We start from the raw sequence: 275,558 nt of genomic DNA, 5'->3' as shown, positions 1-275,558 counted from the left end.
TATATGTGTTCTTTGGTTATTATGCAACGATGCTGTAAAAGAACCAGAAGTGTGTAAAGACCACTGCTGTTTCCTTTGTTACGTTTAAAGGGTGCTTTTCCGGTTTACGCCTCGGGGAGGCGGCCAGAACTGTACTCGCGGTGTCTTATTTGAAGATAAGACACTGCGAGCACTTAAAGCCGAAGCCGAGTGGTGGTCAAGTGCGATCTCCATACGTGCATTCAAACCTCGTGACTGCTAAATTCGGACTACTAAGTATGAGGATACTCTTTTATTCTGTCTATCTTGTGAATTCCTCTGAAATTATGTGGTCATCCTGGAGTATAAAAATAAAATTAATTTTTATTATTTTAATTCCTACATTTCTAGTTGGCAGTGTGATAGATGCCAGAAATTCCTTACCAGTGAGGCCCAGATAATGGTAGACAAATGTGAATCCTGCTTCCAGAAGGGCGTAAATAAATAAATAATAAATAAATGCAGTATTCATTTATTGCTAATACAGCAGCAAGCCCATCACAGCACAATGCTAGGGGCAGGTAATAATACAAAGGGAATGACATAAAATAATCGAGTATATGTACATAGCAGATTTCATACAGACATTAACAATGACTAGGAATTATAGTTATGAGTTAAAAAAGAATTTGCAGAACAGGACATTTGGCTTTCAGTTGCAATTACTGGGTTGGATTATTTTTCTTCATTTTATCGGAGATCTGACTCCTGTAGGCTTCAGAGTTGATTAACCTGTTGCAATCAATGTTGTGATGATTTATGAAGTGAAGGGATGCATTGGGGAATGTTCTGTCCATTCGTTTGAGCCTGGAGAGGTTGAATTTGAATCGCTGGTTTCTTGAATTTTCCCTGTTGGGGATAGCTATTATATTGGCTAAGTTTGGTGCGTCGCATGGAGAAGTGATTAACTTTGCAAGAAGCATGACTCCAGGCTCGCTGATCATCTGTTGCAGAGGCTTTGTTTTTAGGTTTTTATAAGGAAGCTGTTGCCTGGATATTGTATGACGAAAACGAAGCTTACTATTGAGCCATCTAAGAACCCAATATTCTTGGGCAAGGAATTTCTTGACGGTTACTTGAGGAGCACCAGACCAGATTTCGGAACCATAGGACAGAATGGGAAAGATGCATCTTTGAACATGCTTAATGACGGTTTTTCTGTCTTGAATCGCTGCTGTTTCTTGTTTGATTAACCATTTTTCGTTTTGAATTTTTTGAGCAACATATAAATAGTGGGCATTAAAGGAGAGATTTTTATCAAAAACAACTCCAAGGTCTTTGTGAGCGTAAACATTTGGGATTGGGACATCTGCAATTTTTATTTTTATGTGGTTGGGTTGTTTCTGAAGGGAATAAGTAATTTGAGCAGATTTTCTTGCATTTTGTATATTGAGATCTTTCAGGTACTCGATAATTTCACAAATCTGTGAATTCGCATCATTGATAACTTTGCGAATATCATCAGTGGCTTTGGAGATTATAAATAACTTTAAATCATCGGCATATGCCAGTAGATTTGGATTTTCTTGTAGAAGTGGTTGAAGAGATGCTGAAAATATAGTACTGGAGAGAACGGCACCTTGGGGAATGCCTGTTGAGGTTGTGATGAGAATATTGTCAGTACTAGTGGGGAAGAGGAGAAGTCTGCGATTTAGGCTGTATTGAAGATAGGAGGCTTAGAGGGGAACAGGTATCCTGTGTGTTATCAGACACTCAGCCTAAAACACTGATGGATCCAATATCTCTCTATTACAGAAGATTTAGGAGAAGTCCGGTTGGCCTGCCTCCCTAAAATCCACTCATGCACACCTTCTCGATGGTAAGCCCTGTTACGTCACTTAGGTAGCAACGAACGTGTAGAGTGGTTCTCTTCAAGACTCCTGGTCAGCGTGAAGAGGAAAAGACCAAACCCTCCAGCAAAGAGAGCACAACAATACAAATGGCCCTCAGTCCCCAGCAGCTTTCACTCTCCCTCTTACGGCAACGAGAAGATCAGAGTGGAAGCAGAGGGTGCTAAGAATCTCTGGGTACGACCAGGCTGCCATGCACGGAAATTGAACTTGGCCTGTTATAACGTACGATCACTCATCGGTGAAGACAGGATATTAGAGCTGGAAAAGGAATTAGAAAATGTGAATTGGAATATCATCGGTTTGGCTGAAACAAGAAGAAGAAATGAATCACTTATAAGTTTATCAAGTGGAAATCTGCTGTACACCAATGGAAACAGTGAAAGGAGTGAAGGTGGAGTTGGGTTTCTGGTCCATAAAGATTTTAAAAACAACATTTTGGAATTCAAAAGTACATCACCAAGGGTGTCAAGGCTAATACTCAAGATTTCTAAGAGGTACAAACTAAAGATTATAATGATTTATGCACCAACATCGAGCCATGATGATGAAGAGGTTGAAGAAATGTACACTGAAATTGAGAGCCTTCTAGATGAGCAGAAAACCAACTACACTATTATTATGGGGGACTTCAATGCTAAGGTTGGAAAAAGGCAAAACAGCGCAGAAAGAGGAACTATAGGAAATTTTGGAATTGGTGAAAGAAATAAAAGAGGTGAAAGACTTGTGGAATTTGCAGAATCTCAAGGACTGTCAGTAATGAACACTTTTTTCAAGAAAAGGGTGAACAGAAAGTGGACATGGAAGAGTCCAAATGGATTAACAACTAATGAAATCGACTTCATCCTCACTAACAGAAGATATATTGTGAATGATGTTACCGTCCTGAATAAGGTAAATGTTGGAAGTAATCACAGAATGGTAAGATGTACACTTGATATAGATGTAGGAAAGGAAAGGAAAAAACTGACTCGAGTAAATAATACAAAGGTCTTTGAAATAACAGAGGAGGAGAAAAAGCAGTATGTACTGGAACTTAAGAACAAGTTTGAGCTTCTGCAGACTGCTCAGGACCAAGATATCGACGAGGAATATTACAACTTTCTGAAAGTGATAAAGCCCAAGAAACCTATAGGGAAACAGAAATCCAAAGAAGAAAAAATTAGTCAAGAAACACTTGTCATGATGAACCAAAGACGACAAATGAAGAGCAAGAAAAACACTGACAGGGAGAAAATTGAGTCATTACTAACAGATTAGAAAGAATACTTGATGAGAATCAACCGAAAGAGCAAGCTGGCTTTAGGACAGGATTCTCAACTATGGATCACCTTCACGTAATATCACAGCTAATGGAGAAAGCAAATGAATATAAAACACCATTATGCCTGGCATTTGTGGATTATGAAAAGGCATTTGACTCCATACAGCATAAGGCAATGTTTCGGGCACTGGAAAGACAAGGCATAGATACCCCATATATTATGATTTTGAAGAAAATATATGAGAGTGCTATCTCCTTTATTAGACTAGACAAAGACAGTAGGAAATTTAAAATCGAGAAAGGAGTTTGACAAGGACAAAATATCTCCGAAGCTGTTTACTGCTGCCCTTGAGGAAGCTTTCAGAAGATTAGACTGGTCGCAGAAAGGAGTCAATGTGAACGGAGAGTACCTAAACCATTTACGATTTGCAGATGACATTGTGGTCATAAGCCACGATCCCAAAGAATTAGAGGAAAATCTTAATCAGTTATGCACAGTTAGTAAGGATTTCGGACTAAAGATGAATATGGCTAAAACAAAAGTAACGATGAACAAGTATGCCACGGAAAGGGAAATAATGATTGAAGAAGCAGTAATTGAAAAGGTGGAGTCATATACTTATCTGGGACAAGTTATTAGCTGTAATAATGATAAATGGCTGGAAGTCAAGAGAAGAATAAATTTTGGATGGATATCATTCAGGAAATATAGTCGCATACTGAAGAGCAATATCCCAGTTTGTCTGAAACGTAAAATAATGAATCAATGTATACTCCCCACCATGACTTATGGAAGTGAAACTTGGGCACTCACCAAAAGAATGGAAGAGAAGCTGAGAACTACACAGCGAAGAATGGAACGAATTATATTGGGAATCAGACTGTTAGATAAGAAGAGAAACACATGGATTAGGCAGCAAACTCAAGTAAAGGACATTCTTATCAAAACTAAAGAACTAAAATGGTCTTGGGCAGGACACATAGCTCGAAGACATGATGACAGATGGACTAAGAAAATAACAGAATGTTGGACTATGAAAATAACAGTACCCAAGAGGAGCTAGAAGAAAACCTGGAAGACAAAGGCGGAGATGGATAGATGAAATTCATGAGTTTTTGAGTAGTAAATGGATGGCCAGTGCTCAAAACAGAAGGAACTGGAAAGTTGCTGGAGAGGCCTTCATCCTGCAGTGGATTGAAAATGGCTGATGATGATGATGATGAAGATAGGAAATAATCATTGTGTTAACGAGAAAATTATTTTTTAGTATTTCAAAAGTCTTTTTGAAATCTATGTTGTCGAAAGCGCTTTTGATGTCAAAATAAAATACATCGCATTGTGCCTTATCTTGAAACGCAGTTTGGATGCTCACAATGGTGTCAGCTAGGCTTTGTTGTTGTGGAGCGCCCTCTAGCACCAAAATGCATATTGACAGGTGCATTAGCGAAGATTGCATGTTGAAGAGATGGGAGCATGATTTTTTCAATAATTTTAGTAATTATTGACGAAACAGCAATTGGTCGATGGCCGGGATGGTTATTTCTGCAAGCCTTTTTAGGAATCAGCGTAATCCTGAAAGTTTTTCACTGTCTTGGAAGGAATGGCTGGCTGGCAGATGCACCTGGAAATGATATGCACTAACGAATCAATGATGTATACGCTGGACAATCTAACAATAAAACCAGGGATGCCGTCAGGACCTTCACTACTATCAGGGCGTATTTGGTTAACTGCACGCTGAACTGTATTCTTGTTCACAATTTGGTTAATTGGCAGGGCTTGGTCCGGAGACACATCATGTTGCACTTTGTCTGCTTGTTCATAAATATGTTTTGTATATCTTCAGTGCAAATGTCAGAATTGCTTGTTTTCATATTGCATCTTATCCATTCAGAAACTAGATCGTGCTGTAAGGTAGCTGTTGTTTTTGTAGAAAGTGCTCTTTTATTGTGCTTTAGCGTGGACATAACATAATTTTTGTATGACTGAATTTTTTTGAGTTGAAACAAAGCTCTGCTCTTTTTATATTTTATGTGTGCCGATGAGATGCGGTATTTCTTCCACTGCCTGGGGAATTTTTTCTTACTTTTAAAGTATGGTTTCAGCTGTGATTTGAACCAAAGTTTGGAGTGAGAAGATATTCTAACAAGTTTGGATGCCCACTCTGTTTTCAGTTGATTCAGCCATTTTATAAGAAGAAAGATGGCGTCCTGTATAAGAATATTTTTGAGAGAATCCCATGGATAGTATTTTAAGAGCTGCAAAAACTTTTCTTTCTGAAAAAATTTAATTGATGATATTCTTTTAGTGATTTCCAGAGGGGGGCGAGAATTCTCGCAGCAAATTGTTGCTTGCAGTTCTATACTTTTGTGGTCATATTTAAATGTAATGTTCCTGCTAAGTTTTTCTTCCAGTGCAAAATTAGAGTATACAAGATCAAGCGCTTCATTACCTCTTGTAGCAGGGACGTTGATTTGTTTAGCTCCTAGAACTAAAAATGAGTCGGACAGCAGCTTCATTTGTAAATTATGTTTGGGTGGGGGAAGGTTAAAGTCGCCCATTATAATGATGTTAGTTTGAGGCTTAAGAAGAGTAGTGATCCAGGTTATTACTTCATTAATGATGTCATCAGTAGGTCCGGGCGGAATATAAATATTATAAATTTGAAGCAGAGAATCCTCAACTTGGATTAGTAGGGAAATTCCTTCAAAGTTGAAAGTATTAGAGTTGTATGTCTTCAAAACTTTAAAATTGGATTTTACAATTATTGCTGTCCCACCACCTCTACGATTAATTCTTGATGTCATGTATGGCGTGTAGTTGAGATTCTTCGGCAGTAGGAAAACATCCTGTAGAGATTCCTGCATCCACGTTTCAACTAAACATATGATGTCATGCGATTCTTCAACCATTATTGAAATAAGCGCAGACAGTTTATTTTTTCTGCTTCTTGCATTTTGAATTAAAATGCTGAGATGGATATACTTTGTATGTGTTGGAAGGTATTAGGTGGCAGGTTAAATGATGGATTAGGATGAGAATCAGGAATATTATTCTCTAGCTATGCAGAGAGTTCAGCAGATTGAGAATTAGTTGGTAACTTTTCACTAGAGTTGTTGACCGATCCTCCAATAGCTCCATAAAATGGCATGACGAGTAGACCATTTGGCCAGATATCAGGATTTAGATATTGTTGTAGGTCACAATTCTTTAGCTCAATTCTAAATGATGAATATGTGGGATGTTTGGTTCTCATTTTGAAAGCTCTACCTGGAATTTCTAGCTCTAATAATAGCTGGTCCATCTGCTGGGATTAGAGTGAGTAGCTGGTCAATCAGCAGATGGACCAGCTACTCTAATAGTAGCTGATCCATCTGATGGTAGTATTGGGGTCTAGCCTGCTAACAAAAATGTTACTACTTCTAAGCGTCGAACTATTTCTGTTTCTAATTTTAATACAAGACTGAATATTTCTTGTTCCTATTATAAAAATAAATTTCTGTTTATACTCCGGGACGACCAAACGGTCAGAGGAGTTCACAAGATAGATAGAATACAAGAAACAGCACCGAATTCAGTAGTCACGGGTTTGAACACCGGTCACTCAAGGCACGTGTACTTATGCACCCGCGCGCCTGACCACTAGGCTACGGCGGCCTGCTTGCGTATCTGTTGTTTCTGCGGGGAAACTTAAAACTTGGGGTGTTTGTAGGCAGGCTATTATGGGAAGGCACTTCAGGATAATGCTCAGAGCGATCATTTTGACAGTGCACATACAAATTGCTCGGTTTCTGTTGATTACTAAGAGTGGTGGATATCGGTTGTCTGCCTGTGTCAACACGTTGCGAGGAAGCACGATTGTGTTCTCGGAGGGAAAGAGAGCTAGAGCTCGATTTTTCGAATCGCACAGCTGTTTTTTTCTGGAACAAATTCTTCAGCATCTGGACTGAGGACTGGAACTACAGAAGCCTGACGAACAGAAGGGTGAGGCATCGGAGGGCTTTCGACCATAGCCTTTAGTTCGTGAAGCAAGTGGTAGAATTTACATTGCTGATCTTCTATTCGAAAGAGATGCTGTTTAATATCTTCATTTTCTCTAAATTACTTCCTCAGCATTTTTTCCAGGGAAGAAAATGAGCAATCATTGTTTGGGGCTGTTGAAGGCAGGGGGGGGCGGATAGGAAGAGTCATCCGTTTGGGCGGAGGCATCTTTAGTTGACTTCCTTGTATGGTCTGAGGGCTTAGGAGACGGTAGTATATTGACGGGGGGAGATGAAGGATGGTCAGCGTTGTGAAGGAGATCAGCATCTGTTGGGGTATCCTGCTGACTAGGAAACTGTAAATTTGCACTTCCCTTGTTAGCACTTTTGCATGAAGGGCATCTGAATTTGTTTTTTTAAATTACAGTACTTGATTTGGAAAAGTTCTTCATTAATGAACACGCATCACAAAAAAACATACTGCAAATTGCCTTGCAGATAACCCAATTCCGTACTGTTTTTGAAATACACTGAAACCGCTTCCTTAGGTGTAATGTTGAAGAGTTGAGAATGGCTTTAAATATCTGCAAACAGAATGTAACAAATATGCAGGTGAGCCATTATTGACACAGCAGGGAATCGAAGAGAAGAGTAGTAAGTCTGAAGAAATAAGACGACAGTTCGAATGTGGGAGTGACTAACTGCAAATTGCTAGAGGGCTGCAGGACTTTACCAAAGCAGGTACATTGACAAGGTCACGAACAGCTTTATACTTCAGGTAGCTATGCTAAACAAAGGCTCAGAGAGTAATGTTGCACACTAATAATTTAAGCTTAAATAAATAGTTCTTATCTTGGTGGAGACTTCATAAAAACCATCCAAGTTGCTTGATAATCATATCAGGAACACGTCAGTACACAGATTTTATAAAGATGCGATTTAAAAACTTCTTAAAATCACTATAAAGCAGGAGCTGAATCACACACGTCTAACACCTAGGCCACCTGATGGAAGGAATGCAATAACCCTGAGAATTCCAACAATCATGTGATCAAGACGCAACTCACCCTTCGACGTAGGCACCTGTATGTGGTGAGTGGGACCTCTCGGTGATGCTGCTGGTCCTCCAGTTTAGCATCATTGGGATCTAATGCCTACAGCCTAGGTTCCAGGCTAACGTCATGGGAATCCAGTGTGTTTATCGTGCTCTGTGACCTGTGGAAATTCGGAAAGGGGATCCTGGTGGTCGAAGGGCCCAACTTCAACACACCAATTTGGCCCTTTCGACAACACGGGTGGTCCTGGGACGACTCGCCCAAGATCAATGTGCCAGTGGTTTCGTCTGGAAGGATCAAACGTATCAATGCCACGCCCATATCCGCATTGTCCGAGGGACAGGATTCAGGCTGGCCGAGGTATGGGTATTGTGTCTAGATACGGGTATGTGAGGTACAGGTGTGGAATATAAAAAGAAGATTTATTTTTATTTTAATTCCTGCATTTTTAGTGTACTACTCCCGAGCGCATTTATTGTTTTCTGGGTACTGGGTGTCTTCTCATTTAGGCTCCGTGATGGGATTGGGGAGCCAGAGCACTGAACCGAGCTTCCTACTCATGAACTAATAATCAAAATGTTTCTTCTGCAACTCAACCATATGCTAATATCGTTAAAAAGTAATATCATCAATGCAGGAAAACGGCCCAAAATGGAACCAAAAGCAGCACCTACACCATGCTTCCTGGAAATTCATTCCATCGCTGAAATGTCAAGCGATCAAAATAATTGTAAATATTATCGTGTAGTTTGTGTACAGAACAGCTATGAAACTGTTTGTGATCCGCTGATCTGGCGCTAGTGACACAAGAGGGAAAACAAGATTGAATACTGAAGAAAAAATAATGACACATCATTTCCTGCATATCAAGATACTTCTGCGGCGGAAGACACCAGTGATCACCATGTCAGACCTGATATACACATCTCCGGTGTGTTTGTCTCAATACCTCTGAGACAAACACACCGGATATGACTATTGCTGCAACTCTCTGCCAAGGCCATTGGCCTCCCCATACTAGTGCACTCTTGCACGGTACTTTCTTCCTAATTCCTGGGTGGGGAGAAGTCTATTGTCTGCTCTCCCTCCTCGCCAGGTAGCCTTCTCTATTGACCCCACCTCTGTCTTACCCCCGCAGTCTTCAGTCTCCCCACCCTCTCTCTAACTTTGCGACTGCGTCTAATGAAACCAAAATTATTCAAACTCCACTCAAAAACTTAAGTCAACCATGCAACAACCCTATGACCATTCGGCCTTCCCCCTTTCAGCAAAAATTATGGTACTTATTTTTTTAGGTCCTAGCCACTGAAATCTCAGAAAATTAGGTGGAAGGACCTGCCAGAGTAAATATAACCCTACTGGGCGTGTACGTGGTCTGCCACCAAGCAGCCAAATGTGGACAACGGTGGGTCCGATTAGGGGCCCAACGGCTAAAAGGCCAGATGAACAACGGTACAAAACATTACACATCACAATATCCATACACTTTTAAATCTCTGGCCTTTACAGTGGAGAGTATACTACGCGGAGAGTGAGGAAACCCCTGGTGCCGTTTGATCCGAAAACACTTGACACTTATCCGACTGTCCATAACCGTAACGCCACGGGTGCAAAAATGAATAACGAAATTAGTGAGAACAGCAGAAGAGTACTCTTACCAATAAAGGCTTCAGTTCTACAAATTCGGTTGCTTCAGACAATATGTTGTATTCATATTGTCTGGAGACTAGGCTCCTGCGAGGTGATCTGATTGAGGGGTTTGAATGGATTGAGCATGCTCAATGTTGATGACTTTTTTCCTCTTGCTGAGAAGACAGACATGAGAGGTCATAAATTCAAACTAAGGAAGGATGATTGCAGGATAGGCATGTAGAGATAGTTGCCTTCAGCCAGCGGGTGGTTGATTGTTGGAACAAATACATCAAAATGCCATACTGTACTTCTAATTTGTGGGAATTTGGATCTCCTTCCATCCGGATTTCTCAGCCAAATGTAACAGAGGTTATTGAGGCTGCTGCTGGCTTTGAAAGCGTCATTGAGCTTTCAACTCATGGCTCCCCTCAGCTAGACTTCATATTTGCCGAAAAGTCAACCAAACTGTTGTCCCCATCAAAAACACGCTTTAATTCAGGCCATGTGGCAGCAGAATTGCTCTCCCAGTTTCCTGCACGAATGTCGAAAGAGCATTAAAATCCTTGTTAGCCAAAACTCTGTGTGTTAAGCGTAAAAAAATACAAAAAAACTAAGGCTCTGAGGCATTGGTATTTCGTGTTTGTAAATTGAGTGTATTCTGTAGTCAGTTTGCTGCATCAACAAACTGAGCTTTTGGGAGAGAAAAACCATGCATTCCTTACCTGACCTCCAACTAAGTCAGCCACGTTGTGAAAAGAGCCAAAAAAATTCCTCGCGTTTTTGATCAGGTTAGCTATAATTTTACCACCAAAAGGTTTATCTGCAATTCCATAGGATGGAATAACAGCTTATCCTGTGGATTTTTCCATTGATCTTTCGACAAGATGGCTTAATACCATGCAGGATACTCAATGATATTACATACACGCCGATAAGAGGTTGGAGATGGTGTTACCTGCTGATTAGAGGTTGGTGTTACAAGCTTCTTATCGGCATTCAAAATGTTCTTCAGGCATTTAAAACTAATTCAGAAATTACGGCTGCGTACCTTAACATACAATCGGCATTTGACGCTGTTAAGATCAGTGCTGTTATCCATCTTCTCGAACGGTTCTTCCAAGCTAAAGGCAATAATGATTAAGGATTCTTCCATTTATCCTGGCCTTCAGAGTTGTTACATATTACATGTGACAGACCAGACACTTTTTGGTAGGTTGGTATGTACGTTGGCATGCTATGTGTGGTGTGTGTGTGTGTCGGGGGGGGTAATATGTTGTATACATACATTTATCCTATCACACACTCTGTCAATAATTTATTACTTAAAATTCATACAGAATCTGTTAAGAAGGGCTGAGCATTTCTTAACAGATGAAACTCTTAACTTTTTGTTGTTTATTAGGAATTTTTAAAAAGAAATTGTCTATTCATTTAAAACATGAAGGCAACAAGTTGAATGATATGTTATTGCCCTTAGTCACAAATGTAAGCCTGGACAGCATTTCTTACAATAGATTTAGCAATAGTGCATTCTCTTCGTACAGAATTTTTCATGTTGCTGTAGAAAAAAATAAAAAGAGAAAAAAAAGAAAATATATCAAATCATATTCGATTCATTCAAAAAGTTCATATTTTCACTACTAAGAAATTATGACTGGTAGCGTAAATTAAGTGCCACTTATAAATATCATTGAGCAAATTCTATGATCTTCCTACTGTAACAACCATCGACATTTTGAGAATTTTTTTTTTTTTTTATAACACACTTGAAGGTTTGGTGTTGTGGTTTATCACAGTGGATGAATCATAAGTTCTTGATCCATCTTTGGCGACAAAAATGCCAATGAAATGTGACCTTAAATGACGCATAATCACCCCATACAAATAATAAATATAACAAAAACGTTTAAGCAATAAACTTACATAAAAATTGTATTTGGGAAATTTCTCTAAGCAGTGTGGACACTTTATACAGTACGCAGGACATTTTTTCTTCAGATGATTATCGAGAGTGCTAGGATTCATCATAGCATTGCACCCAGGACAGATGGTGACGAGTTTGGAGGAGGCACACTTCGCTTTGTGTTCCTGTAAAAATTATGTAATACATCATTTAGAAGTAGTAACATAAATGAAAGGAGTGTGTACGCACTGGTGGGAAAAACTAGAACACTGGATTGCCCACTGAGTAGCGCATGATAGTTACAGTTGGAATTTTGTGCTATATGTGTGTGGTGTATCTTATTCAGGGCAATCCCTGAACGCTAGTTTCCCTCTGCGATGGTATTCTGTGATGATACCTCTCCCGTACCCATCCATACCACGAGGAGGTGGGCCACAGCTATATGCGTACTGTCCAAGATGGACAGAAAAAAAAAAAAAATCTCGCTCCCACAGGGAGTAAGTGCAGGTCCTATGGGTGCCAGAATATTCCATATCCTTATGAGTAGCAAAGAAGGACTAACCGAGAGATCCCAGCGTTCCATCTCAACCGGGTGTGACAATTTCGTACAGAAACACACGCATATAGGGATGGAAGAAGTTAAAAAGGAGGAAATAAACGTGTAAGGAAGGACAATACAACGTCTGATGAACACTCGCCATCAGATGTTTGGTGCCAGCAGTCAAGCACCGAATGTGTGTAGAAGATGCAGGTACAGGTCAAAGGATTCAAACAAATAGTCCTGAAGACATGCAGAGTGGTGGATCTTTAGTTCATCAGAAGAGTTCCAAGACTTTGAAGGAATACAGACTCAGTAGGTTATGGCAATTGTGTTGCGTAGAATTGTTGATATATTTAATTTCGGTATCTCCATTTTTTCAGGTGGAATAACATTTCGAACGCTTTCATTCTCCATGATAAACAAAATATATACTTATCTCAAGCTTCAGTTGATTTACGAAAAATTATTAAGGTGCCTGCAAGAGAGGGAGGCAATGGTTTATGAAGAGAAGAAAACGAAAGTTTTGAGAATGTCGTATAAATGCAAGATACATGTTTCAAAAATTTCAGTGCAACTTGTGAAGAGATATACAAAAGTCAAGACAGTTTTAGTGTTGTCTTTCTCCTGGTCTATTAGCTCATGAAAAAATCCCATTAAAGTTCCTCGCATCATCAACGGGATTCGAACCAGGGCCTTTACCACGCGTAGTGTGGGAAGGACGGTGATAATACCACTGTGCTACCCCTCGAAGACAAGAGAGAAGGTAAAAAAAATCAAATTATTATATTTGGGTTAACCGTAATTGATTACATGAACACGTATTGTCTGTAAATTGCGTGTGTCCTCTGGCCGATTTGCGTGTTTTGCTGGACGGAAAAACCCTAGTTTCTGGGGGGGAACCTTGCTATCTACCCCTGAGACCGACTAACTCAGCCACGGAGTGAAAAAAGCCCACTAAAGTTCCTCGCGTCATCGACGGGATTCGAACCCGGACCTTTTCCATCCGGTGTGGGGAGGACGGTGATGATATCACTGTGCTACACGCGCAGACAGACGAATGGTAAGTAAATCCCTTTGGTACCTTAATAAAAACATCTTGGCGTCATTTTGGAGAACAGGCTAACTTTCTCCTCTCATGTTAACTATCTCGCCTTGAATATTAAGAAGTTCACTGCAGCAGTTATCTGCATTTTCAAACCGGACTGGGGCTAAATAGGAAGACTCTCTTACTATATTCTACAACACTATTCGTACCAATAACAACATATGCTTCCGGAGTCTGGTTCCAATGTTAAACTTCGTTTGAAGCTCATCTCCATTCAACGGATTATGCTGCTTGCTGTGCTCCGGGCTTGCAGGACAGTGTCCTTTGCTGATCTGAAGGTCCTTGCTGGAGTCTTACCACTAGACTTGCATGTCATCTTCAAAGGAGCGTGTTATCGTCTAAAGCGAAGTTCCTTCTAGGCATCTCGTGTGACGTAACTGCTGACATCACAAACGAGAAACGGAGCATTTGAAATGAACTTACCAATGTGTGGCAATCACGATGGGATTCCAGCACTACTGGTCAGTTCGTCTCCGAACATTTGTACCTGTGATTACCTTCCCTCTCAACAAGAACATTCGAAAATGGTTTCTTATGGCTTTGTTAAGTATATACAGGGTGATTCACTACCAGTGCGACAAACTTGCAGGAGGTGTAGGGAGCACAAAGACGAATCGGAATCACATAGCATTGCAGGGTCCGTAATGCCTTCGTCATGCGGTAGAGGACGTTGAAAGGGAGGTCGCGTGAACAGCGATCCCGATGGAAGTCAGCATTTGCGAACCGTTTCTGTTGAAGAAACCAAGTAGCAAAAGTCCTCCGGAGTGGATAATCCGCAGGCTCCAATGATTGGACGCGTTGCAGATGGTATGAACTCATTTGGTTTGTTGACAGTATCCTCCATAGAGTGGATTGGGAAATACCCAATCGTTGGCCTATCGCTCGAGTACTGGTACTCGGATTGCATTCTGCAAGACGTAGGACATTCTCCTCATTGTCTGGCGTCCTCGTCGTTCGCTCTCGATTCATGGTACCTCTCGTGAAACAACCAGTCTCACGTAACCTTCTGTGCACACGTGCGAAAATCGTATGATGAGGAGCACGCCTGTGCGGGAAACGTTCCTGGTACAAGCGCAGAGCGGCGCGCTCGTTACAGTCCGCAGCTCCATACGCGAGGTGCATGTCGTCCAGTTCAACGTTTGAATACTCGTCCATTCTACAGCCTCGGGAACTGGTTCGCAAATGCTGACTTCCAGCGGGATCGCTGTTCACGCGACCTTCCGTTCAACATCCTCTACAGCATGACGAAGGCATTTCGGACCCTGCAATGCTATGTGATTCCGATTCGTCTTTGTGCCCCCTACACCTCCTGCAAGTTTGTCGCACTGGTAGTGAATCACCTTGTATATTACTGGACTTGGCTCCCGCAACTGCAAACTATTTCATGTTTGCTTGTCTGACACTAATCTCTGCTTGTGCGGTGCTGAGGAAAATTGAACGCACATTATCGCTGCAACTTATACCACGACGACAGATCAAAACTACAAACTGATGTTAGAAATTTTTCGGAAGGAAACGAAGCGACTCTGAAATTTCTCTATCGATATCTCAGCACAACACAATTCACCTCCTGGTGGTTAGGAATACACTTAGTTGTGGTCCTGCTTCCCGTAAAGTAGACGGATACTGGGCAGGCTTTCCAGGTGATCGTCTTCCTGGCAACAAAATGGCCAGAAACAACTGAGCAACACGAATATAACATTTCACACATTTATGGCCGTTTTATAGAGTTTCTGTTATCATCCCAATGTACCTGGGAGGAGTCGAACTAACATTCTTGAGCGCCGTACATAAGATACTATACATGTCGTACATTACATTGTTAATCTCTTGAACTTCTGGCCGTGAAGGGCCTGTAAAAAAGTACTCTTCATTTTCTCGTTGTACAAATAAAGAGTATTAATTTTTTCATGTAATTCAGATTTACACTTACCTGAATCATATGTCTCTTGAAGACGCCGTCACAGTGTGGACACAGTGTTTGCAATTCAGGACACTTATTCTGCAGGTGGTCATTCAGATTCTTCTGGTAGAGTAGGATTTTGCAATAGGAACAGGGAATCCTTTTCTGGTCACAGCTACGTTTGTGTTTCTGAGAGACAGAAAAATCCTGATAAACTGAGAATTAAATCAAAATATATACAGAAATGAACTAATTAAAAATTAATTATTAATTTTGTAAACATACAGTCTTGCATTTACTTTATTATACAAAAAATACTTTATTGAAAAAATGTTACCCATTTGTCCGACAATCGCGTCAGACATCTTTGTCTGACGCGATTGTCGGAATTCTACCTATTTGTGCAACTTATACTGTATGTCATCCTTATGTACGTCACTTAAGCTACTTGTTTATCCGGGAAGATCCAATGGATTATGAAAACCAGGTTCTTGTACCTTGTACCAGCTTTGCCCTATATCCAGTAGCAATCCCCGCAGTAAAGGATTTGACGCATTTCATTACCATCTGGATACGACTTCAATAACGGAGGAAGAAAGTGTTCCAGGAATTCAGAGCCCTTAAGAAAGAGAGAAGCACTGCCGATAAACGTCGATTATCTTTGTACAGATATTTTTTAATAATATCTGTTCAAGAATAATCGATGTTTTAATCGATAACAGATATTTTAATAATTGCATGCTGCTTCTGAGGATGAATCCTGAAAGCAAATATGTGCGATGACTGCTGCCACAGCACCTGCTGTTCGATGATGACGTCATTAGAATAATAGAAGGCAGGATGTATGTATCCATACAGTGTAAGTTATAATAATGTACAATAAATATATCTGCGTTTAAAGAAACATTGTGGAATATTACTTTTCTGTACAGTTCAGATTGTTGATGCAACTGCGGATATTTTGGATATTTCCAAATTCGTGAAAGTTATAATTTTAATTCTTTTCATTGAATCTGAATTTTAACCGAGGGTATATTTAAATATTATCAATTTTTCTAACTGGATTCATGCCCACTTCTCACTTATTTGTGAGATACAAACAGAAATATTATCGAGGTTTAAGCCATGCGTGTGTGTTAGCTCTTAAAAACTGAAATGTGTTAAGTTTTATGCTGATGAAAAGCTTATAAATATTAGACATCTCATTCTTTTAAACTTCAACAGTATTCATCTTATAAATATGAAATTTATTTGAGATTCGCTGTAATTTTTCGTTAAGAAATTTTCTTTTAAGAATGAATAATGTATCGGGTACCATCAGACTTACAAATTTACTCCAACATACTTTAAAAAGGTTCCTGCAACAAAAAAACGAACAACAGAAATAGGATTTATGAATTAAAAAAAATCTAATGATATTCTGTTTTAAAACTGTAAAGGACTCCATGATTCACCATGGATAGATAGTATTTGTCATTCTATAAAACCTTAACAAATGCAATCGAATCTTCATGCTATAAAGTCAAGTGAGAGACTCGTGATTTAATTTAGTTAACTCAAATTGTCAATTGTTCAGCGCATAAGTAATTAAGTTAGATGGAATTGTAATTAAGAACGTTCCATTGAACAATTGCTTTTCCCAAATTGGTAAGAGCATTTGTTCTGGATCGATTCCATACTTACATCAACTTCGCGCTTCGTAAAAGGCTGAGAGCAGTGTGGGCAATTGATTCTCATCTCAAGACACGTGTTATTGAAGTGGTCGTTCAAATTCTTGCGACAGATTTCCCACTTGCACAGAGGGCAGCTGATCCTCGCCATGTCACAAGTACGTTCATGATCCTGCGAAAGAACCATAGAGAAAACGTCAAATAACCTAATTTGTTATAAAAAGATCTAGTTATATTTTAATGCAGAGATAGAGAGAGAGAGAGAGAGAGAGGTGATGCTTTTAAAAAAAGAAGAGACTATAGAAAGAAGAAAAATCAAACTGTTCTCAAAATAAATTCGCTATATTTATGCTATAATTTTTTGCAATCTCATACGCTATTTTCATACACAGTACTGGATATTGAACATTGCTTTACAGATGGATTGGCATTTAGAGGGCTGTCTTAGTCCCTAATTCTTCGACGAGAACCAGGGAACGAAGAGAGCTCTCTTAATGGCAAGTACATTGTTCTCAGAGCTCCTAAAACTGTCCCTATGTATTGTGGGTAAAAATACAGAAATAATTAATTGCTGTTGATTTTTTTTTTTTTTTATCTACACAGATAACAAATTATCAACTAGCAGATTTATCAACAAATTTTATCGACTAGCAGCAATGTACTAGTAGCGAGCGAAGCCAGATTTTTCGAGCTTTTTGAGGATACTACAAGAAGACTGAAATTTTACAATACTTCAAGAAAATTGAAAATACTTCAAGAATTTTGAGAATGCTCCAAGAATTTTGGATAGAAATCGTTTACAACCTGCAATTTCAGACCACGACAATGTGGGTCCTAGCAGACCCATGAAAAGTTTTTACAAACTGAGAATCCTAAATATTTTCTGTCCAGTAGTAGACAAAAGATCAGAACTGTTACCGAGATGCTAAACTGAATATAAGGGGACTTAACATAACGTTGTTCATTAATGCCAAAATTTGAAACAACTCGAAGAACAATTGACCACAATTACACGTGGAAAATTAATCGACACGAATAATTCGTGTCGATCAACTGTCGGTCTGATAGTTGTCTAATGTAGACAAGCGAAAACTATCCATTTCAATTGTCAACATGCTCTTGGGACCAATAATGCTAAATGACTTGGGATAAACTCTGGTAACCTGTCTTCCGATGGCATTCAAGGTTTTCTGAAGTTGATTTTGGCTGTGTCGCCCTTTTTGCTATCTGACAGATGCCCGAGTTCCATGCTTTCATGGAACAACTTATAATACATTACTTCAATCGCTTTGAAATAAATCGTAATAAGGTTACTAAAAAATAATTGAAAAGAACTACCAACAAGCTAGTCTGTCGGATCTGAAAGGTCTTGTCCTGTACTCTGTTGCCTCCATAACTAAAAAGTATTCCAGTAAATAAAAGGAAGCAAATTTCTCGAGTCGATGCAACGAAGAATAAATCTGCGGATAGTGCGCATACGTCATGCCCATGACTTCGCTCACACCAGTTGTTTTCGAAAATTCTGGCATTTAAAACTGAGAATCGATATTTCAGATAAGGGCATTGTAAATATGATTATTTACAATGCCCTTAGGTATTCACAATATGAGATATAACTTAAAACGATGCCGTTTTATTAATAATCTGATTTATTCAGATACAGCTATGTATTCCTGATGCATTTGCACTATATTTATACATAGTCTAGACTCCTTCATAGCTTGAGGCTTATGCCCTAAACGCTTGAGTCTAAATACATGATACACCATCAGGCATCTCTCATATTGTGGAGTTATACTTCATAACTGTTTTGCCATCATTGCATCACTCGGGTACCTACCCACCCACCGAAGAAGGGCCAAATAGCCCTGAAACGGTGCCGTCTGGGTGGTGGTACCCATCTGAGAATAAGTAACATTAGTCTTCTCCTTAGGTGAAGCGTTACTTATTCGAAGTAGTGCAATATCATGGCAACTCGTTGTGAAGGTATTCACAATATGAGATATAACTTAAAACGATGCCGTTTTATTAATAATCTGATTTATTCAGATACAGCTATGTATTCCTGATGCATTTGCACTATATTTATACATAAATATGATTATTTAATTGTACATTGTGAACCTGATAATAATCAAAAATTTAAACATAAAGTAAACAGATAAATAAAATATTTTCTTTCCGGATATGAATAACTCACCTTACTGTCCTTTTTCTTAAACTTGAGTGAGCAGAGTGGACATGTGACACGCCTCTCGGGACATACGAATTCTAAGTGATCCTGTAGATGTGCTCGGTAGAGTATTGTATCGCAGTCTGGACATTGAATCCTTGCCATAACGCAAGTATTCTGGTGTCTCTGAAGTGAAGATAAAAAAAAAAAATTCGACCGTTTGAAAATCTATTCGTTGCGTAGCGATTAAGAAAAAAGTCAATCTTAAACTGTTCAACTTTATCTGTTTCAGCATCCCACATGACCAGGATTCACATAAATGGATGTAAGCAAGACGCGCAGTAACAAGAAAATTATTATACGAAAAAGAAACACTAATATTACCCTAATTTTAACATTAATTTTCTGCATTAGTTTTATGGTAATTAGTGTTCCTTTTCAGTCCTGGACACATGTTTGTCGTTATAGTAAAGAGAATACAAATTACTTTTCAAATACAAAATCCAACCTCACGATTGTAAAATAACTGGTGCCAAATAAATCCAAGTTAAAATATACACTGAAAGGACAGAATTTATGGCATACCTGGTTCCCGGGCAACTCGACGCTGTTGTAAGACACAAAGTCTTACAAATTAAATTAAATGTCTATATAATTAATGATAGAACGCTAGATAGAGTAATATTATAGACCTTACAAGAAAACACTTAAAATCACAAATATTGTTTAAGATAATGGGTCTCGCGCTAATGGAATTAATTTAAGAGAAGGTTAAATTTAATGTACAAGCAAATATACCTTGAAGATAAACATTAGAAACAGATATACGGTCAGCGCCCACTACCTGAAGCAGCAAGTGAAGATACGAGACGGAACAGTGGGGGGTTAATTTATGGCATGGCAAAGGGGACGGAGTGCTCCAGAGATTACAATAGGGGTAACAGGTGTAAGCGTTTTTGTTTACTGCAAACAGAGCAGGTGTGGTCATTTTATAATAAGGCGAGACGAATCAAGAAAATGGACGCAGATGTTTTCCGGATGGATTCTGAGCTCCGAAATTTCTGGTCATTTCCAGAAGGATCGAGAATTCTCTAGAAACGGAAGTTCTTTCTACACCGGAAGGGGCTCGACCATCATGTCATGGGTCATAGGCAAATGAGAATGGAGACGCTGATGGTCAGATAGAAATGATTGGTTGAGGAAAGGAGGGGCGTTACTAAATTTTGGGAAATAAAAAGGCAAGAGCGCACGCAAACAAGGGCGATAAAGTTTTCTCGGAGTGTGATGAAGTTTTTTTTCGGAGAGTGATGTTTTAGATATGTGATAAAGTTTTTTCGGAGATGATAAAGTTTTTCGGAATGTGATAAAGTTTTTTTTCGAAAAATGATAAAGTTTCTTCGAGGGTGATTTTTTGGAAAGATAGGCCCAGGAAACAGTCCCCGGAAGCAATCCACCAGTAGAACCAGTTATGGTGAGTTCACTAAATTCTGATAGCTTTAACAAAGTGTAGATAAGTTACGGAAAGGGGAACTTTCTCGAGATGGAACATAGAAGTCCGAGAGCGTCCACCGAGAAATATATTTGAAAGGAGGGCAGCGAGATAATGCTAACAGAAGAACACCGTACCGTCCTGTAGAAATAAAGTGATGGGAAGCGACTCCTACTGAATGATCCGGCACAGCAAAGAAGGATGCGACACCAGGATGATCAGCAAAGCGAAAAGTGTCCCTGGCAAAGTTTAGCATTCCAGATGAACGTTCCCAAACCAATGGAGGACCCGATGCAGAGCAGAAAGTCACAGGCCACACGTTGTTTTAGCGGTAAGATCCAAATCCCCAGAAGTAAGTGGTTAAACAACGAATATACCTCTATGTAATTGCAAAGGACTGCAGGGAAGATAGATAAATATTAAGTGAGATTTAGGGAAACATACAGTTAATTAAATGCATGTTGTATAGATAAGTAAGGAAATATCATAGAAATAGTTTAATGGAGGATGGTTTACAGTTGTGGTCTATTTACCGATCAATTAATGGAGTAAAAGTAATAATTTTGGACGGGTTAGCCTATAGAGCAGGTACAGTTGTATGTTATTTATAGAATGTTACTGAAGTAGAGAAATTAGTCGCTATATGCTGAAGTTTACCTGAGGGAATGAAGAAATAAATAATCCCATGTATATTTCATTAAGATGTAACTTTAAAGTGCTGGGGAGAGAATAGAATAGAATAGTTTGTAAAGTGGACATAATTCCAGAAGAAGAATTGTTTCAACCATGAAGAAGAATGTAGGATTGTGCTAGATAGGTATGAAAAAGGAAGATATAAATAAATAAATAATAAATGTCAATTGTAATTAAGAAAGAGTTAAATTAAACTGATTGTACGAGATGTTAGTGGGCCTATAGTAAGAAGAAGATGATGGATGGGAGAGCCTAATGACCAGGAACGTAATCCATGCCCTGTACCTATATATGAAGTGAATAATGTGTAATGATTTGTCTAATCTTTTATTTGTAAGTATGTATAATAAACTAATTGTATTTAACTTAATGAAAATGGAGTTTGGTCATTTCTGAACACACAGCAAAACCCAAAGGAGGAGTGCACTAATATAGAAACTCCCTCAGAACAGGAATTCTTCTGTGAGATAACAAGTCAGATGCAAAGTGGGGATTTTTAAGAATATAAAAATAATAATAAATATAAATAAAACCCCACCCCCACACTGTCTTCCCTCTCGCTAGTGGACGAACCCACCGCTTGGCACGTATATAGGTACACTACATTCACGTACACGGTAAATCGATGTCAATATGGATAAACGTTGTGAGTCAACTGACTTTGAAAGAGGGATGATAGTGGGTTCCCCAGGCATGGGTCACTCTATCGCAGAAGTGGTGCAGAAATTGCACTATGCCCGTTCGAAAGTATCAAGAGTGTATCGGGAATACGACATTTCCGGAATAACATCTCATTGTGGACGGACATCTCAGCGCTGTGGGCGGAGAAAGGTGGTACTGAACGTGACCATCGCCGTCTGTCTCGCATTGTTTCTGCCAACCAGAGACAATGAATTTCAGACTGTCGCAGACTGTCTCTGCGACAGTCGCACAAATCACCGCCCACTTCAACGAGGGAGGTGCCAGAAATGTCTCCACCAAGACCAACAGGCGATCATTAGCCGCAAAAGGTTATGGGAACCGCCGCCCCACCAGAGTCCCATTGCTAACAACACGACAGGGGACTCTAGGCCTCAGCTGGGCGAAAGAACATCGGCACTGGACCTTGGATGATTGGAGACGGGTCTCCTAGTCCAATAAAGCCATTTATTTCTAGCGGACTGGAGGGTGCGTATCTGGCGGAAACTGCACGAAGCTATGCACCCGTCATGTCAACAAGGAACTGTTCACGAAACAGTTCCTTGTTGGCGGTCGGTAGTGGACTGGGGCGAGTTCACCTGGAACACGTTGGGACCTCTGGTACGTCCAGATGCACCTCTGAACGGTTCAGGTTACGTGTCGATCCTTGCAGACCATCTGCATCCCTTCATGGTCATCGTGCACTCACAGGGTAATGGACTCTTCCAGCAGGACAATGCGTCTCCCCAAAGAGTCGTGGTGACTGACAAAACCATGGCTCGAAGAACATTCCGCAGATTTTACCATCATGGAATGGCCTCCCCGTTCACTGGGCAAGAACCCTGTGGAGCATTTTTGTGATGCTCGACCATCCCAAAGATTCGTTGGAGCTTTGGATCCACCACTCAGGAGTGCGACGAAATTATGGACAGCGGTGCAGCAAGCATGGTTGGAAATACCTGTGGAACGCTTTCGTGAACTAACGGATTCAATGACTCGCTGTGTGACTGCCCTTATCCGGGCGAAAGGTGGGCCTACCCGTTACTAGGTATCTACCCCATGATTTCTCTCCACTCAGTGAAATAATAATAAATTTCCATTTGTAACAGAAAATATACTTCTGGTACGATTGTTTTCTACAGAAAGTCTGCAATCTGAGTGCATAACGTGCATATGATCTAGGAAGATTATACAGCTTTAATGGTTGGAGTGATTTCCAGTTGTCTCCATGCTTGGGTCGTATACAAGTATATTGTTTGTTCAAGAGGATGTTTAAAGGAGAATTTGCACTTTTTGAGGATTGAAAAAATACTGGGCAATTGCAGACTACTTCCACTGGCTGAGATCACAACTGAAAACTTGATGTCCAGGTTCAGTTATGTTTTCACTTATCGGTGAAAATGGTAAGGGAGAACGAATTTACTTATATGTTATTCCACGGCGTTTCCATCGAAGCATTTGCGTTACGAGTTAATATATCTTATCCAATTATTCTGTCATTGGTGGACTCGTTATTTCTGGACATTTTAGATCTACTAAAATATAATTAAATCCCTTTGACTTTAAATTTTGAACGTATGGCGCATTCATGGTGTGTCTTGTAGAGTGCAGATCAAGTATTTTTCGGATGTGAAGATTGTTCTTTCGTTTTCAGGAACACCTCTAAAACCATTTTTCCTACACTATGACAATTTTTGAAAGGAAAGTCGGGTCATCTCAAACATTTTCTTGACGATTACCTCTTAAATCTCTCAAATTCATCACACTAGTGAAATTCAATAACCGTAGAGGTCATTTAACGCTTTACATAGAGTCTTTTACATAACACAAAAGAAAAAAGGAGGGTCTGCACCAAACTTCTTGGAATGATACGCATCATTATCGTCTAAAAAATCAACACTGTTAATGGAAGAAAGCCAGCAAGCAACCAATGGTATTGTTGTTAACAGGAGTTAATTAATAAACTGGCAAACAAAAATTCAAATGTTTCAAAAACAGAGTTTCAAAAATTTGTAAAAAGAAATTGGAGTAATGAATAAGATAAAACTTACATCGAAATCCTTTTTGAGCAGGTCCTGCTTGCAGTGTGGACACTTGATACAGTTCATAGGACATCTTGTGTTTAAATGATCTTCAAAAGTTGTACGATTTATCACAGCAGTGCATTTGGGACACTGGATCATCACAGATGAACATTTACTTTTGTGTTCCTAAATATATGTGAAACATTAGTGCTTTACATGGAAATTATTATTCATTCTACAAAGATTTAACGAGTTAACTTAAAACTATTAAATTAAAATGAAGATAGTGAGTTCATAGCTTGACGTATGAAGTTGTTGTAGGATTTTAGGTGCATCAGCAACTAAGACCACATTGCACCGTATATGATATGTTTGTAAATTCGGTGTGTTCCGTGGTCGAGCTGCTGTTTGCTGGATGAAAAACCCGAGTTACCGGAAGAATAAACCCTACTACCATCGCCTGAGACCGAATAACTCAGTTAGGTTGTGAAAAGAACCATAAAAATTCCTCGCGTCATTCAGAGGATTCAAACTCAGGTCCTTCAACTCGGTGTGGGGTGGATGGTGATTATACTAAATCTGCTACCCATGACGACTGATATATGAAACCGCCTCTAATAAATTTAAAAAATTCGATTTCGTTAATGATTCCAGAATGATTTAAACCATATTAATATTTCACTGATAGTATCAACATCTTCCAAAGTACGTTCCTAATAGAATAATAATGAGACGATGGAGAAACCAAAGCCCCTTCTTACTAATTCGCGTTTTTATCATGAAGTTATCACTTATAAATTTGGACCTTTTTGTGGCTTTTTTATCTATAAAATTTATATTTTAAAAAGTTACACCGTTTTTGAAATGTAAAGGAGATATTTGCAGTTTACCCAATGTTTTTGAATAGTTCCCCCAAATTTTGCTTATAATTTATTGGATGAAATCAATTGTCAACTTACATTAATGTTTTTCTTTTTGAACGTCATTGCGCAATGTGGACAGATGACATTCATCTCGGAACATCGGTTCTGGAAATGGTCAAGGAAGTTCTTCCGATACAATTCAGTGAAGCATTGTGAACACCGGATCCTTTCCATGCTACAAATATGCCTGTGTTGCTGCAAAAGACAGAAAATTAAACGACCTTAATATCTTCGCAGATTTGTGCAATCGATGTGGGAATACATGGTGCTGGCATGCTTCAAATGTAATGATTCCGATACAAAGATTAAGAAGTGAGTTGAGCTCTTTGGTTGGTATCCTGCAGATTTAGCGGCTTTGATCGCTAAGAAGGTAATTTCGTGTTCCGAAAATGGCGATTTATTGTTATTACAAAAAGGAGATAAGTAGTGCAGACTCTTCTTCTGAAGCGAAGAGAAAATCCATCGTTCTTCTGAAAGGTAAACCATCCAACTGCTCCTCACCAAATGCGAAGGGATGAAACGTTTATCTTTTTCATAGCGTAGTTTGTGCAATGGCATCATGTCTACACGTAGCCAACTACTAAGTAGTTACACAGTAGCATCATGGTATACTTTAGAGCTAGAGCCTCGGGTTACGTAGGGAGTTTAACTAGCGTACAAGTTAGCGCAATTGCATCATTTGTGTACGTAGCCAACTACATAAGTAGTTATAAATTGGCATCATTAAGTATATCTCATATTGTGAATACTTTCACAACGAGCCTAAGTAACAATAGTTTTCTCCTATGGTGAAGTGTTACTTATTCAAGGTAGTGAAATATCATGGCAACTCGTTGTGAAGGTATTCACAATACGAGATATACTTAATGTTGTCAATTTATAACTACTTAAGTAGTTGTATAGAAATGACGCAATTGCACAAACCTGTACTACTTTTCTATTGTGAATACTTTGTAACCTGGGGCTATTGCCCTAAACAAATTATGTAATTCTTCTTTACAGCATCATAAAAGGAGCTACGTAATGAAATAACGTAGCTCCTTTAACCCCGGGGGCTCACATCTGGTGAGTATGGGCTTGGCACACCCAGGGTCCTGAGCTGGATATCATCATTCTTCTCTTTCTTGGTGATCCCCTTCTACTTTTGTCTCTCTCTCTCTCAGGGTAACTCGGGAGCTTTTTTTTTTTTTTTCCTGGTGCAGCCTAAGCCTCAGGCTTCCTTTCATCATATGGCTATTAATAATAATAATAATAATAATAATAATAAAAGGAGTAAATGAAATAAAAAGCTACGTAAATAAAAGGAGCTACAATGGTTGAAAAACAAACTAACAAACAGCGCACGCTTGGACGGAAAATCGTTGAAGAGTATCCGTAGAATTACTTCTATTAGAAGAAATCAATAAATCAAACACTGTCTAGTCAAAACATTTTTTATTTTTACACATAAAAACTTCCTTATATTATGATTTCTTCCTTCCCCCGTATTTTAGCAATCGGAGGTTCCTCCTCGCTTGGTAGCACACGTATTGCGGTGAGAAGAGGTAAATGTGACACTAAAGGTTCGTGGCATGCAGTACATGCGAAGTTCTTGATCGACACGGGCAAGGGACATGATTTGGGGGACTTAAAAAAAAAGAGATTATTATCGAGTATCTGTTGAAGAGTGGAAGTGTTATGGATTGGGGGACTTCAAAAAAAAGAGATTATTATCGAGTATCTGTTGAAGAGTGGAAGTGTTATGGAAACTGCGAATCTTGTGGGCAAAGCACCAACGCTTACGGCCACTGCCCGTTCAGAGATAAACTAAACACAATGGGCATAATAGAAGACAGGAATTGTCCATGTGGAGAACCAGAGACTTGGAGTCACGTCATGCATGACTGCGACAACTATGAAGATATAAGAGCAAGTGTTATTGTAAGAATTCAGTATAACCCAATCCACCAAGAGTCCGGACTATTGGACACTCAAGAAGAGTACACAGCACTAACTAACTTCGCAATACAAGAAGGAAAACAATTTATTCACAAGAAGGAAAACAATTATCTCAATGCAACCTAATCCTCGGGAGGACAATAACACCCAATAGATATATCACAAACCAAATGTCATGGACGAAGTAAAAATAAAGGAGAGACACAGAAGAGTCAAAGCAAGAGCATAAGAATAAAATCTCATTCAAGCATGAAGAAATAGACACGCCATTTGAAACTCAAGAGACCTGCGCAGGGCTACTCCTCCTGGGAGAGACCAAAGCAAGAATCCTGCGGCCGACCATCTCGGACTTGATACAAACGCGCCACAACGAAGTTCCTGAAAATGATGAAAACTGGAATGACATCAGAACTAGAGTGCCATCTGGCTATCAAATCTCGCACCTGCGAGATTTCTTTAAAACCCTAATCACTGGTGGGGGAGAGACACACGCTCCCTTCCCCCTTGCCAACCCTATTTCCCTCTGGTGAGGCACGGGCATGCCCCACTGAAAAACGGGGGATCACCTTCCCTATCGACCCCTCTGTTTCCTATTTCACCACCCAGCCTTTTGCCTCCCCACCCAAATCTGTCATTTCACACAGCGATTAGCCCTACATCAAAATTTTAAGCCACACCAAAATTATTGCCCTACCCAATTAGGCTTTATCAAGACCTTCAGCGTAAAACCCCAAACAGTGCTCCTAAAGCAAAAACCCGAATTCGCAATAAAACATCCTCGCGACTATTTATTTTTCTAATTTTTATTTTATTTATTTTGGTCCTAGCCACTGAAATCCCAGGAAAGTAGGTGGCAGGACCTGCCAGAGTACTGTTTCAATCACTGGGGACACCCAGCTGGCCTCCCCGTGGCTGGTATTGGTAACGTCGGGCCCCGCTAGGGGGCCGGCGGCTAACAGGCCGGATGAACAATGGGCACAACATACTACATAGTACATATCCCACACACTTTTAAATCTCTTGCTTGACCAATACAGAGAACACACGCGGAGATGGGAGATATCCCAGGAACCGTTAGACCCAATAGATATATCACAAACCAAATGTCATGGACGAAGTAAAAATAAAGGAGAGACACAGAAGAGTCAAAGCAAGAGCATAAGAATAAAATCTCATTCAAGCATGAAGAAATAGACCCTCAACGTACCAAATAGTAAAAATACCAAATACCACGCTTACGGCCATGCATTGTCAACAACGCCTAAATTTTGCACCTAAAAGCTGTCATTGGACCACTGACGGTGGCAAAAAGTTGCATCTTTTATTGAATCCAGTTCTTGCTGTGCTGGTTGGACAGCTGGGTAGCGACAAATTGCGTTGAGGAATCACTGCGATGTCCTGTACAATAGAAACAGGCAGGTGGCGGTAGTGTTTTGGCATTGAGATGTTTCTCGGGGAATTTTTTGAAGCCCCCATAACTCTAAATTGCAATCTGAATGCAAACGGCCCGGGTTCTCGTATCAATGAGGAATTTATGAGCTATTTTTCATTTTTTCATATTTTCCGGATGGCACAGGCTTATTACAGAAGGATAATGCACCCTGCAACGTTGTCGGCATTGTTCGAGAGTGGTTCGCCTATCACGAAAATGAATTGAAGGTGCCTTTTCCATCGAATTCGCTGAGTATGAATCCTGCAGAACATCTCTGGAACTACGTGGATCGACAGATTTCGCGTTTGGATCCTTCGCCACGGACTATCGCAGATCTACGCAATGCAATTCTGGTTACATGGTATGGCATACATTTTGCAAAGTTCAGAGCCATTATAGTGGCCATGTTTTCGCAGCTTGGCGGAACTGTGGGCAAGAGGAGGACCTGCCCATTACTACGTAGGGGATGGTAATGTTTTGAATGGAGAGTGTACGCTTTGCTCCACGTTTTAATATCTTATTATTTAACTGAATATTAATACATTTTAAATCTTATGAAATGAAGTGCTGCTTAGTTCTGTGAAATAAAGTGAAAATCTGTTCAATAAAATTGATAAATAACAATAAATGTTATTTCAATCCGTTCCAACTGTCAAGGTCAAATAGATTACCATAACGCTGCCAATAAATTGTGCTAAAATTAATAAGAAATATGAAATTTACTTTACCTTTTCTTCTGTTTCGAGCCCTTAAGAAAATGAAACGAAAAAAGCTGAGCTCAACGAATGAATACAACAGGAGCACTGGTAGAAGGAAATTATTTTTAAAGAGATCAATGATTCGTTGGTTGTAAGTTGCGTAGTGAGTTTGATACTATAATATAAAAACGCGATTCTTTTTATTGGGCTGAATAGCTTCACAGATGGCACAGAAAAACAACATTTTTTACTTACCAGGAGACCGACGAAGGTGGTTGTTTCCCAGAGTTGCTGTGAAAAGGAATTTCAGGTAGGCCCATTGCAACATAAGCAGGCGTTGCGCCATTGGCGAACTCCAGTTACAAAGTACACTGTAATCATCACAGATAGCAATGATAACACAGATAACGCTATTAAAATTTACAAATCATCACTATAATTGACTTAAAAATATTTTTTAATCTTTCATTTTTTTATTTTTCCCCAATACTTCTTTTTCCACTCCTACACGTAAAATGAAATAAGAAACATTTCTTCTCTATAAGTTACTGCCCTTTTGTTTACATTTCGTCGAAGAAATTAAAACCACAATTATATTTTCTAAAGTCTGAAAATTATTCCCCAAATAATTGAACAATTTTTTACTTCTGAATTTTCTCATTTCTCCTGAAAATAAATTAATCTTTATTAATTTATTTATGATTACGCACAGGTTACAGGGAAAATTCGGTTGAGGAAAAATACAATTGAAAATAAATATATATTCAGAAATAAAAACAAAAATTATTTTAAAAAGTGAATATTGTAAACATCAGATTAATAAAGTAAAAGAATTATTTTTGGTAGCCATTTCTAAAATAATTTAAAACACAAGATCTCTCAAACACCTTTCTGTCTAGGCATGAGACAACGATCTCAAATTTAATAAATGAATAAAACGATTAATTAACAACTGCGTATGTATTTTTAAACCCACTGATGACATTTTAGTGGTATAAAAATTAAAAATTTAAATTTGATGGTAATAATATTGTTATCGTGTTGAAAATATTGAACTAAACTTATTAAGACGCATTTACAAAATTTAAAAAATAAGTAAAAACCAGAGACGCAAAAATGTAAAGTGCATTTAATATTTAATCATTAGATTATATTATAAATAAATTTCAAACAAGGCAGTTGGCCCCTTCTGAACAGCAATTTAAAGTATTATTTAGTTAAATACTGTTTTATAGAATTAATGGTTATTGGTTCTAAAAATATTTTTTCAGACCATCGTGGCTCAAAAGATGTTCTACCATTTGGCTGGAATATTTTCGAATTTTTTTGTCAGATGTGGTGATTCAACTGGACCGAATCCAAAAAATTCCTTAGGTCACTGACGGGGCTCAAACTTGGGGGTTTTCTCCCACTGGGTGGGATGATGGTGATTAGATCCACTGTGCTACTACACGCGAGGGGTTTTACAATTAACTATTTTCAAACTGAATACAATCGTTAACCGTATTTAGCAGTCACAAGAGCTTGAACCACAGTGCACTCAAACGAGTGTACATTACTGCACTCTGGCGCTGAACACTGCTATATCGGGCCAGGTATGTTATTCTGGGAATGCCGTTACCCAAATGCGGTACTTCGCATTTATCAGTGATGAACTCAGCACTTTTGAGCTTATCTGCCTGACTAATTTATCCGTTTCTTGCTGGAGTAGCAGATCCTGATTTCTGTCATTTACCACCATGCACATCTCTGTATAATTTGCAAAGTTTGATATTAAATTTCATATGCGTTCTTCAATATCGTTAATAAATACTGTCAACAGTATTTATCAATGATATTTATGAAGGAATTTCAGGCTTACTGTGGGAGTTTGCAGGGTTGTTAATGACAGTAAAGACATTATGGCACTGCAAAAGGATCTAGAAAATTAAATTTGGGCAGATGGGCTGAGAAGCAGCAACTGGCAACTGATTTTTAGCCTTGACAAATGCAAAGTACTGCATATGGGTAGAAGTAACCCTAGAGGAACGTACCAACTGTGTGCTACAACACTTAGGGCGGTAGAAAATGAAAAAGACCTGAGAGTAATTGTGCAGTCAGATATGAAGTTTTCTGAACAATGCAGAGCAATCATGGGCTTTTGTCAATGATATACAGGAATTTTGCTAGCAAGGAAAATGAGGTGATTGTCCCTCTGTATAAGGCAGTGGTCAGGCCACACCTTGAGTACTGTATATAGGTCTGCAGGCCTCATTTTAGGAAGGATGTAGATTTGCTTCAGCGTGTACAGAGAAGGGCAACAAGATTGGTGAGGGGAATGAAGGGATCCTCTAACCAAGAGAGGCTTAAGTTCTGCAAATTGCAGTGGCTGGAGACTAGGCACCTGCGAGGTGATCTGATTGAGGTGTATAAGGCACGCTGAATTCTGATGAGAATCTTCCACTTGTTCAGATTAGGAACCTAAGGGGACATAAATTAAAATTGAGGAAAGACAGTTGCAGGATAGATGTGCGGAAATTTGCCTTTAGCCAGCGGGTGGTTAATTGCTGAAGCAAACTTCCATCTTCGTTGTGGACGTTAATAGGTTAAATAAATTTAAGGAGGAACTGGACAAACTTTTAGAGGGAATGGTTGTGTGAATTTTTTTCTTTTTTTTTTTGGCTGATGCTACATAAGCTCATGCGCCTGCTTTCTTGCATCACATGCCACGATTACTATTACTATTACATTTCATTTTCATTTTCATATTAAACATTTCATTTTTAATTCATTAAATAAACTTAATTATGTCCGGTTAATATTCCTCGTAAAAAATTTTCAGAATCAAGTTTTAAAACACTTCTAACTGTGAAAAAATTTCTGCCTCATAATAAACTTAGACCACTAAAATTCAAGACTCCAGTTAAAATCAGTTCTTTCAGCACTCCTTTTTATTCATAATTGCTCTAAACATAACCAACGATTTTATTACAATTTAATTTCGAATCATTCCTATATTGTTTTATCCAATACAAATTGTCTTGAATAACTTCCACAGAGAAACTTCAAGGGAACCACTAAAGATATTTCTGAACAATGCGCTCTCTACTCTCTTATTTCTCACAAATCGTACATACGCTGAACTCCGTTATGAAGAGTGGATGAGCGTTTCTCCACGAGATTCTTCCGTTGTGTTCTGTGTTTCCTCCGTGGAGGCAGCATCTCCACAGGGCATTGTGGGTTTTTCTAGTAAATTTTCTGATTGAAGTTGGTCAGATCTCGAGATTGACGATTCATCTTGGATGTTTTCAGAGCTACCAGAAGTATCTCCACTGTCCTACAAAAGAAAAGAAACAAGTCTTCAGTACTAACAAAGGATAGTATTTTCTTAAAATGTAATGGCAATTAAAGCTATGAGTATAAATATCTGGTGTTCTTAAGATGGTTTGCCTTTTTCTGGATTAAAAACTCTGGTTTCCAAGGAAGCCGTGCAAAGAAATAAACAAAAATTTTAGAAGTTCCCGGAGCCAAAGCTCATACACCCACTTGTGCTACATCTGTAAATCGTGTGTTCTCTGGTTGTTTTTTCTGTTTTTTAGACAGTAAAACATGTTTTTGGGAGAAAAATCTTTTCAGTCATCGCCTTGTTTTTTCTCACATTGGCCATTGTGAGAAAAAAAGATCATAAACATTTCTTCACTCTTGGTGTGATTCGAACTCAGGCCTCATCCACAAGGTGTGAAAACACAGAGATCGTAATTGCAGTATCGTTAGCGATATTTTTTGTTTAATGTTAAAATTTATATATAATTAAAAATATCAGCCCAAAGTGATCAGAATAAAATAGAAAATACATAGTGTACAGTTAATGCTTTTATACTAGGTGATGTCCTCAGGATGGGGGTCTCTGTTGACGTGTTGTTGACTTCTTATTCTGGGAAATATACTATTATTATACCCATTACACTATATTCTATTAACCAATTTTATAGAAAAACAAATTACTGATACCTATTACTGCAGTCCTGTTTTCGGGATGAAAATCAGGGACATTTTTTGTTTATCTTCCGTCACAGATCAGGTAACTCAGTGCTGCTTAAGAACTCCTCGATTACAGTAGTTCCTTAAATGTAGTGGAATCTGGTGAACAACCTTCACCAGCGAACTAGGTATCATCAAGCAATATACAATTTCAGCGGGTTCCAAAAACACCGATTCATATAATTTTGAAATAAATTATATCAAACGTTTTTGACATAAATTCAATATGGCCATATTTTGACGTTCACATTGCGTGAACATTAATGTGTTCCCTTCAAACTAGCATATAAATGTGATACATTCATCGCGAAATGAACTTTTAAACGAATTGCAGGAAATATTTTCCACTCACCTGATTTGGATGTGTCCCTTCCTCCATTACGGCACAGTTTTCAATTTCGCTATCGGAGTTTGTAGCCAGTGATGGCCGATTACTGAAATAAACATTGAATTTTTATCAGGCTTAAGTTTGCTTCTTTCATTTATATTATGAATGACATACACTGAATGATATTTAATACATTGTTTACCCTGGCACACCAATCTCCAAAGAAGTATCTGGACACCACTGTTTTCATTGTCCATTCTTGAAACTTCTTGGATAAACAAGTGATTCAGCTGACTGATTTCGAGATAGGTTTTTATTGTGGGATGTTCCCCTGCCGTTTTCTCGATTTGTGCAATTCCACACTATCCAAAGTAGAACATCGGTGATTCTTTCATGAAATGGAAGAGTAAGGATACTACAACCGTTCGGAGTTTCCATGATAATTTTGACCATGTGGAGCCCCACTCGACATGGTCTTAATGGTTTTCCAAAGGGTAGTAGGGCAATCGTTTCAGGCAGAGGTGCAAAACAAAATACATGTTTAAGAGCGCTCAAGTTGTTGAGGTCTGTACAAACACATAGTGTACATAGTGTTTGGGGAGAGGGCGCCACCGGTGGTTTCCCACAACTGCGCCATAAGTACTCTTGTGAAGTATACATTACTCTGTAAAAGCCAGACAAAAGTATTGTGTGTTGTATATGCGAAGTGTTAAGTTGGGTTCTGTTGTTGTGGTCTGGTTTTTGCCGCAGAACCCCTAATGGGACCCCACGTTGTCCGTACACATCTCTAGGAGGTAAGCCAAGCTACCCATTATTCTCTGGCAGGTACTACCACCTAATTGCCTGAGCATTCAGTGACAGGACCTATAAAAAATGTAAAAAAAAAAAACAACACACAAATAAAGATTGGGGAATATGAAAGTCAAGTTGAAGGGAAATAATAAGAAATATACACAAAGTTCGGAGTTTCAGTGTCGACTTTCATCAGAGAACGGCGTTGCATAAATCAAGCATCATCGACCGTAATCAGCGGTCCCGCCTTGAATGGTACAACGAACTCCGTAATTGGTCGATACAGCAGAGGAAGGCGGTTCTATGGAGTGAAAATCTCTCTATTCTGCAGATGGGTGGGGGTGGTGCTCCTGTGAAAGATGCCTAGAGAACATCTGTTGCTGGGGTACTTTGCGCCAACGATGAAGTTTGGAGGAAATGGAGTAACAGCACGTACTTTTTCTAATGGTATGGAATAAGATTTGGATCTTACGAGGTGGTCATTTGATACAAACCCATCTTTCTTTCTGTAGGATAAAGTCCCATGCCAATCTTAGTGCTGTTCGACAACCGTTTATGGACATGGATGTACAAAAGTTGTAATGGCCGATACAGGGCAGGACCTGAGTCTTGCCCTGTATCGGCCAGGGCAATATCTAGTCATGTTCTGTTAGAGGAATGGAAGATTATATTAACACATCCGACATTATCTGGTCACTTGTGCAAGAGGAATGGAAGATTATACCCACTTGAATCTACCGTTGTAAACGGAAAACCTACCAAGGAGGGTGAAGTGTGTGACAGCAGCCAAAGGGGGAAATCACTATTGAAGTTAAGTCAATGTGAAAGTAACTTGTATGTAGGTAGTGTTTTGGAGACTAGGCTACATAGAACAAGCAGCCCTCCTCAGGAAAATACCTGAAGAACGGCCCTCTTGGTATGAAGAAATTAGCGCTGCTCCGATTAATGATAATTGAATAAACTCGTTGGAAAAAATAACTTTGAAGCCAGGAGAAATATGCATCCTGGTTACCACCAGCTTTGAATTGCGTGAAGAGAAGTTTATGATTTTTTTTAAACGCACGTGAGATGTTTGTGTAAATCGCATCTGGTTTAAGTCCATTGCTGAGAGAATCGGATGCACATTGCTCGTAGGACGAAGTTGATTCGTGCAGACCTTCCAGGAAGTCGTGCTGTTATGAGCTATACACGATTTAAGGTAATTTGAGAAGCCAGTGTAGCAACGCTGTTTTAAAGGAGATCGATCTATAGTTGCACATTGAGCCTATAGGGTCTTTTATGAAAATAGGCATGGTGTTAATCTGCGTGAAGTCAGATGGATAAATATCATTTCCTAACAGAGGCTGAAACTCGAGAAACATTCACAAGTTCACAAGTTTAGTCTTCTTCAAGAAACTAACAGGACTGAAGTGAGGCTTAAGCAATAGTCACTACCAACGCGATGAGTCCTGGAGCATGGCACAGTTGTTATAATCGTCGTATTCCCACATTAACTGTTTCCAATTAAAATAAAGTGAAAGCAGGATTTAAAAAAAAAAGCAGAGAGTGGCTTTCAACACGCTAGGATGTCTTTGTCAACTATTTTCTTTAGAGAAAGAGTACGATAAAGAAATTACTTGATGACGAAGTAGTAGTGCAGAGTGGGAGGATCAAGTGGTGGGTAATTTTTCCTCAATGTCCTATGGCGCCATCTCTGTCGATCTAGGTTATTACCTGTTCGAAAACAGGTTTGATGGTAAGTAAGTTACATAAAAAGTAAGTGGAGGTGGTGGAAAAATAACTCCATCGCCGGCCGTATCATCACAACGGTGGTGATACGAATGCTGTCGAATGCTTGTCTACAAGGAAGTCGATAACTGATCTATGCGATCTCAAACATCTTCGAGACTTTGAGACATCTTCATGGGACTAACGGAAAAACATCAATTGTTTTTCCGTTAGTCCCACGCAGCATTTATTGCAATTAACCCACCAGTCTCACGAAAAGCGACAAAAAGAAAAAAAAGAAATAAAAAGGCGGGTTTTTAGTTTTTCTGGGAGTACGAATTTTGGTCCTGACACGGTATACACCTTCCTTAGGTGGAATTCAATAATCATCGATGCAAAACATCATAAACTGAAAAATGATAAAAATAATTACCAAATTTTACCTGTTTTCATCGGACACTTGACGTCGAAGTTCTTTAGATTGCTTCGTCCCCATTTGCCTTTTATCAGCTATTCCGGATCTTTACCTATACGGAAAATAGAAAATATAAATAAACAAAACTTCAGAATTAAAGAAAAAAAGGAAAAAGGAAAAAGGAAAAAGGATATTGGTTTGCTTCAAATCACACATGCACAAATCAAACCCATGGTCACTGAGGCTTGTCACAGAGGTTCTCCAAGATAACGTAGCGTACTTGAGCGTATTCTACTTTCCTATTTACCTGTTTACTGGGCGCAAAACTCGAATTTCCGGGAGATAAAAAACGATATTACCCTCATCTGAGACCAACCAACTCAACCACGTTGTATAAAGGCATAGAAATTCCTCGCTTCATCAATAGGATTCGAATCAGGGCCTTTTTAACCTGATGTCGGGGATACAGCGAGTACACCAACAATGTAACGCGCAAGGGCTTCTTCAAGGTATGACAGGTCAAGATGTGCTAACTAAGAAATTGAACCTTTGATGGAATAGATGCCCAGGTCGCGCTTGTGAATCAAGTGAGCGAATTTCATTGAAGTCTGGCCAGATTGAGCCAAACAAATCTTCTGGTTGCACTTTATCGATGACAGGCAACTTGGGCGTGCTGGGTACAATCTCCCATGTGCAAGGTCTGGATGCAGCGCTACACTTAGTCACCTAGTTTTATGCAGGTGACCACCCAGTGGTGAACCAACCCAAGCAGGGATCTCGGTCCCTATAAAGAGAAAGAGAGAGAGAGAGAGAGAGAGAGAGAGAGAGAGAGAGAGAGAGAGAGAGAGAGAGAGAGAGAGAGAGAGATGCCGCTCTTCTGTGTCACCAATATTTGGATGTTTCCACAGACCCTCAGTTAGGTAGTTGGCTGGACCAACTATCTAACTGAGGGTCTGTGAAAACTATCTAACTCAGTTAGATAGTTGGCTGATCAGTGAGCATATAATCTTGCAATTTCTGACGGTCGTTTTAACACAGCAGTTAAAGCCACTGTCTTCCCCACACGAGTGGAAAAGGCCCGGGTTCGAGTCCCATTACTGACAAGAGGAACTTTTATGAGTTCTTTTGACTCTGTGGCTGAGTTAGTCGGTCTGAGGTGTGGTCAGTAAGGTCAGTAAAGTTCAAACCCCTCCCTCAAACGAGGTTTCGTCCAGCCTCTTCCTCAAACCCGTCGTTTTGTCCTTTGAACAAAACTCGAAGTTTTGTTCATAATCGTCCTTTGGTCGATTTTGAACAGAAAAATCACCAAAGAAAATATGCAATTTGTGGAAATTGCACGTTTTCATGCAATCATGCCTATTTTTTTGTATCTACTCTGCTGACTGGAGAGATTCCGTGCAGTGTGTAAGCTGGAGGCACTATCGAGGCCACGTTATACAATGGAGCTGTGGATATCCTTGTTGTGAGTACCCTACATACAAATTTTTATAAATTCATATATCTTTTACTTGTCTGCTCTTAATTTATCTACTAAATGCATCGTGAGTAGTCACACCAACAGAACAAACTTACCTGCGCAAAGATCCAAACCTCCCAAACACTTCCTTGTTCATTTCTCAAATATACGTTGTCACAGTTCCAATATCAATGTTGTCCATTTTCACCCACGGTCTACCAAACTCTACATACTTTTTCTGACAGAATTCGAATTATCGGCTGATTCAACCACTGCTCATCTCAGTGTGTCCTAATTATTCTTTGTACGATTCCTTTCACTTCAAAGGTGGTACTTGTGCATCCCTTCTGATATTCCCTGTATTACCTATCATAAATACCAGACAATCCTACCCACACAGCCAACTCGCTTGATCTTTTACTCACAAATAACTCTTCGAAGTTCACCGTTCGAGGTGAGTGCTCCTCTAGGCTCCAGATCACGACTTCGTGATGGACTCTTCTTCAAAGGTGCCTTTCTCTCGTGGCCATTCTTAACCACAATAATGCAAAATGAGATAATCTGCAAAATTTCTATTCTCTCTCTTGGTTGAGTTATTATTTTAAATCTTCAAAACCGAATGTTTACTCAGTTCGTGTCAGTGAAGCTATTCTTTCTGGGATGAAAATCCTTTATTTCGCATTCCACCTTAAAAGTCATCCTTTATTCAAACTTTGGTTTCTCAGCAAACGGGCTGATACTATTCAGCCCGTTTGCTGAGAAAAGCAAACGGGCTTCAAAAGCAAAAATAGCAATTTTTGATTTTTGTAAAAATTTTATTTTTGAAGATTGTTAAATTCGAAAAGGACAATCTCGTTGGCCTCTTTCTCTCTCTCTCTCTCCCAAAGGTCTTACCACCAAATCTTTTCTCCCAATCGTTACAACTATCCCAAATTTTTTTCTGAAATGGTTCTCTCCTTAGCAATTTTTGTAATTTTATTCTTGCAGAACACCGTTCTTTGAATTCCAAACGTTTCTTCTTTGGCCTTTTTAACACAGATCACTGTCTCTGTGGACGGGCTTAAAATTGAAAGCATATACAGCACTTTCCTTCTGTTCTTTATATAATGATTTCCGGCTTGATCTCTTTTCACTTACATCTTCTACTACTCACAGCTCTCTTATATCTCCAAGTCGGAAAACCCTTTTTACTTACACTATTCGAAATTTCCAATCTTCTCAAAAGTTTGCTAGGTTGCTTGAAAAAAAGGAATCTTCTTCCACTACTTGATTTTTTTAAATATTCCTTTTCAGTTTTTTATATTTTCGCTTTTAACCTAATTTTTAATTAGGTTAAATTTTGCAATTAATAACTTCTTAAAATTAATTACCTTCTATCCCCTTCCAACTTTAATCTATTGAACTTCTCTACTGGATCCACTGAATTTACTTTCAACTGCTGAATCCACTAAATGTCGTTTCATCTTATACATATCTGTTCTATGTACTGCGTTATGTTTTGGGGTTATATTTTGAAAAATGTATTATATTATGTACAGTACCCTGCCATTTGAATATGAACTTTGTTTCCTAATTTCCATCGAATTTGTATTTATTCTTCCGTTTAAATATTACTGTTAAATTGTTAAAATGCTTCTAAGTAATCGTGTATCTTTAATGCAATGCTTTTTCCCATATTTTCCTGATAGAGCACTTTCTGCAGTGGCTGCCGAATCATTGCTTTTCCTGGGCAGACAGTGTTAGCTGAGGCCCGTCTCCTCGTGTCAGGAACGGCACTGGGCAGCAGCCCTCCTGGCGATTGCTGCTCCACGGTGGCTAGGATGCCAAACAACACTACAACATAAGATGGCACAGTCCACACAAATAACACTCGATTCACACATTGGTATATTCTACAGAGTCTGTATCTTCACAGTGTATATAGAGGAGTTGAAGTGATGCTCCTGATGTGGCCTTCGTAACTCACTTGCATTCTACATTCTTCATCTGTATTTTCACCTCTTCTAAAACCTGATGGTTCTATTGCCACCTCAGCTAAAAATGAATCCCACTTACGAGCATTCTATACGTTTCTTTTAAATCTTGTATCGACAATCTTGATAAACACAATACACTCCACTAAATAATTCCCGGTATCTTCTGACAGAAGGATGTGAGAAGAATTCTGATCAATCTTGATACCAAGTGAGGAAAGAAGTTTAGAAATGTGATCTGCATATTTCGCCTCCTGTTCTCCAAACTTTTGTTCCTCTTCTGTGTACGTTTTATGCATTCTATTCCAATGGTGATTTACTTTCTGTTTCGCACATATCGAGCCAGTTACTAAAAAAAGGGAGACGGATCACTCCCCTCCATTGTGCTTGTCTGTACTCTTTCCAAAACAATGAAGAATTCTACTGAACAACAACCGTTAGTTGTTCGGTACCGCGAATCCCCTCAGTATCGATTCGCAAGTGATATGTTAACTAACGTTACCGTCTTTTGTCAAATTTGTCGTAAATGTTTGGTGAAATTCAAGAGTATCTCCTGACCGTTTTAAAATTTTGATCGTCGTTGGCATAGAGTTCTTAAGAAGAACTTTATGCCAAACCAACTGACGGTGATGGCAAATACGTCTCTCTGCTAGCCCCGTGAGTAACATAGATAATATAATCACTACCTCCCACAATGCGTGGAAAAGACCTCGGTTCAAATCAAGTAAATGACGCCAGGAATTTTTACAGGCCTTTTTCACAACGTTGCCGAATTAATCGGTCTCAAGCGATGGTAGTATGGATTTTTCTCCTGAAGCTCAGTTCTTTCGTCCACCGAACAGCAAGTGGACCACAGAACGCATGCATTGTACAGACATTCTATATGAGGCAAAGTGTCCAAGTTGCTGATGCATCCAAAAAAAAAAAAAAAAAAAAACCCTGCATACATGCATGGCTTTCTGACTTCCAACGTCTCCTCTAATGTTCGTGTTCCCCCAAGATTCAGTTCTTTTCCTCTTGTATGGTAATGAGTTTCTTCTATTGAATGGAAATCCTCTCCATAGTTTTGATGTGATAGCACATTGCATTCCACCTTCCAGTTTTTTTTTTTGCACAAATAGCTTCAACTTCTATTGAAATTCAATTGAGAAACAGACTGCAAATCAAGGAAATGGGGATTTCCAGGACTGCTGGGATTCATGGGCTGTGTTAGGGTAACTAAGGGCAGAAACAGGTATACTTGCACAGAAACAGATAGAAACAAGTAAACATGTATACTTGCATGTACACCAGTGCTAGGAGTATAGTTAATAAATTCGATGAGCTTGAAGTGCTAGTCAAGATATCAAAGGCAGATATTGTTGGGATATCAGAGACGGTGTCACACAGACATAAGCAGTGCAGAACTGGAATTTGGGGAGTACAAATTTTGTACAATGTGTAGAGAAAGGATAGACAGGACAGGACAGGAAGGGAGGAGGGGTTCCAGCAGCTCTACAGGATGTAGAGCTGCTGGAACGAGTACAGAGAAGAGCAACAAGATTAGTGAATGGAACAAAGGGGTGCTCTTACGAAGAAAGGCTTAAGTTTTGCAAATTACAGTGTCTGGAGACTAGGCACCTGTGAGGTGATCTGATTGAGGTGTATAAAGCCTTGAATGGTTTGAGCATGCTCAATGCTGATGGGATTCTTCCTCTGGCTCAGAATAATCACCTGAGAGTGCATAAATTCAAAAATTGAGGAAAGACAGATGTAGAATAGATGTGCGGAAGTTTGCCTTTAGCAAGCCTGAGGTAGACTTCTGGAACAAACTTCCATCTGTCGTTGTAGAAGTTAAAAGCTTAAATAGATTCAAGGCAGAACTTGACAAACATATGGAGCAAGTGGATGGGTGAAATAATGTTTTTTTTTTTTTTTTTTTTTTGGCTGATGCTATATAAGCTTGCTTTCATGCAACATGTGCCTTTGCTAATGCTAACTTCTCGAATATTCACTACCAGTTCCTTAAATGCTGATCTGCAGTGGGGAAAGATAACTTAATTAATTTCAATCCTTCTGAAACTCAGCCCTGTCTTATACATCGCAAAAAAGGATTTTTCTGCTGCTATGCTTATCTTCGATGACACTCCGATTTTTAAGCAAGATCAACTCTCTCTCTCTCTCTCTCTCTCTCTCTCTCTCTCTCTCACACACACACAAAGCACATTACAAATATTGTTTCCTCTGCACATGAATACCGCTAAACTTCAGCCAAACGTTCCTTAGTCCTTTAAATTTTTATTGGCTTTTTTTTTTTTTTTTGGCCTCTGATCCAGTTAGTTGGTCTCCCATGTGGGTTGTTTCCCTTGCAAAAGACTTTGGTTTTGCTGGAATCAAACCGGCCACAGATATTGTTTTTAATAGATTTGTTCCTCCTAGGAACAAATGTATTAAAAACAAATCTAAATTTGGAATTTGACCATGAAACTCACTCCCGAAACATACTGACTGCATTTCGAGAGAGGATAGGTATATAATTGGGTTCATGTTCGATGAATTTGAAAATAAAGGAAAGTTGCAGGTTGTAGTTTAAACGTCCTCCAACAGATGGTGGAACAGAGATTGTCCAGGCTGACATTTTAGTTAGTAACGTTAACGTTCCTTGCTACAATTCTGTAATGGAGGGACGAACGAATGTCAAACTTTTCTTTAATATTTGCTGGGAAAATCTGCTAAAAAAAAAACGTATGAAACGTTAAACTGCCGAAGGTGATCAAACTTTAAATCTTACCATTTTTTTTTTTTTTTTTGTTAGTTTTTGGCGCATCGGTTTCTGTGGCCATATTGCACCTCCCAAAGTTTTTGCATTTTCTACTCTGATCCAAGCCCAAGACGGGATTCGAACACCGGAGCTTTGGGTTGGCAGGCAGTCACTTTGGCCACCCGGCTCGCCCGGTCTGCTTTTCCCATTCTATTTGAATGGTATAAGTGGTCAAAGTGGAAGCGCTAACCCAAGGAGCGAGAAACTGTCAACTTCTCAAAATGAAGATAGAATTGCATAAGATCGGGAAATTATGGCAAGAGATCGTCGTTTGACCCTCAGAATGATGGCAGATGAGTTATAGTGGGGGACAAAAAAAAAAAAAACTGCATCACCTTAAAAAAAAGTAACATTTGTAGTGAAACGTATAAGATATTGTTTGATTAGTCATTTTGTTTGTTGCAAAGCAAAGGTATTGCGTCAGATAACACTTCTATTGCATCAGACAGTAATTGCGAGGTATTGCATCTGCTGTTTCTACAAATACGGTGTTGGAAGGGTATACACGCTCATTAGTATCCCTTTTTGCGGAGGTGTCAGCATGGCTCCATATTTTCAGTTGACACCAAGAAAAACAAGTGTAGCTGTTGCTCTGTCCCAGGAAGGGCTTTCTACGCGTGCTATCGCTGATAAAATAGGCTGCCACCAGTCAACAGCATCCCGGGTGCTGGAATTAAAGCGTGAAACCAGTGATGTGAAGAGAAAATGTGGATCAGGCAGTAAGGGAGTGAATACGCCTTCCCAAGATCGATATTTCAAATGGCTATGCCTTATCTTTTTTTTTTTTTGTTGGGTTAACAAAGGCTTCTTCTTGGGCCGATAGTCTTACAGACCACATTCCGAAAGCCATCTTTGGATAAGTGTACTGATGTCCTGGTGCCGTTAGACATCAATACACTTATCCAAAGACGGCTCTCGGGATGTGGTCTGTATGTCTATCGGTACAAGAAGAAGCCTTTGTTTACCCAACAGATGAGGACTTGCTTGGGCTAAAACGAATGTTTCATGGACAAAGGAGCAATGAGACACCGTCATCTTTTCTGACGAATCGAAATTCAACCTGAATGGCTCGGATGGGAAGCGATATGTCAGAAGACGAAAATCGGAGGCATACCATCCTGACTGCATAACACCGACTGTAAAGTTCCCTGCCGGTCAGATGGTCTGGGGATGCACAACAAGCAAAGGGGTGGGGCGAATTAAGTTTATTAACGGAACGGTGAATGCAGAAACCTACACTGCTATCTTGGAGGAGTGCCTGTAACCCGTTATTAGGGATCACCACACAGACGTCCAAAACTGCATTTTTCAACAGGACTCAGCACCTTGACACGCAGCAAAATTGGTAAGTTTTATGCTATTTAGATTTAATGATGAGTTGTCTGTCTTCTTGTCTCACAAGCCTTAAAACATACTTACACCAATGTTTTCCCTCGTTTTTCTCCGTTAAGGTGCAGTCATACCTCAAAAAGGCTGGCATTACAGTGTTGGACAGCCCCGGATTAGAACAGTCCAGATTTGAACCCTATTGAAAATTGCTGGCACACAATGTCATCTGACTTGCTCAGAGGAACCTACAAGTAAGATTCAGCTGCAGGAGAGCATTGTAAGGGTGTGGTACCACGAAATTGGGCAACCGTATATCCAGAAGTTGATTAATTATATGGATCGTTTCAAGGCTGTAATTGCAGCTCGAGGAGGAACAAGAAAATATCGAGGACTTATTTTGCTGATGTACAGTACATAATACTATTACGTGAACTTGTCATTTCAGTTTGTACACGTAAATGCAATAAAATCTATGTTTGGTTGTCACGATTGCCATTTGCATGGTTTCTCATATTTCTATTAATGAGGCATTTTAGCCTTTGGGAAGATATTTATAACAATTAGGTACATCAGGTGGAGTTTTTTCATTGGATTTCATTCACAGAGAAGATATATATATATCCCATCTAACATGTGGACATGTGTTTTTGTAAGGGAACGTCAGTAAGGGAACTCCTGGAACGTCAGTTCAACTCCGCCTCGTATCTCTGTGAAGAACAGTATCACTACAAATGGGCCAGATATGTGTGTGACGTAGGTTTTGGGTATTATGTGTGTGTTCTTCCCCTCTAACAAATGCATTTCGAACACTTCTGCAACCCGCAAATGCAGCCCAAAACACATTATTTGCAAAATTCACAAGTGATGCAGTTTTTTTGTCCGCCACTGTAGATATGAACAAAGAGACGAGTTGTCAAATTCTGCATGAAGATTTAGAGAAAACAAAAACTTGTTCAAAATTTGTGCCGCACAGTCCTATGGATGAGGTGAGTGTCACAACGAAGTGTCGTAATGCGAACACTTCATTCGAGCTTTTCAAAACAATCCTAACTTCCTCGACTGTATTGTCACTGGAGATGAGTGTGAAGCGTTTCAGTACAACCCATAGACGACGCATCGGAGTATAATTACCAAGACCCAAAAGTTTCGTTTACAGAAGTCCAAGGATCAGGACGGTGCTCATCATAATTTTAACAAACAGAGTATGATTCACAAGGAATTTGTACCCGAAAAGAGAGAGAGAGAGAGAGGATACAATGCTGCGTTTTATATATACAGGTGCTTCCAAGACTATTGAAGCGCATTTACAACGGGAACACTATTGCACAACAATTCCCCTCGCCCATTCACCCCTCTGGTGGGGCATGGGTCTGCCCCACTGACACCTTGGGGTCACCTTCTCTATTGACCTCATATTTCTGTCCGTTTCTCCCCACCCTGCTCTCTGTTAAAAATTTTCATGACTAGCGTTCAAACCAACCCCTAGTAATCGTACCCCACACTCAAAAATTTAATTGCCTCAGCTAAATCTATTTCTTCTCCCCCCTTTTCTTAAGGTCCTTGCCACTGAAATCTCAGGAAATTAGGTGGCAGGACCTGCCACAGTAAATAACTATAATACAGTGTACCGGGTCTGCCTCCACGGGGCAGAGTGTGGAGAACGTTGGGTCCCATTAGGGGCCCAGCGGGTAAATGACCAGAGGAACAACGGTACACGACACTACACATATACAAAATCCACACACCTTTAAACCTCTGACATTGACAGTGTTCTGTTTCACACCCACAATGTTGTATTGGGTACGCGAAGATGGGGGAAACCCCTGGTGCAGTTTGACACTAAACACACTCTACACTACCTAAACATCATTGCTGACCAGGTACACCCTTTCATGGCAACGGTCTTCCCCTCTGTCGGTGCCATCTTTCACCAGGATAATGCGTCCATGTCACACCGCACGGATTGTTCGAGACTTGTTCGCGGAACATGAGGAAGACTTCCAGGTATTATGTCTGATTCTTCATTAAATTTATTCAAAAGAACCACTTCCACAATACCAGACAACATTTGTTCCAACAATCAATCATTATCTGGAAGCAAATTTTTGCACATCTATTCTGCAGCCATTAGCCAGCAGGGAGTTGGTTGGTGGAACAGACTTCCATCTTTTACTGTGGAAGTTGATAGTCTAAATAAATTTAAGGCTGGGCAGGTATTTGGAACGAAAAGAAGAGTGAAATTGGAGCTGTTTTTTTTATTTTTTTTTTTTTTTGGCTGATGCTGCATAAGCTTGCTTTCTTGCATCATATGCCTCTACTAGTGCTAATGCTAATGCTAATGCTATTCTCTTGGCCTTGGATCCAAATTCCCCAGACATCAATCCAATCGAGCATCTGTGGTTTGTGTTGGAACAACAACTCGGATCTGCGTTGCCTCAACCACGGACCTCACAGGAGTTAAAGTATCTGCTAGTTACGTGTTGGTACCAGATGCCACAAGAATCATTTAGAATTCTTGTAGCGTCCATGCCTCGCCAGGTACGAGCTGTTTTGGCTGCACATGGAGGACCAACATCATTAGGTAGGCGGTCATAATGTTTTGGCTCATCGGTGTATTTACTTACATAATCCATTGAATACAAACAACATCCATATAATACATACACTGAGTGATCACTGAATTATAAGAACCTACCTAATACTTCGTAGGTCCGCCTTCAGTATAGCAGTTATCCCACGTGGCATTGATTCAACAAGATGTCGGAAGCGTTCGGGAGGTATGGCCAACAAGCTGTGTGTAACGCGATCATCAATGCAGGTATGGAGGTGATTGGTGTGTCCAGACGCCTGATATGCCTTTCCATAGTGTCCCACATGTGATCTATTCGATTGATATCGGGGGAGTTCTGAGGCCAATCGATATGCTGGAAGTCAGAACTGTGTTCCTCAAACCATTCCTGCACAACAAGTGCCCAATGGCTCGGAGAATTGTCATCTTGTAACCCACCATCGCCATTCGGGAAAAAGTGTAACATAGAGGGGTGTACACAGTCAGCAAGCAGTTGACAATAGCGGAGATCACTGATACGTTGTTCCACATGCACCAGGGGTAAGTTCTTGCCAGTGACACATGCCCCATACCATACAACCGCCTCTACCGTCCTGCACTTTTGATACCATGCATAATGTATCAAGAGCCTCATGTTGTTGACGCCAAATCCGTAAACGACCATCCATGGTGGAGTAAATAACGTGACTCATCCGACCAGCACACCTTCTTCCAGTCTTCTAACGTCCAACTTGCATGCTCTTTGCACCAGGCTAGTCTTTTTACGCCGATGGTTAGGAGAGGATGCCGTAGGGGTCGTCTGCTGGTAAAGCCCATACGTGCGAGCGTGCGACGCATGGTCATGCCAGAGTTGTTCCGGGTTGGCTCATGTTGTATCGGGTAGTCAACTCTTCATCAGTGCTGCGACTGTACGAGTCGTCGGACCAGGCGCTGACCTCTGACATCAGTCTTTCGCTGACCTTTGCAGTTTTGCCGTCGGGTCGTTGTTTGACCATTTTGACGCCAATCCTGGTTCACTTTAACTACGGCGGCTCTCGAAAACCCCACCAGTTCAGCTGTTTGGGAAATCGAGGTAACCAACTCGTCGAGCACCCACAATCTGTCCTTTATCAAAGTCCGATAAAATCTTCCTTTTAGCCATCACGCTCGGAGTTTTACTACCTTCTGAACCACTGACACCTTATCTATGCTACGTAAGTAGGAGAGGGGGCACTTTGAACGAAACTGACCAGGGGGGGCGGTCTGTCAAGCCTCCCTTCCCCCACCCCGCCAACCCTCCCCTCTCCGAGCTCGCGGTCTGCTTCCCCCCCCTCCCTCCCCTACCCCCGAAACACTTTGAACCAATTTTGTCAGCGGGTGGTCCGTCGACCTACCCCTCACCACTAGGTGGCGCTGCCATCGAAACACTTTGAACAATTTCCAGCGGATGGTCTGGCGACCTTCCCCCTCCCCTATCCCCGAAACATTTTGAACCGATTTTGTCAGCGGGTGGTCTTCCACCCTCCCGCTCCCTACATACGCCGCCAGGTGGGGCTGCCATAGAAACCCATTTAACCTAGCTGACCATGGGCAGTTTTCCACCCTCCCCCTTCTCACCCCCGCCGCTAGGCGGCGGCACCGTCGCACACTGTTAAAACATGCATAGTGTCTTATGACGTCATAGTCCTTTGAGGTAATTCTTGGAATTCAAAGAGAGGGTTTTGTTCCCCCATGAATTTGAAAGTGTTTTTTTTTATTTTGCTGCTGGATGGTATATTTTTAAAAGAATTTTAAATGAGAAGACTATTTTAAACGTTATTTTTAGGCAATAAATTAGTGCTATTCATGAACAAATCAATGGTATTATTTTAAGCATTCATGACCAATATTTTAAACATGTTAATTTTAGGCAATAAATTAAAGTATTCATGAACAAATCAGTGGTATTATTTCAACATAATTAAAGTAGTTTAACCTATGGTATTTTTTAAAGTATTCATGAGCAAATCAATGGTATTTTTTAAGTATTCATGAGCAAATCAGTGGTTTTTTTTAAGTATTCATGAGCAAATAAAAGGTATTATTTGAATATAATTAAAGTATTCATGAACAATATTTTTAACCAATGGTATTTTTAAGTACTCATAACCAACATGTTATTTTTAGGCAATAAATTAAAGTATTCATGAACAAATCAATGGTATTATTTGAACATAATTAAAGTATTCATGAAGAAATCAATAGTATTTTGCCAGTTGAAAGTGCTTTTAAATATAACTTTTAATGAAGACACAGAATTATAATGAACGAAGTCTTTTATTGAACACTGTTAACAAAATTATTTACAAAGGAATCATTATTCTGATAAAATCTTGACACAGCTCTCTCTTCAATATGCACAATGGAAACTAATAATAAAAATGAGCACGTGCTTGGTCTAACAACATGGATCTCAGTTCAGATAACATTGAATTTACAGCATTGAATATTTGATAAGAATCGAATTGTGAGAAGAGTCCTTTACCTTTCTTTTTCCCATCGAATTCACGAACAACATCATAAGGATATACAGTCTTTAAATATAATTCATAAATATCGATGAAATTTTCATCCTCGGCGCCGTTCAAGAAAGTATTGGTTTGGAAGAGTTTCCTTTTTAGGAACACATCACGAGCTTGATATAAACGTGAAACTATGATATCACCCATAAGTTTGAAGATAGCCGCTTCCTCCTGTAAAAGCTGTAGTCGTTTTTGAATGGATATGGTTTTAATTGATAAAGTTTCCACCTCTAAATCATCGAGTTTAACATCGTGAATATCGTTGTTATCTATATAACGAATAGTCAAAAAACCGTTCCCACACACTGTTGCCAGATTTTCACTTATTCTGCATTCGGTGTCTTCTTTTTGGTTCAAATATTTTGTAAATTCCGGAAGTTTCTTTAGAAACAGCATCCATTCTTCACACTTAATAACAATTACTTGAGAATCGGACTCCAACTGGACACAGGGTTTAAAATTTACAAATCCAACCCGGACAAGCCATTTTGAAGACACAGAGCGATAGAAACTGTAATAGCAAAACTTAGACGCCATGGCTGGAGAGAGAGAGAGAGAGAGAGAGAGAGAGAGAGAGAGAGAGAGAGAGAGAGAGAGAGAGAGAGAGAGAGAGATGAAACGAGCACAGATCAAAAACCCTTTTTAAACCAAATATCACACTAGTTTTCAGCCAATCAAAAAACAGATGCGTACAAACATGTTCAATCGTGATTAAAATCCTTTGCATGGCCTAACAAGTCTTATGATGTCATAATCCTTTTGGGGTAATTCTTCGAATTCAAAGAGAAAGGTTTTGTTCACCATGCACGGTATAACAAGTCTTATGACGTCATAGTCCTTTGGGGGACAACACAACTCCTAATTAAATAGTTTATTTTTTACATTATTTTAATTTGTTTTGTAGCCAATAAAAAAATAATTGCACGTTTATATGAGCGCAAAAATAAGTATTGTGATCAAATAAACAAGGGGTCGTTTCAAGCTGAATTTCCTTTCTTTGTGGACAGCCGATTTTTTCTAAATTAATTACAGATGCATTGGTATATTTTGACAAAATGTGTTTCTTTTCTTCTCCTTTCACATAAATTATACTACACTTTGAAGTGACCATATCCAACCACATCCTTAAATCTTTTTGTTGAATGAAACCCGAATTCCATGGTAATTGATGACAGTTTTTAAAAATCCAAATATTTTGTCTCTTAATTGCGTTTGGTAATTCATTCCAACCACATGGCGGGTACATTACATTACTAAATAAATTTTCACCGTCAAAAAACCCAACTTCCTTTATAAAATAATTTCCATCAGAATTTAGAAACATCTGGAAATCGATGACTGCTGATTTTTGACCCATTTCCAGGAACTGTCTGTGCTCAGTTGATGTCGATGTGGTCCCACATTTCAACATAAAATCGTCCATGTCGATAATCATACAGATCTTTGAAACATCATCGACAACAACACGTTCAATTACCTTAAAAGAAAGAGAGTGGTTATTAAAACAATTGTAGATTTTTTCAGTAATTTATTACAAATATAACCTAAAAGATAACGACACCGAATTGTTAAATTTCACATGTACAACTAAGAATATGAAAAAAAACTGTCGAAAGAATAAGATTACCATATTGACAGGCTGTTTAACTTTTTGGAAAGAAAAATAAAATATATATCACAAATGTTCATTGTCCCTGTCCAGCCTTTACACATCGCAATTTTTATGAATTTGGTGTGCATTATACACAATATTCTGCAAAAGGTTACATTAACGATTCGACAGCTAAAGCTTATCGATAAACAATAAAATCGTTGTGCTATCAAAACCGTATCGTTACCATGAAAAAATAATTTCTACTCTATTATTAGTTGAAAAAAAAAAAAACTAAAAACAAATGCATGCTGTTCAATTACGATAAATCTAAAATTCAATCTAAAACAATGAATCATAAAGATCTTGTATTTATAAAAATATCAGCAAAAATTTCAAAATCAGCAAATTTAATTTCTTATTAGAAGGTTCTCGAAGGTATCAAAAATGCACTAGTCACACCTTTACACGTCCCATTTTTCGTATGAATTTGGTGGACATTATACACAATATCCTATAGATTAACAATTTGACCGTTAAAGAATGCGGAATTTGTAATAAAAACTTATCGATAAACAATAACATCGTTGTGATTTCAAAACCACCTTGTTACCATGGATAAATAGCAATAGAAAACACATTCACCTTATTTCTATTGTTAACAACAACAAAAAAAAAAAAAAAAAAAAAATGAATTTTTATTAAACAGGTAAACTAAAGATAAAAATTCAAATATTATAAATAATACTTACAGCATTGGATTCCATATCACCAATTACAACTGACAGCAACCAAATAACAGCAAAAATCATGAAACGCAACAAGAAAAAGTGATCGTCTCTCCAAGAACCATCGGATTTATATTGAGCTTGTAATCACGTGATACAAAACTGACATTCCTGAAAGAGCCATTTCCAAGAAAGCCACATCTACAAAAAGATTTCAGATAAAGACAATTGGAATGGAAAATTATTTTATAAAAGAAACTATTTGATGGAAAAATTTTGTTGAACAGCGTAACACACATCCCCGAATAGCGTAAAACTCAAACAAATACAGCCAAACCTCGGAAAATCTAAGAAAAATTATGTAAAAAATCTTAGTAAAATGTTTTTCAACATTTATTTAAGATTGAGACCCCCATCGTAATCCACACAAGAGGATTACGGTGTCCCAGCAGATTAAAGCCTCATGATTCAAAAATATATAGATCGTCATCACCAACTCAAGGGCATTAATAATGATTATAACGTTCTTGGGTTTTTTCTCAGGATTACAATAAGCTTACACATTAACATGAAAAAACAACGGAAACTGTGTACAAGTAATTAATGGACCCTTTAAAATTAGACAAAATGATCAGAAAGAGAGAAAATAATCGGCTTTTAAATACAGCCAAACCTCGGAAAATCTAAGAAAAAGTATGTAAAAATTCTTAATAAAATGTTTTTCAACATTTATTTAAGATTGAGACCCCCCACCCACACAAGAGGATTACGGTGTCCCAGCAGATTAACGCCTCATGATTCGAAAATATATAGAGCATCATCACCAACTCATGGGGATTAATAATGATTATAACGTTCTTGGGTTTTTTTTCTCAGAATTCCAATAAGCTTACACATTAACATGAAAAAACAACGGAAACTGTGTACAAGTAATTAATGGATCCTTTAAAATTAGAGAAAATGATCAGAAAGAGAGAAAATAATCGGCTTTTTCTTCCATGTACCCAAGGAATGTGTTTGTGAGATTTTTAATTAAAATTTGCTTACACATCACAACATTTTTGTGCTGTCAAAACATGAAATTCATTCATCACAGTAAAAATCAGGGTGGAAACACACAAAACATTGTCAAGAGACAGAAATATAAGAAAATTAAGTAAAAATATCTTAAATAATACAGCTTCAACATTTATTCAACCCTCAGACCCCAGCCACAACTTCACAAGTTCTTAACAACCCCCCTCAAAACGATTATGGTGTTAAGACACGCCTAAGGTTAAAAAAATATTAACCGTTATCATTGGAATAATCAATGAAATAATCATTGAAATAATCAATTTTAGATCTTTTGTGTTTCCAGGAATTCCATCATCACTCAAAATTTCAGAAATTACACATTTGGAACCAAGGGAACATATTAGAATTAGTGAAAAATAATAGGGTTTTTTTCAAATAAAAGAGCGTTTTTTGTCTTATTTACAATCAAAATTTGAAAATTTGCATGTGTGCGACATATAGACAAATAACTTTGCTGGTTTTTACCTAGCAAAACAGTAAAAAGATTATATTTTTAATAATAAAAAAGACTTTCAAAGTACTCTGAACAGTTGAAATGTTAACAATTTTTGGACCTGTTGTTGCAGCAGAAACATGAAAATACACACACCACACTGTAAAATTAACAATGACAACAGAAACTATACTTTTATGAATCTATCTGTATAACAACTGATGGATTTTCATATGCACACACTCATACAAAAGATGAGCAAAAGTAATTTGAGACAAAAATCTTGATTTAACAAAGCTAGACAAACACAACATACAAGATGAGGGCAAAACGCCATACATGTGTTCAAACAATTCTAAACTACCATATTTAAAGTGCGTGTTACAATAAGAAAAACCAGCAGTGTGTTACAATAGGAAAACTCACCACAATTTTCCAGACACATAAGTAATTTTGAATCTCAAAGCAAACAAGAGATCCGAAACCATTGTAATAGCAGTAATAATCACCCCCCGTTACAATCATCCTTATTGATGTATCAGCAGATACCGTGTTTATTACATAATTCGTCATTTACCAATGTAACCCCTTATTTATATTTGAAAAAGGAAAAATTCGAAGCAAACGCATGAAAATTTAAGATAATTTTAACTGGAAGCGTATACATTTGAATCGTCACACATTTAATTTCATTATTTCGACTGAAATTAGCCGATTTCTGCCGAAGGCAATTAGGCTAACACACACACTGTGTATGCTATTTTCACATTCACGCTGAACCAAAATAAACCTGAAAAATAAAAAAAAACAGCTGCAGATCACCGGCTATTTTACACACGCTAAGACCGAACAACACCAACCTAAGTCAAAGATGGGGTGCATAAGGAACAAACTTAAAACGGGAAAATTACACCCACTAACAATGCTCCTTTTTCATTTAACCCTGATCACTGTGGGACCACAAAATAGCGTTTTTATTAAATAAAATAGCTCGTTTGCAACGAGCTATTTTGTGGTCCCACAGTGACCATAATGCCGTAGGCGAACACATCAATACTCATAGACGAGGAAGTGTACGTATCGAGCTGAAATTTTCTGCTCACCTACCTGAGAACGTTACAGTGGTGTTGTTCGCAGAGTTTGAAAACATCCTTTCGATCACCAGGGATCGCTCGGTACTTCTGGATTATGAACACTGAACAGATTGAACAGATTTTACAGATGGATGTCTACACACGGAAATTTCCATTGGGAGTGTGTGCACGTGATGAACTACCTACACGGATGCTACCAAAACCGTGTCTCCTTGTAGTCAATACAGATCCCTCACATCTACCTGGGCAGCACTGGGTTGCCTTATTTCTACAAGAACAATGTGGCGAATACTTTGACAGCTATGGTCGCAAACCAAAAAAGGACTTTGTGAAATTTTTAACTAAACAATGTAAAAAATGGACGTATAATGCTACTGTTATCCAACACAAGTTGTCTATAGCCTGTGGTTTACACTGTATTTATTTCCTTACACACAGGTGTCGTGGCTTAACCATGCACCAGATTGTTAATGTGTGTTATTCTCCCGATTTGTGGATGAATGATGTTATTGTAACTGTTGACATAACAGAACATTTGTTTCTAAATAAAAATAATTTTAAATAAAAAAAAAAGATGGTTTTTACTTACATTCGAACCCATTTCAGCTTTCTTGCCCTCAACCGCCTTGGGGAGGGTAGGAAAAAAGATGATTTTTTTCTTTTCTTCACAGGAACATCTTCAACAGGTGGAGGTGGTGGCATTTCTTCCGTGTGTACTGATGGTGCAAGCTGTCTTTTTAGACCTAAATAAGTCTGTAAAGTGGTTAAATATTCTCTAACTTTACTTTCAACATCCAAATCTTTCCTTTGAAGAACAGATGACATTTTGTCATCCAAACTTTCAATTTCTTTCTGCTCTGGGGTGTTTAGCAGTGTGAATTTTTTATACAGCTGATTCATTTCCTTATGAGGGATGTGAGCAATGGTACTATTATGCTACCAAGTAGGGGAAACAAAGCACCACCGTGCTGGTGAATAAGTTTTCGCCTTTGTATGAAGGGCACCTGTTTATTTCCTAATAATCTCAAGATTTTCTTTTTCTTGGAGAGCTGTGAATGCTGTTTGCGACTTAGAGGGATATTGCCACAAAGGAGATTTTTACAAATTTCACAAAGAGATGTGATTTGTGCTGGCGTAGTGTGTTTTAAGACAGCTGTGGCTTGTTTTGGAGTGGCTTCAGAAATAAACTTGATGAGGTTTTTGTGCTTTCGGAGTCTAGAAGCCATATGGGTACATAAACAACGTTGGGGGCCTCTTCTGGCAAAATATTACTTCGCAGACGGAGCACCTCAGGTGTGTCCTGTTTAAAATCTAGGAGCAAATAAGAATGTGCTCGACTTGTTGCTTCTTTATAAATGTCAATCAGCACACCCGACCGTCCAGGAAAAACTTGTGTGGCAAGATGAGAAAATTGCCGAGAGTCACGTGGGTTTTTGAAAACTATCAAATAGTGTGCGTTAAGACTGATAGTTCTAAACTGTGTACCCTGACAAAATAAATTTTGTGTTAGCAGAATCACACTTAGACTCCTGTGATGTGACCCTTTTATAAAAATTTCGGCTACTTCGGTATTGTCTTTAGCCTGATGAATTAAATCATCGATAATTAGCAAATTTTCAATACTTGGGTCAAACTGTGGTGGTTTTAACCCGTTTACAAACTCTACTTCTAGGAAACTGCTGAATTTTTGCTGGTACTCTGAATAGCAGTACACGATTCTTTTGGGTGGTGGGGTTATTAATAGGTTTCTATTACGAATGAGGGATAATACAAATGTTGTTTTCCCTGACTGGGTGCCCCCAGAGACAATAGATGTAAACGGATGTACAAACATTTTAAAACTGGTTGTTGTGAGTGGGAGGATATATATATATATATATATATATATATATATATATATATATATGTGTGTGTGTGTGTGGATACCGTTGTAGGTGAGAAATCTTTACACACGGAAATAACCATAAGGGTAGGTTCGAGTGTCTTCCCCCACCACACGTTTTGTAAATGTGTACCTAAATTTCTTGGTTATGGAAGTTTCCAAGAGATGGCAATTCCACTTGTCGCGATGAACAGCAAAGGGGACAGGCACAGAAATATCTGTTGGTTCTCCCATAGCCGCTGAATACATGGATTCTATGTTAATCAACTTGTTAGCATAGGTGTTCAGCGTGATCCCCTTGCATTTTGTTACCATCTTATTCTTGTGGGTTCTGTAGGAATATGATTTAGGGCCTGTAGTGACAAACTCGACAATGTAATCACCACTGTCAAGTTCGTTAGTGAGCTCTCCTAAAGAATGACCAATTGGTGGAGCATATTCACCCGGTTTTTGTGTGAATATGACACTGTCGGTGTCTGAGTACAAGACACGTTCACGGAGAGAGTCTAGAGCCTCATAAAGCTTTATCCTACCATAGGCAGCAACAAACGAAGCAATAACAGCATTACCTTTCCTGTATGCCGGTTCTTTTCCAGCAACAGGAGCAGATGCAACCAACATTTTTTCTTCTGTAACAAGTCTGGCATCATGAATAATCTTTGTGTTGTCCAGAAAGAGTTCAACAAGGTTCTCATAAGAGGAAACAACCTGTGTATTCACACGCTGTGTCCTCATACCAAGTCTTCCCCACAGAGAATTAAGGCAAATTTTAGCAAGTGAACGCTTTGCTGGATTTTTCTTAATTTGGTCTACATCTAAAGTGACACCTTCTCTGTTTTTAAATTCCTGAATATATTCATCCCGATTCTTACCCTCGGGCCAGCCTGAAGCTTCTTGTTTCACCTTGAGGAAAGTGTCCATGTACGGCCCGAATAAATTTTCGAATTTTTCAGAAAAATGCCATACTTCATAAAATTGTAGCACTTTGTAACCGTGGGATACTGCAAGGTCAAGTTCAACTGTACACCATGTTCCTGTGAATGATCGATCTGAATGAGAGCACTGGGGTAAACATTCATTAGCACACTGACCACATAGTGGGAAAACAAGCTTACCATTGCTATTGATGGGCAAAACAGGTAACAGAAGCTGATCAGGAGCAACAACACGGGCATGGCAAATGCCAAAGTATGCCCCTGGTGTGTAATCAAAGTTTTCAAGTATTACTTTAGGGTGCCCACGAGGAAAAACACCATATTTGCACACCCATGGATAAAGGGAGCAGAAATCAAGATAGTGGATTTCTTCACCCTCTTCGACCTTGTGATAAAGTTTATAACAGTCTGTTCTTCCTCCTTTTAAGGCACTCCTAGGTGTCAAACCTTCGAAATGAATGGTCTCATCTGCATGTTGTTTTAGCGTTATATCAGTGTTAACCAATTCGTCAAACTGACACTCCCATATGGAGACCACCTGAAAACCTTGTGACTCTAAATATGCCTCTCTGTCTAATGTTGCTTCATAGAGAGCACCCATTGTAATATTTTGGTGTGACTGTTGTGTGTAGGGCTTATAACATTTTGGACACCCGTGATAATAGCATCCGTTAAATTCATACACTGTTTGTTTATACAAACCATCCACAAAGTATGGGCCAATTTTAACTTCTCCACCTACTCTGCGTGCGTGCTGAATTGTAACATTGTGCTTTTTTTCTAAATAAGTGAGCCATATTAAAGCTTTACGACTCTGTATGTTTTTTCCCTTGTAACCTGCAGGTGGCAAGATGGCCATCGTGTTATGAGGAAGAAATTTCTGAAGGAATACCCTATTGCAAACACCTGCAATGGTAATGTCCTGGTGGAAAGGGTCAACACCTGTAATTTCTAAAAAAAGAGAGCGGAACTTATCACAGGCACCTTTCAGGACCCTTAGGTCATCTTGGCAGTAGCGAAGCAGTTCAGATTTCAGATTGTAGGGCTCGTGTCTCCGCTGTTCGTACCATGTTTCAAACTCAGCTAGGGTCTCTTTCCCCATATATTCAGGTTGAAAATACTGCTTAGCAGGTAATGGGCCTTGGTAATCACCGGTCTGTTCGGTGTGAAATATGTAGGGGAAGAAACCCTTTCTGACCTCTGGAAGTTCAAACATGGCAGGTAATTTGCGAAGTGGGAATGCCAAATAAGAAAAACTGTCGAGAAAGACAATATTCAACTGGTCATGGTAAATACCAAGGATTTTGGAACCATCGTACACCACTCGGGGTTCATAAGCCTGGCCGTAAAGATACTCAAGGACGAAATAGCCATCGAACCCCTTAAAGTTGTGGGCTAGAACCCTGACATTAGTATATTTTGGTCCGATGGTGCGAATATTCCTACCATCACGTGCACGCTTAACCGTTTCCTTGACAGCAAACAATTCATTCATAAATTGTCTGACACAGTCTTCTCCCCAGAAGACATGTTCCTGACTCCCAAACACAGCCACACAAAGAACAGCCACGTGTTGACCCTGCTTTAGAATAGTCTCTGTGTCAAAGTATATAACTGAGATTTTGTCCTTTGGTGGTTCTGGTTTGAGGACAAAACAGTGTTCGGGTTCATGTTCAACCTTACAGTAGTGACAATAATCCTGTGATATGCAAACGTGCTCTTTGTTTGTTGAAAAGGTGAGCATACATTTGCTGCAGCGACGGAACTGAGAACATATATTGTTTGTCCTATGTGTTTCCAAACATTCGCGGCCATGAAAATATCTATTACAAGACTCACACAAGAGAGAGCGCTCTCCACTATGATAGGCTTTTGCCCTACAGCGTGTACAGACCTTGGGACATATGTGTGTGGTTAACCTCTCAGCTGTTTTAAACGTTTTCAAACAATCTGGACAGTAGTATGAACTGCCGAATAACGCTTTAGGGGATCGCACCAAATCATAATGACTACTGTGATACAGGAGACAGATTTGCTTCTTGGCCTCTGAACCCCTGTAAATAGTGTTAAAGCCGTCTTCGGCAGAAAACACTATAATCTGATATTCGGGGGCCAGATGTTTCTGAAATAAATCCAGCTCCTGCAATCCACATTTGATCAGAGGCACTCCTGCAATCTTGTGGAGCTTGGCAGCTCGAATTTTCTGAACCCTTTTCACATCTTCCCGCACCTGTCTGTACATTTGCTTGTCATCCTCAAAACCAGAAATACCCACCACGATCGCTCGGGCCATACAAAGATTATCCGCGTTTTTTATATGGATTACTGATTTTTTCGATGACAAAAATGCTTCCAAATTGAGTATTGCCCTTGTTTTAATGTTGTTACGACCTCCTCCACGATTAGCAATATTAATTAAAATTATATCAATTTGCAAATCCTCAGCCAGGAGAAACTCACGTTTTGACTGCTCCACAGCAAAAAAAGCATCAAAAATGCGGTCAAGTGTGAGGTCACCAATTAACATGAAAGGTAAATTTATATTGGTGTCAAGTGTACTGGCCCTCACACACAGTCTAACATGGGAAAAGGTTCCTTCCTGGCTGAGAAGCCTAATAACCTCCTCAAGAACCTCTCTGAAAACTGAAAAAAATGTCCCTTCGGGCAACTGGTCAAGGTCTTTATATTTTGTTGTATATGTTATGAATTTTGTTTTATATTTGTGAGAAATTTTTTCTACGCCAGCACAAATATCATAAAATCTATTAAAAGGGGGAGAAATAGTAACACCCTCACCGTTGTGGGTCCCTTCACTAGCATTATCATCTTCCTGCAAACCCCTGCCTGTTTGATTCTCATTACCCTAAAAATTAAAAAAAAAACAGTATTAAATAACAAAATAATTATTGTAAAAAATTAAACAAAAAAAAAAACAGTATTAAATAACAAACTAAATCACAAAAGAATTATTTTAAAAAAATTAAGCAAAAAATATTTGGAAAAATTACAAAAGAAATGTAAATACACACCTGATCCAGAGAAATGGTCACCTCAGGGATTATATCACCTCCTGGTTGGTTGAGAGTCTCCATATCATTATCCTAAAAAACAGAGCTGTATTAAATAACAGTCGAAATCACAAAAGAATTGTTGTAAAAAATTTAAGCAAAAAAAAAAAAAAAAAAAAACACACCTGGTCCAGAGAAAAACCAAGATTAAAATTGGGGGAATCAACCGCCAATATCAACTCCTTTTCAACATCTGTGGTGATGTCTTCTAAACCCTATTAAAAAGATATTCAGCAAAAGGTTATATTTTTAAAAAATTAAATTCAAATTATTCTTAACTTACAAGAAATTGTGAAATTTATTGGTTGAAAGTATAAAGTATTACCAATAATCCAGCTTTCTTAAAAAACAATAACGATCATTTAATTGGGGGTTTAAGAGAAAATAGTAGGAATAAACTAAAATTAGTCGAATTAATTTACACTTAGCTTAATACTAATTGTTCAGAGATGTTTGTAAAAAAGCAAATTGCCTGCTCAAACAATAAGATCGATCCGGAAATATAAACTCAGCCTCCCCCCAAGTGTTCTAAAATATAATTTACATTATAAAAATCACCCTTCAGCAATGCTTAGGTAGTAAAATAAATCTATGTAGCTAATTGTTCACAGGTATTTGTAAAAAAAAGCAAATTGCATGATTAAAGTTTAAAAATTTCAAACAATAAGATCGATCCGGAAATACAATTTCCGTTATAAAAATCACCCTTTAGCAATGCTTAGGTGTTTAAAATAAATCTATGTAGCTAATTGTTCACAGGTATTTGTAAAAAAAAAAAAAAAAAAAAAAAAAATTGAACTGATAACCCACAGAATTTCAATAAATATTACTGCACACAATAAACTAGAGATGGTCACTAACAGAAATGTAAATGCGTTCAGTCTTGTAACCAAACGCTTCTATATTATCGAGACACAGACACGTGTTAATACAATTTAGAGATTAGTTATAATTCTTGGAACGAATAACCAAAAAACAATGCGTTCACACGGTTTCAACTAAGCAAGAAAACATACATTAAAATTATATCTTTCAGCAGCCATAAAAGCAAAATATACTTACCACGTGTTTGGGATCCTCGTTCGCAGTAACAATTTCATTGTTATCAATAGGATCATATTCACTAACGGCATTAATTAACTGTTGTTCTACTTCTAGACTTACATCTTCAAAAATCTATAAAAATAAATTTTTGATTAAAGTACAAACCAAATGCTGAAATAACACACAAATTCAGACTTTAGAAATAATACTTACAGTGCTGGATTCCATAATTCCAATATCCACCAAATAAGCACAAGCATGAAAGTAGGCAAAAACGAAATGTGCACATTCAGGCCCCCAAAGGTGTTTATATAGGTTATAGACCTACCAATCATCAACTACAATGACCATCAGGTGGTGTAACAGTGCTGGTCAATCATCAACAACTATCACGGTCACGTGATATATCAGCGGTGGTCAACATCAACTGCCCACAGGCAGTTCCAGGAAATGACTCAAAAATCAGCTGGGGATTGATATTCAAATGTTTCTAAATTCTCATGGAAATTATTTTATAAAGGACGTTGCGTTTTTTGACCGTGAAAATTTATTTAGCAATGAAATGTACCCACCATGTGGGTGGAAATTACCAAACGCAATTAAGAGACAAAATATTTGGATTTTTTAAAATTGCCATAAATTACCATTGAATTCGGGTTTCATTCAACATAAAGATTTAAGGATGTGGTTGGATATGGTCACTACAAAGTGTAGTATAATTTTTGTGAAAGGGGAAGAAAAGAAACACATTTTGTCAAAATATACCAATGCATCTGTAATTAATTTAGAAAAAATGGTTGTCCACTCAGTTTGAAACGGTCCCTTATTTATACGATCACAATATTTATTATTGCACTCATATCAACGTGCAATTATTTTTTATTGGCTACAAAACAAATTAAAATAAAGTAAAAAATAAACTATTTAATTAGGAATTGTGTTGTCCCCCAAAGGACTATGACGTCATAAGACTGGTAATACACTGTATGGGGAAGAAAACCTTTCTCTTTGAATTCCAAGAATTACCCCAAAGGATTATGACGTCAATAAGGCTTGTTACGCCGTGTTTGGGGAACAGGTTAAAATATTGGTCATGAATACTTTATGTTCAAATAATACCATTGATTTGTTCATGAATACTTTAATTTATTGCCTAAAAATAACATGTTTAAAATATTGGTCATGAATAATACTTTATGTTCATATAATACCTTTGATTGTTCATGAATAGTTTAAAATAAAAACAACAATTTAAAATTAACATGTTGTTTAAAATAGTCTTCATATTTAAAATATACATCTGTTGCCATCCAGTAGCAAAATTTAAAAAATCACCTTCAAATGCATGGGGGAACAAAATCCTCTCTTGGGATTACACCAAAGGATTATGACGTTTTAAGACTTGTTACACCGTGTTTGGGGAACAGGTTAAAAATATTGTTCATATTGATTTGTTCATGAATACTTTAATTTATTGCCTAAAAATAACATGTTGGTTATGAGTACTTAAAAATACCATTGGTTAAAAATATTGTTCATGAATACTTTAATTATATTCAAATAATACCTTTTATTTGCTCATGAATACTTAAAAAAAACCATTGATTTGCTCATGAATACTTAAAAAAAACCATTGATTTGCTCATGAATACTTAAAAAATACCACTGATTTGCTCATGAATACTTAAAAAATACCATTGATTTGCTCATGAATACTTTAAAAAATACCATAGGTTAAACTACTTTAATTATGTTGAAATAATACCACTGATTTGTTCATGAATACTTTAATTTATTGCCTAAAAATAACGTTTAAAATAGTCTTCTCATTTAAAATTCTTTTAAAAATATACCATCCAGCAGCAAAATAAAAAAAAACACTTTCAAATTCATGGGGGAACAAAACCCTCTCTTTGAATTCCAAGAATTACCTCAAAGGACTATGACGTCATAAGACACTATGCATGTTTTAACAGTGTGCGACGGTGCCGCCGCCTATCGGCGGGGGTGAGAAGGGGGAGGGTGGAAAACTGCCCATGGTCAGCTAGGTTAAAAGGGTTTCTATGGCAGCGCCACCTGGCGGCGTATGTAGGGAGCGGGAGGGTGGAAGACCGCCCGCTGACAAAATCGGTTCAAAATGTTTCGGGGGTAGGGGAGGGGGAAGGTCGCCAGACCATCCGCTGGAAATTGTTCAAAGTGTTTCGATGGCAGCGCCACCTAGTGGTGAGGGGTAGGTCGACGGACCACCCGCTGACAAAATTGGCTCAAAGTGTTTCGGGGGTAGGGGAGGGAGGGGGGAAGCAGACCGCGAGCTCGGAGAGGGGAGGGTTGGCGGGGTGGGGGAAGGGAGGATTGACAGACCGCCCCCCCTGGTCAGTTTTGTTCAAAGTGCCCCCACTCCTACTTACGTAGGTCGACTAATTGCGCACTGTCGTACTTCACGTGGTCAACGGGTCGCATTCAGTTTTCATAGGGGTGGTCATAATTCAGTGATCACTCAGCGTAAAACAACAATCTAATACAAATAACATTCAGAGAATGCATAAATCACAGCGAATAAGTCGCTTTCTCCAACATAAGATTAACCTAAATAGTATTGAGTTCTTGATAATTGCAGGACATCTTTCACTTGGAGTCAGTTTAAGTTTTAATGACAAATACAGGAATGGTGACTGCACGTGAATATGGATTTTCTCTTTTTTCCCTGTAGGAGGAATCACCGGACCACAGATAAAAATCAATGTCGGCGATACGCCGATAATGCTGTTGGGTAAGTGCCGCTTGAAGGTCGAGAGCTTCTGCAGGTTTCAGTAGAGCACTAGAGAGTTTCTGAGAGCGCTACCCGAGATTTTCTAGACCACCAATTCACAGATAATATATGCATTCCATTAGCTGGTGATTACTTTGAATAAAAATTAAGCCCTTTTTGAGCTCCTTCACTTTTGTTCTTTTTATTGCACCAGTCTAAAAACTTTAATGCCACTGAATTTATCTCATTAACTCATTAACCAATTTCGAATTGTATTTACACTATCCTTCCAAAATCGAAGTGAAGTATTTATCATCTAATTGCAAGAAAGTGCTCCCTGTATTGTCTGTAATTTTAAGGTGCTACCCTTAAACCTTTCAACATGTAAATGCTTCACATCGCAGAGCAATGATTATAAAAGCATGGCTTGAAGAGAATAACATCGGAGCATTGCAGTGGCCTGCACAGAGAACCGTCCTTATCCTAAATTTAACATTTTTTGTGATAAACTTGAATACAAAATCTTAGGGAAAAACAGAAGCTAAATTCAAGTGAGCTAGATAAATTCAAAGCTGAATTAAATGGTTACCTGCTGACAATTAGGATGTTATTAATATTCTTTTCTTTCTCACTTTCTTTCAGGATTTATTTCCTTATTATTTTTTAAAGTTTTTAAATTTGTTTATTTTTAAAGATTTTTGAAAAAATTAAACATTTTTAATTTATTTAAAAGCGTGTCTATTAATACGAAGAGGGAAAAACTGAAAAATATATATTTTTTCATTTTTACTTACCAAGATACAGGGAATAAAACTTTTCCCGAAGAGTGAACTTATGTTTGAAGAAGTCGCAGGTGTTACACACAAAGTAAGATTTTCTTACTTCACTGCCTTAAACCTTAACCTTTGTCCCAACTAGCAGAGATCTCTATAATACACATCTGCCAAATATTAAATGAACAACTGTCAGTTTGTGTTATCGGCAAAAGCAAGAGGGAATTTTGGATCTCCTAAAACTACTACGCCATCAACTCATCCACCTTTTTTTTTCTGTGACTTCATTTCTGATAATTTACTTTTCCCCTCCCTGTTATCTCTCGCCCATAGATAGGGCATATATTTTAACTTATCGATAAGGTTAATGTCATGCACACACGCAAATAGTTCTTTCCCACGATAAAAATATAGTTTTGGTTTACAATTCAAAAGATGATTCGAAATTTTTAAGTGGTACTACGCTTAGAAATACAAAAATAAACTTACGTTCTGTTAAAAAAAGAGCTTTAAATGAGAATTTTAAATTCTGTCCAATTGGAATGGTTGGGCCTTGTAGATTGAGTCGATAAACATGTAATAATTTAGAATTTCAGTCATTTTACACCAATCAACGATCACAATCAATGTTTGAGATAAACCGGAAATGACATAGGACGATCTGCGCACTACATCATTATTACCATACCATTGAATACCACCATAAATCAGCTTTTCTGATCCACGACACAATACCACTGCGAATTAACTGATTTCTGTTTAATGCTGAGAAATTATAATTGGAATATGTTTCAGTTCTGGACTTTAATCTCCATTTTCCATAAAACACAAAATAATATCGAATCGGGTAAATCCACCTTTATTGTCTTTTACATAGAAAATTACAAAAATAACAAACAATTTTAAATTATGTGTATAAAAATATGGTTTTGAGATCATAGAGATATAATACTCTCAGAATTGCTCTGGCACTACGCAAAATCGGACTGAGTTGGTACTCCAACCACTGCGGAAAGGGAATGTAGGTTCCAGCAAAAGCATTGTCTAATTGGAGTCCTTGTCTTGATCCTGTCAAACATATTTTATTATAAGCCAGAATAAAGTGTAACGAAACAAACAACCCTGAAGAAATCTTCTTCGATACACCCCAGGTGTATCGAAAATATATCCAGAGGAAGGCATCTGTAGTTAAAGCCAACATTGGGACAAGGGACAAAAGAACATGCAACCCTTGCCGAGAATGAATAACTCTACCATGGCATGAAAAATGCCCATAAAAATTACCTAACTTTAGGAAGGTTTCGAACCTAGGGGTTTTTGACAGCGATTGTATCTACTATTACCCTCGTGACCACTAGAACGTCAAATATTTATAGAGTACAATGTAATGACACTGTTTATACTCATTCAAACTAGTTAACACTTGTTATATCCGGACAAGTTTATACGTAAAGTATAACTATTTTCAAATATATAGTCTCGTCCATGAGATATGGACTCTCTCTGGATTCCAGTTCTCCGAAAGGAATGAAGTTATTGATTCCCCAACTGGGATTGTCCCGATCAGCTGGCTTTTGGAAATAAGGCATTTGAAGACCAATTGAAGCAGGATCAACCACCATTTCTTTATCTTTGATATGGTTTCTCTGGTCTAGAAGGAATATCTTCACCTGAAAAAAACACATTCTGTTATAAAACTGATTTATTATAAAATAACATTAAGCAAAAGGTTAAAATTGGTTACACTGGCAAAATACCGTGCACAAGACGTTGTCCCTTCAAGTGGAAAAAAAAAGTGAGTATAAACACGTCCCGAAAAACCTACCAGTTTATAGGTAGGTTTTTTCTGGACGTGTTTATACTTTATAGTCGCTTTCACCCACGATGTTTCTCAATTTGAAACATCTTGGGTGAAAGCGATTTTATAGCAAGCGTGCGCTGAGGTACAACAAAGAAGGAATGGATGCAATGCATATTTTTAAGGGCTTTTTCGCCGCGTTCAGCAATCGAACTGGTAACATGACCAGGATCGATGAGATACACTGATTGACTCCCGGGAACTTATCTAATCATATTAAAAGAAGGAACAAAAGACGCAAGAAAATCTTTAGCCGATTGCAAGAGCATTCTTCAATTTGGCCGATGTCCGTATAGACTGGACACGCGCAAAAGTTCTCATATTCATAAAAGGAATCCAATGGCGAAATGACTAATTACAGACTTCTAAGCTTGACTTCTGTTCCAATGGGAAGATTAAAAAATAACTAAATTTTCTATTTATGTTTTCGGACAACCATATAAAGTCGCAGGAGTTCACAAGTTTAAGAGATTAAAATAACATCACCGTTTTATTAGTTACGTTGGCCTGTACTTTTGTACGGTTACACTTGACCATCGAGCTATGGATTCCTTAACAAACGAAGTCAATACAAGATCATCTTGACAGGTATGGAATTATAAGCCAATCGCAGCATGGCTTCATCAAGGCAGATCATGTCTGATCAAAATAATTCAGAAATGGATGCTGAGGGTTAATACTGAAGGATACGAAGTCTCATACCGAGGTAGCATAATCCTAGAGAAACGCACCAGTTGGGTACTACTAAACTCAGGGTTGTAGGTAATCAAAAGCAGTTGGAGAGCCTACACAAACTGATATGACTTTTTCAGGGAAGTCTGAACAGGCAGGTAGGCCAGGTCGCAGAGTTCCGTCAACGATATTGCTACTATAATGCAAGAAAGAAAGCTTACAAAAAAAAAGCCAAAAAAAAAAAACACCACCCGCTAGCTGAAGGCAAACTTCAGCACATCTATCTAGCAACTATCCTTCCTCAATTTGAATTTATGTCCCATCATATGTATTTATGTCTCCTCATCTGACCAAGAGTGAGAATACCATCGGCATTGAGCGTAATGGATTGAGTACGTTCAATCCATTCAAAGCCTTAAACAGTTCAATCAGACCACTTCGGAGGTGTCTAGCCTCCCGACGCTGAAATTTACAAAACTGAAGCCTTTCTTGTGAAAACCACCCTTTGTTCCCCGTCACCAATCCGTTATCTTCTCTGCATCCGTTCCAGAAGATTTACATACACCCTTCCTAAAATGAGACCTCAAGACCTACACGCAGTATCCAAGATGCTGCCTAATCATGCCTTTTACAGTGGGATAAACACCTTATCCCTGCTAAAAAGTTCCAGTGTATTACTGACAACACCGCATGACTATCCTGGCAACCTGTCCACACTGCTCACTGAACTTCATATCAGACAGCACATTACCTTAGGTCCTTTTCATTTTCTGCCACACTAGAATAGTATTTCGCAGTTTGTATGTTAATCTGGAATTACTGCTGCCCATATGCAGTACCTTGCATTTATCAACGTTAAACTTCAACTGCCATTTCTTGGTCCACTTGCTTAATTTTTATAAATTTGGTTGCAGTAGCTTACATGGATTACTGTCATTAACCCTGAATACTTGGACATCTTTGAGTCATCTGCAAATTGAGACATTAAGCCGATATACCTTTACCAATATTATTAACAAATATAGAAAACAACGGTGGGCACAGAACTAAACCGTGGGGGTTTAGTTCTGTGCCCACCATTTATAACTCTCTGTCTACTCCCACTCAGCCATCCCTTTATTCACAGCAGCAACTTGCCATTAATGGTTCACTGTTCCAATCGCACAGCATCTTCCATGTTCAACAGTATCAAAAGCTGCCCTGAAATCCAAGTATATGATATCTGAATTATATTTTTATCCAGTTCATTTGTTGCTGCATCATAGTATCCAATCAGATTGGTCAGACAGGATCGCCCCTTAACAAATACATGCTATTGCTGCAGTATGCATTACTTCCTTAACCAGAGATCCCATTATTTTCCCTGGAACAGAAGTTAATCTAACAGGTCTCTAATTCAACATGTCACATTTTGATTTCTCCCTTTATGAATTGAGGATACATTCGCACATAATTCAGTTCACAGGGACCTCCCATGAATCCAACAGTGTTCTCATAATTATGGCTAAGGATCTGGTTACCTCCTTTACTGCATTCCTTAACATAATTTGCTAGGAGTCCCATCCACACCACGTACCATTTTTATATTTATCTTTAACAATTTCTCTTCCATTTTCTTCTCAGTTATCACAAAATCATTTAGTTCCCTGTTAGAGTTTGATAAACTTCTGGCATCCCCTTCCCTAAAGAAATCCTCATGCGTAAATGTCGATGAAAAATACTCATTCAGTTTTCCAGCTACCAACAGTTCGACCATTTACTATCAACAGTTCGACCATATACTATCAACAGTTCGACCATTGACATCACGTGAACCAATATAATTGACTCCCTACCTTCTACTATTAATACAAATAAAGAAACCTCTGCCGTTATTCTTTGTATTCTTTGCTAGAGAATCTCGTAATCTACCTTAGCTCGTCTAACCTCCTTTTTGACTTGATTACAGAACAGTTTAGATCTACCATAGCTTTCGATCTGCCATAGGTTTTCATCAGTTCATCTGACATCTGGCCTATACCTGGAAACTTTGCCAATAGAGATAAAAGGTTCTCACTTTCAGTATTGTAAATTGGCTGGAGGTGGATATGTTGGAAGGGACCCAAAGAAGAGCGAATAGGTTGATTTTCTTATCGAAAGAGAGTTTTGTTCTGTAAGTTAGTGCTTGGAAACCAGGCATACGCAGAGGTGACCTTATAGAAGTTATAAAATGTTCGAGTAAACTAAATTTAGAGGATTTTATGCTTAGTCATGTGACATTCTCGCAAGAGGACATCAACTTAAATTGAGATGGTATAATTGCAGGCTAATGTCCGAAGATTTTACTTTAGTCTAAGAGTAATTGATTGTTGGAACAACAGTCAATTACTCTTAGACTCTAAGAGTGCAAACTATTAAAGAAAAATTGGGCTGGCCGTTCTGTGCGGTCACAAGCAAGGAACTTGCTGGTTCCAGTCGTACATTGCCAAGCAATGGAACAACCGTTGTGAATGTGGCCCCAGAAATCCAGCTACCATTAATAATTAGTACGAATGTAGTCTCAATAAAAATTTAAACTCTTTTGGACTCAGCCGTCTAGAAAAAAAAAAAAAAAAAACAGAGCATTATTATTTATTTAAATAGAGAGGTTCCAAATACGAGATATTTTTTTTATCCAATTTTCATGTTGTAACATGCTGTAAAGTGTAAAGTGTGTTTGGGGTCTAACTGCACCAGGAGTTTTCCCCCTTCTCTGTGTAATATACATTGTCGTGTATTACAGAACTCTGTAAAGGCCAGAGATCCGAAAGTGAATGGATATTGTTAAGTGTAGTGTCATCTACCGTTGTTCATCTGGCCATTCAGCCGTTAGACCCCTATTGGAGTCCACCGTTGCCCACACTTGGCCCCGTGGAGGTAAACCAGGTACATCAGTATTTTAAGTAAGTACTCTAACACGTCCGGCCACCTAATATCCTGAGATTTCAGTGGCCAGGACCAAGAAAAAAAACGCGGTAGGATTCAATTCTGAAAGGGTTAGAGGCTGAGAGGAATACTTGTACAATGGAATTTGAAAGTTTTAAATTTAGACTGTGTGGGACTTACACTGTGAAAGTGAACGGAGTAGGGAGTAGACTGAAGGCTGGGAGGAGGAACCAGGAAGTAAGGGGTCGATAGAGGAGGGGACTCTCTGTGGTCAGTGGGGCAGGCCCATGTCCCACCAGGAGAAAAGGGGGCGAGGAGAAATCTTGAAGAAACCATCTCCTCTCTCCCCCGGGATAAGTGGAAAGAAAGTATTGTGCAAGAGAGCACAAGAATAGGATCGCCTATGACATTGGCAGTAGAGCTCTGATGAGGTCAAGTCCGTGGTAGTTCTATTTATAGGTTGGTCATTGGCAATGGTTCTCGACGGCTATGGTTGAAGGTCACTCCTGAGACAAGTCCCTTCCTTGCAGTTCAGGCTGTTGAGATTGCGGCAAGCAGTCTGTCATCAAGTTTTCGGTTGCTTAGTGCTGAGGATCACTTACTGTCGTGTTCCTGTTCAGGGTAGGTTGTTGTATGGTGGTGGATAGGAGAGAAGCCTTTTTCCAGCACTGAGTGCTATGGGTTGCTCTTGAGACAAAGTCCCGTCCAGGGAAGTTCTAATCATTGAGTCTCATCAATGGTAGTTGTGGTCACAACAGGTTTGTAAGTAGTGGTAGGTTATTTTTGTGGCGTTTTGGAGCTTCTAAGGTTGCGGATAGGTCCGTCTCCTGATGAAAAGGTCCTGAGCATATTGTGCGAATACTTTATAGTCGTTCTCCTCCATAAGAATTAGGTGTTCCTGGTTTCTTGGTGAGTATTGGAGCTGGGTCACCAGGAGGCAGCGAAGGTCTGCCTCCTGGTGACCCAGCTCCAGGGTCACCAGGAGGCAGTGGGTGTGAAACAGAACACGGTCAACGCCAGAGATTTAAAAAAGTGTTTGGATTTTGTACATCCATACACTTTTAACTTTTAACATGCTGTGCGTGATGCGCCAATTGTTTTGCGGATTCCACACATAATTGTATTGAGCGAGTGCTGGAGAAGATTGCCATCTTCTCCAACCCTCGCTGAATTGATGCTTATTTGGTTTGCTTTCGTGTGCAAAGTTTTACAATAATTTCACAGAAATAAATCGGATCCGGTTCATTTTACGGGCTCACATGAAAATACTTATCTTAACAGAATGCTTTTAGTGATGAACAGATACGGCTGAGGTTTTATAAAATTTAATTTAACATAAAAAGGCAATTTTAAAATACTTGTGAAGTAAGTGATTTGTAATCGTTATATTTTAAGCTGACAAAAGCCAAGAATATATCCTTACCGTATATTTAAAAGGCCATTCCAAGGCATCATCAAAATCTCCTTTTTTGATAGAAAAGAAAACTCCTAAATGAGTGTCGATATATTCAGCAAATCCATTCAGGTAGACAATGAGGCGGAATTTGTACCCACACATCCCATTCTGCGACACGATGAAAGGTGGCGAACCCATGAAAATGCTCCTTTTTCTCTCCCTATCACGATGTTTCTTTTCCCAGTACTGGTCCACCTTCCAAATAAACACCCTCGAACAAGTTTTGATATGCAGCTCCTGGTATAAAACGGTAAACATTTAAAATTATTTAAATTCTAAATAAAAATGCAAAACATAAATTAATTTTGTGATTCTGAATAAATTAGCAATATGAAATCATATAGAAAGAAACAGAAAGTGAATGCCATACATCGCTGTAGTGTAGTTGGATTTTTTTAGGGGTATTAGCGACTAAGGCCCTATTGCTCCGTATATTGTCTGTAAATTGAATGTGTTCTGATGTCGATTTTCTGTTTGCTGGATGAAAAACCAGATTCCGGGAGAAAACACCATGCTACCCTCGCTGAGACCCAAAAACTCAGCGGGTTGTGAAAACAGGCCCATAAAAATTCCTCGCGTCATGGACGGGACTCGAACTCAAGTCTTTTGCACCCGGTGTTGGGAAGAAGGCGATTCTACCAATGAGCTACACAAGAGGGCGTTGTACATCGCATAATTTCTCGAAAGTTTCGTCATTATAATTTAAAATATTCAGTCAAAATGTTATACCCAACTCTGATTCCATTCAGTCGTAATACACCATCACTGATATCACGCCAGGGCCAGCCAATAGGAGGATGGATTAGGTGTGAACTTGTTAACGAGTTAACAAGTTTCTAACTGGTTAACAACTTAACAAGTTCATACAATTTTGATATAGCTTACAAAACATTCATAAAAACATTTTTTCCAAACTAACGTATATATATCATAAAAATATACAGTTTATAAATATTAAATCATTTAACCATATAGAATTATTTAATTTACAATTATGTTAATTATATTTAGAAAATTTCTCCGAGATACATATTTTGAAATTCCTTCTTCGTGTAGTTTATTTGTTTTACAGTTGCAGAATTTCACAGTTGCATAAATTCTGGAGTTTGTGGCATTTTTCTCTTGTCTACCTAATAGGTGCAAAACATTTCCAGATGGATGTTCAGGGGAGAGACCAGCAAGTCGATCGTATTTGTAAGAAACAGCTTCTTCAACGTAAACGTTATTTAACTGATATCGAAGGGCGAGGTACTCATCCTGAAAGATCTTCCGCTCGCTCTAAGGTAGCAGTCCCAGCTATGTTTCTAAGGCCATATAAGTGGGATGATCAATCGTTTGTCTCTGTCGATCCCAGATAAGATGAATACACACTTAGTGGGAATCTTTATTATGTTTCTATACTGATAGCATTAATTTTCAGCGAACATTAAAAAATTCCCGAATATTAGGCCTGTTGGAGAGTGCTTTTAAAGAGAGACAGTTCATTTTTAGTGTAGAATTAACTTTACCAGAGATAGGTCGGATTCTGCGATCGACTTATTTGTAATCCCTGTGATCCACGTGTATATTATTTATCTTTGTAAAATTCAAGAACGTTATTGGAGACAAATAGATATTCAAGAACGGTTTTCATAGTGTACAATGGAGTCTTCAATTTCCAACAAATAATTTCATTAAAATGATAAATGATAAAATAAATCGATGAGTTTTTATTATAAAATTATTATTCCTTTATGTTCCAAAATGTTTGGAAGATTTCAAAAGGAACCCACCTTAAGTTGTTTTTGAAGTGAGGTGTTCTCTTCTTTGACTTCCTTAAAACAGGGAGAAAAAGAACTCTTATTACAATGATAGTTTATTTAATCCAACGTATAACACAGCATAAATTCCAATTACAATGCATTAACAGACAATATAAACAAAAAGCTGACATTTATCCACGTATTGATTTAAATTGGTTGAAAATCAATTTTTATATTCCATACGCCCCATATGAAATTGAAGGCTATTTGAAACATTTTCATGAAAGCTATTTGAAAAATAAGGTAGAAGTCCAAGCTTTGTTTCAAAATTCAAGGCCATTAACGTTAAACCAGATTTTCATTTTCAACAACCAACTGAACTTAATCATCACCAATGAATTGTAAATTTCGAGACATTCCTTGGATGAATTAAAAAATAAGAATATATTTGTAAATAATCAGTTTACATTTATTTCTCTTTTCCGTCAGGGCAACATATTGTACACACACTCAAACACCCAAACAGTATACGCTTACAGGCCAATAAAAATGAAAATTTTCTTTTTTGCCTACAGTGAATACAAGGTGGAGATAGGCTTAAGCTGCTAATTTTACTTTAAACCCTATTCAGTGAGACTCACGATTAAGTTCCAAAATGTTTGGAAGATTTCAAAAGGAACCCACCTTCAGTTGTTTTTGATGTGAGGTGTTCTCTTCTTTGATTTCCTTAAAAATGGGAGAAAAAGAACTCTTATTACAATGATAGTTTATTTAATCCAACGGACACCGACGAGCCAAAACATTATGACCATCTACCCAATAGGATGTTGGTCCTCCACGCGCAAATTCAAATTCAAATTCAAATATTTATATTTTATATTAGGGCGACCCCTAATCTCTTACATACACCCATATATGTATTATGACTGTAAATTGCTTGTGTTCTCTGGTCGATTTGATTGTTTTGCTGGACGACAAAAACCCCAGTTTCTGGGGGTGCGGAAACCTTGCTATCTACACCTGAGACCGAGTAACTCAGCCAGGGAGTGAAAAAAGCCCACTAGAGGGCTTTTTCATTCCTCGCGTCATCGACGGGATTCGAATCCGTGCCTTTTCCACCCGGTGTGGGGAGTACGTGATGATACCCCTGTGCTATGCGCGCAGATCCTCCATGGGCACCCAAAATGGCTCGTACCCGGCGAGGCATGAACACTAAATTTCTAAATGTGTCTTGTGGTATCTGGTACCAACACGTAATCAGCAGATCCTTTAACTTCTGTAAGATCCGTGATTGAGACGCCGCATACTGGAGTTGCTGTTCCAACACAAACCTCAGACCTGGAAGTCTTCCAAATGTTCGACTAACCAGTTTCGAACAATCCGGGCGGTGTGGCATGGCGCATTATCCTGCTGAAAGACGGCTGACATGAAAGGGTGTACCTGGTCAGCAATGATGTTTAGGAATGTATGTACTGTACTTATTTTTGGTGGCAACTAGACGTTTAGTCAAACTCCACCTTGGAAAATCTGTGTTGAAAAAGTAACTTTGTCTACACTCTACAGCGATCAACACCCGGTCAATCACTGCCCATTTCTAAGCATGAGCAGTTGTGCTTGGTTCTGTTATCTAGTGCTGCTGCACCAATTTGTCGTCCAGTGGAACGAGAGCAATACCAAAGGATAGGAGCCCTCAGGCTGCCCAACCCGAGGAGGGAAAAATAAAAGAAAAATAAATAAATAGAAAAAAATAATAATAATAAAAAATTCTATGTATAGTTAATACCATTGTATACATTCAATATCATTACTAATTTAAGAAAACAATATTTAGCAAATTTAAGAAAACAATAGTAAATTTCTACGTTAACAGCTGTTTGACCTAGTAAGGTAGAAAAAAGTTCATGAATACATCACTCTACTGTCTACTAAACAAGGTGCATCTTCTTTTAAACACCTTGTCAGAAAAAGATTGGAATGCTGCAAAGTTCTTAGCATCTTGAATCAAAATATCGAGGTTGTCAGTCCTAATAGGTTGAGTGCTGTTAAATAGTTCTTATCTGGAGTCGTCATAAGCCGGGCAATAAAGCAGAACATGCCTCCAATCTTCTACTGCCCCACAAAAACACAGAGGGTCAGGTTCAAGTCCAAATTTACACAACTTATCCCGCAGTGAACCATGTCCAGTAATTAAATATGACGTTGTCATTGAAGGATAAAACCATCTCATAACTTTCTTATTTACAGCAAACCTTGTATCTTCAATGAACTCCCTGGAAGTGAATCCTGTTTAACTGGATTGCCATCTGTTTTTCCACTTCTCAGTGAATTTTGTCCAAAGATTAATTTTCTCCTGCCGAATGTTCGTGGCCGGATTACTTACATTGTCGAGGATTTCAGTTGCCAAACCTTTCTTTAAGATGGAAATCATACCTCGGTATGCTACATAGAGGTCAATCGGAATACAACCTGAGATCACTTGTAATGGGCAGACGGTCTGCAAGAGTAGCTCATGGTGCCTCGTCAATGATATACAGAAACTTTTCTAGCAGGGATAAGGTGGTGATTATCCCCTTGTATAAGGCAATGTCAGGTAAAATGTGAAGTACTGTATACAGGTCTGGAGGCCTCATTTTAAGAAGGATGCAGAGCTATTGGAACGAGTACAGAGAAGAGCAACAAGATTAGTGAATGGAACAAAGGGGTGCTCTTACGAAGAAAGGCTTAAGTTTTGCAAATTACAGTGTCTGGAGACTAGGCACCTGCGAGCTGATCTGATTGAGGTGTATAAAACCTTGAATGGTTTGAGCATGCTCAATGCTGATGGGATTCTTCCTTTTGCTTTTGGTCGTCCTCCTCGGACCACTTTCTGTAGGTACTGACGACGGTTGATCATGAGCTTCCCATCAGCTGTGCCATTTCGGATATGCTCTGACCCAGTCGTCTGGCCATGACAATTTGGCCTTTGTCAAACTCGCTTAGTCCGCTGCCTTTCCCATCTGAAGAAAACAAGTAATACTGATTAGCGGAACTCGGTATCAGGTGTTTTTTATTATGTGTTCCGACCCGCCCCCCGCAAGCGCTGTAGTTCACTTGCACTTGCTTCGATTTGCATAACGATTCGCTCGTCATAATGATTTGGCTCATCGGTGTATAACACAGTACAAATTCCAGTTACAAGCATTAACAGACAGAGAATACAAAAATAACAAATAAAAAGCTAATATTTATCCTCATATGGATTTAGATCGGTTAAAAATCAATTTTTGTATTCCATATTACCTTTATGAAATTCATGAAGGCTATTAAAAATAAGGTAGTAGTCCTAGCTATGTTTAAAAATTCAGGGATATTAACATTAAACCAGATTTTCATTTTCAGTCCACTTAACCTCATCATCGCCAATGAATCATAACTTTCGAGACATTCCTTGGATGAATGGAAACACAAGAATATATTTGTAAATAATCAGTTTACATTTAGATGTAAGCCTGGATACCACCGACGACAAGATTATACGTATAGGTCGTATTTTCTGATCGACTTATTTGTAATCCTTAAGATCCAAGTGTATATTATTTATCCTTGTAAAATTCAAGAACGTTATTGGGGTCAAGTAGATATTCAAGAACGGTTTTGGTAGTGTACAATGGAGTCTTCAATTTCCAACAAATAATTTCTTTAAAATGATAAATGATAATATAAACCGATGAGTTTTTATTATAAAATTATTATTCCTTTTACTTTAAAACTTATTCAGTGAGATGCACGATTATGTTCCAAAATGTTTGGAAGATTTTAAAAGCAACTCACCTTGAGTTTTTTTTGAAGTGAGGTGTTCTCTTCTTTGACTTCCTTAAAAATGGGAGAAAAAGAACTCTTATTGCAATCATAGTTTATTTAATCCAACGTATAACACAGCACAAATTCCAATTACAATTCATTAACAGATAACAGAAACAAAAAGCTGACATTTATCCACACAGTGATTTAAATTGGTGGAAAATCAATTTTTGTATTCCATAAGCCCTTTATGATATTGCAGGCTATTTGAAACATTTTCATGAAGGCTAGAGAAAAACTTCATAAAGGCCTTTTATGAAGGCTATTTTTCAAATAGCCTTCATAAATCGTGAATGATGTTATCGTCCTCAATTAGGTAAATGCTGGAAGTGATCACAGAATGGTAAGATGCACACTTGATATAGATGTAGGAAAAGAAAGAAAAAACTGACTGGAGTAAATAATACGAAGATCTTTGAGATAACAGAAGAGGAGAAAAAGCAGAATGTACTGGAATTAAAGAACACGTTTTACATTCTGCAGACTGTTCAGGACAAAGATATCGACCAGGAATATTCTAACTTTCTGAAAGTGATAAAGCCCAAGAAACCTATAGGAAAAAAGAAATCCAAAGAAGAAAAAATTAATCAAGAAACACTTGTCATTATGAACCGAAGACGACAAATGAAGAGTAAGGAAAACCCTGACAAGGAGAAAATTGAGTATACTGAGTTATGCAAAGCCATTAGAAAGAGACTCAGAGAGGACATAAGAAAATTTAACATAAGAGAAGTAGAACAAACTTTATGGAAAAACAAAGTCATTGTGATGGCTATTAAATCAGCAGCCATGAGCAGGGCTGCAGTATTCTGCAGCAGAGAACCCTAAGCCTATTGGGGTACAGCGGAATGTCTTTGCCCCGGATCCCCATGTCGAACCACATAATTTCTGAAGAATGTTATTCCGAGTTCTTATCTTTGCTGCAGTCTTTTCCAAATGCTGTTTATACGATAGAGTTCTATCCAGAGATATCCTTCTTAGGAGTACTCCGTCGAAGAACACTCCGATATTTGTTGTTGCCATTTTATTACATAGGTGAAAACAAGTCACCTCAGTCTTGTTTTTATTAGGTTGGAATCTCCATCTTCGAAAGTACTCACTTAATATTTTCAAGTCGTCTGTGAGTATTTGTTCTGTTTGATTTATCTTGTTATGTCTCGTAGCCAGGGTCCAGTCATCAGCGTATCCAAATTTTCTCGCCTTTGTTATAGGCATATCTGCAATATATAAGCTAAACAGTAGAGGGGCCACTACTGAGACCAAAGGCAAACCATTATTCAGCTTCTTCCATTTGCTGATTAGACTTCCTCTAACTACTCTAAACAGCATATCAGTCAGCATATTGTTGATTAATTGGGCAACAGGTCTACACGGTATGACTTGTAAGAGTTTGTAAATTATTCCTTTTCGCCACACAGTATCATAAGCTGCAGAGAGGTCTATAAACGCAACCGAGGTTTCAAGGATCCGCTGGAAGCCAGCCTCTATATAAGTTGTTAAAGAGAGGACTTGATCCCCGCAGCCTCTACCTGGTCTGAATCCAGCTTGCTCAACATGTATATGGTCTAAAATATTTTGGCCAATCCTATTTAATAATAGACGTTGCAATAGTTTATAGCTTACACTTAATAGGGCGATCGGTCGGTAGTTCTGTGGCCTATCGTCCGCCTTCCGTGGCTTTAATAGGGCAATGACCTTCGTAAGTTTAAAAAATCGAGGAAGATCCCCTGTTCTCAGGATACCAGAAAAAAATCTGGAGAGCCAAATTCGCATATTTATTCCACAGTTTCTCAAGAATTCTGGATGGATTCCATCGAATCCTGGAGCTTTCCCCCATGCTAAATATTGCAGTTGTAATCTCGTCAAATGTGAATGGGGATGAATATTCTGAGTCTTTAGGAGTTTTTAATTTCAGAATCTTATATCTCTTCCTAATATCAATAGTACTTTTCTTGTCTCCTGGAGCACGTGACGTTGAAACGATGTGTGACGCTATTCTATTTGGTGTCACCATGGAGTTATCTTTAAGTATCGGTGCGCCACCACCAAGTTTCCTCAGCAGCGACCACGCTGCTCTACTAGAATGTTTTAGATCCAAGTTCTCCACTGTTTCCATCCATTTCTCTTTACGACTTTGATCTAAACTGTCTATCAATTCATCTGCTGTTTCCTTACTATTATTTTCTAAAAATTATTGACATAGTCTTTCACTATTTTCACTCCCCACTGGGGCATATTGCCTTCTGTATCCTCTTGGTATATACTTTTTCGCTATTGCGATCACCATACCAACAAACCTCCCGTAGCTCCCACTCTCAGGGGGGGGATCCATCTGATGCTCCTGTCCAGGTCATCAGAGAAACCTTTCCACTTTGCCTTCTTGAAGTTCCAGCGAGGAACCGGGTACGAGGTCACCAAAGGGACCTGCATCCCAATCTGCAGCAAAACGGGACGGTGCTGGCTATGGGGAAAGTCCTCAAGTACTTTTCGTGTAGCCAGTAAAGGCTGGCCATTATTACTCCTAGTCACAAAACATAAGTCTGGGTTATATTCTTTTTTCGATTGTGTTGATTTAAATGTAGCCCTGTCCTTTGCATCAAAGACAAGGTAATTATTTTGATTTTCTGCCCAGTTTATCAAGGTTTCCCCATTTAAATCATTCTGTTTATATTTCCAGTCATTGTGATGGCTATTGAAATCTCCCATATAAATTGTTGGATGTTCATATGCATGTAGCACACACGTTGGCCACTGGATTTTTGGAGGCTTATAAATGTTTACGATCGTGATGTAATTTATTTTTATTGTAAATGTTTACATTTATTTTTAATGTAAACGTCATCTTTCTCCTCAGTTGATATCAGGGATATATTCTCTATATTATCCCTTGCATAAGTTATCATTCCATACATCTCATGGAGAATCACTCCAACTATACTATATCCTTGGAGTTTACATCTCATCCTAAGTTGTTTCCTGTCTGCAACACGGGTTTCCTGGATAACCACCAAGTCAACTTCGTTTTGATTTAAAAATTTTAATAGGCATTGGCACTTTGCTCTGCTTATGCCTTCAATGTTTAACTGGCAGATACGGATTTTTGGTACGATCTCCCTATGATAAACATCCATCTCAATATGATAGTGTTGATTTAAATGTGTTGATTTAAATATGATAGTGTTGATTTTAATGTGCTTTAGCAAGAATCCAAGCCAGGAGATCACAGACAGTTTGGCTGCCAGTAGCACTAGTTCCTTTAGAGTAACCCAGGGTGCTCCACGTGGAGGCGAACTAGCATTACACCCCCAAATCAATTACAAGCATTAACAGACAGAGACTATAAATAAAAAGCTAACAATTATCCACATAATGGATCGGTTGAAAATCAATTTTTGTATTCCATACTCCCTTTATGAAATTCATGAAGTCTATTTGAAAAATAAGGTAGCAGTCCTAACTATGTTTAAAAATTCAGCTATATTAACATTAAACCAGATTTTCATTTTCAGCTCACTTAACCTCATCGTCACCAATGAATCCTAACTTTCAAGACATTTGTTGGATGAATTAAAAATTAAGAATATATTTGTCAATAATCCATTTTACGAAATCAAATAACTCTGAGAATTTGAAGAAGCATATTTTAAAAGCATTACCAAATAAATTTTAATTAAACCTGATCTCGAATAACTTGTCACACTTGGAGCGAAATTATTTAAACCCATTCACTATAAGAAGAAAGAAAGAGATGGAACGAAAATGCCAAATAGGTGGTCTCTTTGCAGATTTCAAAAATCGAACAAAATAAAGCGATATTATACAAAGTATGAATTCATAAGATGTACTTTATCTGACATGACCGTTATAGTTTTATCTCGAAGTTTCTGATTTCTGAACACTTAAAAAGACATTTGAAAGGAATCACGATAATCAAGTCAGAGGGTGTGAAGGTGTGTGTCTTAAGCACCAAAGCAACTAACACTATGAGTCATGGATACATTATGCCTATAAATTGCGCGTACTCGGTAGTTCGATTTGAATATTTTCTGGGATAAAAACAGAAGTTTCCGGGAGAAAAAACAATGAAACTCCCTCGCTCCTGAGACTGACTAACTCATTCACGGTGTGAAAAACGTTTATAAAAGTGCTAAGTTGCTAATATCTTTTTATATTGCATAGCCACACCTGAAAATGTGATACTATACAATTTAAAACACTTACACAAAATACAATATTAATAATCTGACATTAAATATCTAATAAAGACCTTTCACCTGTTGATGAGAAGGCAATAAGCTTCGAAATAGATGTCCTGGCGGTGTCTAAGATTTTTAAATGTATAGCAAATTCACATATTCCGATATAATTTAAAAATACGATTTAAACGTGATTAAAATGCAATTTAAATTTGCTGCACAATTTAAAAAAGATATTAGCAACTTAGAGATAAATATGGCTGACGGTATTTATCTCCCGGTTACATAACACTCAGGAGTATTTTGTACAAATGAGTTGATGAGCAGAAAAGACAAATTACAATTTTAAAATCGCAAAACAAGTCACAAAGGATTAAAATATTAGAAAATAAAAAACAGAACAGGAAACACAGGAATTATTATTCTAATAATCAGCAAAAATTCGTACGGATACAGGAACCTGACAAAACAGGACATGATGGTCTGAAATTGTTTCTACATGTCTTCTAATATGAATGCACATCGTATTCGTGTGATTCTAATCACCTTCCTCTATACACTGAGCGAAAAAGGCGTGGATTTGAATCCCGTCAATGAAACAAGGAATTTTTAAGGGCTTTCCTCACAATGTGGCCAAGTTAGACGGTCTCAGGCGACAGTGGATGGTGTTATCTTCCAGAAATAATGTTTTGTCTAATAAAAAAAAAACAAACCAACAGATAGTACACAGGCAGTTACAGACACAATACTGTATACTAATGCCTCTTAGCCTTTGTGGCTTTGACACTTAAAACGCGAAGTGGTACTCAATTGGCTTACTTCTTGTTGTATCGATAAACATTCTTGCTGTAAAATTACATTTAGAAATCATTATGGTAGTAGTACATAAATACAGCCTGTTTATTGCACATTACAGTGTTAAATACAGTGTATTAACATTTCAGTGTTCAATATATAAATAGAAATGAATAATAGTATAAACATAGTTAGAGCCCTTTTCCATAATATTTAGGTTTATCTTTCCAAGAAATTTTGAATTTTTAACAAAGAACTTACCCGCAGTTGTCTTTGAAGCGACTGGTTATCTGATCTGACCGCCTGAAAATCGAAACCTGTTATAAGAATGATAGTATTGTGTAAACTCTTTAATTCTTTTTAGATATCAAATCCTTGAAACTCACTAAACTTTGTTATTTAATAAGATGCAAACGAGAATGATAGAAAAGACAAATTCATTCGGCTCCTTTCATGTACGGAACTGTTCTTTAAATTGCGCGAGGTCTCTAGTTCTACAAGATTAGGTAGCAAGTTGCTCAATAGTTAATAACCTCTTGTCTAAAATAAATAGTTTTAATCTTTAAATACCCTTCCTTATTTAAGTAAGGTCCACTAGTTTGTACCCACCTGCGAAAGGAAATCATGAATCGTGCTTATCCTGTTCTGGTTCTGTTTTTTAGATGAAGGCGTCTTGCTCTCTATGCATCCTGTCTTGTCGACGGTGTCTCAAGAAGTTTCCGGAATTTTAAAGACCTTTTCTGATTTTTGGGGTTTCCTGAAGGTTGAATATGAGCAAATCTATCCATAGTTGGCAATCAATTTTGGGTTGCTTTTATCCTTGCCACTGCAGCAGCTAATAACGCCTTCCTTTTGAGAATCAAATCGCTTTATGTAGGTAATCAAAGTAAAGAACATTAACTACACTATACACTCATGAGCGAAAACGTTATGACCATCCCAGCTCCATGAGTGAACACATTCCACAGAATCTAGGAGTGAAGTTACCGACCTTCTCATCATATTATAGTCACGGCACAGGTGATACTTGTCAGTTGGTGAGTACAAAGCCTATTCAATCGGGAAAGGGAAGGAAAATAGGCCTACAGAATAGATGCCCAGTTCGTGGGCTCATGGTGACAGAGAGCCATCTACACCTTCGCCTCCAGTGGGCACAGGAGTACCATTCCCGAACACTGGACGAATGGAAAAGAGTCGCCTATTGTGATGAATCCAGGTTCCAGCTCCATCACGTCAATGGACGGGTGAATTTTTGACAGCGAGCAGATTTATAGACAGATTTTTAGGATAAAATTAAGAAAATATCAAAGAACAAAGCGCCATTAATAAGTAATAAGTTATAAACGGGAATGACTGCAATGGAAAATAAAAAATATTTGTTGAAATAATGACAGAATATACTTCACATTTCATTAAAATAAAGAATTTAAAAAAGAAATTACTTTGATTGCTTTTTCCAGTGAATTCAGCTTCATCTTGATAGCTTCTGAAATGACTCTCTAAAAACAAAAAAAATTGTAAAAATTGCTGACAAAAAGACATAGAATATCACATGTATTGCCACACACACACACACACACACACACACACACACACATTATATTATATTTTTAGTTGTACTATAATTTAAAAAAATATATATGCCACGACGTGAGAGGTACGTCTTAGTAGCTATAAATTTGTCGTTGTTTTAAATAAACAATCATTTATTGCCAAAAATACAGGCAAGCCCATCACGGCATCACTGGCTATGGGCAGGCAATAACAAAATAACCAGAAAAACTCCTACACATCACCGACAAGACACCGTGAGCCACTCCTGCAGACGGTCTTTGTAAAGATACAACCTGTTTTATTCCTTGCTTCACTGCTATGGCAGATTTCTTAGATGGTTGAGCTGACTGCTGGTTTCGATAACGCTAACCTTGAGCCTCCTAGTATTTACAGATTTTTTGGGAATGTTATTAGAGAGATTTTTACGGTGAGGGGGAAGGCAGTTAGTGGAGGGAGAGGAAGTAGAGGGTATACTGACGAAGTAGGGATTTCGTGATGTGCAGGATCAAGATCAGGGTGGGAAGTGTACGGAGGAGGATTGGAATAGGATCGGTTTGGAGCGGTGGGCTTCAAACCGTCTTGTGGTGCAAGGTAGCGATGAGTGAAATAGTTATGAGATTGAGAAGTGGTTACATGCTGGTAAGAAAAAAATTCCTGGGCAGTCGGGTTAAGAGAAGACTAGAGTTTATTGTGTTAAGGGAGAATGGAACAGAAGAAGCGAAGCTATCAAGTTTGACCTTCAAGGAAAGTACCATGTGAAGGGACTTGATTTGTTCATCCTCCAGCCGGAGCATATGTTCCTTTAGCTCAGTGTTCTCACTGTGCAGCTTTATGATGAGTTGTTCCAGTGCATCAATCTTCTGACAAGGAGGTGAGAAGTGGGGTTGTGGGCACAGCTTTGAATAATAGTGCTAACCTTAGAGAATGGAAAGTCTGGGGTTTGGTAATTTTGTGAGCAGTGTGAGAAGGCATGAAAAGAGACAGAAAATGTAAGTCTGAGCAAGGGGAGGGCAGGTGAACTATTTTAATGGGGATGCCATGAGGAGATGAGTGATTTTCTGGGACAGTCTTGGATTTTTTTGCACTGCCATTTCAAGCGTCTAGAAGAGTTCGGGCGCATTAAATCTTTTAAATTGGAACAACTTCCACAAGGAATTGATTGACAGGTGCCTGTACAAAGTATCCATCGCTGACGGACTTTAAGCAGATTATAGCTCTCCATTTCGACAGTCGTATTTTGTTACATTTGAAGCAGGCAAGATGTGTCACTGACGTGGATACGTTCACGTCTTCAACTTGCCAAGTTGAAGACGTGAACGGCCACTTGACCTATTTTCGAGCGGAGCCTTCGTAGACAACAGCAGTTTCAATTACGGAACGATTTTTTGAAAGTGCAAAAGAAATTTCCGAGAAATTGCTGAACTTTTTTGGTGACCAGGACAGAGCAGCAAGTGGAAGCATTAAAACATCAGCATTATTTACTAACTCATAATATTTAGGAATTACTACAGTTTAAGCAGGGGCACTGAAACAGAAGATCATTCATACTGTATATTCATCTGCTTCACATTTTTTTTTTCTAGCGTGACATTCTTTTTTTTACTTAAATATCACTGCAGTGTTTAATGTGATAACTGAATTAGCTTACATAGGACTAAAAAGTTGATCTTTAATATTCCATAAGTTCTTTACTGCGATTCGTACTTTTACACCTGCTCGTCATTTACAAAGGCTTTGACATCGTCGGTACCAACCACCCTCAGAGCGCTGCCCATTACTTTTCAAAAGGCAGTGTAGAACACTTGCATCAAGTTCTTTTCTTGGTGATCGATCATCCTAGAACATTTGCTCAGCATATAGCAAGTCCTTACGCCAGTCCTTTTTATAAAAGTCCATCCAAGAAGAGTTGGCCTTGAAGTTCCCACAGTTCAGCTCATACTCTTTGGTGATTCAAGATTGTAGACAAAGCACAATAATCATTAAATAGTTATATTTATTAATCCATGTGCTGAAGTGATTATCAAAAAAATTGCATGTCCAGATGGAGAATGCAATGCATTTTGTACAATACACAAAATTTATTGTACGAACACAATAAATTTTGTATATGTACAACACACAGAAACACACACACACACTTCATACGTATTTCAAAAAGGGTTACTTACATCACTTTCCTTCCCAGAAAGTTCCACGTCAGAAGATTCACATTTCTCCGGCTCCTGCTTTCCAGGACATGTATTCAACAGGTGGTTTAACAAGTCATTTTTACTTACCTCGAAACCGCAGTTTGGACAATCTACCGTGATAAAGCGGCAAGAGGCAATGTGATCCTGTAGGAAACAAACAGATTTTATACTTCTATGAGCGGAACATTTGATAATAAACTGCAAGGGTGTGGCTATCAGACTATTAAAGCGACAACAGGATTATTCATATATTACGAAATCCACTGGTCAACATTTATGTATCAAAGAGCAGTAGATGCCATTGGATATCATGTGATGCTACTTATTCCCTATGGACAACTTATTCCTTAGCTTTTGTTAATGTACACCTCTTGAGTTTATCTAATTATACCTTAACCTTAATAAGACGTGCTTTACCTTAACAAGTCATACCTTACCCTAACAAGTGAAACTTTAACCTTAATATTATATTTCAATAATTCATACCTTAACCTTAACAAGTTATGCTTTAACTCGTTAGCAAGTATAGTTAATTGTACCTTAACTCAAAAGTTATATCTTAACTTTTGCTGAGGAACAACTTTTCATTATTAAGATATACCAAAGAACAATATTTTGCAAAATAATTTAAAAAATTAACAAAATTTTGTAAAGAAGTACATTATGGCATGACGGAACAACACTTTGGGTCAACTTAGGGTAAATGATGTTTTTTTTTTAATATGCAAATTAGCCACATGAAATGAGTGTCCAGCAGAGAAGGCTGTAATCCTTGGAGATGTGATTGCCTCTGACAGTACAGTTAGGCATTCCTCACAACGAGCTCTTGCAATTGAATTAGTCCTAGTTCAGGAGTACTAGTGGTATTTAAGCACACTCTGTAATGCATGTAAGGAATTCAAGTGGTTCACTTCTTGAAATCGTTATTTGAAGAGCATCCTACATATGCGATGGTTATAACCAGTCCTGAATTAGAACCCCATCAATTTTTATAGGTTTCAAAATCGTGGCTGAATTAGTCGGTCTCAGGCGAGGGTCTCTTTTTTTTCACTTGGAAATTCAAGTTTTTCTTCTAACAAACAGACAAATAAACCTAACTGTGGACAGAATATACAGTACTAACGCTTCACAGACTTAGCTGATTTGGCGTTTAACACCACTACCATACGTACGCATCGGAATATAAATCCTCTGTACTCATTCCTGAAATACATCATTCTGAACAATTCTCACCCACTGGTGAGAATTGTTCAAAAACTCTTCCACCTCCATAACAGTTATTTTCCTCGATTATCGATTTGTTTATCCCCCATCTCTCTCTCTCTCTCTCTCTAAATGACAGTTCGAGAAGTTATTAGTTGATTGCTGGTGTTAGGTTTTAAACACATCAACCAAGGGCCATATCGTATGGTATATAATATATTTGTAATTTAAGTGTGTTCTGTGGTCGATTTGCAGTTTGCTGAACAAAAATCCTGAGTTTCGGGAGGAAAAACCATGCTACTCTCACCTGAGATCGACTAACTGAGCCACGTTATGAAATATACCCATAAAATTCCGCGCATCATTGACGGGATTCGAACTCTGGTCTCTTCGATAAGAGGGCGATAAGGAATTATGAAAAACGAAAAAAAGCAAAATGTTAAGATAAATAACTTTTTTTACAATAAAATTTAGGTTAACTAAGATAAACATAAAAGAATGAAAATTACCTTGATATCCTCGAAAAGAAGTACTTTTGTACACCCATTATCACTGTAGATGCATTTCACATTGAGAACTTTGAATTTATCCGGTTCCATCTTGAATTCAACTGGCCGAAACTTCTAAAACGAAACTAAATCCATTAAAATGCAAAAAAGATAAATTTGGCAATCAATTAATACGAATTAGAAATATGAACTTATTTTGCATTACGAGCCTTCATACTCTACTGAGGAACGTGAAATACAAAGAATTTCTTGGGAGGAGGAACAAGCTAAGTCGAGTGTCCAGGACTCATTAGCAGGTGTGCATATTTTTATAGCAAAGAGTTAAACTTAAACATTAAAATACTATTATAATAAGATCAACATGAAATTTCGTATTTCTCCGATCATAGGCTTGACTTTTAGTCTTCATCATTAATTAGTTAAATTACAATTCGAGAACTATGGCCATTAAAAAATTAAAATTTTTCTATAAGTTAAGAAAGTTAAAATTCACAACATTTAAACATTGATATGATGTCAAAACAATGAAAAAAATATAAATTCCGTTTATTTTACATTGATCTAATCCTGTTTTGTTTTTACACTAAATATTTAGTCCTTTAATTGATATTTTCAAGCTTCTTGAAGTTTACTGCCTTGTCTATTTTAGGATCACTGACGAGGGCACCTTTAGGATGCTTTCCAGAACAAGAGCAGAAATTCAAGCCCAGTGCCAGCACGAAGCACACATTCCTTTTCTATTAAAGCAGAGGCTGCACCAGATTCAGAACAACACTCAACAAGTTTCCAATCGTACATCTTATTCAAGAACTGGAGAGCAATTTAACAGGAAAAAATCAAGAGCGATAACAGCACACCTGGGCGCCCAACTTCAAAAGGGGAAAATCCCATATACTATTTTAGATCCTATACCTTCCCTAGTCAGTTGGACCCAGTTCATTGCCTAGATCGCATCAGCAGAATCAATGTCCCCGCAGGACAGCCAAACCCTCTTTTAGGTCTCGACCAAGAATCACAAGGTATCCTACATTCCATCACCATCTATACACACCAGCTGTAGCAGCAATAAATTCGCTTCTAGCGACTGCAACTGCTAGGACCGATAGGATTCATGACAAAATGCCTCAGCCCCTTCATTCTCCAACCGCTCAGGTCCATCTTCTATGGAATTCTGACCACAAGAATCTTTCCTAAAGCCTGGAACAGTTATCTTACCAGACCACATCCAAAAGTTCGAAACCCACTCTACATAAGCACTTTATTGTATATTACAAAAGTAACATTACGTGATGTATCACATAATACAGTAAATACTGCATTAAGTGAGGAATCATGATAACGGTAATGGTACGTTTTATCAATTACCAAGAAAAACAGTCAATTACAGAATACCATTTGAGAGATTTGCGTGGTTGGAAATACACGACACGGAGTTACCTTCTTCGTTTTGAAGATTCATCAAACGACCGCAATTTTTGAATTACGAAAAATAAGGGAAACACGAGTACTTTTCAAAGTATCAAACTGCACTGGACAAGTCACATAAGTTCAATGCATTCAGTGAAGAACAAATGTTGCAAAGATTTCCGGGAAATATTTTGACTCACCTTATCTGGGTTTGTCTTCTCGTCGATTGGACAATTGGGACAGAAGACGGTGTCATCCTTCATTTTTGCGCAAGTTTTGCACACATAGTGTCCACACAATGTCTTCCACACCCGCAGACGTTTCTTGCGACAAATGGAACATTCCTGAATGGAAGGAAGCGAATCTGTTACCTCGAAGAGGTCTATGTTCGCCAGGAAGTCGGGAAGTTGCGATGACGAGTCACTACAAATAAACACTGAGATTTATTAATTGGATTCAAATTGTTTAGATTCTTATTAACGTTATACATGCTGATACATTATTTTGCTATATTTACTGCAACATAAAAATAAAGATAACTGTGACGTAAGCTTTTAGCCCTGTAATTTGCAGGTTTTTACACTGAAATTACAAATAGTTCGCTGGATGGTGTCCTTCTCCTTCCACGAACTCTTGTATGGAGTTACACGTGTTTACGCCGAGTATTTTACATGAAAATAAATATTAAGATTGAGCAAAATTTCAGACAAAGTTTCTCTATGACAACGTCCAGTAAGTAGTGTTATGGGAACTAACCTACAGGGTTCCCCATCCTTTTGAGATAAACCGCAGAAAAATAAATAAAGAAAATATAAATAAAAGCGATTGAATTTACAGGCCTAACGACGGACGACTCTGATGAATAGAATAAACAACTGCACAAAGAAATAAAGTGGGCCAGTAAATCAGAGTGTCTTATAATGAGGGGTTTTTAATTTCCCCACGATATTGACTGGAATTTGTGGGTTGGCCACTCACACACTAGCAAGGCTTTTGTGGATTTATTGGATGATTGTTTTCTACATCAGCATGTTCGGAAGGCAACTAGAGGAAGTAATACTCTTGATCTGATTATCAGTAGTGATTCTTCATGCATTAAGAATCTGCAGACAAAGGAACCACTAGGTGGCAGTGATCACAGTGTGCTGAAGTGGGATTTATTCAAAGAGGTAACTACCATCAGTGGTAAAGGGAAGGGTTTTAGCTTTCGTAAAAGTGACTCCGGTGGTCAGAGACAGTATTTAAATTCTATACGGTGGGACGGACGAACTAATGATGTTACCAACAGCAAATTCAAAATGGAAAGATTAATTCTTTGAATTCAAATTCAAAGAATTAATCTTGGAAACTTCTAGGCTTTTCGTGCCAACTAAGAAATATTGTTCAAGCCTAAATGAATGTCAGATGAACTAATTAGACGTGTGGCAGAGAAGAAAAATGCGTGGGATACATATCAATTAACAGTTGACACAGAAGCCTATGATAGATATAAGCTGGTCTGTAACCAAGTCACAAAGGAGGTTAAGCAGGCAAAGGCAGGTTATGAGAAATCTTTGGGAAAGGATGCAAAGAAAAACAGCAAAGAGCTCTTTACTTATGTGAAATCTAGAAGGAAAGGGATGAATCAAATCGGTCCATTGGAAATTGATGGTTCAACTGTTGATAATCTTACTCAGGTAGCTAGCAAACTGAATGAGTATTTTTATTCTACATTCACACATGAGGAGTTATTCAGGGAGGGGAATGCCAGAGGTGAATTAAACTCCGTCAATGAGCTAGATGATTTTGTAGTAACTGAGAGCAAAGTGGAGGAGAAATTGTTGAAGATAAACAGGAGAAATGCACCTGGGGTGGGTGAGATATATCCAGTTATATTAAAGGAGGCAGCAAAGGAAGTAAGCAAACCCTTAGCCATAATTACGAGAGCTTCCTTGGACTGCAGATCAGCAAATGTGACCCCAATTCACAAAGGAGGATCACAGCATGATACAAGTAATTACAGACCTGTTAGTTTAACTTCCATTCCAGGGAAATTAATGGAGTCACTGGTTAAAGAAGCATTGCAGGATCATCTAGACAAGAAAGCAGTTAGAATTCAGACAGCATGGGTTTGTTAAGGGGAAGTCTTGTCTTACCAATTTGATTGGATAGTATGATGTGGTTACAAGGAACTGGATGCAAAAAATAATTTTGATGTCATATACTTGGATTTCAGGAAAGCTTTTGATACTGTTCCACATATAAGACTGCTGCACAAATTAGAGCAGTGTGGCATTGGAGACAAATTGCTGCTATGGATAAAGGTGAGACAGAGAGTGGAAATCAATGCACACTGCTCTTCTTGGACTAATGTTATTGGAGTACACCACGGTTCTCTATTAGTGGAGTACACCAGGGTTCAGTGTTTGGTCCGTTGTTGTTTTCTGTATTTATTAATAATATTTGTGATGGTACATCAGACTTAATGTCCAAGTTTGCAGACGATAGGAAGATCGGCAGGGTTGTTAATGACACCAATGATAGTACGCTGCTGCAACAGGATCCAAAAAAGTGGAGAAGATGGGTTGAGAGGGGGTAACTGAAGTTTACATGGGCAAAAATAAAGTACAGCATATGGGAAGCAGTAATCCCAGAGTAACATATCAACTCTGTGGTACTACATTGACAGTGGTGGAGAATGAAAAGGACCTGGGGGTAATTGTGCAGGCAGATATGAAGTTTTTTGAGCAGTGCAGACTGTCTGCATGGTGTCTTGTCAATGATATACAAGAATTTTTCTAGCAGGGGTAAAGAGGTGATTATCTCCTCGTATAAAGCAATGGTCAGGTCACACCTTGAGTACTGTATACAGGTCTGGAGGTCTCATCTTAAGAAGAATGTAGAGCTGTTCGAACAGTACAGAGAAGGGCAACAAGATTAGTGAATAGAACAAAGGGTTGCTCTTACGAAGAAAGGCTTAAGTTTTGCAAATTACAGTGTCTGGATACTAAATACCTGCGAGGTGATCTGATTGAGGTGTATAAGACCTTGAATGGTTCTCAGTGCTGATGGAATTCTTCCTCTTGCTCAGAATAATCGGCTGAGGGGGCATAAATTCAAATTGAGGAAAGACAGATGTGCGGAAGTTTGCTTTTAGCCAGCGGGTAGTTGTTTGTTGGAACAAACTTCTATCTCACGTTGTAGAAGTTGATAGCTTAAATAGATTCAAGGCAGAACAAGACAAACATTTGGAGCGAGTGGATGGGTGAAATGAGGTTTTTTTTTTTTTTTTTTTGGCTGATGCTATATAAGATTGCTTTCTTGAATCATGTGCCTTTACTAATGTTAATTTTATTATAATTGTATTATGATTTTATTACGATTGATACATTACTCCATCAAAACATTATGATCGCCAACCGAGTTGTGGATAAGTTTTCCTTATCTGACCAGTATAGCTTTCAAGGCGAGGAATGGACTCTATAAGGCCTGTGAAATTTGGAGTACGTATATCGCTCAGATGTCGCGAGTATTGCGTTCTGTAGATCTGCGGTAGTCCGTGGTGAATGATCAAGCGCCGGATCTCCGTTATTCCACAGATGTTCTGTGGGATTCATATCCGTCGAATAAGGTGGATATGAATCCCAAGGAAGCACTTTCGTGTTCAGGGAACCACTATCGAACAATACCGGCAACATAGCAGGACACAATATTCTGCTGGAACACACCTGTGCCATTTAAGTGGTCATGAAATGGTGATCTGCCCCAATGGATAGCTAGTTTTCAGCATTCAGAGTAAGTGTAGGGAATGAGGGCTCGAAAAGATTCCAAAGAAAATATTCCTCATACCAAAATACCTGCTTTTATGTTGGACTAGGATATTACAATGAGTGCTCAGTACAATTTAGTTTTTTTGCTGTATTCAAAACGGCATACTAGGAATCGTAATTTCTCGGACAAAGCAGTTTTTTTTCCAGCCATCAATAGTCCAATGACGCCTTTCAGATGCCAACTTTAAGCGTTGTTGGGTGGACGTAGGCTGGGGGGGGTACCATGACCGAACGTCTACTCTAGAGATCAATACGAAGGAGGAGGAGGATTCTTTCGTTCGTGATCATAGAAACACTACTAGTCGCCCGCTGATTAAAGTCCATGGTCGAAAAAACAGTCATATTAGGGCCATAGAATCTTAGCTGCCCGTGCGTATCATGTTCCTTAATTATATATGCTTTCTGGTCGATTTGCTTGTTTTTCTTGGCAAAGAATGTTGCTGTCCATGTCTGAGACCGAATAACGGGGCCACCCAGTAAAATAGCCTATAAAAGTTCCTCTCGTCACTGATGGGATTCAAACTCGGGCCTTTTACATTCCAGTATGCTACACGCGCAGACAGTTTCCATGGTACAGTGTATAGTGTATGCATGTATTGTCAGCATCTGAGGTTCCCCCAACTCCGTGATAGTTTTCGCTGTACGTATATCGTCCTTATCGTGTGACAATTATTGCATTCTGTAAAGACTAGATTGCATATGATGTGTGATGTGTGGGGTCCGTGTATATAACACGGGATTTATGTTGGTATGAAGATGATCATCCAACTCCTAGCCAAGGGGCCTGTCAACCCCCCCCCCTACCTCCAGTTACCGTCCACTAGTACAGGGAGCCGGCCAAATAAGTAGGACGGTTGCCTGGTGGGGGTCATCGTCCTACCTGGAGAGTCACTTGAGCTAACTGGAGATGGCCTATTTAAAAAAATATATATTATTGGAGAGCAGGACAGGTTGGAAAGTATAAGAGTTAGAATGTAAAGGTTTAGGCAACAGCGGTGAATAAGAGATTGAAGGCACCCACCAGGCAGAAAATAGAAGTGGGTGACAGAAGGTTCTCTGGAGGAGTTTCTTACGAGAGTAATGAAAATGCAAAGGCATAGGGCCAAGGTGCTCTATGAGAAAGGAGTCCATGGTCCAAATTCAAAAAATCAGATTATTATATTAGGGTTTCCTGTAATTTAATATATAAACCCGTATTTCTGTCTGTAAATTGCGTGTGTTCTTTGGTCAATTTGCCTGTTTTGCTGGACGAAAAAACCCCAGTTTTTGGGAAAAACCTTGCTATCTACGCCTAAGATAGACTAACTCAGCCACGGAGTGAAAAAAGCCCATAAAAGTTCCTGGCGCCATCGTCAGGATTCGAACCTGAACCTTTTCCATCCGGTTTGGGGAGGACGGTGACGATACCGTTGTGCTAGACGCGCAAATAGTTCATTGTCCGCGTTCCACAGTTTCCGTCTATCGACTCGTACAAAGGGGAACAACCTACGTTCACCACGACCATCGATGAGGCATAGGATAGACAGCCGCCGTTGTCCGGGCAACTGCCTGCTCTATCCACTCTTGGAACATCTTAACCACAGCGGTCTACAGTTTCCATAATATTGCCACACTTCAATCTGTAACCGACAATCACCTCTTCTTTCGAAATTCGTCAGATCACGTCCCTTGTCCATATTGATCAAATGTCGACGGCATGCCACAAACCAGCAGCATTACGTTTACCACTAATCACACATGCAACGCGGAGGAACAGCCGATTTCTTAAAAACAGGGATGGGTATAACATTTTGACAGTACAGTGTATATTATTTGTTCATTCGTAATATTATTATGCTAACGTGTAACATGCTGTTATTTTTTATGTCTTTCGTAAAGTTTATTATTGCCAAAATATACACTGAATGTAACTTGTAATAAGCGTCCACTAGCTGATAACTGTTCCAGGCGGAGAAATTTCTAATAAATTGCAATCCTGATCAAAAACAGAAAAAGTTCAGATTAAAATGGCACCCCTTTAAGAACGTTTGTGTTCATGCCGGTCACATGAACAGGAACACAAACAAGCTCAGAAAGTTTGAGCAACTTTAAAATGCCTTTCTCTGCCTTCGGTTGCATGGTGGTGCTTTTTAACTTTAGAGCCTGATGAGAATTAACATAAATGAAATTACAAATGATTCACCCGAAAAATTATCAAAATCACATTTTACCTATTTTTGCCGATCTCTTCGTTTGGAACTTCTTTAGAAGTATTTGCTCCCATTAGCCTTTCATCAATTTTTCCAGATTTTTACCTACACGCACAACAGAAAAACGAAGTTAAAGTTTTAAAAAATTTACTTAAATTAACTTGTTCATTAAAAGTGAATACTATCTTAATGGCTTTCGCAGTGGACATAATTGCAGCTTTTACCACCGAGTAAAGATTTTCTCTAGTTGGAATCCCATCTCCAGCTGGAGGAATTTTCACGATTTTTTTTTATGCTGTGAGTGAGTTAGTGAGTCTCGCGGGAGGCCACATGTCCCATATAACCACAATCCCTCGTTATCCAGAAAAACAAAATAAAAAAAAAGAGAAAAGCCTATAAAAGTTCTTCTCTTCATGGAACACCAACTTACTTTCCTTTATGTGATTGGGGTACATCGTCGCCACTGTGATAATGAACGCTACGTGCATACAAACGCCATCTCCAAGCGCAAAAAGTATTCAATACTCGCCTGAGACCTACTGACTCAGCCACGTTATGAAAAGAGCACATTCCTTGTGTCATTCCTTGTGTCATTGGGCCTTTTCCAGCAGTGTGTAAATATGATGACTGCGCTGCCCACTAGTGCCCACCGAGCTTTGTGAAAGGATTCAATGACGGTAAACTCGCTTTACGAGATCTGCAGAAAAGGCATCCATAAGAAGAATGACTTCGAATATGTTGATTACAGATCTTAGAACCAAGGCCCTTAGTGGTGACCCTATTGTGGTCAGTAAGGCTCTGGGCAGGGATAGATAAACAAATGAAAGAGAAATTTTCTCTGTTAGGACTGATTCCGGAATTGGAGGCCATAAATACGAATTATGGTGAAAGAGGTTTCAAATAAGCAATTTAATTTTTTTAATTATATAATCATCTTTCTTCCCTTATGGATCTCTTCCCATCCCGCGAGAAGTATTGAAATCTGGAGCATGGGGCGGATGTTACGTACTTTAAGTGTTCTCTAGGGTTGTTATGTAGGCTCTTCGGCACCATGCGAGTGGTTGACACTGTCATCGAGATTGTCACATATGCCACATTCCCTTGACTTCTTGTTTTAGGTCTAGGTACTTCAAGATCTTTACCATGTATGTTTTCTGGAGGTGGCTGGCATTAAACACCGCTATGATCAGGTAGGTAGCCATTTTCTTCTTATCGATGAGAGTTATGTTTGGTCTGTTGTGCGCGATCGCCTTTCCCTAATTATGGCACCGTCTGGGATAGTTTTTGTATAACGCGCATAGTCTGATCAAGAGAAAGAATCCTATCAGCATTGAGTTGCTCAAACCGTTCAAAGCCTTAAACACCTCAATCAGATCACCTCGCTGGTTCCTAGTCTCCAGACCCTGCAATTTCTACAGAGAAGAGTATCCCCTTTGTTCTCCTCACCAATCTCGTCAGAACCCGCCACAAGTCGTTCAACGTGCTGTGCGAGATTTTATGCGCCCTCTCTAACTTCCTATTAAGTTTATGCATTATACTTTTATATTAACTGAAAAATACTTCTGTTTTATTTTAAAAAAGACACAATGTATGTGAGAATCAAATATATTATTTATTCATTTGAATGCACGATGTCTGAAATCCGAACTCATCCGAATTGCTTGAATCGGAACGTAAGATTGACTTCAAATCGCGACTTGAGATTTATAGCAAATCAGTGAATTCGCGGGGGCATTTTGGGGTCATTAAATTTTTGGGCCCTGTGTAGCCGTACCTCTCGATCGCCCCTGAAGCCGGCCTGAATGTCGTTGTCCTTCTCTGTACGCATTTCTGCAGCTCTACGTTCTTCCTAAAAAGACCTGTATGCAGTACGAGTATAAGGCCATTGCCTTATACTTGTACAAAAGTATAATCGAATCTTTTCCCTGCTAAATCCTTATCCGTGTATATCCTTGACAAAACATAATGAGGTGCTAGCGCCTGTCTGCACTGCTCAGAGAACTTCATATCTGATTACACAATTACCCCAGGGCTTTTTCATTTTCTACTATTCTGAGTATAGCACTACACGGTTTGAACGTTATTCTGGGGTGATTGCTACCCATATGCAGTACTTTGCATTTGTCAATGTTAAACTTCAGTCGCCACCTCTCAGCTCACCTGTCTAATTTTTCTAGATCCTGTTTCAGTAGCATACTGTCATTACTGTCATTAACAACCCTGGAAACTATCGAATCATCTGCAAACTTGAACATTAAGCTTTCATCAATATCATTGATGAATATAGAAAACAACAATGGGCCTAATACAGAACCCTGAGGGACACCACAATAAAATTAGTCCGCAAAGAGTGTCCATTGATAACTACTCTCTGTCTTCTCCCAATTAACTATCCCTTTATCCATTGTAGCAACTTAACTTAATGCCACACTATTCCAATTTGTACAGTCTTCAATGTGCAACAGTATCAAAAGCTTCCCTGAAATGCAAGTATATGATATCAAAATTTTTTTTGACATTCAGTTCCTTTGTGACCACATTGTAATGTCCAATCAAAAATTGGTGAGACAAGATTTCCACTTAACTAACTAATGCTGTGTCTGAGCTATAACTGCATTCTTGTCTAGATGATCCTGCATTACTTGTGTAACCAGTGACTCCATTATTTTTTCTGGAACAGAAGTTAAATGAACAGGTCTATAATTACTCGCGTCACCCTTTGATTTCCCCTTTGTGAATTGCGGATACATTCGCACTTCTCCAGTCCGTGGGGACCTCCCCCTGAATCAGAGGATGCTCTCATAACCATGACTAATAGTTTGCTGACTTCCTTCGCTGCATCCCTTAATATAACTTGATAGATTCCATCCACCCCTGGTACTTTCTTATGATTTACTTCAACAATTTCTATTCCACTTTCCTCTCATTTATTACAAAATCTTTTAGCACCCTGTTAGTACTGGGACTGCATAGCTATTTATGGTTCTGACCATTTTCCCAATATTCAGGTCTGATTTTAGCAGGCATCTTAGTATCTTGTGGTATTTCTCGGTGAGGCAGGCCTCGATCTCCTTATGTTCTAATTGGTGAGTCTGAGTTACCCCCAAATATTTGTAGATGTCTTCCTCTGCCAAGGCTTCAATCTCTTCACTGGTCTTCAGCTGGTAAGTTCGGCTGACTGACTATATTTCGCTGATACCGTGGGGGTTTGATACCGTGATAGTCCGTGGGGATTTGCATTTGTGTATGCCAAATTGCATCCTGATGTCAGTGCTGAACTCTCTGGTGATCCGCAGTAGCTGTTGGAGTCGATTCTGAGAAGCAACACAGAATTTGATGCCATCCCTGTACATCAGGTAAGAGAGGGTGTTCAGGTCTCCTTTCCCGTTTTTATGGGTATATCCGTACTTATTGTTGTTGAGCATGGTGGACAGTGGATTGAGTGCTAGACACACCCGGAGTAGCATTGGAATTGACTCTCAGTTGCCGCATGGAGTTCGATGTGATCCATGCATATCAGCGAGAAAGGATGTACAGGTTCTTCAATTCTGCTTTTAGGGAAGGAAGGAAGTATTTGCTATTGTCTGCGCAGGTAGCACAGTGGTATCGTCACCATCCTCCCCACACCGGATGGAAAAGTCCCGGGTTCGAATCCCGTCGATGTTGCGAGTTGCTGTAGTGGGCTTTTTTCACCCCGTAGCTGGGTTAGTCGGTCTCAGGAGTAGATAGCAAGTTTATCCCCCAGAAACTGGGGTATTTTCGTCTAGCAAAACAGGCAAATCGACCAGAGAATACACACGCAATTTACAGACACAGATACATGTTTAGGTATTAAATTACGGGTACCCGTAATATAATAATAATAATAATAATAATAATAATAAATAGTACAGTAACTCCCCGACTTACGTAAAGGTTGCAATCCGCGGAATTCTACGTAAGTCGAGGAATTTCTCCCATGCATGTAACAGCACTCGCAACTGTGCTCGTTCAATTCATTGAATCAAAAAAGAAATGTTCGACGAACATGTAAATAGAATTATTTATTGTATTTATTCAATTTTTTATCTCACGCGCAGGAAAATTTGCAAAAGCCTGCAATTTAAAAAAAATTCAAAACTAAAATTTAAAAAAAAAGAGAGGAGACAGGCATAACATCAGTAAATTTTACATCTCGAGAATCATTGCGAGAATCGACGTCTTCAGTTGATAAGTATGCCGCTGCGGAGGTTGAGGGCTGTGGAGATTTAGAAGGGGTCGGCCGCTCAATCTTACGAAAGAACATAATAATGGACGACTGGACGGTGGCTTTTTCTTTTCATCGTAGATTTCTTTGTAGAAAGCAAGCAAGCATATCATTTACCCCTCTGTTAACTTTTAAGAATCGTTCGCTGTCAGGATCCATCTTCTCAAATCTAGCCGCTGCCGATGCAATTTCACGAAATGCCATTGCCATCTCTTTGGTGATGAAGCATCTCGACTCCTCATTTGGTTCGTCTTGAGCTTCGTCAGCATTTTGTTCTTTCACTATCGCTGCATGCAAGTCAGTAAGTTTTTCGTTAGATAATTCCTTCTCTTCTTCCTCTATTAACTCCTGCGCGTCTTTGGCATCAACCTCCAGCTGAAGTAACTCTGCAACCTTTACAATCTTATGTGTAACCTCTTCATATGATTCGTCTTTTTCAAACCCTTCGAAGCCTTTTACGTGCCGTGGGCATAATTTCTTCCATGCGCCATTTAAACAACTTTTAGTAATTTCCTCCTAAGCTTTATTAATGTTTAAGATGGCGTGGTAAATATTGCAAGATTTCCAAAAGTCTCTTAACGTAAAATTTTTCTCATCGTCTACTGCAAATAATGCCTCAGAAAATGCTGTGCTTCAATAGCATGCTTTTAAATTCAAAATAACACCCTGATCCATGGGTTGGATGAGTGAAATCGTGTTTGGCGGTAGAAATATGACTCTCACGTTCCAACTGGGTGCGTAGCAGCATCCAGATAATTATCCAGATAATAATGATAATGATGCATTCAGAGCATCCAGATGGTAATGCTCCAGGAGCATTATCTAATAGAAGCAAAATCTTGAAAGGAACGTCGTTGTCTTTAAAATATTTTTCAACCTCGGGAATGAAGCAGCATTTAAACCAATCCTCAAAGAGAGATATCGTTATCCAAGGCTCTCTGGTTCGATCGGAAATGCACGGATAGGGTGGCTTTATTGATGCCCTTAAATGCACGAGGATTTCCAGAATGGTGCACAAGCAATGGTTTTAATCTGTAATCTCCCGCTGCATTAGTCCCAAACAAGAGCGTGGCCCTGTCTCTTGACGCCTTGAAATCTGGCATTGTATTTTCCGCTTTGGGAATGTACGTTCGATCCGCATTTTTTTTTTTTTTTTTTTTTTTTCAATACAGAACAATCTCGTCAACGTAAAAAATTTGCTGCGTTGAATAGCCGCCTTCATCAATATTTTTTTCCAACAGATCACAAAATTTCTCTGCAGCTGCAGAATCTGCACTGGCAACTTCACCGCATATTGTAACGTTGTGGAAACCAGCGCGATGCTTGAACCTATTAAACCACCCGTTGCTTTCCACGAACTTGGGTTCGGGGTTGGCTATACTTGGAACTAATTACAAAAAAAAACAATGTGTTATTGGGTTCACATTACAATATTTTCACTATGCCTCAATTTATTCCTAAGAGATGCAAAATACGTTTCCACGATTTTTTTAAGTTTGCACAGGCCGGAAAAAACTTATGTAAAGTCGAATTTCGTAAGTTGAGTATTACGTAAGTCGGAGAGTTCTTGTACTTGTTATTATTGAGCATTGTGGACAGTGGGTTGAGTTTGCTCAGGGAATCTCTCTGAAAAATTCCTCTTCTAGCGGGGATCGGTCTGCTCGTGATATTCTCGAACTTGATGGTGGTACTCCATTTCGCCATGGTTGCTTCTAGGAAGTATGCCAGTAAGGGTCAGCTATGGGGGCACGGAGTTAAAAATCTTACGGCAGTTGATGTAAGCCGCGTAGGGTTTTCGGTGCTGCTGGTAGGCTTGCTTCATAATTCTATATCAATGTTCAATTGCTCCTTGCATTCTTTGCTCATCTGCTTACATCCTTTCTGCTGCTCGCCCATGATATTCTGGTTCTCCAAGTCGTCTGATGTCTTCTTAGTTATGCAGCAGGGCTAGGCTCTTATACATTGTTGGGAGACAGGTGATCGGTCTGTACATCGCTGGGTTTACGTATGCATAGCTTTCAGAAAGTGATTCTCGTGCCAGAGACTCAGGGATTGTGTCAGTGTAGTTTATCATTTGAGTTAACTGCTCTGTTATGTGCCTGTGTGTGTGCAGCTGAGCTTTTTGTACCAGTAGTGGCAGATATTATCTATTCGTGGGGTTCGTCATTTGTAGGACTTCCTGCTCGATTGTTTTACTTCTTCCTGAATTTCCATTCTGTCATCTCTTGTGTCATTAGTTTTCTTCCACTCTAGGTCTATCCAGGGGGCAAGGCCGTCATAGCTAACTTCGCTGCTCCACAGTTTGAACTCCTCGAGTGTCTCCTGTTCAGGCTGAACAGTTGCCTTCCTTCTCCTCTTGTCCAATGTCCCTGTAGAAGGCCCTCTCATTTTCATTAAATATCTGGTTGTCTATTTATTTCAGGGCAGTCTCCCTATATCGGCAAAATTTCTTACTAAGTGCAAGGAGGTTCTGTTTGAGGGTATCCAGTATTTCATCGATCCTCTAATATTAGGTCTCGTATTTGCTGTGGATGTTGTCTTTGTTGTGGGTGGTGTTCATTTTTCATATCGGCGTCTTACTTCTGTTATCCGATTGTATCTTCACTCTTCGAATTTCTATTTGCTGCTGTACCTTTTCCGCCACGCTGGTAGTTCCTTGTCTTTGCATTTTGTTTTCTGTTGGTCTCTGGATTCTCATCCCTTCATCCTGGTGGCTGCTACAGTGTCAGAGTGAATGGCAGTACGAATGGCATGTAGTGTTACTGTGACATCAAACCCTTCGGGTAATTGATGAATGGTATGATATTGCTGAAGGCATATCAGGCTTAATGTCGAGGTTTGCAGATGATACAAAGATTGGCAGAATCGTTAATGACAGGAATGACGGTATGCTATTGCAACAGGATCTAGAAAAGTTAAGTAGATGGGCTGAGTAACGGCAAATGAAGTTTAACACTGATAAATGTAAAGTACTGCGTATGAGTAGCAGTAATTCCAGAGTAATCTACGAACTGTGTGGTACTGCACTCAGGGAAGTGGAAAATGAAAAAGACTTTGGGGTAATTGTGCAGTCGGATATTAAGTTCTCTGATCAATCTAGACAGGCTGCCAAAACAGCTCATGGGATCGATGGCACACAGGAATTTTGGTAGCAGTGATAAGGAGGTGATTATCCCATTGTAAGAGGAAATGATTAGGCTGCATCTTGAGTGCTGTATGCAGGTCTAGTGGTCTCATTTTAGGAAGAGTGTAGAGCTGCTGGAACTAATGTAGAAGGAAACAAGACTGGGTGCTCTTACCAACAAAGGGGGTGCTCTTACCAACAAAGGGGGTGCTCTTACCAACAAAGGGGGTGCTCTTACCAAGAAAGATTTCAGTTCTTCAAATTGCAGCGTCTGGAGAATAGACACCTGTGAGTTGATCTGATTGAAGTGTTTAAGGCTTTGAACGGATTGAGCAAACTCCAAGCCGATGAGATTCTTTGACTGGATTGAATGAATAGATTGAATGGATGGATGAATGAATGGAATGAAAATGGAGTGAATGAATGGATTGAATGAATGTAGCGAATGAATGGATTTAATGAATGGAGTGAATAAATGGATTGAATGAACGGATTGGGTTAATTGATGATTGGTGATCAATGAATGATGAACTGATGATTGGTGATTTATTGATTGAAGAATTGATGATTGGAGCGCTTTGAATGGATTGAGCAAACTCAGTGCTGATGGGAATTCTTCTTCTTGTTCAGACAACACATATGAGGAAGGGAAGCGCAAAGTCATATTGATAAAGGAAGGTTGCAGGATGATGTGCAGGATAGAAGTTTGCCTTTAGCCATGGAGTGGTCGATTGTTGGAACAAACTTCCATCTGTTGTTGTGGAAGTGGATAGGTTGAATAAATTCAAGGAAGAACTAGACAAACTATTATGAAATCAACAGGGATTACCTTTATTTTTGATATGGGATGCATCGTTTTCAACAAACTCTCCTATTTTTAATTTTAATATCAATCGACGTAATGTTTTCCACGCCGGCAGAGGTATGGCGTTTTTAGACAGAAGTTGAGTTGAGCGTTCAATATTGAGACTGAAGGGTTTGGAACACAACTGTTCTGACAGTGGGGAAGTTGTTTCATATTTTTTATACATTTTATATCGCCTCCGCAAAGAATTGTTAGCGCGTTGGACTAGGAGAGTTGCTTGAAAAAGAAGCATCTTATATCAAAAATAAAAGTAATCCCTGTTGATTTCATAATATAATAGAATGTAGGAATTATCGAGCACTTATTAGCTCTCTATTATCAAATCTTCGCAAACTATTTAAATGGATGAATAAGTCAAATGGGAGATGTTTTTTTTTTTTTTTTTTTTTTTTTTTCGGCTGTGTGTAGTTGGTCGCTCACATTCTACTACAACAGTTTTTATCCAATGTTGCAGGACCTATCAGGGTTTTTGTGGTGAAGTTCATCTCTGGTCTGCTATTTGCTGTTCGGTGTGCTGATCAGTCAGAAACCGTTCCAACTACTTCATGTGTAGTTTAATCTGTGGTGTCTGTGGTGTCTTATATCTGTGGTGTCACACAGATATAAGGGATGCAGAACTGGAATTTGGGGAGTACAACGTCTACAGAAAGGATAGACAGGATAGGAAGGGGGGAGGGGTTATGCTATTAGTTAAGAAACACATAAAAACCAAGGAAGTGAAGCCAGTCGACATCGCTGGACAGTGCAGTGTCGAGTCAGTTTGGTGTGACATAAGCATTGGGAGATCAAAATTGAGAGTAGGAGTGTGCTATAGGCCTAATGACTCTGATGAGTATAATAAGAAACTGTTCGGAGAAATAGAGTGGGCCAGTAAATCAGAGAGTCTTATAAAGGGGGATTTTAATTTCCCAGATATTGACTGGAATTTGGGGGCTGGTTACTCACACACTAGCAGGGCTTTTGTGGATTTATTGGATGATTGTTTTCTACATCAGCATGTTCGGGAGGCAACTAGAGGGAGTAATACTCTTGATTTGATTACCAGTAGTGATCCTTCATGCATCAAGAATCTACAGATAAAGGAACCACTAGGTGGCAGTGATCACAGTGTGCTGAAGTGGGATTTACTCAAAGAGGTAACTACTATCAGGAGTAAAGGGAAGGGTTTTTGCTTTCGTAAAGGCGACTACGATGAACTGAGACAGTATTTAAATTCTATACAGTGGGACCAACTGATGATGTTACCAACAGCAAATTCAAAATGGGAAGCATTCAAAGAACTTATCTTGGAAGCTACTAAGCTTTACATACCAACTAAGAAATATTGTTCAAGGTTTAGGCCAAAATGGATGTCAGATGAACTAATGAGGCATATGGCAGAGAAGAAAAATGCATGGGATACTTACAAATTAACACATGACACAGAAGCCTATGATAGATACAAGTTGATATGCAACCAAGTTACAAAGGAGGTTAGGCAGGCGAAGGCAGATTACGAGAAATCCTTGGCAAGGGATGCAAAGAAAAACAGCAAAGAGTTCTTTACTTATGTAAACTCTAGAAGGAAAGGGATGAATCAGATTGGTCCACTTGATATCGATGGGTCAACTGTTGATGATCCTGCTCAAATAGCTAACAAACTAAATGAATATTTTGCATCGACATTCACACATTAGGAGTTATTCAGCGAGGGGAATGCCAGAGGTGTATTCAACTCTAGCAGTAAGCTAGAGAATCTTGTAATAACTGAGAGTAAAGTGGAGGAGAAATTGTTGAAGATAAACACAAGAAATGCACCTGGGGTGGATGGGATCTATCCAGTTATATTAAAGGAGGCAGCAAAGGAAGTAAGCAAACCCTTAGCCATAATTATGAGAGCTTCCTTGGACTCAGGGGAGGTACCCATAGACTGGAAATGTGCAAATGTGACCCCAATTCACAAAGGAGGATCAAAGGCTGATACAAATAATTATGGACCTGTGAGCTTAACTTCTGTTCCAGGAAAATTAATGGAGGCACTGGTTAAAGAAGCACTGCAGGATCATTTAGACAAGACTTCAGTTATAGCTCGGACACAGCATGGTTTTGTTAAGGGGAAGTCTTGCCTGACCAATTTGATTGGATACTATGATGCAGTCACAAAAGAACTGGATGCAGGGAATAACTTTGATATTATATATTTGGATCTTAGAAAGGCTTTTGATACTGTTGCACATGGAAGACTACTACACAAATTGGAGCAGTGTGACATTGGAGGCAAATTGCTGCTATGGATAAAGGGGTGGTTGAGGGGGAGAAGACAGAGAGTGGTAATCAATGGACACTGCTCATCGTGGACTAATGTTATTAGTGGAGTCCCTCAGGGCTCAGTGTTGGGTCTATTATTGTTTCCTGTATTAATAAATGATATTGATGATGGTATATCAAGCTTAATGTCCAAGTTTGCAGACGATACAAAGGTTGGCAGGGTTGTCAAGGACACTACTGACACTATGCTGCTGCAACAGGATCTGGAAAGGTTGAGCAGATGGGCTGAGAGGTGGCAAATGAAGTTTAACATTGACAAATGTAAAGTACTACACATGGGAAACAGCAACCCCAGAGCAACGTATCAACTCTGTGGTACTACACTGACAGTGGTAGAGAATGAAAGGGACTTGGGGGTGGTTGTGCAGGCAGATATGAAGTTCTCTGAGCAGTGCAGACGGGCTGCAAGAGTAGCTCATGGAGTATTGTCAATGATATACAGGAATTTTTCCAGCAGGGATAAGGAGGTGATTATTCCCTTGTATAAGGCAATGGTCAGGGCACACCTAGAGTACTGTATACAGGCCTGGAGGCCTCATTCCAAGAAGGATGTAGAGCTGCTGGAACGAGTACAGAGAAGGGCAACAAGATTAGTGAATGGAACAAAGGGGTGCTCTTACGAAGAAAGGCTTAAGTTTTGCAAATTACAGTGTCTGGAGACTAGGCACCGGCGAGGTGATCTGATAGAGGTGTATAAAGCCTTGAATGGTTTGAGCATGCTCAATGCTGATGGGATTCTTCCTCTAGCTCAGAATAAACACCTGAGAGGGCATAAATTCAAATTGAGGAAAGACAGATGTAGGATAGACGTGCGGAAATTTGCCTTTAGCCAGCGGGTAGCTGGTTGGTGGAACAGACTGCCATCCCTTGTGGTGGAGGTTGATAGCCTAAATAAGTTTAAGGCTCAGCTGGACAGGTATTTTGAACGAACAGAGGGGTGAAGTGGAAGTGGTTTTTTTTTTTTTTTTTGGCTGATGCTGCATAAGCTTGCTTTCTTGCATCAAATGCCTCTACTAATGCTAAAAAAAAAAATGCTAATCCTGTTTATTGTCATGTCTGTCTATCTGTCTCTATCTTCGTTACTTCGTAGTGTGCTCGCATGATAGAAGTATTCACTTTGCTGCTCCACGTCATGCGTTGGCTTTTTTTCCCTTCCTGGATGGTCGCTAGCGCAGTTGCGGAGGAACCACTTACAGTTGTTTGGACTGGATGGCCTTGCCATACTCGTAGTAATCCTACGGGGACTCAATTTGCTGTCCCCCTATGGTTACGTATGAAGAATATCTCTGAATTTCGAACCCACCTCTCTGCCTGAGGCCTGAACGCGAGTGACTTTATCCTGCGCCACACTCGATGCAGAATATTCAGTATTTCTACTTCTCATCTTCATCCAGCTATAGTGGTGATTCTGTTTAGCTTTGGCTTTTTGCATTCAGTAGTAGATGGTAGTTATTGGGAGCAACACCAGATGGTGCCACTGTACGCCTCAGCTATCACTTCGAAATTGGGGCGATTAGTCCTTTGGAGTGACTTTCGTGAGTTTTCTCAGTAAATGGAATTCGAACTGAGGGCCATCGCATTTTTACTCTGGCTTCGTAACCTGGGCTAATTGTGCCCTTTTTTATTACAATATTAGGATTATTGCTGCTTAGGACTGGTTGCACGATATGGCTAGTAGCATTAGTTGTATTAGCAATAGTAATATTGACAAGGAAAAACCTTCATATAAAGATATGTCCAGTCCAAAATTGGTGCAGGATGTTTAAATTTTAAAAATAACATTCTAATTTGCACTGGTAAAAAAAAAAAGTAATGGAATAATAAAGTAAATAAACATACACATAACTGATAAAAGGGTTATTCGTACACAGTACACGTTTGCTTATTATTTTTCTTATTATTATTATTTTTTTAATTTTATATAATCGATAACTCCATAGATATTTTTTTTAAATTCAAACTTCCATAGCTCCTCAACCACTTAGAATCGGACTCATAGAAAGTTTCTTCATTGTTTTCAGATGCTGGACTTACTTTTTCTGCTAGTACAACTCATATGTGATGAAACAACTTGTGTATATTCTGTTCATAATAGAGTAACTACATCCTGTTCATAATAATAGAGTAACTACATATGTTCCCTTCTTTTCGTAAATTGGTTTTCTCTTTCACTCTCGACGTCTTTTCTTTTAAACAACTTCTCACTCTGTAAAAATCTCAACCCTGCCCCAGCATGGAATATTATTCGCCCATATTGCAACCACATCTGATTACCGGCGAATTTCACTCAAGCTTCTTGACTCCATTCAAAAAGGATAAAAAGTCGATCCACTCTCCACCTCGTAAACCATAATTTTCTGCTGCATGCATTTTTTACAGATACTTCCATGGGCACTATTTGGAATTGGCATCTGCAATCCCTCTCTCTCTCTCTCTCTCTCTCTCTCTGTCTCTCTCTCATCTCTCTCTCTCTCTCTCTCTCTCTCTCTCTCTCTCTCTCTCTCTCTCTCTCTCACACACACACACAAACCAGTCCGTCCGAACACGTGCCGCAACTATTCCACATTCATTTACTGTCCAACTGTCATTTATGGACAAATTCAATGGAAACGTTTGGTGAAACAAGCAGTTACTCTTGACATCTCAAAGGCATTCCATCGTGTTTGGCATAAAGATCTTCTAAACAAGCTTCCATCTTATTGTTTGCCAACTGTTTCTTGTATTTGGTTATCCAGTTTTCTCTCTGATCGCTCACTGAGGGTGATGGTAGATCGCTCTCTGTCGTCTAACTTCTCCACTAATGCTGGTGTCCCCCAAGGCTCAGTTCTTTCCCAAACTCTTTTCCTCTTGTATATTAATGACCTTCTCCCATTGACTAGAAATCCTATCCATAGTTTTGCCGATGTTAGCACATTGAATTCCACTTTCCATTTTGAGAAACCTTGTCCTGCCCAATCAGCTTCAACTTCTCGAATATCCGCTACCAATTCCTTAAATGCCGATCTCCAGGTAATCCTCCAGTGCCGCAAAGACAACTTACTTGATTTCAATCCTTCTAAAACTCAGTCTTGTCTTATATCTCGCAAAAAGGATTCTTCTGCTCCTATGCTTATCTTTGGTGACACTCTGATTATAGGCAAGTTAATATATATATATATATTTTTTTTTTTTAAACCCCAAACACGAGTGGTATTAGAACCTATAGTACTTAGTACCGTGCTTGGGTTGGAGGTTGAGAAGACAAAAGAAGATATTTGTTGACATTGGACTTGAACTTCTGCAGACTGTAATTTTCAGGAAATACGTATGAAGAAAGGTTGTTCCAGAAAATTGCAGTTGAATGAATAAACGAGGAAGATGAAAAGTTGGTTCTGTAGGTTTGAAGTTGGACAGTAAATGGATGTTGACTGGTGGCGGCACGTGTTCGGACTGTATTGAAAGAGAGAGCGGGAATTATAGAAGCCAAATGAAAAGAACAGTGCCCATGGAAGTATCTGTAGAAGAGGCATGCAGCAGAAACAGTACGTCTATGAGACAGCGAGTGGAAAGACTCTGTTACAGATGAATCAATAATTAACGTAACTGCCCTCTTCTGAATGGAATCAAGAAGCCTGACAGAGGTTTTGGGGGCACCACCCGAGATGTGGGAACAATATTCCATGGCAGGGCGGATTTGCGATGTATACAGAGTGAGCAGCTGTTTGGAAGAAAAGTAACGCCGAGAGCGAAAGAGAAAACCAAGTTTTTTAGATGCAGAGGAAGCAATATTTGTAATGTGCTTGTGCCAAGAGAGATTAGAAGTCAGGGTAATCCCCAAAAGAGATATATCATTTTGCCTAGAAATCGGAGTGTCACTAAAATAAGCATAGGAGCAGAAGAATCCTTTTTTGCGAGATATAAGACAAGACTGAGTTTTAGAAGGATTGAAATCAACTAAGTTGTCTTTGCCCAAATGGAGAATTTACCTGAAGATCGGCATTTAAGGAATTGGTAGCGGATATTCGAGAAGTTGATGCTAATTGAGCAGGACAAGGTTTCTCAAAATGGAAAGTAGAATGCAATGTGTTATCATCGGCAAAACTATGGATAGGATTTCTAGTCAATGGAAGAAGGTCATTAATATACAAGAGAAAAAGAGTGGAGGAAAGAACTGAACCTTGGGGGACACCGGCATTAGTGGAGAAGTTAGAAGACAGAGAGCCATATACCGTCACCCTCAGTGAGCGATTAGAGAGAAAACTGAATAACCAATTACAAAAAAAACAGTTGGCAAACCATAAGATGGAAGCTTGTTTAGAAGACCTTTATGCCAAACACGATCGAAAGCCTTTGAGATGTCGAGAGCAACTACTTGTGTTTCACCGAACCTTTCCATTGAATTAGTCCATAAATGGGTAATATAAGCCAGAATATCTCCAGTGGATCGACACTGACGGAATCCATACTGGTGATCGTTGATCAGACGGAAGGTTTCTAGGTAGTTTAAGAGTTGGCGGTTAATTGATTTCTCCATTACTTTAGAAAGAGTAGAAGTAATTGCAATGGGACGATAATTGGATGGGAGGGATTTGTCACCCTTTTTAGGAACTGGCTAGATATGAACAAATTTCCAAGCAGAAGGAAAAACACCTTTGGAATAAGAAAGTGAAAAAAGGCGGCAAAGAATAGGAGTAAGTTCACGAGCACAGGTTTTGAGAACAAGTGGAGAAATACCATCGGGAACTGGAGCTTTCTTAGCATCAAGATTCGTCAAAATTCTTCTTACAACCTTTTGACGGAAGACCACAGGAGGCATTGAATGGAGCGTGTTGGGAATGGTGGGAGGTGTTTTACTAAGATCATTAATACACGAGCTGGAAGAAAAATGGGATGCTACCATGTTAGCTTTATCCTTGGCTGAAGTGACCACAGAACCAGCTGGTTTGGACATAGGTGGGAGCAGAGATGGGCAAAAGTTGCGGCCAATAGCTATGGCAAGAGACCAGAATGCTCGGCTACCATTAGGTCAAGAAGCAAGTTGTCTACTCTTAACCTGTTCAAACTCTAGTTTGGACTGATTAATAACCGCTTTACAATTATTGCGAGCTTTGGTGTAGGCAGAAAATGAAACTGAAGAATTAGAAACAAACCAATTACGATATGCAACATTCTTCTCTTGAACAGCCTAGCACATTTATTGGAAAACCAAGGTTTAGATAAAGGACGAGATTTTAAAGTGAGTGTGGGATAAAGGATTCCATTCCTGCAAGAATAATTTCATTGACACGATCTGAGCAAACGTTGACATTAGAAGTTTTGAAACAGTAATCCGACCAAAGAAAAGAAGAAAAGAACTTTTCACTTCGACCTTGTACTTAGAAGGGTTGTTTGTGAGAAAAGGTCAGCCGTGTTGGCTGTATGATTAGGATTGTCCGGTATTCTTGTAGGTAAATGAACAATCTGTGCCAGGTCATTAGTAATTGCAAAAGCCTCAGCATCTTGACCAGCTGGATCGGTGTGACTAGAAAACGGAAGCCAGCTCGTGTTATGAACATTAAAATCACCAAGGAAGATTACCTCACTGTTAGGAAAGTTGGACTGGAGAAAGTCAAAGAGCTCCAAGTGATTAGCGGAGTTGGGAGAACGGTAGAGACAACAGTTGAATTTGACACAATGAGGTGGAAAGATTTTAAGCCAGAGAAGATCAAAGGGAGGAGATTCCAAAATATATCTCTTTTGGGGATTACCCTGACTTCTAATCTCTCTTGGCACAAGTACATTACAAATACTGCTTCCTCTGCATCTAAAAAAAAAAAACTTGGTTTTCTCTTTCGCTCTGGGCGTTCCTTTTTTTTCAAATAGCTACTCACTCTGTACAAATCGCAAATCCCCCCTACCATGGAATATTGTTACCACATCTGGGATGGTGGGATGGTGTCCCCAAAACTTCTCTCAGGCTTCTTGATTCCATTCAAAAGAGGGCAGTTAGGTTAATTAATGATTCATCTCTAACAGAGTCTCTTCACTCGCTGTCTCATAGACGTACTGTTTCTGCTGCAGCCTTTTCTACAGATACTTTCACGGGCACTGTTCTTCTGAATTGGCTTCTATAATTCCCGCTCTCTCTTTCAAAACAGTCCGAACACGTGCCGCCACCAGCCAACATCCATTTACTGTCCAACTCCAAATTCACAGAACCAACTTTTCATCTTCCTCATTTATTCATTCAACTGCCGTTTTCTGGAACAACCTTCCTTCATACGTATTTCCTGAAAATTACAGTGTACAGAAGTTCAAGTGTAATGTAAACAAATATCTTCTTTCATCTTCTCTACCTCCAACCCAACTGGGCGTCAATAAATATATCTATAAATTACCAGTAATCTCTAATCCGTGTGTCCATTTCGAGGGATGAAAATCACGAGTTTTCAAGATAAAAACATGTATCCTGTCTTGAGCTCAACAAGCTAGTTATGTTGACCTTTAAAACTTCTTGCGGTCGAGGGTAATTGAAATCCGAAATTTTTTCAAGAGTGTAGAAGAGCAACAATCACAACAGAGAGTAATTTCTTAAAAGGATCTCCAATTGATCTTTAGTACGGGAGAGAGAGATAGAAGAGATTTCACATGGTAAAAAATAAAAATATTTTTATCTTTTTACTTACCAAGAAGCAAGAAATTTTTTACTCGAAGAAACTTCAAATTGTGGAAGGAAACCTCAAATATCTCACACAAACCGCAACTTAGTTTCTTCTTTAGTACATTCAAACCGATCTCTTTAGTTACAAATAGAAGTTAGCAAAACAACATCATACAGTCCCCCATGTGCTAAATATTTAATGAACAACGGTAAGTTACTTGTATCGGTGATAAACTCACGGATATTAAAACAAAGGGAGGGTGGTATGAAATATATCGCGCCTCCTAAAACTTATTCCAGCCACTTGACGTGCCGTTTTATTCTATGACCTTTCTGATAAGTAACTTTTTTCCCCTAATTTATCTCTTATATATAGATAAAGCAAATGTTTTTGCTTATCCCAAAGGCTAGTCATGAGACTCACACATACCTACTTTGTTTTTTATTGTGATAAACAGATAATTTGGCTTTATGATTCATGGGAATTCATTATTAGGAATTTCAAAAAAAGTATGGTTAGCAATACTTAAAATAATTAAGTTTTTTGTTAATTATCAGTGCTAAATGAGAAATGTTGAAGCTGACCATTTTTGGAATGGTTGAGCCTTGCAGTTTGAGTCGATAAACATATATAATTTAGGCGTTGGCTACAGAATTTTAATAATTTTATACCAATCACCACAAACAATTTTCACGATAAAATTGGACTGACGTTGGACGATCTCAATACTTAGTACCATATAATGGAATATGAGCTCAAACCAGCCCTTTTGATTCACGGTCATGGTTTGATTTGTTGTTAATACAGAGATATAATATTTGGATTATATTTCAGTTGTGAATTGAAATCTTCGTTTTCCATAAATCACGAAGTAACACTGCACATTGGATTAATCCACTTTTATTGTATTTTACATAGAAAATAACTTATATTACAACTGTCCGTGATAAAATGATAATAATAATAATTAATAAGTTACTATATAAAAATATTATGTCACAAAAGCGACATACTGTACTCTGAAAATTACTGAGTCACCGCGTGAAAAATCGGACCTATTCTATGGGAAGGCAGCTGCATTTAAAGTCTACGTTGGAACAGGTGACAAAAAAAAACGCAATCCTCCGAGAGAACGATTAACTTTACCAGGGCGTGAAACACTCCCATAAAAATTCTCTACCTTTCGAACCCCTGCCATTTTCATACAATTTATCAGCTGCGCTAACCTCATGGCCACTAGCAACTCGAATGCGCTGAAGATAAAGTGCAATTACACTTTATGCCCACTCAAACTAATTAACCCATATTATGTACAGACAAGTTTATAGGTAAAGCACAACCATTTTCAGATATATAGTCTCATCCATGAGATATGGACTCTCTTTGGATTCCAGTTCTCCGAAAGGAATGAAGTTATTAATTCCCCAACTAGGATTATTCTGATTAATCGGCTTCTGGAAATAACGCGTTTGTAGACCAATTGAAACAGGATCAATCACCATTTCTTTATCTTTGATGTGGTTTCTCTGGTCTAGAAGAAATACCTTCACCTGAAAAGAGTACATTCGTACATATATATTCTGTAATGGAAATAATTTACTATAAGATAAAACTAAATAGATAGTTCAATGGTAAAATACACAATATATTTATATTCCTTCATATGAAAAATTAAAAAAAAAAAAGCAGTTCACTAATATTTTGATTTTACAGAAGGTTTCTAAATTACACAGGCAAAATTCTAAGGGTAGTTCAACCTCCGAAAAACAAGTAAAAATGTATTTATTTATTTCATATTATTTATTTTTTGTCTGTTGTGTCTTAAGCTTCCTTTCTTGTATAATTTTTTTCGATATTAACACCAATTATGGTCACAGTCAGCGTGAGAAATTTTCATGAGAATCTGCAGCAAGTGGATTAATTAGCCAACCTCGGGAAGGGTTATATGACTTTTCCTCTCTCAAATTTTGTGTCAATTCTATAGTATCGATTATTCATCCCACGCTGTAGAATATATCCAATTTATAGACATAACGTCTATGTGCAGATACCTCATTGCTTGGGTTGTCAGCTATTTTTTTTTTTTTTTAGAAATAATGAATATTTGATCGCTCGAGTTTTAGTCCCCTAACCTCTAACTTTTAGGACAAAAGTCTTAAAAATAAGAGGAATGTACCAGATATCTTTCCCAGATTATGCCATATTCTCACTCCTTGTCTGGATTGACGCTTATTTTGTCTCTTACACAAGCTTTACAATAGCTCGATAGAAATAAATGCGGTCCAGTCAAATTAGTATTCCATCAAGATTTTATAGAAATGCAATTTTTAATGATGCGAAACTTTACAGTTGTTGTTTGTTGTTTGGTTTTTAGGAGCATTAGCAACTAAGGCCATATTTCTCCGACTTGACAGTGAAAAGACTTATCTTAAGACAATGCTTATCGCAAAGATTCCAAAAAGTTCAATTTAGTTTTATATATCAAGGTTAATTAAAAGTATTTGTGAAATTGAACTTTTTGGAATCGTTTTTAAGCTATCACTAGCCACGAATTTAACTTACCGTATATCTGAAAGGCCATTCTAAGGCATCGTCAAAATCTCCTTTTTTGATAGAAAAGAAAAGTCCTAAATGAGTGTCGATATATTCAGCAAATCCATTGAGGTAGACATTGAGACGGGTTTTGTAACCGCACAACCCATTCTGCGACACGATGAAAGGCGGTGAACTCATGAAAATACTTCTATTTCGATGCCTGTCACGATGTTTCTTATCCCAGTACTGGTCCACCTTCCAAATAAACACCCTCGAACAAGTTTTGATGTACAGCTCCTGGTAGAAAAAGGTAAACATTTAAAGTTCTTTAAATTCAAAATAAAAATACAAAACAGAAATTAATTTGTGCTTCTGGGTGAAATTAGCAACATGAAATCACGAAGAAGAGATCTCTAGATTTGAACACAGCAGTGAGTCCATGTTATGCATTGTATAATATCTCGAAAATTTCATGATTATGATTTAAAACATTCAGTAGACCAACTACGTCCATTTTTTTTTCTTTTTCCACGATTCACCTCACTGATATCATTCTTGGAAAAATATATATTCTGGGAAGGACTTACATAATAAATTCACATAATTTTCATACAATTTACAGAAAATTTATACAATTTTCCAAACCTATTTATATTTAACATAGAAAACATACCTTTCTAAGAAATGAAAGAGGTGAAAGACTTGTGGAATTAGCAGAATCTCAAGGAATGTCAGTAATGAACACTTTTTTTCACGAAAAGGGTGAACAGAAAGTGGACATGGAAGAGCCCAAATGGATTAACAACTAATGAAATCGACTTCATCCTCACTAACAGAAGATATATTGTGAATGATGTTACCGTCCTCAATAAGGTAAATGTTGGAAGTGATCACAGAATGGTAAGATGCACACTTATTATAGATGTAAGAAAAGAAAGGAAAAAGCTGACTCGAGTAAATAATACAAAGGTCTTTGAGATAACAAAAGAGGAGAAAAAGCAGTATGTACTGGAACTTAAGAACACGTTTGAGCTTCTTCAGACTGTTCAGGACCAAGATATCGATTAGGAATACTACAACTTTCTGAAAGTGATAAATCCCAAGAAACCTATAGGGAAAAAGAAATCCAAAGAAGAAAAAATTAGTCAAGAAACACTTGTTATTATGAACTGAAGGCGACAAATGAAGAGCAAGAAAAACACTGACAAGGATAATATTGATTATAGTGAGTTATGGAAAGTCATTAGAAAGAGACTCAGAGAGGACATAAGAAGATTTAACACACGAAAAGTTGAACAAGCATTAAGGAAAACAAAGGATTTAAATCAGCAGCCATGAGCAGTAATACAGAAAGATAAATGATACTGAAACTCAGGAGCGGGTTAAGGTCGGTTGAGGCCCCGGGCGCAGAAGAAAATATTGGGTCCCTTGAAAAAAAGAGAGACACAGGGAAAATAAAAATACATGTTAACCATTTTTTTAAATAAATAAAAAATATTATGTACTATTAATGTTTTATTTCCAATAAAATTTGAATATAATATATGTATAATATAATTAATAATAGCATAATAATAATCACAAAGTTTTGAACTAATAGTTGAACATATTAGTTTAACTATTAGTTGAACTAATATGTTCAACTAATTTGTTGGGGTTTTGCGTGGGCCCTTCCGAAGTCGGGGCCCAGGGCGCGCGCCCGGTGCGCCCGCCGTTAAATCCGCCTCTGCTGAAACTGAAGAACAGCGAGGATGTATTTATAAATAGCAGAGATAGCATAATTCAAATAGCAGAAGACTAATATAGAGGATTATACAGGGAGCGAGGGAATGATGCCAGCAGTGGGGAAGGTGGATCACAAATTAGTAACACATATGACATACCCGATATCCTCCCTGATGAGATAGAACATGCATTGAAGAAAATGAAGAATTAGAAAGCCCCGGAGGAAGATTAAGTTACTGTAGAGTTGTTAAAATTGGGAGGAAGAGACATGACACAAAACTGGCAAGACTCTTCACAAAATGCATTAAGAGTGGAATAATGCAATCATAATTTTGTTGAATAAGAAAGGAGTTAAATCAGAAATTGGAAATTATAGACCAATTAGCTTGTTATCCCACATCTACAAGTTGTTCACAAGGGTCATTACTAACAGATTAGAAAGAAGACTTGATGAGAATCAACCGAAAGAGCAAGCTGGCTTTAGGACAGGATTCTCAACTATGGATCACCTTCACGTAATATCACAGCTAATGGAGAAAGCAAATGAATATAAAACACCATTATGCCTGGCATTTATTGATTATGAAAAGGTATTGAAACATAAGGCAAGGTTTCGAGCATTGGAAAGACAGGGCATAGACAGCCCTTACATTATGATTTCGAAGAAAATATATGAAAACGCTACCTTCTTTATTAGACTAGGAAAAGACAGTAGCAAATTTGAAATTTAAAGGAATTTAACAAGTAGACACAATATCTCCTAAGTTTTTTTTTACTGCTACCCTCGAGGAAGCTTTCAAAAGATTAGACTGGTCGCAGAAAGGAGTTAATGTGAATGGTGGAGAGTACCTAAACCATTTACGATTCGCAGATGACATCGTGGTCATAAGCCATGATCCCAAAGAATTAGAGGAAAATATTAATCAGTTATGCAGAGTTAGTAAGGATTTCGGAATAAAGATGAATATGGTTAAACAACAGTAATGATGAACAAGTATGCCATGGAAAGGGAAATAATGATTGAAGGAGCAGTAATTGAAAAGGTGGAGTCATATACTTATCTGGGACAAGTTATTAGCTGTAATAATGATAAATGGCTGGAAGTCAAGAGAAGAATAAATTTTGGATGGATAGCATTCAGGAAATATAGTCACATACTGAAGAGCAATATCCCAGTTTGTCTGAAATGTAAAATAATGAACCAATGTATACTCCCCACCATGACTTATGGAAGTGAAACTTGGGCACTCACCAAAAGAATGGAAGAGAAGCTGAGAACTACACAGCGAAGAATGGAACGAATCATATTGGGAATCAGACTGTTAGATAAGAAGAGAAACACATGGATTAGGCAGCAAATTCAAGTAAAGGACATTCTTATCAAAACTAAAGAACTAAAATTGTCTTGGGCTGGACACATAGCTCGAAGACATGATGACAGATGGACTAAGAAAATAACAGAATGGTACCAAAGAGGAGCAAGAAGTAAATCTGGAAGACAATGACGGAGATGGACAGATGAAATTCACGAGTTTGTGGGTAGTAAATGGATGGACATTGCACAAAACAGAAGGAACTGGAAAGTTGCTGGAGAGGCCTTCATCCTGCAGTGGATTGAAAATGGCTGATCAAACAAAAGTTAAGAATCATATAAAATAATCTCCTTTTCTTTTGGACTAATTGACTTGAAAAATCATATAGAAATGTACTCAGAAATTTCTTCTTTCAAATTTATAAAAATATGGCAAGATTAATTGATGAAAAATTGTACGTTCTGGAAGTGGCAATAGTTCGATTATTCACCAGCTTAAACACAATGCAAGTTTATTATGAAATACGATATAATAAATAATGTATAAAATAAAAAATGCAAAAAAAAATGGTATCGTATGATGCAAGTGGATAAGTTATTCATGTCAAGGTGACTCATTTTACTTTAAAACTGCTTCAGTGAGATTTAAGATTTTGTTCCAAAATAGTTAGAGGATTTCAGAGGGAACCCACCTTGAGTTGTTTTCCAAGCGAAATATTCTCTTCTTTGACTTCCTTAAAAGGAGGAAGGGGAAAGAACTCGTATTAGAATGATAGGCGAAATTTATGCGAATTGATTCTCATTTTAATACAATATTATTTGTGTATATTTAATCCAGTGAAAGCAGAGTATAAAAGCATTTCCAATTACAATGCATTAACGGATAATGGAAATAAAAGCACATTTCACAAAATATAAAATAAATATCTAGTAAACAAAATAAACAATAAACAAATAATATCATTCACCATAATGATATGGTGTTGATATTATATGTATTAATACTATATATTAACTTATAAATATAAGTTAATATATAGTATTAATCCAGTTAAAAGCCAATTTCATTAGAAACTACTTCCATAATAATTACGATTATCTTCCCAAACAATATCCGGAAATTTTATCATGGAGCTCACCTGGAGTTGCCTTCGAAGAGAACTGTTTTCTGTTCTGACCTCCTGAAAAATGAAAACCTGTTATAAGGATGATAGTATTATGTAAATGAATTCTTCTTATATAGCTAAGCCTTAGAACTCATTAAGTTTCATTAGTTAAAAGAATGGAAACAAAAAATAAAGAAAAGAGAAATTCATTTTGTTTTCGTTCATTTATTTGTCCAATGCTTCTTTAAATTTTATAAGCTTTTTACTTCTACAAGATTCAATTTTACACCCATAAAACTTGTTCAGGTCTTTATACAGACTTCTGGTCTGTTAACTTTGTGACCAAAACACAAAATAAAAAAGAATTTTGGTCACTACTTTTTGTGTATGTGTGTGTACTCCGAACGGTGCACATGAGGCTTCTATCCCTGGTTGGCAATTAGCTATGGGCTACATTTTTTTATCCTCGCGCCTATTCTAAACAACGAAGGCCTTCCTTGTAAGATTAAATAATCCTATGCAGGTAGTGAAAGTAAAGAACATTAACTGTACTATACTACCAAAAGTTTAAAGACCTTAAGTGACTAAAAATGCAATCTTGAAAATGCAGTCTTAAAAACTCATGTTAAAATCTCAAAATCTTGGTAAACCACCTTCTACCATTCCCAGTGCGTTCATTCAATGCCTCTGGTGGTCATCAGTCAAAAGGATGTTAGAACGATTATGAATAGTTTCGATGCTAAGAAAGCTCCAGGTCTTGATGATATTTATCCACTTGTTCTCAAAATGTGCTCCTGAACTTACTCCTGTTCTGTGTAGCCTTTTTTTGATTTTATTATTCGATAGGTGCTTTCCCCTCCTGCTTGGAAATTTGTTCATATCCAGCCAGTTCACAAAAAGGGGTGATAAATCCCTTCCATACAATTACCTTCTCATTGCACTTCTACTCTTTTTAAAGTATTGGAGAAATTAACCAACTCTTAAACTATCTAGAAACCTTCCATTTAATCAAAGATCGTCAGTATGGATTCCGTCAGTGTCGATCCACTGCTAATAAACTAGCTTATGTTACCTACCTATTCAATGGAAAAGTTTCGTGGAACTTAAGCAGTTACTCTTGACATTTCAAATGCTTTTGATCTTGTTTCGCATAACGGTCTTTTAAATAAGCTCCCGTCTTTGGTTTGTCAACTGTTTTTCAGGACATCTTATCACAGTGAAAAATGTAGGCTCTTCAGCTAAAGTTCCATCAGCTGGAAAGTGTAGACTTGTCGAAAATATTACAGTAGGACAATATCCATTCGGCGCGACGCTTCCAAATGCACTGGTCCAAGACTCGGCCATAAAAGCCACCCGGCATCATGATATAAAAGTGATGGTGGGGATACTGTTTCAATCTGATAGAAGAATCAGGTTCATCACTCTCACGAACCACTCTAAATTTCCCACGGACTGTTAGGTAGAACTTCCGATCCATCTAACCTAATTAGTTGTCCGCGATCGTACGCCCCGAGATCTGCTTCACATGGCATTTCGCTTGACATTGAAAGGAATGAATTCGACACCTCGACCTACATAGATAAGTGCTCTTATAATACTCTGGCATCATCATAATTAATATTTTGTGTCATGTGATTGTCCTAGTATACTTTTGATAATCGTGAGTGCATTCCACTTTAAATTCAGAGATTGAATAGGTAAACAATAAACTGGGAAATTGAGACAATTTTTTTTGGGCTTTTTGATTTGTGGCCTGAATAGGAAACGCTAGTGGTACAATGCTAAAACTTTCTATACTTAATTTATACACTTCACATACCAACACACCAAGTTTCAAACAGTTTCCATGAAGTTTTGCTTTTTTATTACGATTCCGAAGTGAAGAAGTTGTGTGAATGAGATAAGAGAGAGAGAGAGAGAGAGAGAGAGAATGGACTATGGAATCATTCAATATTTTTTGTAAAAGGGACCTAATGCCAAAGGAAATTCATTAGGAGATGGTTTCAACATTGGGGGAAGGATGCCCTTCCTATTACGTGGTTAAGAAGTAGGCAGCAAAATTTAAACTAGGGAGGGAGAGTTTGAAAAATTACCGCATGGGAGACCTGCAATGACCATCACACCAGATGTTGCTGACAGCGTGCATGATTTGGCGATGAGTGATCGATGAGTCACAGTTCAATACATATCCATACATTTTCAATACATTTTCTTGAGCATCTCATCTGAAAGGGTGTGTCACATAGTAATAAAGGTTTTCGCTATGAAAAAGGTGCCAGAACGATGGGTCCCAAAGTTGTCAAAAACGCATAAGGATTGTCAATTCAGGTCATGATTTGCATTATATTCAAAGATCCAGCATTTTTTTCGGATGAGTCGTGGATCCATCTTTAGCCAGACACAGAGTAGTCCAAGCAGTGGAAACACAGCTCTTTTTTCCTCCCAAAGAAAGCCAAGTCTATTCTTTCTGCTAGAAAGATGATGGCACCTGTTTATTGGTATGCTAATGAAGTGTTGCTAGCGGATTATCTTCAGAAAGGCTACACAGCCACAAGGCCATATTACGCACAACTTGAGAGGCCTTTGGAGAAATATCAAAGGCAAACGCCGAGGAAAACTCAGCAACGAAGTCTTTTCCACTAGGACGACGCACCTGCTCACGAGACTGTTATTGCCATGGCTCTACTGCATTAGTGTGGCTTTCAAATCTTAGACCATCGGATCTAGCACCATCTTTCAACTAATTCCTAATTTGAAAAGAATGCCTAGCTGGCATTCATTTTCCCCACGACAGGACGCCATCGCTGCAATGAGTGAATTCCTGGAGGCCGAAGAGAAAACTTTCTTCACAGTTGTAATGAACGAATTGCAGCTTCGTGTCAAAAGTTTATTGACTCAAAAGAGGACTATGTTGAAAAGTAACACGCTACCACACTCTTCAAATAAATACTTTCATATACAAGCCACGAAATTTTAAAACGGCCCTCGCAGAGATCGTTCCATTATTCAGTTGAAAGAAAAACGTTTAAAATGCACAGAGCATATTAGTTTGGTTAACATTAAAATGGTAAATAAATCGGTTAATTAGCTTAAATTGTAATTAAATATGAGATAATCCGGTTTTCAGGTTAAAAACAAAGAAACGTAATATGAAAACATTACGCTTAATAAAGCAAAAAAACGAGAATAATTTCAATGGACAGATTCAAAAGTAAATCATAAAATTGATGAAACAATAATGAACTATATTTCACAATTCGTAAAATAAAGAATTGTAAAAAGAAATTACTTTGATTTCAGTCCTCAGTGAGTTCATGTCCATCTTTCTCTGAGCTCTCTAAAACAAAAAACAAGGCAAAAATGAGAAGATTGTTACATATCAATAAGATAAATATAATGTTATGAGCAATTCTATTCTTATATTAGATGACCTCTTCAGCTGTATGACTTGATGTCCTCTATCATGCCGCGTTCTTCTTAGTAGCTGTAAATTTATCTGTTTAACTTCACACTTTAATATGAACCCACTTAATGTAAATAAATCTGTTTATTTCCGCCATTGTTTTATCTTATATTTTATGAAAAAGAAATATAGAAACATGAGGATTTTCGTTCATGATAATCGTGGTGAAATTTCACAGTAGAATCTCTTGTGAAATGTGATTCATCCGTAAAAACAGGCAATGGAGAAAAGAAGATTCAGTACAATGCTATAGAAGGCATTGAGAAAACGGTTTTCACAAGATGATTTTCATCCAGGACTTGTAGAGGAAAATCACCTGCACTCGCTGCACGTGATATAGGTAGAGCTGCTGCTGCTGCTGACGAAGTATTTTTCATGCGAATGAATATCTATTCTATAATAGCACTTAATATTGATACCATTTCTAATGCTAGTTCCAGGATCATGGGTAATTCGAAGTTTATTTTAAAAAAAGGAGAAGACCACCCTCAATGTTCTCTTGATAACCTATGCCACCTCATAGAGAAGCATATTATAGTCAACCAGGTCAAGCGCCTTAGAATAATAATCTATATAAAGTTCACCAATGTCAATGCCTTCCATTTCACATTTTGTCTAGTGAAATGTTTGGTTATAGGGTAGCCAGAAGTGTGGAATGCAAAGTTACAAAAACCATGTAGTTCTTCGCACATAAAATGAGAGTTGGTCGTTCAAATGAAAATGTACCCAGTTTCAAATATTTTAGAAAAAATGTCTAAAAGATAAAACGGATAACAATTACTAGTTTTAGTTATCCGACGCCTGTACTTATAAATTAGCACAATATTAACCTTTCTTTAAAATGTTTCTGCTGAACATCATTAACAAAACATAATATTGCGAAGGAGAGGTAACATAGGATCCTCGTGGGAATCACAGTTAGTATAATCGCAATCCTCCCCACACAGAATGGAATAGACCTTAGTTCTAACCCCATCAATGGCATGAGGAATTTTTATGGGTCTCAAACCAATGGCCAACTAACTCAGCCATCGGTTTCATCTCCAGGAAACTTCTTCAGAGCATCAGTATCTTAAGCCATATTGATCAGGGCTTATATTAAGTATATCAAGGGGAAATTTTGCATGTTGTGAGGATTGAAACTCCATATTCCCTCTGCTGAATATCAACTAACTACGGCATGGATTGAAGAATTTCACCAATCGCCTTCGTTAATAATTCATCAGCCAAGGAAGGAATGAATTAGAACCCAGAACTCTCCGAATGGAACTTCAAAAGCATAATGATCACACCATGATTCATGCTTCAACAGCAACGTCAGTAGAACAAGACCATTGGAAATGGTCTTGTTCTACTGATGTAGTGAAGGATTATCCTCGATTTACTCATGTTCTACTCCTACCACTTAAGATAATTCATAAGAGGACAACAGTCTAACAGCCACTCTGCACAAACTTGCTTCCTGCAATGATATTTATCTGAAGTTTGCAGCTTTAATATTGTGTTCCATTTAATGGTCTCCTGTGATCTTCCTCCATGATCATTGGTGTACATTGGAAATATCGACGTTGTGTATTTTTCATTTGGATATCTTTTATAACTTTATAAAATTGCAGTAGACATGAAAATCGTTATTTTCATTAACGTTTATGAAGCATTAACCACATTATTTAATTGATAATCACTAAATTCTTCGGAGACCCAAATAATTTATTAACGCGGGTATAATGACGCCTCCTTAACCTTATGGGTATGTGATTATAGGTTTATTTGGCAACGTGAGTATTTTATTTGACGGAGAATTCGGTTTACTGAGAGCATCTGCATCAATGATTAAAATTTCAGGACAGAATTATTTTTGCCACTCATAATGATCTGTACAATATTCTCTCAAAATATTCGAGAATCAGTAATATTGAAGAAAAGTGATTTTTATTAGAGAAATTAATGAAAATTTCGGCCCATTTCTGGTTTCAATCACTACAGCGAACTTTCACGAGATAAAACCAACTGAAATTTCGGGTCCAGTCCTATAGAACTGGAAGAAATGGACATCATATGGCTGTTCCTTACTCGCATAGTTGGCAATCATTGGAAATCTGGTTGTCTAACCAGATGTCCAATGATTTCCTGATTTCACATAAGCTTAGTTGGCAAGTATTGGAAATCAAGTTGGCAATCTTCAGAAGGCTGCCCATATAAGTCCTTTCGAAAGGACAGCGTAGAATATCAAATATTTTTTTGGGCTCCAGTTCTAACGATCCCAGAACTAGTCCCGTTGGGTAATTCAAAAATAAGGTAATTATATAAGTGAAACATCAGATTGTAGACAAAGTACAATAATAATTAAATAGGTACATTTATCCTTCCTAGAATGCAAAATAGGAAAGAGATTAACTAAAAAATTATATGTTCAGGTTGCAAATGAAATACATTTTGTGCAATGCGGAAAATTTGTAGTGCAAACACTAATGAAACTCTTGCAACATTAACAGTTGCACACACTTTATACGTATTTCACGAGGGTTACTTACATGAATTTCTTTCTCAGAAAGTTTTCCCTTGGAGGATTCACATTTCTCCAGCACAAAAGAACTCTCTCTAGAACATTTGCTCAACATATGCTCCAACAAATCCCTCTGACATAACTTGGAATTGCAGTGAGGACAATCTACTGCGATGTAGGAGCAAGAGACAATGTGATCCTGCAGGTAATAAAGACAAAACAGATATTGTATATTTGCATGAGTGGAACATTGGACATTTGAACTGAAAGTATATTATAATCATGACAGACAGCACAATAGCTATAATCTCTTCATCCCCACATAGCGTGGAAGAGGTTCAGATTCGAATTCGGCCAATAGCGCGAGGAATTTTTATGAGCTTTTTCAAAACGTGGCTGAGTTGGTCGGCCTCAGGCGAAGGTTTTTTTCTTCTCCAGCAGCTTAAAAAAGAAAAAAAAAAAAAAACAGACAAGGACTTCTTCATCCAGCAAACCGACCAACAGCACTCCCGAGCATATCTATGATTGAGAAACAGACGGTATTTAAAAAAAATCGGAAAAAAAAAGTAAAAGAATCTGTACGTAAAGACTTAGTTACTTCAAATAATTACTTAGTTACTACAAATAGATGATTGTAGTGTTTACATTAAAACTGGGTTTAACTCAAATTAAAATAAAAGAATCAGAGATTGCCTTGATATCCTTTAAAAGGAATTCTTCTGCGCATCCTTTGTCACTGTAGGGGCATCTTACATTGAGCAGACTGGCTTTATCAAAGTCCATCTTGACTTCTACAGCCTGAAACGAAACGAAATCCATTAAAAAGGCAAAATTGCAAGCTACAATAGGAATAAAATTGATGTGAATTTGAACTATTAAATATTTTACATCGGAACGTTATGTACGAATGCTTCCAAACATTTGGGGGGAAGCAATTAAGTTATGAAGCCCAGTGGCTGAACAAATTTTAACTGTAAAGGTTAAAATAAAAAAATTAAATATTAATATGATATCAAAATAGAGAAGAATACACGATATCCTTTATTTTAAATTGCTTTATTCTTGTCTTTTTTTCCAAGAAACTTTAAATGGTGTAAAATAGACCAATATCTGCTCATCACCTACGATCTAGCAACATGCCACCATGTGAACCTGAGAATAATATCGATAGAGTCTAGTGTCAACAAGTTTCATCTATTTTTAAAAACCATCTACAATATTAATAGGTTTAAAAATCTTTTGTATTAGTTGAAGTTAATGGACGTGGGTTGTGAGGAATACAGTTGCTTTCCTCATTTTCTAAATTAAGGAGTGAAAACTTCCCTAATTTGATATAGGGTTCTGTTCGTTTGGTGGATCAAGAAACCTGCAGGTACTCTTCTTCTTCTCTATCTGGCACTGGTTAACCAGAATCTAGTTTAAAGATGTCATTAAACGACTGCAATTTTTGAATTATGGTAAAGAAGCGAAACGTGGGTAAATTTAAAAATACCAGACTGTACTGGGGAGGTTCACGTAAGTTCAGAGCATTCATTGGAGAACAAATAATGAAAATAATTTCAGGAAATATTTTTCACTCACCTGATCTGGGTTTGTCTTCTCAATGATTGGACATTTGGGGCAGAAAATATTGTCACCCTTCATTTTTGCGCAAGTTTTACAAACAATGTGTCCACATGCTATTTTCCACACTCGCACACGTTTCTTGAGACATATGGAACATTTTTGAATGACAGCAAGCGAATCATTATCATTGACTTCGATGCAATCTAGATCCACAGGAAAGTCCGAAGGTGGTGATGACGAGTTACTACAAAAAAAAAAAAAAAAAAAAACCACTGAGATTTTATTAATTGGATTCAGAATCTTTCGATTCTTATAATTATGCGCATCGGCACCTTATTTTATTTGATATGCTATATTTATCCTATCATATAGACTAAGAAAAAGGAAATTCGGACATTCAGCTTTCTACACGTAATTTGCTCATTTTTAAACTGAAATTATAAGATATTTATTAGACAGGGCAGTTCTCCTTTCACACACTCTTCGTGTAGAGCTAAACGTATTATCTACCAGTATTTTACATAGAAAAATCGGAAGAATTCCAGTGAAGTTTTTACAATCATTTGCCACTAGATACACCAACCTTTTTCATGAAATAAGTATTAATATTAATAGCGGCAATTAACGATGCAAGAAGGCAAATTTATACTGCATCAGCCAATAAAAACAAGTTCAAGACATCCTATGCCACCTATCCATCCCTCTAATAGTTTCTATAGTTCTTCCTTTAATTTATTCAAACTACTACTTCTGCAATGACAGATGGAAGTTTGTTCCAACAATCAACCACCCGCTGGCTAAAGGAAAACTTCCGCACATCTATTCTGCAACCATCCTTCCTGAATTTGAAAAAATGCCCTCTCCTGTGTATAATTTGAGAAAGAGGAATATTCCATCAGCAACAGCTTATCCAATCTATTCAAAGCCTTAAACATCTCAATCACATCTCCCGCAGGCCTAGTTTCCAGGTGCTGCAATTTGCAGAACTGAAGTCTTTCCTGGTAAGGGCACTCTTTTGTCCCCTCCCCCACCAACGTCCAGGATGCCAAGAAATTTAGTGACTAGGCGATCTTGTTCAAAGCGTCTAATATAACGTTTCCGCCTGTCACAAACTGAAACTCTCCTTATTTTTAATTTTTTTAAACGTTCACCCAATTTAGTTCCATTGAAACAGAGCTTTGAAGTAAGAAAGGTCATAATCACAGTCCTCCCCACAACGGGTGGAATCGAATCCCGTCAGTGACCCAAGGAATTTTTATGGGCCTTTTTTTCACAACGCGGTCGTTCTCAGGTGAGGGTAGCATGTCTTTTTTCTCTCTCACCCGGAAACTCGGCTTTATTCCAGCAAACAGCAAATCAACCACAGAACAGACGCCATTTACAGATATATGTATCATATACGGCGCAATATTTCCTAAGTTGCTGATACGCCTAAAACCCTACAAAAAGTGTCGTAAATAACTGGTCCCGATGTTCAGTTCAACGTACAGCCGTTTCTCCATTTACAAGATTGTCATTTACTCACAGGTCAAATCACAACTATTCTGTCATTCATTCGCTTTCGATTTAACTAGAAAATATTGTAAAAAAAATTGTCTTTAATCCAGCAAAGAGGAAACCGAACTTAGAACACACGCAGTTTGCAAATACAATACAATGGCACAAAAATCTAACCAACAACCATATTGGATAATTAGCTCTTAATTTCATTGTTTTAGATGGCCCTTTTCAGATGCGTCAATAGAGTAAATTGAGAAATGGCTGCACTACAATATCATTAATCTTAAGAATTCTAACCAAATAAAGAATAATTAGCATACCTTGCTTTACTCTGGTCTGCTGTAGCATCAGGTGTTAATTCATTATTGGGATTACTAGTATAAAATCGTCCTAGCACACGAGACACAAAGATGCCTTTTAATGTCTGCATAGCTTCCAGCCTGGAATTAGAATTTGTCCCTGTTTCTCATTCATATTAAAACTGTTGGAAGAATTTAAATTTGAAATCCGTAGATCACACATACAAGCACCGTGCAGCCACTATATTATAACTATACGTAAATCTAAACGAATGCCCATCTGTCCTATCATTATATTCGTCATTAAATTTTACTCACAGCTTGCACTGTAATTGGAAGCATTTGTACTCTTCCTAAATCAGTGAGTGTCAGTGGTCATAGCCTCAATTTTGGAGAAAAAAACAACAAAAGAAAGCAATAAGCATTGCGTATTTTGCGAAGTTTAGTATTACTATTAGTATTAATTGTGGCAAAAGATGCAAGAAAGCAAGCTTATACAGCATCAGCCAAAAAAAAGGGGGGGATTATATTTCCCCCCATCCATTCCCTGTCTAGTTCTTCCTCAAATTTATTTAAGCTATCCACTTCTACAACAACATATGGAAGTTTGTTCCAGCAATCAACTACCCACTGGCTAAAGGCAAACCTTTAGCCAGTGGGTAGTTGACCTTCCGTATATCTATTCTGCAACCATCCTTCCTCGATTTGAATTTGTTTCTCCTCAAATGCGTGGTCTGAGTAAGATGAATAATCCTATCAGCATTGCACCCATCAACTTGCTCAATCCATCCTAAGCCTTAAACACCTCAATCAGATCACCTCGCAGGTTCCTAGTCTCCAGTAATGAATGCAATTTGCAGAACTGAAGCTTTTCGTGGTAAGAGCTCCCTTTTGTCACCAATCTCATTGCTCTTTTCTTTACCCGTTCCAGTTTGTACCCGTTTTGGTAGAGTTCTGTTAAACATCCTGTTGTTGGATTTCACAGTTTTTTTATGAAAAATATTTTAATGTTTCCATTAAACGCAAAATACTGTATTTTAATTAGGATATTATGCATATTCTTATTTGTACAACGTTATTCATATTAGCCCAATTACTAAATTGAGTGAAAGCAAATTCTAAATGATAATAGTGATCTATATTTGCATACGAGGTTGAAACTTAATGTTGTCAGCATGTAAGAGTAATCTTGCACCCTTAGGGATTAATTAATTAACTAATAATTAAACAATAAAGGGCCCAGTGCGGAACCCTGGTGCACGCCAATTTGAAATGAAAATGTTCTCGATTAACATCCATTAAAAATGACCTGATAAAACCTGTTGTAGCCAATTTCCTTCGCGTCCTGTAGCCAAGTGAGTAAAGAACTAATCACACCATACAACTGTGTCTGTGTGAGTTTTAGAAGTGTGTGTTCTACTACGCAATGACTACCAGAATATAAAAATCAAATAGCTTAATTTTCATTCTAGTAATCAGAACGGAATTAGTAATTCAACCAACAAGGTTTATTCCAAGATAAGGGAAAGGCAAATATGCATCAGCTTTGGAGTTATTTTATCTGCAGCAGCATAAGTACTCTGCAATTCCCGAATTAGACCCTTATGTCGGGATGCAGATTTAATTTCAAGCTTGAAAACGTTGGCTCCATGCTAGAATACATTTAATGGCTACACTATGGAAACAAACTGTCATTGAAGAACTGGCATTGGTGGTCATATGGACTTTCATGATTCAAGCAAGAAAAATTGTGCAACATCAGCGAAAATTAGAAAGAAAAAAAAAAAAAAAAAGAAACGCTATCTGCTTCATTATTTTCCATCCCTTCCAATAATTTGGGTTAACCTTAAATTTATTTAAACTACCCACTTCTGCATCTCTAGATAGATGGAAGATTACCATCTATGCTGTTCCAAGGAAATGATTATACTATCGTTGATGCAAGAGGAAGGCCCTCGTGGGTAGTACAGTTTGTAGGATCACCCGGTATTCCCCACACCGGATGGGGTAGACGAGTTCCAGTCCCGTTGATGACGGGAGGAACTTTTATAGGTCTCTTTTTTCCAACGCGGCTAAGTTAGTCGGTCTCAGGTGAGTAGCACGGTTATTTCTTTCGAAAACTCGGGTTTTTTGTCCAGCAAACAGAAAATCGGCCTCAGAACATATACAATTTACACAGAGCAACATGGCCTTAATCATCGGTGCTCCTAAAACCCTACTACTACTACTACAACATGTAAGAGGAGCCAAAAATCCTTGCACCAGCTGTAATGGAATCCGAGGAAATCACTCTTAGAGAAATAAATTTTCCATACGAGTATTATATCCTGTATTAAATTAATGTAAAATGTATCAAAATATTGTACGTGTAGTTCAATTAAGGTACTGATACAGAAATAAAGCTTCAATTAAGCAGATGATTTCAGTTCACAGAACATCTTTCAGATTTGTAATTGAGGGGCCATCAACATTTATAAAATACATTACTGAACACCCACAACAAACCCATCATTCTGTAACCAGACATATCCGGCATATTCCCTAATCCTTCACAATACACAAAGTTTTGTGACATTGGTAATCTCCGAAGGGTCTGTAATTTCCTCTGATGCAAGCGTATATTCACGTACATACTTCTATAAACCAATAAATAAAATACAAAAACTCGTGCAAACTTTTAAACATGTAGGAAAGTAATCTCTTATTAAAATAAATATAAAAAATGATTCTTCTTTTTCACTTACAACGATTCAAGAAATAATCAGTCGGCAGAATCTTCTTGAAGGATCTCACTCAGCGCGCGCTCTAGTTATACACACAAACGAACATAACTTATTTCCTTCTTGGTGCTAATATAAGAAGCAGTTTTGTCGAGTGCCTTCTTGCAACCCCCTTCCTTGTGTCAAATACACAATGAACAAGTCAACTAGTTTTATTGGAGATAATTGGGTTACTGCAGCAAGGGAAAGAAAGACCATGATTGGAATATTTGGCGTATTCTAAAGATCTTCACTCTGTGCCATTTCTGCACCACCATTTCTGATGACTAATCAAACTCTTATCTTCGTTTTATCCCCTCACACAGACTGCTCATGCGTATTAGATTATTGACACGCAAACATGCAGAAGGTACTATTCCATGATACGTCGACAGTTTTTTTGGTTTGTGTTTGTATTTCGCATGAAAGAAGCGGAAGAAATTTCGAAAGATATAACGGCGCTGGTCAGCAACTCATAATAATATTTTATCTTTTATTTGTCAATAGTGTTCAAATGTCGTTTATTGTTATATAATAAAATTACCTGCGTTTGTAGTCAAAGTCAGACTGTTTGCTACAAAAATGCATCCATATGATATTGAGAAGCAAGTAGCCTCCATGTCGCACTTAAATAAACATCACTGCTCTATAAGGAGAAATTTATCGCTTTTATTTTTTGTAGTGGTTACGCGCATCACAATATGATGTTTCATGCGGCCATTTTAGGAATTATAATAAAAATTCCCATCATCAGGATGCCTGAATAAAGTTGTGGCTTTTCATCGTAAATTTTAAATAGTTTACAATCAAATGAACGCAAGCAGACTACGACTTGTTTCTGTCACTTGTAGCGTACAAAACATTACCTATAATTGCTAATATTTCTAAATTTAAAACTGCTTTATATTTATAAATTTGTATAATCGCATAATTCTGCACTTTTCTCGTTCATAGGAAGAAAGCAGTCATGGAACCATTGAGTCAAGCAATCTTACAACCCATCCAACCTGTGAATTTCTTGGTTGAGTGAAATTTCGCTGCGGAGTTCACAGGTTAGATGAGTTTAAAGAGCGTTTAAATTGTCCACGTTGCTGTGTCCTTAGTGGATTCGGTCTTAAATGAGGATGATAAGGTTTTTCTCCTGGAACCCGGGGTTTTTTTGTCCAGCGAACAGGCAAACCGACCACAAAATACATACAATTTAGGAACAAATATATAAGAAATATTTTTAATGTCCTTAGTGGAGTAATTCCGCACCCACGAGTGTGGACAACGTCGGGTCCCATTATGGTGCCCAGCGGCCTAAATGGCCAGAGGAACGACGGCACACGACACTACACATGTACAAAATCCACACACCTTTAAACCTCTGGCATTGAGAGTGTTCTGTTTCACACCCACAATATACACTACGCAGATATGGGGGAAACCCCCTGGTGTCGTTTGACACTAAACACACTCTACACGTCCTATGGAACCCAGCAATCCTACATCCACTGAAAATAGTGCAATACCAGTAGATACCAGCAATCCCTTAACATTGGGGCTCAGCTAATGATTTGGTTCCCAATCTGGCCAGCAAAATATTTATTTTTTTTTTTTGCTAGCCACAGCAATAATTTTTTTCTGGCTGCCGCAGGCAAATAAAAAAACAAAAGAAATAGGGATGGGAAAGGGAAAGAAAGTGAAAAGTAGAGGAAAACTAAATAGATACATTATGATCAATTATCAGGACCAATCTGGTTATCATGTCCATTAAGCAATCAGTCGTATGTAGTACTAAGTCCAAATTACGTTTAGTTTCTGTGTCCAATCCGGTTATCGGATCCATTAGGTAATCTGCAGTCGATGGTTATAGGAAGACCAAAAGGAGGTTAATTTGGGGTTTTAAGCTGGAAGTTCAGCTGATATTGCATAGTCCGAAAATGATCCAAGGAGGTTATCATTTGAAATTCAAGGTCGAAGTTATAGTCCTCAGAGAAATCATAAATATTCTATCCGATATCCTGGTAAAATCGTCAGACTTGCAGCTAGCAGTTATTCCAGTTTGTTGTCAAAATCAGAAATCACAATTAAGTTTAATTTCTCATTCCAGTCCGGTTATTAGATATTTGACTCCTCAGAAAACAAAGTAATGTCCTCAGACAAAACAATAAATCTGGTAAAGTCGTCAAACTTGTATCGCATAGCACTGAAATGTCAACAAAAATCAGTAATCCAATTAACAGATATTCAGATCTAATTTTTGGTTCACTGTAAGCAATATGAAGAAATCCAAATAGGAAAACAATAGAAAGTCAATGAGCTCTCTTTAAGGGTTAACTTGATGAATTTGTATTAAGGAAATATTCAAGGTAGTTATTAGATGACAAATCTAATTCACAACTTCGTCTCCCAAGATCCAGAAAAGATCGTTGTCTTTTCATCAAAATGTGGATTACACAAATTTTACTTTGTATGTCATCAGAGGTAATCAAGCTTTTCATTTTCGTGAAAATTTTGGAATCATCTAAACAATAGTGTAGTCCAGGATGTTTATAACGGGAATTGCTTAAAATACTGGAAGAAATAACATCAGAAGAAGAGGACATCAAAATACTCGAGTGTACCTGCACTCTTGCGCACACATGGGAACACGACTCAACATCGGTCTCCTCCACTTTCAATGCTGACTGCCTGCAACCAGAACTGAAACATGCCAACAGATCGAGATCCCAAACTTGTAATTGCGTGCCAATTCCGTCTGTTGTACTTGTGTGTAAATAATATTGCTTTATAATTGCTAATATTGCACATTAGAGTTTCTTTTTACATGATCGAAGTTCGATAAATTAGTTTATTTTTTTTAGAAAGGTCTTTGTTGCTTATTGGAGGCTTGAAGTGGTGAAACCCGTGTTTAGTCTCCAGAGCAAAGCTCTGGTAAACCCTCCCTATCTCTTCCATCATGCAGTATGATTTTGAGGTTATGATGGACATCATGGCAAGATCCAATCTTCTTTACATTTCGAGAGTACATCTCTGAAACGGCGTTCGAAGGCCGGCCGCTAGTTCTGCCAAATAGTGAGTGGAGGGAGTCCGATTAGTGTGTATGGGGGGGGGGAGGCATTTTCGAGACCACATTAATGTCAAGAAACTGCGTATATTCATATCACGTGTAGGCCATATCAAAAAAATTCATTAATTCGTACAGCATGGCCTCCCCACCTTTTCTTAGTACTTAATACATTATGAATTGTCCAACTAATAGAACGAACTTATCTGCGAAAAGATCTAAACCTTCCAAACACTTCCTCCTTCATTTCATAAATATACGTGGTCTGTTCTACAGAAATCTCGACAATCTACAGAAGTTCAGGTCTAAGGTCAACAAGTATTTTTTTTTTTCATCTTCTCAGCCTTCAATCCATGCCCGGCGCTAAGTACTGATGGGATCCTTCCACTTGTTCAGATTACGAACCTAAGGGGGCATAAATTCAAATGTTTGTGGGTTTCATAAAAAAAAAATAAATAAATAAAACTTTCCTCATAAACTGTTTAATGTATTTCCAGAAGATTCTATTTGAGTTATAAACAGAAGAAATTTTTGCGAGAGAGGTTAGTCGACTTTCGAAATTGAGCAGATGAAAAAATAAAATGAATAAACAACAGCGACAGCAAGCAAAATTTATTTATTTAGTGTGCCTCTCTTCGCAGACGCTGGCTGTCATCATAACACTCTGAGGTTTGCTGACCAAGATTTCCTTCTTTTCCTTCGACTTCTTTTTCCAATGATCTTGCCCGGGATTATCAACTGCAACATCTTATGTTTGCCATTCCTCATCAAATGTCCTAAATATTTTAGTTTCCTAAATATTTTAGTTTTAGTTTAATGGTGTTAACTATTTCTGTCTTTTTCTTCAGTCGTCTCATGATTTCGTCATTCTTTATCTTATCAGTCCATAACTGATAAGATATTCTCAACCTTGAATGGGTTGAGCACGCTGAATTCTGATGGGATCCTTCCACTTGTTCAAATTACGAACCGAAGGGGGTATAAATTCAAATTAAGAAAGGACAGATGTAGAATAGATGTGCGGAAATTTGCCTTTAGCCAGCGGGTGGTTAATTGCTAGAACAAACTTCCATCTGTCGTTGTGGAAGTTGATAAGTTAAATAAATTTAAGGAGGAACTGGACAGGCATTTGGAGGGAATGGTGTGATTTTTTTTTTTTTTTTTTGTCTAATGCTGCATAAGCTCATACACTTGCTTTTTTTGCATCACATGCTGCTACTACTACTACTATAACACTCTTAACATTTGTCCGTAACACCACATTTCCAAAGCATTTAACTTATTCTGGGTCATCTCTGTCAGTGTCCAGGCCTCAGCTCCATAAAGGAGGACAGAAAAGACAAATATTCTTGTTCTTAAAGGAAGCGTAAGATCACTGTGGCATAGAAGATTCCTCATTTTAAGGAAGGTTGCACGTGCTTGTTCAATTCTGAAGCTTACTTCAATAGAATGATCAGAGTTTTCGCTTAGCATGCATCCAAGTTAACGATAACTTTTAACCCTTTCATTGATTGTAATTTTTGTTTCCACTTCTTTCTTACTGATCACCATAAGTTTTGTTTTCTTCTATTGAGAAACACCTTGAATAAAAATGCAATAAAATTTTGTATGTATTGAACAGACGCCGAAATAAAAACTTCAATAAATTTTGCGTTTCATTCTTTTTTTTTTTCTTTCTTTTTGTCATTTAGGAGGATTATATGCTAGCAATAATAATAATCAAACGAAAATGCGAATTGATAAGCCAATAAGTTCAATGGATCAAGCAATTAAATCGATAATCAGCGATATGAATCCTTCGACAACCACCCCGTTATAGCAAAAAGCCATCGACAACAGTCTATCGACTGCAGATCTCTCTCTCTCTCTCTCTCTCTCTTTCACTTTCGTTCTCGCTCCTTGCCTTACCAGGCACCGTTTATTTCGATTCTTCGCTTCATTCACCGCAACCACAACAAATGACGTCATAGCCAGTTGGATGCCGCAGCACACACACGTCCACTTCAACGAAGCAAGAAAGCTTCGATTCTAACGCGATCTTCCATTTGCTGCTCTCTCGTGCACATCTAAGAGTAGCTACCATTGGCTACTTCATACCTCGTGGTCATGGCGAGCACGTGTATTGTCCATAGCAGACTATCTAGTCTTAATTTATACGGTTTTCTCTTCTTCGAGTACTTTTTCCTCTAGTCCTCCACATGTAAGTAAGCTTTTATAACCTAACTTATTTAACTGAAGAGAAAGGACCCCGGACTGTTTATTAACAAATATGAAGTCGCAAAACGCCCACTTGGCTTACGTTGCGTGAAATAGCGTAGCGCACAGTGTGGGTTGTTCATTTAATAATGGCGACTTGCAATATATCTTGGTGTATCCATATTGGACTCCCTCATTATTGCAAAAGACTTCAAAAAATCACGCTAAAATCAAATTAACAATCCTCCAGGTTCTTTGGTTTATAGTTTTGAGATAAATAATTTAAAAATAGGGTGGATTGACAATTTTCCTGGTCAGCCATATTTCACTGCGTCTTTGGATATACATAAGAGTGTGGAAATATGAAACAATTTCAGGGAGGGGATCAATTTACATGAAGCTCTAGATTATAATGATAGTAGTAACAAAAAACTAAAAAAAAAAAAAAAAAAAAAGATAATTGGAAAAATACGGTGAATTAAGAACGTAAAAGTTGAATTTGGCTCCGCCCTTTTCGTAATCACAACTTTCCATATATTTATATTATATAATATATGACGAAATATGCAATACAGGTCACTATACTGTGGTGCAATAGTGAGGCAACGCCCTCGTGGATAGCACAGTTTGTAGAATCACTGCCCTTCCCACATCGGGTAGAAAAGACCTGAGGTCGAATCATGTCGATAACGCGAGGAATTTTTATGGGCATTTTTCACAACGTGGCTGAGTTAGTTGATCGCAGGCAACAGTAGCATGGTTCTTTATCCTGGAAAATCGGGTTTTTTGTCCAGCAAACAGAAAATATACCACAGAACACACGCAATTTACAGACACTATACAATATGGCCTTAATCGCTGATGCTCGTAAATGCTACAACAACAACAACAATTAACAACTGAGGCGATCATGAATATGACGACAAAATCAGTGAATATTGAGACTACCTTATTTGCAATTCTAATGCTATCACTGGTATAATCCTCTCCCCCAATGGGTAGAAAAGACCTCAGCTGGAATCTAGTCAATAACGGGAGGAATTTTTATGGGCTATTTTTGACAAGGTGGGTTTGGTCTCAGGTGAGGGTCGCATGATTTTTCTCCCGGAACGGGCAGGATTTTAGTTAACCAAAACGGCCACGTTTTGCTGGACGAAAAACACGAACAAAATCGACCACAAAATTTACGCAATTTACACACACTCTCCTTATAGCCTTAGTTTGCTTTGTCGCTTAACACACACACAACATACCTAAAAGTAATAATGTCATTGCAGCTCGCAGAGCTAAAAAATGTTTCAAGCCCTTCGAGAAAAACGGTGTTAAATGTAAGGTGATTCGAAGAAAACCATCTAACTCCTAAGCCTAGAAGTAATCATCAATCGTATCTAAAAAGTTTTCGACAACTGACGAGTTGCAAACCCTTTCAGACAACCATTTTAAGGGCACAATCCGTCAGGAGGTTGTGGGCGTTCCATCATAAAAGGCAGCTTGGATGCCAAAATGCCACAGCTTGATTTCTTATTGGAACACAACAACAATAGATATGTGTTCGTCAACAAAGATTGGTTGATTAACTCTTATAAATTAATCACTTTGCACGCTCGTGGTGGTTAAATTTCGAACTATGTTTTACTGTTTAAAAAAATATCACTTATGTATACTGATTGCAATGCGAAAAAAATCGCTTTTCGATACTACCTATAGGTTCGAGTTTTTAATTTTTATAAGTGTGAAAGAACTTTATAACCAGCAGTGCATGTTGATGTAGTTGGATTTTAGGAGCGGCAGCGACTAAGGCCATTTTTCTCCATGTACATTGTCTGCAAATTGCGTGTTATTCTGAGGTCGATTTCTGGATGAAAAACCTGAGTTTCCGGAAGAAACAACTACATGCTACCCTCACCTGAGACCAGCTAACTCAGCCACTTTGTGAAAAAGGCGAATAAAAATTCCTCGCGTCATTGACGGGACTCGAACTCAGGACTTTTCCACTGGACTTGGAAAGGACGGCGAACTTACGAACTGCGCTACCCACAAGGGCCCAGTGTATGTAATGTACAAATACATGAATATTCAGTACGCTGAATGTTTTCTTTTTTTTTCTTATTTGGGCTTTCTTGGCACTTTGCCTCAGGTTTTCCTAGCAAGTGATAGCAGATCCTAGCACGCCTCCACGTGGCGGGGATGGGGATGGGATGTGGTGACCAGGTGTTGCCACTTCCCACCTGCTAAGATGCCAGGCGCCGGTCATATAATACTACAACGGAACACTACACAAAACTTACACACACAATACACTACATACACATGACCAGACATGGCGAAAGCCTCTTCACATGATGAACAAAAGCGGTTAATGGAGGCGGCTCCGTAGCCAGGTGGGCAGGAGCAGCAGTGCGTAGCACACGCTTCTTGATTAGACAGGGATTCGAGCCCGTGACCACCAAATACGGAGGATGCAGAAAGGTCAGGGAATGACCACGCATATCCCCGGAGCAATACGGCCTTAGTTGCTAATGCTCCTAAAACCAAAATAACAACAACAGCGGCTAATGGGGAAAACCCTGGGATCCACAACAGCAACACTTAAATCCCCTTTTTTTCGCTTTAAAAAAAATCTTTACCAGTAGAATGGTATGCTATAGGTGATCTCCTAATATGAGCCAACGTAAGGGGTCGAAGTGTGGCGTCATAGTGTACACAGAGTGGTCGGCACTGTCTGAAACTAGAAAATAAGTGGCAGCTGACTCTCAGCAATGTTACCCATGTGGGTAACATTTCCGAGAATTGATTGATCCAGTTTGAATCCCGTCAAAGACGCATGGAATTTTTATTGTCCTTTTTCACAATGTGCTTCAGTTAGTCGGACTCAGGCGAGGGTCACATGTTTTATCTTCCGAAAATTCGGGTGTTTCATTCAGCAAACAGCAAATCGACCACAGAAAACACAATTTACAGACATTTTATCCGGCGCAATATGGCCTAAGTTGCTGATGCGCCTAAAACCCTACCACAACTAACCAATCCTCAGCAGTGTTGTTGTTGTTGTGTTTCTTAAGGGCATCAGAAACTTAAGACTTATTACGTCTGTAAATTGCTTGCGTTCTATGGTCTGCTCGACAAAAAAAAAAAAAACTGCGTTCCCAGAATTTTTTTTGATCAGCAAACGTCTTATCCTTCAGAAAAGCCCGGATTTTCATGTCAAGGATTTGACGAGGTGTCTAAAGGGTATCTGGGGATGATGATTCATTTTAACTCAGCTCCTTCCCTCAATTTTTGCAAATCAGATGGTTGCAGACCTCTACCCCAAAGAGCGTTTCGCTTCATCCCACAGCAGTTATTCAATTGGATTGAAATCTGGTGACTGGGGGACGCCACTATAAAGAGCGTTCACTCATCCTACAACAGTTACTCAATTGGATTCAAATTTGGTGAATGTGGGAGGCTACCATAGTATGCCGAATTCATGCTCCTGGAAACAGATTTGTAAAATTTTTATGGATGTACATGGCTGCAGTGTACATTGACAGAAACATTTTCTAAATAACATGTAGCAACCGTATGTTTCTCTACATGGAAATTTAACAACTATTAAAACTATTTTAATAGTTTTTTTAAACTATTTTTTAAAACTATTACAGTCACTGTGCTACCCATGAGGTGACTCAGTGACTGACTGTTTTAAAACTTGATGCACTTGTTTTTAAAATTTGTTACACTTTAAAACTCCTTAGAAATTCGTAAATACAACAACACAAACGTGTGTATGTGTATATACATATACACATACACCACTCCCTAATCGCGGCGGTGATGTTTGTGCGTGTCAATGAAGATGAGAACTGCCATTGGGAGCATATACATACTCCTAGCAGATCAAAGTTAAGACACCAGGATAAATCGATCCAAAATCTGCCAACCCAGATTTACAGAGAAGGGCAACAAGATTGGTGAGGGGAATGAAGGGATCCTCTTACCAATAGAGGCTTAAGTTCTGCAAATTGCAGTGGCTGGAGAGTAGGCACCTGCACGGTGATCTGACTGAGGTATATAAGGCCTTGAATGGGTTGAGCACGCTGAATTCTGATGGGATCCTTCCACTTGTTCAGATTACGAACCTAAGGGGGCATAAATTCAAATTAAGAAAAGACAGATGTAGAATAGATGTGCGGAAATTTGCCTTTAGCCAGCGGGTGGTTAATTGCTGGAACAAACTTCCATCTGTCGTTGTGGAAGTTGATAGGTTGAATAAATTTAAGGAGGAAGTGGACAGGCATTTGGAGGGAATGGTGTGATTTTTTTTTTTTTTTTTTTTTGGCTGATGCTGCATAAACTCATACATTTGCTTTCTTGCATCACATGCCACTACTACTACTACTACAACCCACGCGAACCAGTATGGCAGATGTTCAAAGTAAACGGCCCTCATTCTCCAGTGGCTTGCGAGCTACTACCTATTGCAATGGGAAGATTAGCTGAGGGTACTAAGATTAACCGGGCTCGATCAGGCTGCCTTTAGACTTCAGACATTGGAACTCTTAACACTCTGTCTAACGGTACAGACTCGCGCCTAGAAAAACTATTACAAGAGCTGAGAAATATCAATTGGACATCATGGGTTTATGTGAGATTCGAAGAAAATGTAAAGATTTGTTCCAACTAGAAGATGGACGTCAGCTGTACTGCAAAGGAGGGAGTCCGAGTAGTGTGTATCGGGGAGACTCCGAGTAGTGTGTACGCGGGGAGCATTGTCGAGGCCACGTCATGTCAAGGATCTGGGTATATTCTTACCATGTGTACACCCTATCCAAAAATTTCATTACTCCATACAGCATATCCCACTCACTTTTTCTTACTATTGAATACACCATGAATTGTCAAACTAATAGAGCAAGCTTATCTGCGAAAAGATCTAAACCTCCCAAGCACTTCCTAATTCATTTCACAAATATACGTGGTCTCAATTCTAATCTCAATGATGTCCATTTCCACTTGCAGTCTGCCAAACCCCATGTACTTTTTCTGACAGAATCTCAGCTATCGGTTGATTCAACAGCTGCTCATCTCAAATGCCCAAATTATTCGCTGCATGATTCCTTTCGCCTCAAAGTGGTATTTGTGCATTTGTCCGTTCTGATATTCCCTATCAGAGACTTGGCAATTTGGAATCTCCTCTCTTTGATCTTCTCTGGCTTAAAATTTCTCTACTTCATTATGTCAAATTCATCTGTTGTCTCTACCGTTCTCAAAACTCCACTAATCACTTGGAGCTCTTTGACTTCCTCCCTTTGCAACTTGACTTTCTCCAGTCCAACTTTCCTAACAGCAAGGTAACTGCAATGTTCACAACTCCAGCTGGCTTCCGTTTTCTAGTCACACCGACCCAGCTGGTCGAGAAGCTGAGGCTTTTGCAATTACTAATGGTCTTGCACAGATTGTTCATTTACCCACAAGAATACCGGACAATCATAATCATACAGCCAATAGGCTTGATCTTTTTCTCACACACAACCCTTCTAGGTACACAGTCGAAGTGAGCGGTCCTTAAGGCACTTCAGTCACAACTTGGTGATTCTCTCTTCTCCAATGGAGCCATTATCTCATGGCTATTCCCAACCTCGTGTTGTTTGGCATTACAAGAATGCAAAATGGGATGACCTGCGAGACTTCTTTTCCTTGGTCGGATTACTGTTTCAAAAGTTCTGATGTCAACGTTTGTTCAGATCGTGTCAGTGAAATTATTCTTGCAGGAATGGAATCCTTTATCCCACACTCCACTTTAAAATCTTGTCCTTTATCTAAACCTTGGTTTTCCAATAAATGTGCTAAGGCTGTTCAAGAGAAGAATGTTGCATATCGTAATTGGCTTGTTTCTAATTCTTCAGTTTCATTTTCTACCTACACCAAAGCTCACAACAATTGTAAAGCAGTTATTAATCAGTCCAAACTAGAATTTGAACAGGCTAAGAGTAGAAAACTTGCTTGTTGCCCTAATGGTAGCCGAGCATTCTGTCTCTTGCCAAAGCTATTGGCCGCAGCATTTGCCCATCTCTGCTCCCACCTCTGTCCAAACCAGATGGTTCTGTTGTCACTTCAGCCAAGGATAAAGCTGACCTGCTAGCATCCCATTTTTCTTCCAACTCATGTATTAATGATCTTCGTAAAACACCTCCCACCAATCCCAACACACTTCATTCAATGCTTCCTGTGTTCTTCCATCAAAAGGATGTTAGAAGGATTTTGACGAATCTTGATGCTAAGAAAGCTCCAGTTCCCGATGGTATTTCTCCACTTGTTCTCAAAACCTGTGCTCCTGAACTTACTCCTATCCTTTGCCACCTTTTTCCACCTTCTTATTCCAAAGGTGTTTTTCCTTTTGCTTGGAAATTTGCTCATATCCAGCCAGTTCCTAAAAAGGGTGACAAATTCCTCCCATCCAATTATCGTCCCATTTCAATTACTTCTACTCTTTCTAAAGTAATGGAGAAATCAATTAACCGCCAACTCTTAAACTACCAAGAAACCTTCCATCTGATAAACGATCGCCAGTATGGATTCCGTCAGTGTCGATCCATTGGTGATATTCTGGCTTATGTTACCAATTTATGGACTAATTCAATGGAAAGGTTCGGTGAAACACAAGTAGTTGCTCTTGACATCTCAAAGGCTTTCGATCGTGTTTGGCATAAAGGTCTTCTAAACAACCTTCCATCTTATGGTTTCCTAACTGTTTTTAGTAATTCGTTATCCAGTTTTCTCTCTGAACGCTGACTGAGTGTGATGGTAGATGGCTCTCAGTCTTCTAACTTCTCCACTATTGCCGGTGTCCCCCAAGGTTCAGTTTTTTCCCCACTCTTTTCCTCTTCTATATTAATGACCTTCTTCCATTGACTGGAAATCCTATCCATAGTTTTGCCGATGATAGCACATTGCATTCCAGTTTCCATTTTGAGAAACATTTTCCTGCTCAATCAGCTTGAACTTCTCGAAAATCTGCTACCAATTTCTTAAATGCCGATATTTAGGTAATTCTCCAGTGGGGCAAAGACAACTTAGTTGATTTCAACCCTTCTAAAACTCAGTCTTTTCTTATATCTCGCAAAAAGGATTCTTCTGCTCCTATGCTTATCTTTAGTGACACTCAGATTTCTAGCAAAATGATATATCTCTTTTGGGGATTACCTTGACTTCTAATCTCTCTTGGCACAAGCACATTACAAATATTACTTCCTCTGCATCTAAAAAACTTGGTTTTCTCTTTCTCTCTCGACATTACTTTTCTTCCAAACAGCTGCTCACTCTGTATAAATCGCAAATCCGCCCTGCCATGGAATATTGTTCCCACAACTGGGGTGGGGCCCCCAAAACCTCTCTCAGGTTTCTTGGTTCCATTCAGAAGAGGGCAGTTAGGTTAATTAATGGTACATCCAGTTATATTAAAGGAGGCAGCAAAGGAAGTACGCAAACCCTTAGCCATAATTATGAGAGCTTCCTTGGACTCAGGGGAGGTACCCATGGACTGGAGATGTCCAAATGTGACCCCAATTCACAAGGGAGGATCAAAGGCTGACACAAGTAATTATAGACCTGTGAGTTTAATTTCTGTTCCTGGAAAATTAATGGAGGCACTGGTTAAAGAAGCACTGCAGGATCATCTAGACAAGACTTCAGTTATAGCTCGGACACAGCATGGTTTTGTTAAGGGGAAGTCTTGCCTGACCAATTTGATTGGATACTATGATGCAGTCGCAAAAGAACTGGATGCAGGGAATAACTTTGATATTATATACTTGGATCTTAGAAAGGCTTTTGATACTGTTGCACATGGAAGACTGCTGCACAAATTGGAGCAGTGTGGCATTGGAGGCAAATTGCTGCTATGGATAAAGGGGTGGTTGAGGGGAAGAAGACAGAGAGTGGTAATTAATGGACACTGCTCATCATGGACTAATGTTATTAGTGGAGTCCCTCAGGGTTCAGTATTGGGTCCTTTATTGTTTTCTGTATTTATAAATGATATTGATGATGGTATATCAAGCTTAATGTCCAAGTTTGCAGACGATACGAAGGTTGGCAGGGTTGTCAAGGACACTATGCTGCTGCAACAGGATCTGGAAAGGTTGAGCAGATGGGCTGAGAGGTGGCAAATGAAGTTTAACATTGACAAATGTAAAGTAGTACATATGGGAAACAGCAACCCCAGAGCAACGTATCAACTCTGTGGTACTACACTGACAGTGGTAGAGAATGAAAGGGACCTGGGGGTGGTTGTGCAGGCAGATATGAAGTTCTCTGAGCAGTGCAGACGGGCTGCAAGAGTAGATCATGGTGTATTGTCAATGATATACAGGAAAACATTTTCTAGCAGGGATAAGGAGGTGATTATCCCCTTGTATAAGGCAATGGTCAGGCCACACCTTGAGTACTGTATACAGGCCTGGAGGCCTCATTTCAAGAAGGATGTAGAGCTGCTGGAACGAGTACAGAGAAGGGCAACAAGATTAGTGAATGGAATAAAGGGGTGCTCTTACGAAGAAAGGCTTAAGTTTTGCGAATTACAGTGTCTGGAGACTAGGCACCAGCGAGGTGATCTGATAGAGGTGTACAAAGCCTTGAATGGTTTGAGCATGCTCAATGCTGATGGGATTCTTCCTCTAGCTCAGAATAATCACCTGAGAGGGCATAAATTCAAATTGAGGAAAGACAGATGTAGGATAGATGTGCGGAAATTTGCCTTTAGCCAGCGGGTGGTTGGTGGGTGGAACAGACTTCCATCCCTTGTCGTGGAAGTTGATAGCCTAAATAAGTTTAAGGCTCAGCTGGACAGGTATTTCGAACGAACAGAGGGGGGAAGTGGAAGTGTTTTTTTTTTTTTTTTGGCTGATGCTGCATAAGCTTGCTTTCTTGCATCAAATGCCTCTACTAATGCTAATGCTAATGCTAATGCTAATCTCTAACAGGGTCTCTCCACTCGCTGTCTCATAGACGTACTGTTTCTGCTGGATGCCTTTTCTACAGATACTTCCATGGGCACTGTTCTTCTGAATTGGCTTCTATAATTCCCGCTCTCTCTTTAAAAACAGTCCAAACGCGTGCCGCCACCAGCCAACATCCATTTACTGTCCAACTTCAAACTCACAGAAACAACTTTTCATCTTCCTCATTTATTCATTCAACTGCCGTTTTCTGGAACAACCTTCCTTCATACGTATTTCCTGAAAATTACAGTCTACAGAAGTTCAAGTCCAATGTGAACAAATATCTTCTTTCGTCTTCTGAACCTCCAACCCAAGCACGGTACTAAGTACTATAGGTTGTAATACCTCTCGTGTTTGGGGTTACATAAAAAAAAAAAAAAAAAAAAGGAGCAAATAATGGACAGTGTGGTGGAATTGGGTTACTGATAAAAAAAACCAAAAAAACTAACAGATTCAACCATAATAGGAGAAAGAATTGTGTATTGTGTTATTAAGCTAAATAGTCGTTATTCTGTTCGAATTATCCAACCTTATGATTCTACACCTAGACATAGTGATGAAGTTGAAGAATTTTATGAAGATGTATTGCACCTTGAAAAGCAGGACGACTGCCACTTTAAAATTGTAATGGATATTTCAATGCGAGAATTGATAAGATCCAAATTGTGGAAAGATCTGTCGACCTATACAGAACTGGAAAAAGAGATGATAGAGCCAATCTATTAATTGAATTTGCGAACGAACAGAAATTGTTCATTCATTCTTCAACAAAAAAGCCCATCGAAAATGGACCTGGATGAGCCCTCTTGGTTTTTTTTAGGGGCATTAGCAACTAAGGCCATATTGCTCTGTGAATATGCGGTGGTCATTCCCTGACGTCGGGCTCCAACCCCGGTCTGATCAAGAAGCGTGTGCTACGCACTGCTGCTCCTTCCCACCTGGCTGCGGAGGCGAGCCCTCTTGGAATACTAGTGAAATTGACTTCATATAGACACAATAAAACGATATTCACTGACTGCTCAGTCTTAACAGTCTTAAACCATTTTAACCTTACAAGCGACCACCATTTACAGAGGAAAAATCAAAATTGATTGCAACAATGAAAGAAACTGGTCAAGTTAACTACAATTGAAGAAGATCGACACTAACAATCTTGATCCAATCGTTTTCGTATGCTGAATGACACAGATATTTCAACCGATAGTGACAGAATCATTGATGACTCTGTCAGGATTATTGTAGACACTGCCTATGTTCTTACACCTACAAGGCAAGAAAAGTCAACCAGAATATCAAAAGAAATAATTGCCATAATGAAAAAGCCACGAGAAATGAAGCAAAGTGGTAACATAAGAAATAAGGTAGAGTAGAAATGTGCAAGGCTATAAGAAAGCGCATAAAAAATGAATTGCACAATTTCAACTTTAATCTCGTCGGACACTAGAAGGAAATCAAGGGCTAAAGGATGCAAAACGAAAAATGATTACACACAAGAGGCAAATGTTTGCTTTGAAGCTTGAGGATGGCACAACAACATCCCAACAACAAATACCAAAACGCCTGAAATAATTTTATTCAAATCTTTATGAAGACAGAGGCTGAAATGTTGAAAACTGATGCATTGAAAAATTGATGCATTTGCATTTTTCATATATTGATTGGAGAATATTGATATAAGCTCTGTCTGCACCTATGTTGTTTAGGACGTTGATTACTTCTTGTTTGTGACTGAGTCAAACGCTTTTTCATAATCGATGAAGGCGATCCATAATGGAAGGGTGTATTTATTGTGTCGCTCTATAACTTGCTGGAGACCAGCCGGTATCTAAAGCTCCAGTCAAAGCCCATTTCAAAATGCCTTCTACTTAACGAAGTACCTGTAGCATGGAAAAATGAAAAAGTCATCCTACCCTACCGCACAAAAAAGTGACAAGGCAGATTGAAAAAACTACCGACCAATAAGCGTATTGCCACTTGTCTACAAGGTTTCATATCTTCAAGAAGAATCGGCACAATATTTGTTCCGGTAAAACCCAAAGAACAAGCAGTTTTCCCAAGCTGCTTCAGTACACCCAAGTGAATCAATCCAAACAGTGCAGCAAGCTATAGAGCGACACAATAAATACACCCTTCCATTATGGATCGCCTTCATCGATTATGAAAAAGCGTTTGACTCGGTCACAAAATAAGAAGTAATCAACGTCCTAAACAACCAAGGTGCAGCCAGAGCTTATATCAATATTCTCCAATCAATATATGAAAAGGCAAATGCATCAATACGGGTGAACAATGATAAAATTCAGATCAACATAGAAAAAGGAATCCGACAGGGAGATACAATCTCTCCAAAACCACTTTCTGCCTGTTTAGAAGAAAATTTTTGTAAGCTAAATTAGGGTAATAAAGGACTCATGATAGACGGAGATTACTTCAATCACTTACGATTTGCAGATGATTTTTTTTTCCTTGCCTTTTTCCCATTATGAGGTCAGCGTTTTTATTATTTTGGCATGAAATTTTTACGGCCGGATGCCCTTCCTGATGCCAACCCTCACCCTTTATCCGGGCTGGGGATATTCGGTGGTCATTCTCGGACCTACCGCATCCTCCGTATTTGGTGGTCACGGGCTTGAACCCCGGTCTAATCAAGAAGCGTGTACTACGCACTGCTGCTCCAGCCCACCTGGCTACGGAGGCGACTTACGATTTGCAGATGATATCATTCTCTTTACCAATGATCTGGAAGAACAGTAAAATGTAGAAGTGCAGTAAGAAAGCAGAAAGTTCGGTTCGAAGATGAATATCAAGTAAACACAGGTTATATTGAACAAATTTAGCAGGCCAAAGAAAGTCAAGGCCGATGGACAAGAACTGGAAAGGTATGTTTGCCTTGGACAAGAAATTTCAACAGGTGGAAATGTCATGATGGAAACTGAGCGGCACTTAAATTGGAATGGTAAACATTTGGAAAGCTTAATTTAATCTTCAAGACAAACTTTCCACTCAGGCTCAAACGAAAATTTTTGATTAATGTATCCTCCCTGTCCTAACATATGGTTGTGGAACATAGACATTGAATACCAAAGCTTTATAAAGACTGATGGTCACAGTAGTATTTTTAACATAACGAAAAGAGTCTGGAAAAATGTGCATGGATTCGCCAGCAAACCAAAGTCTGTGACATCACTGAAAGAACAAAGAACTTAAGATAGAAATGGGTAGATCACATATCAAGAAGAAATGATGGACCAAACTAATTTTGGAATGGGTAACGCTTGTCTCTAAACCCCCAAGAGCAATTAATAACGAAAGACCAAAGATGAGATGCATCAATGAATTGTGAAATTTGCTGGTGTACAATGGCAACAGAAAGCGCAAGACCATAGTTGACTTCTTTCCAAATCCTATCATCAGAATTAAGAAAGGGAAAGAAAATTATAAAGCGTAGATTTCAATGAGCTTTTTTTGGATCACTTTGAAATTCCTGGAAGACGATGGTATTTGGTATCGAATAACCAAGTCGTACACGGAAGTGGAAGTTTTCTGTAAAAATCACAAACACACATATAGAAGTGAAGAATATACATATATATATATTTTCACTTCTATGTAATAAATATATATTCTATATATTTGAAATTAAATTATAAAAAATAATTTCATATTCATGTAATTGGTCTCTGACCTTCAATTTCTAAGATTTCTTTCCTCACTGCAAGAGGGATTACCTGAAGATCTGCATATAGGAGGAACTAGTGCTAGGTATTCAAGAAGTTAAAACAGTTATGCAGAACAAGATCGTACAACAGGAAAGGTGATCATGTTGATTTAACTGCTTCCCACAGTTGGAAATTAAATGACTGTGGATCTCCACTCCAAAGAGCTCATTCAATCTCATCCACAGGTGTCAATTGGATTGAAATCTGGCTACCATAAAACTTGTCAAATGGAAGAGAGAATGTTTGCTCCCATCGACAAAAGTATGGTCAAGATTTTCAGTTAGTGAAAGAAGGTTAGGTATATAGAGGAGGAAAAGAGTGGGTAAGAACAGAACCTTGGAGAGCTGTAGCATTAATAGAGAAGTTAGACAGCCATCTACCGTGACACCCAGTGAGCGGTAAGAGAGAAAACACTGGATATCCAACTGTGATAAACAGAAAGCAGGTGAAAACGTTTTTTAGAAGACCGTTATGCAAAGATGTTAAACACGATATAAATCTTAGAAATGTTAAGAACAGCCTCTTGAGTCTTCAAACTTTTCATCTAATTTGTACAAAGATATCTAGTAAGGCACGATGCAAAATCCATATTGATAAGCATTAATCAGGTGGAAGGTTTAAAAAAAGTAAGAATTGGCGGTTGATGAATTTCTTTTCTACTGGCAGTTCACGTGTAGTAGTCTGCGCGTGTAGCAGCAGTGTGGTATTGTCACCGTCCTCCGACACCGGATGGAAAAGGCCCGCGTTCGAATCTCGTCGATGACGCGAGGAACTTTAATGGGCTTTTTTCACTCCCTGGCTGAGTTAGTCGGTCTCAGGCGTAGATAGCAAGGTTTTCCCCACAGAAACTGGGTTTTTTGACAAATCGACCATAGAACACACGCAATTAAGTCATAAAACACACAGCACGGCAGATGAATTTAATTATTCGGGTGGCCTAATATGATATACAGTTCAAATTTATTTTTTTTTTTGAGGAACTGGCTGGATATGAATAAATTTCCATGCAAATGGAAAAACATCATGGAAAATAAGGCTATGTTGAAAGACGACACACAAAAAAGGAAAAACATATTTTAAGAATAAGTGGAGAAATGCCATCAATCTGAACACTTCTTGACATCGAGAAATGTAATGCCTTTCTGTCAGAAGACCAAAGGAAGCAATGAATGGAATGTTTATTGTGGGAGGAGATTTATTAAGATCATCGATGCTACAGTTAGAGGCAGAGGAAGATGCAGATAAGTCAATTTTATCTTTAGATGAGGATGCAGTAAAACCTTGAGCATGTAAGAGAGAGAGAGAGATTGACATATAGATAGTTGCCGGCAGCTGCTTTGAGCGATAACCAGAGCCTCGACTATCATTTGGACAAGAAGAAAGATTCCTGTTCAGAATTGACTGTATTTATTAATAACTTGCAAACAAGAGTTTTGCGCTTGTGCTTAACAAACACCTAACCTTACTGTCCCATTTCCCATGCCTATAATTTCAAATGACAAGAGATAGGATGACCACGGAGCATTACTCCATTGGAAAAGATACCACTATCAAGATTATGATCTGAATTGCCTGGAGGACAACTAACTAGAGGGCAATTAACTGTGTAATTTGATTGGGACTCACTAGTACTGTACTAAATAAATGAACGAGTTCAATAAGGTTATTAGTAATAACAAAAGCCTCAACATCTCTCTTTCTCAGCTGAAGTTATGAACATTAAAATCACCAATGAAAATTATTTCCTTGTTAGGATGAGGTTTTACTTGCTTTAAAAGTAAAGAAGTTTAAAAAATGTTCTGAGCCATTTGCAGAACTGAGAAAACGATAGAGGCAAAATATGAATTAGAACGAATAGGGCAGATTGGGAAATCTCCTACAAGGAATATCAGTTGAGTAGTTACCCATACATATGAAAAACTACCACCTTTGAAGCAAAGAGCGAATACTTTTATTCTGAAAAGAATTGGGCAGTTTTGTAGCTTAATTTTTTTTTTAAATAAGTTTGTTCTTTTAGTTTGACTATTCAAAATGCATAGAAATTGGTGTGGACACAGCATGCTGTCTGAGTTTATTAGTTTTAGATATTGATGTACACAGGAGGAATATAAATATACCGAGCTTCTTGACGTAATGTGACTTCGGCAGTACTCTCCCCCACATCCATACTCATGCACTCAATCAGAATTGGCATGGTGGATGCAGAAATACACTAGCTGATTAGATCTGAATAGATTTCGCCACTCCTGTAATAATCTCAAAAGCCATAACGCAAAAGTCATACTGCGTAATATAAGAGGGGGATTTGCTTCAGCTTTTCTCGAGAGACCAAACATTTTCACCACTTCAGGACTCCATAAATAAAGTTGTGCTGTTGCCCAAGGTGTAATAGTCACTTATCAATTTGTAATACAGAGAACCGGTTGTGTGATGTGAACACCTACGTTGACCCCTAAAATTGGTTTATACTAGGATGACTCCTTTCTGCATATTAGGAGTAGCGTTTTTGCTCTTTGGAGGTACACCCAGTGTCATTAAACAATTCCATTAACATTCTACTGCTTGGCTAACAAACTGAAACTTAATCTCCATCAGCATTTTAGATTCTCAACTGGAGCCTTGGCTCCAGTTGAGAATTCTCACTGGAAATCTGAGAGAAACCTAAGTAGACTCTATACATTTTTTGCTAGTCAGCATAAGCTTGCTAATAGAGGCCACCGTTCTTCGAATTAGAGAACATTATTATTATATTAGGGTATCCCTGTAAATGACTACATAAACCCATATTTGTGTCTGTAAATTGCGTGTGTTCGCTAGTCGATTTGTCTGTTTTGCTGGACAAAAGAACCCCAGTTTCTGGGGGGAGGGAAGGAATCCTAGTTATCTACGCCTGAGACCGACTAACTCAGCCACAGAGTGAAAAAAGCCCATTAAAGTTCTTCGCGTCATTGACGGTATTCGAACCCGGGCCTTTTCCACCCGGTGTGGAGAGGACGGTGACGATACCATTGTGCTATCCGCAGACTCGAATTAGAGAACAGTAAGACTTTAAACTCATGCCAGTGCCTTTAGTTTTAAAGTGTTAATGGCAATTCACCCTTTTTTTTTTATGTTATGTGTATTACGCTGATATTAGCAATTTTGTTGACTTGGATATTTCTTTCGTTATTTTAGTGACCGTTGTATCCCCAAGACAAACTGAAAGCAGAAATACACCTTAAAATTGCGTTAAGAGTATTGCATATTAATTATTGCGCAATAGGTCAAACCTGACCTTGTTAGAAGAAGAAGAGTATCAGCCAATCAACATCCATACTCACTGAAAATTCAGTCACTCTTTCCACTGTTTCCGCTGTTGCTGAACAATATAACTTGTGAATTGAGAGATTATTTTTTATTTTTTCTGTTTTTACTCCGGCACGACAACCAAGTCAGTACAGTTTACAATAAATCGTCAATACAAATATTTATCGTATTTAGTAGTCACGGGTTTGAACCCCGGTCCACTCAAGGAACGCGTGCAATACACTCTCGCTCCTGACCACTGAGAACATTCTCAACCTTGACAATTCTGAAAAAGATGTTGAGAACGTTCTCAACATCTTGTTGTTTGGCATTACAGTACAAGAATGCAAAATAGGATGATCTGCGAGATTTCTTTTCTTCTTTTCCTTGTTCGGATTACTGTTTCAAATCTTCCGATGTCAACGGTTGTTTAGATCGTGTCAGCGAAATTATTCTTGTCGGGATGGCATCCTCTATTGGTTTTGATCGTGTTTCGCATAAAAGTTTTCATCTTATAGTTTGCCAACTGTTTTTTGTAATTGGCTATCCAGTTTTCTCTCTGACTGCTTACTGCGGTAATGGTAGATGGCTCTCTGTCTTCTAACTTCTCCACTAATGCTGGTGTTCTCCAAGGTTCAGTTCCTTCTTTTCCTCTTGTATATTAATGACCTTCCTCCATTGACAAGAAATCCTATTCATAGTTCTTCTGATCATAGCACATTGCACTCCACCTTCCAGTTTGAAAAACCTTGCCCTGCACAAACCGCATTAACTTCTCGAATATCCACTACTAATTCCTTAAATGCGGATCTCCAGTTAATTCTCCAGTTGGGCAAAGATAATTTAGTTGATTTCAAACCTTCTAAAACTCAGTATTATATCTCTCTTATATGTCTTATATTTCTCCTATATCCTGTTTTATATCTCTCTCGCAAAAAGGAGGATTCTTCTGCTCCTATGCTTATCTTTAGTGACACTCCGATTTCTAAGCAAAATGATATATCTCTTTTGGGGATTACCCTGACTTCTAATCTCTTTTGGCACAAGCACATTACAAATATTGCTTCCTCTGCATCTAAAAACTTGGTTTTCTCTTTCGCTCTCGGCGTTACTTTTCTTCCAAACAGCTGTTCACTCTGTACAAATCGCAAATCCCCCCTACCATGGAATATTTTTCCTACAACTGGGGCGGTGCCCTCCAAAATCCTCTCTCAGGCTTCTAGATTCCATTCAGAAGAGGGCAGTTAGGTTAATTAATGACTCCTCTCTAACAGAGTCTCTCCACTCGCTGTCTTATAGAGACGTACTGTTTCTGCTGCATACCTTTTCTACAGATACTTCCATGGGCACTTTTCTTTTGAACTGGCTTCTATAAATCCCGCTCTCTCTTCCAAAGCGGTCCGAACACGTGCCGCAATCAGTGAACATCCTTCAACCTGTGAACAACCTGTCCAACTTCAACCTCACAGAACCAACTTCTTTTCTTCCCCATTTATTCATTCAACTTCTGTTTTCTGGAACATCTTTCCTTCATACGTGTTTCCTTAAAATTACAATCTATAGTAATTCAAGTCTAATGGAAACAAATATCTTCTTTTATCTTCTCAACCTTCAACCAACGCACGGTTCTAATATCTTTCTTGTTTGAGCTTTTCTTTAAAAAATGACAATTAGTAAAATGAAAAATGCAATGTTAATTTAAATGAGAGCAGTTTGATTATTTATTTATTTAAATCCGGTGGGGGGAGGGAGGGAAGAGGGCTGGCAAATGGTTAAACGAACCGAGAGGTTCCGGTCTGAAAGTATATTAAGAAGAATCATGCAATGCGTTCTAAGTTTCCTGTTTACAGCATGTCATTCTAAAAGGTTGTTTTTTTTTTTTTTCGTTTCCTGTTTTTATCAGTGCATGCTAACGTATTTCTTTATTTTTGGTCTGGAGTCATCATACATCGAACCTTCGTAGAGCAAATTATTATAATAATCCTTCGTATATGAATAACTTTCAAAAAATGAAATGGGGATGATTGATTATGTTGGCAGATAGGTAGACTAATTATAGTAGTCACATCCGTAGGTCTCAATTTGAAGTTTCCTTGGTAGAGTTTTTCTCAGAAATGAAAAGGGCTATAAGTTCTTTGCCCATCAAACTTTCAACATAATACTTCACGATTAAAACAAAGTTGTGTTTGCAATACAAATATTTATATATTTTGCACCAATCCCATCGAATTAATACCACTTTGTATTTGGCGTCCTCATCACACTTTGTAGGGTAGCTATCCCAAGCTGGGGGGGGGGGGAGCTCAAAGCGAAAAGTAAAAAATGAACATTGAAAGTAAATATAAATAAAGGCCTGACGCAGTAGAATGATTAATGAGAACGGTAGCTCACGCGTTTCAGTTAACATTGATTCCAGCTCACGTGACTGTTTTGTGCGGTTAATGATTGTGTTGTTGTCGTAACTGTGAGTTCATTTGACCTCTGTGGTCTCTCCACAGAAACTTTGCACCAGGGCCCAATCCTCGTAATGATACAAAGGGTACTAGGAAAGTTTTGCAATATGACGCAACAATGAATCACAGGAAGCTGCTTGTTGCTGCATGTTGAGACATGTTCATACGTGCATAGTAGCCGCCGCGCCAAGTCGATGGGCTCAGTTATTCATTAGTAGTGAGAGTGTAAAGTGCTTGCGATGGCATCGTGGTCACGAAATGAGATAAGGACAGTTTTGCGGTATAATTTCGTGCGTGGTTTAACCATAGACCAGTGCTTAGAAGAAATGACTCTTGCACTAGATGATGATTGTCCACATCGTACAACGATATTCAGGTGGTATAGAGAATTCCAAAGGGGAAATTTCACTCTGGAGGATTCTGAGAAGCCGGGAAGGCCACGAACGTCAGTTACGGAGGAAAACGTTACTGCTGTGAGGAAAATGCTTGACGAAAACAGGCGAGTGACCTACCAACAGATAGAGGATACTTTGGGCCTAAATGCACCAGCAATGCGTTTGATTCTGCAAGATCATTTGCACGTGAAGAAACTTTGTTCTCTCTGGGTGCCGCATCAACTGACTGAAGAGCAGATGACACGACGTGTGACTTGGTGCCGGGAGACGTTAAAAAAGTTTGATAAGGGACAATCTCGGTATGTGAACAACATCGTGACAGGTGACGAGACTTGGCTGTACTATTACGATCTGCCGACCAAGGCTCAAAACAAAGTTTGGGTCTTTGATGATGACGACACACCCGTAATTGTCATAAAATCCCGATCTGTAAAGAAGAAAATGATAGCTGTATTTTTCAAATCGAGTGGAATTGTGGAACGTGTCGTTTTGTGGAATACTGAACAATGCCTGCCTAAAGTCATTGGATCTATGAAGAACCTGCGACCAAAGTCAAGAATGGACACCTGGTACCTCCATCACGATAATGCTAGAGCTCACCGCGCCAAAGCCTGCACCGAATATTTGACCACAACAGGACTGAAACTTCTCGAGCACCCTCCCTACAGCCCAGACCTTTCTCCCTGCGACTTTGCACTGTTCCCGCATGTGAAAATGAAGCTAAAAGGGAGGCGGTTTTCCAGTGATGAGGCTACGGGCTTGGGACAACGAGTGTGCTTTACTCCCTAGTGAAACTTGGCAGAACTGGTTTAAAGATTGGTTTCGGAGGATGGAGAGGTGTATTGAATGTAGAGGAAATTACTTTGAAAAAATTAAATAAACAAAGCTGTATTGCAAAACTTTCCTAGTACCCTTTGTACTCCACTGAGTTGTAGTAGGATACAGTAGTCGATTTATCTAAACATATCTTCCGAGTATTGGCTCCCCAAGTGGGCTGGCCACAAGTTTAGCCTACCTCCTCTGGTCCGGACCACCGCCATGGCCAAAAACCCTGAACATTCCAAGGCTCACATGGCTCATTGATGAAAGGAGACTCGTCACAACGGTCAAGCTCTTAACTGGTCTCATCTCCTCTCCTTCCTGCTGGGATCCTGTGCATGGAGGATCCCAGTGGCGCATCTGCGAGCAACCCCACAGCTATCCCCCTCTTCAAACACGTCTTCATCTGTATGACGATTCGATTCCTTCCTCAGCAGATGTTATCACGCGTCCAGAATCTAGATGTTGACCTTAACAAATTTAGTCAGGATCGACAATATGGAAAGAGAATACTACATGGTGGGTGGCCAAGGCTTTATTAAAACGTGAGTTGCGAGCAACGTAAACCGTTAGTGAATTCAATGCACTGCATATAATTATGCAATTCAATGTACTGTATATGCTTATGTTATGTATTTTAGCACATGATAATTCACCCCTTGCCGCTGTGCCGTGGCGGGCAGTTGCAACTACACTACTACAATAAAGATTCTTCTTCTTCTTATATACTAGCTGCTATTGCAGAACGACTTTTGTACGTCAGAATTATTTACTTCGTTCTTGTAATCGGAGGCGCCTCCGTAGCCAGGTGGGAAGGAGCAGCAGCAGCAGCAGCAGTGCGCAGCACACGCTTCTTGATTAGACCGGGGTTCGAGCCTGTCACCACCAAATACGAAGGATGCGGAAAGGTCAGGAAATGACCACCGCATATCCCGGAGCAATATGGCCTTAGTTGCTAATGCTCCTAAAAACTAAATAACAACATGCGTGCGTCTTGTAATCGGCATTAATCATCATAACTCCTCCCCATTGGCGATTCATCCATACTTCTATTGCTGACTTTAAAGATTTCAAGGTCACTCTTTTCTCTTCCTTAGCAAATAACTCTCAAGGAAACAACTACCCATTTTAAACACGAAATGATAAAAACTTGCACGAGTGTGATAATTGGATATTACGAAAAAAAAAAAAAAAAAAAAAAGGCCGAGTTGTTTGTTTGTGGGGATGAAAAGAAATACGAGGATAATCCTAAAAAAAAATACCACAACTCTGTCTGAATTCAGCCTTTATTTCATAAGGTCCCTTGAAAGAATGCATAAGACTCCAGATTTTAGATTTTTCAAATAGATAATAAATCAATATTCTCCAAACTACGCAGTACCGAAATCCATCCTACTCATAAGCAATCTCCTTTCGTCTTGTCTCATCTGTATTGGGGGGGGGGGGGTACCTGCTGCTGCACCGGTCATTTAGGCCCTTCCTCCTCCCTTGCCCGATAAAGTGAAGAATTTTTGGAGGAAAACAGAGATGCCATTGGAAATATTGTCGGAGTAATCAAGCGCAACAAAATAGTATTGGCTTGGCTGTTCTCTAAACATTTTCCAGTTCCTATTGGCAGAACTTTTTTTTTTTTTTTTGTCTTTCTGTATTACTGCTCATGGCTGCTGATTTAAATCCTTTGTTTTCCCTTAATGCTTGTTCTACTTTTCTTGTGCTAAATCTTCTTATGTCCTCTCTGAGTCTCTTTCTAATGGCTTTGCATAACTCAGTATACTCAATTTTCTCTCTGTCAGTGTTTTTCTTGCTCTTCATTTGTCGTTTTCGGTTCATCATGACAAGTGTTTCTTGACTAATTTTTTCTTCTTTGGATTTCTGTTTCCCTATAGGTTTCTTGGGCTTTATCACTTTCAGAAAGTTGTAATATTCCTCATTGATATCTTGGTCCTGAGCAGTCTGCAGAAGCTGAAACTTGTTCTTAAGTTCCAGTACATACTGCTTTTTCTCCTCTTCTGTTATTCAAAGAACTTTGTATTATTTGCTCGAGTAAGTTTTTTTCCTTTCCTTTCCTACATCTATATCAAGTGTACATCTTACCATTCTGTTATCACTTCCAACATTTACCTTATTCAGGACGGTAACATCATTCACAATATATCTTCTGTTAGTGAGGATGAAGTCGATTTCATTAGTTGTTAATCCATTTGGACTCTTCCATGTCCACTTTCTGTTCACCTTTTTCTTGAAAAAAATGTTCATTACTGACAGTCCTTGAGATTCTGCAAATTCCACAAGTCTTTCACCTCTTTCATTTCTTTCACCAATTACAAAATTTCCTATAGTTCCCCTTTCTGCGCTGTTTTGTCTTTTTCCAACCTTAGCATTGAAGTCCCCCATAATAATAGTGTAGTGGGTTTTCTGCTCATCTAGAAGATTCTCAATTTCGGTGTACATTTCTTCAACCTCTTCATCATCATGGCTCAATGTTGGTGCATAAATCATTATAATTTTTAGCTTGTATCTCTTAGAAATCTTGAGTATTAGTCTTGACACTCTTGGTGATGTACTTTTGAATTCCAAAATGTTGTTTTTAAAATCTTTATGGACCAGAAACCCAACTCCACCTTCACTCCTTTCACTGTTTCCATTGGTGTACAGCAGATTTCCACTTGATAAACCTTTAAGTGATTCATTTCTTCTTTTTGTTTCAGCCAAACCGATGATATTCCAATTCACATTTTCTAATTCCTTTTCCAGCTCTAATATCCTGTCTTCACCGATGAGTGACCTTACGTTATAACAGGCCAAGTTCAGTTTCCGTGCATGGCAGCCTGGTCGTACCCAGAGGTTCTTAGCACCCTCTGCTTACACTCTGAAAAATCTCGCTGCCGTAAGAGGGGGAGTGAAAGCTGCTGGGGACTGAGGGCCATTTGTTCTGTCGTGCTGTCATATGCTGGAGGGTTTGGTCTTTTCCTCTTCACGCTGACCAGGCGTCTTGAAGAGAACCACTCTACACGTTTGTTGCCACCTAAGTGACGTAACAGGGCTTACCATCGAGAAGGTGTGTATGAGTGGATTTTAGGGAGGCAGGCCAACCGGACTTCTCCTAAATCTTCTGTAACAGAGAGATATTGGATCCATCAGTGTTTTAGGCTGAATGTCTGATAACGTACAGGATACCTGTTGCCCACCGCGGAAAGGGGCCAGCAAGTCCACTTAGTGGTGGGTCCCCAGAGGGGTCGATATCTCTCCGGGGAACCCTCTATGGGTTAACAAGTGGTTCTCGGCCGAAGCCTCTTTCCCACTGAGCATGACTGAGCCAGATTATATAATCCCACTCCATTATGGGGTTAGCTGTTATGATCTGGAGTATCTTCCGAGTTCGGTAGCCATTGTCAGTAAGTTCCTCTTGTCTGGAATTCTGCTAGGATATGGATGGAACTCGCAGGCTGGTCATGTCCGGGTAGGTTGCTAGTTCTGGTGAGCCATCAGACTTCGTCACCGCTTGAATACACGTTCTGCGAATTCGTTGAATGCTTCAAAATTTTCCTTTGTTTGTATGAGTAGAGGTGCAAATGCCTCCATGAGAATTTGAAGAGGCGTTCGCAAGTCTTGGTAAATCGGACAGGTGAAAGTAATATGGTGGGCGGCATTCCACAGGTGAAGGCAGGGGTAGTGTCAATCTCAACGCATGCAGTTTCGCATTGAGGCTTCCGTGTCAACACGAACAACACAGACTACATTAAATCTCCACACAGTCCTGCACTCCACACACTCCTGCACCATAGGTCCACGACCTCTAATCTCCTCGATACTCTCTTCAGAGCACAAAAAGCCTTGAATGACAGAGCCCAACTGGACATAATCTTCTTCGATATCAAATCTGCCTTCGATACTGTCTCCATTCCTACTCTTATACGCATCTTAATAGAATATTTCAAAGTATCTAACCAAATTGTCAGCATTCTGAAGTCCTTACTACAGCGGAGGCACTCAATTATAACCAACGGAACTCACCAGAAAACAACCTATGCAACGAGGGGTGTACCTCAAGGTGGGGTGATGTCGACAACCCTCTTTGCAATCCTACTTGAACCATTCCTCGCAAAAAATCCAAATTTTAGTTCCTTCGCTGATGATCTAAAATTCTTTATCAATTCAAAATACCCCAAACAGGTACATGAAATTAACAATGAAACCTCCAAGCAAATTCAACAGTTAATTGACTTTTTACAGCGAGCAGGACTCCAACTCAACAATGCCAAGTCAGCGCACATTACAATCACAAAGAGGAAGGTGAAGAATGACATTCGAGTTATGGTTCTTGGTGAGTCAGTCCCCAAAGTTTCATTTCATACTGACCTGGGACTAACGTGGGATGAAGACTTAAATTTCGAGGAACACTTCCTAAAGGTGAAGAAGAAGACCTATGCTGCTTTCTGGGCTATCCGCCAAGAGCTCGCAGGCTGTCACAACACCAGACTGATTGGACAATACATTAATAGATGTCTAACACCCATACCACTATATGCCTCAGAAATCTGGTATGTAATAAATTTCTATCAATGGAATATTGGATTCTGCGGTGGCTGAACCGTCTGGGAGGGAACCCCTTCACAATCTCGAAATCCATTCTCCTAGTCAACCTAGGCATGACCTCCTGGAAGCTCATTGTCCTCAAAAAAAAATCTGTCAACGCTTGCCAAGCTGCTAACTCGCCATATTGATGCCCCATCAATAGAAGATATCATCGCACTAACAAGAGTAAGAAATAGAAGCCATCACCCACTTAGGATGAAGCTATCAAACTTGGACTCCCTAAAAGGAATGTTCCCATGGAACACCATGGAACACTTCAACACCTTCCCCATTGATCCGGTAAAGTTTGAAGTCAATAAAACCTACAGAAGCCAAATTATAGACAAAATCTGGACTAAATCACCAGGATTGCTGTGAAAATTGAGCAGTTTTTATTAGAAATTTGATGATATGACCAAATAAAATATAATAATGTAATGAATATAAATAATCTGTTTTGTTAGTTACTGATAAAGAAGTCAACCTATGTATTTAACTCTGCAATTATCAAGATATGTTAATTCAAAATGAATACATTTAGTAAATGTATATATCTATTTAATAGTTATTATTATACAACAATTATATTGTAAAGAGCTCAAAATTTGTACAAAAGTGTATAATGTATATTTTATAATTTCTGTATACCCTTCTAGCCCACTTGCTGTACAGGGGGTGAACCTTGTGTTAATAAACTGATAGTAAATAAAAAAAAAATTAACGTGACCCACATCAATACTACATCCGGCCTAAACAGTGACCCGCATTTATACAGAATGATATGGCGGAGTTGAACTAATGTTCCAGAAGCCGCCCTATCATAAAATACATACATACAAAATACTCGTTAGCCATGCGCTGGCAGCCATCTTATTTATATACATAATATTTATAATTTGTTGTTGATTCATTAATAATTTATTCTTTTATATAAGTACTATTTACATTTTTTAAGGTAAGTAACATAGTACCTTTAAACTTTTATTCTTATTATCTTAGAATTCTTCTTACTGTCCTTTTCTTCTTGTAGAATTGGCAATTATATCGAAGAAAGTATCTTAGACGAAGAGAACTTATACCTTTTCATTTCTTTCCTTGTCACAATAAGGGTTATCTTAAAATGTATCTTATGTATTGTGTTTTCTCAGGGAAAGTATCTTGACAAGTACAGTCCCAGCAGTGCCAGTGCCAGGCTATTTTGAGTCCTAGGCAAGGCTAACTACTTGTTGTCCCCCCAAAAAATCGCCAACTTCAATTTTCAAAAACAGATGTCTTGTAGAAAATATGAAAAGCACAAAACTTGAGACTGCTAAATTTAATTTTAAATTGCAAGAATAAGTAATACAACAACCTTTGATTATCTTTCTTAAATACAAAAGAAAATGTTTTAGCACACAAATCATTTTGAATAATCTTGTGATGTTAAAATTTAAATCTCTTAAAAGTTTCAATTTCAGGCACATCAAAATCTCACTTTGCGTGCCTTTTCCTTTGAAATTTTGTCATCAACTCCTTCAGATCAAGTGCTGAAGCTTGGGCAGTTTCAATTGATATTACCTTCAACGTTGACAAAATAATTCAAAATATAAAAGTAAAATATTATCAGAAATTTATAAGATATAACAAAAATATCACTAAATTTTAAAAAGCAAAATAGAACATATAAAAAGGATAAATAAAAAAACAGAGTATAGAAATTTTTATAAGACTTTTTTATAATTCATAGCACTGCTCTGGTGTTTATCTTAAAATAAAAAATATAAATTTTCAGTTGAATTTTTTATATGGGTTAAAAAACTAATCTGTATAAAACTGTTCCCCTCAAAGGTCAGTACTTCGCCCCTCTGAGGCGTGCACCATAGGCAGTTGCCTAGTTGGCCTAATGATAGCACCGGCCCTGCGTCCAAGGACACAGTTCGCTCGAATTTTAACTTTTTCCACAATTGTAACTAGTAATTGTCTATTGACCTGCGCGAAGTCGAAAGAGAAAGGCAAGAGAAGTTAAAGTGCTGTGCATTAGCTCGCTGCAGTCAATAAACTTGTTTTCATAAAGCGTAAGAACGTAAACGTACTGGTACTTGCCAAGTTGCGTCAACTGCGGTTAAAATTACAAACAAACAAAAAAAAAATGAACTCAAATTTCAGGGGTGACTTTTATTCCAGTGTAAACAAGTTAGAAAATGTACGCAGTCCGTTAGATTTCTGGGGGAAAATTTATAAAAACATACATAAATAAAACCGATAAATGAATGACTTTTATGCAAGAACCTTGAGCATTTCGTTTCTGCGTATCCGCCATATTTTCCATTTATTCATCCAAGCAGCGTAATGATTTGTCTCAGATTTTTTTCGTGAAAAGAATCCTTAAATTGCGCGAGCGCGCCCACACACAAACACACACATGCATTTAGCCCTATTCTAACATTTGTTTCTTTTCTCAACTCATGTCAATACTTCAAATAATCGACAGTTTAGTGAATTTTAAATTAATATTAAATATACTCTGCGCTTTTATTGAGTGCCTTCGTGCAACCAATGTGCAAACGGAGTTGGGGGGGGGGTTGCTGAAGGAGGCGGAAATATTTACTGCCCACTAAAATTATTATTCCACTTTGGCCACCCAGAAAACCAGAAACTGATACCAGAATAATACTAAGTGAACTATGTCACTCATTTCTGATAACTAATCAACTTTTATCTCGGTCTCATTCTAACACAAATATAACACGTTTGTCAGCTTATCGATGAGCTTAATATCATAGTGTGTGTGTGTGCACGCACACACCCACACAAAGTGTACTTTCCCTTTGGTTATTGTTTTGGTTTGTGTTTCCCGTCAGAAATTTTGAAAATAGAAATAGAAATTCAGAAAGCCCACATTCATTCTTAGTCTATGGCAGGTATTTAAAGCGACCAGAACTTGTGGAGGAGTTCAAATTGCTACATTTGGTTATAATGAAGTGGAATTATAACGATCTTTAAATTTTAAAAGTGGGATATATTTAGGACAAGCACATATATCTAAGTTTACAATTTTAATTTTTGTAACAAATAAGAAACGCAGGAATTTTCAAAATTCTACTTAATGATGAAGATTCTATTTAATAATGATTTATTTTTAAAAACTTCACAAATTTGTAAAAATCGAACGACAAATTTAACAGCTGGATGAAAAAATCTCAGAAATCGGCACAAAGTGGCTAGAAAGCGACTGAAACTCCCTTGAAGCCACTTTCAAGCGGTCAACAGCAACAAAAAAGTAGTCTTTCTATTTTGTCGGATTTTGTCTTAGTGGATTATTACGTTGGCGATTATGTTCTGTTATTTGTTCTGCAGCTTCTTATGTTCTGCAGTTTCTTATAGTGTAAGGCAGTGGTATACAAACTGTATTCATCGGCAGTTTGGTGTGCCACCAGATTTTTTGCTGGCAGCCTGCTCTGGAGAGGTTCCGAGAGGTCGGGGTTTTTAGACCAATCTTCAAATTACTTACAAGCTATTTTTACCAGTGCTCTATCATAGTTAAGTGTGGCACTAAACAGTTCTCTAGACATGTTACAAGGTGTTGCCTATAGGGATCAATTTTTGTACTCCTTGTGTTGGAATGCTGTGTTTGATTCATGGCTCGTCAAGAAATTTGAAGGAACAAAGATGATTGCCATGCATACGATTTTACTATCCTTGTCCGCGGCAAATCAAGGAAGAATCTGGAAAGCATAGCTAACTCCGTCTTACAAAAACATCCAACTTGGTCTGCAATTCACAAACTGCAGGTTTCAGCAACTAAAACATCACAGATTCCTTTAAAAGGAAAATTAGATAGAGAACGTCCGCCATTTGTAAAGTTTAGAGGACATCCAATTAAATATACTGCCATAACAAAAAAATTAGATATTCAACTTGATGATGTCTTACGTTTTGTGCCACATGCAAGGTACATTGGCGGACAAAAAAAAAAAACAAAACAAAAACTGCATCATATGTGAATTTTGCAAATAATGTGTTTTGTGCTGCAATGTGGGTTGCAGAAATGTTCGAATGCATTTGTTAGATGGGATATATATCTCTGTGAATGAAATCCAATAAAAAATCCACATCATGTACCTAATTGCCATAAATATCTTCCCAAAGGCTAAAATGCATAATTAATAGAAATATGGGAAATCGTGCAAATGGAAAACATGACAACCAACTTTATTGCAATTACGTGAATAAACCGAAATGAAAACTTAACGTAATAGTATTATTTGCTGTAAATCAGCAAAATAACTCCTCAATATTTTCTTGTTCCTCCTCGAGCTGCAATTACAGCCTTGCAACGATCTGGCATAGAGTTAATCAACTTCTGGATATACGGTTCCCCAATTTCGTGGTACCACACCTTTACAATGCTCTCCTGCAGCCGAATCTTATTGTTGACTTCTGAGCAATTTTAGATGACATTATGTACCAGCAATTTTCATTAGAGTTCAAATCTAGACTGTTGCGGGGCCAGTCCAACACTGTAATGCCAGAATTTCTGAGGTATGACTGCACTTTAAAGGAGAAAAACGAGGGAAAACATTGTTTATATGTTAAGCCTTGTGAGACAAGAAGACAAACTCATCATTAAATCTAAATAGCATAAAACTTACGAATTTTGCTGCGTGGCAAGGCGCTGAGTCCTGTTGAAAAATGCAGTTTTGGACGTCTGTGTAGTGATCCTTAATAACGGGTTTCAGTCACTCTTCCAAGATATCAGTGTAGGTTTCTGCATTCACCGTTCCGTTAATAAACTTCATTCGCCCAACCCCTTTGCCTGTTATGCATCCCCAGACCAACTGACCGGCGGGCGGGGGACTTTACAGTAGGTGTTATGCGGTCAGGATGGTGTGCCTCCGATTTTCATCTTCTGACATATCGCTTCCCATCCGAGCCATGCAGGTTGAATTTCAAATTCGTCAGAAAAGATGACAGTGTCCCATTGCTCTTTTGTCCATGAAACATGCGTTTTAGCCCAAGCAAGTCGCGTCTTTCTCATTTGTTGGGTCAACAAAGGCTTCTTCTTGGGCATGCAGATCACATTCGTCTTTGGATAGTTGGTGCACTTGTTTCAACACTAGAGGTCATCTCAAAGACCAGTTTTAGATCAGGAGCACTAGCATGGCGATTACGAAGATAAAACCGTTTCAAATATCGATCTTGGGAAGGCGTAGTCACTCTCTTACGTCGTGATCCAGGTCTTCCCTTCACATCACCGGGATACTGTTGACTGGTGGCAGCCTATTTTATCAGTGATAGCACGCGTAGAAAGCCCTTCCTGGGACAGAGCAACAGCTACACTTGTTTTTCTTGGTGTCAACTGAAAATATGGAGCCATGCTGACACCTCCGCAAAAAGGGATACTAATGAGCGTGTATACCCTTCCAACACTGTATTTATAGAAACGGCTGGTTGTTGTTGTTGTTTGGTTTTTAGGAGCATTAGCAACTAAGACCATATTGCTCCAGGAATATGCGGTGGTCATTCCCTGACCTTTCCGCATCCTCCGTATTTAGTGGTCACGGGCTCGAACCCCAGTCTAATCAAGGAGCGTATGCTACGCACTGCTGCTCCTGCCCACCTGGCTACGGAGGCGCCAAACGGCTGGTGCAATACCTAGCAATTACTGTCTGATGCAATAAAAGCGTTATCTGAAGCAATACCTTTGCTTTGCGACAAACAAAATGACTGTAATCAAACAATATCTTATACGTTTCACTACAAATTTTACTTTTTTTTAAGGTGATGCAGTTTTTTTGTCCGCCATTGTATGTGAAAGAGAAGTGTAAGTCTTTCTTATCCTGACAGAGATAGGTAACAGGTTATACTATAATTGCTTTTTTTTTTTACCTATCATTGCTTATGCAGCTAGAACGTGGGGACATAGGGTCAACAAGTCTGCAGTTATGAAACAGCTTCTGTAGGCCCAGCGTGCTGCTCTCCTGATGATGTCATGGGCGTGGCTTTGCAGATATTATTGGGAAAATTAATCTACACTATGAAATACAATACGGGTATATGTTCTTGTTACAGGATCACTGGAGTTTACAATAAATCATCAGTACAAACATTAATCGTATTTAGTAGTCACGGGCTTGAACCCCGGTCCACTCAAAGAGCGCGTGCTATTGCACTCTCGCTCCTGACCACTCGGCTACGTCGGGCCTATGATGTATCACCTGAAGAAATTACATGTTACTTTGGATGATTTGCAACTTGACCTAGATGCTTCTTTAACATCTGAGAAAAGAAGGCTTCGTTCTATTTATGTAGATAAATGACAAAGAGACTGGTCATCTTGGGAACTTGACGCCGAGACCAGAGAGTTTTTATCATCGGTGAAGGAGTTTAGGAAGAGAGAATCTTTGTGATTTGCGCCTGGATTGCATGGTATATTTTTACTTGCTGGCCACGGAAGTATTAATAGCAAATTATTCAAATTAGGATTGTCTCCTACCCCACTTTGTCTCTGTGTACAGGAAGAGAGTATCGACCACATTATTTTCGATTGTCAATATTATCAAGACTACAGGCGTGAACTCCAACTTGTCGCAGATACCTTCACAATGGAAAATAAACCTGCGCTTATCCGATCTCAACCAGCATTTATAGCACTGAACAGATAAGCCCCATGTGCTTTTAAAAGAAGAGAGGAGCTTAGACTTGCTAATTTCGGATAATTTCATCAGGAGTTAATGATGATTGGATACTCATTGTAACCAAATATACCCTGCTGGACATTGAACGTGCTCCTGTAATGTAATTGGAGTAATTGGGATAATAATAATAAAAAAAAAAAAAAAAAAACTTTTTTCTCCGAGGAAGTGCCTGGAGCAATAAATAATTAGTACAAACTAACAATGATGATATTGTAGTGTTCTTGTTGAAAACTCAACTAGTTCTAACTGCATTAAGAGACCAATTTCAGCTTCTTGAACGGATATTCCAATAATTATGTCTACAAGATATTCGACATAATTATATCTCAAGAAATCTTGCTGATCCTAGCTTCTAGGATGAGATCCTCCATGGGATTATTTCTCATAGCATGAGAAATCAATCCACTTCTCACTTCTATTTCCTTTAGTCTTGCTTTATTTCTTCTACCTTCTAACTATTGGAGGGTTCCTCTGTTTGATCCTCTGTTTGTTAATGTCATAAGGCGTTATCAATCACAATAATCAGGGGCAGAGAAAATTATATAGTGTGTGTTTGAATATGGTTTATGTTAGAATATGGCTTGGTAGTGGCATGATGGTATGTCCTTTGTCTAAAGCAACTTAGCTTAGCTAAATGTAGACAACCCCAACAGAAACTTTTCACACCAGTGTTAGGAATAAAATTATCTTCTCCTGTGGACACAGAAGAACATTAGTATCGTCGCAATTAATAATCAGGATATGCTATAGATGAATGGATTGATGAGAACCTATGCTATGAGAACCTATGAGAACCAGGCATTGATATGCGAACTATCGATGTGTTGATATTAATATGAGAGACCACATGGGACAACCTGGTTCAGATGTAGCTCAACAACAATTATGATATTATAGTATTCTTGCTGACAACTCAACTAGTTCTAACTGCATTAAGATACTAATTTCAGCTTCTTGAAGGGACATTCCAATGCTAACAAAATGAAGCTCTGCTTTTCACCCTTCACCCTTCGGCTGCTGCTGCATGCAACCATGAAACACGTATTTTTGAAGGTGTACAAATGCAAACATTATTGGCTGCACCAATGTTAGCTGATGTTACAATGACAATTCAACACACATGGTGGGCAACTGCTATCATTGAAAGATTTTGGGGATCATATACTGTCTCATTCAGTTGGTAATGAAATTAAACTAATATAACCTAATCTAACCTAACCAATGATTTTGGTTTAGATGGTGAATTTCCCACAACATTCCTTTTAAGAAGAAGTCGCATAAAGAATTATTATTTATTTTTTTTTTCGATTTTGAACCAGTTGTGGGTCAAAAGTAAAAATAGTAGTAGTAGTAGTATTAGTAGTGGCATGTGATGCAAGAAAGCAAGTGTATGAGCTTATGCAGCATCAGCCAAAAAAAAAAAAAACAAAAAAAAAACACCATTCCCTCCAAATGCTTGTCCAGTTCCTCCTTAAATTTATTCAACCCATCAACTTCCACAACGACAGATGGAAGTTTGTTCCCTAGCAATTAACCACCCGCTGGCTAAAGGCAAATTTTCCCACATATATTCTACATCTGTCCTTTCTTAATTTGAATTTATGCCCCCTTAGGTTCGTAATCTGAACAAGTGGAAGGATCCCATCAGAATTCAGCGTGCTCAACCCATTCAAGGCCTTATACACCTCAATCAGATCACCGCGCAAGTGCCTAGTCTCCAGCCACTGAAATTTGCAGAACTTAAGCCTCTCTTGGTAAGAGGATCCCTTCAGTCCCCTCACCAATTTTGTCGCCCTTCTCTGTACACGCTCAAACAAATCTACATCCTTCCTAAAATGAGGCCTCCAGACCTGTACGCAGTACTCAAGGCGTTGGTACGTTTCTCTGGGGTCACTTCTACCCATATGCAGTACTTTGCATTTGTCAAGGTTAAACTTCAGTTGCCACTTCTTAGCACATCTACCCAAATTATCTAGATCCTGTTGCAGTAGCACACTGCCATTACTGTCATTAACATCCCTGCCAACCTTTGTATCATCTGCAAAATATAAAGAAGAATTTTATTTTCAGCATTTAGATGCAAAAATTTCACTCCAAACTATGTACGAAATGTTAACAAAAGTAGACCGTTATTTTAATGATTATGATGAAACCTTAAAATCGCATTGCAGTAATTTGCATACGAACCAATAAATGTGGTTGACCACTTATTGACACTCAGCTGTTAGGTTGATCCATGTTTTAATGAATTATTTACATTATGATTAATTATTCGCCTACAGCTACAAGCTCATATCATAATATAAATTGACCTATAATCAGATGCAACGTTCTGTTATCAAAAGCTTTAATAGTCACTTGCATTATGAACCATGAGGAAATCTTCAGCAGTAGGATTTCTTGTGATCTTATAATCTTATATATTGTGTTCCTCTGGTAGCGAATCCCATAGCTGTATCAACATGGTTTACTGTAGTTTTTCCGATTTTAGTTTATATAACTTGTTCAGATCACGTGTGGTAATCCGTTGACAAGTTCGCTTGTTTTCCAGAAGCATAATACTGTACTTTTAGAGTTAGATTATCTAGACCAACCGGAGCCCATCCTGCTGTTCTAGATATTCTAATAATATCGTCGCTTCTATGGGAATTTTTTTCCAGTGTTTGGATGTTTTGAACTATAATCTGTTATTTCCAAGGCATAAATTGTGGATTTAAATACAGAAATAGAAATGGGAGATATACAGGGTGTCTCAAAAATACATGGCATAACTTCAGGAATGAGTTCCTCATATGCAGACAATAAAAATATTTTATATCAACATAGTTCCGGAAATGCTTGGTTCCCGAGTTATTAACCGGAGTCTTATCTCCCGCAGATGATTTACTTCATGACAAGGAACTGACAGAATATGGTGGTTTTCCATTCCGACCATGTACTCAAATCAGGAGCAAGCGGATATGCACTTTATGTACGGTTTTGCGGACGGCAATGCTCTGGAGGTTCGTCGTTTGTACCACGAAAGGTTTCCAGAACGAAGATGTCCAGACAGGAAAACGTTTGAAGGTATCCATCGCCGCCTTTGTGAACATAGGACCTTCACGCCTCGTGCTGCCGACAGAGGACGACAAAGATCTTCGACTCCTGAAGTAGAGGGGTGGACCAACTGCCTGGCCTCCACTCTCAGCTGATTTAAACCCACTAGATTTCTTCTTGTGGGGGCATTTAAAGTCATTGGTGTATTCGACTCCGGTAGCTAATGTGGAAACTCTCCGCAATCGAATTGTGGCAAGTTGTGAGACAATACGAAACATGCCAGGAATTTGGCATCGTCTTCGCGAGTCCATGAGACGTCGATGTGAGACTTCTATTCAGGCAGAAGGTTGACATTTTGAACAGTTACTATAAGGTGTTGTGAACAGTTAAGTGTCATAGACAGACTTTTCAAAACTCGGAAACCAAGCATTTCCGGAACTATGTTGATATAAAATATTTTTATTGTCTACATATGAGGAACTCATTCCTGAAGTTATGCCGTGTATTTTTGAGACACCCTGTAGAACTAGGATTTTTTTTTTTCCCCCAATTCTTCTGTTTAGCCATTTAAGGAGTCAATATTTTAAACTAAGAATTTGTTGAAGTGGGTTGTGAAAACTGAGGACCAGATGATGGAGACACATAATAGTGTGGGACAAATAATCTTATAATCATCTGAGGGTTATGTATTCCTAAGAGCTTGTGATGACCTTACACATTACCTCATCTGCGATATAAATTTCGATGTTGCTCTTTGACCTCTTATTCGTAAAATTCATTTGAACTGACTTAGATGATTAAGTTCCACTCTGACTGATGCTAGATATCTTTCTAGTTGTTTTCCGATTAATGGCTGGTACTTTATTAGGTTTAGATGTGTTATACAGAGCTTTATATCATCTGCATCAGAAAAAAAAATTCTGTTTGGAAGCAAAGGTTCAAGAGCTGCAGTGAAGAGCAAGGGGAAGAGTTCCTCTGTGGTCATGGGCGTCCGCAGAGGGGGGCAAACGGGGAACTTGCCCCTCCCTGGGATAGAGTAAAAAATTCCACAAATTATAATCGTAAAAGTGATCGAGATATGTAACCTTACACCCTCGACCATGGGACGCTTTGTCTGCCTTAAAATTTTATTACGGGTTGGCCGGCTTCGGCCCTCGGCGGTGTAACCATAGAACACGTGTTTCATCTATTGCAGCAATAAAACAGAGTTCCTGTTTTTGGTTCATCGACTGACATTCCAAAGTTTTGGAACATTGCGACTATTTCCCTTCTATTAATTCGGCAATAACTATTGATATGACATTACCTGTTACGACCTGTACCAGTGAAAGAAGTTTCAGCACCTTGAGACGTGTGAAAACAAGGTTAAGGTGTCCACTGTCTCAGAAACTCGCCTATAAGGTTTATGTATGATTAGTGTGCACAGGAAGAAACTAGAAGAGGAAGCGGTAAAGAAGAAATTTATTGAAAATGTCATCAATAGGTTTGCAAGCGATTGACGGAGAATTCAATTCTTATACGATGCGTGATTTTTGAAATAATTATTATCTATATATATATGAAGTTATATAAAAGAATATAAGAAATAGAAAAGGAGAAAGAGTGACAGAACAGATTAATGCCATCAAATTTATGATTGTACATTACATCTGTCTGTATATAACAATTTTTTTAGTTAATTGTAATACCAACTAGATAAATTGTAGAATTTAGCATAAATGTATTAGGAGTGCAAACTATACTCATTAGTTCAAAGGGCCAAGTTTAGGTAACCTAAGTTGGACTTCTTTGTTGTACCCTATAAATAAACACATAAAATAAAATAATATAAAATAGTAAAATTAAAATGATAATATAGCTAATTATAGATATATGGATACATTGAATGGAACGTTAAGGCCAGCTCCACTCAATATATCCCATCAATAATTAGCTGAAGCTATCTGTTTCTGTTTGCCATTTGCTATATGGCAAATGTCAAACAGAAATAAGTATAGTTTGCATCCCTAATACTTTTATACTAAATTCTCCAATTTATCTAGTTGGTATTATAATTAACTAAAAAAACTGATATATATAAAAATATATTAATTCTTGTTTCCTTTATATTGTAAATTTATATACATTATGTATGTGTTTTTTGTATTGATGCAATACTGTATTCTATAATCTACTTGTTTAATTAAATAAAAATTTATTGATATAATAATTGTCTCCAAGCTTTGCCCCCTCCCCCCGGAAAATTTTCTGTGGACCCCCGTGTCTGTGGTACTCTATGGGTGACCAAGCATTTGTATTGAAAGTTTCGGTGAGTAACCAGTAGGCGTTTTTTTTTCCAAGATTCATACATCTTGGAAAATTATTTCAATATTCGTAGCCCATTGCCTCTAATATTGAAATAATTTTCCAAGATGTATGATTAATTTCCAAGATATTATTATTATTGCTCTTATATTATTTCTCCCTGATTGGGAGTTCCACCTCGTGACGGTATTGCTACCAAGTACACAGGGTTGTTGTTGTTGTTGTTATGTCTTGTGAGTTCCTTGTAGATTTTCGCTGGGAGACCTATTGCTGCCAGGCTGTTATGTAGGGTCTTTGGAACCATACCTGTAGTTGACACGATGATCGGGATGATCATTACTTGTTGCATATGCCACATCTCTTTGATCTCCTGTCTTAGGTTCGTGTACTTCCTGATTTTTTTCCCATGGGTTTTCTGCAGGTTGCCAGTGTTGGGTACTGCTTTGTCAATCAGACAGGTAGCCTTTTCCTTCTTGTCCACAAGGGTTATGTCCGGTCTGTTGTGCGGAATGGTCTTATCTGTTATTATAGCGCAGTCCCAGTACAGCTTGTGGGTTCGGGTTTCTAGTACTGCCTGGGGTTCGTACCTGTAGTATGGTACACTTTCTTTGGTCAACTGGTATTTCCTCGCTAGCTTCTGATGTATTATCCTGGCTACCTGGTCGTGTCTATGAGTGTACTCAGTCTGGGTGATCACCTTACACCCCGCGGTGATGTGTTGGATCATTTCTGAGGCCAGGTGGCATTGTCGACATGTGTCATCTGACATTCCAGGCTCCTTTGAGATGTATTTTCTATAGTTTCTGGTGTTGATTACCTGGTCTTGGATGGCCAGCATGAATCCTTCAGTCTCGGGAAAGAGCGTCCCGCTTGTAAGCCATGCATTAGAAGCAATGTTATCGATGTGATCTTGATGGAGGTCATTGTAGTGTCTGCTATGGAGTGTCTTCTTTGCCCATCTTTCTATATTCGTTTCTTGTACCGTTTGGGCGGGAGGAGTTTTCGCTCTTATGTCGAGTGGGGTATACCACTTATTTATCTTCCTTATGGCCTGGTGGAGTGGTGCTCTGTTGTTCTCGAAGTAATCTTTCAGGTTAACTATTGCTGTTTTTTGCTGTTCTATCAGGTCTATCAGGCCCCTTCCTCCCTCTTTCCGAGGGATTGTTATTCTCTCCACTGCTGACTTTGGGGGGTTTTGGCAATTCTTGGTCATCATTGTCCTTGTCTTTCGCATGATATCTTCTAGCTCGGTGTTAGTCCAATCTATGACCCCGAATGTGTATGTTATTACTGGAGCTGCATAGGTGTTTATGGATTTAACTGTGTTCCCTCCGTTCAATTTTGCTTTCAGCAGGCTTCTGAGTCTCTGATAATATTTTTCGGTCAGGCACTTCTTGATATCCTTGTGGTCCAACTGCTGAGCCTGCATCATCCCTAGGAATTTGAAGGTCTCTCCTTCTGTCATAGTCGATCTCTTTACCAGTCAGCAGCTGGTAGTTTCGGCCAACTAATTTTCCCTGGTGCAGTGTGTGGGTCTTGCATTTTTCTAGACCAAATTCCATCCTGATGTCCTTGGTGAATTCTTCGGTGATCCGGTGTAGTTGCTGGAGTTGCTTCTCAGTTGCCGCGTAGAGTTTCATGTCATCCATGTACATTAGATAGGTTTGGGTGTGCAGGTTCTTTTTTCCTTCTTTGAGGTGATAGCCATACTTGCTGCCGTTGAGCATGGTTGATAGCGGATTGAGTGCTAGACAGAACCATAGTGGGCTCAGAGCATCTCCCTGAAAGATTCCTCTTTAATGGGGATTGGCCTGTTTGTGATTTTCTCGACCTTAATGGTGGTACTCCATTTCGCCATTGTTGCTCCTAGGAAGTTTGTCACTGTCGGATTGACCTTGTAGATCTTCAGGGTCTCTATTAGCCAGCTATGAGGTACGGAGTCGAAGGCCTTGTGGTAATCGATGTAGGCCGTGTATAGGTTGGGTGCTTCTTGAAAGCTTGCTCCATAACTGCGGCATCTATGGTTAATTGTTTCTTGCATCCTTTGCTCCTCTGCTTGCATCCTTTCTTCTGTTCAGCCATTATGTTCTGACTCTCTAAGTGGTCTGATATCTTCTTAGTTATGCAGCTGGTCAGGATCTTGTACATCGTTGGGAGGCGTGTGATTGGTCTGTATTTCGCCGGGTTTCTTCTGTCTTCATCTTTAAACTTCAGATATGTGACTCCTTCAGTGAGAAACTTCGGGATTGTCTCCGGGTGCCTTATCATCGAGTGAACTACTCTGCTAGGTGCTTCTTGTACCAGTAGTTGTGGATGTTATTATTATTATTATTATTATTAGTTATATGGTGCAAGGAATCCTGAGGCTTATGCTGCACAAGCCAAAAAAAAAAAATTCTCGAGTTACCCTGTGAGAGAGAGAGAGCGAGAGAGAAAAATCAGAGGTATTAGTATTAGTATTAGTATTAGTAACGGCCGTATGGTGCAAGAAAGCCTATGGCTTATGCTGCACCAGCCAAAAAAAAAAAAAAAAAAAAAAAAAATCCGAACAAAACAATGATAAAAACAAAAATTAAATAAATAAATAAATAATAATAATTAATAAATAAATAAAAATAATAAAATGAAATTAAAAATTAAATAAAAAGGAAATTAATCCTATCATCCTATGCGCTTCCCTTACCCGAAAGTACTATCCAGATGACCTTTGAATTTCCCCAAACTGTCGGCCTCTACCACCCATGAAGGCAACTTATTCCAGTAATTTATAACTCGCTGGCTAAAATAAAACTTCCTGCAGTCCAATCTAAACATTTCCCCGCGTAACTTGAATTTATGTCCCCTAGTTCTAGCATCATTTATAATCTTGAAAATTTTGTCCTCATTCATTTTATTGATGCCTCTCAGAGCCTTAAACACCTCAATCAAATCTCCTCTAAGGTGTCTAGTTTCCAAACTCTGCAACCCACATATTCGAAGTCTTTCTTCATAAGGACGCCCTTTTGCCGATCTCACCAGGCGAGTTACCCTTCTTTGCACCCTTTCAAGAAGCTCGATGTCTTTCTTTAGGTGCGGTCTCCATACTTGAACACAGTATTCCAAGTGTGGTCTAACATAGGCCTTATATAATGAGATTATCACGTCCCTATCTCTACTTGCAAAAGTTCGATAGATCATCGATAGGACACCATGGGCCTTCCTTGCAACCTGTTTACAATGCTCAGAGAATTTCATGTCTGACCGTATCGTAACACCCAAGTCCCTTTCCTCCAGTATTGAGTTTAGTTGAACTCCACCAAGTGAATAAGTTATTTTGGGATTACTGTTTCCCAGGTGTAATACCTTACACTTTGTTGGATTAAAGCACAGCTGCCATTTTTCTGACCATTCTTGAAGTCTATCTAGGTCTCTCTGAAGAAGCTCAGCTTGACAGTGATCATTAACTACTCTACCAATTTTAACGTCATCTGCAAATTTAGACATCACGCCCTCTATCCCTTCATCAATGTCGTTTATGAAAATTAAAAACAACAGTGGTCCTAATACTGATCCTTGGGGAACCCCACTTCTTACATCAACCCAATCTGAGGAATAGCCATTTATCACAACCCTCTGCCTCCTGCCCTGAAGCCATCCTTCTATCCATCTAAGGATTTTCCCAGTGATTCCAACCTGTTCCAGCTTATAAAGCAACCGCTCATGTGGGCCTGAGTCAAAAGCTTTGCTGAAATCTAAATAAACAATGTCGAAATTATTCCCTAAATGCAGCCGTGAGTGACCCTTTCGAAATAGCGAACCAGATTTGTTAAACATGATTTTCCCTTTACAAAACCATGCTGAGTATCCTTGAGAATTTCAATTCGATCCAAATGATCCTGAATTCCGCCCTTGATCAATGCCTCCATGATTTTCCCTACTACTGAAGTCAGACTGACAGGTCGATAATTTCCCACTTCACTTTTAGAGCCACCCTTATGTATGGGAGATACATTTGCACTTTTCCAATCCAAGGGAATCTCCCCAGAGTCCAGTGATGCTCGCATAACCAGCCTCAGTGGTTCAATGCACTCGCTTGCCGCCTCTCTCCAGATTATAGGGTATATTCCATCAACTCCAGGAGCCTTACTAGTCTGTAGGCTTGAAAGTTTTTTCATTAAATAATCTTGCGAAATTTCAATATCATTAATTACATATTTTTTAACTTCGCTCCCACAATTTCCCATTGCCACAAAAGGCTTTTCATTTGTAAATATCGAAGCAAAATAACTGTTGAGTTCATCTGCAACGGCAGCTGGTGTATTTATTACAATCCCCTTTCCCTTACGTAAAGGTCCGATCTGGTTTGTCCTGCTCTTCTTGGCATTTATATATGTGAAGAATTCTTTATCCCCCCTCTTTGCTCTGTTTGCTAGTGATTTCTCATAAACTGCCTTTGCCTGTCGAACCTTTTCTGTGGCTCTATTACACATCACCTTGTAGCTGTTATAGGCTTCAGTACATTTTATTGCTCTGTAACGTTTCCATGCCACCTTTTTCTGCTCAAGTAATGTGGCAACTTCACTATTCATCCAACTTGGAACCCTTCTCGTGGAGTATTTTTTTAATGGTATATACGCATTCAAGGCATCTGTGATTAATGTTTTAAAAGCGTACCACAGTTCAATTGTATTCATTCTCTGCGCGATATCTACCCAGTTAATAGAGGCCATGTAGTACCTTAAGGCATCGTAATTTCCTTTTCTGAAATTAAAACCCATTCCTTTGCCTTTTACTTCTGCTACCTCTCTCGTCATCATCCACCGTAGAACTCCGTGATCACTTCCTGCTACTGGTTCCTCTACTGTCAGCCCTGTTATGTCATCTGATTCCTGTGTGATGATGAGGTCTAGGATATTCTTTTCTCTAGTACTTTCCCTGACATGTTGATACAAATAACAGTCATCTAGTTGATTTAAAAATTTTGTTCCCCATGTCGAGTTTCCTTCCCATTTACTCCAATCAATTAGAGGCAAATTGAAATCACCCATAATAAGGCATTGACGCTTACTTGCTCATTCCATTTGCATGTAGAGGCTTTTGTCATAGTCTTCACAATCACCTGGTCTGTAGATTACGCCTACTCGCATTGTACCTTTGTTTCCAACTATCTCACACCATACAGACTCTATACTAGCATGTGAAATGTCTGAATCTGGGAAAGCTATCGTCGCACTCAGGCTGCTTCTGATAAGAAGCATTACCCCACCACCCCTTCTATCTACTCTATCCTTCCTAAATACATTATACAAGCCGTACTGAAACTCATCATCCCCAATTTCCGGGTGGCACCACGTCTCCGTAAGCCCTATTATGTCCGCGTTACTTGTTTTAACCACCAGTTCGAATTCGCTCATTTTATTGACGACACTTCTAACGTTACTGTATAAACAATTAAGATTTACTGTTCTTGTATATTTAACAACCCTAACACAACCCTTGAAGTTTTTTAGGCTCTCTTCCCTGATATTAGCTACCTGCTCACGTGAAACGTCTTTGTCCCCAGAACATCTAGATAATACGTCCAGTTGGGGTAACAGATAAGAACTCTTAAGGTATGTGCAAGAGTTACATTGACCAATATTATCAGATAAACGCGTGTCAGTATTACCCACATCCCCCCTAACTAGCCGTTTCCCTGAGCCTTTAAGGTATCCTCAATAATACTGGCAAAAACCTTTGCACCACCTTTGTTTAAGTGTATCCCGTCTCTACAAAACAAATTCCTTCTACCTACAAGTGTGGGCCATGCTGATAGAAATTTACCCCCTAAAGCCTTGCAGATTCCTTCAAGTCTTGAGTTAAAGGAGTTGGTAGAAAGGAATCACCAAGAAAGAGAAGAATGATGATATCCAGCTCAGGACCCTGGGTTTACCAAGCCCATACTCACTAGATGTGAGCCCCTGAAGTCGAATTTTTTGTGCCTAAAGAGGAAGTAGTTTCTTGCCTGCCCCTCAACGGCCTGGGTAACGCAGTTGGTATAATCCTACCATGTGGAAAAGACCTGAGTTCGAATCAGTGAATCGCAGAATTTTTTGAGCCTTTTTTCACAACGTGTGTGGGTTAGTCCGTCTCAGGCTAGAGCAGTGGTGTTTTTTTTTTTATTATTTCTTCCCAGTAACGCTGGTTTATCTCCAGCAAACAGAAAATCAACTACAGAACACATGTAGTTTACAGACATATTATATAAGGTGCAATATGGCCTGAGTTGCTGATGCACATAAAACTAACCAACCAACCTTTCTCCAACATCCAGATTAACATCATATAGCCCCAGGGGCTCACGTCTGGTGAATATGGGCTTGGCACACCCAGGGTCCTGTGCTGGATATCATCATTCTTCCCTTTCATGGTGATTCCTTTCTACCTCTCTCTCTCTGGTTAATAGGGAAATTTTTTTTTTTTTTTTTTTTTTTTGGCCGGTGCAGCTTAAGCCTCAGGCTTCCTTGCACCATATGGCTAATAATAATAATAATAATAATAATAATGATAAAATGATACGAGATTACAACCGTGTAAAATTTGTGATTATGAAGGGGAGTTCTCTTTGTATTTGGTTTAATTAAATTTGTTTCATTTAAAATGTGCTTCCATCAGAGGATAGGTTTAATTTAAATGACCTTAAATAGCCTGATAAAACATTAGTTGTGCTGGTTATAGCTCCCAGAACGACTGAATATACAAACTAGTTGAGGGGTCGCTGAGTTAGTCGTTCTCAGGAGAAGGTACCATGGTTTATTCTCCAGGAAACTCTGGTTTTTCGTCCAGCAAACAGAAAATTGATTTCAGAACACGCAGTTTACAGACAATATACACGGAGCAACATGGCCTTGGTTGCCGATGCCACTAAAATCTAATAACAATAGCAACAACAGGTAGAGGTCCGCTTAATAGTTATTTTCAAATTTATCATCCACAGCAATGAAAAGGTTTATTATTTTGATAAGTTATCTTATTTTTTGTGAATAAATGTTAATAAAAGCACAGAAGACTAGAAACTGGAGCTTGCTCTGACACCCCCTTTTATCCATGCTAATGAAGCTAAAAAACACTTCCAAAGCATGGTTTTGTAGCTATTTGCTGTATCTACGCTGTGAGGAGTCAGTTTTAGAGTGACAAGCTGCTGTTAGCTAAACTTACTGATACTTAATCGATATAACATTTAATCATTTATGGCATCGGCTGTTATTACAAAATAAACATAATAATAAACAAAATAAATAAAAATTAGTAATAAATAAAAAAAAAAATACAAAAATTATTTACTCTTATTTTGTTGGTGCTATTGTGGTAGCGCCATGACTCAGTAGCATGGTATCACTGAATCCATGTACAACATTAATAATTATTTCGTGTCCAGGTGGCATTTAAAACATCATATGCCGACAGAATTCCAAACGAAGGTAAGTACAGAGTGAGTGTTCCATAACATAAATATGTCTTTGTTAAGGAATCACTACAAAAGAAATGGAAGAAGAAATGCCAAAAGAAATGAAAAAAAAAACAAAACAAAAAAAAACATCGTTCTTCTTATTTACCCTTAATTTAAGGTAAATAAGAATGGCATGGTCTATCACAAGCTTGGGTTCCCTAGCACAACATTATTTGTTTTTCACATCATTTTCTCATTTTTGGAAGTTTAGAACTGCGGTGCAGCTGTATCATAGGATGATAAGCCATTGAGCTTTTCTATTTTGATGTGAAAACTTTGAATGTAAAAGACAATTTCTTTTGTCTTTGTCAAGTCCTGATAATCGAAGTGAGCTCAAAAAAGATAGTGGAAATGTTCCGAGTTTCATGTGAAAATGTGCAGGAACATTGATAGGAGAGAGGGACTTGGCAGGTTAGCCATTCTGGGTTCGAATATCACCAGAAGCGTATGTTATGGAACAATGGAAAAATTAAAGGAAATAAGCTTCCGCTTCCAGTTAATCGAACATTCGGCCGAACGTTTATCCCTCTCAAACTATCATATTTCCCTTAAATGATAAATATAAAGAATGTACAAATTGGAGAAATAATGAGCACTTCAACCTGCTTGGAGTGTGATCTGCCTTTAATTTCTTAAAGAATTTTCAGATTATGTTCACGCGTTTTGCACTAATTTCTGTACCATTTCTTCAGTGGTACAGGAAGTACTGTGTAAAGACAGTCATAGAGCAATTAATTTGATTAAAAATATTCACAAATATAAGTAATTATATGTTCTATATTGTACCCTCAAGCTAAGAGTAAGGTTTCCTGTGGCCAATCATAGTTTGTTCCTTGGGGGGAAGGGTTATTCAGAGAGTTGTTGTTGTAGGGTTTTAGGAGCGTCAGCGACTAAGGCCGTATTAGTGTATCTATCTGTAAATTGCCTGTGTTCTGTGGTTTATTTTTTGTTTGCTGAACGAAATGCCCCAGTTTTCGGGAGAAAACACTGTGCAACCTCTCCTGAGGCTGACTTACTCAGCCACGTTGTGAAAAAGGCCCAAAAAATTCCTCTTTTCATCGACGGGACGCGAACTCATGTCTTTTTCACCCGGTGTGGGGATGACAGCGATTCTGCCAACTGTGCTACACACACACAAGGACAGTGTTCAGAGAGATAATAGGGATTAGGCATCCGTTTGGCGGCTAATCTTCATAAGCGTTTTAATTGTGTGGGTGGGTTTAAGATTACGTTATCAAGGGGGTATGGGGTCATTAACATATATAAAGAATATTTAAAATCTGTGAAGAGTGTAACAACTGAAAATATCGTTGATTGAGCGTTAACTTGGGGGGGGGGGGGTAGGTAAAGAGAAAAACTGCGTAAAGCCCTGGTGCAAAGTAAAACGTTTTCCGTGTTGATGTACGACGTTCATTATATAAAAAAAAAAAAAAAAATTGACAAATAATAACTGAATTTACAAAGCTGAAACCTAAATGAAAATGCACACTAAAATATTGGTCATTAATTGAATTAATTTAATCGATTAAAATTCAAATTAAACTTTAACTTCAAAGTTTATAATTCAAATTTTATAAGAAGGTTTCTGATTAAAGTAATTGGTGGCCATCATCAGTATCACGTCATAAAATAGTAACGGCGTTTGTTTTCTCATATAGCGGAGTGATTTAATTAAGAATATTTGTTACGTTGTAAAGGAAGCGAACTTAATTCAGAAATTCGATAAGTTAGTTACTCAGGTAACGGTTTTCGTTATTATAGACACAGGTGTCGAATTTCAAAAACGTATCAGAACTTATTGTGCAGAGTTATAGGGAACTTTTTTATTGTGTGTGTATCACGGTACTTTGTGATAAGTAATCAGCAGACTCTACCCTCTTAATCACTACTGGATTCTTTGATAAGGTTTTTTAACTTAAAACGTCTTTTATTCGCACAAAGCTGAACATTTAATAGCTAGCTGTACTTTTAACGAGTAGCCATAACTCTGTTTGGCTTAGTAAAGGTTTCGATTTCGAATTTAACTTTTTATGTATGATAACGACTTTTAGAGATTTTTCGATTGCCAACTGAAGTACGAATTGAATTTGGTTATAATCCGAAGTTGATTTTCATACATTATTTTACTAGTTTCTTTCCAACAGTTACTTTATTCACTGTGGATTTCTTTTAGGAACATTTGTTGTCATGAACTGCGAGAAGTGTGGTACAGAACTCGTTGCCGAAAATTACGACGAACACTTGAGTCACAATTGTCCAAAGCGTCCTGTGAAGTGCTCAGACTGTGGAAATGAATTCCAAGAATGTCATCTTCAGGTATGTTTAAATGAATTTGTTATCATTAATTAATTAATTTATGTTGTTTTTTCAAGCCACGATTAGTGATGTCGCAAAATTGTATAATTCCATAAGTTTAACTTTTATTTTAGTTGCTTAACAGCTTTTTTTGGTTAGAGCACCCCTTTGTTCACCCTACCAATCTCTTTGCCCTTCTCTTACCCATCTCAGCAGTTCTGAAATTTAGAAGCTTTTTTTAAAAAAAAAAAAAAAAAAAAAACTTAAGGCATTTTAGTGTTTTGGATGGAAACAAAAATTCACTTAATTCATTATAAATAAGGTCAGGAAAGCCAAGGCTGTGTATGAGAAAGCAGTGGTTAAGAGAGCAAAGAATGGGGACAAGGAATTTTTCATGTATGTGTATACAAGAACGTATGAATATTATTCATGTATGTGAATACAAGGAAGGAAAAAGGATAAACTCCAGATTAGGGTACCCCATCCAACATGGCAGCTAGCAAAACAGTGGAAAAGCAGTGATTGACTAGTTGTGACTCTTCCCACAGCCCTCCTGGGTTGATATGCCTAAGGTGTTTTTACCCCCAATTGCCACTGTTTTTAGATCGCGAACTCATTTTCCGATTCAAAAACAGCAGGTGGGGGGGATAAACCCCCGACCTAAGCTAAGCACTCCCTCTCCTTGATGACACAAATCAATCAGAAAGAAAATGCCTCCACAATAATCACCCAATCAAAGAACTAGACTGTACAATCACTCCGATCTACAACCACACCCATCTGTCATTCACCACCATCTTTCCTCGCCATGTTGGACGTGGTACCCTAATCTGGAGTTCAGCCGAAAGAAGCTATTCATATTGTACCAACTGTGTGGTACTACACTCAGGTTGGTAGAGAATGAAAAAGACCTGGGGGTAATTGTGCAACCAGATATGAATGTTTCTGAGAATGGTTCAAGACCCCACCAGATCATGGGGTCTTGTCAATGATATATAGGAGTTTTGCTAGCAGGGATAGGAGGTGATTCTCGGCAATGGTCAGGCTATGCCTTGAGTACTGCGTACAGGTCTGGAGGCCTCATTTTATCAAGGGTGTAGAGCTGCAGGAACGAGTACAGGGAAGGGCAACAAGATTGCTGAGGGAAACAAGGGGGGCGCTCCTACCAAGAAAAGCTTACGTTCTGCAAATTGCAGCATCTAGAGACTGCGAGGTGATCTGATTGAGGTGCATAAGGCCTTGAATGGTTTCAGCAGGTTCAATGCTGATTGGATTCTTCCTCTTGTTCAGATTAGTGGACATAAATTCCAATTGAGGAAAGACAGTTGTAGAATTAATGTGTGGAAATTTGCCTTTAGCCAGTGGGTAGTTGATTGCTGGAACAAACTTCAATCTGTTGTTGTGGAAGTTATAGCTTAAATTCAAGGAAGAACTAGACAGAGTTTTGGAGCAAATGGATAGGTGAAATGGGAAGGTTTTTTTTGGCTGATGCTATATAAGTTTGTTTTCTGGAATCATATGCCTCTACTACTGCTAATTCTTGTGCACTAGGTGTGGGAAAGTCTATAGGAAATAATTTTGACATTGTTTATTTAGATTTCAGGAAAGCTTTTGACTCAGTCCCACATGAGCGGTTGCTTTATAAGCTGGAACAGGTTGCAATCACTGGGAAAATCCTTAGATGGAAAGCAGGATGGCTTCAGGGCAGGAGGCAAAGGGTTGTGATAAATGGCTATTCCTCAGATTGGGTTGATGTAAGAAGTGGGGTTCCCCAAGGATCAGTATTAGTACCACTGTTGTTTTTAATTTTCATAAACGACATCGATGAAGGGATAGAGGGCGTGATGTCTAAATTTGCAGATGATGTTAAAATTGGTAGAGTAGTTAATGATCACTGTCAAGCTGAGCTTTTCAGAGAGACCTAGAGAGACTTCAGGAATGGTCAGAAAAATGGCAGCTATGCTTTAATCCAACAAAGTGTAAGGTATTACACCTGGGAAACAGTAATCCCTAAATAACTTATTCACTTGGTGGAGTTCAACTAAACCCAGTACTGGAGGAAAGAGAATTTGGTGTTACGATACGGTCAGACATGAAATTCTCTGAGCATTGTAAACAGGTTGCAAGGAAGACCTATGGTGTCATATCGATGATCTATCGAACTTTTTCAAGTAGAGATAGGGATGTGATAATCCCATTATATAAGGCTTTTGTTACAAAAGCCTTATATTTGGAATAGTGTGTTCAAGTATGGAGACCGCACCTAAAGAAAGACATCGAGCTTCGTGAAAGGGTGCAAAGACGGGTAACTCGCTTAGTGAGATCGGCAAAAGGGCATCCTTATGAAGAAAGACTTCGAATATGTGGGTTGCAGAGTTTGGAAACTAGACACCTTAGAGGAGATTTGATTGAGGTGTATAAGGCTCTGAGAGGCATCAGTAAAATGAATGAGGATGAAATTTTCAATATTATAAGTGATGCTAGAACTAGGGGACATAAATTCAAGTTACGTGGGGAAATGTTTAGATTGGACTGCAGGAAGTTTTATTTTAGCCAGCGAGTTATAAATTACTGGAACAAGTTGCCTACATGGGTGGTAGAGGCTGACAGTTTAGGGAAATTCAAAGGTCATCTGGATAGTACCTTCGGGTGAGGGAAGCGCATAGGATGATAGATTTAATTTCCTTTTCTTTTATTAATTATTATTATTATTATTATTATTATTTATTTTTTTTTATATATATATTTTTTTATCATTGTTTTATTCAGGGTTTTTTTTTTTTTTTTTGGCTGGTGCAGCATAAGCCATAGGCTTTCTTGCACCATGCGGCCATTACTAATAATACTAACCCAGCTTATGTTGCAGATGAATTGAACAGGTACTTTGCATCTGTCTTTACTGATGAAAGACCCTTAAAAAAGTTTATTAGAAAAACTTTTGAGCATAAAGCCAATAACATTTCCAGAGTTGGTGCCTCCGTAGCCAGTGGGCAGGAGCGGCAATGCATAGCACATGCTTCTAGATTAGACTGGGGTTCGAGCTCATGACCAGCAAATACGGATGATGCAGAAAGGTCAGAGAATGACCACCTCATATTCCCGGAGCAATATGGCCTTAGTTGCCAATGCTCCTATAAACTAAAAAATAAAATAAAATAAAATAATTTCCATAGTTGATGATATATAACCTGTAGTTTTGAGGGAGAGCACTATGGGCTGTATTGAACCATATTTGGACTCAGGGGAGATTCCCTTGGTTTGGAGAAGTGCCAATGTATTGCCATTCCATAAAAGCTGTTTAGGAGAGAAGTTTGTAACTACAGACTGGTTAGTCTGACTTCAGTGGTAGGGACATTTAGATATAGCATTCTGAAGGACACACAACATGGCTTTGTTATGGGTAAATCATGCTTAACTAATTTAGTAGGCCACTTTGACATACTCATGAGCTGGATTCAGGAAATAATTTCAACATAGTTTATTTGGATTTTAGCAAAGCATTTGACTTGCTCCCTCATGAGCGGTTACTGTATAAGCTTGAACAGGCTGGGATTAGTGATAAGATTCTAAGATGGATTGCTGGGTGGCTGCAGGGCAGAAGGCAGAGGATAGTGATTAATGGATATTCTTCAGATTGGTGTAAAGACAGGAGTGGATCCCTCAAGGATTGGTTCTTGAACCACTGTTGTTTCTCATTTTCATAAATGACATCGAAGGGAGAGAAGGCATGATGTCAAAATTTTCAGATGACATAAAGATTGGCTCCTTCAGGATGACTTGAGCAAACTTCAAAGATGGTCAGAGAAGTGGCAGCTATGTTTGAATGCTGCTAAATCCAAGGGCTTACACTTTGGAATAGCAACCTACAAATAAATTATACACTTGGTGAGGTTGAATTAAAAACAGTGGAGGAGGAGAGGGATCTGGGAGTCGCAATACGGGCAGATATGAAGTCTTCTGAACAGTATAAACAAGCAGCCAGGAAAGCTCATGGTGTCCTATCGATGTTTATCAAACTTTATCCTATAGAGATAGAGAGGTCAAAATCCCACCGTATAAGGCAATTCTGAGACCAAATCTGGAATATTGTGTTCAAGTATGGAGACCTCATCTAAAAAAAGACATGAGCTATCCTGGCAGCTAGCTTGTCTGCACTTCTCGGAGAACTTAATATCTGACTGCACAATTACCCCAATTCTTTTTCATTCTCCACTAACCTGAGTGTCATACCACACAGTTGGTACACTAATCTGGGATTACTGCTAACCATATGTACTACCTTGCATTTGTCAATGTTAAAACTTCAATTGCCATTTCTCAGCTCATCTGCCTAACTTTTTTAGATTCTGTTGGGTGGTTAATGATAGTAGTGATTGGCAGGGTGGTTAATGATGGTAGTGATTCTATCACTACCATCTTAACCACCCTGCTAATCTTTGTATCATCTGGAGACTTGGATGCTAAGCCTGATATACCCTCATCAGTATCATTAATAAATACAGTAAACAACAATAGTCCCAGTACTGAACCCTTGGGAACTCCACTGATAACGTTAGTCCATGAAGAGCATTTGTCCAGTGATTGCCACTCTCTGTCTTCTCCCATTCAACCATCTCTTTATCTTTAGCAGTAACTTTTCCTTAATGTCACACTGCTCCAATTTGTACAGCAGTATAAAATTAACCTATTTAAATTAACCTGTTAACCTAAAACTAACATATTATTTATAATACTCAATTATCCAGATCCAGATTATCCATGCAGATCAGTCGTGGTCTGTGTGTAAAGTGCAAGTCAGAATTATGTGGAATCTGTTACATTTGTTATTTGTTTACAGCAGTTCTGTGCAAAGGTACTTGGGGGCCCAGATGCAAAAGGGGTTAAGGGGCATTGTTTCTTTATGTTGAGACTGATGGCTCCTTTTATTGGGGCCCCCACCTAGGTCAGGAGGCCCTGTTGCACCACATCCAATGCATCCCTCATTTGCACAGCCCTTGTTTACAGTTTGTAAGCAAATAACGAATGTAACAGATAAGTGGAAATAGTAGTAGTAGTCAAGCATGTGATGTAATAAAGCAAGCTTATGTAGCATCAGTCAAAAAAAAAAAAAAAAATTTTTACACATCCATTCCTTCTAAACGTTTGTCCAGTTCCTCCTTGAATTTATTTAAGCTATCAACTTCCACGACAGATGAAAGTTTGTTCCAGCAATTAACTAATTAACTACCCACTGGCTAAAGGCAAATTTCCACATCTATTCTATGCTGTCTGCACTGCTCAGAAAATTTCATACCTGACTGCATAATTACTCTCGAGTCTTTTTTTTTATTTTCTACCACTGTAAGTGTAGTACCACACAGTTCATATGTTTATTTGTCTTCTCCCACTCAACCACCCTTTTATCCATTTATATGACTAAAGAAGTCCTTGCTGTTTTTCTATCTGAAATGAAGAGGCAAACTAAGGAAAAAGTGAATGTCATTGTTTTCCTTTTTTTAAAAAAATAAATTTGTATTAAATTTTATATTAGATCTTCTCATGATATATAATACTTCATAAATAAGAATACAGTATTTATTTATCTTAATAAATTTACATTTTTATCATGTCACAAATTTGTCTCATTTTACAGGTTATTTGGGGTTTTTGATTATCATGGCATATTTATATCCCATATGCCCTTGGATAATTGAGTCTGTTTTCTGTTTTAGCAGTTGAATGTAGTTTGTGTTAATTGAGATTTTCAGCTTATATTTTTTTTTTTTTGTGCTAGATTTCTGTTACTGTTGTTGTTACTGGTGAGCTGTATGGCACCAGTGTATTTTATGTCTTTAGAAGTGTATATTTGCAGGCCAATTTGCATGTTTTGTTGGTTAAAAACCTGAGACAGCTTATGAAGAAAATCCTTCCACTTCCTGAGATCAACTAACTGAAGAGGCCTTTAAGAATTCCTTCCTTCAATCTCCGATGGGATTCAAACCCAGACTTGTCTAGATTAGTGACAATTGGTGAAACCATTATGCTGACTGTAGGATTGCTAACACCTTATTTTAATATTTTGTTTTGTGCTTTGAAATAGATCATGTGTCTATGTAGCAGACAATGGACAACTGCATTCAAAATGCACCCAAGCAGTGTTCCATAATTCATAAGCATTATTCTTAAGTAGTCAACCATTAAGTGCCATAAACGTAAAGGCAAATGAAATTAACATCTAACTATTGGCATGCTAAATGAATGGTTTGCTGTAATGCTTGGTTTTGGTTTATAGACTTGGCACACATTTTATTTATTTATTTTTTTTTCTTGTATTGATGTTAGTTTATGCAATGAATAAAATTAAGATTTGTTCTCATTTACACCTCAGCACAAAAGTAAGTATTCACTTTTAGCAATGAATTTCAAACTTTTAATTTTCAATCATTGGCACAGTTTTATATTTATAATGCTGTGGATGTTGGAATGTTGATTTTTTTTCAACATTAGAAAATTACAGCACATTGAGCGAGTTCTCTCACACTGGCAGTTAATGTGTGGTATTTTGAAATGTGTTTGTATATTTGGAGATAAACTTACAGAAATATCGAATAAACATATGATATTGTTAAAATTACCCTGATACAAATAAAGTTTTATCCTTTGTTTTCTTTGACTTTTAGGATCACCAAAATTTCTGCCCTTTTTCCATGGTAAGATGTACCAACTGCAATATTGCCTTAAGAAGAAGAAATTTGCGAAGGCATGAAAAGAGACGATGCCCTAAATTCTGGAAAAGATGTCGACGCTGTTTAAAAATAGTTCAGATTGAATATTTTCAAGTAAGTACTGCATATTTCGAGGAGACAGTTGTTTTTTTTTTTTTTTTTATTTACACAAAGCTTTCTCCCTGTCCATACAAAGCTTCACTTGCTGTCCATAGAGTAGTGTGGAGGAAACTTGAAGGTATGAACTAATTTTATATTTATTTCTATATCTCTCAGAAATTTTTACACACACACACACACACACACACACACACACACACACACACACACACACACACACACACACACACACACACACACACACACACACAGAGCCTGTCCTATATATGGTAGGCTGTGTTTGTGAAAAGTAGTGAATGATATATAAATTAATAAGTGTATATAAAATTAGTTTAGTCTTTCAAGATTTATAGGTTGCCCTTATTACTTAATGAGTTTGAAATATATTTCAATCAGTTCAAAATAATAAACCTATCAGCACTAATCATACGAAAATAAGATTAATGGTTGCAATATTGTTTTAACCAACATAAAAATTAAATCAAATAATCCTTATTTTAGTGATATAAAGCAACATAGTTTTAACAAGACTTGCATTATAAATACTTGTTAGCAGTGGCGGATTGTTATGTTATTTGGTTTTTAGGAGCATTAGCAACTAAGGCCATATTGCTCCGGGATATGCGGTGGTCATTCCCTGACCTTTCCGCATCCTCCGTATTTGGTGGTGACAGGCTCGAACCCCGGTCTAATCAAGAAGCGTGTGCTACGCACTGCTGCTCCTTCCCACCTGGCTACGGAGGCGCCTGCAGCAGTGGCAGATTAAGGGTAGTTGGGGCGGGGCCCCTAGGCAATTATATTTGGGAGCACCCCAAAAAATAATAATAATAAAAAAAGAATAAAAAATAAATAAAAGTTAGGTGGCAAATAAATGAAATTTTGTACTTTTGAATTTTTTGCTTAAATTTTTGCTTAAATTAATCAAGATTTTTATGATGTTTACCAAAAACATTAATCTATTTTAGAACACTATAGGAAAATGTCTTGGCTTGGGGGCCCCCCAAAGCTTGGGGCCCCTTGGCACGTACCTCATTGCCTTAATGGGTAATCTGCCACTGCTTGTGGCGCCTCTGTAGCCAGGTGGGAAGGAGCAGCATTGCGTAGTACACGCTTCTTGATTAGACTGGGGTTCGAGCCCGTCACCACCAAATACGGAGGATGCGGAAAGGTCAGGGAATGACCACTGCATATCCCGGAGCAGTATGGCCTTAGTTGCTAATGCTCCTAAAAACCAAATAACAAACAAACAAGCCACTGCTTGTTAGGTAATTTAAGTAAAAACAAAATTTATTTAAAGCTGCAGGTTAATAATGAAAATAAAAATCTATGAATAAAATTAATGAATAATAGTGTATAAAAATAAGACCTCTGTAGCCGAGTGGTCAGGAGCTTGTGCAGTAGTACAAGCTTTTTGAGTAGGCCATAGTTCAAGCCCCTGACTGCTAAACCCTGCTAACCTGCATTGGACCGGCATGAGACATTATGGTCCATTTCCCTCAACATGAGGGAAATGGACCATAATGTGTCAACTTTGAGGAGGCTTTCATCCTGCAGTGGATTGATAAGTATGCATAGTGAGAGGTGTGTTTCTCTTATAGAGGACATAGAATAGTTTCTATTATTTTCTGTTAATTTAGTATACAGTAGGATGTTAATTATCTGACCATGCATAATCTGAAATGTCAGTTATCCAAACCAAAGAACTAATAGATAGCCCACACACACACACACACACACACACACACACACACACACACACACACACACACACACACACACACACACACACACTTATATATATAAAGTTCTAATTCTGCCTTAAGCTATCAGCCTCAGTAATCCCAGCATTTAATTTATTTCAGTATTTACCCATTCATTGGCTAATGATAAATTCTGATTATATTTCAATTTTATAATAGGTATTGTATTGTTTATCAAGGAAAAAATGAACAATTTACATGTGGCCACATTGTAAAATGCTGAATATTGCACATTTAAAAATAGGAATGTGATCATTTATATTGTTCATTTTTTTAAGTTTTTTATTTTTATAATTTTAACTATTGAAACTATGAATACAGTAATTCATTTAAATTAATCCCTGCTCTGCTGAAACTCTAGCATATGTTGTATTTAGCAGGTAATTACTGCTGTTATCATATGCATAAAAGGAAAAACACTGTTGTTTAATAAACCAATACAATAAATAAAATTAAACTAAAGAAAGCCTAAGTCTGCTCTTATAGGAAGAACCCCTACAATTCTGCAAAGTTGGCACAATGCTACAGTTTATGTTATACAGGAAGACTATGGAAGAAAATTTTGCAGACCCTCCAATAAGAAAGTAATATGCTGAGAATAAGGAAGATTGAGGAGCAACAGGCATGATTTCATAAAGGGAGCACTCACACCTGTAGATATTCAAAAGCCATTTGAGCAATTGTTATCATTTAGTTGTTACTAATTATATTAAATGATATATCATTTTTTAATCATTTAATTACATTTGATTTTTTTAAAATTTTATTTTGCACATTTGCATATGATTTGGCTCAGTTGTGCTATTAGTCAACATCAACATATGTTTAGTTTTCTTCTGCTAGACTGAAAAGGGCTTACTATATTTAAGTTCAAGGCTTTCCTGAGTTTTCTATGTTATCAATTGCATAGAGACACAAGCCTGGCTGGTCTTCAGCAGTTCACTATGGAAATACAACCTTTTGGGTATCTACATATGTGGGTGCTGGTCTGAAGAAATCACACTTGTGGTCCCTTAACTTTTCAACCTTCCTTTTTTCCAGTTTGTTTTCTTATTTTGAGGGTCTGTGTTCATCTGCAGGATGTGATTCTGTAGTGCTCTTGCATAACATAGGCTGCAACAGTGTGCCAACTTTGAATAATTCTAGTGGTTCTTGCTGTGGTGAGAGTAGGTGTTCTTTAGTTCAGTTTTGTTTTAGTTATTTTATTGATTTGTTAGTTAATTATAAGTTTTTCTTTTTTCCATATGCTAACAACAGTAATTACCTGAAAAATACAGTGTGCTGTAATTTCTGCAGAAATTTAACATAGTAGAAGAGTGATTAATTTAACTGAATTATTGTTTTATTATTGGTTAATAATACCACATATGTCACCTTTCTTTAAATTAGAAGTTATGCTCCAAATACTGTAATTTATAATTAAGATGAGGATAAATTTGTTAATCAGAAAAAAAAATTTCTTGAGATATGCATCAACATTATAAATTTATTAATCTGTGAAAATTACCCATTGTAACCACTATGTTACAAAAGTGTTCCGATTTTTTTTTTTTTTTTTTTTTTAAATGCTGGTTATATATAATATTTTACTTTAAAAAATACATAGTTGTGTTTATTGATTAAAAAAATTATATTGTTGTGTGTGTACTATATGTATTATTTATATATATATACATATATATACATACACTCAGTACTGCCATAAATACTGTCACATGTGTTACTGCATGTAGCCACAAAATAAAAAACACAGGTACTCAAACTTCTGTGGATTTATTCTTGAACACCCAACAAACGAAGCAACAGAACACTCATTCAAAAAAGCCTCCCCCCCCCTTGTTTTTTTACACAAGACCTCAAATGTTCTGGCCATTCATCAATAGAAGCACACACAACACCTAGTGAGAAATTGGCCACAGCATGCTCAAGTGATCTCTTCAGGCTCTCCAAAGTGGCATGCCTTTTTACCACAGACTATCCCTTCCAAAATAGCCCACAAACTGTAATCAAGTGGATTAAGATCTGGGCTGGAAGGAGGCCATTTGTCATACTTGATGAACTCAGGTACATTCTCTGTCAGCCATGTTTGGGTGATCTTTGCCTTGTAGGCAGTTGAGTCCTGTTGAAAGATCCAGTGCTGACCATTTGAAGAGGGTCTGATTGAGGGGTCTTACATGCAGCTCCAGAATATCATTCAGGTACACCCTTGCACTGGTTTTCACCCTGAACACAAAAATGCATCTTTGTTACACCTTCATAGGAGACTCCCCACCAAACCATCACTGATGCTGGATGATGACCCCTTTTAATGGCCTGACATGCCTCTGCAGAGCTATGGGCATGCACCTTGTCATTTGACAGTTGTAACTCTCCTCAATAGTAAAAATCTTCATCTGTGAAGAGTATCTTTCCATGCTTACCATTCTTGTACTGACGCTGCAGTGCCTCTGATCTTTTTTGCCTTCATTCCATCAGAGCTGGAGTTAGGAACTGTCCTGTCCTGTCCTGTCCTGTTCTCCTGCGGTAGGCACTCATCCCTAGATCACTTTTGATTATGCGTGACATCAATCTTGTGGTATTCTTGAGGTTGTCACAGACATTCTCTCAGATATGCCAGACAAGCTGTACTTGCTACCTGGGAGTCTAAAACGCTGATGCAACTGATATTCGGGTGACACAAGTCAAGTGGACTCAATTTCGGCGAAGTCTCGACGGTCTGTGACAGCCAAATTCTCTGCTTGCACCTTCACGATGGTGGGACTGTTAGTAATCCTGGGTATAACCTCAATGCACAAGTACATGGTGGGTGACTACCCAGGTGTGAACCAACGTAAGCAGAGGTCGAGGTGTGGCGCCCACACCACATGGAGGAACGCCACCCTCTGTCTGGTACCAGGCAGTACTAGGTGGTAGATGACTCATCAACCGGTGCAATACCACCACTTTGCTTATTGGAGGCTTGAAGTGGTGGAACCCATGTTTAGTCTCTAGAGCTAAGTTCTGGTCAACCCTTCCCTATCTCTTCATCATGCAGTATGATTGATGACTTTTGAGGTTACGATCAACCGGTGCAATACCACCACTTTGCTTATTGGAGGCTTGAAGTGGTGGAACCCATGTTTAGTCTCTAGAGCTAAGTTTTGGTCAACCCTTCCCTATTTCTTCCATCATGCAGTATGATTGATGACTTTTGAGGTTACGATGAACATCGTGGCGAGATCCAATATTCCTTACATTTCGAGGGTACTGCTCTAAAACGGTGTTCGCAGGCCGGCCGCTAGTTAGTATACCGGACCGAACCTATTGGTAACTCTCTAGGAGGCTTCCGGATCAGCCAGTGTATAATCTTTCAGCATATCGATTGGCCTCCGAACTTCCCCGATATCAATCCCATAGAGCACACGTTGGACACTATGGAAAGGCATATTAGGTGTCTGGATACACCAATAACCTCCATACTTGCATTGCTGATCCCATTACACATAACTTAATTGGCCATACCTCCCGAACGCTTCCAACATCTTGTTGACTCAATACCACGTCGGATGGCTGCTGTACTGAGGGCAAAAGGAGGACCTACAAAGTATTAGGTATGTGGTCATAATTCAGTGATCACTCAGTGTGTACACACACACTGGTGTTCAAAGAAAGTGCATCACCTGGGAATTTCACATTTCTAATCCTTTTTCGCAATGGTATATTACATTAATGACTAGCATCACAAGTAGATATCCATAGTTTTGCTGATAATAGCACATTTCATTCCACTTTCCATTTTGAGAAACCTTGCCCTGCTCAATTAGCTTCAATTTCTCGAATATCCACTACCAATTCTTTAAATGCCGATCTCCAGGTAATTCTCCAGTGAGGCAAAGACAACTTAGTTGATTTCAATCCTTCTAAAACTCAGTCTTGTCTTATATCTCCCAAAAAGGATTCTTCTGCTCCTATGCTTATCATTGGTGGCACTCTGATTTGTAGACAAGTTGATATTTCGGGGATTACCCCGAGTTCTAATCTCTCTTGGCACAAGCACATTACAAGTATTGCTTCCTGTACATTTAAAAAACTTGGTTTTCTCTTTCACTCTCGGTGTTACTTTTCTTCCAAACAGCTGTTTACTCTGTGCAAATTGAAAATTCACCCTACTATGGAATATTGTTCCCACATCGGGGGCATTGCCCCAAAAACCTCTCATGCTTCTAGGTTCCATTCAGAAGAGGGCAGTTAGGTTAATTAATGATTCATCTCTAACAGAGTTTCTCCACTCGCTGTTTCATAGTCGTGCTGTTTCTTTTGCATGCCTCTTCTACAGATACTTCCATGGGCACTGTTCTTCTGAATTGGCTTTATAATTCCCGCTCTCTCTTTCAAAACAGTCCGAACACGTGCTGCCACCAGCCAACATCCATTTACTGTCCAACTTCAAACCCACAGAACCAACTTTTCATCTTCCTCGTTTATTCATTCAACTGCTGTTTTCTGGAACAACCTTCCTTCATACGTGTTTCCTGAAAATTACAGTCTACAGACGTTCAAGTGTAATGTAAACATTACACAAATACCTTCCTCATCTTCTCTACCTCCAACCCAAGCACGGTACTAAGTACTATAGGTTCTGATACCCCTCTTGTTTGGGGTTTACATAAAAAAAAAAAAAAAAAAAACCCTTTGTACAACAGTTTTGGTAAACACAACAATTATAGCTGAAATGTTATCAGAAGCCCTCAATTTGCTTCAGTTTATCATTTTAAGGGGAAAACAAAATGAAAAGTGTACCAGGTGCAAACTAAGGTTTAGTTGAACTACCTCTGGCCCTGATGACAGCAGCACACCATCAAAGCATTGACAAGATCAATTTCTGAAGATAATAAACTGATAATTCGTGGTTCCAAACACAAATTATGGTTTCCTGAAGTTCACAGTGTCTTTGGTTTCTTTCTGGCAACTGCAGATTTCACATGATGCCAACAGTTCTCTATAGGATTGTGGTCCGGCCAGATTGTGTTTCCTGTCCAGCTAAGAGTTGTAATGGACCTTTCTTCCAACTATTTTTTTCCCTTGTAACAAAGGTAAACACATTACTGTTGAACCTCTAATGCAGAAATGAAGCTCAAGTAACCACAAGGAGCAGAGTTGTCTTGAAAGATGCAGTTACTTGGCAGGTTGAAATGGTCTCTAATGGTTGGATGCAATTTGCCTTTCAGTATAGCCAGGTATCCATTGGTATTTAATGGAACCTTTAATAAACTGCAGGTGACCTACTCTGTGATATGAAATGCACCCTCGTATCATTTGACTTGTAGGAAATTTCACTGTAGACACCATACAGTCCGGATAGTATTCTTCACCATGTCTATGGCGAATCATTTGTTTCCCATCAGAGCCATGCAGGTTGAATTTAATGTGATCCAAGAAAATAACTGACTTCCTCTGCTCGGTGGTCCATTTGACATGCTCCTTACACCAAACGAATTGGGCCTTTTTTCATTTTTTGTGTGAGGAGTGGCTTCATCTTAGGACAATGGGCTACAAGTCCAATTTTGAAGAGGCGTCTGCCAACTGCTACTGCACTTGCTACCACTCCAATATGTTCTTCTCTTCTCGTTCTCTTTTCAGCTCAGACAGTTTTTAAGCAATAAGACTTCAAAACGCAATCCTGTTTTGGTGTAGAGACTCGTTTCTATCAGCAGAACCAGTATTCTTGAGTTTGGAAAGAAATATACTCACTGTCCACTGATTACAAGACACTCTATAAGCAATATGACAGGAAGAACAGCTGCCTCCGTAGCCAGGTGGGCAGGAGCACACACTTCTTGATTAGACTGGAGTTCGAGCCCTTGACCACCAAATACGGAGGATACGGAAAGGTCAAGGAATGACCACCGCATATCCCCAGAGCAATCTGGCCTTAGTTGCTAATGCTCCAAAAAACCAAATAACAACAACAACAGGAAGAACATCCTTCCTCACGTAAAGCAACAATAGCACTCTTTCCTCATGGCATCAACTGCATGTAAATTGCCATCCTGACACAAGCAAGGAATGACTGCAACTCTTGCAGACCGTGCTTATATAGCTGAAAGTAACACCTGGTGCAAGCCATACTCCAGTTAACGGTACACCCTTCTATTTGGCTGTGAGAATGGGGGAAAGCAGTGATTGACAGGTTGTGACTCTGCCCACTCATTGCATCTCCCCTCTTCATTTCAGGCGGACGTCACTGGAGCGGTAAATGCGAAATTTGTCACATATGGTTTCGTTTGCATGCTGGTTTCTGGTATGTTCTTTGATTGTTGCTGCTTGTTAGAGTTAATGTTCCATTTCTGCTTATTAAGAGTTAATATTCCATTGCTGCTTGGCACGTGGTTGCTTATTTAGTCTTGAGTTCCTGTGTCATTATCCTGTTCCATCCTGCTGGTAACCTGTTTGGTTGTTTTTTGCTGATATGTGTTGCTGACACATTTTCTTATTTTGTTTATTTCTTTGTGTTTTTTATACAAGCCTACAGGCCAGGACTGATGAGGTGAGTTTTATTTGTATTTCTGTGTTGTTTTTGCATATCAGTAACTGAGTATTGTGTTGGTTGACTGTTGTCAGTTGCATTCTTTAAAAAAAAAAAAAAATTCTATATTGTCATTTTGTGCTTAGCAAAGAGCAATTTTATTGTTCATTGCACATGTTCATTGACTTTCGTTTCTGTTTAGCAAAAAATGGTTAGGTTTTTATGCGACTTTGGGAGGGATTCAAGCAAAACCGGTCGTTGGTTGAAAAAAAATTATAATGGAGTCACGTTTTTAATTAACTTTCATTTGTGTTTAGTGAAAAATGGTTAGGTTTTTAGGTTACCTTTTTACGTGACTTCGGGAGGTATCCAGAAAAAACTGGTCATTGGCTGGATGTTATTACTTTTTTGTTTCGAAAAAAAATTACCGTTTTTGTGAATTTTCTTAATCTTAACTCTGACGTGTTATTATGTTGCGTGACATTTTGTCTTCCCAGAATAAATTCATTTATTTTAGTTGAAGCTACAAAAAAATTGCCATTTTGCCGTTAATTTCGTTGTTTTTCAGCTCCGACATACTGTTATGACATGTGGCATCTGCCACATGCAGTCATCGAGAAGAAGGGGAATGCAGTGAGTCGGCTGAGTTACGAACCGTACATCACTGCTTTCCCCCTCTTCTTCTCAGCACCATTTCGTAAGGGGTATCATTATCTGGAGTATTACCCTTATGCAATATTACATCATCATCTGCGCGTGTCAATCTTATCTGATGCAATCTGTAAGAAATATTGCCATATACTTATGTTATTGCGATGGCAATTACAATTTTAAGGGATAATGTACTTTCTTTGAACATCAGTGTGTGTGTGTGTGTGTGTATATACACACACACACACACATACACTGAGTGATCATTGAATTATGACAACTCCTATGAAAACTGAATGTGACCCGTTGACCACGTGAAGGACGAGAGGGCGGAGTTAGTCGACCTACGTAGCATAGATAAGGTGTCGGTGGTTCAGTAGGTAGTAAAATTCCGAGCGTGATGGATAAAAGGAAGGATTTATCGGACTTTGATAAAGGACAGATTGTGGGTGCTCGATCAGCTGGTGCCTCGATTTCCCAAACGGCTGAACTGGTGGTGTGTACGAGAGCCACTGTAGTTAAAGTTTACCAGGACTGGCATCAAAATAGTCAAACAATGACCTGACTGCAAAACTGCAAAGGTCAGCGAAAGGTTGATGTTAGAGGTGAGTGCCAGGTCCAACGGCACGAACAGGCACTGCACTGTTGAAGAGTTGACTATCCAATACAATATAGGCCAACCTGGAACAATATCTGGCATGACCATGCATCGCATGCTCGCACGTATGAGCTATGCCAGCAGACAACACCTACGGAATCCTCTCCTAACCAACATTCATTGGCATAAAAGACTCACTGTTGTTGTTGTTATTTGGTTGTTAGGAGTTAGCAACTAAGGCCATATTGCTCCGGGAATATGCGGTGGTCATGTTATTCCCTGACCTTTCTGCATCCTCCGTATTTGGTGGTTACGGGCTGGAACCCCGGTCTAATCAAGAAGCGTGTGCTACACACTGCCACTCCTGCCCACCTGGCTACGGAGCTGTCAAAAGACTCGCCTGGAGCAAAGAGCATGCAAGTTGCACGTTAGAAGACTAGGTGTGCTGGTCAGATGAGTCACGTTATTTACTCCACACCATGGATGGTTTTGTAAGGATGTGTATGGTATCAAAAATGCAGGCCGATGGAGGCAGTTGTATGGTGTGGGGCATGTTTCACTGGCAGGAACTTGGACCCCTGATGCAGGCGGAACAACGTATCAGTGGTTTCCGCTATCATCAACTGATTGTGTACACCCCACTATGTTACACTTTTTCTCGAATGGCAGTGGTGTCTTCAAAGATGACAGTGCGGTGAGCCATTGGGCACTTATTGTGCAGGAATGGTGTGAGGACCATGGTTCTGACTTCCAGAATATAAATTGGTCTCCTAACTCCCTGATCTGTCCCATAGAGCACTTGTGGGACACTATGGAAAGGCATATCAGGGGTCTGGATTCACCAATCACCTCCATACCTGCATTGCTGACCGCATTACACACAGCTTGGTTGGCCATACTTCCTGAATGCTTCCGACATCTTGTTGAATCAATGCCACATCTGATAGCTGCTGTACTGAGGGCAAAAGGACCTACGAAGTATTAGGTAGGTGGTCATAATTCAGTGTATACAGGGTGCAGAGAAATTGTACCGACAAACTTGAACATGTGGTAGATGGTACCAAAAGAAACATTTTTTTTTTTGTCAAGTAAACATGGGTCGTAAATGAGTCATTATAGCAGCAGAAGCTATTAAAGGGTTGTAAAAATCAGAACGACACATTCAGTAATTTAATGTCGTTTAATTCATACAAATAATTTGCTGTTGGTGACCGTGATGTTCAATGCATAACTCACACCGACGCATCATTGAATGTTGTAGGCATTGGAAGTTCCTAGGATTGTCTTCTATCTCTGCACTTGCTGCAACAATCTGTGCTACAAGTTCCTCCACTGTGTCAACTGGCATTTCATACACGAGTCTTCATGTATCCCCAAAAAAAAAAAAAAGTCCAAACAAGTCAGATCAGGTGACCTTGCTGGACAGGCTACAGATCCACCTCGACCAATCTATCTGCCTGGAAAGGTTGTACGTAAGTGTGTGCATACACGTCTGTCAATATGTGGTGGTGTGCCATCATGTTGGAACCACATTTGTGCTCGGAATCAAATGAACATTCTCCAACAAATCTGGAAGTGTTTGCTCTAGAAAAATGCAAACAGAGTCGTCCATCTAACCATGCAGGCAACATGTATGGTCCAACTAAAACGTTTCCCACAATGCCAGCCCATACATTGACACTAAACCTGTGTTGGTAGCCATGTTCAACCATTGCATGGGAATTATTCTCTGCCCACACGACGTGAGTCTTGTGGCACAATTATATCAATTAGACACCTTTTAATCGACTGTCCAGATTTTAGCAATATCCGTTCTAGCATTTTTAATCATCTGACTGAGCCGTATACACTCAGTCAGATTTTATCCGACAACGACAACGTGTCTGCTGTTTTTAGCTATTTCAAATTAATAAAAGTTTTTAATTGTATATAAAAATTTACGTTATTGTTACGTATTTATTGGTTTACTTTTTATATCTTTGTTATTATACATATGGACATGGTGGCCTAACTACTTAGGTCACTGAATTTTTTAACCTTTTATATATGACCGGTGTTTGGCGCATTATAGCCTCAGTTGCTGATGCGCCAATAAAACACAAACAAATAAACAAACAAAGCCCACACGACTGTTGAACAATCCCTCTTGGGTGAAACGTGCCTCATCAGTGTAAAGCACATTATTGGCAAAATCAAGCTGCAAGTTGGTTTCCTGTAAAAGCCAGTGGAAGAACTCTACACAGTGGGCAAAGTCAACAGGTTCTAGTGCACATACTTTCTGGCATAGTAGTAGTAGTAGTGGCATGTGATGCAAGAAAGCAAGTGTATGAGCTTATGCAGCATTAGCCAAAAAAAAAAAAAAAAATCACACCATTCCCTCCAAATGCCTGTCCAGTTCCTCCTTAAATTTCTTTAACCTATCAACTTCCACAATGACAGATGGAAGTTTGTTCCAGCAATTACCCACCCGCTGGCTAAAGGCAAATTTCCCCACATCTATTCTACATCTGTCTTTTCTTAATTTGAATTTATGTCCCCTTAGGTTCGTAATCTGAACAAGTGGAAGGATCCCATCAGAATTCAGCATGCTCAACCCATTCAAGGCCTTATACACCTCGGTCAGATCAACGCACAGGTGCCTAGTCTACAGCCACTGCAATTTGCAGAACTTAAGCCTCTCTTGGTAAGAGGATCCCTTTATTCCCCTCGCCAATCTTGTTGCCCTTCTCTGTACACGCTCAAGCAAATCTACATCCTTCCTAAAATGAGGCCTCCAGACCTGTATGCAGTACTCAAGGTGTGGCCTGACCATTGCCTTATACAGAGGGACAATCATCTCCTTATCCCTGCTAGCAAAATTCCTATATATCATTGACAAAACCCCATGACCTGGCAGCCTGTCAGCATTGCTCAGAAAACTTCATATCTGACTGCAATTACTCCCAGGTCTTTTTCATTTTCTACCATCTTAAGTGTAGTACTACGCAGTTGGTATGTTTCTCTGGGGTTACTTCTACCCATATGCAGTACTTTGCATTTGTCAAGGTTAAACTTCAGTTGCCACTTCTTAGCCCATCTGCCCAAATTTTCTAGATCCTGTTTCAGTAGCACACTGCCATTAGTCATTAACAACCCTGCCAACCTTTATATCATCTGCAAACTTCGACACTAAGCCTGATACACCTTCATCAGTATCATTGATAAATATAAAAACCAACAGTGGACCAAACACCGAACCCTGTGGGACTCCACTAATAACATTAGTCCAGGAATAGCAGCACCCATTGATTACCACCCTCTGTCTTCTCTCACTCAACCATCCTTTTATCCATTGTAGCAACTTACCGTTAATACCATTCTGCTCCAATTTGTACAATAGTCTTCCATGTGCAACATGGATAGGAAAGGATGTAGTCTGGCTTCATCCACCACATCCCACACCAAACAATGCTGCACACTCAATCGGTGTGCAACAGCTCTTGTGCTGGTAGGAGTATTAGCAAAGTTCTGTAAAACCTGTTCCTCAAACTGGGGTTTCCTAGCAGTGCATCGACGTCCAATATCATGCATATTCACACCGGAAGAGCCACTATCCTGCAGTCTTTGGTGTATCGCAGCAATATTTGTGGTGAGGCAGCCTTAGATTTGTTCTTGATAAATCCTGCAAGCCTCTTCCTTTTCCATTTGCTGTGCCATACATAAAATGGATATCAGCCATTTCTGCAAGAGGGAAATGCTCCATGTCTTTACCCGTACTGATCACAATATGACATTACATGTTTATGCTATTAGTGGCAGATACGCACCATTCAGAGGACCTCTCAACGCATGCATACATTAATGTTGATCAGGGACGTATTCATGGGTGGGCAGAGGGGCCATGTGATGATACCTGGATATGCCACTGATGTTGATGGTAGTCATACGTTTCAGCACTGTTATGGATTGTTTTTTCTATTTCATGGGCAACAGCAAATGATTTGTATGCATTAAATGACATTAAATTACCGAATGTGTTCTGATTTTTACAACCCTTTAATAGCTTCTGCTGCTATAACGACTCATTTACGACCTGTATTTACTCGACAAAAAATGTTTCATTTAGTACCTTCATCACCTGTTCAAGTTTGTCGGTAGAGTTTCTCTGCACCCTGTATATATAATGTATGTATTACCTTTGTAGAAAAGCTGTTAATTCATAAATTTTTTAATAAACAATCTCCAACTGGTAAAAAAAATATACTTATAGGAAAATCAAATTTACGAATTAATAGCATTTATACAAAGGTAATATATAACCCCAAGGGCTCACATCTGAACCCCAGGGGCTCACAGCTGGTGAGTATGGGCTTGGCAAACCCAGGGTCATTGAGCTGGATATCATCATTCTTCTCTTTCTTGGCAATTCCTTTCTGGTGGCGCCTCCGTAGCCAGGTGGGAAGGAGCAGCAGTGCATAGCACACGCTTCTTGATTAGACCGGGGTTCGAGCCCGTCACCACCAAATACGGAGGATGCGGAAAGGTCAGGGAATGACCGCCGCATATCCCGGAGCAATATGCCCTTAGTTGTTAATGCTCCTAAAAACCAAATAACAAAACAAACAAAATTCCTTTCTGCTTCTCTCTCTCAGGGTAACTTGGAATTTTTTTTTTTTTTTTTTTATTTTGCCTGGTGCAGCATAAGTCTCAGGCTTCCTTGCACCACATGACTGATAATAATAATTAATAAATTAATAATATATGTACTTTGATCACGTAGTGTTCAATTTCTGCAAGAACTGATCACTAATATAAGAGAATAATTTCTATCGCAACTGATAATAGCTATAATACACTACATGTGTGATAATAAAACAACCCTAATCATGGCTTTAAGAGTGGTGTCCTTCACTGATTATTTCCATTATTATATCATTCTTTCTTTCTTTCTTTCTTTTTTTCCTGGACATTCTAATAATTAAGAGTAGTGCATGTGATCAAGGCAGAACTCCCAGAATGTGATGCTGTTAACAATGATAATTGCAGTGTAACTACTACTATATGATATCCTACTTGCATAGGTAATTATCCAACTGACCTTTGCATTTCGCCAAGCTGTCAGCCTCAACTACCCCATCAGATCAACTTATTCTGGTAATTAACAACATACTAGCTAAAATAAAAATTCCTACAGTTCCAGTCTAAATCTCTTTCTCTGTAATTTGAATTTATGGGTTCTAGTCTTGGAATCATTTGTAATGAAAATTTTGCCTTTGTTCATTTTACTCTTCCCTCTCAAAATAGATCTCAATCAGGTTCTCTCTTAAGGTGCCTAATTGCTACCCTCTGTAGACTACATACAGAAAATTCTGTCTCATACATCTTTAAGCTTGAAAATTTTTCTAATAAACAGTCTTCCGTTATTTTATTATCACTATTTTTGCACAGCTCAGCTTCTTGTGCACAGTTTTCCTCACCATGTGGGATCTTTCTCTAGTAATTATTGATGTAAAATACAAGTACCTCTTCAATTCATCTGCAAAATTAGTTGGTTAGATAAGACTTTTCTTCAACTGTTACTCAAGGATCCAACTTGATTCCTTCTTTTCTACTTTGTTCATACTCTGTCACAGCTACTAGACCAGAGGAATTTACAGTGAATCATTTTGACAATGAATATGATAGCTAATTGTATTTAAAAGACATGCACTCTTAAACCATAATTCTTTCAAGCACTGCATTCTCGCTTTTGTCTACTCGGATCATACCCCATGGGCTGTAAATTCATGTATGCGAAAACTCCTTGTCTCTCTTTTAACCCTTGCTAAGCGAGAACTGTGAGAAGGAGTGATTTTTATGCCCAGCCTTTGCTGGCCTAATCTTTCTGTGGTGCTATTGCAGATTAGCTTGTAGCTGATTAAATAAATCTAATTTAAAATTTGGGTAAGTGTCTCTTTAACTAATGCTTTATACACTGTTCTACCTTAATAGCTGGACATCTGCATATCTACAAATAACCTTTATTTACAGGAAAATTAATGTGTGCTGAAACCTTTGGCCATTATGACAGCCTATAGTCTCCATGGAACACTCTTCACCAGTTTTTTATAATTGGCCTTCAGTATTTTCTGTCATTCAGTCTGCCTTCAAAGTGACAACCATTTCAGCTTTGTATTTTGGGCAGTCTCTCCTCACATGCACCCGACAATCCTCAAACCAGAGGTTCCCTATTGGAGCGAGGACAGGGCTCTGGTCTGGCCATTCCAACTTTTCAGTGCTCATATCCTCAAACTGATTGTCTTGCTGATACAGGTATGAGATGACATGCTGCCACTTTATTGTTCAAGATAACTGGATAAGACCTCGGCATTCATAGTTTTTTCCAAAACAACCAATGGTCCCAAGGCAAACCATAAAAAGCTGCCCCAGACTATCATGCTACCTTGCCAAATTTCATTGTCGGGACAATACGGTCTGGCAGGTAGCTTTTTCTGGGTGTCCACCACACATATATGCTTTGTCATCAAACCATGACTCATCACTCCAAAGCAAAGCTTTCCGTTGGTTTGCTGCCCAAGAACAGCAGGCCTTATACCGTGCTAGACGGCATCTCATTGTCTGGGGTGATTGATGGCTTGTAGACAGCTGCACAACTGTGGTAGCTCATATTATGCACTATACTCATGCCAACATGTGTCCCATTTGCCTCACAGAGGGTCTGTGTGCTATGACGTCAATTGTCCAAGTGAACTATTCTTTGTGGGCTCTCTCCTGTCACGTTCCATCAAGTTTGGAAGTTTTCTGGGCTGTGTTATGATTATTTCAGCACCGGTATGCTTCCATTTGCAGATTACATAATGAATTGTTAGCCTAGTTGCCTTCAGTTGTTGTTATTTAGTTTTTAGGAGCATTAGCAACTAAGGCCATATTGCTTCGTGGATATGCGGTGGTCATTTCCTGACCTTTCCGCATCCTCCGTATTTGGTGGTCATGGGCTTGAACCCCAGTCTAATCAAGAAGTGTGTGCTACTCACTGCTCCTCCTGCCCACCTGGCTACCTAGGGACCTTACCTTCAGTGCTGTTGATCTGTCACAAACAGACCAATTGCTTATGTGGCACCCTATTATCATTCTACACTGTGAGCCTGTTAGCCTTGTCGATTGCAGCATCTTTATTTATAATCGTACTACTGTCCCTTCAAAGGAAGCCTACACAAGTATGTTTATATTTGTGTGTGACATGAGGTGCTTAGGTAGGATCAACTGTCCAGGTATTAATGGAATGGCAGTGTATATATCATTTAACCCTTGAAAGAAAAATAAATTCAAGGTATGCTTTTTTTGGTAAAAAGATGAATTTTATATGTTGTATATGAATGGAGCCAATGAAACATTTTATCTTTATTTTCTATTTTTTAACCTGCAGGCACACATATCTAAATGTGATTTTGGAAAGTGTCGATTTTGTAATGGAATCATAAATCAGACAAACTTAGAGAAACATGTAAATGAAAGATGCCAGGAAGCAATGAAGAAATATTCAGAGGACTTTCAAAAGATTCCAGTTGCAGATTTTGATGTAAGTTTAGAACAAAGCAATTGTTAAACTCAGGTTGATTTCTTTTTCCAGGCAGTTTTACATATGTTTTTAAATTCTTTCAAGTCAAAGAATTGATTATTAAAATCTGATGAGATTAATCAGATTTTAACAATTACACTGCCAAAAAAAAAAAAAAAAAAAAATGTTACCTCTGGAAAAAAATCTGCAGTTTCTATACAAGATTGATCTGCTGATTTCAAAAATACCAAAATTATGTCTATCTCATCTTCACTCAAAGCTATACTACTGAAATTTTAGTAACTTACTGAACAACCAATTTCAGATATCATATAGTAATGCATATGCTATCTTAAAAATTGTTTTATTAAATTTAAATTACTTTACTCGCATGTATAATATACTTCATACATTCTATATCCTTAGAAATGTTTGCCACTTAAAAATTTTTCTTATGGCTTATCTTGCTTTTCCTCTTAAGAAGCCTCTGTAATCTCCCATGATGGTTATGTCCTGATGAAAATGAAAGTCACCATCATTTACATCTCCCAAAGTTAAGAAAAAACTCAGATGGGAATGAAGAAAATGAATTTTCTTCATTTTATATTACTTTTCTTTGGTGAAAATTCTTCCGTTTTTCCTGCTGCTGCACAGTATAATGTTTTCTGTTTCATGACTGTCCCACAAATATAGAAAACAACAGTATTTTATGAAACCTCCCTGTAAACCAATGAATAATTAAATTTTCTTAAGATCACAGATATTCCAAGCAAAGTCATGGTACTTTACTGCACTCAGGATTTTGGGCATACTCCCATATGTTTCTTTCAAATCAGCAATAAGTAAAGGAATAAGTAAGAAGTAAAAGAACTGATGAGAATGCAGTAAATGTAAAATTTTTACATTCACTCTAAATGTAAAAGTTTTGATACACCATTGTGTATCAAAACTTTTAAACTTAATTTTGGGGCATCAGTAAATATATGCCATTCATTAGGATTATGTTCAGTGCCCAGTTCATTCAGAAGACCACTAATATCTTTACAGAAACATATACCATCTTCCATAACAAAATATTTTGAAAACATTTTGTGACGTTTTTGATATACTGTAATTTTAGTTCCTGCTTGAAGTAACTTCCACCCTTGTAATCTAAAACGTAGGAATTCTTTTTGTTCTTTGAATAAATTTAAATCATGAACTAAATCATTCAACTTTTCTTGCTTAATTAAGTGCAGCATATAATTTTCTGGTTGGTACTCCAAATCCATTGAAGTGAATGGTCCAGCAAGCTCTGCAACACAAGAATCCTCACTATATTTATTACTGATTCCTTTATCCCATGATTTCAGTGGATCTGGTATCCTTATGGGTAAACACAACCATCTGTATATATAGAAATTGTGATGTAATGTGAAATTTTAAGAATTATTTACATATTGCCAACGCATTTCTATCATAAAACTTATGTCACAGCTGTTTTTGAATATTTCATGTTAAATTTTGTTGCTGCTGCCCAGTTCTGTAAACATTCTTTAAATAAAATATTGCATATCAGTAGTAATATATATTTTTTATAATACTAAAATCTTTACACCAGTTCACATTGATTGAATTATGCATCTCAACTTTTAAGAGCATATAAAATGGCAATCATTAGAAATTTTTCCCAGAATTTTTATTTTTGTTTGTGATCAGAAATTATATATAAATATTTTAAATATATACAGTATCATATTAATAGCATATAAAACTTTAGTTTTATTAGTAGATGTGCGGTGAAGATTTCTGATTGGTTAACAGTACTGTATTTACTCTAAATGTAAAAGATATTCATAACATTGGGTTCAAAGTAAAGCAATCAATGAGTGCAAATTGATGCACATATGAAGAATGATTTAATTGGTTATAGGGTACAAAGTTTTACAACTAATATCTAAGGGCAAATCTGACTTTGGTGTGTAAGGTCTGAAGGATGGAGCAAAATGTATGAGAAGGGTCTCTTCTTCCTTGTAGGTGAGACAAGAACTGGGAGAGATAAGTATAAAATCTTAAGGAATAACAGAAGATTGGATCTCATAAAGTTTACCTATGGGCAGCAGGTTATTGAACAACTGGAATAAGTTGTCTCCCAATTTGGCCGAAGCAGTGAGTCTGGCTAAGTTCAAAGCAGAATTGGATGATTACCTTGTGCAAATGGGAATTGCATGAAAATATTCTCTTTTATTATTATTATTATTATTTAATTTGGCTGATACAGAAAACATATGAGGGAACTCCCACTTCTGTTCTTCTAGAGAACAGAAGTGGGAGAGATTAGTTAGTTTTAGCGATAAATAATCGATTGTGTCAAATAATAGGAATACAGTGGTACCTTGGTTTGCGAGCATAATTCGTTCCGGAAACGTGCTCGTAATCCAAAGCACTCGTATATCAAAGCGAATTTCCCCGTAAGAAATAATGGAAATCCAGATGATTTGTTCCAAAACTCAAAAATATTCATATACTGTAAAAATGATTAATACAAAATACATACCTTTTTTATATTTTTAATATTTAAATTTAATATACATAAAGCAATCGAATTTATTAATTATTGGGTAGGACGACTTTCACTGTCTCTAACGGAATCACTGTAATCTGTTGACTTTTTCTTTTTGTGCGACTTTAACAAGGAATCTTTCCAATGACACTTGCTTTTGCCTCCTTTTGAGAATTTCAGAAATCAGATTCATCGCTCGCACTATTACAAAATGAGGAGGCACGCTTGATACACATAAACAAAGCTGCGCACGTGTAGCAACTGAATAAACACCGTAAAGGCAGAGATACACTATTAATTAACACCTCACATTTTACTAAAGCACATTTCTAGGGGTTCCTACCATAAAACAATTTCCAGTTGCGTTCCTGCTAGTGGAATCTGTTATAAACTGGTAGTAAACTCGATCTAATTGCATTTGCGATTATACTAGCTGGAATTGTTGGTTTTTACGTTATTATGGTGAAATGTGTTTCCCCTTCACGGATATAAAAAACCATAAATACATTTTCAAAATCTTCTCTTCATTGCTATCGGGTTGCGGTGATTCTGCGTTCGACTGCCATTTCTTGTAAACACAAAGGCGAATCGTGCATAGGCGAATTCGGTTCGTGTTATATAAGATATTGTTCCCATATTTATAAATCGTGTATCATCGAATTCGTGTAGTGTAAACACGTGTTATACGAGGACTGACTGTACTCGTATTGCAAGACCTCGCTCGTTTATCAAGTTAAAATTTATTAAAAATTTTTGCTCGTCTTGCAAAACACTCGCATACCAAGTTACTCATAATCCAAGGTACCACTGTACTTGATTATTTGCAAGAGAGAGGAGGGGTCGATAATATCAGTTCAAATCCCCCACTGTTTTTTTTTTTTTTTTTTTTTTTATTTGTTGTTTTAATTATATTATTTAATCACTTTATTCCAAACCATTCAATTCTGTAAATGATTTTCTAAATAATTAAAATAAAACTTTCTACTTCTCTTTTAAATAAAATGTAATTAATTACTTTTGATACTCTTATTATATGGCAGCATTTTCTTCCATAGGCTCATGGTGATTCAGCTGAGAAAGACAGAATCAGTTGTTTACACTGTAATACTGAAATGCCTCAGAAAATTTTGGATGAACACATTGCTAACACATGTCCAGAGTTGCACAAGAAGTGTCCTTATTGTTCCCTTTTGTTTCCCAAACCTCACATTGGGGTAAGCAGATATTAAGTAAAAATAGTGTTATTCAAAATTTAAGTGATAAGCACATATATTCACATAGACTCATTCAATTTTAATATAAGATAGGTTTAATAGAAACCCATTTGAGAAAATTGCATTACACCATAGGGCTCCTCTTGATTGGGTATATTACCTAACTGACACCTTTAATTAAGTATATCACATTCCAGGACAATAATGCTTGGGCTTCTGTTTAATGTGCCATTTATAATGTCAGTTTTAACTCTGTCATGTATTTTGGATCTCTCGAATTCCTGCTTCCTTGGGCATTTGTTTCTGAAGTGAACTTCACTGCTTAATCATTCCAATAAATTTTATTATTAAATTTAATATTTTTCAGCCACCAGGTATTCTGTAATAAACTCAGGCTATGGAATTCTATCCAGCAGAAGGTCACATTAAATGGCATATGAGATATCACAACTTTCCTATATTCAGGTCAACCCACATAGGAATGGTTTTCCAGTGTCAGAATACAGAGAGGAGTGATTATCCCTCCAATTTGAGGAGGAATAATCACTCCAAAAGAAGAATCATTCTGAAGGGAAGGAATAACAGTAACAAACTTAACCCTTTTCTTAAAGTACAGCAATAAGTGTTTCAAGCTACATGTTAAACTCAAATGCTATAGAATTATATCTATGGGCTTAATTAATTCTCAGCTAATGCAAATGTCATCTATTTCTGATGAATTTCTTAGATGTGACTAATCTTTTCACATTTGTTTTTCTAGCATGCTTTGTCAACAAAATTAAGAAAACTTTAAAAAAAATCCAAAAGGTAGTTGTCAGGTCTACCCTTTTGTTGGCAAAATGAATGCCATAATCAAGAAGGCCAAGAAAACTTCAAACTGATAGGCAGTTTGCAAGCTGGGGAAGTGGGTGCTTAATGCTAAGATAAACAATAACTGGATAGGAAAAACTTACAATTATAAGTTTCACCAGAGGAGGTGGAAGAATTATGCCAATGGTAAGTGAAGAGATGATTACACAGTGAAAGCTATCTGATTCTGAGGCATGCAGAAATCTCCAATCACATGGCAAAGAAGAACCAAAATGAAATATCACTGTGTAATTAGATCATATAAATGAGGAAGCTCTCATACAGTCTAAAAGTAATTCAAATGGGAATCAGTCCTGCAGAAGTGCATTTCCATTCTTGCTCTTTTTAATCCCCTAATTTTAGAGGCCCACATTATCAGAAGTGCATTTCCATTCTCCCTTCAAAAACACTCAACAACACAGATGATTTGAAATCAATATTTAAAAGAGTACAGTAGATTTAGTCCTTTATCACAAACATTTAAAATGATTTTAATTTGGATCCTTTCATTTTATAATTAAAAATTCAATTTTTAATTACAAATGATAAAATCAATAAACCATTGATTTTATCAAGGATATGATCAATTTTATCTTTTTTTATATTATTTGTGCATCAGTTTCATTTTAGAACTCTGTTAATCGAAAAATATCTTATATAACAAATATTATTTAAGGTTTTATTATTTTATATTTCTTGATTTCAGTTTTGGCTTTATATATTAAGTTTATAATTTAGATTTTATTTACTATTTTGATAGTAAATAAAATTTGTTAGGAATTCAAAGTGTCAGATTCAAGTTTGTTTTTTTCCTATACATTAATTTTATACGGAAGCTTGTTGATTATTTTACACAGTTATATTCTTTAATATAACTGTGTAAAAATATTTACAACTATTAATATATATAATTATATAAATATTTACACAGTTTTGTTAATTGAATTTTAAGAGCATAACCAAAGTTTTATTTAATGCATTTCAAGAGGAATTCTCTTGTATATACAGTCTTTATATATTGCCTTTTTCTGTCTCATACATTTTATGTGGGGTTTAATCCCTGTTTTTTTCTGATAATAAATAAAATATACAGAATTTTTCTTAGGGACATTTTCAAATTATGCAACTTGAGTTGCATAATTTGAAAATGTTGAGTTAATTTCTATTAACTCAACATTTTGAGTTAATAGAAATTTATACCTATCTGCCACTAGAATTTTTTTAATGAATTTTTAGAATTGTAGAAACTGTACCCTACATATTCACTTTAAAACATTTAGAATTGCTTGTTAAAAAAAAATAATAAATGAGGTACTGTCCATTATAAGGCAGTTTCTGTGATGACCACCATGCATTGGCTAGGTGGTCTGCATCTCCCTATGCCACTAAAGAATTCGATAAAATTTAAAAATTATTAAAGAGCCAAATATCATTTTATCTCATAACAGATTTTTTATGGTTCACATTTGTATATTCATTTTATCTATTTTTAATGAGCACTAATCAGTGATCTGCAGTAACTCATTAGGTAATTTTTTTTCCCTTCAATCCCCTCCTAGGAACATAAATCCAGTTGTGGTTCAAACTGGATTAGTTGTTATTATTGTAGATGTAAGGTGTACAGAAAGTACTTGGACCGACACCAAAATAACGATTGCAGCAAAGCCAAGAAGAAATGTTCCCATTGCTCACAAAAGCTACAAAGGAAAGATTTTGATGTAAGATTTTTATTTCTCATGATGTAGAAAATAGGTAACATAGTTAAAAATTATAAGTATGTTGATTTTAGATGTTTTGTGTTTATGTTCTCTGACAGGCTCTGCACTTGAAAGTACTCGAATATTCCCAGATATTTCTAACAGGTGATCTTTGAATGGAACGTGTTCTTTTTACAAATTTATTCCCGGTTGGCTAGCTAGAATGTATAAAGATATTCTTCCCCCCCTCTCTCTCTCTCTCTCTCTCTCTCTCTCTCTCTCTTAACAAAGAATAGATTAGATAATAGTAATAGAGGCATGTGATGCAAAAAAAAAAAAATTTCACACAACCGATCCCTCTAAAAGTTTACCCAGTTCCTCCTTGAATTTATTAAAACTATCAACTTCCGAAACAAAGAATTGAAGTTTGTTCCAGCAATTAACCACCCACTGGCTAAAGGCAAATTTCTGCTCATCTATTCTATTACTGTCTTTCCTCAGTTTGAATTTATGTCCCCCCCCCTCAGGTTCGTAATCTGTGCAAGTGGAAGAATCCCATCAGAATTCAGCGTGCTTAACCTATTCCAGACCTTATACACCTCAGTCAGATCACCTCGCAGGTGCCTAGTCTGCAGCCATTGCAGTTTGCAGAACTTAAACCTTTAGATGAAGAGGATCCTCCTCATTGCCCTCACCAATTTTTTGTCTTTCTCTGTACTCACTCAAGCAACTCTACATCCTTCCTAAAATGAGGCCTCCAGAACTGTATGCAGTAAATAAAGGCGTGGTCTGACCATTGCTTTATACAAAGGGATAATCACCTCCTTTTCCCTGCTAGCAAAATTCCTGTATATCATTGACAAAAATTCCTGTATATCTTGCAGCCTGTCTGCATTGCTCAGAAAACTTCATATCTGACTGCACAATTACTCCCAGGTCTTTTTCATTTTATACCACCCTAAGTGTAGTATCGCACAGTTGGTACGTTCCTCAGGGGTTACTTCTACCCATATACAGTACTTTTCATTTGTCAATGTTAAACTTCAGTTGCCACTTCTCAGCCCATCAGCCCAAATTTTCTAGATCCTGTTTCAGTAGCACACTGCCATTACTGTCATTAACAACTCTGCCAATCTTTGTATCATCTGCAAACTTCGACACTAAGCCTGATATACTTTCATCAGTATCATGGATAAATATACAAAACAACAGTAGACCCAACACTGAACTCTGTGGAACTCCACTAATAACATTATTCCACGAAGAGCAGCATCCATTGATTACCATACTGTCTTTTTCCACTCAACCACCCTTCTATCCATTGTAGCAACTTACCCTTAATACCATTCTGCTCCAATTTGTACAGTAGTCTTCCATGCGCTGCAGTGTTAAAAGCTTTCCTGAAATCCAAGTATATGATATCAAAATTATTTTTTGCATCCAGTTCCTTTGTAGCCACATCATAGTATCCAATCAAATTTGTCAGACAAGCCTTTCCTTAAACCAATGCCATGTCTGAATTATTGCTGCAGTCTTGTCTAGATGACTCTGCAGTGCATCTTTAACCAGTGACTCCATTATTTTACCTGGAACGGAATTTAAACTAACTGGTCTGTAATTACTCGTGTCACCCTTCGATCCCCCTTTGTGAATTGGGAATGCATTTGCACATCTCCAGTCTGTGGGGACATCCTCTGAGTCCAAGGATGTTCTCATAATTATGGCTAAGGGTTTTCTTAGTTTCTTTGCCACCTCCTTTAATATAATTGAATAGATCCCATCCACCCCCAGGTGCCTTTCTTATGTTTAACTTCAATGATTTCTCCTCCACTTTGCTCTCAGTTATTACAAAATCATTAAGTACCCTGTTACAATTTGATAAACTTCTGACATTTTCCTTCCTTAATAACTCCTCATGTGTGAATGTAGATGCAGAATACTCATTCAGTTTGTTTGCTCTCTGAGCCAAACCATTGATATCAAGTGGCCAATCTGATTCATCCCCTTCATTTTAGAGTTTATATAAGTAAAGAAACTCTTGCTGTTTTTCTTAGCATCCTTTGCCAAAGATTTCTGCCTTCGCTTGCCTAATTTCCTTTATGACTTGATTACGGACTAGCTTATGTCTCCCATAGGCTTCTGTGTCGCCTGATGATTTATATGTATCCCATGCATTTTTCTTCTCTGCCACGAGTCTCATTAGTTCATTTGACAAGCATTTAGGCCTAAACCTTGAACAGTATTTCTTAATCGGTATGAAATGTCTAGTAGCTTCCAACGTTAATTCCTTGAATGCTTTCCCACTTAGAATTTGCTGTTGGTAACATCATCAGTTGGTCCTGCTGTACGTAATTTAAAAACTGTCTGAGACCATTGTAGTCACCTTTATGGAAGCAAAAACCCTTACCTTTACCCCTGATGGTAATTATATCTTTAAGTAAATCCCACATCAGTACACTGTGATCACTGCCACCTGATGGTTCCTTTATCTGCAAATTCTTAATACACGAATGATCACGCCTGATAACCAGATCAAGGGTATTACCCTCTCGAACATGCTGCAGAAAACAATCATCCAATAAATCCCCAAAAGTCTTGCTAGTGTGTGTTGTGACCAACCCACAAGTTCCAGTCAATATCTGGTAAGTTAAAATCCCCCGTTATAAGACATTCTGATTTACTATCCCACTCTATTTCTCTGTACAATTGTTTGTTGTACTCATTAGCCCTATAGCACACTCCTACTCTTATTTTTGCTTTCCCAGTGCTTATGTCACACCAAACTGACTCAACATATTAATACAGTGATGTTTGGTATTTATATATAAAATCTTTCTTTGTTACAGTAAAGAAAGGTAATTTGATGGTTAGCATAACTTAAACTCAACATTCGTCTTACTCTCATGTAGCTTTAATACAGAACAAAAGTAAGTTGAATGTTCAGTTAAGAGTAATTTAAACAATGGTACCAGCTAAACTAAGAACTGTGTGTGAGTGGCATTGCAAAGCTGAAAAAAATATGGTAAAATAATAAAAATCTGTTTACAGTAGAATTAAAAGAATTTCTCTAAAAATGGTGGTAAATTTTGCTAATGATAATTCATTGATTGCAGAGGCTGCAGTGAATAATTTAAGTCACTGTTGATTAATCAAAAATAAACAAGTACAAGTATTTTGGAAACATACAAATCTACTCGTAATTAGTCCACAGTCAACATAGCACACAGAAATTATAAGGATATAATTTATTTTATACTGCAATACAGCCCCACCATGACTACAGGAGTTTACAACTTCATTATAAGTATTTTCGGCATCTAATGTACTAGTGCTTTAGTTATCAATGGCCTATGCATTTTTTGTAGAGGCATATACAGGCTTGATCTTGAAATATGTGTATTTGCATTCACATTTGTTATCTCCAGAACCACAGCCAGCTCTTTAATAAATATATTTTTCTGCTGTTTCTTTTAAGCATAATTCTTAAATAATCTCTAGATAACTATCTGATAAGAACATATTCTTATGTGAGCATGTGCTTATCATCAAATTTATATGTAATTATACAACAATTTTTGCACATACGTGTCTTAAATATATGTATGTGCATGTCTTAAAACATAAGGAAGAAAATGAATCAGATTAGACCCTTGTGCAATAGGTGTAGAAAATTGTTAGGTAATCAAGCTGATGTTCCTGATGATTCGATATGTTGCATTGAACTTTACAGATGAAAAAAACGTTTATACTAAGGAGAGGTTGTGCAGTATAAAAATTAGTGATGATGAAATTACAGATGATTGTTTATTATAAAAACTTGCAGACCTATAGGCAAGTAAGGCTCCTGGAATTGATGGCATATTAACTGTAATTTGGGAGGGGGGAGGAATAGGGCTTCTTTCCTGGGATTCCAGGATCCTGCATGTTTTTATTGGTTTTTTTTTTTAATTCTCGGGAATTAACTTCCCATGAAAATTAATGAGCTACCATCATCACTTATGTTATGCACATGGCATACACCTCGCTGTATGTGATGTGTTTTATAAGAAAATAATAGTCAAGTAGAAATCAAGCAGAAAACGAATCAGATGATGATCATGAAAATGAGTTAAATGATTTGAATACAGCAATTGAAATTGAGGAGTTAGCTTTTGCTGATAAAATATATCTAATTGAAAATATAGATTAAGAAAGCAGCACCAAAACAATTACAGATGTTAATGAAACTGTAAAAAAAAAAGGTATTTGATAGTATGAACCAGAGCTGTTAAGGCTCAATATGTTCTACGTTGATATTAATATTTGCAAAATAATAAGAGAAGTATAATACATAGATAATACAATATAATACATAGAACACAAAAAAATTGCAAATCTCACATTACAGTAAAAAATAATTAAAACTCAATTGAACAATTAAAAAACAATTGAACACAATTTGAAATCAAATAAAAATTAAATTAATTTTAAAAAATTTAACAAAAAAAATTACAAAAAAACGATTTTCCTTTCTTAAATTGACAGCACTTTTCAACCGTATGTCGTGATCACAGGAAAGAAAATTACCAAATAGGGGTAAGCACGACACTTAAATAGGGATTATTTGTCTTTGTGCATGTGCATAAAAGCCCACGAATCTGAGATTAGAAATGGCCAGAGAACATTAACAGAATTCTCGTAAATTAATTTTGACAGTTTCTGCAATTAGTCTGGTATAATTACGTTGGACACTTAAGTATTTTGGCCTCTTTAAATAAAAAAGTATGTTTTTCGTTAATGGCATGAAAGGCTAATTCTGAGGCCGCATGTTGATTTACATGAAAATTCAGAGGAAAACACGTAGAACCTTGGTATGACGAGTTGCAATCGCTGCAAGAAATGTTGTATACCAGGTCATTTATTTGTGTTGCGAACGAGGAAAGGACTGAGCGATTTTTCAGTATAGTGTGTAGTTTCCATATTGACCTGGCCACAATATTAAATTCGGTATCTTTAAAAAATCTGTTAAGGCCACTGTTCAACATATGGGACAGAAATAAAAGTAATTTTTAATATTACAATTGTTGGTTGATGTAATATTTTTTATATTCGGTTTATTGTAGCAAAGGGATAACCCCTGTTTAAAAATCTGCTGGTTAATATTTGTATTTCTGAGCCCAAAGCAGATTCCGTCGTTGAATATTTATAGGCATTTAGAAATTGATTAAAGATAATAGATCCCTTGTAGGAGAACGGAATTCTGTTAATGTTTGCCAGCCATTTCTAATTTCCGATTTGTGGGCTTTTACGCGCATGCATGAAAACAAATAATCCCTAATTAAGTGTAATGCTCACCCCTATTCGGTAATTTTCGTTCCTGATCACTACATACGGTCGAAAAGCACATGTCGTGATCAGGAACATACAGTCAAAAAGCGTTGTCAGCTTCAGGAAGGAAAATTGGTTTTAGCAATTTTTTCGTTAAATTTGCAGAATAATGCAGAAGCACACCAGTGTTTGTAGATTTTCGATAGATGTTAAATTTGATTTTATTCGAGTCCCGAGAAAGCGTGAAACTTAGAAAATTTAGACTTTGTATCCATACCCTCCCTTTCCAATGTAAATTTGAGTCTAGAGTGAATATTATTAAACGAATGTAAAATGTCTTGGATAGTACTATTATCAGTAATAACTAAAACATCGTCTAAATGCCTTGCATAGTATGTGATTTTTTTGAACAGCTTGGTGCAATATTACATTAGAGTAACACTAAGATGCTCAGCCCAAAGTTTTAACATATTTCTTTTCTAAAATATTGCCTTCAAAACAGCATTGTTCCGAAGTTTTCCAGGGTCAATTTAAATCAATTTTGGATATAAAGCAACTAGCACTTGCCACATTGCGTAATATAATTAAACTTGCCTTAAGATCTCAGTATTCTAATAAACGAAAATACCATTTCCAGGTTAGGGAACTTCACGACAAATTAAAAAATTATCTGCATCCTAACGAATGGTCTGTATTGAAGACCTCCACAGATTTGGGATGTGAAGCACAGGCCTCAGAAATAAAAAAAAAAAAAAAAAAAACCAGACACGTTAACAAATTGAATACATTATCGGGAGGGTCAAAACACGTTCATGCGAATACTAAGACATTGTCGTTGGCTTGTGACCAAGTACATAAGAGTTAGGTGACAACACCCCCATATATACACAATGCGCTACCACAGAATACATCAGCTAGTTTGCGAACACTCCCTCGCCCTACATTCAACGAACCGACACATCAACAGGTTACAAATCTTTCCTCCTATATGCTATTGCAGGAAGAGATTTCACTTTTATCCAAAGGATTAAATTATAATTTACCACCTCGAAAGCTACCTAAAAAAACAGTGCTTAATTGATATTGAATTTGGACTTCATAATGTTCCACAAAAAGATTTATTTATTCAACAAGTTAACCAAGTGGTGAATAACATAAAAGAAACGTGACTTCCTAAATTGAATACACATGACAGTTCATATGTATTCAATATGTGAACTTCGGGAAAAAATAAAGACATTGTTATACAGAGGGCAGATAAAGGAGATACAGTTGTAATACTCGATAAACATGATTATATTAATAAGTTAGATTCAGTTGTTTCAGATTTCTCCACTTATCTTGAAGTAGACCCGGCACTATTTACCAATTTGGTCAATCAATACAATAAAACATTAACCATGTATGGAAAAAATGACTACATTACTATGTCTCAGTTAAAGGAATTGAAGGCCAGAACATACAATATTCCTGCACTTTTCGGTCAGGTAAAATTACACAAGACTGTGTTGCCTATTCGGCCTGTTGTTTCCTACAGAAACACGGCATTTTCATCCTTGGCCACACAAGTATATAGTATTATAAAACCCTTTAGACAGGCAATACAATTTGGGATTAAAAACTATGATGCATTATTTAATAACCTTAAGGACTGTAAACTTGACAATAATGATAATTTATTCTCACTACATGTTACCTCGTTATATACGAATGTAAACATTGAATACATGTTAGATATTATTTGGGATATGTTAAATAATAACTCTGTACCAATTAATTATACAAAGCTTCCTATTAAAGAAATTTTTCACTTAATTAAACTCTTAGTTGAGGCCAACTATATCACCTTTCAAGACAAAGTATACAAACAAATTTTTGGTTTGCTGATGGGATTGAGTTGAGCAGCTTAAGCTTAATATTGGAGATCTATCTCTCAATGATTGAGCGTATACTTTTGACGCCGTTTCTATCCGTATCACATTCTATGGGAGGTATATAGACGATGTTCTAGTTATTACTGATAGTAGTACTATCCAAGACATTTTACATTCGTTTAATGATATTCACAATCGTAATATTAAAAAATACTTTATTTCTGTCCCATATGTTGAACAGTTTCACAAACAGCTTAACAGATTTTTTCAAGATACCGAATCTATGTTGGAAAGGGAGGGTACAGATACAAAGTCATTAAATTTTCTTAATTTCCCACTTACTCGGGACTGGAATAAAATCTAATTTAACATATATCGAAAACCTATAAACACCAGTATGCTTCTGCATTATAACAGCTTTCGCCCATTCTCCTACAAGAGATCTATTATCTTTAATCAGTTTCTAAATGCCTGTAAATATTCAATGACGGAATCTGCTTTGGGCTCAGAAATACAAATATTAACCAGCAGATTCTTAAACAGGGGTTATCCCTTTGCTACAGTAAACTGAATTAGGGTACAAGCTAGGGATAGGATAAAAAATATTACATCAACCAACAATTGTAATATTAAAAAATACTTTTATTTCTGTCCCATATGTTGAACAGTGGCACAAACAGCTTAACAGATTTTTAAAGATACCGAATTTATTATTGTGGCCAGGCCAATACAGAAACTCACACTATACTGAAAATCGCAGGGTCCTTTCCTCATTCGCAACACAAATAAAAGACCTGGTATACAACATTTCTTGCGGGGATTGCAACTCATCATATCAAACTTCTACACATTTTCCTCTGAATTTTCATGTAAATCAACACACGGCCTCAGTTTGTGCTTCTCGTTCAGCAGCGTTAGAATTAGCCTTTCATGGCAATAACGAAAAACATACTTTTTTTTTATTTAATGAGACCAAAATACTTGGTGTCTAACGTAATTATACCTGACTATTAATTGCAGAAACTGTCGAAATAAAATAAATTACATGAGAATTCTGTTAATGTTCGCCGGCCATTTCTAATCTCTGATTCGTGGGCTAAAAGCCCATGCGCGAAGACAAATAATCCCTAATTAAGTGTCATGTTTACCCCTATTCGGTAATTTTTGTTCCCCTGATCACAACATACGATTGAAAAGCGTTGTCAGCTTCAGGAAGGAAAATCGTTTGTTGCAGTTTTTTCGTTAAATTTCTTTTATTTTTAATTGCATTAGATTGTTTTTTAATTGTGTTCAGTTGAGTTTTAATTATTTTTTACTGTAACAAAAATGGCATCATTTAAGTATATCTCATATTGTTATTGCAATATCATGGTAACCTGTTGTGAAGGTATTCACAACAAGTTACTATGATATTGCACTATCTCAGATAAGTAACACTTCACCAATGGAGAAGACTACTATGACTTATACTCAGCGGATACTACCACCCAGACAGCACCATTTCAGAGCTTATTGGTTCTTTATCGGTGGGTGGGCAGGTACCCTGGTGTTGCAACGATGACAACACAGTTGCTAACTATAACTCCACAATATGAGAGATGCCTGGTGGTATATGGTAATTAAGAATTACATAATATGTTTAGGGCAGTAGCCTCAGTTAACTGAGGCTATTGCCTAAACAAATTATGTAATATTCATTTGTATTTTTTTTTTTTATATATATTTTTTTGTATTTATTTATTTATTTATTTTACTTTTTGCCTAGGGCAGCAAAAGTTTACTTCCTAGTACTATATGGCTAATACCAATACTCTCACATTTAAGAGTTTTAACTTGAATCATTCTAATAATAATTGCTCTCAAGATATCATCCATTAGTTCAGCAAATCTTTCTAGTTATCCTTAACATTTGTGGTCATACCTGAAGCCATCCTTCACGTTTTCATTTTGGCAAAAGAAAGGCTGTGAATTCTTCACATTTGGATTACGGTGAGCTGGTAGTATAATCAGCATGCATCTGGTTTCATAATTGTGCATATCTACTTATTTGTATGGATTGAGTGGCATAGATTTGGATTTTCCTTGTAAAAGTTAAGATTGGCTATAGTGTTAGAGGGAGAGCTACTTTTTTGTGATTTTTCATATCCTGTGTTTAGAACCACTTAAAATCTAGATAAGCTGCTTCCAGCGTTCTTCTTATCCAGTGGATACTTCCAAATAGAGGAAAAATGTTCTGTTGAAAGGAAGGCATGACGTGGGGACTTTTTATGGAATTAAAATGATTGTGAGATACTTTTAATTCATGTGATAAATTTAGTTTACTGAGAAATTTTAGTTAATGTTTTGATTATTAGCCATGAACAGTTCTATCTGAAGTCCTTTGAAGTCCAGCCAAACCTGTACAGTTTTATCTTGACTGTGGGTTCTAAAAATTGCCCTGCTGCTAGTGCTTGCTTGCAAGAAATGCAAGGGAGAAAAATTTTTTCAATGTTAAAACCATAGTGTATGAACTGCAGATTTTATCTTGGATATGGGCTTTCAGTTTTCTAATACTCCAAATGGCAGTTTTCAAAACTCTCATAGTTCCTGTGTATAATTTGTTTTTATAGTATTTGGTTGTATAGTATTCAGTCTGAACAGTCATCAACTACAAAAAATGATGAAATCATCTCAAGCATGAAATTTGAAACAAAACAACCGAAGATTAGCTGTTTCTTCAGCTGATTATAAATCACTGCATTTGTACAACATATGTGCTTTAGCTATTAACAGAGGAACGTGAACACTACCAGCAAGTCATTTCCAGTTTCTAACAGTGAGATGTTTTTGAAATGTATTGAACTGGAGATGAAAGTGTAACTTGGTTAAAGATATAAGCTGAAACCAAGCAGCAGCCATTCCAGTGAAAGACTCCTTGCCTCGCCTTCATTTTGTTGTGCAAAAGGTGAGGCTGTGTTGCTAGTATTTTTTTGACTGTGAAAGTGTTGGCCACCACGAATATGCTCCAGAGGGGAAAAAAATTAATAAGGAGTTCTGTTTTGTTTTCTGGAATTCTTTCATGATGCAGTTCAAAGAAAAAGAGCAGAAAAGTAGAACTCCAAAGGCTGTTTTGCTACAGTAATTTGCTATTGCTTGTACAGAGTTTTTTTTTTTTTTTTTTTTTTTTCCCCCAAATTGAGAATCACTCAAGTCCAGCACCCTGGTATATTACCAGATATAAATCCATTTGATTTTTTTCTCCCCTTAAACTGGGACAAATCCTAAAAGGGCATCAATTTCTTATTTAGAAACAGTGGAAAGCTGTTTTCAAAATTGCTTCTGGAAAGTTGATTTCAAGGGTGGAAAAATCATTGTGCTAAGTGTGATGTCTCACTTTAAGGATTAAGTTGCATGTCCATTAACTGTGCTTATTTTCCCTGTGTCATAGTAGCATGGATAAAAATTAGTGATAATGAAATTACAGATGATTTGTTCATTTAGAAAAACTTTCAATCCTAAAGGCAAGTAAAGCTCCTGTGTCATAGTAGTATGGATATAAAGTTAAGTGATATTGAACTGATCTCATACAATTGTTCATTTTGTACATTAGTTTTATTAATGAAAGTAAACTGATTTTTCATAAAAGGCATCATGTTTTGTCATGAGTTGCTTTACTCATGCATCAGGTAGGTAAAGTGCCTGCCTGGCAACCCAAAGGTCGTGGGTTCGAGTCCCACCTTCGGCTTGGATCAGAGTAAAAAATGCAAAAACTTTGGGATGTGCATTATGGCCACAAAAGCCGATGCGCCAACAACTAAAAAAAACAAAAAAAAAAAACTAGATGTTGTTTCAGAGATTGTCTCCTTATTGGTGAGCAGGTAAACACCTAAGTGTAAGAGCTGGCAATTCAGTTGTAACTTGATTGAACAATATAAGACATGCTAAAAAAAAGTATGAGAGGTTAATATTCTATTCAATTTTAAAATATAAAGGTTCATGCTATGGAAAATGTTATAGTGCTACAACAGATTCACAAGATGTGATGTGATGTAATGTAATGATACTTTTTATGCAAACTTAGTTTGCTCTTATTATACAGCCATATACAACATATGTGTAGCTATATTTACTGCTGTGCCAGTTTTATTTGCAGATTAATTTGGATATGTTGCTTCTTGCTAATAATTAGAATAGAAATGCTATAATAGTATGGTAGTTGTAATTGTTTTATTAATAATAATAATAATAATAATAATAATAATAATAATAGTTTATTTATCCCATTTATTGTTACAACAACAACGTGGCAATTCAGTTGTCCTCTATTATACTTCCTTTGTGCACGTGTGTCCTCTATTATACTAAGTGTTGAAAGTTCACTTACAGACACGAAGTATTTCTCAATAAGCTTAAATCCACCATGTGAATTAATTGTCTCTCTTTTTAGTTCGTTAAAAAGTCTGTTGCCATGCATCACATTCATCCACTTGTGCTTTTGTCAAATCCTCTTATTCAAATAGATATAGAAAAATCTGCACAAAATTAATCATTATATTCTCTGTAGTTTGGGCCTTTCTGTTGGTTTAACAATCAATAAACCAACAGAAATTTTGACTCAAACTACACTAAACCATCTTTGAGCCAAAATTTCAGTTGGTTTAGTGAATATCATTTTTTTAGATAATGATAATAGTGGGTAAAACAGCTGGAACCATCACATTTAATATCCCTGGCTCGATAAACATCTGAATACAGTTTTTTTTTTTTTTTTTTTTTCATTCTCCATTACAGAGATGTTATATCAGAACAGTATCATGAAGTTTACAAAGATCTTTAATTATTTAAAAATGCAGACAAATAGCAAAACATGTAAATGAATGTTCATTTAGAAGTTTTTCTGAATAAGTAGAGATTAATAAATAAATCATATAACTAAATTTTTTTTCTCTCCTATTCACTATCTCAGGAACACATGCGTACTTGCGATACAGACAGACTTCCTTGTCCACACTGCAGCATTGAAATTTGTAGTAAAATTTTGGGACAACACATTGCCAAGACGTGCCCAAAGTTGCATGAGAAATGTTCATATTGTGCACGTGTATTCCCAAATGCTGACTTTGAGGTAAGTAGAGATTAATTTAAAAATATATTTCCTAAGTTAAAAATAAATGAAGTGAACTGCTTACACTACTTACAGTGAGTGCAGCCTTGGTGGTATCTTCCTATTAAAAAAATACATAAATAAAATAAAATGCAAGAGTAACTTTCAAATGTTTTCAAATTAGGGTATCTGTGTTGACAGTTTCAGATCTCTGCTTTAAAATTTACTGAATTTTGTATCTTTTCCTTTCAAATTCATGAAGTTGAAGTTATTATTTGCATTTATTGGATTAAATAGGTGAAAATATTTTGAAACTTAGCAAGTAATTCTCAAAAAAAAAGAATAGCTGAAGTAAGAGAGAATTTTGTCACCATTATGTTCATTCTGCACACTTTAATATTCTCTGATGTAATTCTGAAGGTGTATAATTAATTAATATAAGTGCATTTATAAAGTTTGTAAATTTTAGTGTACATATAGTAACTTGGCAAAAAGGCTTGCATCAGGAACATTTAAAATTCGACGACCAATTTAACTTTACTAAAATAAGTTAAAAATAAAATATGAGTGAATACATAATATACTAAAATGATAAAAATATACAGTTAAAATTAAAGTATCCCTATGTAGAGGACTGTGGCACGAGTTCTAAGGTTCATACTGAAGAGAAATTTGGACAACAGGTGCAATAGAGAATGCGCTCGCCATTTATTGGAAAAAAAATTAGTTACAAAATTAATTTGTCACTATATGGCACTGTGACAATAAAAATCACTTGAACAGTGCTACAGTTGTTCAATGTGTCCTCCATTTTGGTCAACAACAGTTTCCATTCGAAGAATAGCATTTTCTACAGCAGAACGTAACATGTCAACTGGGATAGACAGCACATAACAGCTAATGCTGTCCTTCAGATCTGTCAGAGTTTGACATCCTTCCTGATACACCTGGTTCTTCAAAAAAACCCACAACCAGAAGTCGCATGTGGTGAGATCTGGTGATCGGGGTGGCCAAGATGTCTGGAAACAATGACTGATCACCTGTTCGCTTGTAAAGTGTTGCCTTAGCAATCTTTGGACGCACTGGTAGATGTGGGGTGGCACACCATCTTGTATGAATATGGTATTCTGAAGGCACCCATGTTGTTGTTGTAGCTCTGGTATTATGAAATTTACCAACATTTCATAATATCACTGTCCAGTGATGGAACAGGTTTGGGGTCCAGTCGGTGTTATCTGTTCAAAAAAATATGGCCCAATCATGAATGTGGCCATAAATCCACACCACACTGTCACTTTTGGAGAATGCAATGGGATCTCTTGGATAACTTGAAGGTTTTCTGTTGCCCAAATGCAACAGTTGTGCATATTCACTTGTCAATTTAAGCAGAAGTGGGCTTCATCACTCCAAAGGATGTTCCATGACCAAGTGATATCCACTGTCATTTGCGAAAGAAACAAGTGCGTATGTGAAACGAATATCTGCATCACTATGCTTTAGCTGCTGTAGCATGTGTATCTTGTAAGGGTAGTCCGCAACACCTGACACATTACTAGCCTTACAGTGGAATATGGCATGTCCACTTCACGAGAAACAACTGGCACACTTGCGCTATCACATGGAGATTGACTTGATAAATCCATGATAGCCATAGCCACATCTTAAACACGAGAGGAGTCCACTCATTTTCAGCCTCTACCTGGTTGAATGCCAAGATGTCCTGTCACTTCAAATTTCGCAATCATTTTGCAGACAGTACAAACAGTCATAGGTCCATGCCTTATGTGCTTCTGATGCCAGAATTCTCTGATAGCTGCAGCTGCATTGTTGCCGTTCTGATAGTACAGCTTCACTAATAGTACCTTTTTCCTTAAATGTTGTTGGCATTGCTGCTGTAGTGCAGGCAAACGTCTACTGTATGATTTTGAAGAAACTGCTTTGCTTTTATACAGTATGGTACAGCTGAGTAGTGGTGCTGTGGCAATAACTTACATTATTTGCATAATTGTAATCGTAACTAAGATAGTTATGCATATACAGTGATAATTTTGTAACTAATTTTTTTTTTTTTTTCAATAAATCGCGAGTGCATTATTTATTGTACCTGTTGTCCAAATTTCTCTTCAGTACGAACTCGCTCCAGAGCCCTCTACATAAGGTACTTTAATTTTAAGAAACCTGTATATATAGGATAAAATACATTAAAATCACAAAATATAAGTGAAGATAGAATCTGCTCAAAAACATAGTAACTTTTTGAGGAGGTGTGCACACCTTTGTTAACCAGATAGTGCATGGCATAAATAACAAGCGTGTCATGTGATAGAGGAATTGAGAACATGATGATACCCACGCATACATAAAAAAAAAAAAAAAAAAAAAACTAATCAGGTTCTGGTGCTAATAAACAATGTGTGTTGCAACAATATTCCAAGTTTACTAGTGCTTGTGAAAATGCAGGATAAAAAAACTCAATAATAGGGTAGATGTTTGTTATTTGGTTTTTAGGAGCATTAGCAACTAAGGCCATATTGCTCCGGGAATATGCGGTGGTCATTCCCTTGACCTTTCCACATCTTCCGTATTTGGTGGTGACGGGCTCGAACCCTGGTCTAATCAAGAAGCGTGTGCTACGCACTGCTGCTCCTTCCCACCTGGCTACGGAGATGCCTAATAGGGTAGACGCACATGCTTTTTTTGCTATTGAAATTAAGGCCTACAGTAGCACTATGGAGTACCTCAAACCACAAGCAAAAAAGGAAATGGTATATAATATCAGTGTTATTGCTAGGGTAGAGGTTAAGCTTATGTTATTCATTACAGTAACGTTCACCAGGGGCAAATTGAGCAAAATTGGCAATGCCAGTAGCTTCCTCATTCTTGTGGATGCAGTCTTCCAGCCCTCTGCCAGATTTATCAGTATGACAAACTCTATAATATGGACACCTTAAGCAGTAAATAAAACCACTTTGTATAAGCACAGGGTGGGAGTTTTCACATTATTAATATGTGATTGCAACTTCCTGCCAGGGAGTTGTACACATCTAATAGGTAGCTCCATAATACCCTGGAACAGTGCCCAGAAACACCTGAATAGTCGGGGGATGTAGACACTATTGCTCAGAAATGCTTGGGTAGTGGGGGATGTAGGCACTGCCACTGCTGCCTACATCTACTATCTAGGTATTTATGAGTGCTTTGCCAGGCAAATATAGAGCAAATTATTAGATTTGTAACAACTTCTTGGAAGTTGCAATCACATGTGCTGCTGGGAGGTGTGTATTAGATTATTCATCTACATCCCCTAACACTAATCCAGCACTTCAGTATTAGGATACAGTCTTATGGGATGAATAAGGAAGCATCTCCTATCTGGGAAGGATTGCAGGGTTAACGCTGAGGCAGGTATTGTGCTCTGTTTCTTTCACGAAAATTTCACTTGTGGTGATTTTGCCACTTGACAGTTATTTGGAGAGGTCTGGTTTGCATCCCATCATAGACCATAGGAATTTCTAAAGACTTCTTTATTTGAGACTAATTAGCAGATTCCAGGTGGAGGGAATAGAGGTTCCCTGTGAGTTTCAGCCTGCACAGCATGCAAATCAGTCCATGAATATACACTTGTATATACAATGTACACAGTGCAATATGGTCTGAAATTGCCAATGTGCCTAAAATTAATATTGCTAAATGCAAGGTACTGCATTTGTGTGGTACTAAATTCAAAGTTAATGAATTTAAATGACCTAGAATTCATTTTACAATCCAAATGAAGTTCCCGGAGTAATGCAGGCAGGTTGCAAGGGCAACCACTGGCAGTTATATCAATACAGAAATTTTTCCGGCAGAGAGAAAGAAGTGATTTTTTCCTATACTGCATGCAGGTTTAGAAGATTCATTTTAGGAAATTTGCCAGAATGGTCTAGAGAAGAGCAGAAAGATTAGTCAGAACAGAAATAAATACTCCTACGAAGAAAAATTATGGTTCCATAAATTAGTCTGGAATCTAGGCATTTTTGAAGAGACTTGATAGAGGCGCCTCCGTAGCCAGGTGGGAAGGAGCAGCAGTGCGTAGTACACTCTTCTTGATTAGACCGGGGTTCGAGCCCGTCACCACCAAATATGGAGGATGTGGAAAGGTCAGGGAATGACCACCGCATATCCCCGGAGCAATATGGCCTTAGTTGCTAATGCTCCTAAAAACCAAATAACAACAACAGCTCCTAAAAAAAAAAAAAAAAAAAAGATGATAGAAATGTTTTAAGGCTTTAAATAAGCTGAAAAAAAGCACACAAAAGGGCATACTTTTAAACTGTAAAAAGGTTGGTTGGTTGGTTGGTTATATAAAAAAAAAAATGTACTACCACTGGCAGCAAAGAAAGGATATGGCTGATTGCATATCAAATTCAAGAAATGTGTTATTTATCTTGGATTTCTGCATTTCCCAGATGTTCCTGTATTGTTCTAAACTAATGATAATCATTGTATACTAAATCTTAACTACAAAGTATGTGGCGCCTCCGTAGCCAGGTGGGAAGGAGCAGCAGTGCGTAGCACATGCTTCTTGATTAGACCTGGGTTCGAGCCCGTCACCACCAAATACGGAGGATGCAGAAAGGTCAGGGTAATGACCACCGCATATTCCCGGAGCAGTATGGCCTTAGTTGCTAATGCTCCTAAAAAAAAAAAACCAAATAACAACAAATAACAAAGTATGTGTTCATAATTACCCAGCCTAAACTTTTGTGCATTATCAATTTGCTGTGTGTGGATGTGCATTGTTTTGCAGCCAAGTGATTCTGTTTGCCAGTTTCCCAAGTGTTTTCTTGCAAACTGTTATATACAAATCATTACCATCAAGAGGTGACAGAAAATTTACAAGAACCTGTCAATTACTAGCTGTGGGCTATCTTGGCTTTTTGGAGCAGTGGGGATCCTTTTATAGAAGTTTTTAAAACATATAATACCACAAAACAAAAAAAGAAGAATACCCTTTAACCTTTAACTTGTAGACTGTTGAACTTTGTATAGCCCTCCAGAGGTATAAAGAAACAAATTATTATCATTGGCAGATTAAATTCAGGGAGAGGTGGCAACATTACTGTAACAAACAAGCTATAAGAGAATTGTTGTAACATTTCTTTCTCATTTGCTACTTGTTTTTTATGAAAATTACAATTTGAGTGCCTTTTCATGTGCTACTTCAAAAAGAATAATAACTGCTTAAAACATTTTTGATTTTACTGTTTGATTATCAGTAATTTTAACAATGGTTATTCATCATCATCATCAGCCATTTTCAATCCACTGCAGGATCAAGGCCTCTCCAGCAACTTTCCAGTTCCTTCTATTTTGAGCACTAGCCATCCATTTACTACCCACAAACTCATGAATTTCATCTATCCATCTCTGCCTTTGTCTTCCAGGTTTTCTTCTAGCTCCTCTTGGATACTATTCTGTTATTTTCTTAGTCCATCTGTCATCATGTTTAGGCACATTATGGCCTTTGCTGTCCTTGCGCCTTAAAGCCCTTAAACAAACAAACAAACTGTCATCATGTCTTCGAGCTATGTGTCCTGCCTAAGACCGTTTTAGTTTTGATAAGAATGTCCTTTACTTGAGTTTGCTGCCTAATCCATGTGTTTCCCTTCTTATCTAACAGTCTGATTCCCAATATAATTCTTTCCATTCTTCCCTGTGTAGTTCCCAGCTTCTCTTCCATTCTTTTGGTGAGTGCCCTAGTTTCACTTCCATAAGTTATTGTGGGAAGTATACATTGGTTCATTATTTTACCGTTTCAGACAAACTGGGATATTGCTCTTCAGTATGTGACTATATTTCCTGAGTGCTATCCATCCAAAATTTATTCTTCTCTTGACTTCTAGCTATTTATCATTATTACAGCTAATAACTTGTCCCAGATATGTATATGACTCCACCTTTTCAATTACTGCTCTTTCAATCATTTCAATCACTTGTTCATCATTACTTTTGTTTTAGCCATATTCATCTTAGTCCAAAATCCTTACTAACTGTGCATAACTGATTAAGATTTTCCTCTAATTCTTTGGGATCGTGGCTTATGACCAGAATGTCATCTGCAGATCGTAAATGGTTTAGGTACTCTCCATTCACATTGACTCCTTTCTGCGACCAGTCTAATCTTCTGAAAGCTTCCTCAAGGGCAGCAGTAAACAGCTTCGGAGATATTGTGTCTCCTTGTCGAACTCCTTTCTCGATTTTAAATTTCCTACTGTCTTTGTCTAGTCTAATAAAGGAGTTAGCACTCTCATATATTTTCTTCAAAATCATAATATATGGGGTATCTATGCCTTGTCTTTGCAGTTCCCGAAACATTGCCTTATGCTGTATGGAGTCAAATGCCTTTTCATAATCCACTTATGACAGGCATAATGGTCTTTTATATTCATTTGCTTTCTCCATTAGCTGTGATATTACGTGAAGGTGATCCATAGTTAAGAATCCTGTCCTAAAGCCAGCTTGCTCTTTCAGTTGATTCTCATCAAGTATTCTTTCTAATCTGTTAGTAATGACCCTTGTGAACAACTTGTAGATGTGGGATAACAAACTAATTGGTCTCTAATTTCCAATTTCTGATTTATCTCCTTTCTTATGCAGCAAAACTATGATTGCATTATTCCACTGCTTAGGCGACACACCTTTTCTAATGCACTTTGTGAAGAGCCTTGCCAGTTTTTGTGTTATGTCTCTTCCTCCCAATTTTAACAACTCTACAGTAACTTCATCTTTCCACAGGGCTTTCTGATTCTTCATTTTCTTCAATGCATGTTCTACCTCATCAAGAAGAATATCGGGTATGTCGTATGTGTTGCTACTTTGCAATCCATCTTCCCCTGCTCCTTGTATAATTCTCTATAGTAGTCTTCTGCTATTTGAATTATGCCTTCTCTGCTGTTTATAAGTACACCATCGCTATTCTTCAGTTTCAGTATCATTTGTCTTTCTGTATTACTTCTCATGGCTGCTGATTTAAATCCTTTGTTTTCCCTTAATGCTTGTTCTAATTTTCTTGTGTTAAATCTTATGTCCTCTCTGAGTCTCTTTCTAATGGCTTTGCATAACTCATGTACTCTTTCTCCCTGTCAGTGTTTTTCTTGCTTTTCATTTGTCGTCTTCGGTTCATCATGACAAGTGTTTCTTGACTAATTTCTTTTTCCCTATAGGTTTCTTGGTTTCTTGAAAGTGATAAAACTTTCAGAAAGTTGTAATATTCCTTGTCGATATCTTGGTCCGGAGCAGTCTGCAGAAGCTCAAACTTGTTCTTAAGTTCCAGTACATACTGCTTTTTCTTCTCTTCTGTTATCTCAGAGACCTTTGTATTATTTACTCGAGTCAGGTTTTTCCTTTCCTTTCCTACATCTATATCAAGTGTACATCTTACCATTCTGTGATCGCTTCCAACATTTACCTTATTCAGGACGGTAACATCATTCACAATATATCTTCTGTTAGTGAGGATGAAGTCGATTTCATTAGTAGTTAATCCATTTTGACTCTTCCATGTCCACTTTCTGTTCACCCTTTACTTGAAAAAAGTGTTCATTACTGACAGTCCTTGAGATTCTGCAAATTCCACGTTTTTCACCTCTTTCATTTCTTTCACCAATTCCAAAATTTCCTATAGTTTCCCTTTCTGCGCTGTTTTGTCTTTTTCCAACCTTAGCATTGAAGTACCCCATAATAATAGTGTAGTGGGTTTTCTGCTCATCTAGAAGACTCAATTTCGGTGTGCATTTCTTCAACCTCATCATCATCATCATGGCTCGATGTTGGTGCATAAATCATTATAATCTTTAGCTTGTACCTTTTAGGAATCTTGAGTATTAGTCTTGACACCCTTGGTGATGTACTTAGTAATGGTTATTTTTATTTATTTTTTTTTTTGTTATTGGCGCATCGGCTTCTGTGGCCATAATGCACCTCCCCAAGTTTTTGTATTTTCTACTCTGATCCAAGCCCGAGGCGGGATTCAAACCCGCGACCTTTGGTAGGCGCTTTACCCACCTGGCTAGCCCGGTCGGCAGTAATGGTTATTAAACTGTACTAAAATGTGTAATACAGGTGACCCCCGCTTAACGCTGATAATTCGTTCCATAAAAACAGAGCGCTAAGTGAATCCGCGCTAAGCGAGCTCCGCATTCCCATAAGATAACATATGTATTTGTGAGTTGCGTTCGGTGCCATAGGATATTTCCTAATCAATAATAAACGGTAGTGAAAAGATGCACAGATGTCGGTCAAAATATTTAATATTCAAATATTTGTACATATAAAATATTCTGCATTACATACTATATAATTATGTGGTAACTACAGTACTTACGTATCAAAATTAAATTTAAAATTCCAATTAAAATCATGAATTTAATTGATGAATTTAATCATGAAAAATGTGTCGATTTTGGGTTGACTTTGGTGCTCTTCCAAACTTAAAGGGGTATTAATTTTAAATCCCCCGCAGCGTTACCACCCAACAATAAAGTCAACCGATCCTTCGCTGCTTTGAAACCTGGCATGTTTTTTTCTTCTTTCAATATGAAACTTCTTTTAGGCATTCGTTTCCACAAAAGTCCTGCTTCATCTATGTTATAAACTTGTTGAGAAGTATAACACATAATATCCCTCTTCAATAATTTTAACAAGTTCTTTTTGAAAGTTTCGGCTCCTTCTGCACTTGTGGCTTCTCCCTGGATTTTAAATCTATTCAACCAGCCCTTACCAGTTTTAAATGGTTCCACTTTTTTTTTTAGGTGAGTTTTCTTCAGATCATCATATTGGCTAATCTCTCTCTCTCTCTTTTTTTTTTTTTTTTTTTTAATAATATTAACTTAAATGAATTCTGCATTGGATATTATGTTCAATAAAATTAGTCTTTCCATTTCAATCCTAGCCCTGGTTGCTTGCAGTGGAACAGCTATCTTTCCCGCTGCTAAAATTAATTCCTTATTTTTTTTTATAATTGTTCTTACAGTTAAACTTGCAAGTCCTAAATTATGACACACATCTGCTTGTCTTTGACCGGAATCGATTCGCTTCAAAATGTCTAATTTAATTTTCAAATTCAGTCTTTTTCTTACATTTATAGTCTTTGTACTGCGCCCAAACGTTGTTGCTTTTTCATTCTTATCGGCCATTATTAACTCTTCGAAAATGTCTTCTAAAATGTAACTGCGTTGGTTGCATTAATTACGATACAATGTTCAAGTAAACTGTCCGTTTCACACGATGTCTAATACTGTACTGAATGATGACTAGACTTCAGATAAATGCATATAACGCAAATATTACAAACAATATACTTGATCATTTTTTAAAATGTTGATCTCGGAACTATGTAACAAGTCACTGTACTGCAATTAAATTAGCGTGCGAGAAAATTTCACAGAGCGTGGGAAACGTTTTAATGCTGTTTTGGTATTCAATTTCAAGCTATCGACTCCAACAAATGAAACGATTTCGTTAAATATGCCAAAAATCCAATCTGTAAAATAGCGTTATAGTGATCTGAGACAGCGTTATAGTCAGATACCGGTTATAATATAAGAACAGCGTTATAGCGAACCGCGCTATAACGGGGGCCTGCTGTATATATTTCATCTTCTTTCAACTTTCCGCAAAATTTGACTATAGCATAATGATGTAGTATTACATCATTTAGTGATTAAACTAAATCACTATTAGAGTAAAGATATCTTAATCCAAGGGTTCTCAAACTTTGCAGTATTGTGACCCCTAAAATGATAAATGAATTTAATCTTATGAATAAAACTAAAGGTCGTATTTGGGTTAGATCGGGGAAGAAGTAAATATACCACTTACATTAAAAAGTCGCGTTGGAAATATAAAAAAAAAATAATAAATAAATAATTAAAACCATATTTTTTCATGGGAAATATGAGCTTGCATAGTTTTACAGTTCCTGAAATCTGTTTCAATTTTGAGAGCCATTCTCATCTCTTGTTCCATTTATTTTTGATCAACATTTTCCCTTTATAGCATTAACTGTAGAATTGCAAACAGAATCAGTATATTCATAGACTGCTCACTTAATTCTTTATACTCACTTTGCATACCGAACCAAAATTCAGGAAAAGTCATTGTTGGGAATTTTATTTTCTATGAAGTATCAGAATAAATATTAATGATTTACTACTCCCTCTTCCTCAATGTTCTATAACATAAATTAATTTAAAGAATATGGTATTGTTGGCACTTCATAGAACCCCTGTATCTTGGCTAAGAAAAGTGAATAGATGGGAAATTGATTTCTAAGTTTAGAAATACTCATCTGAGTTCAAATATCATGCATGAGGCAGAATTTAACTAATTTTTGTGACACCCTGACCCCAACTTTCTCACACACCCACAGTTTGAGAAGCCCCTGCCTTTAATCTCTTCTAAAGGTTTGACAGGTTGCTAGGTGGGCTATAATACCATTAGGTTGCCAAACCTTTAGGTGTGTGATGTGTTTTCAAATATGTAAAAAATTCAGAGCTACAGGGCTCAATAACTTCCACGATATTTTAATATATTAAAAAAGTAAGAGAATTACCTGTCTTTTTTGTGGAATGCTTCCAGTCAATTCTCTCCCAAATGTGACGAATAAAATAAGATGAAAAAAAACAAATTAATGAATTCCCTCACTCATAGAGATACAACCAAATCCAGTGCGCAACCCGACCCCAAAACACGTCAAATCACCGCAGCAAGGCCATGAGTACGAGAAAACATTGTCAGAATAAATAGTTAAAACTGCTTCCGATAATAAATAATTAAAATCACTATTAAAATCACAATTAAAAACACTATTAAAATTAAAAGGATTAAAAGTTACAATTTGGATGAATACTCAAATTAAACGAAGTGCACAGCTGTTTCCCTTCCTTAAGCAGACCACACTTTTCGGTTGATTGCTGTGTTCACAGGATGGGAATATCACGAAGTGTTTGTGTGTGTATTTGACTCTGAAATAGAGAGATTATTTATATTGGCGCATTCACAAAGAAGACCAGAAATCCGAAATTAGGTAAGGCTGTCGCACATTGATAGAATTTTCGTGTGGTTTCATTTCAAGCGTTTCGGCGATCAGTAATTTTATGTAATTGTGTTGTATATTTAAAATTACCGAAACGGTAATTTTAAATATACAACACATTGAATAGGAATACGTGACCATCATTGACTGCATGAAAGGCCAACTCCGGCGCATTTGCGCACAACGTGTTGCTTGACACGTAAATCTAATGTGCAGCGAGTGGAACCCTTGTATGATGAATCACACTGACTATATGAAATCTTGTACACAAGATCATTTACCTGTGCCAAGCAAGAAGGAAGAATTGATTGTGTGATTTTTTTTTTTTTTTAATATATTATGGGCCTGGCTATAATTTTGAATTCAGTATTTCTAAAGAGTTTGTTAAGATTGTTCAACATATGATATGGAAATAAAGTGTGTTTTATTGGTATTATTAATGGATATCATATTTGCTATTTTATTCATCACATTTGGGAGAGAATTGACTGGAAGCATTCCACGAAAAAGATTGAGGTAAATCGTGTACTTTTTTAATATATTAAAAAATTGTGGAAGTTATTGAGCCCTGTAGCTCTGAATTTTTTACTAATTCTTATTTGAATATCGTTCCCCGTTGACTTTGCCCTTAATTCCACTCTCTCTCCCAACAGTCTATCGACATAATACACGCATAATTTAAGTTTGACTATGAGAGATTTTTTTATATACTATGGTGCAAAATTACATCAAATTGACACTGAAATATTCCACACAAAAACATCATATTTCTTTTCTGAAATATTGCCTCCATGAAAATATCGCCTAAAATCGCGAGGGTTAATTTTAATCATAGGTTTCCTGGTATTAGAGAACTAGCTTTTGCTACGTCGCGCCATATTATTAAACTCCCTTAAATTTTTATTTTGCGATGAAGAGGTGTTATTATTCTCAGGTGGCTGCACTTCGTGATAAAATAAAAAAATATTTACATTCTAATGATTGTACCGTGTTAAAATCCTTTATAGATTTAAGGTGGGATGCATTGGCTACTGACATAAAAAATAGGTGCTTGCTTAAGTTAAATGCTTTATTAACAGTTTCATATCGGGATCGAAACCCCCCCCCTCCCCCTCCCTTATACAGATGCAATAACCCAGACATGTTTATGCAAGCGGACGCTCATAGAAGTACGTCCACTATTTTTAGAAATAACACAGATCTAGCTTACATGCATTTTCCCCCACATCATACACATAATAAGGCAACATATAAACAAGTTACATAATTTGTTTTCATACGCATTATGTGAGGATAAGATTTCTCTCCTGTTGAAGGGTCTGAACTTTAATTTACTCCCTCATAAACTCCCCAAGAAACAATTTGTGATAGACTTTGAGTATGCTTTCCACAACATTCTGCAAAAAGACTTATTGGTTCAGCAAGTCAATCAGGTAATCAATAACTCCAAACCTTTTCGGGTACCCAGACTTAATATGAATGAAATTATAGTATTGCATAGTCTTAGAGGGAACAAAAATATTGTTATCCAAAGAGCAAATAAAGGGAACACTGTATAAAATATACAGTGTCCCCTATATGATAAAACGGACTATTTTAGAAAATTGGACTCTATTATATCGGACAGTTCTACTTACAGGGTGATTGACCGGTCTGTATTCACAAAGTTAGTAAACCAATACAACAAAACCCTAACTGCAAACCGTAAGAGTGATTTTATTTCCATGGTTCAATTAAAAGAGCTGAAAGCGAGGACATACAATATTCCTGTACTTTTTGGACAGGTTAAACTTCATAAACCCGGTTTTTCTGTATGCCCTATGGTATCATACAAAAATTCAATATTTTCACACTTAGCTGCTCACTTATACAACATCATTAAACCATTTAGACAGTTGATAAGGTTTGGCATAAAAAATATGACACTTTATTTAATAGTATTAAAGATATTACACTTGGTGTTCGTGATAAATTATTTTCATTAGATGTTACCTCTTTGTACACCATTGTAAATGTGAACTATGCTCTCGATGTAGTTTGGGAACTGTTCGCGACAAATCACACCAAATTACCCAAAAACGAAATTTTTAAATTAATCAAGCTTCTTCTTGAAGCTAACTATTTTGCGTTTAAAGAGACTATATACAAACAGGTTTTCGGTTTGCTGATGGGTTCGAACCTGAGCAGTCTTATAGCAAAAATCTATCTTGCCAATATCGAGGACATTCATTTAACACCGTTTCTTCCCCGCATTACTTACTGTGGGAGATATATTGACGATATACTTGTTATAACAGATCACAACACCACTCAGGACATTCTACGGGTATTCAATAATATTCACACAAGATTCATTTTACATTGGAGGAGGAACAGATAGAAACAAAAGCCCCGAATTTCTTAAATTTCACTCTCACACGTGACATGCGCAAAAAATCAAATTTTGCATTTGCCGAAAACCCACCAATTCAGGGATGTACCTGCATTACTGAAGTTATCATCCATTCACGTATAAGAGATCCATTATATTTAACCAGTTTTTCAATGTTTACAAATATTCCACATCTGAACCCACCTTACACTTGGAAATTGTTACACTAACCGACAGGTTTTTAAATAGAGGCTATCCTCACTGCATTATAAATCAAATCAGATTACAGGCTAAAAATAAAACAGCAAATATGATACCCATTAATAATACCAATAAAACACACTATTTCCATAGTGTACATTGAACAATGGTACAGGCAGCTTAGCTTAATAAACTCTTCAGAAATACTGAATTCAAAATTATAGCCAGGCCCATGCAGAAGCTCCATAATATATTAAAAAAAATCACACAATTCTTCCTTCTTGCTCAGCGTACAAGCAAAATGATCTTGTGTACAAAATTTCATGTAGTCAGTGTTATTCATTTTACGAGGGTTCCACTCGCTGCATGTTAGATTTACGTGTCAAGCAATATGCTGCTTCTGTCTGCATGTCACGTGCAAATGTATCGGAATTGGCTTTTCATGCGGTCAATGATGGTCGCATATTCCTATTCAATGAAGCGGTAATTTTAAATATACAACACAATTACATAAAATTATTGATCGCCGAAATGCTTGAAATGAAACTACATGAAAATTCTATCGATGTGCGATGGCCTTACCTAATTTCGGATTTCTGGTCTTTTTTGTGCATGTGCCAATATAAATAATCTCTCTATTTCAGAGTCAAATACACACACACAAACAAACACTTTGCAATATTCCCATCCTGTGAACACGGTGTTCAACCGAAAAGCATGGTCTGCTTAAGGAAGGGAAACAGCTGTGCATTTCGTTTAATTTGAGTATTCATCTAAATTGTAACTTTTAATCCTTTTAATTTTAAGTGTTTTTAATCTTTTTAATTGTGATTTTAATAACAATTTTAATTATTTATTATCGGAAGCAGTTTTAACTATTTATTCTGACACAATGTCTTCTCACACTCATGGTCTTGCTGTGGTGGTTTGATGTGTTTCGGGGTCGGGTTGGGCTCTCTGCTTTCGATTCCGCTGCGCATTGGATTTGGTTGTATCTCTATGAGTGAGGGAATTCATTAATTCGTTTTTTTTTTTCATCTTATTTTATTCGTTACATTTGGGAGAGAATTGACTGGAAGCATTCCACGAAAAAGATTGAGGTAAATCTCTTACTTTTTTAATAGGATTTATACAACTGCAAGGTTTTCAGTAAAAATTAACCAAAAAAGATAAATTGAAAATTAATGCTTATTAATACTTCTTTATTAAAAAATAACTCTTGTCTAATTTAAATAGCAATAAGTGATTCACAATGTATTGCTGCAGGCCTCAAAATTTGTTAAACTGGCATTGAAAAGGAGAGTGCAATAACAATAAAATTAGCATAGTACTACCACAGGATATTAATAACCACTGACTGATGATTGTGTGTGTGTGTGTGTGTGTGTGTGTGTGTGTGTGTGTGTGTGTGTGTGTGTGTGTGTGTGTCATTGCTAGTACTTGCATTTAAGAATGGTAATAGACCATGAGTTGAGACTAAGTTTGTGTAATTTTGTTTACTTCTGTAGTTTGTAATTAGTATGTTTCTTTGTGCATTTTTTATATTTATATGTTAATAGCATTAAAAAATTAATATTTATTTGTTTCCCCTTAAGATGTTTTCTCAGTTAAGATGTTTTCCAGTGTAAAAACTTAGGATTTCATTATACAGTAATAAACAAGTCAGAAACAATGAATATTGGTTGACTTGTCTTGATAACTGAATTGAAAAAATTTTTTAGTTTCCATGACTTTTTTTTGTTCATAATGCATATAAATAAATTTTTGAAACCAATGTCATTTTTTCTTTGATATTTTGTGTAATCAGGAATTAACAGTGAGAAATATATATTCTTATCTGAAAATATCAGCTTATGCAATGAGATCGATTAATAACATTTTACAAACAACTAACTACTTTTCCATTATAAATATATATTCTTTTTTTTTTTTTTTTTAAACTGAAAAAGTGGGAACTTGTTTATAATTAATTCTCTCCCCCACAACACACTCCTGACAGACTTAAAATAGTAAAACAGTATTCACTCTCTTGCAGAAACACCAATCAAACTGTCGATACTGTAGATGTTCCTATTGCAAAGCAGTGGTGAATCGCACAAATCTAGAGATCCATGTAAATGAAAAGTGCCCAAAGACTTGTAAGAGGTGCTCTCACTGCTCACAAAAAGTTCGAATTGAAAGTTTTCAGGTAAACTAGTGTAATTTTGGAATATAATCCGAACACAGTAGAATCTTGTTAATACAAAGTTCATGGCACCTAAATTTTCATGTGTTCTAATAATGAGGTTAGCCATTAGTGTCAAAACTTTAGCATTTTTTTTTTTTTTTTTTTTTTGTATATATAGTGTACCCAGGAGGAAGGTCAATATTCCAGGAGGTGAAAGGAGGTCATTTTAAGCAAAAAAGTTCATATAAACATGTGCCCTATCCTGGTTTCAGAGATAGAGCTACTTTAATGTACATTTTTTTTGAAATTGGTGCACAATATTTTCCTTCACTCCCATCAGACTGTGCCTTTTGATTGTCAGTTGCCAGTTATCAGTTGATTGTTGTGACTGTAGAAGGGAATCAGTGAGTAGCGTCAGTTGTCAGTTCTAATTGTAGAAGTGTTTGCTAAAAATGCTGCACATTTTTACTAATGCCGAATATGCAGATATGCTGTATGTTTATGGCTTCTGCGATGGTAGTGCCCCTGCTGCTGTTGAAGAATACTGTCGGCGCTTTCCTACACGTCGAATTCCGGATCATAGTGTTTTCCAAAGCTTTTAACACATTGTGTGAAAGTGGTATGCTTCCCAGTGCTCATGTTTCATCTGAACGAGGACGTCAAGAAAATGTGCAGGAATGGGAATGCATTCTGAACATGGTTCAGCATAGTCCTACAATTAGCACGCAAAGACTTTCTGCACGTCTCAGTGTTTCACGAACACATGTATGGTGAACACTACATGAAGAGAGCTTGTACCCATTTCACCCACAGTGTGTGCAAAATCTTCACATAGGGGACAGTGCCACGTGTCTTGAATTTGTCATTGGTTAAATGCCAATTGTGAAGTGCTTCCATCAATACTATTTACTGATGAAGCCATGTTTACCCAGAATGGAATCAACAACAGACATAATACTCATTGATGGTCGCACGAGAATCCACATGGTACAGTGGAAACAAATTTCCAAGTTCGTTTCTCAATCAATGTGTGGTGCAGTATGATCGATAACCTGTTGATAGGTCCCGTTATTTTAGAACATCGAATATTGATTACCTTCAATTTTCGCAAAATACATTAGGTGAACAACTAGAGGACGTTTCTTTGGCCACACGGTGTGCTATGTACTTTCACCATAATGGGGCCCCCTTCCCATTCTACCAGACGTGCGAAGCAACATCTGGACTCAATTTTCCCTAATTGGTGGATTGGTTGTGGTGGTACCATTAACTGGCCACCAAGATCTCCAGACCTAACCCCATTAGATTTTTGTTTATTGGGTTGGATGAAGAGTGAAGTGTATAGAAGAAAGGTGGCTACAAGAGATAATCTGCTAGCTCGCATAATGGACACTGTTGCCCATATAAAGGAACGTGATGATACACATTGACAAGCAACACGTCATGTTTTCATGAGAGTAGAAAAGTGCATTGAAGTTGATGGTGATATTTTTGAAAATTTATTTTAAACTGTTCCAAATTTGTCACTTGAAAAATAAATATTTCAAATGCCTCTATCTCGGAAACCATTCGGGATAGGGCACATGGTTATGTGAACTTTTTTGCTTAAAATGACCTATCCTTTCACCTCCTGGAATATTTCCTCCTGGGACACCCTGTATATCTAACAATGATAAGAAATAATAAGAACACAAATAAATTAAATAATAAAATAAAATAGTAAAAATAAAAACAATAATAAAAGCCTTGTCTAACAGTAATAAGAATAATATATATTTTGCTTAGATTTTATTTTATTTATAAAAATAAACTAAGAAAAGAAACACTATATTTGAAATATAGTACGAGTACATATGTAATTTAGTATCACAAAGTAGTAAAAGAATTATAGTCTTAATATTAAAGGAAACATAAACCAGTTAACTCTTCTATCAATCAATCTAATTTAAAGAAAGAATCCAATTTCATTTGCACAGTTTTTTGCTTTATATGCATTCTTAACTACATCAGACATTATCAAATGCAATAGTTGTTTCCTTTTCAATATTAGTGCAGGCCAATACATTTGCTTTCACAACTGGTAACAAAAACTTTATCAACTAATTCATCATCAGACTCCTTAAATTCACCAACAAAATCCATAGGTTCTTCAAAATTACCCCATTCTTTGGCATTGCTGTCGCATTCATGTTCTGGGCCATATTTTTCAATGATATTTGCTCCTTAATAATTTTCAATGATATTAAGGACATCTCATTAAAAAAAAAAAAAAAAAAAAGAAAGAAAAGAGAGGGAAAAAAAAAAAAGAACTTAGCAGTCTTGGTGGGCATAATACGACTGATGAATTTCAATATTACTGCACCCTTCACTCTTATTTCAACCATAATTTTTCATTTGTGCAGGAACATCAAAAGGACTGTGGACTTGCACTAATTCCATGTAATGCTTGCAATGTTAAACTACTTGGAATTTTCCTTCCACTTCACTTTAAGCATTACTGTCCAATGAGAAAGGTCACTTGCTCACACTGTGGAGACCAAATTCCAAAGAAGGAAATCCAGGTAAGTTTGAGATTGTTCGATAACTTAATCCATTGCATCTGTGATGAATGTTTCTATACAAGTACAGTGACCAGAAACTTGTGTGTAGAGAGAGAGGAGAGAAGGCAGAATAATTGATTTCAATTTGTTGCCAAACCTATTTCTCTAAATATCACCATCAGATGAAAAATTGGTTTTCTGAATGTGATTATATTTAAGTTAAATCATTAGCATCCAAATGCCATACCGATCACTATGTCAGTGTAAATGGGTCTTTCTGAACTGACCTGTAAATTTTCTGATATTTACTTCCTAGTTACCAACCCTCTGGATTTATTATGGGACTCCATTTGTTTTGACACATCCTCTTGACCACTGTTTTAACAGTTTTTCTGTCTTTTCACATTTAAAAAAAAAAATAAATAAATAAAATATAACTACAGCTTTGCCATTAAATTCAGTTTTTAAAAAACTAAGCTATTTGTGAATTTGTACTTGAAATTTTGTTTTTCTTTTCTAGTTAAGAAATTTTCCATTAGGAATACTAGTTCATGTTCATAAAATACGTAGATTGTGCAAAAATATAAGTTATACTCTGGCAACGCTTAACACTATAACATTAGATATATCATTTACTGTGGTGCAAAACTAAATTATGTTTAAGCAGTTTTTCAGTAAGATCCCAAAGAAATACAATGTAGTGTTTAAAAATATATATACACAAGATTTTCCTTGTATTGTAAAATATGGAAAATGTAGCAGGCTTGCTTTTGAGCTGTATATGCATGTGATTTTTTTTAATTTCAAGTGGTATAATACAATATAATTAGCCATTCTCAAGTAAATATTCATAGGAACAGTGTGAAGCATGTGTACAGAATAATGTAAAAAAGCAGATTTTAAAGGGAAGATGATATAGTCATATGTGCTGAATGTTTATTCCCATCATTTATCATAGAATATAAGTTTGCTATGAATCCTGATAATCAGGCAGATGCATTGATGAATTGCCCATAAATATGTTCCTGAGGATAGTAAAATAGCAAAAAAGAAAGAAAAAAGTGGACATGGAAGAACAAATACTGTAGCAATTGTTAATATAATTGGACAGAGACAGAAAGAACAGGGGACAAAAAAGCCAAAGTCAAAAATAGTTGAAAACGGAGAACTTTAAAATTTTATTCTTAATTCTGACATGTAAGGGATAATAAGATTTTAAAAAAAAAATTAATTCTAGTTCTTCAAAATTTTGCAGGCGTAATGGCAGATCATAAGGACATCCGATGATAAGTGTATAAGATATGGTGACAAGTGATATTAGTATAGGCCATATAGTGCAAAGAAACCACAGGTTTTTGTTGCACTGGCTAAAAAAAAAACTAAATAAGAAAATGTAAATTATGCCCCTCCCTTCTCACGTAGGAAGGAGTATGTCCATTTGACCTTTGTTTCTTCAAACTGTCAGCCACAACTGCAGATGCAACTTGTTCTGGTAATCAACAACTTACTGGCTAAAAGAAAATTTCCTATCTAATCTACCTCTTCACCCGCGATTTGAATACGACTCATTAACCTACTGCTTTACTTTATAACAGTGAAAATTCTGCCCTCATTCATTTTACTAATCCCTCTCAGAGCCTTGCTATTTAACCTTAATCAGGTTAAAAGACCTATTCCTCTATAATCTGAACTTATGGAACCTAGTTCTGTAATTCTTACCATAGTGAAAATTCTGCCGTCATTCATTTTACTAACTCCTCTCAGAGCATTTTAAACTTCAGTGAAGTTCCCTCTAAGGTGCCTGGTTGGCAAGCTCTGTAGTCCACATAATTTAAATCTTTCCTTGTATGGTCACCCTTTTATTGATCTTACTATGTGAGTTGCTTGTCTTTGGACCCTTTCAAGAAATTTAGGGTATTTTTTTCGGATGTCTCTATACTTGGACATAGTATTCCAAATGCAGTCTTACAGTTGCCTTATATAGTGGGTTTGTGACCATCTACATCCCTACAGGATGTTGTTCGATAGATCATTGATAAGATACCATGGGCTTTCTGTTGGCTGCGGTTTAGATTCATAACTCTCAGATCCCTCTCTTCCTCTATTGTTTTTAATTCAATCCCGCCAAATGTGTATGCCATTTTGGTGTTGCTATTCCCAAGTGTAAGACTTTTGCATTTGCTGCATTAAAACACTTTTATGCCACTTTTTTGACTATTCTTTAAGCCTCTTCAATTCATCCTGAAGGAGCTCTGTTTGGCACTGATCATTAATGACTCCCAATGTTTACATCACAAATGTTGACATCATACCCTCTATCCCATCATCAATATGTGAAAATCAGAAACAACAGTAGACTAAAAAATGATCCTTGGGGGATCCCACTTCAGCACCGATCTAAAAAATATCTATTAATCACAATCCTCTACCATCCTTCAAAATTACTGGGTATGTGCCATCAATTCTGAGTGGCCTCAGAATTGATGGCACATACTTGCCTGTGGGCTCAAATGTTTTTCTAATAAACAGTCCATCTGTAATTTAAAAATCAGTAATTTCATATGTCTTGGCCTTACTCACACAGCTTCTCCTCATCATGAAGGTACTTTCGTCAGTAAAAACCAATGAAAATTACCTATTCGGTCTATCAGCAACATCAGCTGAGTTATCTAAGACTTTCCCACACCCAGTACACAAGGGTCTGACATGATTTATTTTCTTCTTGGTATTCACATATATGAAAAACTCCTTATTCCCATTATTTGCTCTGTTAACCATTTTTTATAATATTTAGCCTTGTCCTCTAAAACCTTTTCTGTGGTACTATTACAGATCAACTTGTAGCCATTGTAGGCTTCAATAGTTTTAATCAATCTGTAGCCTTTCAATCCTATCTTTTCTGCTCTATTAGACTGGACAGTTCCGTATTTATCCATCTCGGCATCCTTCTGGAATCTGTGATTATTGCTTTAAACATATTCCATAACTGAAATGTATTCACCCTCCCTCTGCAGTCCACAGTTAATAGGTGCCATTCACACCTTAAACTCTCATATTCCGTTTTTCTGAAATTAAAACCTGTGCCTTTTCAATATCTCTGCGATATGGGTGAAATGAGAGAATTTTATTTTTATTTTTTTTTTATGGCTGATGCTGTATAAGCTTGCTTTCTTGCATCATATGCCTCTACTAATGCTAAATGCTAATATCTTTCTTCATATTCCAACTGGTGACTGCTTGGTCGCTATCTGCCAAAGGTTTCTTTACTGTAAATCCTGTGATATCTTATTCGTGAGTAATGATGAGGTCTAGAATATTCTTATCTCTAGTATTTTCTCTAACATGCTTATCCAAATAATAATCATCTAGTTTGTTTAAAAATTTTGTTTCCCCATTGTGATTTTCCCTCCCACTTACTGCAGTCAATTGGGGGCAGATTGAAGTTAGCATAATAAGACATTCATGCTTGCTTTGCCCATTCCATCTGCATATAGATACTGGTGTCATATCCTTCACTCATCATTCAGTCTTCCTTCAATCGATTCTATGCTCATCTATTTTCTATTTCTGTAGATTACTCCCAGTATCATTACATCTTTTCTTCCAACTGATTCCACACAGATTTCATGCTAACAGGTGTAACTTCTGACTCAGCAAAAGCTCTTTACATGCTCAGGCTGCTTTTGATAAGAAGTGCCACCCCTTCTGTCTTCCCTCTCTTTCACAAATACATCATACATACCATAGTGGAACTTGTCATCTGCTTTTTCTGGGTGGCACCACATTTCTGTTAGCTTATCATGTCAGCATAAAGTTAATACTATGATTATTTTCATTAATCACACTTTTCCCATCAACAGATTTAGTATTTTAAACATCAGTATCATTAATAAATATTAGAAACAGTAAAGAGCCTAATACCAGACCTTGTGGGATCTAGTAACATTATTCCATTAAGAGCAGTGGCCATTTATAATTGCTCTCTCTCTTATCACTTATTCATCCCTTTATCCATAATAGTACCTTATTCCTACTGCCACATTTCTCCAATTTATATAGCAGTCATTTATGTGGACCTGTATCAAAAGCTTTACTAAATACTCCATTTCTTTTGTAACAACCTCATAGTGGCTAATGAGATATGATCTTCCCCTTATTAAAGTCATGCTATCATTCTCTATAATTCCAAGTGACCCTGTATTACATTCTTAATGAAGGACTTCATAATGTTTGCTAGCACATAAATCAAACTTGAAGATCTATAATTACTAATTTTGCCATCAAAGCCTCCTTAATGAATAGGAAAGATGTTGGTACAGCTCCAGTCTCTTAGCAGACCTTGCCTGAATTAAAGTATGCACTTATAATAATTTCCTTTTATTTCTAAAATAATAAAAAAATTCCTTGCTACTGTACTTCTCATTTTCACATTTTTCCCACCTTTGTATCATCTCTAGATTTAGTATTTTAACAAATGCCAAGTTCATCAGTATCTGATTCTTGTCTGTGGAACACCAATATGTGTAGAAATTCATGTGCCTAAGGTTTTTTCCATAATTTGCCTTTTGCATGCCTGTGATCCTGAGTAACTTGATTAGAAATTAAATTTTATTTACATCAAGATTTAATGTCCCTTGCCTATTTCTGTGGTTATCAGTTCGTAAAAGTCTGTCTGTCTGTCTCTCTCTCTCTCTCTCTCTCTCACTCAATGATAGTTCACTAACACTACATGAACTGCTCCGTGCAGTTCGTGTAGTGTTTCACTACCTAAGTGTTGGTGTGAATATAGGATTTGGAAAAAAACCCAGAAATGTACAATAATTTTTATTTGTTTTCTTTGAAAAATTTAAGAGAATTGTGGGTCAGTTTTTTTATAATTTTATAAGCCTCCCCACACACTTCAGTCAAGTTCGTTTTTTTATTTACAGCATAAATCGACTGAATACTGGGGTTATTATAATTAGGGTTAGATAATACCTACAGAAAAAAAATAAATCACTAGGTTAGTTGCATGTGCAACTAAACTAGTGATTTCAATCAATGTATTGATATATGAATATACATGTATCAATATATATGGAACATTTCCTTCTGAAATGTTTGCAAAAATGTTTAAATAAATAAATAAATAGATACCCATCTAAACCTGTTGGGAAAAATAGCCATAAGTCATTATTTTACATTATTATGACTTCATAACTACAGATATCCAGAAAAAGAATATTAATGATATCAAAATAGTTCTATATTATGATAAATTGCTCTCCATTATTGTTGTTAACGAGCAGTCATATTTGGTCTCTTTCATAGGAACATAAAGAAAGTTGTCCTGGGAAAGGTATCAGTTGTCCAGATTGCCAAGTCAGACTTTCAGGTTTGAGTCTTAATGATCACCAAAAATTGCAGTGTCCGGTGAAGAGACAGACAGATGTGCCCTGCACAGATAGTATCACTTTAAAGGATATGAACAGCAAATCTGGAGAATCCTGTGGAGAAATTCTCATCAACCTCTCACACTGTGAAGCTCAAATTCCATTTTCAAATAATGACGAACCCAAAGGATTAGAGTGTCAAGAGAAGAAAAACACTGATACGCCATGCAAAGATGATTTATCCACAGTAGCAATTCAGGAAATTTTCAAAGAACCTTCTGAGGGAACACTTACCAATGCCCCAGAATCAGAATATGAAACTGAACTTTTGTGTTCAAATCTTGGTGAAAACAATAGATCAGAATATGAGGTGAAGGCAGATGCAAATATTCTTTCTGAAGTTAGTCTCTGCATGGAGGCAATGCTGAAAAATTTGGAAGAATGTTGTGGGGAAACACTTGTCAATTGTCCAGAATGCCAAGCTCAAATTCCGTGTGTGAAACTTCATGAACACCAAAGATCAGCTTGTCCGGCAAAGAGGGACTCTGTTCCCCTTGGAGCTAGTCCCTCCATAGAGAAGATATGGAAAAAGTCAGAAGAATCTTGTGAAGGAACACTTAACAGTTCCTCGCATCCTACAACTCAGCCTTATTGTCCAAGTCTTGATGAGCAACAAAATTCAGAGTGTATAGTGAAAAAGGATATGGATGTTTCATCTGTAGATGGTTTCTACAGTGAGGAGATTCAGAAAAATTCTTGATCAGTGAAGTAATATAGGAATGGCTAAAAATGAAGATGGGACATAAGTCATTGACTACCTGAAAAGAGTATTTAGGAATATCAGTGGCTACTAATTGCATTATTTCACAGTGATCTTTATAGGAGTCAGAAATTGCAATCATCTGAATCCCCACAATTAATGCAACATTTCTTTTACTAGGTGAAATTATTCTAAAAGTTCACCCTTGAACTTTGGCTGTGTATTTTTACTTTACTGAAATGCCGAAAACAAAATAAAACATAATATATATAATGACAAGTTGTGTTTCTTTTGGAATATTCTTGGTCTTTTCTATTTGTAAGGACTTTCTTAAGTAAGAAAGATTTAAGTTACTTTTCCATGTGATCTGCAAGGAATGGAGTTCATATTGTGCATCCCCTGGTAGGTGAGTTTCGTTGACATAATGGTAACAGTTGTGTAGGCGCAAGTATTCATAATGGTTGGTGGAACAGACTTCCATCCCTTGTGGTGGAGGTTGATAGCCTAAATAAGTTTAAGGCTCAGCTGGACAGGTATTTTGAACGAACAGAGGGGTGAAGTGGAAGTGGTTTTTTTTTTTTTTTTCTGGCTGATGCTGCATAAGCTTGCTTTCTTGCATCAAATGCCTCTACTAATGCTAATGCTAATGGCATGTCAGCTGGAATGTTACTCCAATTTCGAGGTATGCAGAAATTACAATTTTTGTGGGAGAAACAGCTGAATTGTTCCGAGATTCATCGTAATACTGCCAAACATTACGGTCTTTGCGAACAGCCATGAGAAACAAGAGGCCTGGAAAGTTAAGCAAAGGTGTTGCTCTCATTCAGGACAACGCCACACCACACAATGCATGCACAACACGACACTTGCTTCAAAGTTTTGGATGGAATGTATGGCAACATCTGCCATATAGTCCTGACTATCACATGTTTGGCAAGCTGAAAGAATATCTAGGGGGACAATGATTTACAAACGATGAGCAGGTGGAAACAGCAGTTCAGTGGTGGCTGAATGACCGAGGGATGCATTTCTATCATCAGGGAATTGAACATTGAGTCACACATTCTGAGAAATGTTTACACCAACTCGGTGACTTCATGGAAAAGTAGTGCAAGGTATGTGCTTTCTATTGCATAACGTTGCCTCAATAAATGTCTCTTGGGCTACAATGGTTCAGTGTAACATATTTTTTGAATTATCCTTGTAGTTTTACTGTTCCTGCCCTTTTCAGGTAAAGAGTTGTAACATCTCTTTGTATCCATGCATTACTATGGCTTGACACAGCCCTACCTGCAGTGGTGAAACTAAAATACTGCCAGGTATTACATGATGTGGTAAGTGTTTCCACACCTTGGCGTATGCGAATGGTGATCCTTGTGGGGGCAAGGAATCTTCCTCAACAAGCTTGATGTCAGAGTGGCTGCTGTCTTGCTCAATTAACATCTTGGGCTGCCCTGCATAAGCGAAAGGTCCCTGGCTAGAAATCAGTTATGCTGCTCTTGAAGAGCCGAATGAGTGTAGTGAGGCCTCTTTGCCTGCTGAGGCTACTCCTTCGAGGTGTGTCATGGAAGAGCAATTGGGCTTTTCAGCTCACACAGTTTACATCAAAGAATATTAAGAAGCTCTATGTCAAGCTCGAGAGGGTTACCCGTTCTAATCGGGTAAAAATTGGGGCATTAACATTTGCCCCAATTGTGACTTAACACAGTTGCAGCTTGGGAAGGCAGAATATTTTTTTAGCATTAACAGAGGCATACGATGCAAGAAAGCAAGCTTATGCAGTATCAGACAAAAAAAAAAAAAAACTGCTCCCATTTCACCCATCCGTTCGTCCCAAATACCTGTCACCTCAGCCTTAAATTTATTTAGGCTATCACCTTCCACAACAAAGGATGGAAGTCTGTTCCACCAACCAGCTACCCGCTGGCTAAAGTCAAACTTCTGCAGATCTGTCCTACAACTGTCTTTCCTCAGTTTGAATTTATGCCCTCTCAGGTGATTATACTGAGCAAGAGGAGGAATCCCATCAGCGTTGAGCATGCTCACACCATTCAAGGCTTTATACACCTCAGTCAGGTCACCTCGCAGGTGCCTACTCTCTAGACATTGTAATTTGCAAAATGTAAGCCTTACTTTGTAAGAGCAACCCTTCATTCCATTCAAAAATTTTGTTGCCCTTCTCTGTATTCGTTCCAACAGCTCTACATCCTACTTAAAATGAAGCCTCCAGACCTGTATACAGTATCAAGGTGTGGCCTGACCATTGCCTTATACAAGGGAATAATCACCTCCTTATCCCTGCTAGAAAAATTTCTGTATGTCATTGACAAGACACCATGAGCTACTCTTGCAGCCCATCTGCACTGCTCAGAGAACTTCATATCTGCCTGCACAACCACCCCCAAGTCCCTTTCATTCTCTACCACTGTCAGTGTAGTACCACAGAGTTGATATGATACTCTGGGGTTACTTTTTCCCATATGTAGTACTTCACATTTGTCAATGTTAAACTTCATTTGCCACCTCTCAGCGCCCGTCACCACCAAATACGGAGGATGCGGAAAGGTCAGGGAATGACCACCGCACCGGAGCAATATGGCCTTAGTTGCTAATGCTCCTAAAAACCAAATAACAACAACAACCACCTCTCAGCCCATCTGCTCAACTTTTCTAGGTCCTGTTGCAGCAGCATACTGTCATTAGTGTTCTTAAAAACCCTGCCAACCTTTGTATCGTCTGCAAACTTGTACATTAAGCCTGATATACCATCATCAATATCATTTATAAATACAGAAAAAAGAACAATGGACCCAACACTGAACCCTGAAGGACTCCACTAATAACATTAGTCCACAAAGAGCAGTGTCCATTGATTACCACTCTCTGTTTTCTCCCCCTCAGCCATCCCTTTATCCATAGCAGCAATTTTCCTCCAATGCCACACTGCTCCAATTTGTGCAGCAGTCTTCCATGTGCAACAGTATCAAAAGCCTTTATTAGAAGAGTCCCTCAGGGTATTGGGTCCATTGTTGTTTTCTGTATTTATAAATGATATTGATGATGGTATATCAAGCTTAATGTCCAAGTTTGCAGACGATATGAAGGTTGGCAGGCTTGTTAAGGACACTAATGACAGTATGCTGCTGCAACAGGATCTAGAAAAGTTGAGCAGATGAGATGAGAGGTGGCAAATGAAGTTTAACATTGACAAGTACTACATATGGGAAGCAGCAACCCCAGAGTGACATATCAGGTCTGTGGTACTACACTGACAGTGGTAGAGAACGAAAAGGACCTGGGGGTAATTGTGCAGGCAGATATGAAATTTTCTGAGCAGTGCAGAAGGTTCGGCAAGAGTTGCTCATGGTGTCTTGTCAATGATATACAGGACGTTTTCTAGCAGGGATAAGGAGGTGATTATCCCCTTGTATAAGGCAATGGTCAGGCCACACCTAGAGTACTGTATACAGGTCTGGAGGCCTCATTTTAAGAAGGATGTAGAGCTGCTGGAACGAGTACAGAGAAGGGAAACACGATTAGTGAATGGAACGAAGGGTTGCTCTTACGAAGAAAGGCTTAAATTTTGCAAATTACAGTGTCTGGAGACTAGGCACCTGCAAGGTTATCTGATTGAGGTGTATAAAAGCCTTGAATGGTTTGAGCATGCTCAATGCTGATGGAATTCTTCCTCTTGCTCAGAATAATCATTCGAGAGGGCATAAATTCAAATTGAGAAAAGACAGATATAGGATAGATGAACGGAAGTTTGTCTTTAGCCAGCGGGTGGTTGGTTGGTGGAACAGACTTCCATCCTTTGTTGTGGAAGTTTGCCTAAATAAATTTAAGGCTGAGCTGGAGGGGTGAAATGGGAGCTTGTTTTTTTTTTTTTTTTTTTTTGGCTGATGCTGCATAAGCTTGCTTTCTTGCATCATATGCCTCTACTAATGCTAATGCTTTCTAAGATCCAAGTGTATGATATCAAAGTTATTCCCTGCATCCAGTTCCTTTGTGACCACATAGTATCCAATCAAATTGGTCAGACAAGACTTCCCCTTAACAAAACCATGCTGTGTCCGAGCTATAACTGAAGTCTTGGGTAGATGATCCTGCAGTGCTTCTTTAACCAGTGCCTCCATTAGTTTCCCTGGAACAGAAGTTAAACTAACAGGTCTATAATTACTTGTGTTGCCCTTTGATCCTCCTTTGTGATTTGGGGTCACATTTGCTAGTGTATTCAGTCCATGGTTAACTCTCATGAGTCCAAGGAAGCTCTCATAATTAAGGCTAACGGTTTGCTTACTTCCTTTGCCACCTCTGTTAAGATGACTTGGTAGATCCCATCCCCGCATTTGCCTTTTTTATGTTTATCTTCAACAATTTATCCTCCACTTTCCTCTCAGCTATTAGAAAATCATCTAGCTCACTGCCAGAGTTTAATTCACCTCCGGCATTCCCCTCCCTGAATAACTCCTTGTGTGAATGTAGATGCAAAATACTCATTTAGTTTGTTAGCCATCTGAGCAGGATCATCAACAGTTGAACTATCAATATCCATATCCAGTGGACCAATCTGATTCATCCCTTCTAGAGTTTACATAAGTAAAGAACTCTTTGCTGTTCTTCTTTGCATCCTTTGCCAAAGATTTCTCATAATCTGCCTTTGCCTGCCTAATCTCCTTTGTGACTTCATTACAGACCAGCTTATATCTATCATATCTCATTTTCATAGTTCTTTACATATCTTAATTGTAGATATCTCCTGTTTTCACAGTGCTATGCTCTTCTGGGTATTACAACAGGCAAATTGACCAGTTGCTACCGATATATTGTGTCCTGGCTGAAAAGATGCTGGTTGGTCTATTCAGTATAACCACATGGAAACGGACCTCTACATTGTGTTATTCTGTCCTGTTTACCAGGACTTGAGATTTCAGCTGCCGCGAGGGATGCTCGGTCTGTGAATTGCTCAACAAAACAGAAAATGCTTTTTATAAATATTTTTTCCAGCTCATCCCAAAGATGTTCGATAGGATTGAGATCTGCAGACTAAGCGGCCCACTGCTGTAAAGTCGTCGTGTTCCTGAAATCATTCCATAGTGATTCGGGCCTTGTGCACCGGCGCATTATCCTGCTGGAAGTAACCATCTGACTGAGGATAAACTGTCAACCTGAACGGATGCACTTGGTCAGCAACGATGTTTAGGTACGATGTGGCATTCATACGTGAATCTATGGGTATCAATGGACCCAACGTGTGCCAAGAAAACATTCCTCACACCATAACACTTGGCGCCTCCGTAGCCAGGTCACATTTGCACTCGCTTCTTGATTAGACCGAGGTTCGAGCCCGTCACCACCAAATACGGAGGATGCGGAAAGGTCAGGGAATTGCCACCGCATTTCCCAGAGCAATATGGCCTTAGTTGCTAATGCTCCTAAAAATCAAATAACAAACAAACAAACCATAACATTGCCCCCACCACCTTGCACATTAGTCGTCAAACATCCTACTTAAATTGAAGCCTCCAGACCTGTATACAGTACTCAAGGTGTGGCCTGACCATTGCCTTATACAAGGGGATAATCACCTCCATGGATTCATGTTGTTTTCACCAAATTCTGAGCCTTCCATCAACATGATACACTAGGAACTTCGACTCATCAAACCAAGGGACTTCATCATCTTTGTTTTTGTTCTATGGTGGCCCTAAGACTCTCGTCCAAATCCACCTAGAATTATAATCGAATATGTACTCTATGAATATTACAGGTGGCCTGAACATTATGTTCAGGTTACCTCACCACCAGCAAGCAGTCACTCCTGGGCAGGTGCTTCCTGCCGCCCATTCCAGGCACGTTTTCCAACCTGGGTCTACTAAAACTCTCATTGTGCGAATTGGCACCAATCCCGCACCCACCTGAGGTAGTGCTATACAGGTGGGTGCCAACACCCCGCACCGAGGCTGCCCGATCCTGAGTGCCAACAAAAAAAATAAATATAATAAATTAAAATAAATAATTATAAATTAAAATAAAAAAAATTCAATTAAATTTCTCACCGCATAGCCAAAGTAAGCCAGGGAAAAAAATAAAATAAACAGCCTGCCATTCCATTTATGTAAAAACACTAAAATCCTGCACCAAGTAGTTAATACTAATTAACCTGGTGCCAGCATCCCACTTTCTGTTAACTCACTAGATTGCCAGCAAAATAAAAAAAAAATATATATATATATATAAATAAGTAAAATAAAAATAAAATTCCTCCCCATACACAAGGCCAAATTAATCCAGGGAGTAACAAAAAAAAAGTAAGCATTTATGAACTGTAAGCAACAGAAAATAGTTCTCTTCTTAAAAACTATTTTGTAAGGCCTGAAAGACTTCTTTATTATTTAAACATACGTATTCTTGTCCTCTGACAAGGTGTGACAAAACAAGCATTAACTCCTGTAGTCCTCATATGGGGCAATCAAATAAAAATATGATCCCACGATGGATTCCGACAGTGTGCATGTACAATTAGGATGAGTTTCTAACCTAAGGGCCTCCGTAGCCGAGTGGCCAGGAGCGAGAGTGCAGTAACACACGCTCTTTGAGTAGACCTGGGTTCAAGCCCCTGAGTGCTAAATACGGTTGATCTGCCAACCTGCACTGGGCCAGTGTGGCAGATTATAGTCCATTTCCCTCAGCATGAATTGAGGAGGCTTCCATCCTGCAGTGGGTTGATAATGGCTGCAGTTTACTTTTTTTTTTTTTTTTACTTTTTTCTAACCCAAAATAAAACAACTTTTGGTTCAAAGACCCATGCCCCGTAATTAAATATGATGTTTCCATATTTGGATAAAACTATTTCTTATTTTTGACTTTGTGATTAAACCGCACATTGGGATTAAATAATCTGGTAACTTCTGTTAAACTCTGCTCCCAACGATATTGCCACATCTCTACTACAGCAGGCCCCCGTTATAACGAAATTTTCCGTTTTTAACGAAATTTTCCCACGCTCAGTGAAATTTTCTCGCACGCTAATTTAATGGCAGTACAGTGACTTGATAGGTAGTTCCGAGATCAACATTTTAAAAAATGATCAAGTATATTGCTTGTAATATTTGCGTTATATGCATTTATCCGAAGTCTAGTCATCACTCAGTACCGTATTAGACATCGTGCGACAGTTTACTTGAACATTGTATCGTAATTAATGCAACCAACGCAGTTACATTTTCGAAGGGTTAATAATGGCCGGTAAGAATGAAAAGCAACAACGTCTGAGTGCAGTACGACTATAAATGTAAGAAAAAGACTGAATTTGAAAATTAAATTAGACGTTTTGAAGCGAATCGATTCCTGTCAAAGACAAGCGGAAGTGTGCCATAATTTAGGACTTGCAAGTTTAACTGTAAGAACAATTATAAAAAAATATAAAGAATTAATTTATTTTTTCATGTGGGATATTTTGGGTATACTGTTGCTATTGTAGGAATGAATTTTCTGGTAACTTCTCCTTTTGTAGACTGTGTCCACCTAGACTGCCAGACCTGCTGCAAGTATGCAGTGGGGCGCTTCTTCTCGGCCTTCATGTTACTTGAGGGGTCGTGTGTGTGTGTATATAAGTATATATATATATATATATATATATATATATATACACACTGTGTTGGGGTGGTTCCCAGGCATATGCCCATCTCCACCTAAATCATTCAAGTAACAGAAAAACTGTAAAATAGGCCTGATATTTAGCTAAGAAATTGAAAATCCAAAACAAGAAAAATTTTGAGATGGTTACTGATTTTAAACAAAATGTCGAAAAATAATAATTGAAATTTGGTATAGAGAAGATTAAAATGTATTATAGAAATGTTTGTGTGTTGTTTATGTCAGGTCACTTTGCCATCAGGAAGCTGTTGTTGTTATTTAGGAGCATTAGCAACTAAGGCCATATTGCTCCGGTGCGGTGGTCATTCCCTGACCTTTCCGCATGCTCCGTATTTGGTGGTGACGGGCTCGAACCCCGGTCTAATCAAGAAGCGTGTGCTACGCACTGGTGCTCCTTCCCACCTGGCTACGGAGGCGCCTGCCATCAGGAAACAGCTGACATCTACAGCTGCTAACTGATGCCCATCCTCGGCACGTGGAGCCGGACCTGCTTCGCCTAATATAAGCTGTAGTGACTAAGCACAAACCCGCACCCAAGAGAGGGAGTGCAAAACTCCTGGGTGCCAGCTTTCCTGGTCTTAGGCCACCCAAACCAAGAGCCAAGGCAAAAAAAAAAAAAAAACCCACCGTAGTGGTACATGTTGAGGAACCACAGATCAGACGTATAGCTTCCTGATCTGAAGCTCCCAACCCAGATGCATTTATGCATTATTCATATATGCTGCCAATTCCACTTCTGATAAATTTCTCAAGATCATTATTCATATATGCTGCCAATTCCACTTCTGATAAATTTCTCAAGATCGTCCTTCTGGCAAATACAGCAGCTGCAAACCTCTGCAAGGCCTGAAAACTGGATGCATCGTTCAGATGAATGTGCACATTATCCTCAGTAATATTAGAAAGTTCATCAAAAAGTCGATTTCGCTCAGATCCGTAGAAAGGGCAAAGAAAGGGAAAAAGGGCAAAAATACATGTGACCAAGACTCCGCTTCACCGCAGGAGCACCACTGGTCAGGCTCCAGTCCTCTAGAATGTAGTTTTTCACGAAAGGACCCATGTCCTGTCAATATATAATTGGTAAACATCGAAGGATGAAACCATGACGACACCATTTTTAACATTGCAAAGTCTGCTAATGGAATTATCTTTTTCGTTACCTCTCCAACGTCAAAAGAGCTCCACCGATTTCTCCATATTTCCACTAAAGAATTCCAAGTTCTATGTTTTTCTTCTTTAATACTATTTGTAAGGTCGATGGAAATGCCCAAATATTCAGTTGGAATTCCCTTTTTCATCGCATAGAGCATTCCCCGATACATTATGTATAAGTCCACATTAATAGATCCCGCAATCACCTGCAATGCCCCTGTTGACACAGTCCTGGGAGTATGTAACAAAGCCAATAACATTGATCGCTGCAACGACATAAGCTTGTTTCTAATTCGGACTTTGACCACGGCTCCCATCCACACTCCAGCTGCAAAAGCTACAATTGGTAGAAAAATGGTATGACATTGTAGTACAATGTCATAGTTCTTTTATTAAGTCCCCATTCTTTCTTAGAAATCTGTATCACTGAAGAAGTGAATTTCTTAATTTTTTCATTTAGGTATGACACATGCAAATGAAAACCCATCCTATCATCCAAAATCATGCCTAAATATTTGACACATGACACTAGAGGAATTTGTTTTCCGTTCAACAGTACTCTGGGCAGACGGTTGTAAGCAAAGTGATTTTTAAACACCATGAAGTTGGTTTTCTTGGATGAAATTTTCAGTATGTTCAAGGAGGCCCACGCAGATAAGTCATCCAAAATATTCTGTATTTTTTGCTCCAGTATCGTTCTGGATTCTCTAGAAACTCCCACAACTAAGTCATCCGCATACGCCACCTGCAGACTACGTGAAGCGTAAGATCTGTTCAACCACTGATCCAGAACAGCGTTCCAAAACATCGGACCCAACACCGATCCCTGCGGACATCCTCGATTAATATATTTGTGAAACATCAAATGTTTTGCATAAACCTTCACCATCCGGTCACTAAAATAAGAACGTATAACTCCATATATATAAATTTATTTGTCACATCCAGACATTCTTAAGGATCTCAACACGCTCTCCCACCACACAGAATCAAAAGCACCCTCAAAATCCATGAACACTGCCAAAACGTACCTTTCTGGGGAGGATTTTATATAATTTATCAATGTCAGAATGGCCTCTTCAGTCGAGTGACCCTTCTTAAACCAAAATTGACTATCTGATATAGCATGATTTTCTGTTAACACTTCAACAATCCTAGGAAGCAACAGCCGTTCAAACAACTTGCCTATATTTGCCAAAAGAGAAATTGGCCTATATGCCCTAGGGTCCTTCTTGGGTTTGCCAGGTTTATGAAGGATCTTGAGAAGAGCAATCTTCCAAGATCTCGGGAACTTCATCTCCAACAAACACTTATTGTACATATTTCACAAGAACTGTGGACAGATGTCAAAAAATCTTAACAAAATTTTGTTTTCTATCAAATCTAATCTTGGGCATTTTTTGATGTTTAGTTTAGCAATAGCTGTTCCAAGTTCCAATAAGGAAAAAATACTTATCTCCTACGAACCCACATACTCGGTATTTTCCACACGTATTCTTCACTGTTCAGCCGTATCCAGCCCTGGTACATCCCCCGGAAAAAGCTCTCCAACTATTTTTTCAACGGTATCATGCCAGTTGTCAGATTCCTTCCCATTAATCACGACTGTGTTATAGATTTCACCATGTAAAAGCTTGTCTCTTGAGATCCGATAAATCAGTCCCCATGGGTCCGAATTGCCCACCTCTCTAACTAGATCCTGCCAGCACTCAATCTTGGCACAGGCAATTTGTTTATGATATTCTCTTCGGTGGTAAAATCCAGACAGGAGATGGCTTTACCTTTGGAAAGCATATAAAGCAAACCACATTTGATTATTTCTAGATCTAGAGGTAGCACGCCGGCCAACACTTGCAAGGCATGTGTGCTGACTGTGCAGCAGGCCCGGGTGAGGGTGAGCAGGATGACACGCTGAATCGAGTCAAGCTTCCTCTTGTTAACTGCTGTGGTGGCCTTTGAAAACCAGATACCAGATGCATAAGTGATTATGGGAGTGAACATAGCCTTATAGAAGAGGGTGAGAGAGCGTCGCTTCAATCCCCAGTCCCGACGTGCGATTCTCGCACTAGCGCAGTATTTTTTCGAATCTTGGTATGTAGATATAACCAACTCCGTGTCCCTCCTACTAAAATTCCTATATATCATTGACAAGACTCCATGACCTGCCCTGGCAACCCGTCAGCACTACCCAGCATACTTCATATTTCAGTGGACAATTACCCCCAGGTCTTTTTCACTTTCCACTTCCCTGAGTGTAGTACCACACAATTGTTACGTTTCCCTTGGGTTATTGCTACCCATATGCAGTACTTTGCATTTGTCAAATGTTAAACTTCAGTTGCCATTTCTCAGCCCATTTGCCCAACTTATCTAGATCCAGTTGGAGTAGTATACTGTCTTTACTGCCGTTAACAACCCTACCAACCTTTGTATCATCTGCAAACTTGGACATCAATCGTGATATATACCTTCATCGATGAATACACAAAACAACAATGGACTCAGCACCGAACCCTGGGGAACTCCACTAATAACATTTGTCCACGAAGGGCAGTGTCCATTGATTATCACTCCCTGTTGTCTCCCACTCAACCATCCCTTTATCCATTGTAGCAACTTACCCTTAATGCCATACCTCTCCAATTTGTACAGCAATCTTCCATGTGCAACAGTATCAAAAGCTTTCCTGAAATCCAAGTATATGATATCAAAATTATTTTTGACATTCAGTTCCTTTGTGATCATAGTATTCAATCAAATGGGTCAAACAATACCTCTCTTTAACAAACCCATGCTGTGTCTTAACTATTACTGCAGTCTTGTGTAGATGATCCTGCAATGCTTCTTTAACCAGTGACTCCAATATTATCCCCGGAACACAAGTTAAACTAACAAGTCTATAGTTACTTGTGTCACCTTTTGAACCCTCTTTGTGAATTGGTGATACATCTGCACACCTCCAGTCCATGGGGACCTTCCCCTGAGTCCAAGGAAACTCTCATAACTATGGCTAAGAGTTTGCTAGCTACCTTTGCTGCCTCCTTTAATATAACTGGCTAGATCCACGCCAGGTGCCTTCCTTATGTTTAACTTCAACAATTTCTCCTCCACTTTGCTCTCAGTTATTTCAAAATCACTTAGCTCCATGTAGAGTTTGATAAACGTCTGGAATTTCCCTCATTGAATAACTCCTCATGTGCGAATATAGATGCAAAATACTCATTCAGTTTATTAGCTACCTGAGCATGATCATCAATAGTAAACCCATCTACGTTAAGTGGCCCAATCTGATTCATCCCTTTTCTTTCTAGAGTTTCCATAAGTAAAGAACTCTTTGCTGCTTTTCTTTGCATCCTTTGCCAAAAATTTCTCGTAATCTGCCTTTGCCTGCCTAACCTCCTTTGTGACTTGATTGCAGACTAGTTTATATCTGCCATAGGCTTCTGTGTTACCTGATACTTTATATGCATCCCATACATTTTTCTTCTCTGCCATATGCCTCATTAGTTCATCGGACATCCATTTAGGCCTGAAACTTGAATAGTATTTCTTAGTTGGAATGAAAAGCCTAGTAGCCTCCAAAATGAAGTCCCTGAAAGCTTCCTATTTAGAATTCAACGTTAGTAATATCATCAGTTGATCCCAATGTACAGAATTTCAAAACTGTTTGAGACCTCTGCAGTCACCTTTAAGAAAGCAAAAGCCCTTCCCTTTAGCCTTGATGGTAGACACATCTTTTAGTAATTCCTACGTCAGTACATTGTGATCACTGTCACTGGTTCCTTTATCTGCAAATTTTTAATGCATGAACAATCACTGCCTTGCACAATCGGCCCTGGAAAGATTGTGCAAGGCTCAAGGGGTAGAATTTTTTTCAGCCTGGACTGTACTTGTTAACAGGAGAGATTGCTTCTACAGGGATGGGATACACTTAAATAGAAAGGGTGCAAGAATATTTGCTGATGCTATCGAGGCAGTGTTAGGTGGGTCGGAAAACTGCTAGCTTGGGGGGAGACAAAGACCAATAGATTGACAGTAGCCACTGGCAGAGGTGAAAGAGATTCTTGCACTGCTTCTATTAGAATGAGCAGAAGCCTGAAAAACAAGATGCATGGTATTTCAGAGACTGCTGGGAGCCATTGCGGTACAAGTAAACACATGGGTTGTGTTAGGGTAGCTAAGAATAGAAACAGGTGCAGGTATACTTGCGTGTACACCAATGCTAGGAGTTAGTAAATAAATTTGATGAATTTGAGGTATTGCTCAAAACATCAAAGGCAGATATTGTTGGGATATCAGAGACGTGGTGTCACACAGATATAAGGGATGCAGAACTGCAATTTGGGGAGTACAACGTCTACAGAAAGGATAGGAAGGGGGGAGGGGTTATGCTATTAGTTAAGAAACACATAAAAACCAAGGAAGTGAAGCCAGTCAACATCGCTGGACAGTGCAGTGTTGAGTCAGTTTGGTGTGACATAAGCATTGGGAGATCAAAATTGAGAGTAGGAGTGTGCTATAGGCCTAATGACTCTGATGAGTATAATAAGGAACTGTACAGGGAAATAGAGTGGGCCAGTAAATCAGAGAGTCTTATAATGGGAGATTTTAATTTCCCAGATATTGACTGGAATTTGGGGGCTGGTTACTCACACACTAGCAGGGCTTTTGTGGATTTATTGGATGATTGTTTTCTACATCAGCATGTTCGGGAGGCAACTAAAGGGAGTAATACTCTTGATTTGATTATCAGCAGTGATTCTTCATGCATTAAGAATCTGCAGATAAATGAACCACTAGGTGGCAGTGATCACAGTGTGCTGAAGTGGGAGTTACTGAAAGAGGTAACTACCATTAGGGGTAAAGGGAAGGGTTATTGCTTCCGTAAAGGCGACTACGATGGACTGAGACAGTATTTAAATTCTATACAGTGGGACCAACTGATGATGTTACCAACAGCAAACTCAAAATGGGAAGCATTCAAAGAACTTATCTTGGAAGCTACTAGGCTTTACATACCGACTAAGAAATATTGTTCAAGGTTTAGGCCAAAACGGATGTCAGATGAACTAATGAGGCATATGGCAGAGAAGAAAAATGCATGGGATACTTACAAATTAACACATGACACAGAAGCCTATGATAGATACAAGTTGATATGCAACCAAGTTACAAAGGAGGTTAGGCAGGCGAAGGCAGATTACGAGAAATCCTTGGCAAGGGATGCAAAGAAAAACAGCAAAGAGTTCTTTACTTATGTAAACTGTAGAAGGAAGGGGATGAATCAGATTGGTCCACTTGATATTGATGAATCAACTGTTGATGATCCTGCTCAGGTAGCTAACAAACTAAATGAATATTTTGCATCGACATTCACACGAGGAGTTATTCAGCAAGGGGAATGCCAGAGGTGTATTCAACTCTAGCAGTCAGCTACAGAATCTTGAAATAACTGGGAGTAAAGTGGAGGAGAAACTGTTGAAGATAAACACAAGAAAGGCACCCGGGGTGGATGGGATCTATCCAGTTATATTAAAGGAGGCAGCAAAGGAAGTAAGCAAACCCTTAGCCATAATTATGAGAGCTTCCTTGGACTCAGGGGAGGTACCCATAGACTGGAAATGTGCAAATGTGACCCCAGTTCACAAAGGAGGATCAAAGGCTGACACAAGTAATTATAGACCTGTGAGCTTAACTTCTGTTCCAGGAAAATTAATGGAGGCACTGGTTAAAGAAGCACTGCAGGATCATTTAGACAAGACTTCAGTTATAGCTCAGACACAGCATGGTTTTGTTAAGGGGAAGTCTTGCCTGACCAACTTGATTGGATACTATGATGCAGTCACAAAAGAACTGGATGCAGGGAATAACTTTGATATTATATACTTGGATCTTAGAAAGGCTTTTGATACTGTTGCACATGGAAGACTGCTACACAAATTGGAGCAGTGTGACATTGGAGGCAAATTGCTGCTATGGATAAAGGGGTGGTTGAGGGGGGAGAAGACAGAGAGTGGTAATCAATGGACACTGCTCATCGTGGACTAATGTTATTAGTGGAGTCCCTCAGGGCTCAGTGTTGGGTCCATTATTGTTTTCTGTATTTATAAATGATATTGATGATGGTATATCAAGCTTAATGTCCAAGTTTGCAGATGATACAAAGGTTGGCAGGGTTGTCAAGGACACTACTGACACTATGCTGCTGCAACAGGATCTGGAAAGGTTGAGCAGATGAGCTGAGAGGTGGCAAATGAAGTTTAACATTGACAAATGTAAAGTACTACACATGGGAAACAGCAACCCCAGAGCAACGTATCAACTCTGTGGTACTACACTGACAGTGGTAGAGAATGAAAGGGACTTGGGGGTGATTGTGCAGGCAGATATGAAGTTCTCTGAGCAGTGAAGACGGGCTGCAAGAGTAGCTCATGGAGTATTGTCAATGATATACAGGAATTTTTCCAGCAGGGATAAGGAGGTGATTATTCCATTGTATAAGGCAATGGTCAGGCCACACCTAGAGTACTGGAGGCCTCATTTCAAGAAGGATGTAGAGCTGCTGGAACGAGTACAGAGAAGGGCAACAAGATTAGTGAATGGAACAAAGGGGTGCTCTTACGAAGAAAGGCTTAAGTTTTGCAAATTACAGTGTCTGGAGACTAGGCACCAGCGAGGTGATCTGATAGAGGTGTATAAAGCCTTGAATGGTTTAAGCATGCTCAATGCTGATGGGATTCTTCCTCTAGCTCAGAAAAATCACCTGAGAGGGCATAAATTCAAATTGAGGAAAGACAGATGTAGGATAGCCGTGCGGAAATTTGCCTTTAGCCAGCGGGTGGTTGGTTGGTGGGACAGACTGCCATCCCTTGTGGTGGAGGTTGATAGCCTAAATAAGTTTAAGGCTCAGCTGGACAGGTATTTTGAACGAACAGAGGGGTGAAGTGGAAGTGGTTTTTTTTTTTTTTTTTGGCTGATGCTGCATAAGCTTGCTTTCTTGCATCAAATGCCTCTACTAATGCTAATGCTAATCAGATCAAGAGTATTACTCCCTCCGGTTGCCTGTCGAACATGCTGCTGCAGAAAACAGTCATCCAATAAATCCCAAAAAAAGTCTTGCTGGTGTGCGAGTGACCAACCCACGAGTTCCATTCAATATCTGAAAAGTTAAAATCGCCCCTTACAGGACATTCTGATTTACTCGCCCACTCTATTTCTCTGTTATAGGCCTAATGAATCTGATTATACTCATCAGATTCATTAGGCCTATAACACACACCTACTCTTATTTTTCCTTTCCCACTGCTTATGTCACACCAAACAGACCCAACAGTGTATTGTCTACCAACATCAATTGGATGCATTTCTTAGATTTTGTGTTTCTTAACTAACAGCGTAAACCCTCCTCCCTTCCTGTCCTGCCTATCTTTTCTGTAGACATTGTACTCCCCAAATTCTAATTCTGCACTGTTTATATCTGTGTGACACCACGTCCCTGATATCCCAACAATATCTGCCTTTGATGTCTTGAGTAGCACTTCAAGCTTATCAAATTTATTAACTTTACTCCTAGCATTGCTGTACATGCAATTATACTTGTACCTGTTTCTGCTCTTAGTTACCCTAACACAGCCCATGTATTTATTTGTTCCACTCTGACTCCCAACAATCCTAGACATATCCACTGTCTTGCTTTCCATGCTGCTACTCATTATAATAGAAGCAGTAGAAATCACTTTTGTCTGCAACCAAGCACTGTTAACCTTTTAGTCTGTATATCCCCCCCAAGTTAGCAGTTTTCCGACCCACCTAACACTGTCTCGATAGCATCAGCAAATATTCTTGCACCCTTTCTATTTAAGCGTACCCATTAAGGCAATGAGGCATGTGCCATCCCCAGGGTAGGATTACCCATTAAGGCAATGAGGCATGTGCCTAGGGACCCCAGGCTTTGGGGGCCGCCAAGACATTTCCCTATAGTGTTCTAAAATAGATTAATGTTTTCAGTAAACGTCATAAAATCTTGATTATTTTAAGCGAAATTTTTTTCAAAACAATTATTACGTTTTAATACGTATTTTGAACAGCGCAGGCTTTAAATAATGCCGCAATGGCTGTAAAGAGCAAAGAGCGATTAAATGCCTTATCCCTAATTTCCATTGAACACGAGTTTGCCAAAAAAAAAAATAAACTTTGAAGACATAATCAATAAATTCGCGAATTATAAAATTCGCCAAGTAAATTTGTAAAAACGACATAAAAAAAATTATTCATTAAACTAAAAAGTTTTATTATTTATCATCCTTTAACAGGCAGGAAAATCTAGAAGTTCAAAAATACAAAATTTCATTTATTTGCCACCTAACTTTTATTTTTTTATTATTATTATTTTTTGGGGGGCCCCCAAATATAATTTGCCTAGGAGCCCCAACTATCCTTAATCCGCCACTACCCATCCTTGTAGAAGTAGTCTCTCTTAACAAGCACAGACCAGGCTGAAAAAAATTCTACCCCTTGAGCCTTGCACAATCTCTCCATCATATACTCCCTTCTATGGTGTCTGGGCAGAATTGCAGACACTTTCACATTCAACCCTAACTCGCGACTTTTTTTCAACATTGACCTGCACTTGTTGGGGTTAATCTGTTGGGTTTAGTTCCAACAATATCACCCTTTGTGCCCTTAGAAGATGATATCTGCTCTACAACGTCATAAATTTTTGCCTCTGACAGACATACCCTGGTCCTGTTCCACCTATCCTTCTTGCATAGTATATTTCGCGTCTCCTGACAATAGAGTTACCAACAATAACTAGTTCCTGTGGATCAGCGCATTCTGCCCTGGAGATGGCCTCTGTATTGCCTGATGCACAGGAGTGAGCTCTGCCGTTGAGCTGGGCAGCTGAAAGCTTGATGGGCCCCCTCATTAATTTCTTCGAGGGCATTTACCCTACACCTCAAGCTCTCATAGACGCCCATCAGAACGCTGAGTTGGCGCCTAATTTCTTGACACTCTAGGCATCTAGCACACAAAAAAGACATCCTCCTTGGCTAGATCATGTCCAGAATGCCTCTTCCCCTCTAAGTCCCTAATGTGACCTACTGATGCAATATTTTCGAATATCCTGTATCGACTCTGTAATGTGACCTTTTTTGGTTATTCTAATGCAACCCTTCTATAAATGTCCCTTGTACCATTTCCTCGTTATCCCGTAGTATAACCGTACTAAATTTTGTCCCGCTTCATTGCAAACTGCAAAAGTTATACGTTTTATATTTGTTCTGTTAATTTTGTCGAGTAGTGCAGATGTATTAAGTAGTTCTCGAGATTTTGTCAAGGGAGTGTTGGTTAGGTGATTCTCTTGATTTTCTTTAAGATAGTACAGACCTACCTTCTCGTGATGGGGACGGTAACTCGTGTTGGGGGTAATGGCCCGTCCCCAATGTGGTCGAATGCTGGGTTAAATGGTCGAATCAGTTCATTTTTGGTATGTCGTTTAAATTATCAATTTGGTGTCTCCGTTTGTTGTTAACATACTTTAATCAACTAAATTGATTAAAATATATTGAACAAACGAGTAAGAATAAAGTAAGTTAAACGAATGAGTCATCTGTCTTATGAGAGTTTTGGGAGGAGATAGTGTGCAAGCTCATTTAAATGGCAAATAACAAATGATCCCCAGGTTTTGTCAAGAGGAAGAAACTTGGAGCCACCTAAAACTTTATTTACTTAGTGTACATAAATAGCCTTCTTCTTATGGAACTTAATTTCACTGTCTTTTCACCAGCTCATGCTCTTTCTCTAAAGAGGCTTTTAAAAATGTTACCGAATATGCAACTGCATATTTTTTAGAAGAGATGCCTGTTCGTGGCTTTATAGCCCTGGCTTCCGACTGCTTCCATTTCACAGCATTCAGTTACAGCTTCGTTTATGGTTCTTCGAGCCTCAAACTGCTTTGATCTAAACTACAGTCTCCTCTGTCCAAAGTATAGTCCCAGCTACACCTTTTCTGCTTCTCTTGCGTCACAACTTTGAGCTACGACTCATTAATCTGCTTACAATGTTTATTGGTAATCTTCAGCTACCGTCATAGCTGGATAGTTTACAGAGCAAAATCCTTACACTGTGGACCATGATGGGATGAAGCTGGATGGTCGCCGTTTGGGTCAGAGTCCTGTTTTTCTGCTGTGATGTCGTTTAAGAAGGCAGTATAGTTCAGACGTTTATCATGAAGGTGACATTTCGACCAGTTATCTGCAGTTATATGGACAGAGTCCCTTTAAATTTCAGATGGCTGTTTTGAGATAGTCAAAGATTTCGTACCTCGGAAGTCACTGTGGATTTTCTCCACATCCTATTGGATCTGGAATTAAATCCTTGTGGAGTTGAGGACTGGATGCTTTCTACATTTTGATTTTATATCTGTAACCGTTCTATTTATGGAAGTTTGAAGTGTATTAAGGATTTAACCACATCTCATATATTAAAGAAATTAATAGGCACCAAATGGAACACTTACCAGATTATATTTTATCTGCAAACTGAACTTATGTTGAACACCAAATGACACCTTCCATTTTATTTCAAACTGCATTTGACTACATGGAATACCAAATTTAGCCCTTGTGGGTAGAACAGTTTCTAGGATTCCTCCCCAGGTATTTTCCTGAGGAGGAATCCTTTTGAACCAGGGTTCAAATCCTGTCGATTACGGGAGGAATTTTTATGGGTCTTTTTCACAACGTGAAAAAGTGACTGAGTTAAGCGGTTTGTTCTCCCGGAAACTCGGGTTTTTCGTCTAGCAACCAGAAAGTCGAACACAGAACACACGCAATTTACAGACAATATACACGGAGCAACATTGCCTTAGTCACTGATGCTCCTAAAACACAACTCACCCAATTTGTGATTTCTCACTGACCAGATTTTATTTCAAGTGACCCATTTACCAATAACTTGATAAATGGAACTCGCCTACATCTTACAGTATACTTTGATAAGTGGTTTCTGCTCTATGTAGGATACCCCAATGACTGGACTGTCCATTTCATGGCACACTATACTTGACTACATGGAATACCTCACTGACTTGGCAGGTCTCTTTTGTACTTTTCCTTTACTCTTCTCCCTTTCCTATTTCCTTGAATAGGGTTCCCTACTATAGGCTTCATATCCATTTTTCAGCATGGGAATGCCTTTCGGCACTACTGCTTGTCTCTGCTCCTGTTACTGCCGAAGTAAGGCAGCCCAATATGTGTTCATCTTGAGCCTCTCACACCTCTGGCTCTGCAAGATAGGGATTGATCCGTGCAGTGCCTGTATACTCTCCTAGTCCATCCCCTGTGCCAAGGGATGGATGCCGGGAGAGTCCACCCTTGGTGACAGAGCCTTCCGCTGACTAAGCGGCCAGTTGAACAACACTGGAACGCATTACTCCGTAGCAGAGTTGTCAAGCACAATAGGTACAAATTGCATGCACTTTGAGTGACCATGGTTCAAGCTCGCATGACTACAAGACTACTAACGTTATAACGTTCTTGTATTCTCTCTATCTTTTGAACTCCTCTGATCCTATGTGGTCCTCCCGTAGTACAACCATAAATTTTATTCATTTATTCAAGACTAACCACACATTATTTCACTATTCTGGTTTTTGCAAATTTTGACAGAAACACTAAATGGAGTTTTGTGAGCGACCATGCCGCATACAATACAAATACAAACCCCGAGGAGTGCCACCATGGAGGCACCTAAAAATATAGTGGACACTACAGTTGATACAGTCTGGTAGTTAGAAAAATAGGACGGCCTGTTAAAGTATCTCACTTGGGAAGGATTAGAATTCGACAGTTTTGCTTTTGTTTTGTTTTTAGTAACCTTTTATTTCAGAATTACAACCATATCGTCTCTTTAATGTCATACATATTGTACAACCAACTTCGTCATTAAAGCATTTTTTTTTCCATTCCTTCGAACGTTGTCCTTAATAAAGTTTGACGCATGGACATTTTTGTGAAATGGAGAGAAAACAAAACATTCTCTGCTCAATTTTATCAATAGTTATAATCACTTCTGCTTGCTTAATTATTTAAAGCATGAAAACAGTACAACACGATGTCAATGATCAATGCATGGGTGAGAAGAACGTACAGTTTGCAATGATTCTTTATTATAATATCATCGCACTTCGACACCATTATATGTAAAACTGTGCAAGTGTTGTCTTTATTACGATTATGCTAATTTCCATGATACGTACCCAAAACATTTTATGGGACTACGCTCAAAATCAAGACTTCTGGTCCAGAGAGAACTGGTTAGTTCTCTCTTCTACTGCACGGAACAACATGGAGAAGCCGCTCTCGCTAACAAAAATGTTTCAAAAGTTACGTAGTACCAATCACAGGAAGGCAATCCAAGGACAAAAGCGCACTTCATTATTTTCCTGGTCCAAAAAATAAAAAAAATAAATAATAATATGGGCATATTAAATCATGTCGCATCTTACGCTGTAGTACACTTTTAATGAATATAGTATGTTGTAGTGGGCTTTCAGGCGTATCAGAAACTTAGGCCATATTGCGCTGTATACTGTATAATATTTCTATAAATGCATGTGTTCTTTGGCCCATTTGCTTTTTTTCTGGACGAAAAACCATGCTACCTACTCTTGCCTGAGGCCGACTAACTCAGCCATTTTGTGAAAAAGACTCAAATATTTTTCGCGTCATTAACGGGATTCGAACTCTGATCTTTCACCAACGAAGCTCCCCACGAGGACAATATAGTAAGCAAATAAATTTACTTGTATTAAATTTACGAGTGTTCTTTTATTTTTAAGGAATATTCCTGAAAATTAAAATTTTATTTCCCATCGTTCTGGATAATTGGAGGTTTATTGTAAGAAAATTATGATCACCTTATAGTTAATAAGGTTATTTACAAATTTAACAAAGCCATTCCAGTAGAAAAGAAGGTATCAGGATTATTTTATTCATAATGTCAAAAATAGCATAATGTTTATAAATTAAAAAAAAAAAAAAAAATCATCGCAATCTCTCTGTGTGTGTGTGTGTGCGCGAATCAAGTCTTCCTTGACAGAATAACAATCTCTCCAGTAGGGGTCGGGATTCAGTCCAATGGGAGACAAAGATTTCAATAATCCCCTTTCGGCCTTTTTCAGCTGGTACAGCACAGTTAGCTGACCTTAGGCAAATGGAGTAGAGCTTTCCAGTCTGCACAAGATGGAAATTGGCTTGATCCTGGGATAATATGGCTTAAGGATGCTGACGAGCTAGAAAAACGCCAACAAATTGATCATCGCAATTGAGATGTCTCCATTATATCGCGCTTGATTAAAAGTTAGTTCTTGTGAGCATTGAAACAGTTTATCTTCATGTTATTGTGGGCAATATTCAACTCTGTTTTATATCGGAAGGTTGTCTTATCACAGTGTTGACTGGAGCACTTCAACTTTGACAGAATTCGTTGTGGTATTAAAGATCCATTCTGTTAGAATCGTTGGTATTTCCTGTTTGTTACAAAATTGCACAAGCATTTGCACACGAAATAGAGTTTGGATTATCGGAAGTGCTTGAGTATCCAGAGAATCGATCACAAAAGTCAATTTTTATCTACAGGACAAGTAGGTAAGAACTGACAATTGATGGTTGACTCTCCATTGTAAATAACTGAACTACTTGAGAAACTGTTCAAACTGGTCACATAATCTGAGGTTTGGGAAAGAAATAGGCACCAACGTCTTTGTGGCGGGTAACTGAAAGTATCAGTGAATAAACAATTAAATATCTCTGTATTTGTCAAAAATTTGTTTACAGCACAAATAAAAGAGCTACATTATGAAAAGTCTTAATACAGATTGTATTTACATTAGTCATCGCCTGTAACCGCGCCTTTCTCTAACCTCGGCCTGATGACACGATTAAGTGTCCCCTGCAAAATTTTGCAGTTCGGTTAATATGATAGTTAATAACAGCCAAACTGCAAAAATTTTGCAGTTTGGCTGTTATTTTCTGTAGAAGAGTCACATTGATAAACTGGAACAGGTTACCATCAATAGAATAAGCTTCGTCAATTATTTTCTTTAGGCCATAAAACAAATTTGTCTGGTCAAGCTACAAAATATTCAGATGAACTAATGTTCGATTGGACAGTTTAGAATGAACGTTCGATAGGCTTATTCGGTGATTGCTGCTTACAGTTCTTAGAATTTGTTTTGTAGAAATTCGCGCCATGACGCATAATGTTGATAGCGGGGAAATTCACCAAAACGTAAACAATTTGATTGAATAGCAGGAATCATGATTCTGAGATGGTGCACACAGGACAGTCACTGAGGGTGCAACTGTTCCAGTGGTCGATAATTGCTTTAGAAGACGAACAGTGTGGAACTGGGCAAGACTCTGCATGGCAGGAACTCATATGGTTCAGTACATTTCTCATTCTCCGACACAAAGGGAAAGAACACCAACGACCCGTGGTTTTTTTGAAGGTATGGACTTCTCGGCATTGATGAGCATGTTGTATAGCTCGCAGATGAACACGGAAGAGTTTTTGATTTTCTGGAGGTGGCAACAAATTGGGTGCAGCTGTTTCCTTAAGATTTTTATTCTTCTGTAAATAAATGAAATTTATTATTAAAATACTCTCTTCACTAATATTTAAAACAATAACATGGCTGGAAAAATGCAATTGCTTTTAGTCTAAAATATATTTTAAATCAAGAAGAAAAATAGTTTTTCTACCAGAGAAGGAACTAGAATAAATGGAGCCGGGTGAAGAAATAGGTCTGTTCTGTGTAAACTGTAATTTAACTTATATTAATTACACCGAATTAAGTATTTAATTAATAAAACAGTAGAGAAAGAAAAGAACCCGGGAGTTACGATGGTGGAACAGACATGAAGTTCTCGGAGCGTGAAAACATACGGCCAGGAAAGCAAGCTCATGGTATCTCCTGTTAATAATTCATCGAAGAGTATTCTCTGAAGGTAGCAAGGAGGTCATAATCCACTATATAAAGCAATTGCAAAACTGCATTTGAAATACGGTGTCCAAGTATGGAGACGTAATCTGAAAAAAAAAAAAAGACACTGCGCTTCTTGAAAGAGTAACAAGTTGATTTGGGATTGAACCCCTCAACGGATTAAGCCCTGGTGTGACTTATGATAATGGTTAAACCTCTTAGGCATGAGATATATTTCTACATATCCTTATTATAATTATTAACTTTGTGGTAAAATAATAAAGAATAATAATTTCAGCTTTGATTTGATTTTACTGGCGCAAAAACGACTGCGGTTATACTGCGCCATATAATTTCAGCACAATGATTCTTTCAATTTCTCACTTCCCCACTTTTGCTAGTGCGGCTCTCTATACGAACGTGGGGCACTGCCTCGCCCTATTTCCGCAAATTATTTCTATTCAAATACATTACATTCTACAAAGAATCCATCACCTTCCCCGACACTGTTAGAGTTTGAAAGGGGCTGGATTACAAGATTTTTGCATCAACTACTTGCTATTGCAAATTCTAAAATCCATTTATAAGTGATCCAAAATTGCGTAAAATTCCTCAACCACCTGAAGGGTGGATTTCTGAAGAATAATATTAATCGGATAATGAATCCTGCAGCATCTTAGTTTATGGATCTGGACTGTCATCCATCTACGTCAAAATTAAATGATCCAACTTTGCCTTTTATAAAGTTGGAAGGTGATCCAACTTTATAAAAGGCAAAAAAAAAAAAAAAAAAAAATACATGATAAATAAATAAATGAAAAGTAGAGATAGGCAGAAGAACAGAAAATAAAATATTTAAAAAAAGATAAAACGTTTTTTGTTTTATCAGCGACTCTGAATATGAAGAAGCTAAGAAGGTCATTGGAAAATAACGGCTGAGATCAAAATGTGACATTGCCACACTTTGGAATTAAATAAGTCGTAAATGATCAGTATCAAGCAGCACTCCTTCAGGACGACTTAAACAGGCTTCAAGAATGGTCAGAAAAGTGGCAGCTACGTTTTAATGCGGCAAAATGCAAGGTCACTTGGGAATAGCACTCCCAAAATAACTTGTACACTTGGTTGGGTTGAATTAAACACGATAGAAGAGCAAAGGAATCTGGGAGTTATAATACGAGTAGACATGAAGACTTTTGAGCAATGTAAACTGGCAACGAGGAAACCCCATGACGTCCTATCGATGATTTATCGAACATTATCCTGTAGAGATAGGGACGACATAATTCTATTGTACAAGGCAATTTGGAATAATGTGTTCAAGTATGGAAACCACACCTGAAAAAAATAAATAAATTGAGCCTGTTTTAAAAGGTCCAAGTACGGGAATGTCGTTTAAAAGGCTCTTAGAGGGTTTACTAAAATGAATGAAGGTGGAATTTCCAGTTATATAGAATTCCAGAACTAGGGGCCATAAATTACAGGGAAAAAAGTTGAGTAGATTGTTGGAAGTTTTTTTAGCCAGCGAATCGCTGGAACAGGTTGCCTTCACAGATAGTTGAGGCTGGCAGTTTGAAGAAATTCAAAAGGTCAATTGGACAGTTACCTGTGTGAGGAGAAAAGCAAATAATTTGTGTTGTTAGCGTAGTAAAAGCCTGTGGCTTCCTTGCACTATATGGCTAATACTAATAACTGACTTATAATTTGATGTCCTTGTTAACAAATTAGCAGCCCATCGCGATGGGCTGCTAATTTGTTAACAAGGACATCAAATTATTTGTCCCCCGATTGGAAAACTTCAAAAAATCATTCTGGGTTTAAACTAAATTTTCTCCTTCCTTAATTATAGTAAAACGCATAAAGATAAAAATATTTGAATATACTGTAGTTCCCTACAGGAATTTAGAATAAGCTGCAAGTAGGCAGACAATTTAAGCATTCACTCACCAGGAGGTACATCGAGACGTTATATAATAAAAACTGAATTTTGCTATCAGTTACTTTCATTTCGGTCTTCAGCTCTTCATTTTCCTTTCGTAGTTCCTAAAACCAAAGAGAAAAAAAAAAAATAAATAAATGATACTTTCGAAGTCAAAAATATTGATTACAGTAGAATTGCATTAATAATTCTATACTGACAGCCTTGAATATATCAACAAAGAAAGCTAAAATATATGAAAGCAAGGCAGTTTTTCCATAAGCATATTATGAGTCTGAAAAGAATAAGTTTCCTATGCTTTAGCCCCCTCTTCCCCCCGAAAAAGAAAAGCATGAAGGCTGAATCTACCTTTGAATGAAAGTGAACCAAGATTGAAATCATCTGCTTAATGTCATTAATTATTTTAATAAGGAAGCACTAAATGGAGTTCCAAGGTTGCCCAGTGGACAAAATCGACCGAGAAGAAACTTGGAAAAAATACGGTGTTCGTGTATCGAATTTAGAAGAATATTGGAGAAAAGACGCAGCGATGAAAGAGTTGTGCTGCCCTCTAATAAAACCTATTTGACGACAGTGATGAAATTACAAGTTAGGACTAGTAAGTTCATAATTGAACGACTTATGAACTTTCTAATCCTTCTGAGGATAAAATGGCTCAATAGAAAAAAAAGGAAGCCTATTGAAGGTACCATTATTTATGAAAAATTCCATGTTGTAAACCTGAGAAGCAGACGAAGTTTTATTAAATAAGTATTAGTAATAAAATGTCCACTTTATTCTGAATTAGTAATACATTCATTCATATGTAAAAGTTTTATATCCAGATCACTTGCAATTTCATTACTTTCCGATGAGTAATACAATAATTTGTCCACTTCATCCCTTACAAAAGTCGATCATCTCGATGAAGCGTGTAAAAAGCTTTGTATCCCTGCTCAGTCGGGTTCCATCTTCCCCAATATCAGTTTGAACTCGCTACAAATGATAGTTTCAATCGTTAGTTCTCGCCAAGGAAGCTGTTCTGTAGTTTCTCATCTCAATAATTCCACTGTCCCCCAGTTCTCTAAGGTTCTCGTTTAATCACTATCTTCACAGCAAGTGTTATCTTA

At 38.0% G+C, this 275,558-nt stretch overlaps 3 protein-coding genes across 8 annotated transcripts in view; 1 reads left to right on the top strand and 2 right to left on the bottom strand.

Annotated features, from left to right (window-relative positions):
- Nucleotides 1–113,080: 113,080 nt before the first annotated feature.
- LOC150079996 (TNF receptor-associated factor 1-like) lies at nt 113,081–118,059 on the bottom strand. The gene is made up of 3 exons (XM_090383310.1): nt 118,023–118,059; nt 114,321–114,590; nt 113,081–113,308 (listed from the first exon to the last, which is right to left on the bottom strand). The coding sequence occupies exons 2-3, from the start codon at nt 114,489–114,491 to the stop codon at nt 113,081–113,083; spliced, it is 399 nt and encodes a 132-aa protein (XP_090239436.1). The 5' UTR covers nt 114,492–114,590; nt 118,023–118,059.
- A 17,630-nt stretch (nt 118,060–135,689) lies between these two features.
- LOC150079995 (uncharacterized) lies at nt 135,690–248,888 on the top strand. 2 transcript variants are annotated; one of them, XM_090382342.1, is made up of 10 exons: nt 135,690–135,781; nt 181,663–181,805; nt 188,444–188,602; nt 205,528–205,680; nt 209,257–209,415; nt 211,824–211,982; nt 224,088–224,246; nt 239,910–240,062; nt 242,444–242,602; nt 247,892–248,888. In XM_090382342.1, the coding sequence occupies exons 2-10, from the start codon at nt 181,677–181,679 to the stop codon at nt 248,711–248,713; spliced, it is 2,052 nt and encodes a 683-aa protein (XP_090238468.1). In that variant the 5' UTR covers nt 135,690–135,781; nt 181,663–181,676; the 3' UTR covers nt 248,714–248,888. The 2 variants fall into 2 exon arrangements, with proteins under 2 accessions (XP_090238468.1, XP_090238469.1); XM_090382343.1 differs by lacking the exon at nt 242,444–242,602.
- A 22,555-nt stretch (nt 248,889–271,443) lies between these two features.
- Nucleotides 271,444–275,558, bottom strand: part of LOC150079994 (uncharacterized) — a 64,913-nt gene continuing 60,798 nt past the window's right edge. For all 5 annotated transcript variants that reach the window (XM_090383957.1, XM_090383958.1, XM_090383959.1 and 2 more), the window contains 2 exons: nt 274,458–274,553; nt 271,444–272,158 (listed from right to left, as the gene is read on the bottom strand). In XM_090383957.1, the coding sequence (XP_090240083.1) occupies nt 271,844–272,158; nt 274,458–274,553 (411 nt within the window). In that variant the 3' untranslated portion in view covers nt 271,444–271,843. The remainder of the gene's footprint in view (nt 272,159–274,457; nt 274,554–275,558) is intronic.

This window comes from Mastigoproctus giganteus, chromosome 10, assembly GCF_048544385.1.
Source record: "Mastigoproctus giganteus isolate SK-2022 chromosome 10, ASM4854438v1, whole genome shotgun sequence".
In the NCBI taxonomy this organism is placed as follows: domain Eukaryota; kingdom Metazoa; phylum Arthropoda; class Arachnida; order Uropygi; family Thelyphonidae; genus Mastigoproctus; species Mastigoproctus giganteus.
The sequence above is the reverse complement of the archived record's forward strand: the minus strand, read 5'-3'. Positions and strand labels throughout refer to the sequence as shown.

Excerpts from the sequence above, each read along its gene's own strand:
- LOC150079995 (XM_090382342.1), top strand. The coding sequence starts at position 181,677 with ATGAACTGCGAGAAGTGTGGTACAGAACTCGTTGCCGAAAATTACGAC. Across the intron at positions 205,681-209,256 it reads TTCCAGTTGCAGATTTTGAT|GCTCATGGTGATTCAGCTGA; the intron begins GTAAGTTTAGAA and ends TTTCTTCCATAG. Across the intron at positions 209,416-211,823 it reads TTCCCAAACCTCACATTGGG|GAACATAAATCCAGTTGTGG; the intron begins GTAAGCAGATAT and ends ATCCCCTCCTAG.
- LOC150079996 (XM_090383310.1), bottom strand. The coding sequence starts at position 114,491 with ATGAGTTCACCGCCTTTCATCGTGTCGCAGAATGGGTTGTGCGGTTAC. Across the intron at positions 113,309-114,320 it reads AATGGCCTTTCAGATATACG|GTGAAGGTATTTCTTCTAGA; the intron begins GTAAGTTAAATT and ends TACTCTTTTCAG.